The following is a 288358-nucleotide window of genomic DNA, read 5'->3' on the forward strand; positions in this document are numbered from 1 at the left end:
ATTGCCCCCGCGGGGCGATTTGGGGGCTCTGCAGCCCTCGTTTTGCGGCGGGGACACGTGAACTCCCTTATGCGGCCCAGCCTCATCCTGACTTTGCCTCCTGCGGCCCCCGGGTAAATTGAGTTTGAGACCCCTGTCCTAGACTTACTGTTAGAGTGAATTTTTTGTAGGTCGTTCTGCATTCATTAGAAAAAGATTTTTGTAATAGCATAAACAATAGTTTACTAACCTTTCAAGAGAAACTTTACCAGAAAATAGTGTTTGGGTGTGGGAAATATGAAGTTAAAAAATAGAAAATAGATCAAGAAATGATTAATTCTTGACTCTAATTTGATCCACTGTAAGCCTGCATGTGAGCATCTTTACTGCCTGGCAGACCTGAAAAAAATAACAGACAGCACCAACTGCCATAATCAATAGACAGCAAACCTTGCTATGTTCTGACATTACCCAGACAAGGGTTGCAAACCTATGCCACTCAATATAGAGAGTTTCTAATGAATCCATTCTAGGTCTGACTTATTTAGGTTAGCTTTGCCACTGTTATCCAGCCTTAATTAATTAGGGTCTATGTGCCTTTATAGGTGTGCTAATTCCTATTTGAAAAGCCTGTTTCTGCCATATTATTTTCCTTATCCCAAGCTGTATTTACACTGCTTATCATCTTTGTGCAGCTCTTCACCAAACACCAAATATAGCATATGTCCCTAAGGATGAGTTCTAACTGTAACCAATGGTAGTGTCATGGCAGACCTATAGTTAGTAAAAGAGTAACACAAACATATTGCATTATTAATCATAGCAGCACCGTAAAGCATCCTAGTCACAAAACTAACAATTAATAGGATACCTAAATTGAAGCATATGGAGAATGCCATATTTATTTCCTTTTAAACCATACCAGTTTCCTGGCAGTCCTTTTGATCTGTTCGCCTGCCATATTATTTGGATCACACACCTGAAACAAGCATGCAGCTTACAACTGAAGTCCGACTAGATGAAGTCAGATCTATATGCCTGTTCAGGGTCTATGCCTAAAAGTGCAATTCGTGGAATACACATTCTTCAATAGTGTGACAATGAAATCTACCCACTTTTTTTTACACAGTTTTTTACTGGCTGTGCGTGGGAAAGCACTTCAATTTTCAAGTAATATTAGGTGTCCATTGGTGATTTATTCAACCACATTCCATCATCATTTTGGATAGTGCTAAATGTGCTAAGTTTAGACTAGGCTGTACAGCAGAAGTCTGGGTGGTAAATGAGGAAACTCACATCACGATGGAGACTGTACTTAAGTAAAGGGAAAGCTCTGGATATCATAAAGCCTTCCTGGTCCTCTGTCCTATCCATCGTCCAGCGCCATCCTCGGTTGTAACTATTCCACCAAATAGCTCTTTGGAAGCACATTTGGACTCGTGCATACACATACGGGATCCCCATCCTCGGAATTCGGTCCATCCTCTGAGTTCCCCAGAGCTATTCAACTGAGCAGGTTAAATGGCTAAACCCCAGAATGGCACTGAAACAACGTACTACTACTGGTAGCATTGTTGATACAAGCCTGCTTTAAGAGCTCTTTTACACTGTTTGTTATTGCGTTTTTTTGCCTTTCCAGAAATCTGGTCCTGCTTCTGAGCAGTGATTTCCCAAAGTAGCTGGATTGCTTGTTTCAACAAGTTTGTTGAAATTGTTTTGATAATGTTGAAACTGCTACTTTGCAGTCTTTTTAGACATTTTAGAATTACACTAGCCTCATCCACAATTTTATTATTATAATGCCAACCACCTCCTCTAACTACAGTAGCAATATCAGTACATATAGTTCCTTTGAAGTGCCTTGGTTTTGGGAAGAAGTATAGAAGAAACAGCCCTATTTTACAAGCACCATCGCAATAAGCTGTTTGCGGAGGGGAAGGGTGTTGCTGCTACACAACGTCCAGGCTTTGTGTCCTTTATTCCCCCCCCCCCCCCCCCCACTCGTAAGCCTCCATTTCTCTGCAATTTGGCTGGTATTTGATCCCGACAGCCTGTGGTCCGGACCTTTGAACCGGATATACTAGCTTTCATGTACTTGCAGTTGGATACTGGGTAACGCTCTGGCCGCCCTACCTGCGGTTTCCTTATGTGCATGTGCACATGTGCAAAAGCTAGTATATTCGCTTTAAATGTCCTGACCACAGAAGGTCAGGCAGACAGGTGCTTTAAAGCTAAAATAATCTTGTAAGATGTTTAATTGTATCTTCACGATCAATCCTAAATAGAACTTTCTAGAGCCCCTAATGCTTATTTTTTGAGTTGGAATTCTTCTAGGTTTGAATTCTATCCAGCAGCCATGTCACTGTGACATCCAATCTGGCTTATTTGTGTTCCCTACAGAGGAATAACGATGACCTGTTTCATCACTATCGTGCGATTATTTTTCCGGAGAGCTGCCAGTGTAGTCCAACTGCAGTGATAAATCACTAGTTTATTAACCCTTACAATACAAATAAAATAATATGGGAACAGAGGCAAGCTATAAGTAGAACTGGTACTACATGTTCACATATTTATGCCATCATGTCTTCTGTCACTCCAGATAACCCTTGAAGTACATTTAGCAGGACCGAGCAAGGATGTATTTGGAGTATCTCAGAGGAAGGAAACATGGCGACCGGCTGAGATTTGGAGGGGGGGGGGGGGGGTCAGGGGGAATATTGAGGATTTTTGAGAATAGATGGGTTTACATTCTGTTCTGGGTTTGCTATGCATCCTGTGGATTGTAACTCTATGCAGCATGCTCAGTCTGCTATTGTTTCCCTGTATTGTAATCAGGGAGTATTTATCCTAAATGCATGACTAATACATCATTAACACATTCTAAATGCACTGCAACTATAGTATAATAGCAATCCATCTTGAATTCACGCTTTCCTCTTCCTGCATTCAAGCTCAGTCACAGGTTTCTTTAATGCATAGAACATTATTTAAATAAATATGCATAATAAAGGATTTGTAAATGATGGTTTAGTTCTAATGACAATACCTACTTCACTAATTGATATATCCTCATCTCCTCAGATGTGTACAGCTACCAGCTTGCTCCTGATCAATGTGTTACACTCCTCCTCCTGTACCACAAGTGTTTCAGGGGGAGAGTAATTGCTCTATCATCTGAGGCTATTCCTCCTCGCTGGCTAATACCTTACCTTTGCAGTCACTCTCTTGTAGGGAGGCACAGCCTCTGATTGACTAGGGAGTCGGGACAGAGTCAGTTCTAGAGTTTTTGCTGCCTGAGGCAAATTTGTAAGGATGCGCCCCAACCCCAGTTTGGAATGACCCACTTCTCAAATGACATGCTGCAGCTCAACACAATAACACACTGACTGGCTGTGAGTCTGTGACAAACAAACTGCTCACCCTCAGCCACTCCATTCCTCCTCAGGAAGGTACACACAGTACAAACATTCTGCCACTGTAATCTCTGTAAAAATGCTGCCCCTGTAATCCCCTGTAATCTCTCTCGGCTGATGCAAATATTTCACCTTGCTTCTTGAGAGAACAGGCCCTGAGTAGGGATGTTCATTCCAATTCCACATCAGAAATTGGCATTTCCAATTGAAACTCGTAGGAAGAAAAAATAAAGTTTTTTAAAGTAATACCTTTTAATTGGATTGGAAATCGGAAATCTGATCTGCATTACTGCAATTTTTTAATTTTAGCCCAATCACAGAACTCGCATTGGACCAATCAGAGAATGTAGAGTCAACCAGGAAGTATTTGGCCAATCAGAGAATCCAAAAAAATGACCCCCCAAAAAACCTACTTGGAGAGTGGAAATCGGATTTCTGCAGAAATACCGCATTACCACAACTCGGTAATTTTAGCTCGGTCACAGAACTCTGAAGCAATGGACCACTCAGAGAATGCAGATTCAACTCAGAAGTATCTGGCCAATCAGAGAATGCAAAAAAATGATTTAAAAAAAGGACTTCTCTGAAATCAGAATAGGAAAACAGAACTCGGAAATCCATGGAATCTGTAATATACATTGGCAAAAATCGGCATTCCCTACCCTCCCTACTAGGAAGGACTGCGAGGGGTGCATGTGTGTGTGTGTGTGCGTGCGTGTGTGTGTAGGGGAAGGGGATGATGAGCAGGCAGCTGGTAGTTGGCCAAGGATATGAGGATCTATAAAGTGGTGGAGCGGGTATTTCCATTATTTAAATTGTGCAAAAACTGCACTTATCTATTCTTTTTATGAATAATTAAAATCAATTAATGCTCTGATAAATGCATATAAAAAGAGACAATAACTGGGCTTTGGCTTTAAAGTATCTAAAGTGACATATGACATAATGATATAAGTTTCTTAATACAGTCTGAACGCTGCATAGAACTAGCCTGTGTTCCTTTCCCTTTTTCGCATTGTAAGGGCTAAAAATCCAGGGCTATAAGTGACACTTTCTCTACAGTCAGACTTGAGCTGGACTTCAGAGTAACTCACTGATGACTAATTACAGGCTACAAAACCCTTCCATGTTACAAAGGTCAATAGTTAAGATGAGTGCTCCAAAACATTAAAGAGAATCTGTACTCTGTAAATTCTTACAATAAAAAGCATACCATTCTATTCATTATGTTCTCCTGGGCCCCTCTGTGCTGTTTCTGCCACTCCCTGCTGCAATCCTGGCTTGTAATTGCCATTTTTATGCAGTGTTTACAAACAAAAAACATAGCAAGTGATACGCTGAGAGTAGCTCAGTGTGTGAGTCATACAGAGTGTGCAGGGGGCCTGGAGAGGGTGTGACATCCGGTGGGCGCCCGAGAGGGCTGCCTCGGCACAGAGCTCCAGTTCGTTTTGTCTTTTCTACTTATTTTTTATTGTTTTCTAGCTAGTTGTAGTACACTTTAGTTAGCATTTAGCGTATTTATTATTATCAGCTTACCCCCGACTCCACTCGGCTGCTGCCGAACTGCTCCTCTCACCACCTCGGAGGGAGACCTGACTGCGACCCACGTGGAGTCCGAATCGCAGCACACGGGACCCGCTCCCACCTCCAGTGCACACCGGACCCTCTTCCATGCTCCGGCACGCGGACCGATCACAACTTCCGCCTCCGCACGGGAGACTCTTCAGGGCACTACCCGACCACCTTCACTGCCACCTCGGCTGCCCATCCGGCCTGCAGCAGCAGCACAGGCCAGGCACAGACACGTGGCCCGCCTCCACCCATCGCTCCAGCCACGGCCTCTACGGCGTGCTCCCAGGCAGGAACGTGCAGCTGCCACCGACACGGAGAGGTCCTCCATCATCCAGCTGCGGCCCCCTCAGTGCGCTCCGTAGGGCTGCCTACACCGAGCTGCGGCCACCTCCATCCAGCTGCGGCCCTCACAAGTGCTCCCGCACCACCGAGCTGCGGCCCTCAAAAAGTGCTCCCGCACCAACACCGAGGAGAGCCCAAAGCGAGCAGCGCACACGGGGAAGAAACAGCTGACATCAGCCAATCCACCGCTCAGTGCACCGTCTGCCTCCCACTTACCATCCTGACCCGAAGGCATACTTCCAGGACAGCTGATCTCCGGGTCTGTGTCCCCAAGCTCCAGGAGCCCCCGCCACATCAGCCCATCTGCGAGGTAAGCCCGCAAATAGACAACCTCTGCCCCCTCCGTCCCTCTGCCACTTTGCACCCTCCTGGCTGCTCCAGTCCGGCTGTGCTGCGGATACAACTGTACCCACAACCTATCTGCACTGCCTGCACCACAGCCCTGAGACGAACGATCAGTACTGCCTGTCTATCAAGTTGATCTTTGCACCCAGGCACTGTACATACATCACATTATATATTAACTCTCCAACTACCACTGCACCCTGGCGCTGCACTGAACTGTATACAGCTGTTGTGTTCTGTCTGCTCCCTCTACCACTACCACTGCCCTTCAGCTTGCCCACTACTAAGCCCACATCTGGCAAAGTCACTCAGGCCTGGTGCACTGCTTTTGATCAGCCTGAGCCACACTCACTGGATGGACTATCTGCTGCGCCTGCTCCCCTATCACCCTACCTGCTGCTATGCTAGTGAGCTTGCATCCGGCGGTCTGCCACGGTAGGGACTATCTGCTATCACAGCATGCTGGCCTGGTCCTGGTCAATAAGCACCACTGCCCCACTCCCCCCACACATAGCTGCTCCCCCTATGCCACCCCAGCGCAACATCTACTCCAGGGTGCAGCTCCTCCAGTGGGAAACATGCGGCACCCACCCGGGGGTGAGGCTGCTATACAACGAGGTATGGAACCATGCCCAACGAATCGCAGGTCTTGTCCATGCGTCCCCTACTCATCGAAGGAAGAGAGGCTGCCGGGCAGGCGCTCAAGTGAGACTCAAAAGGAAAGGGCTGAGGTCGGCGATCCCCTCAGTCCTCCTGGCAAACGTCCGCTCCCTCCCAAACAAGCTAGATGAACTCCGTCTTCTCAGCGACAAGAGGGAGCTCAGCAGCAACACCCCAATCCTCTGCTTCACAGAGACGTGGCTACGGGATGACATCCCAGACAATGCCCTTCAGCTCCCAAACTTCAGCTTAATACGAGCAGACCGCAGCACTGTCCTCTCTGGTAAAAAGAAGGGCGGAGGTATCTGTTTTTACATCTGCCAATCATGGTGCCTAAACACTTCGATACTAGCCAAGAGCTGCTCCCCCGAGCTAGAACTTCTGATAGTCAACTGCAGGCCGATATACTCGCCCAGGGAGTTCTCCTCCTTTGTCCTCGTAGGAGTGTACATCCCTCCAGATGCCGATGCCAGACACGCTCTGCGTGACTTGAGCGACACCATCACACAATGGGAGTCATCCTTTCCGGACTCGCTGTTCATCGTAATGGGGGACTTCAACAGAGCCAATCTCCGCCATGAGCTACCACGTTTTCACCAGCACGTGGCCTGCCCCACCAGGGGCCGGAACACCCTCGACCATTGTTATACAGTGCTGAAAGATGCCTACAAAGCCATACCACGGGCAGCACTGGGCTTCTCCGACCACTCTCTCGTCCACCTGATCCCCACCTACAGGAGGCGCCTGGAGTCAATGAAACCCATTCTCAAGTCTACCAAAGTGTGGTCGAGTGAAGCCAAACTCCAACTCCAGGCGTGTTTCGACTGCACTGACTGGAAGGCATTGGAAGCCCCAAACCTGGACGAATGGGCAGACAACATCTCTTCATATATCAGCTTTTGCGAGGACACCTGCATACCTACCAAGTCCTTCAAAGTCTACCCTAACAATAAACCGTGGTTCTCCAACAAACTACGGCAACTGAGGAGAAGCAAGGAAGCAGCGCACAAGGCCGGAAATCAGGAAGACTATAGGACAGCAAGGAACAACCTGAAGCGAGAACTAAGAGCCGCCAAAAAGGAGTACGCGGAAAGGTTGAGACGCAACCTCCTTTCAAATGACCCACGAGCTGTCTGGAAAGGGCTCAAAGTTGTCACGAACTACAAGCCCTCCCCCCAGCAGGCAACGCCAAGTGCCAAGCTAGCAGAAGACCTAAGCAGATTCTACAGCAGGTTTGAAAACCAGGAGGCAGCAGCAGAGCCTGAGACAGCTACTGCCCACTCCACAGCCAAAGACTATGATGTCCCAAACCTGAACCCTCCACCACCAGCTGTGTGTGAAGCTGACGTCCTCCTCCACCTGTCAAAACTGAATGCGAGGAAAGCCTCTGGGCCTGATGGGGTGTCACCAGCCTGCCTGAAAACATGCTCACAGCAGCTAGCTCCCATCCTGACCCCCATCTTCAACAAATCCCTTCAGGAAGGCAAGGTCCCCGCGTGCTTCAAACAGTCCACTATCATTCCGGTCCCCAAGAAGCAGGGAAACTCCGAACTCAACAATTTCAGGCCGGTGGCCCTCACCTCCAACATCATGAAAACCTTTGAAAGAGCAGTTCTGTCCCACATTAAGCTCGACGCCACCCCCCTACTAGACCCATTCCAGTTTGCATATAGAGCAAACAGATCCACTGATGATGCTATCAACATCTGTTTAGAGCTTGTAAACGATCACTTGGACAAATCTAACACGTATGCCAGGATCCTTCTACTAGACTTTAGCTCGGCTTTTAACACCATCTGCCCCCGCATACTGCAGAGCAATCTGGAAGAGCTAAATGTCCATCCCACCCTTCGCCTGTGGATCACCGACTTCCTGACCAACAGGTCTCAAGTCGTGAAGCTAGGGGATGTCATCTCTCAACCAAGGGTAACAAACACGGGGGCCCCACAAGGCTGTGTCTTATCACCGATCCTATTCTCCCTCTACACAAACAACTGTAGATCCAGGGAAAACTCTGTCAAGGTCATCAAATTTGCGGATGACACCACCATCGTTGGCCTGGTGACCAACAACGACGAACAGGACTACCGCCGGGAGGTCGACAGAATATGCCAGTGGTGCAGGGATAACAGACTGGTCCTTAACACAGCCAAAACTGTTGAGGTGATAGTAGACTTCAGGAGGCATGCTCCTGCCCCCCCACCAATCCACATTGATGGCTTTGAAGCTGAGCGAGTGGCCAGCGTTCGCCTCCTGGGCACCACCATCTCAAATGACCTGACCTGGAAGGAAAACACCACCTTAACTCAGAGGAAAGCCCAGCAGAGGCTGTTCTTCCTCCGACAACTGAAGAAGTTCGGCATGGCCCAGGAATTGCTGATGAACTTCTACACTGCCACCATAGAGTCCGTCCTCTGCTCTTCGATCCTTGTATGGTACGCTGGATCGTCCAACAGGGATAGATACAAACTTCAGAGGATCATTAGATCGGCGGAAAGGATCATTGGGAGACCACTCCCCTCACTCGACTGCCTACATATCTCCAGGCTACGCTCCAGAGCACTGAAGATTGCCGGTGACCCCTCACACCCTGGTCACCGCTTTTTCATCCGTCTACCGTCAGGCCGCAGGTACCGAGCCATCTACGCAAAAACTTCGAGGCACAGTAACTCCTTTTTCCCCTCTGCTGTCAACCTCCTGAACTCACTTGACTGAACTAGCGAACATAACTCTATGCTGAATCTGGACACTGACACTGATCACTTTACTGTATTCTATTGCCCATTTTGCACCCCTGTTTTTGTATATAGTATGGACTGTTCTGCACTTTTTGTCTCTGCATGTTTGTCTTTTTGTACTTCCTGTGTTTACTTTGAGCAAGTGTAAGGTGCCAAACCCAATTCCGGGCATGACCCAGTCGTGCTTGGCGAATAAATTTGATTCTGATTCTGATTCTGATTCTGTATAGCTTCTATCCAATCACAAGCGGCACAGCACATTCCAGCCTGACTGCCTGAGCTCGACAGAGGAGAGAAGATTAGATCATATACCAGAGATAATACAGCCACTGTGCAACTAGAGTCTCTTCAAAGACTGGCATCATTTACCTTAGACAATAACAATCTTTAAATCTATGTTTTAGCTTTTAAACAGTAAATCAGACTGCGGGATTCTAATTTAGGACTACAGATACAATTGTGCATCACATCAGCTTCAGGGACCACTATGAAAAATTGTAACATTTAAAATTGTTATTGATTTATAAACTGCCAATGTATAAAATGTACATTTGGTCCAGAGTAAAATGTACTATAAATTCATTTTTTTCCTATGTTGCTGTCACAATAGATTATAGAAATCTGACAGGTTTTGTACTAGTCCAAAGGTTATTTGCAGGGCTTTCTTTATTTTCAAAAACACTTCCTGAATGGCAGTTGCTCAGTCCAATTGTGAGGGTAGGAACACACTAGGCAGTGCAGGAAAGGTAGCGTTTTGCTGCATATGTGTTTGTGCGTTTTTAGTGCGTTTTGCATGCTTTTTTTTTATCAATGTGTTTTATGCAAATCACTAGGAAGTCAGCAGGAAGCGGAAATACATTATCTAACTTAGTTTTTTTTTTTTTTCAATGCATCAGCGTACCAAACGCAATACCTCAATTTACTTTCATTTTGTGCGTTTCAGATAAGTTTTGGAAAAAAACGCACATTTCCGAATGCAAACATATGCAGTTTTTCATGTGTCCCATTGATTTGCATTATGTGCGTTTTCTGCAACGCTAGCATTTCTGCCTAGTGTGTTCCTACCCTGAAAATAGTGTGCAAGCAAGTAGGGAGGCTGACTGACTTTGTATAGATTCTTTCCTGCTTTTTTAAATAATAAAGGAAATATTGAGAATCCCCATGAGGAGATGGACTAGTTGTAAACCTCAATAAAATACGATGCGGTATCCACGAACCTCTGAACAATACCACCAGTGTATGTCGGGGAGTCACAGCATATAGCAAGAGATCCATCAAACCTTCAATGTCATGCGAACCGTATACAAGAAATCCAATCTGGACGCAATCTGTTCTCTGGAGTACTTCTCGAAACTGTATTTTCATTGTTTAAAAGCAGTGATACAGCACAAAAGTGAGCACGTTTTCGAGCTGCATGCCCTTTGTCAAGCACTGTTATCAGTAAAGTTAGGAAACTGTCTTTTACTTTAGGTGATCTACCCACTGTATTTTTAAAGTGAAACTAACTGATTTGATAAATAATTGTATATATCCTCCTACTCCTATTTGTTTTTTTTTTATTTGTAACAGTTTTAGATTATGCTTAGAAACTTGAAAAGTAGATTTCATGTTTTATTGTCTCTGCTGAAAGACACAGTCCTTCTGTGTCACAGAACTAAAATATGATTTTTTTTTTTTAAATCTATTCCGTGCACTCTAAAGCTGTTCTCTGCCAGAAAAGAGTTTTATGACCGTAATTTCTAATCAGTGAGGATAACACTATATTCGTAGGCTATAGTCTTAGGTCCCAACTGTATTTTTTTTGTGCTCTAGGAAACAAGTGTAATTAGCAGAACAGAACAAATAGCATTGCAATTTTGGAGGAGCATCACCTGCACGAATCTGAAAACTGATACACCCAAAATTAAGGGATCTGGACTGAGGGGGTTACATATTTCTAATCAGAAGTGGAATGTCACTTTGAATCTGGGGGCTATGGGTTAGCATTCTTTTCCCAGAACTTGTGCCTAGTTTTGTGCTTCTGCCTGGGGTGTGTGCCCCCATTTTTGGACATTTACAGCTGCAGTTCTTGTGCTTTATAAACTTTTCAAAATTGCTGAGAAAAAGAAACAAACTTAATTTTCGGTAGTAATGGAATTTGACTGTTTTTTTATTGTCTGTCTTAGCATTGTGTACCAAGGTCTTCTTTAATCAATAGCTGCAGCTTTTTCGCTAGCAAGAGCCAGATCCCTTGGGCCTTCCTGTCCATATTCAGAACCAGTGACTTAGGAGGACACGAGAGGAAGGCAGCTAAAATAGAGTAAACTTGTCACAAGGATACTGTTGTTCCTATTTAAAGCAACAGTTCAGTCATAATTTTTTATATGCGTTTAGGAAAACATTATTAAAAAACGAACCATTAGGCAGGTAGGTTGGGTCGCGGTCGTGGCTCCGCGAATGCCTGTGGTCCCTGAGGACTTGCTCCTGTTTGGTTTTTTTTCAGTGTGCTTTTAATATTTTTTTTAACTATTTGATTGTTTATACAACGCTGTAACATGTAATAACAAAAATATGTAACAACAAAAGCAGTACAGTACATTTGTTATATGTACTCAAGACATTTGTAAGCAAGGGACTGTGCACGTGGTCCTCTACTTACAAACCGGTTCCGACCCAGGAGAGGGTTTGGAAATTGACTTTGTTTGTTAGTTGAGTCATGTGTTGAAACGAGTCAATATGGTGAAACGTTGATAAATTATTTACTTTCTGACAATTCTGGATTTGGACATATAGTATAAACTGTTTTTTGGTTGTTTTCAATGTCCTTTTAAAGTGTTTAAAAATACTTGTAACAGTTTTTAAACACACACACACTTCTCTCCCAAGTTAAGGACAACAGGCTGGTTTCCAGAAAATTGATGTAATTTGATTTGTATGAAATATCACTTTTCAGAATGTTAGCTTTAGGACGGTGGTCCGGCTAAGCCAGGCTTCGGCAAACTTTACAGGCCGCATTGTGCAAACCACGGGCCACATTTTTTAAATTCCACTCCCCACTTTCCCATAAAACAGCGAGTGGGTAGCGGGGGATTTTGAAACTCACCACCGCTCACGGAACTCCCGTGTTGTCTTCATGGCAACAGGACATCACATCACGTGATGTCAGGACGTGCCAGCGTATTACACGCTGGCTGCCAGTCTGTAATATGCTGGCATTTCCTGACGTCACGTCACGTCCTGTTGCCATGGAGATGTTGCAGGACTTCCGTGAGCGGAGGTGAGTTTCAAAGTCCGCTCGCTATTTTGCGGGTGGGGGGGGAGGAGGGGTATCCCGCCGCCTGTCAGCAGGCCGATGTAACCGTGCACATGAGCCCAATCCGGCACCCAGGCCGTAGTTTGCCCGCCGCTGGGCTAAGTGATCGCCACTTTCATACAGAATGGCCAACCGCAAAGCAAATCAGTGAGCTGCGTACCGCAATATTTTCTGGCAATACGTGGAGGTTGCAGCTGAAGGTCCAGTACTATGTTCTTCAATCAACTGTGACTGCTGTTCTTGGGATGTTCCTTCTTAATCATGACAAGTACCAAGTGGGCAGGGCTGTTTCTGGCCATTTTGGTGCTCCAGACAGGTATAATTTTGTTTCACCCCCCCCTCCCAATCAAAATTAATTCGTTTTGCTGGTACCATTAACAAATTGATAAATTATACACAGAAAGGAAATTATGTAGATACACCTCACCATCCCAAACTTATTGAACTCACATACAAACCATTCCTATAAGTATTATGAGGGGGGTGTAGCCACTTTATAAAGGCATTATGCTGTTTACATACAGCCTGGGTCTGGATCAGAAATGCAAAAAATCAATACAGACTAAACTTCAAACAATTACTGCTTAACCACTTCACCCTAAAGCGGTTTTTACCCTAACGGACAAGAGCGATTTTCACCTTTCAGTGCTCATCCCTTTCATTTGCCAATAGCTTAATCACTACTAATCACAATGAAATGATCTATATCTTGTTTTGTTCACCACCAATTGGGCTTTTTGGGGTTGATATTTGTTTTCAGTAATTACTTTATTTTCTATGCATTTTAAAGGGAAAAACAAGTAAATGAAAAAATACACTATTTCTCCAATTTAATCCCCTATAGTTTTAACACTGCTACTGTGCATAAAGCCCACACATTTTATCTGCCTATTTGTCCTGGTTATCACAAGATTTTAATTATGTCCCTAGTACAAAGTATGGTGACAATATAGTATTTGGAAATAAAGGTGTAATTTTTTTCACTATTCTCATGTACACGTGCACTGGGATGCACGCGCGGGAACGCCCACATGCACTTGTGGGGGCACTCACGTGCATGTGCACAGCAGCAGCACTGTCTGACTTATAAAAATGTCCTGGAGCCATTAAGAGGCTCTAGCAGGAAGTTTTTATAAGTCAGCTTGTCATAAAGTGGTTAATTAGCACATTAATAGCACCTGCTATATCTGTGTTATAACAAGCAGTGACAATTTGTGTTACAATTACCATTCATATATTTTCTTAATTGAACTAGTAGTTGTGTATCAGAATTCCATCAAGCACAGTGTGCAAAGATTAGCTCTGTGGAGCACCCTCCTGCAGGTATCACTCCACGCATCTGCCTGGTTTGTCTGTGCCTAAAAATGGCCCAGCAGGAGGGTCATTGACAGGTACAGGACATATAGCTAGGTTAACAGTAGTGCTAAAAGCATTAGTTTCTATGAAGGCATTCACATTGGCATCCATGCTCGATGTTCAATCAGCCATGTAACAGGCAGATGCAGCACTCAATGTTATTTTGACAATTCTTGGGACGTTTTCATGGGCAACATTGACAACTTCCATTTCTGGCTTAAAACAAATATATATAAATGACAGCAGTGGAAAAGGAGGGGGGGGGAGGGGAATTAATAATATTCTATAACTGCATGAGTATTATACATTCATAAGTGTCTTTATTCTTTGAATTATTGTTAAAGCAAACCTGTAAGAAAAAAAGAAATACTTAACACAGTTGAGAGATACTCCATGTGCTTTTCAACCCCACCGCTGCTTCTTCTTCTTCATGGCTGGCCTCCCATCTCTGTATGACTGCGGGCATACAGTGCATGCACAAGTACGTCCTACGTCTGCACTGTAGCACAAAGCTGCTCGTGCACTGAGGAAAAAGCTGTGCCGGGGCAGCTCCATGATACTGCGCAAGTGCGGTCCATACTTGCACATGCGCAGTATGGCCACTTGTACACGGACAGGAGCATGGCCACGAGGACATAGAGCTCTTGTCAGATATGTTCATAGGTACCCTGTGTGGGACTGGTGGGTTTGATGATGATCCAGGGAGCCTCTAAGTTATCCGGAGGCTTCCCTCTACTGTGGTAAATATCTATTTTTTCATTACAGGTTCTCTTTAAAGCTGGTGGTGGGGTGACTGCTTAGCTCCATTTTCAGAGTCCCACCTGCGGTGCCATGGGAAAATAACAAAGCCCACCATCTCTATGAAGATGCAAAATTGCCCCCAAACTGCCTTGGAGGTCTGAAAACCGGTAGATTGGAACTAGGCTTTACATGACTTAAAGGGACCCTCAAAAACTGTAAGCTTAAAAACCTGCCTATCTAGGAGATCTAGAAGTTTACATACCCTGCAGGGCCCTGAAGTCCTGACTTCGAAGGAATTCAAAGAGTGACTTGACTGAATTGACTTTCAAACCCTGTCCCTTTTACAGCTGGCCATGCTCCTGAACACCTCAGTCTTTGTTCTTGGTCCTTCAGTATAATGAGGGCCTTTATTACATACTGTAAAGTTCAGGATTAACTGATAAGAGAAGTCACTATCTGATAGCCCTGGGAAGTGTGACATCAGAGCACTCTAAAGGTATATGGTAATTTATGCAAGCACATTAAGGGCGGCTTCACAAGTGTGGTGCGATTGGCGCGTGGCATAAGGACCCTACCACAGCACTATTGCTTGTATTTTGTTCCTTGTAGCAGACTGTGCTGACAGCAAAATTTGTGTACTACCAAGCCCCCCCCCCCGGCACTCAACAATGTGCTTACTTCTGGACAGTACATCAGTGCATGCGCACCGCACTACAATCATGACAATCTATAAAGACTGTTTGCGGTGCTGTTGACTCTCAGAGGCATGTGCCACTCGGCACCGCATGTACCATTTGCCAATCTGCTGCAGCTTCTACGTTGGCCAAACCACTTCCGTCACATTGCGGGTACTGTGGCATGTCTCAGACATGAATGGCCATTGCAAAAAGCTGCGGCAGGGGAGAGTACCGCAATGCTATGAGTGTGAATGGACCCAAAATAGGAACAGTATGTAAAAAAAGACATGTTGTAACCAAACACATATAAAGTTAAATGCAGATTTTGTTGTACCTTTGCTCCTTTGTTATTTGTTGTATTTTCTTTAAAAAATTGCCCAAAAATAACAACAAAAATTATATATAATAGTCTCACTTCCAATTTTAGAATAGCCATGGTTATTAGATAGTTACATTGAATTTACTCCGGTTGTCATTTATGGCTAGTGCTACCATAGCTAGTAACTTAGTCGTTGCTGGGATACATTGTTGTTGCTGGGTATTATCAGCTAAGGATTAAAGGAAGTGGGTTTCGTGTCCAACACACAGCTGTAATAGAAGGCCGTATTAGCCCCTCCCATTAGCCTTGCTTTTAGTAGACTGCAGTTAGGCTAAAATTGTGATGTCATCAGGTTACTATAAACTATCACCAGATTTTTTTTTTTTTTTTTTAATTTAAAAATCTGGGGTGAAAAAAATTAAATAAAAGTAAGATACTTACCAAAGTTGCAGGAAGCCTCTAAATGGTCCAGAGACTTATCCAGTACCCTTTTCTTCTTTGTGGCTGTGCGGTTGCACTGCCCCTGCATAAGTCCTGTCCGTGTGAAGGAAAAAGCCACGCATGAGTGGCTCCGTGCTACTGCGCAGGTGCAGAATAGACTCCCGCTGGGGCAGTGTACCCTCACTAGTGCAGGTAGGGGAGCGTGGCTGCAAGACCAAATCTGACAAGTTCTTGTCAGATTTGCTTAAAGGGTCCCATCGCTGGATCGGTGGGGTTGAGGACGATGATGGAAGGTTCAGGACTAACCAAAGGCTTCCCTCTTCTAAGATAAGTATCTAACGTTTACATTTCTGAATGAATTTTCACTTCCGTAAGCTCACTTAAAAGTGTTCCTAGTTAGAGTAGAGTTAGATGTGTATCTTGGAGTTCAGAGTTGTACCTGAAGATGCTTGTATGTCACCTCCTAGATAGGCAGGCTTAAAAGATATCTCCAGTATGTGCTATATATGTCCCTAGTCACTGATCATTGAATATCATTTTACTTTTCATAAACTGCTTTGAGATATTGCAGTAAACAACCTTTCTGCTAACACAGTGCATCTTTAGTGAGTTCAGATGGAATTTCAGAAGGTTTTTTTCTCCAGACATACCTAATCTTAGTTGGGCCCCTCCCCCCATATATCGCCAGTATGCGCCATAGAGGACGCTGAACCTTCAATTTACTCATGGAATTAAAAGTGAATGTTACTCACATATACTAAATAGATCCCAGCTATAAGATTACTAATGCAAGGTAAGAACAAATTTAAGTTCCTGCTTCATTCACTATAATACAAAATTGCCTGTATTTAAGAAGCGCCCAGACTGGAGAACATGGCTAAAATGGTAAAATAATCAAGGTAAAGAAACGTATCTCCACATAGAACTTTAAAGAGACAATGTAATTTAAGAAAAAAACAAAAAACCATTTAGGGGATACTAACCTCAGGAAGGGGAAGCCTATGGATCCCAATGAGGCTTTCCTCGTTGTCCTCTATCCCTCCGTTCCATGCTGACTCCCCCAAAACCACAGCCGACAGCACCTGCAACATTTACCTTCCCTGGCTCCAGTGCAGATGCAGTATCAGTTCTTCAATCAGACTCATGTCGAAATAGCCAAGCCCAATCAGGTCCGCTTTACCTGCGCAGGTGACTCGCACCTGCACAGAAGAGCAGACCCAATCAGACTCAGGTGGAAATAGCCAAACCCAATCAGGTCCGCTTTACCTGCGCAGGCAACTTGCGCCTGCATAGAAGAGCAGACCCAATCAGACTCAGCTATTTCCACCTGAGCCCAATTGGAGAGCCTCTCCTGTGCCTATGGTGGATCGTGGTAGGTAAACCTTTACCTCCCAGGTGTTTGGGGGCTTCAAAAGAGGGAACGGAGGGACTGAGGAGGACAGGGGAAGCCTTGTTGGGATCCAGAGGCTTCCCCCTCCCAAGGTAAGTAGTATCCCCGGAGGTTTTTTTTTTTTTAAAGGACAATCCACACAAAAGTGATATTACAGCTGTCATTGTAGCTATATGATATGGTGGCGCTGTACAGCCCAGAGTAGATGAAGTAGTAGACACAGAGAACCATGGGTAATATGGGGGTGGGGTGTTGCACTGGATTCCCTCTTCACTGGGCACCATAGAAGCTACATGGACTGCTGTTGCTATAGCTAGATCTACAGAGACACAGGTTCTCGCTCTCACTTTCAATGTTGAATCTCTAATCAAGATCAGGGCATGACAGACAGACATAGGAACCCAAAATGTGAGATCTAACAGTGGAGTCCTCTGTATGAATTCACTAGGGTTGATTAACTCCCTAGAATCTACCAAATACTGAAATACTGCTTTTTGGGTGGATTGATCCTTTAATGATTGAACTGATCAAGTCTCTTACATATTCTCACTCATATTATGAATTACGGAAGATTGAAAACAAAGAAATTATTTGTTCTGCTTCCAGCAAAAAATACCTCCACCTCCTTCACTTGCACATCTTTCTCTTAGGCTCAAACATTCAAACAGAATTGTGTAAACTGAACAATAAGTAAAGTCAAACAGAAGTCACAATCACATTGGTAACAACAGACAGGTGGATTCTTCTAAGACATGAGTCTGCACAAAACCCCTTAATGTGCAGTTGTGTCCAAAAAGTTAAAAGGCAGATTCTCAGATCCAAATTTCACAACCAACACTACTTCTGTGCTTAGTGTCCTTTTCATCATGAACTGGTATTACAGCTGTCTGTGTGCTCTATGATCACCAGGTGGCAGTGTTTAGTTTGTTTTGAATTTCCTGGGTTGTTTTTTCCATACTCCCCAACAAAAAGCCTTATGAAAAGACCACGCCTGTAATAAAACCATGGCACCGTGGTAACATTGGCAAAGGCCGCATCAGTCTTCTTCAAGGCCAAGATATTCCCCGATAACAATAAACAAAAATTGTGCTCCTCGTTTATCCCACCTAGGAAAAGTTTATCAAAGGTTCACAAAATCCACCGTTTACAAATCATCAGCTCTTGCCTGACAACTGCACAGGTCCAGTCAGAGAGCTTCTAAAATGTGGTCAAAGCTGTGAAATCTACAAGTGATGGCTGGTTTTGAAAGTTCACCCTGTGTTTTAAATACCTCTTCAATATCCTCAGAAACTGAGGAAAGGAACGAAAGAGATTACTAAACAATGTATGCATGGGAAGATGGGGAGGCCAACAAAAGGCTGGCATTAAAGGAGTCTTCCACCCAATGCTGATACTTCAGTAATATGTTGTCCACAGTGGACTGAATCACCCACTGAAAGATAAGCGGTCTTGGAATTTCAGGCAGTAAGATCTCCTAATCTACTCCCAACATGAAGTCTCACTCCCCATGTAGCAGCAGGAGTTTCACTTCATCCTCCAAAACACAACACAATCAAAATTTATACAAGGAGAATGAGACTCAGTCAATGATTGTGGCAGATAGTCTGACCTGCAAATTCAGCTGGACAGATCTTGCTACCAGAGTCCTTTAGAGATACAAGGAGATTGTTTGAAACTACTTAAGTAAAATATCACTATTGGGTGGACTGACACACTTTAACAACTGAATAATGGTCTCAGTGGCACAAAAACTGCAGTGGAAAAGGTTGATTTGGCAAATAGTTTGAGGCATATGATCTGCTGATCAGACTGTGGTAACAGATAGCAAGGGATTGTAAACCCGCTTTCCATCAGCTGAGCGTGTCCCATGGGCCAACATTTCTTGTATGGTGATCCAGTTGTCTAAGATCTTCTTATTGCGCTTTTTCATGGTCTTCCGGTGGCTAAGGGCAATAATGCTCATTTCACCTTTGCCTTCAGCACCCTGCTGTTGCTGTTGTTGCTCGCGCAGGCAGTCTAACCTGCTCTGCATCATAAATTCCCTCCTCTTCCGCTGCTCTCGAGCTCGCATTAGATGTCTTTTTCTGTCTTCTTTGCTCCAGTATCGTCCCATCTTCATCTCACTCACAGCATCATCATCTGTAGTCATTCCGCTTCGCTCTTCTTTGATTTTCATGGCTCTTGCTTTTAGGAGGCGATCTCTTACAGGTCGCTTAGCTACATAGCGTGTACCATCACTCCTTATTTTTACTTTCCATTCCATTCTTGGTTCAGTGTGAGAGTGAGCCCCATGTGAAGCACCCAAAGTCTTTCCACATGTGGGGTCCACATCTAGCTCATCCAGACTCCTTTGCTGGGCCAGCTGTAAGCAGCTTCGGTAGCGTTCCCCTCCCTGGGATCGCTGGCGTCTGCTTAGATATGGACTGTTCTCACGGCTTCCTCGGTCTAGTTCATTTCCTGGTTTTGATGCTCTTCTTAATCTTTCCTCTGCTGGGTGTCGTCCATCACGGCATAAAGATCGAAACTTGTGTGGCACGGGTTCTGGGCTGCCAGGGTATGTAGGAACATTTTTGCTATGTCCTCTGCTTGTATTACCATTGGAGGAGAGGCCTTCTGCTGCCTGACAAAATGCTCCAGGATGATCATTAATTCTCCTCAAGGGACTGTCCAAAGGTATTGGTGGCTCCATCATAAGAGGAGTGCTCCGACAACTTTCTCCAGTGTTGTAGGCACTGGTACTGTCTTTGTCTGATTTCTCTGGCACCTCAGTGATATCTGGAAGTTTAGTGGAGCTTTCAATATTTGCACCACCTCCCATAAAGTCATACAAACTGTCCTCCTCTTCAAGAAGCCAAGCTTTCATGCAACGTTCACGCAACTGCTGCATCTTTTGTGCACGTAGAACATTGCGAAACTTAAACTCCAGATGCCTCAGTTCCTCTTCCAGGACTGCCATTTCTCGTAGGACACTTTCATTGCGGTTAACATCAAGCCCACCTTGCCTTGAAGCATAGAGGAAGGCTGGCCCATTGCCATTCTCCATGTGGCATGTAATCTCTAGGAGTTCTCGATATCTTTCATACTCTTCATCTGTGAATCCTGCACCTGGAGGAAGAACCTCGCTGTAAGGTGCTGATCCATCAGCTGCAAGCAGGGAGTCCAGACTATGATGAAATTCACGACACTGGAGAGGATGCTGGGATTCACCTCGTAAAAATCGCAAACGACGCTGGCTTCCTGGTGTGTTTGCATTGCTTGTTTGCTCGTCTCCCAAAAGGTCATGTTCAGAGCTTTCATCATTGCGAGTACTCTCGTCTGTTCGTCCAACTCCACTGTCTAGCTCCTGACTGCGGCTTAAGCCTGCTGCCTGCAGGAAAGGTCGTGGAGATTTGGGGCTTGCCTCTGCATTCTCTTTGTCAACCTGTAAACAAAAAAATAATCTATTATAAGACTTGGATCAAAGAACATGAGTTATGATTTTATGAAGAAAATTGATTTAAAGGTTGACTTGAGTAGAATGGATGGTTTTTTTTATGATTTTTTTTTGTATTAAGCCCTATACAAAAAAAAATAATATAAGAGATAATCATATTTTAATATAGGAATTTGTTACTTATTAGGATAGGAAACTGTTACTTATTACATGGAATTGTTTCATATTTACCATATGTGGCCATGTGGAGTTCCCCAGGGAATAATTTAAAGTGAGCTTCTAGTTTAAGGAGAAGTCCTTGGGGGAATCTAATCTAAATCCTGATATAAAATATATTATAGTTTTGTGGAGATGGACTAGATCTGTGTCCTTACTGGGGGCATTTTTCTTCAATCCCTGTCCCTGACTGTGACTTTCATGGCTTTAATATAAACCTAAGGGTAATGACCAGTGATGAGCACAATTTGTACATAATCATAAATTGCAATTATGATGCAAAATCATTATGCGAAATTAAGGGAAACATCGTAATTTTGTTTGTAACAGTATTTAGTGCCTGTAATTTTGCGTAATGTTTGCATAATTTTGCGCTGACTTTATTGGTTAATAGCAAAGCCCACATATCTGCTCTATGCTACATATGTTAAGGGGAATAGTGGCAACAAGACCCAAACATTTTTTTTCAAAGACCTTGTAGTTTTTCAGAAAATCGATTTTAAAAATGCAAAGGAAAAATGTTTTTTTAAACTCAGAAAAATGTTTTTTAAACCCCGAAAAATGACAGTTTAAAAACATTTTTTTTCCTTTGCATTTTTAAAAATTCATATTTTAAACTGTTCCCACCAATCATTCATAGCAATTTTGGTGAAGATGGCATGTTTGAGGGCTTGGCTATTAACCGCTAAAGTCGGTACAAAATTACACAAAAATGACAGCAAAATTACGAATGGATTACACAAAATCAATTACATTTCCAATTTGTAATTAATTATGGCCATAATTGCGAAATGTAATTGGCTGATTAAGATCATCGTTAGTCGTAAGAACAGGAAATAAGATGCAGCAGTAACATGTCTCTACGTTGTAAGTCTTTCCCATTCTACTAAAAGCAATCCAGCCCTATGGTGAAGACGGAGTGAGGTAAGTTCTCCCAAATGGGCACAAAGACAGCAATAAAGAACAGTTTATAGTACTTTGCTTGATATCCAAAATGCAGATTTTTTTATGTCAAGCGACATTGTGAGCTTACGAGACCCTGCCATGTGGTGGTAGGCTGCAGTTCCATAGAGAGGAGGACTCATTGATGAACTAGGTAATTGTGCTCCGCTGTGGCTGCTCTGCATATTCAGGTATCTCCACCACCGCTCTTCAGATTTTGCCATCTGACTCAAATCATTCAGGTGGCGTCATGGTAGAGCCAGGGATGGGTATGCTTTCAACTAGTGGTATATGTTATCTCAGCCTCCCGAGAGATGCTGCGACAGGCTGCAGTGCAGAAGAGGAGAAAACCTGGTGATATACTACTACTAGGTAATTGTGCTCCGCTGTGGCTGCTCTGCATATTCCGGTATCTCCACCACCGCTCTTCAGGTGGCTTCATGGTAGAGCCAGGGATGGGTATGCTTTCAACTAGTGGTATATGTTATCTCAGCCTACCGAGAGATGCTGCGACAGGCTGCAGTGCAGAAAAGGAGAAAACCTGGTGATATATTACTACTAGGTAATTGTGCTCCGCTGTGGCTGCTCTGCATATTTAAGTATCGCTTGCGCCGCCCATCAGATTTTCCGCCTGACTCAAATGATTCAGGGGGTTCATGGTTAGGCTGGCGCTGGGTATGCTTTCAACTAGTGTTGTATGCCATCTCAAGTGACCTATAATGTCACATCACCTGATACAAATGTCATTATTTATTATAGCACAGGAATTCCATAGAGGGACACATGCAACATATATTATATAGGAGAGAACAGAGGCGCCAAAAGGATAAAAGGGGTTTTAAATGAGCTTAAAAGCCAAACATTTTGGTAATTAGAGGAGGCAGTGGTGGACTTACCTCCTCCAAGCAGACACAACACGACTGTACATTCAGTCTATTTATTAACGAACTCCAGATAGTGGAGTTTTATCTGGAGTTCGTTAATAAATAAACTGAATGTACAGTCATGTTGTGTCTGCTTGGAGGAGGTAAGTCCACCACTGCCTCCTCTAATTACCACATTTTTGGCTTTTAAGCTCATTTAAAACCCCTTTTATCCTTTTGGCGCCTCTGTTCTCTCCTATATAATATTGTATCCACCCTGGGTGGAGGGTTGCGACCCTTTTCTACTACCTACAGAGAGCGACTTCTTATTCCTGAGTGGGGTCAGGATAATCTCCCCACCTGCCTTTACAGTGGTTGCCTATTGGTGACCCATGCTTGTGAGTATAACAACTATTACTCTTTGTCATTATCCCCTTTGTCAATACATACTACACTATTGGGGCTCTTGGTGTTCCCCTGTTTATCTCGTTTACATGCAACATATAGGACAGTTCTCTTTCAGCAAACTTAGGCTGCTTTCACAGTGCGACATTAAAGTAATAACGCAGACTAACGCACAGCAGCACAAAGTATGTGTGACATTTACAGTGCTCACGTTGCGTTGTGTGTAACGTGTAGCAATATTTAGAAAGTGCTGCATGCTGTGCGTTGTCTGCGTTATTAGCTACGTTGGACTGTTTACACATGCTCAGTAAGGTTTTAGATTTTTTTTTAAAATGTGACGCATGCGCCGTTTTCGTTCTATCAGTATGCGACGAAAAGTACGCATCAAGAGATGCATAACGCAGTTCAATATAACGTCCAACTTCAAAATTAACATGCGTTGCGTTAGGGCCACGTTATGCGACCTTAACATCACATCAAACGCAACGTCTTAGTGTGAAAGAGCCCTTAAAGAAGGGGTCTCAAACTCAATTTACCTTGGGGGCCGCAGGAGGCAAAGTCAGGATGAGGCTGGGCCGCATAAGGAATTTCACAATCGCGGCGCATCGCCGCCTCTGCCCGCAACTCTCACTCTTCCTTCACAGAGAGGGGCGGGGAGAGGCGGCGATCCGTGCGGCGATTGACGTCAGGAGGGGCAGAGCTGAAGCTGAAAGCTCTGCCCCTTCCAGGAAATGCCGGTGGATTGCCCCCCGGGCGATTTAGGGGCTCTGCAGCCCTCGTTTAGCGGCAGGGATGCGGCGGATTACTTGGGAGCACTGAAGCGAACTATAAGGAAGCTTTTGCCGGTGAGGGCCACAAAATATTGTTTCGAGGGCCGCAAATGGCCCGCGGGCCGCGAGTTTGAGACCCCTGCCTTAAAGTATTATTTTAGGAAAAAATAGATTAGGTTAGGTTAGTTCATTATTACTGATTGAATGCATATTATTTTTCCAACTAACTCTAGAAACAAGAGTAAACCCTATGTTTATGGGAATATCCACTATAGATGGAAGTCAAGTGATCAAGATATCAACTTGAGCTATTAGGGGCCTGGTACAAATTATGGAAGAGATGTGGATGAACAGAGGCAATAAAATAGATCTGTAGGTGAAAAATAGTGAATGATGAATGGCATTGTAGGTACAGTAGGTTTTGCAGGGCCTGATGACGATGTGCTGTACCTGCTGCTGAGGTGGAGAGGTCAGGCTTTGTGCTTGCAGTTCCTCCTCATTTTCAGATACAAAATCATCCAAGAAGTCCTCTCTGTCACTATCTTTCCATCTCCTGCCCATCTAGAATGAACCGTATGATAGCATTGTTATGATTTTATTGCACTTCTATCATGACTTTAATTTAGAGACAGGGAATTCTTGCAGGAAAGTCTTGCAGGACAGGACATTGTGTTCTGTCACTGCAACAGAATGAAGGACTCTATACCTAACAGGATCTATTGAGAAGTCTCGTATGAAAGCAATCCCTGAGGAGTGATCAGTAAGGCAGGAGTATATGGTTAGATATTAGGAAGGGTTTAATGATGGGGCATATTAAGCACCAGGAAGGGTTTGACATTAAGGGGAATGGGGAATATGGTTTACCATAAATCAGGGGATAACATTGTGGAGGAGGGCAGGGATAGGTGTTGAGAAGGAGATTTACCAGTAAGCAGTTAGGGTTAGGTGATCATTGGGGATGAACCAACCAAACTATTGATAAAAATAGTTGTTGCAAAGCCAATATAGTAAAATATCATGAAATAAATTTGACTAAATTTTTATCAGCTTCACACAGATCTAAAACATTAAGGACCTGTTTCCACTACACGCAGATTGGATGCAGAATTGATGAAGAAAAACTCCAATGAATGCCTATGGGAAATTCTGCATCAGAAAAATTGCGTTTAGTGGAAACCGGTCCATAGGCATTCATTGGAGTCAGGTTTTGTGCATCCATTCTGCATCCAATCTGCGTGTTGTAGAAACAGGCCCTAAGGAAATACACACATCACCCCAAATAATTACAAATGGACATATTTTCTGTCAGTTGTACCCACCCCTTACATCTCCAGTGCCTTAATTGGTTCATCACTGTCATGTGTGGTCACCAATAGTGAGGTGTAAGAAAAAGTTAGCCTAAAAGCTACGTTTTGTTTGAAAAAGTTGAGATATATTTGATTATTTATACAGCACAGACCTCTTAAGCAGTGCTTTGCAGAGCTCATAGTCCTTTCATTAGCTATTCCTCAGAAGCGCTGACAATCTGATCCCTATCATTGACATTGGCTTATTTCCTTATTATAGTGTAAGACCAATCTTTGGGTGGAACCAGGGCTGTTACACTGCCCGAGGTCGACCCCCTAGCATCAGGTTCTAGCAATGAGAAAGTCTGTCTTATGCTAGGTTGTTCTATGTTCTTGTTGTTTTAGTACCAGTAATATAATTGGACGTTTACATCTGTTACAGTCTCACCTCCGTCTCTGGACGAGCGACAAGCAAAGAGACATTTGTGCTTTCTTCCTGTGTCAGTATGGCTACCGCCTCTTCTCTGTTTTGGACATCCATGCCGTTTATCTGAAAAGGGGAAACGAGCAGTTGTGATATTTTGCATACAGTTAGAAATGGGGCAGAGTGAAAAATGGCGCACCGTTCTGTCGATCATAAAACGCTACTTACCATTTTAATGTAAATACATTAAAACCGTAAATAGCGTTTTATAAAACATTTATTAGCAGAACGGTGCGACATTGAAAAAATGCAGGGTGGCTAGTGAGAAAGCGAGGGTCGGGGAGAGAGGCAGCGGGACACTAGGCATCGGGGTGGAGGGAGTAGGATTAGGTGGAGGGAGGATTAGGTAGCATTGGTATACATTACCTTGTCCCGGCCGGCGATCGCTCCTTCACTTCATAGTTAGCTTGCAGGAGTTCTGCATCCAGCCAACCACCATGCGGAAACTGAAGCCACATGGTGATTGGCTGGCTGCAGGACTACAGCAAACTAACAGAAGAGGTGAAGGAGCGATCGCCGGCTGGGACAAGGTAATGTATACCAATGCTACCTAATTCTCCCTCCACCTAATCCTACTCCCTCCACCCCGCTGCCTAGTGTCCCGCTGTCTCTCTCCCCGATCCCTGCTGCTTAACATTTTTCAACATCTAAAAGGATAAATATCGTTTTATGTTAATTACTGCGGCTCCATTCTTATACTATTAGCGCTGTGCGCCATTTTTGCCTGTTCCAGATATTTTACCCTGCCTTCAAAGATTAACTTCAGTTTCCTGCAGAAAAGAAAGACAATAGCTTCCAAAAAAACTGCAGTATATGGATTGCAGCCACTGCAGCAGCTATAACTATTAGCTTACCTACATTCCTTATCTCTGTTTGGCTTTGAGACACTTCACCCAAACACGTGTTACGTGCTTAACATCGGAAGCCCAGTGGCAATGCGGAACATGAATGGAGACCACAGCAGGAGACAACGGAGAGGTAAAGTATTACATGCATGGGCGGGGGGGGGGGGGGGGGGCACATTTATATTAGGGGTAGCCTCTGAGGCACTGGATGCTGCATCACAAGGCCAATTCCTGCTGGTTAATGGGCAGCATGAAAATCAGTCTGCTGGTCTATGGACAGATTGACTCCGATCAGATTCTGGTTCTGTCTCTTGGTCGATCTGCCAATAATTTGTTTGATGTATCTCAGCCTCCTCTGAGCCACTAAAGATGTTAATACAACACTGGTAATATTGTTCCTGACCATCAGAGCTCTAACTGTTCTGTGGTATTTCTTCATGGTTCCATAATCAATAATGCAGCACATTTGCATTATTGATCAAGAACCGATGTGGGACCTTTTAGCCCTTCATAATCACATCAGCAATTTACACCACAAGGCTTAATGTATCTAATTCACACATTAAAGCTAAACCAAAAACCTGAGCCATTTACCTCCAACTTCTGTAGAAACAAAACAGTACAGGGATTTCTAAAAGTACACCTCAACTGAGAGGGATATGGAGGATAATTATTTCCTTTTAAACAATGCATATTGCCTGGCTGTCATGCTGAGCCTCTGATACTTTTATCCATAGACCCTGCACAAGCATGCAGATCAGAGGTTTCTGACTGAAATCTGACTGGATTTGCTACATGTTTGTTTCGGGTTTGTGATTCAGATGCTAACGCAGCCAAAGAGATCAGTAGGACTGCCAGGCAACTGGTATTGTTTAAAAGAAAATACATATGGCAACCTCTATATCTCTCTCAGTTCAGGGGTAATTTAATAACAAAACTCCCTGTTTTCTAAATAAGTATCGGAAGCATAATTAGCCACATACCTTAACTATGTACCTGTGAAGTAACATTCCTCAGATATCCCCACATCCTCCTTGCACACATGCAGAATGGGAATACCTGATAAACAGGAATGTATTTGTCCCCCTCTTATAGTGTACCAGAGCCAATTAAACATAAGTTTTGCACATACCTGGGGCTTCCTCCAGCCACCGTCCTCAGTCTTCTCCAGCTCTGCTACCATAACTTCAGCCAGTCACAGACAGTCTGATGCAAGAGAAGTGCGCTCTTTACATATCTCTCCAGCAGCTGCCGGAGAGATACATAGAGGGCGCACTTCTCTTGCGCAGACTGGCCGCGTCTGGCTGAAGTTACCGGATCTGGTACCGGAGCTGGAGAAGGCTGAGGACGGCGGCGTGGGAGCGATTTTTAATTTTTAATCGTCTCTGGTTTCCTTTAAGCATAATTAGCTACATACCTTTTTTTTTTTTTTTGTGTCTTTAACTGCATAGTTTTTCTTGCTCCTAAGTGAAGCTTCATTCTTCTAATATTCCCTTCTCTACCCGTAGACTGGAAGGGAAACCTCGTACACATGTCTGCAATTTGCATCGATAAGGGCACAAGGAGCGTCACGGTGGGGTGGGTGAACAATGCCCTCTGTCACCAGGCCTATAATTTGCTGATCCACTGTGGGGGATTGAGGGCTGTTGTACACATACTAGACTCCAAGCAGAGGCAGTCATTATTGGCCACCCTGGATCACCCCGAGTTTAATCTAGCTCTGGGCTGGGTACACTATGGCCCCTGCGCCGTATCCATCTATTGGTGTTTTGAATCTAGCCTGACAATAGAGGGCTGGATTCTTCTCCTCTCCTACCTCCCTGCAAAGCTGCATGTAGTTTAACTCTCCCAATCACACTCTCCAGTGACAATATCCATGGCTACAGTGGCATCATGTAACCCACCGTCAGTACGTGCCAGCATGTCTCATAACACCGCTGAAGTTGGGATTGGGTGAGTAATACCTATCCTAACGCACCACTCGCAACTCTGCAGGGATGTAGGAGAGAACAGGCCTGTGGGCCACTAGAGAAATGCGGCCCACAGTGGAAAAACTTTGCCCACCCCTGATCTAGCTTGTGTACAAAGCTTAAGTCTACAAACAGGAAGTGGGGATATTTGTGGGGTGGAACTTCACAGAACAAAGAAAAGGTATCTAATCATGCTAATGAGAAGATCACACAAATACCTTTTACTTAAAACAGACATGCGGTTCACTTTAATATACGTAAATACAGTGCCCCTTTATGCGTAGCATGAGCTGTGTGCTAATCAGTCACATACCATAAGGCACTGTAGGCACGTGACTACAGGCGCCTGATGATGGAATAGCGGCTCACCCTCCTAGCAACCAAATACTAGGTTCTCCTAGCTACCGAATACTTGGGGGCAAGTATGGCTACCTAATATTAAAGGGAACCAGAGACGAAGCACCCTCATGTATTTTATCATATATATCAGTGGGGACATTAGAGAAAACACCTACTCTGCTCTCTGTTTCATTATTTACTGTTCAGCCTGCTTCTAATAAACCCTGATAAAAATCCCTGACTGAGCATTCAGTCTGGCTTTGTTCATGAATCTTTTTAGCTGAGTCTATCTTCTGTGCTGTCTTTTCAAGCCCAAGCCTGCCCCCTTGTTGCTCTGCTCAGGAATCATTATAGCTGAGTCATCATAGCAAAGCCAGACTGAATGCTCAGTCTGGGATTTTATCTGATCTGATAAGAAGCAATCTGAACTGTAAATAATGAAACAGAGAGTAGGGTAGGTGTTTACTGTCATGTTCCTCTGGTTCACTTTAAGGGGCGCCAGTAGCTACCTATGACGGGAAAGGTAAGTAAGGGAAGTGACAGCTGGGACAGCCAGCACACTTGTAAGGCAGTTTGGTGGAGGGTTTGTATGTTCATGGAGGGTGAAGTTTAAGATGCCAGGACATCTGTGCCTATAGGCTCCTGTGAGGTAAATCCAGGCCTGTACTCAGATCCATTTTCTGTGAGAGCCTTTTTTTTTGTCATGGAAGTAGGAACAGTACTGCATCAACGTGTAGAGGTTAGCCGTGGTGTCTTTATTCGACTCATTTTTGAGAGGGGTTGTGTCATGGACTACCATGGTGCTGCAACTTCCCAGGGAGTCTGGGACCTAGTACTGAATAGTCACATCATCAATCATTCTGTCCATTAAAACAGGTTTGTGCTATGAATAAACTAAACTCCTTATTACTTGGCTCCTTCACTGATTTTAATATTGATTCAGTAAAGTGAAGTCTCGCCAGTCAATGGAGTTCCAAGTCAACGGTATAGCAGGAAAGAACAGGTTTTGTATTGTGACATTTGCAGGAAATAACTTACTTTCCAACAATCAATTTGCAACCTAGCAGTCTGATACAAGCATGCTGCAAGCTGACTAAGATCAACTGCATAAGCGATGGGAGCTTCTAATCCCCCTAGGGTAAACATGAATGCTTGGCCAGCGTTAGTGTTTAAAGGACTTTTTTTTATTATTATTATTTTTAAAGGTTCCCATTGACTTTAGTTCTGATTTAGACAAATAAGTTTAAATCTCCGTACACATGCTAGATTAAAGTCGGCTGAGGCGGCTGTTAACGACCACCTACACCAAAGATTCCTGCGTACAGTGGCCTCCAACCCTCGCTCATCAAGTGACGGGTGATATCTGTTCTCTCAGTGCTAACCCTGCCTGTTGTTGTGTGACGTCACGTCTGTGCCATTCCGTTGGCCTTCCACCTCCCCACTTTGCAACAAAACACATCATCAGCTATACAGTGGACTTCGCACCTGTACAGTATCAGTCCACCGATGTCACCTGAGGGATCAGGTTCCGATCCCAATTGGGTGACATCTGTTACACATGTGTATGGGTCTCTCACGTAGAGATGGCCCAGCCTTGGAGAACTCATGGAGAAGCACATGATCAGTTTGATCAGCTGATAGATTTGTAAGCCTCTGATTTGCTGAGATGACTTCCTGGTTAAACATGTTTATGGCCAGCAAATCAGAGGCTTACAAATCTATCAGCTGATCAAACTGATCATGTGCTTCTCCATGAGTTCTCCAAGGCTGGGCCATCTCTACTCACGGTCAGATTGTACGTGCTCCTCTGAGGGAGGTGATAAACATTAGCCTAAGAAAGCAAAAATCATTATGCACTAGATTGCAAAATCTATCTATCTATCTATCTATCTATCTATCTATCTATCTATCTATCTATCTATCTATCTATCTGTGGCGTAGCTAAGAAGCTATGGGCTCAGTGCAAATTTTGCACTGGGGCCCCCCAAGCATGCTATACATAACTCCTTTTTTGTCACCAACCCCTCCCTCTAGATTGTAAGCCTTTGGCAGGGCCCTCTCCACTTGTGTATCCTACTTGGCTGTGTGCACTATACCCAGAATTTGGAACTTGTATTTTTACCACTACCACTCCAGTGTATGATCTGGCACTGTACTACTATCTGCATTGTGTTGTGTACCTTATTGCTTATTACCTGTATTGTTGTCTCTGTTGTCTATTACCTGTATTGTGCTGCCACCCCTGTTATCATTGTCTGTAATCCTATTTATTGTACAGCGCTGCGTAATATGTTGGCGCTATATAAATCCAATAAATAATAATAATAATAATTGATACGGCGCACCAAAACCAAACAAGGGCAACCACAGTGTCAGAGGTACCAGAAGGGGATAGGAAATAGTGTTTTATGAAAACTACTATTCAAAGCATATATAGAGGGGATTATTACAAGCAAAGGACCAACAAAGAGCTAATACTGTGGTTGAGGGTGGGCCCCATGGGGCACCTCTACCCCAAGTGCCCCGATGCAGTCGCTACCTCTGCCCCCCTTATTACTATGCCACTGCTATCTATCTATCTATGTATCTATGTATCTATCTATCTGTGGCATAACTACAATTCATGGGGGCCCCCAGCGACACTTTGATAGGGCCCCCCCAATGTTCAAACCCCTTCCCTTGCCTCCCCCTGGTGTCCTTCACGGCTTCAGGGTCTATCTCACAAGGGTCATATAACCAGTGTGGCCATCATGATCTTCATACCCATAACAAGTGTAGCCACAGAAACACCTAATCTGAAGTACAAATATAGAAAAAAAAAAGGCGCCAAAAGGGTAAAATCACAATGCTAAGAAGTTAAAACTTGCTTGGGAGGCAGTGGTGGGCTTACCTCCTATAAGCAGACACCGGAAAACTTTCTGTTTCAAGAAAAAACATTTTTATTGGTACACTCCATATAAAGGCCGCAACGCGTTTCGCAGGCCTAAGCCCGCTTCATCAGGCAATAGAAATAGGAGTACACAACAGTGTTTGGGTCAAGATACGCTAGGCACCTCTGTTCCCCCTTTTTCTGATCTACAGAGAGCTACTTCTTATTCCTGAGTGGGGACCGGATAATCTCCTCACCTGCCTATACAGTGGTTCCCTTGCGGTAACCCTGGTTTGTGAGTATACCTATTTGTACTCTCTTCATTCATCCCACCTTTACAATAACTATCAACACTATATTGGGCTCTCGGTCTCTCAATTTTGTAATCTGAAGTATAGTCCCCTGTATCAGATGAAGGGAATTTTAATAGCTGCCCCCCCCCCCCCCCCCAGCTCTGGGAACCCCCTGCGATCTCAGGGGCGGCTCCCTGCTAGTTACACCCCTGCTATCTATCTATCTTGCTAGGCATTTTCATTTTGACCACTGGCCTTTTAATATACAAGTGAGGGTGCCGTACCTGAAGTATTCTGTCTCCTTCTCTAATCCGGCCATCTCTGGCAGCGATGCTGTTTGGGTTCACCTGTAATAGAGGGCATTAGCAGAGAAATGTCATTTGATGTTCTGGAGTAGAGCAGCGATCTTCCACTGTTCCCAAATTACATACTTGCACTTAAAACTCCAGCAGGCTGCAGAGTTAAAAGTGTGATGGCTGCTAGAACTCTTACAAATGTTGAAAGAGCACATGAAAAGAATGAGAAGAAAGCAATTGGCCCAGAGATGTGAAAGTGAGAATAATGCAAGTGCTGAAAGCGTTCAGGAGGATTCAGATGTCTTTACCTCTCCCACATAGATTCCCAGATCCTCTTCATCATCTGTACGATAACAAACCGTCAGGCCAAGCTTGTCTTGATGGCAGGTTTTACATAATTCCACTTCCTATTGAATAAAAGAAATGAGTAATACAGGAAACTATGTAATCAAAGAAGAGGCATACACATTGGTCGGGAAAAGCTTGCTACGGTAAGTTAGGAGCATTATCTGTGTGGAAGAGTAATAACATTGGCAATACAGTGATTATAATCAACACTGTCTTGGAGCAATAAAGTTATTACTGCTTTGTAATGCTGCACAAAGAGCCGCCCATGGCATTCTCTGTCATGTGACATCTGATACCAGCGTATGTAAGAAGATGACGACACACTATAAAAGAAGAGTGAATATTCTACCAGTTTAGGAGAAGCGCAGGGGCGGATTTACCATAAGGCACTGTAGGCATGTGCCTACAGGCGCCTGATGATGGAAAGGCGGCTTACCCCCCTCCCTGAGTGCCTCTCTCCTTCCTTCCCTATGCAGAGTACCGATGAATACTAAGGGGCACCTGTAGTTTTCTATGACAGGCAAGGGAAGTAAGGGAAAAGTGACAGCTGGGACAGCCACCACACTTGCGGTGCATTTTGATGGGAGTTTGTAGGCTTATAAAGGGTGAAGTCTAAGCTGCCAGGACATCTGTGCCTATAGGCTCCCATGAGGTAAATCTGGCCCTGGTGTTCCCGCAATGGCCAGTCCACTTCAGCCTCTCAATCTACTCAGCACACAGACAATATGGGATTTGGCACACAGAAAGGCCAGGAGGGAATGTGTAAACACACAATGCAATTTAATACACACAATTCTCATTTTTTGGAATATAACGCTCCAGACTCTAATGGCTGCTTCACACTACAAGAGCTTTTTTAAGCGCTTGTGATTTTAAAAGCTCTTGATAATGTTATCCTACGTGAGTGTTCACACTGGAGCGATGTGATTTTGGAAAAATCCCCCATAGGATTGCATTAGCAAGAACTTTTGAAATCTTTTAAAAACCAAGGAAAACAAAATTATAATAAACCTGGTGCATCTTTGGTCCAGGAGCATCTTGTACATGTTCTCTTCCCAATTATTGTGTCCCCCATGTACCTCCTGTTACCCCATGTGTCTTCCTGTGTCCCCCTGTATCTCCCATGTGTCCTCCTGTGTGTCCTCTACTACCCGCCATGTGTCCTCCATGCCCCAGTTGGTCCCCCAGTGTCCTTGTCTACCCTCCTGTGTCTTCTCCTGCCCCCCTCTGTGCCCCGTTTGTCCCATTCTCTGCCCTCCTGTGTCTTCCTCTGTCTTGCTTTGTGCCCAGTTTGTCCCATTCTCTGCCCTCCTGTGTCTTCTCCTGCCCCCCTCTGTGCCCCGTTTGTCCCATTCTCTGCCCTCCTGTGTCTTCCTCTGTCTTGCTTTGTGCCCAGTTTGTCCCCCTCTCTGCCCTCCTGTGTCCCCCTCCTCTCCTTGTGCATAGTTATGTAAATCGGCACCGCATCACATCAGCTCCAGCGGTGATCAGAAACCTCTCTTCTCCCTCGAGCATCATCAGCAGATGCCGGCACTAGAGGAGCAGTGCGGGAGAGGAAAGGTCTCTGAACGCCACTGGAGCCGATGGATTAGGTGAGACGTGCTGCGGATTCACATACCGTATTTCTCGGCATATAAGACGCACTTTTTCTTCCCCAAAACAGGGGGCAAAAATTGGGTGCGTCTTATATGCCAAATGCACCCAAAAAATGTTGCAGAGTGCGCAGGGAAGCGCTTACCCATCTTGCCGCCATGCTCCTCTTCCCCTCGCTTCAGCCGCGATTCTCTTCACCTCTTCAGACGCAGTTCTCGGATGCCACCTCCGCCGCCAGGTCCTCCGCTCCTGTGAAGGGGAAAAGAAAACATTAGTGGCATTGTCCCCCTCTCCTGCCGCGATCCGCTCGGCGCTGACACTCACGGAAAGTCGCCGCCGCCCCCTCAGCCGCTACACGCCGAGCGTCCATCCTCTTGCCCTCCTACTTCCTGTTTACATCACGTGCAGCCGCGTCATGCGTAGCCCCAGACGCGTTGCGCTCGGGCTACGCATGACACGGCTGCACGTGATGTAAACAGGAAGTAGGAGGGCAAGAGGATGGACGCTCGGCGTGTAGCGGCGGAGGGGGCGGCGGCGACTTTCCGTGAGTGGCAGCGCTGAGCGGATCCCGGCAGGAGAGGGGGACAATGCCACTAATGTTTTCTTTTCCCCTTCACAGGAGCGGAGGACCTGGCGGCGGAGGTGGCATTCGAGAACTGCGCCTGAGGAGGTGAAGAGGATCGCGGCTGAAGCGAGGGGAAGAGGAGCATTGCGGCAGGAACAGGTGTAGTATTCATGTCATTGTAGTTCAGCTTAGTGTTTGTATAGTACAGTGTAGTGTAGTGAAGCTGTGTGTTGTGTCAGTGCATTGTAGTGTAGTATAGTGTAGTGAAGGGTATTGCAGTGGTGTGTTGTGGTAGTGTAGTGTAGCATAGTGTAGTGAAGTGTATTAATGTGTTGTGGTAGTGTAGTGTATTGTATTGCTGTGTAGTTTAGTTGTTAGGGCAGCAGGGATTAGTGTAGTGTAGATAGAGTAGCATAGAGGCAGTTTTAGGGGCTAAAAGGTCCATAAGACGCCCCGGCAGTGTAGACGCACCTAGGTTTAGTTTATTTTTTTTCCTTTATTTTTGCCCTCTAAACCAAGGTGCGTCTTATATGCCGGAGCGTCTTATATGCCGAAAAATATGGTAACTATACACAGGGAGCGGAGATGGACATGGGAGTTAGAGGAGGACATGGGGGACTATGCAGGGAGTCCCTGATATTGCGGCAGGTCAGCAGTTTGTATCATTTATAAGCTGGGGGACTACCTGTATGTGGAAAATAAGACGCAGGGACTTTTTCTCCCCTTTTGGGGGGAGAAAAAGTGTCTTATATTCAGAAAAATATGGTACATGGCATAAAAGCTGCCCCCACCGATTCTAATATAAACGAAGAAAGGGAAATAAATATATTCTGACTATTCTAAGCCTGGAGAATACTTAGATTTGAAGATTTCATGTCAGTCCTTTTTGTGGAAATAGAAAAAAAGTCCTGCTAGCTGCAAGTTCCTTAAAGGAAACCTGAGAAAGGCTATAGAGCAATAGTTATACTTACCTGGGACCTCACGTGGTCCGTGGTCTCCATCGCCAGCTACTCCATCGTCTCATGGTCAACTCAGGTATTTTGGACAGTCGAGCTCTTCTGTGCAGGTGCGGCCCCGCCATGCATGTGCCCCTATCATGCTCTTGTTGCAGGAGCGTTCTGCACCTGCACAGTAGTACTGTGCAGGTGCAGAACACTCCAGGTTGCAGGCGTGCAATGAGGGCGTGCGCGTGGCTGGGCTGCGCATGTGCAATAATATATGACTGGCCGTAACTGGACAAACTACCATAGGTGAACACAGGACAACGAAGCAGCCAGGGATGATGGTGATGGAGTTTGCGGACCACATGGGGCTGGAGGAAGCCCCAGGTAAGTATAAATACTGCACTTTATCCCATCTCAGGTACATTACAAGTGATGTTATAAAATGGAGACTTGAGGGATGGACTTTTAGTTCAGTGGGGATCTGAACTCGGGGTCCGCCCTTGCAGTAGGGCTTTCGGTGGCAAAACAAATGACCTGAAATACATGACTTTATCATATTAGGCCTTCTGCTTGTCCCATAACCCAAACGTGGCTATGGAATTATATTCCACTACAATGAAATGTGGAGTGTATAACTCAATTCAAGCAAGGACAAATAAGAAATGCATGTTTATATTTTATATGTACAGGCACAATTTGCTTGTGGCTCCATTCAGGCTGTGAAATTGTTTATTCCCCCCTTACCTCCCGCTGAGCTTTAGCGCTCTCTAGTATTCAGCTAGCGGGGTTGGGGTGCAGGGGTGTCAGTTTGAGTCTCCTTCACACCTATTTGTCAGTTCCTTGCCTTCTGGCTTGGATGAACTGTTTGGTTTCTCTCTGGCAGAGAAAAACCCTAAAGGTGGCCATACACTTATAGATTTGCAGCAGATTAGACCATCAGATAGATTTCTGTCAGATGCCTGTCAAGTTGAATCTGACAGGAATCTATCGGATGTGTGCCACACACTAGGAACAGATTACCAATACATTTCAGAATGAAATCTATTGGAAATCGATCTAAATGCACTATTGGACCATTAGATCCAATGCAACTCTATGGGCCATCGATCTACTGCCAGCAACAGATCGATTTGATCTATCTGACAGGATGGAAAATCTAGGTCGATCTAAATTGATCAAAATCGGCCACAAATCGATCGATCGGCTGATCGGATAGAATTGATTCCCAATGTTTATATTCCAGTGTTCCTACATGGACCAATCTCAGATTGGATTACAATCGACAATCGGTGTGCAGTCACAATTGCAATTGCAATTACTGGCAGTTCTGCTGTGACAAACAGGACAATGATAAAAAGGTCAAACAACAAGGACAGTAGAAAAACAAGAACAAATGAGGAGACTTTTTCTTTTACATGAAAGACTCTGCACACAAAGCATTTAGTGATTAGGATGAAACACAATGTTTTTCTGTTGCATTCAGCCATAATAACCATAAAATAAAGGGGGAAAATAATCAACAAATCAATACAGAGAATGGGAGAACAAATCAACTCACTTCATACTCCAGCTCATCTGCACGCTCTCCCTCTGGCTGCACCCCATCCATGTATTCTCCCGCCTCGTAGAACTCATTCCCAATGGGTGGGCTACAACACCAAGAAAAGTAATACGTGCAAATTGACATTATTGGCATTATCAAATTATAAAAGAAAAACATTACTTCAATTAAAACAGACAATATCGATGTAGGAGAACTTTCTGTAAAAACGAAGCAAAACATTTTTTAAAAGACCCCATGTTTTACCGGTAATTCATTAGAGGAACCAACTGGAATTTATTAAAGCTATCTTAAAGTGACAGGAATATAGAAGAAGCCATTACAGAGGACATTTTAACAAATGCTTACTGACTGTTGCGCTGTTCCTATACCTCTAAAGTAAGATAGGTTCAAATCTCAGCTCTACATAGTTATTTGGGTTGAAAAAAAGACATACATCCATCAAGTTCAACCAGAAAACAAAAGTACACCAGCCTGCTCCCTCACATATCCCTGTTGAACACGAGGAAGGCGAAAAAACCCTTACAAGGCATTGTCCAATTAGCCCCAAAAGGGGAAAAAAATCCTTCCTGACTCGAGATGGCAATCAGATAAAATCCCTGAATCAACACCACTGGGCATTACCTAGAAATTATAGCCATGGACATCTTTCAACGCAAGGAAAGCATCTAACCATCTTTAAATGCAGATATAGAATTTGCTATAAGTACTTCCTGTGGCAATGCATTCCACATCTTAATCACTCTTATTGTAAAGAACCCTTTCCTAAATAAATGTCTAAAACGTTTTTTCCTCCATGCGCAGATCATGTCCACTAGTCCTTTGTGCAAGCCTAGGGACAAAAAGCTCATCCGCCAAGCTTTTACATTGCCCTCTGATGTATTTATACATGTTAATTAGATCCTCTCTAAGGCGTCTTTTCTCCAGACTAAATAAACCCAGTTTATCTAACCTTTCTTGGTAAGTGAGACCTTCCATCCCACATATCAATTTTGTTGCTCGTCTCTGCACCTGCTCTAAAACTGCAATATCTTCCCTGTAATGTGGTGCCCAGAACTGAATTCCATATTCCAGATGTGGCCTTACTAGAGAGCTAAACGGGGCAATATTATGCTAGCATCTCGAGTTTTACCTTTTAATGCTAATTTTATTAGCTTTAGCTGCAGCAGCTTGTCATTAATATACGATTATTTAACTTGTTGTCGATGAGTACTTCCTGTTCAGTAAACTTGTACTTACAATACTCAGTAGACCTTAAAGGAATACTGTAGGGGGTTGGGGGAAAATGAGTTGAACTTACCCAGGGCTTCTAATGGTCCCCCACAGACAGCCTGTGCCCATGCAGCCACTCACCGATGCTCCGGCCCCGCCTTTGGTTCACTTCTGGAATTTCAGACTTTAAAGTCTGAAAACCACTGCGCCTGCGTTGCCGTGTCCTCGCTCTCGCTGACGTCACCAGGAGTGTATAGCACAAGCCCAGTATGGTCTGTGCCATGCGCAGTACGCTCCTGGCGACGTCAGTGGGAGCGAGGACACGGCAACGCAGGCGCAGTGGTTTTCAGACTTTAAAATTCCAGAAGTGAACCGGAGGCGGGGCCGGAGCATCGGTGAGTGGCTGCGTGGGCACAGGATGTCTGCGGGGGATCATTAGAAGCCCCGGGTAAGTTCAACTCATTTTCCCCCGACCCCCTACAGTATTCCTTTAAGCTAGACTTCCTAACACTGCTACTGCCTATAGAGCGCATCCTAGTGGCTGCAGCTCTGGAGCTTTGAGTTCGCCAGGAGAAAAGCATGATATAAATATTAATGTTCTTTGTCTTGTCTTGCATGCTAGGTGCTGGTGTGTATAGTAGAGCTACGTGTTTAACTAGGGAATATGGGATGATTCCTGGTGGTTTAGCTTGCAACCGCCAAGGTTCTGTAATAAGAGAGACCAGGAGCCCCATGGCGCAGCATCGTTAAGTAAAGTTGGTATGAGTAGGGTATTGAAATATATGCACAAGGATGGGTTGCACTCCTGCAACCACCGACAGAGCCTACGGGAAATTAACCGTTCCTGTTCAGAATCCCAGAACCGCTCAGCAGGTTCTGGTTGGTCTCTCTTGTTAGGTATTTGGACACATGGTGTACCATATACTACCCTGAAGGGTTGGACTACAACTGAAAAAACTTGTAGGAGGTGCCCAGAATATAACATATCTTAAATCATAAGGTATAGGAGTAATTAGATCTTACTGCCATGAATGGACAAACCACCTGGGTAGAAATAGTTTTTAATGAAGCTAGTGCATGGAGTTCAGCCAAAACCAACATCTGCTAACTGTAGTGTTAAGCATGGATAGGAGGTGGTGGTTGGGAGGGGGGAGGGGGTTACTGTCTGGCATAGGGTAGGTTAGTATTAGGAGTAGGTGGGGTGGTGTTAGTGAGAGAGGTTGGTTAGGCAAAGTGATAGAATATCGGTAATTTTACCACTATTCTACTATTGGCATTATACGGCGCACAATAGACTATCGGTCACATTACTAATATTCTACTAGTAGCTTTATCTGGGGCCAAAATTTGTGGGTACCATTTTATAATGTACACAGAAGATGAGTGGGAGGCTCCCAACTGTGGTGACAACACACGCAATGGGCAAGGAGACATCCGACCTCGGGCAACATCTATACAAATATGCAGCATTGGCCAAGCATTTGACTGATTGCAAGAGAGGAGGCCATTGACTACAGACAACACCTATACAGAGGGAAGATATTAACACGAAATCAGTGTTTCCCAACATGCACGTGGGAAGTCCCGTGCATGGGTTTGAGAAACCCTCCACTAAATTATCAATTCAGATGATATGATTCCAAAGTTAGCACAAGCTTTAGGAAAGATTAAAATTACCAGATCTATGGAACAGCCAAACATTTTTATATGTGCCAGCACATGGCAGATTCTGTATTCCTTTTATGTGCCCTTTAAAAGTGAATAACAGAGGCGTATCTACAGGAATGCAGGTATGGCATGTGCCATGGGCGCCTCTTACTGGGGGATCTGCTCCGTAGCATCCTTGGTGTTCTCCATACAGATACTAGATTTTATCTGGGGGACATTCAGCTGCCTGGTTACATCTTTTAGGGGATCAAGTTTCCTGTTATTTGGGGATATGCATGGGCTGACCTATTGTGATAGTCCATTCTTACAAGTCATGCTTCACTTCAACTTGTATTAATAATAATCATCATAATAATAATATCCAACTAAACCAAGATTACATGTTAAGATATTTGGAGGATGCGTCCCCCCCCCCCCCCCCAAGTTTTTGCCATGGGAGCAGTTTTCCCTAGATATGCTTCTGGAATAACATGGGCCTGAGGTACCCACTACAATGGAGTGATCATGATCAGGGCATTCAGGGGGTGGCAGTGCTCCAGTACTGGGTGCAAAGATGCGCATAATTTTACCAAAAATGGGGGTCCAGGGGGCATGGAAGTCTATGTTCTAAAGAGCCTACAAAACTTAGGGATTCTGATGGCAACCTTGTTCACCATTACTATAAATGGATGCCTGGGTCCATTTTCTGACATTGGTGGGAGCTGTGATTTAATGTAGCTGACAGCACCCATACCATAATTCATTCTTAGTGACTGGAAAAAATGTGTACAAACAGCTTTCTGTTTCGCACCATGAACAAATCATTGATGAGAAGTGTCAGCTCCAATCACTGATTGCTCTCAGTATCAGACAAGGAACTGTTTGTATGGCTCCTGTCTGACACTGTGAATTAATATGTCAGAGCTGGGAGCATTCAGCTAGATATAAATCACACTTCCTGGTGACATTTTTCCCTAAACAATAAGCAGCTGGAATAATACGCTGTCGTCTACAGAGTAAACTAGAACGCTACTTATGACTCCCGTATCTAGTTACGATTGGCCGTGACCGATTTACGTTTCACAGCCGTATCATAGACAAACACTACAGTTTTTATTGAAAAATAAAATGGCATACAAAAGAGAATTTACAAGCATCAAGAGAATCGGCAATTGATCTACTGTAATAATTGCTTGCGGGGCTGTCGGATCCGCAGAGAATCGCGCACTTCAGGAACACACAATCATGTTTCATCAACTGTTTATAAACAGATTAATAATTTGCAGTTCCCCAATAAACCCATTAACCTCAGATTTAATAGACCCACTCTGTGGCATGGCTACAGGCAAAGCCAGTTTAACTGACAGGGAGGTCCAGGACAAAGGTAATAAACTGGGACCCCCCAGCAAGGTCAGTCACCGGGCCTCCAAGCCAGGTGCTGCGCCCACTTCCCCTATGTGGTCTCTCCTTGACTGCTCCCAGGTCCCCGTGGCCCCTGCACGATGTGTTGCTTGCTGCATCGTAATAACTCACCTGTCCCAGCTGCTCTGTCCGTACTCTGTCTTCAGCCCACTGCCTGGCTCTTCTCCATATTATGCCTAAATAACATGCTTTGGGTCATGGAGAAGAGGCAGGCAGTGGGAAAGAATATGGAGCATGGATGGAGCAGTGCACTGAGACAGGCGAATTATTACAATGCAGCTAGCCACGCATCATGCGGGGACCACAGGGAATCGGGAGCAGTCAGGGGGGAGACCATCCCAACTGGTGGGGGTGAGGGGCTGGCAGTGGTTGAGGGCCCTGGGGCAATTGCCCCCTTTACCTTAATAGCAGCGCTAGCCCTGGCTCTAGAGCAGGGGTGTCAAATACAAAGTGGGCCAAAATTGAACACTGGGACCAAGTCGCAGGCCAACCTCAATGTCTACTGGCCACATTCCTCTCTTATAAAGTTGGCTGGTGTCTAATGGCCCCTTCTTCCTCTCCTATACAGTTCCCTGGTGTCTGGTGGTCCCCTTCCTCCCCTATACAGTTTCCTATTGTCTAGTGGGCCCCCTCACTCCCCTATACAGTTCCCTGGTGTCTAATGCTTCCTCCCTCCCCTAGAAACTTCCTTGGTTTCTAATCACCCCCTCCCTCCACTATATACGTCCCTGGTGTCTAATGCCTCCTACTCCCCTATATAGTTCCCTAGTGTCTAATGCCTCCTCCCTCCCCTATACACTTCCCTGGTGACTAGTGGCACTCCCTCTCTCACCCATAGGGCTTCATCTTCAATATAGGTTCCCTGGTGTTCAAGAGTGGGCAAAACAAGGCAATGTGGAGAAACCACTTGCAGGCCAAACTTGATGCTCTGCAGGCTGGAGTTTGACATGTATGTTCTAGAGCTATGAGCCCTACAGCAAGTTTTACATCTCGCCTTTCTCCAAACCTACAGCCAGGGCTGGTTCTAGACTTTTTGCTGCCTGAGGCAAACTTCTGAGGGTGCGCCCCCCAATTTGGAATGATCGCACAGCACCCAGGAATTTACTCTGCTTCATTTAATGTTCTCACATGACGTCGCAGCTCAACACAATAACACACTGGCTGGCTGTGAGTCTGTGACAAACAAATTGCTCACCCTCAGCCAGTCGGCCGTCCTCAATTCCTCCTTAGTCAGGGCAGCAGTGCCACCTCCTCCCTTCTGCTGTGCAAGTCAATTGAAACACTGCTGCTCTCCTGCCTCCTCCCTACTCACTGTCAGACTCCTCACACAGCACAACAAGCTGCTTTTCCCCAATGATGACCTCTTCACCTAGCTCTCCTCTCGCTTCTCCTCCTACTCTGACTGCATGCTGTTAGTGTAAACACAGTACAAAAATGCTGCCCCTGTAATCTCTGCGCCTGATGGAAATGTTTCACCTTGCTTCATGAGTGAACCGGCCCTGCCTATAGTGTCAGTGAAGAACTAATGCAGTGACTGGAGAAAGGCATCTCAGGTCCAGAGGGCCTGGTGCAGTCACATTGTCTACATCCCCTTTGGCTTTTCCACTGGATTTTACTCATTGGTACTGTTCAGGAAATGATATATCAAGGGAGAACTTCAGGAATTGTATACCCAGTGGCAAGTTTTACAATGCCCCAACCCCCCCACCCCAAGCACTCTATACATAACAATTGATACGGCACACCAAAACCTGCCAATGGCAACGACAGTGTCAGTGTACAGGTGCAAGAAGGTAGTGGGGAATAGTTTGTTAATAATTACCACTAGCACAGGAATAGAGCGCTAATACTGTAGTTGAGGGAGGGCCCTTCAAGGCCCCTCTGGCGCAAGGGCCCCAATGCGGTCGCAACCTCTGCAACCCCTATTGCTACGCCCCTGTGTATACGTCATCAGCTTAGGTCATTTATCAGTTTCACACTTCCATTGATTAAAGAGGCATTAGTGAGATAAATGGCTTAGTGGCCTGTGACGGCTGTAAGATACATAAGATGAATCCCTCCACTACCCACTCTGAAGCAGTCAGTGTGGCTTCAACCACTCTCAGATTTCTCTAGTGCGTGGCAAAGGAGGCAGGGCTGGGCAGCTCAGTCTATAGCCAGGATTGATTATCTGACAAAGGCCTAATTTTTTTAATTAAAGTAAATGGCCAAACTGATCAGCTACTTAATTAACTGATTGTTATATACAGGTCCTTCTCAAAAAATTGTGATAAAGTTCATTATTTTCTGTAATGTACTGATAAACATTAGACTTTCATATATTTTAGATTCATTACACACAACTGAAGTAGTTCAAGCCTTTTATTATTTTAATATTGATCATTTTGGCATACAGCTCATGAAAACCCAAAATTCCTATCTCAAAAAATTAGCATATCATGAAAATGTTCTCTAAACGAGCTATTTATCTAATCATCTGAATCAACTAATTAACCCCCTTGCCGTTCCAATTCTGACGGCAAGGCGGCAGCGCAGCACTTTTACATTTTTTTTTAAAATCATGTAGCAAACCCAGGGCTCGCTACATGATAGCCGCTGACAAGCGGCATCCCCCTACCCACTCCCGTTTAGAACGAGATTTCCTGCTGGGCTTCCCCACGGGGCGGGATGACGTCACTGACGTCATGGACGTCGGGACGTCACAGGGAATCCCGATCCACCCCTCTGCGCTGCCTGGCACTGATTGGCCAGGCTGCGCAAGGGGTCTGGAGGGGGGGGGGGGACGGCGCGGCGGGTAGCGGTGAGCGGCGGCGGCGATCGGAATATGCACGCAGCTCGGGATAACCGGCAAAAAGTTAACTCTAAACACCTGCAAAAGATTCCTGAGGCTTTTAATAACTCCCAGCCTGGTTCATTACTCAAAACCTCTATCATGGGTAAGACTGCCGACCTGACTGCTGTCCAGAAGGCCATCATTGACACCCTCAAGCAAGAGGGTAAGACGCAAAGAAATTTCTGAACGAATAGGCTGTTCCCAAAGAGCTGTATCATGGCACCTCAGTGGGAAGTCTGTGGGAAGGAAAAAGTGTGGCAGAAAACACTGCACAACGAGAAGAGGTGACCGGTCCATGAGGAAGATTGTGGAGCAGGACCGATTCCAGACCTTGGGGGACCTGCGGAAGTAGTGGACTGAGTCTGGAGTAGAAACATCCAGAGCCACCATGTACAGGCGTGTGCAGGAAAAAGGCTACAGGTGCCGCATTCCCCAGGTCAAGCCACTTTTGAACCAGAAACAGCGGCAGAAGCGCCTGACCTGGGCTACAGAGAAGCAGCATTGGACTGTTGCTCAGTGGTCCAAAATATTATTTTCGGATGAAAGCAACTTTTGCATGTCATTCGGAAATCAAGGTGCCAGAGTCTGGATTAAGACTGGGGAGAGGGAAATGCCAAAATGCCTGAAGTCCAGTGTCAAATACCCACAGTCAGTGATGGTCTGGGGTGCCATGTCAGCTGCTGGTGTTGGTCCACTGTGTTTTATCAAGGGCAGGGTCAATGCAGCTAGCTATCAGGAGATTTTGGAGCACTTCATGCTTCCATCGCCTGAAAAGCTTTATGGAGATGATTTCATTTTTCAGCACGACCTGGCACCTGCTCACAGTGCCAAAACTACTGGTAAATGGTTTACTGACCATGGTATTACTGTGCTTAATTGGCCTGCCAACTCCCCTGACCTGAACCCCATAAAGAATCTGTGGGATATTGTGAAGAGAAAGTTGAGAGACGCAAGACCCAACACTCTGGATGAGCCTAAAGGGACTCCGAGCAGTGCAGAAACTATGGAAAGATGCATATCATTTTAAAGCCTACGTCTTTTAGTTTTCGCTATTTTCGCAATTGAAATTGCCGCGGCCGCGACTTCAATCGCGAAAATAGAGAAAACTAAAAGGCGTAGGGCGACAATTTAGGTGTCGCCAGAAAGAGGAGAAAGAGAGATTTAAAATGATATCCATCTTTCCATAGTTTCCATAGTTACTTGTATTACACAGGACGACACTTTCCCCAGTGTTAGCAGCTCCATTCAGCAGAATGGAGCTGCTGACTTTAGGAAAAAGTCGCCCTGTGTAATACAAGTAACTATAGAAAGATGGATATCATTTTAAAGCTCTCTTTCTCCTCTTTCTGGCGACACCTAAATTGTCGCCCTAAGCCTTTTAGTTTTCTCTATTTTCGTGATTGAAATCGCGGCCGCGGCAATTTCAATTGCGAAAATAGCGAAAACTAAAAGGCGTAGGGCGGCGGTTTGTATATCATTGGAAAGAGGAGAAAGAGAGCTTTAAAATGATATGCATCTTTCCATAGTTTCTGCACTGCTCGGAGTCCCTTTACGGCCACTATCGAAGCATCCTGGGCCTCCATAACACCTGAGCAGTGCCACAGGCTATTTGCATCCATGCCACGCCGCATTGAAGCAGTCATTTCTGCAAAAGGATTCCTGAACCAAGTATTGAGTGCATAACTGAACATAATTATTTGACTTTTTTTGTTTTAAAAACACTTTTCTTTTATTGGTCGGATGAAATATGCTAATTTTTTGAGATAGGAAATTTGGGTTTTCATGAGCTGTATGCCAAAATCATCAATATTAAAACAATAAAAGGCTTGAATTACTTCAGTTGTGTGTAATGAATCTAAAATATATGAAAGTATGTTTATCAGTACATTACAGAAAATAATGAACTTTATCACAATATGCTATTTTTTTGAGAAGGACCTGTTATTCCTAGTGTTGTTTTCCAAAGTGTAACTGTAGAGAAGCTGTTACTAAAACATTGGTCAAAGATGATAGCAATACTTGTAATATCAATTATGGTCACATTCTAATGTCTTGTACACGCGTATGTGGCATGTCAACAGTCACCCAGCAAGGATCTCCCCTTGGGGGACATTACAGAGACAAAGCTTTACAGACCTGTCACTAGCCTGCAAAGGGCTGACGGAGCGGCTCGGGTTGGTAGGTGAGTGGGGAGAACAATACTCTGTCTTGGTCAGGGATCAGTCTGATCGCTGGCTGAGGTGTCTGAAGGTATTGGGTGTCATTGTAAGGTTCTCGGCAAAGGCGTTGGCTGAGTTTCATCTAGCATGTGAATGATGCATAGGGTGTCAGCACAGTAATAGAGTGTGGACCCCATGGCTAACTTACCTTACTGCTAGCGATATTCACTATGAATCAAGTCAAGTTTGATTGACAATATGATGGGTCTTCTAGTCCTGTTTATTTCATCCTTGTGGTTATTATTGGGACTGTAGATGGACTGTGCAGAGAATTGGTGATGGGGAAGAGTTGGGTTTCTTACGGGACTATATCAATTATTGAATTATCTATGCAAAATTAATAAAATGTATTAGTTAAAAAAAAGTATAAGCGGTGATGAGAGAGACACTTACTGTGGTGGATTTCCGTACAAGAAAAAAGAGCGACTCTGTGCGACCAGCACTTGAAGCCCCTTTCACAACACAATGCATTGCTTCAAATCGTGGTACGCTCCCCCGCCATTCCCCCAGTTGCAGTGGCCACTCGTTTCTATGAGACTGGCCACACTACCCGCGATGCAGCAGAAGTGGTTACGACAGAGCAGAGGCGACATAAACTCTGCACTGCATTGCCAAGCAGTACTGCGAGGTGGGCATTTGTATTGTAGTCTATGGCACTGCAACAATCTATTTAGATTGTTGTGGTGGTGGTGCAACACGCATGCGCCGATCGAGTGAAAAATAACTTACTTTCTGTCCAGTAGGGAGCAGGTCACTGGTTTTTTTTTATTGGGGGGGGGGGGGGGCACTATCAGAGCTATGCATATTACACCACCATACCATATGTGAAATTAGCCTTAAAGGGAATTTGAAGTGAAAATAAACTTCTGATATAATGAATTGTAAGTGTAGTACAGCTAAAAAAAATAAAACATTAGCAGCAGAGATATGAGACTAATATTGTTTCCAGTACAGGAAGAGTTAAGAAACTCCAGTTGTTATCTATGCAAAAGAGCTTCACTGATCTCTCAAGGTGCGTACACACATGCGACTATAGTCGTTTGTAACGATCGTTCCCCGATCTTTACCAACGACGATCGTTACAAAAAACGAACCAACGACTATTAAGGCAAACGACGAACGAGGCAAATCGCTACAAAACAAAGTTCTGTCTTGGCGGATTTTTACCACCGACGATCGTTAGCAAAAGTGGTACATCGTTGGAAACGATCGTTCGTACCAGGCTGGACATGCGTACTTCACTTTTTCTCCAAGGAACTTTACAATTTTATGCGCAGGCGCATTAAGTGCTTTTACGTGGTGTAACGTTCGTTCTAACGATGTGATCGTTACACACTTTTTACAACTCACTTTACTTCGGTCGTTCTTTCGTCAATTAAAAGTTCGTTCGTCGTCCTCAACGAACGATCGTTGTCGCATGTGTGTACGTAGCATCAGACTTTCAAAGTTTATAGAGAGAGCTTTGTCTTCTGAAGCTTATTATCTCAAGTGTCTGTCACTGTATTTTGTGCCGAGTGTAATGTGTAAGCTGCAAATATTAGAGAATGATGCAATGTTATAAAAAAACAAAAAACTATATAACTGAAAATAAAAATGAGACCCTTTTTTTTGCTACTAATGCTCTAACAATTATCCTTACTACACAACCAATTCATTATATTATATTTTGTTTTTTCCCGCTTCAGTGACACTTTGGGCTGGTGCACACCAGGGCAGTTCTGAAGCCTTTTTTAAAACTCTTGCAGGGGGAACACTGCTTGGCTAATGAAAGTGAATGGGCTGGTGCACACCAGAGCGGCTCGTTTTTTCCACAAACACAGACTCTGGGGCTGCAGCAGTTTTTAGATTTCTGATGCGTTTTTGCCTCAATGTTAAAGTATGGGAAAGTGGAAAACCGCTCTGGAAAACGCTACATCAGAGCGGTTTTCCAGGCGTTTTTGTTACAGTAGCTGTTCCGTAACAGCTTTACTGTAACAATATCTGATATCTGCTACACAAAAACGCTCCAAAAAACGCTAGGCATGTTTAGAAAACCTCTCTAAACATGCATAGAATCGCTCTGAAATCTGCTTCAAAAACCTCTAGCGTTTTGCAGATCTGCTAGAGGTTTTTGGTGTGCACTGGACCTTTAAAGGTAAACAAAAGCCTTTTTATTTCTCCACAGGGCTCAACTTTCATACCACCAACAGGAGGTTTTTTTTTAGGCTAATGCAATGCTTCCTTATTTGTGCAGAGACTCATCACAGTGATATTCAACAATGTTCACTTCAGAGTACCTAAGTTTGTACATGGGGAACTAGGTCACTACCCATGGGCATAGCAATCACCCCTGCGACCCCTGCCATTGGGGGCTTTGGGGAAAACTCCCATTTGCTCACAAAAACCGCCCCCGCCACTTTCTCACGCCATGCAGAGTAGCAAGTACTAGTAGTGGAAGCGTCTGTAATTTTTTCCTGCTTCTAGACGCTGTTTCACAGCAGAACACTCTCTCTGCTGCCATTCACCGACTCCCAGTCAAGTGACCCTCATGAGGTTCCAAGACCAAGGGGGCCCCACACTATCATTTTTGCAGGAGGGCCCTGTTAAGTCTAGTTAGTTACGCCCCTGTCACTACCAACTTAGTATTTTATCAGGGTGATCTGGACAATGCTCGGGTCTTCCTCCTGGTTACCTTGGGATGAACTTCTGTAGAGTCATAATTGTCTCCATGTCATTGATCTTTTCTGTTGGTGGTATGCCATACATCTAATAGTGGCTGGATAGTGTAATGGTTAAGGGCTCTGCATCTGACACAGGAGACCTGGGTTTGAATCTCTGCTCTTCCTGTTCAGTAAGCCAGCACCTATTCTGTAGGTGACCTTAGGCAAGTCTCCCTAACACTGCTACTGCCTATAGAGCGCGTCCTAGTGGCTGCTGCTCTGGCGCTTTGAGTCCGCCAGGAGAAAAGCACAATATAAATGTTAATTGTCTTGTCTTTGTGACAATTAATTATATAACTATTAGGGCTCTTTCACACTAAAGCCCGTTCCCTGCGTTTTGACGCAAAGTCGAAACTTCACACCTGACGCTGCGTTTCGTTACTTTGCGGTTCTACGCACCCGGGAGCTTTTAATCGTCGGGAGCCGGCGTTTTCCTGTCGGGTGAATTAATAGCTACCGCCGCTGATTGCGTCGCACCGCAATATCCCGACGACACATCAGAGGCTATTGCGTGCAGGAGAATGGCTCCTGCACACGCTGTAGATGTGAAAGAGCCCTTAGTCTTTACATTGTTGCTGAGCAGCTGTTTGTGTGCGTTCCAGATACTATTCCCAGATATGTATTTGCCTGATGAACTGGGCTAGTCCCATAAAACCCGATGCACTTTGAGCATCTTTTTTCAATAAAGTATATATGGAAACTTATATGGTTCACTTTCATCTGGTGAGGTAAAACCACCCTTACCTCCCTTTTAAACTGTAAACCTGAAGTGAAAATAAAGTGAGATGAATTGTATGTGCAGTACAGCTAAGAAATCGAACATTAGTAGCAAATAAAATGGTCTCGTATTGTTTTCCAATACAGGAAGAGTTAAAAAATTTCAGTTGTTACATATGCAAAAGAGCTTCTCTGAGCTCCTCTGCACACACTGGGTCAAATACAGCAAACAAACAGTGAGGCCTAGTGCACACCAGAGTGGTTCGGCTGCGGTTTGCGATCCGCTTGCGGGTGCGGATCCGCTAGGGTAATGTATTTCAATGGGCTGGTGCACACCAGAGCAGGAGGCGTTTTGCAGAAACGCATACTCCCGGGCTACTGCAGATTTTGGATTGCGGAGGCGTTTCTGCCTCAATGTTAAGTATAGGAAAACCGCAAACAGCTCTGAAAAACGGCACTTCAGAGCGGTTTGCCAGGCGTTTTTTGTTACAGTAGCTGTTCAGTAACAGCTTTACTGTAACAATACATGAAATCTACTACACCAAAACCACTACACAAAACCGCAAAACGCTAGCTGATACGCTGCAGAAAAAGGAGAAAAAGCGTTTCAAAATCTGCTAGCATTTTGCGGATCTGCTAGCGGTTTTTGGTGTGCACCAGGCCTGAGAGACAGTTTGAGATAAGATTTTGCTGCAGGAAAGTTCAGTCATTTCTGCTTTGTTTTACAGTTTAAAAGATAGTGTGCTTTTAAAACTGCAACAGAATGATGACATTGATGAAAGCTATATAACTGAAAATAAAAAATATGATCTTTTCTTTGCTACCAATGTTCTTTTCCTTATCCATACTACACATCAATTTGTGATATCATCATAAGGTTTTTTTTTTATTTTCCTTCACTATTGCTTTAAATCCTTTATATCCACGGGCGCCTCTGTTTCTCCTTCCTTCATTACACTTTCCCACTCTAAGTGGAATGGTGTTACACCTTTAAGCCTACAGGGAACAGCTTTTTAACCCAAGTGGAGTCGGGCTCATTCTCGCCACCTGCCAGTGTAGTGGTGGCTTTAGCGGTAACCCACCTATGTGCATATACTGCTTAAACATTCTTCTGGTTCAACCCTCATTTGGATATATTACCCTATATTGGCTCTTGGTTTTATTTATTTATTTATTTTCTGAGATTAATCCTAAGCTTCTAACCCTGTTATATCTGTCTCTGTACATAACCCTCCTGAGATGATGCCTAACCCTAACCTGTAACCATAATCAATACTCACCTTCCACGGTCTTCCTTCTTAGGTGCTTGGTTCAGGAGCTAGCATTCAGCTATTCTAAACATGTGCACCATTGGTTTACATAATTGAATGGGGCACCTACATGTAGCCGAATGCAGACACCTAATGTAATCTGTAAAACCAATAGCCAGCTCTCAACAATAATAATAATAATAATTAGTTATGGTCATGTAGATGCAAACAACTTTGAGTTGATGCAAATGTATGACATTTTTTATGCAAATGTATGTAGTTTGAAAAAGAACCAATCAAATACTGCCGAGGTAAAATTCAATTGGTTCATTTTCAAGCTGCATAAATTTGCATCACATTTTGCATAAATTTGCATCAAGTTATTTGCATCTACTTGACCATCGCTAATAAGCATACCGGTAATAGTAATAGCCAAGTGCCAGCGCCTAAACCAAACAACCTTCACCATGTAGCCACAACTTTGCATTGCAATCTATGGTGGCATCCAATTAAACTGCCAACCTCATACCCAAATTACTTTCTTCGAACACAGGCTGGCATTGTCAAGTCACAATACCTGAACATCATACTCATTCTAGGTAAGTTACTTAGCCAATATGAAAAGCAGAGGCAGGGACGGACTGGGACACTGGGGGCCCACCAAAGAGATTTCAACCTGGGGCCCACACATCCCATGATTGCAGTGAAAAAAGGGTGTGACCATGCACCGGAAGGTGGGCGTGGTCATAATGTATTATGGACAGGGCCAAATGTACATGAACTTAGCAACATTGTAATTAAGAGACACTGCTGCCCAGCAAAACTTTGCATAGAGTCCCCTCCCTCAATATAAAGTAATGTCCTACTTTGCAGAGGTTGCGACCGCAGAGGTTGCGACCGCAGAGGTTGCGACCGCATCGGGGCCCTTGGGCCAAAGGGGCCCCGAAGGGCCCTCCCTCAACTACAGTATTGCCTCTCTATTGGTCCTGTGCTCATAATAATCACTTCTATAGATACTTTGAACAGTGGTAATCATTAACAAGCTATTTCCCATCCCTTTCTTGCACCTCTAACACTGTAGTTGCCATTAGCAGGTTTTGGTGCATGGTATCAATTGTTATGTATAGAGTGCTTGGGGGGCCCGATTGTAAAATTTGCATCGAGGCCCCCAGCTCCTTAGCTACGCCACTGCTCTCAGCATGAGTGATTACAGCACTGAGAAGAGACTTTTTGTGCTGCAGGCAGCAATTGGAGCTCTGTCAGACAAGGAGGGGGGGCCCACCAGAGACCTGGAGGGGGGGGGGGCACCGAGGGAAAAAACTGTACTACTGTGGCCCAGTCCGACCCTGTGCAGAGGATCTGCTCACAACCATTAAAGCAGCACTCTTTAAATTAAGATGATCAGTGGCAGCATTCATAGGTCCGCATAGGCTGAACAACATTATAACGGAACATCACTTTCTGCAGACAGACAACGAACATATTAATAGCAGAGTCCACTCACAGCTCTGAGAGTACATATGGTTCTAGGACAACCACGGCAGGACTGGGAGGCCTTGTCTTGCCCATAGTCATGATGTGCTCGAAGGTGATATCAGTCTGCGTTCCGCTATCCACATACTGGAGGTCATGGGAAGAGGCTGTCAGGGATCCCTTCATACGTGGGCTGCGCCTTAGCACTTGGATCAGGAGAGGGTCTTTAGTGGTGCGGAGGGTGTCCAGCGTCTGATCATGGGACAGTCTTGACAGCTCTTTTCCATTCACCTGTGAAATGTAAGAAAATGTCCATATTAGGTCACCGCCATTTATATGGGTGTATAATACATGCTTTATGAATGTGTAAAGAAGAAAAGGTACCACCGTATTATCTACAAAATGGAATTGTGTTATTTACATTACACATGTTGTCCTGACATTTTGTTGCTTTATTCTATAAAGAAAAAAAAAGTGCACAAGTGTCAATTCTGTGCTTTCAGCAACCCCAGTGTTGTGATATTTTTCTGCCATCTCCAACCAACCCTAAGATTTAACGTGGACCTTAAATCTTGCACAAGACACAAGGTAAACAGAGAGAAATGCCCCCTGTGTGTTTTTAAAAAGAAGAGCCTGTCAAATCTCCCCTCATCTTCAAGTAAGGTTGCTATGCTGTTGCTTGAGCAGAGAGAAAGTTCTGAGTTTAGGTCCGTTTTAAGCGCCCTTTCCTTCTAAAAATTGTGATTGTATATGCACTGCTGCGATACGATACAATTTCTATTGATATACCATGTAACACGAAAGAAAGCTTTTCCTGCAGTTACTTTTGTTATAATTTTGCATGGCGCTGTTACATCTGCATTTTCCAATGATTTGTTAGCAGAAAAAAAATTAAACGGTGAAGTCTTAAAAATATTGCATTGCACCGTGTGTGGTGGTATGCAATGTCCCTGTGCTACTTCCCTGTTAAAACAAGCTCAAAATGCTTAAAAATGGTGCCGGCAAGACATTTGCCATTGATCACTGGAATGTAAATGTGTTTCCACAATTTAAATTATGTTGCCGGTGTCCTTACATTTTGAAACAACTTGCCAAATGCTTCAAAGCATGTACAATGGAAAACGGCACAGGAACTGTAGTGAAAATACATCATGAATTAAATTGCTTATTTTTTTACAACATTCATTTATAGATTATTTGAGGAGAAGAAAAGCAGATCCGGCACTGGTTACAATAATTCACAATTCTTTTAATCCAGCAGGTACAGGTTATACATAAGTGAAAGGGATCGGCCTAACAGCCGTTTCGCAGGTCTCCCTGCTTCTTCAGAGGCACCTCTGTGAATTATTGCAACAAGTGCCGGATCTGCTTTTCTTCTCCTCAAATAATCTATAAATGAATGTTGAAAGATTTCATTTTTCAGTACGACCTGGCACCTGCTCACAGTGCCAAAACCACTGGTAAATGGTTTACTGACCATGGTATTACTGTGCTCAATTGGCCTGCCAACTCTCCTGACCTGAACCCCATAGAGAATCTGTGGGATATTGTGAAGAGAAAGTTGAGAGACGCAAGACCCAACACTCTGGATGAGCTTAAGGCCACTATGGAAGCATACTGGGCCTCCATAACACCTGAGCAGTGCCACAGGCTGATTGCCTCCATGCCACGCCGCATTGAAGCAGTCATTTCTGCAAAAGGATTCCCAACCAAGTATTAAGTGCATAACTGAACATAATTATTTGAAGGTTGACTTTTTTTGTTTTAAAAACACTTTTCTTTTATTGGTCGGATGAAATATGCTAATTTTTTGAGATAGGAAATTTGGGTTTTCATGAGCTGTATGCCAAAATCATCAATATTAAAACAATAAAAGGTTTGAACTACTTCAGTTGTGTGTATTTGAATCTAAAATATATGAAAGTCTAATGTTTATCAGTACATTACAGAAAATAATGAGCTTTATCACAATATGCTGATTTTTTTTTTTAGAAGGACCTGTATAACCAGGATCCAAATATTTATTCTTTCTGAATTACATTCTAAAATGTATCATTGGGGTGACCTCTTTAGTTCTGGGTGATCTGAGTGGAATGTTCGTTACTGAGTTCTATGCACAGAAGGAGACCTTGCTTGCTTGGCAGTTGGAAAAGGCTGTTATTGCACAATGCAATGAGGTTCACAGATGGCAAACTGTGAGGACCATGTCAGGACCTAGGCCATGACCTCACACTGGGGTTTCACCACAATATCAGCCATACAGACGTCCCTAATGATCTATTCAAGAAAAGGTAAAGATTTCCTGTGGGAAAGGGGGTATCAGCTACTGATTGGGATTAAGTTCAATCTTCGGCTAAAGTTCCTCTTTAAAGAGTAACTGTCAGGCTGCAGAAGCTAATTTAAACCTCTAGTCTCCTGTGTTAAACAGTTTAGAAGGAAGCCAAAAAGACATTACTGAAGATAAAGATCTCTCTTACCTTTGATGTATGCTTATCAGCAATGCTTAGAGCTAAGCAGGACGCAAGCCGCATAACATACTGCAAAGCATTCTGGGGCCCTCCCCTCGGCTGCTAAGGAGAAGACGGGATCAAGTTTCAGCAGCTTCTAAAACTCAGTCCAGCCACAGCACAGATAAATCTCGGGGCAGCGTACACTGCAGGAGTCCGCTATTGTTCCTAGCCACATGGCTCATTAATATTCACTGCAAACTAGTGTAATTCAGTATGAGCTGTTCTGTGATCAGAAGCAGGCAGGACATGACGACACATTTGGCTTCACAAACATGGAACCTGCCATGAGCTGTCAGGAGCATCATTCTCTGCATATACTATATACAAATTCTGTGAAATCCAAACGTGGACAGTGAAATGCATATGTAATGTAAGTACAGCCAATCTTTAGCTACTGATATATGTGTTTATTTTCTCTGAGACCCTATACCTAACAGCTCCTCTTTAAAGCAATCCTGTGGATTGTGCACAGTTTACCTCAGTTGAAGGAATCCTCCAGGTGCTTCCCCCCCCCCCCCCAGTCTCCCTCCACCTCACTGTTCCAGTGCTGGTACCCCTGTAGTTCATGGCCACACTCCTGTACGTGAACGACACAGCCCACACCTGCACAGTAGCACTGAGGCACCACTTGGGCTTGGCGAAAAAGCCAGATCTGTGCTAGAGCGCAGGTGTGAGCCATCTGCGTCAAATGGTGTAACTACAATTCATGGGGCCCCCCAGCGTAACTTTGGGGCCCCCCAATGTTCACTCCCTTTCCCTTGCCTCCCCTTGGTGCCCTTTACAGCTTTGGGGCCCATCTCACAGGGGTCATAACACAAGTGTGGCCATCATTATTTACACACCCATAACAAGTGTAGCCACAAAAACACCTGATCTGAAATATAGTCCCCTGGATCGGAGGAAGGGAAGGTTAGAAATTGGGTCCATCACAGCTCTGCTCCTTCTAGCTTTGCCCTGTCTGTGCCTGTGGAGTTTGGCCGAGCTCAGTTGACAAGCCCTGGCTTTGGGGGGTTCCTAACACTGGAATGGCAAAATTGAGGGGGACTGGGGAAGTCTCTGGAGGATCCAGAGGCTTCCCTCTATCTAGGTAAGTACCCATTTGGGGCACTTTTTCCCCTTCAGGTACACTTTATTCAACCTCTCTTCTGTCTAAATATCAGCTTCAAACCCTTAAAGCGGTCTAATACCCAGCATTTCAACTTTGCTTTAATTTAGGAAAGGGTTCTTTACAGTAAGAGTGATTAAGATGTGGAATGCATTGCCACAGGAAGTCGTTATGGCAAACTCTATACCTGCATTTAAAGGGGGCTTAGATGCTTTCCTTGCGTTGAAAGACATCCATGGCTACAATTACTAGGTAATGCCTAATGATGTTGATCCAGGGATTTTATCTGATTGCCATCTGGAGTCGGGAAGGAATTTTTCCCTTTAGGGGCTAATTGGACCATGCCTTGTAAGGGTTTTTTCGCCTTCCTCTGGATCAATAGGGATATGTGAGGGAGCAGGCTGGTGTTGTACTTTATACTGGTTGAACTCGATGGACGTATGTCTTTTTTCAACCAAAATAACTATGTAACTATGTAACTAAGATTGCTTACAGCTTAGAAACTATTATGCCAGATTTTTTTTAAGTAGAAATTCACTGAATGGGTTAAACATGACATTTTTAGTTTTGCATTTATCTAGAAATCTGCGTCAGTGCTGAGGTTTAGATACAAATGTATCTTTGTTTGGAATGCAAATAGACCTCTGAAAAGCCTGTCTGGGAAGTTCTCTGTGCTCTCTGAGTGGTGTTTGTTTATTTACATTGTAAATAGATACATTTGTATCTAAACCTCAGCACAGACTCGGATTTCTAGCTAAATGCAACACTAAAATGTCATGTTTAACCCATTCAGTGAATTTCTGCTTAAAAGAAAATCTGGCATAATAGTTTCTAAGCTGTAAGCAATCTTTTAAAGCAAAGTTGAAATGCTGGGTGTTAGACCACTTTAACCATGATTCCCTTCCCCTCTTTATCTTATACATATGCTTCACTTTTTCCCCAAAGAATCCTAACACTAACCCTAACCCATGCCTTAGCCTAACCATAACAATCACCACCTTAGTCTCAGTAAACTAATGTATTCTATATTGCTATAAATGCAATAGCAAAAAAGAGGAGATCATACAAATGAGCAAAGCGCTAGAGAAAGTGGCTTTCCTATGGTATTATTCTACAACTTGTCTAACATCTGCAGATTTATGACATTATGATCACATCAAACTCCTTCATAAAACAGTGTACCTATCTAAAACATGTTCACTTATCCACCTTTGTAATAATCCATACATCTACCTCAAAAATGTAAACAACACCACATAAAAAGTGCAAAACAACCAAACCCACGTTTCATGGCCCTCATGTCTCAGGCCGGAGTTAAATGTTATCACTTATGAAATCAATTGGGCAGTAAGCAGATGCAGCCAGTTGTTTTCATTCACAGATTCATGTGCATCTTCCTGTTTGCACTGGAATAATTCATTCATAAGAAAGTTATCTTTCTTGCTCATCAAAACATGGACAATTAAAGCTAAAGTGGCCTCCAAAATATTTTTAATCTCCTACAGGCAGTTTAAAATATTTTGATCATCCCAGCCAGGGCCGTTTTTACCATAAGGCACTGTAGGCACATACCTACAGGCGCCTGATGATGGAAAGGTGGCTCACTCCCCTCACCTAGTGCGTCCCTCCCTTCCTGCTTCCCTATGCAGAGTCCTGATGAGTGTGTAAATGAGAGGTTACTCGCCCAGCTCTCGGCATTCCACTGACCCAATCTCCCTTCAGTCAGGGGCACCTCTAGCTACTTAGTACTGAGGTTCCTCTAGCTACCTAATGCTGAGGGTACCTCTGGCTATGTAATACTAAGGCAGTGATCTGCAAACTTGGCTCTCCAGATGTTAAAGTGATCCTTAAGTCTAACATAAAAAATAAGATTTACTCACCTGGGGCTTCCCTCAGCCCCCTGCAGGCGATCGGTGCCCTCGCAGCCCCGCTCCGATGCTCCGATTCTTTGCGTTCCCAGCCATATCATCGCCCCCTATGCTGCTATTGCGGCCTCCTGGCTCCTGGCCGCAATAGCAGCATAGGGGGCGATATTATGGCTGGGAACGCGAAGAATCACTTGCGTTCCCATGCCTGTCAGCCGGTGACGGCCAAACCGGAAGTGTTCTCCGGCGTGTCCTGGAGCATCGGAGCGGGGCTGCGAGGGCACCGATCGACTGCAGGGGGCTGAGGGAAGCCCCAGGTGAGTAAATCTCATTTTTTATGTTAGACTTAAGGATCACTTTAAAGAACTACAAGTTCCACAATGCATTTCGGGAGTCTGACAGCCACAGTCATGATTCATAAAGGCAAATGCATTGTGGGACTTGTAGTTCCTTAACAGCTGGAGAGCCAAGTTTGCAAATCACTGTACTAAGGGGTGCCTGTAGCTACCTATGACAGGTGAGGGAGAAGGGACAGCTGGGACAAGCCCACACTCTTGCGGTGGGTGCATTTCAATGTGGGTTTGTAGGTTCATGTCTAAGTGATGTCTAGGGTGCCAGGACATCTGTGCCTATAGGCTCCTGTGAGATAAATCTGGGCCTGATCCCAGCTCCTACGTGGAACACTTCACTCCATGAGTCTCTCACTGGACTCCTGAGCCCCGAAATGGAGATTTGGGAATAACCTGCTTCACACTAAACCACTCATTGTTGCCCACCTCTGCGCAAAATGTATAAAATAAATTACCTCTGGGGAGGAAACCTTATACTCACACCCCCTACCCAACCCAACCCATGAATCTCTTCTGGTCCTGGACCCTGTCCTCCAGTGATGAGCAAAAATGCTCAAAAAATGTTGTTTTCCGATTAATTTTCACGAAAATAATGTAAAAGTCGACTTTTGGGTTAAAATACATTTTGTAAAACGTTTGTGATTTTTCATGTTTTTAATGATTTTTCACGTTAAAAGGTGTGATTTTTAATTTTTTTGCCTTTCTCCATGTTAGAGTCAGTTTTGGGGAGTTTTTTTGCAAATTTTTTGCATTGGAAAAAAAAGTTTTTATTCCTTTGACCATAATGCAAAAATACAATATAGCATCCCACCAGAAGGGCTGGGATCACTGGTGTAAATATGGGGGAACAGCCCCCATGACCATGGGGGACTTGGTGAGTAGGAGGTGCCCAGAATTCTTCCTTCCTCCTCCGCCCCTCTATAGGAGCTAAATCTCATTGTCCCTCTTCCTCATTTGTCCCTCTTACAGGACTCCTGTACAGATCTATATACATATACATATTTTTCAACTGAAAATGTGTTTAATAGACTCTAAACATTATTTCTATCATTTAAAGCGGAACTGTAGATACAAATTAAATACATTGTTTCACTTACCTGGGGCTTCCTCAAGCCCCCAGCAGCCGTCCTGTCCCACGCCGCTCCTCAACGAGCCTCCGTTCTCCCCCTGCCAGCTACTTTCAGTTTCGCCGCCGGGTCACTGCACCTGAGCGGCTCTGGCCACACGTCCTTTCTTCGCGTTGGCAGGGCTGCGCTGGCCTCGACTTACAAGTCTAGGTACGGAACGAAGCGGCAGCAGGGGAATGGAGACTCGTGGAGACTCTGCGCGGGACAGGACAGCTGCTGGGGGCTTGTAGGAAGCCCCAGGTAAGTGAAACAATGTGTTTAATTTTACAGTTCCGCTTTAAATTTCAAATGTTAAAAGGAAGGTGAACTAATGATGGTAGTGTGGTTTGAATTATAAAACTGCATCTTTTGCTTCTGGTATCAGTGACTAGGGTGTGGAGGGTGTGTGTCTTAAGGTGTCCCTCTTTCTTCTTTCAAAAAGTTGGGAGGTATGTCATTGACATGAAAATTGCAGCGTGCCATCCAGAATCGCTCCGGTATGCGTTTTGGACAGCATGCTACTGACGGAATAGGCAGCGTTTCCCTATGCATCTCCAATGTAGGGATGCTCAGCGTATTCCACAGAGGTGGAAAGGGGCCTTAACGGTTCCTGATGGCTATGGTTAACTATAGACATAGCAATACAAAGCAAAGTGATAACTACTAATCCACCCAGACCAGTGCCATTTTGCCATATAAAATAAAGCCTGTGTTTTGTTTTATCTGTATACAAGTCCATCAGTACATGATTCTACCCTGCTATTACACAGCTATTACTGACTGCATAATGTATCAGTGTGACAGTCTGATATCTCTCTTGCCAAATAAACACTGACCAAAATGAATTCATTATTGGTATGCACTTACTGAGGAGGCGGGATAAATCAAAATACCATAGAACGCTAATTTTACAGAGATTTGCTGAAAGAGGCACTCTGATCACTGTCAAATTTACCAACGTCTTCTTTTAAGCAGTCAGTTAATTTACAAAGGCATAATTGTCTATACTTCTAGCAGTCAGCTAAATACGCAGTTCAAATATCTGAAGGAATTTTAATTCTAATCAGTATGTCTTGTGATTCATATACCTACCCTTTGCATCCTATGACTGCTGGAAGATATTGGTAACCATCTTTGAATGATGGCTGATATTTGGCGCCACCTTTGACTGCTGGTATCTATTGGGGGGCCACCGATGACTTCTGGTTGTTATTGGGGGCAGGGGCGTAACTACAAATGATAGGTCCCTCCAGCAAAATTTTGATGGGGCCCCTTAATGTTTATTGGTCCCTTGTTGATCGTCACATCTATAACGTGTAGCCATAAAAACACTTGGTTTGGAGTATCTTAGAAAGAGAAGGTTAGTAGTAGCCCCCCTTACACCTCTGCCCCCCCCTGCAGCTGCAGGGGCTGCTCCCCCTAGTTGTACCCCTGATTGTGGGGGGACCTATGACTTCTGGCAGACATTGGGGTCTATGACTGATGGCTGATATTGGAGTCATCTAGAACTGCTAAAAGATGGCCTTCTATGACTGCTGGACTGTATTGGGGTTCACCTATGACTGGCAGATATTGGAAGCCACCTGAGACTGTCGGCATATATTGTGGGTTACCTATGAATGTTGGGTGATGATGAGAGCCACCTATGCCTGCTGGCTGACACTGGAAGCCAACTATGACTGTATTAGAAACCATGTCCTCCTGCTTTCTGGCTGATGGTGATGCTCCATCGAAACAGCCTACATCGTTGAACTAACCTGCATCCAATTGACTTTACGATCCTCTCCCTGTCCCTAACCATAACCCTCCTGCCTATGCATTTGTCAATGCATGTAGGCAGATTCGATGGCTAGGCTATTTCATTGGCAGATTGGCAGCGTTAAAGAGACACTGAAGTAAAAAAAAAAATGATATAATGAATTGGTTGTGTTGTATGGAAAATTACTAGAACATTAGTAGCAAAAAAAAATATTCTCATATTTTTATTTGCAGTTATATAGTTTTTTTTTATAACATTGCATCATTTTCTAATATTTGCAGTTTACACACTACTCAGCATGATTTTACAGAGCAGGCTAGCGAACTTTTGAATTGTCCTTTACAGAGAAAAAAAAAATACAATGACTGACAGTTGAGATAACAAGCTTCAGAAGACAGAGTTCTCTGCAACTTTGAAAGTCATAGAGATCAGTGGCTCTTTTGCATAGATAACTGGAGTTTCTAACTCTTCCTGTACTGGAAATAATATTAGACTTATGTTTGTGCTCCTAATGTTTTATTTCTTAGCTGTACTACACATACAAATCATTGTATCATAAGTTTGTTTTCACTTCAGACTCCCTTCAAACTTTGCCTGCTGTGAACTTCTGCTGCCCACCAGCAGGTGGCCACATTTTGTCTACAGCCTTGGTGTTGCTCTGGCCTGCCTGCAGTTGGTGTATTGTACTGGTTGTCTCCATTTATTATGCAGCATGTATGGCCTCTCTATTTAAAGGAACCCTAAGCAGTACTTTAAATCAAAAATTTCACTTACCTGGGGCTTCCTCCAGCCCACCGTAGGCCGCGAGATCCCACGGTGTCCTCCTGGCTCTTCTGCAGGCTGGCGGCTCCGTTACCGGCGACACCCGGGCGGGTGTTGGGCCAACACTTCTGGATTTGACGCAAAGCAGCGTTTTAAGGGCAGAAATCACATTGCATGTTAAACTGGAGGCCTAAAGTGCTTTAAAACATCTTGCATGTGTATACATCAATCAGGGAGTGTAATTTAGAGTACTGCTTCACACTGACACACCAAACTCACTGTGTAACGCAACGCAAACAGCTGTTTGTGTATTGACGGCCGTGCTGGACTGGTGCACACCATGGTCAGAGTGCAGGCCGTGGCGTTCGCCAGGCTGTGGTAGCTCAATGATAGAACAACAGTGACTGTCAGGTAGGTATATGCAGTGATGGGTATCATAATGTGCACCTGTCACACACTGACAGGTACCGAACAGGCACAGTGACACTGCGTGCGCTCATGTAGGTAGGTGGGTGCACTGAAGTGAACAACAGGTAGTAGGTATATGCAGTGATGGGTATTACATGTGCACCTGTCACACACATAGGTAAGTCACTGAACGTGCTGGGCCTGGCAGTGGCACACACAGTAGGAATTACCAAGGCTGTCTATGCAACACAAGTGTCAGTGGGACACACAGACACACACACACACACACACAAAAAATAGATCACAAGAAAGATATTCGCTCTCAAAAGAGCTGTTGAGGGGTGCTTTTTTTAGCAATAACAATCAGCCAGGAGCAAGCTAACAAGCCTATAAAATCCTAACTAAGCTTTCCCTATGAGAGTCTGCAGCAGCTTTTCCTTCTCTAATTAATGCAGGCACACGAGTGAGTCCAATGCCTGACGCTGCCTGCCTTTTATAAGGGGGGGGGGGGGGGCTCCAGGAGGGAGTGTAGCCTAATTGGCTACAATGTGCCTGCTGACTGTGATGTAGAGGGTCAAAGTTGACCCTCATGATGCACTATGGGGGCGAACCGAACTTCCGCAAAAGTTTGCGGTTCTCCGCGATCGCGAACCACGAAGTTCACCGGGAACCGTTCGGGCCATCTCTACTGAGCAGGACTGAGGTATACAGAGATGATTATAAATAAAATGCGGTCCTAGGACATTTTTATACTGTACTGTAAGCCACTTCCATAGCACTGAAAAGAGTGATAACAGCCAAGAAGAAAAGATTTTCACTTGTATTCAGGATGGTGCATGAAAGACAGGCCCACCTGCCTGTCGTGAGCAATAGTATACAGGCAGACACTGGCCAGTCGGCCCCCGGGTGCCTTTTACTCTATTCCTGTGGGGTGTGTGTGTCCTAATTTGGTGCCGTATGGGTAACTCTCTCATACGGTCCCAAATGCAGGTGACACAGGGGTAAGTTAAGCCACAGAGGTACGAGAGGTGCATAGGGACCTTGCACTTTTCGTGTGCCACCCTGTATTTTGTAATGTAAATCACCTGTTCTCCTTTCCAGCACCAGTGCTCAATTTTCAGCATCGTATTAGTTGAAAGAAAGAGTGTTCCTTCATCTAGACCATCTATATGCAGCACACGTCATCTCAATTCCTTCTTTATGTCCCGTCCCCCCCTTGTCTTCTAAGGCCCTGCACACCCCTCTGACTGGCTGGAGTCCCCAGATCAAGTGCAGCAGCTCAGTGGGGTGACAGCCAGACCTTATTCAGCTATGTGTGACAGGAATTGCTGCACCACCTGTGCCCACATATTTACACTACTGAAGAGACCAGAGAGCTTCTGAACGCTTGTTTATATACCAGTCATAATTAAGGTTGCCAACTGTGCCTCATTAGCAGATGCTTCCCTTATTTCCAGTGAAATCATGTTTTCCCTTCCTGTAATTCTCTGTAGCTCGCAATCCTAAATAATAATAAACATCAGCTATGGGATCAGCAGGAATCCTATACAGGCAGCTGTGTTCCGATGAAATAACCTACCCATCGATTAAGCCTACATTCATTATCAAACGTATAGCAGGAGGGTTAGGGTTTGGGGAGGGGATAGTAAAATCTATGGGATGTAGGTTAGTTTGACGGTATAGGTTAAATTGTTGGAGCAAGCTGACATTTAAAGGAAGAGGTGATGGACCGTGATATCCAGGTGTGAGTGACCGGCAGTTAGGGGGTCCATGGTGGGCGTCATGGAGACATGTGACGCCCCCCCCCCGAATTGCAAGGTAGCATAAGTGGAGCACATAAGAGAAGTGACTCAGCTCTCCAGGCTCCACAGGCGATCTACCATCTCTAGGCAACCCCGTCTCCTCTCTTGTCATGTGACCTAATGGCGGGTTACACAATCAGGGAGGGTGCTCTAATCATAGAGAAGAGGACACCTGGAGACGGTAGATAGTCAGTGAGGCATGGAGTGGTGAGTCACTTCTTTCATATGCTCCACTCACGTCACGCTGCATAGGAGGGATAGGTCACATTTGGCTACTTATACTGGGGGCTCTTCTGGCTAGTGGCTACCTATACTGGGGTGGGCTACTTCTGGCTACCTGTCATGGGGGACCTTTTGCTACCTATACTGAGGGGCCAACTTTGACTTCCTATGCTGGGAAGCTACCAATACTTGGGGGGGGGGGGGATAGGTGGTGGCTATCTATACTGAGGGGCTACCTATATTAGCGGAGGGGGGGAGCTACTTCCGGCTACCTATACTGGGGGCCTCTCTGGCTAGGGGCACTACTTCTGTCTACCTGTAGTGAGGGGTGCTTCTACGATACAACCTAATACTGGATGTCCCTCTATGTACCCATAAGAAAGAGGATATTGGGGGGCTGCACTTCTGGCTACCTAATGCTGATCGCTTGACTTTGGTGCTACGTGGCTCACTGAACACATATGCAATCAATGAAGTCAAACTGAAAAAAAGAGAAGTCTATATGTATAGTTTTTTCACAAAATTGGTAAAATATAAATAAGCTAGGGACCTTAGCCCGTTTAATAACGGGCTCTAGGTCTGTCACCACTGCCACCTGTCAGCGCGCATGCGTGTGCCTGCCCGCCGCGTGCGCGTGCACGGCCGTCCCCTTAGCTGTCTTGTTCCTGTCCCAACAATGGCTGGCCCTGCGGCACATGCGCAGTAGCACAGACGCAGGGACACGCACATGGACATGGGACGCAGAGACACAGGGGTTTTATTAGGTAGGATGATCGATACTGTACAGTTGTGCATTCCAGCACCTCTCCAATGCTGTTGCTTCTCCAAGTCAATACTGTAGCAGCATGGCTAAAGTAACACATTTACAGAATAAATTATATTTTTATTTTTTTACTCTGGTTCATTTTCTGTTCCTTACCTCAGTATAATTCATGTTAACAGCTGTAGCATTCAATTATTTTGTTAATACAATCAGCCTTCTGCTGTCTAATTTTTCAGGTCCTGATTTAATTTTTTTTAGTTGCACTAGAAAACTAGCATGTAAAAAAAAATCAGCTTAGAATAAATATATATATATATTACTGTATATTTTATATGGCGTGTATATACAGCTCCTTCTAAAAAAAATTAGCATATTGAGATAAAGTTCATTTTCTGTAATGTACTGAAAAACATTAGACTTTCATATATTTTAGATTCATTACACACAACTGAAGTAGTTCAAGCCTTTTATTGTTTTAATATTGATGATTTTGGCATACAGCTCATGAAAACCCAAAATTCCTATCTCAAAAAATTAGCATATTTCATCCGACCAATAAAAGAAAAGTGTTTTTAAAACAAAAAAAGTCAAATAATTATGTTCAGTTATGCACTCAATACTTGGTCGGGAATCCTTTTGCAGAAATGACTGCTTCAATGCGGCGTGGCATGGAGGCAATCAGCCTGTGGCACTGCTCAGGTGTTATGGAGGCCCAGGATGCTTCGATAGCGGCCTTAAGCTCATCCAGAGTGTTGGGTCTTGTGTCTCTCAATGTTCTCTTCACAATATCCCACAGATTGTCTATGGGGTTCAGGTCATGAGAGTTGGCAGGCCAATTGAGCACAGTAATGCCATGGTCAGTAAACCATTTACCAGTGATTTTGGCACTGTGAATAGGTGCCAGGTCGTGCTGAATAATGAAATCTTCATCTACATAAAGCTTTTCAGCAGCTGGAAGCATGAAGTGCTCCAAAATCTCCTGATAGCTAGCTGCATTGACCCTGCGCTTGATAAAACACAGTGGACCAACACCAGCAGCTGACGTGGCACCCCAGACCATCACTGACTGTGGGTACTTGACACTGGACTTCAGGCACTTTGGCATTTCCCTCTCCCCAGTCTTCCTCCAGACTCTGGCCCCTTGATTTCCGAATGACATGCAAAAGTTGCTTTCATACGAAAAAAGTACTTTGGACCACTGAGCAACAGTCCAGTGCTGCTTCTCTGTAGCCCAGGTTAGGAATTCTGCCGCTGTTTCTGGTTCAAAAGTGGCTTGACCTGGGGAATTCGGCACCTGTAGCCCATTTCCTGCACACGCCTGTACACGGTGGCTCTGGATGTTTCTACTCCAGACTCAGTCCACTGCTTCCGCAGGCCCCCCCCAAGGTCTGGAATCGATCCTTCTCCACAATCTTCCTCAGGGTCCGGTCACCTCTTCTCGTTGTGCAGCGTTTTCTGCCAAACTTTTTACTTCCCACAGACTTCCCACTGAGGTGCCTTGAAAAAGCACTCTGGGAACAGCCTATTTGTTCAGAAATTTCTTTGTGTTTTACCCACTTGCTTGAGGGTGTCAATGATGGCCTTCTGGACAGCAGTCAGGTCGGCAGTCTTACCCATGATTGCGGTTTTGAGTAATGAACCAGGCTGGGAGTTTTTAAAAGCCTAAGGAATCTTTTGCAGGTGTTTAGAGTTAATTAGTTGATTCAGATGATTAGGATAATAGCTCGTTTAGAGAACCTTTTTATAATATGCTAATTTTTTGAGATAGGAATTTGGGGTTTTCATGAGCTGTATGCCAAAATCATCAATATTAAAACAATAAAAGGCTTGAACTACTTCAGTTGTGTGTAATAAATCTAAAATGTATGAAAGTCTAATGTTCATCAGTACATTACAGAAAATAATGAACTTTATCACACTATGCAAATTTTTTGAAGAGGACCTGTGTGTATGTATATATATATATATATATATATATATATATATATATATATATATATATATATATATTTTTTTTATTATTATTATTATGACCACGCACATTTCTCATCCACGCTGAAAGGAACCTCGTGATAATTTGATTAGTAGCTTAGGACAGAGAGTGGCATGCACTTTGGGTTGGAGCCTGAGGACGCTGCATTTTATGTAATATATGCTGCTTACGTTTCAATCCTCTGCAGGTGTTCAGAGCATTCTCTACCTCCACAAACTGTGCCAGATTTGTTACTGGGCACTCTAGGCACATACCTAAACCTGAGTTTGTTGCAGAAGTTGGTCACTGGAAAGTGATCACAGCAAATTTAAGTCATAAATGGTAACCATCCCTTCCTCTCTCACCAGTTAGACACAGGTTCACCTTGAGCTAAGCATACCCTTATCAATGTTTGGAAAATCAGGTAATCAGTATCTACCGAACCTTTTCTACCACCTTGTATTAGTAGACATTAAACTAAATCTCAAAATAAATCCTTTCTAATAGTATCCCATTTCTGCCCCAGCCCCACCTTTGTACTGTCTAATAAAAAAAAGCTATAAAACCACCCATCATCCATCTCTATCACTCTCCATTTCATCACTTCCTACTCCCACTGGCCTCCTTTATATGGGGGATATGTATTCCTGATCAGTGCTTGATCAACATTCTGATCAGATTTAAATCCAGAATGCCCTAACTGTTTAACAGATTTTTTTTGGTATATTTGTTGTTTTTATTAAATCTAACGTATGCCTAGCTGAAAGCAAGATAAGCATAGAGGTATGTTCATGCTGGATCCGTCAACATACCGCTGTTCATTATCTGTTCCTCTCCTTGTTCCCACCGAGCCTCCTAATCACTCCTTGAAAAATGTGACTTTTGGCTTAAGTCAAATTTTTAAACTGGAAGAGGCAGGTTTGACGTAATGTTCTCTCCTATCAGCTTCTCATTCCCTCTTCTTAAGGGGAGTGAATGTGGCGAGGAAGAGGAGGGAACATAGCAGCAAGCCTGCTTTTTCCTGTCTGAAAATTTGACTCTAGACAAAAGTTTTTGTAGAAGAACAGAGGCACCAACAGAATAAAATATGCTAAAATCTTTAAAATTTCACAGGAGGAAGTGGTGGACTCAGGGCCGGAGCTACCATAGGAAAAAATGGGCAATTGCCCCAGGGCCCCAGAGCCTGTAGGGGCCCCCGAGGTGTCCCTCCCCCATCTTAGCTGTTGCTCCCCAGGGACTCTGCAGAGTCTGTTAAGTTGGGAGGTGATTGGAGGAGGGTCAGCAGCCAGCTCAGGGGTCCAGGAGGGAAATTTGGCTGCAACAAAGGGCCTCTAATGATGCTTTTTGGTCGGGGGGGGGGGGGGTGTCTGGGGGGCCCCCAGACTAATTTTGCCCTAGGGCCCAATTTTTACTTGAACCGGCCCTGGGTGGACTTACCTCCCCGAAGTAGACGTGAAACTGTCGATTTTCAAAACAGATAAATTTATTCACATACTCCAAAGTACAAAGCAATGCATTTTGCAGGTATATTCCTGCTTCCTCAGGCAATAATAGGGAGGAGTATACAACAGTGTAGTCTCATGATCACACTAAGCGCCTCTGTACTGGAGCACCTGCTCCAGTACAGAGGCGCTTAGCGTGATCACGAGACTACACTGTTGTATACTGCTCCAGTACAGAGGCGTTTAGCGTGATCACGAGACTACTCTGTTGTATACTCCTCCCTATTATTGCCTGAGGAAGCAGGAATATACCTGCAAAATGCATTGCTTTGTATTTTGGAGTATGTGAATAAATGTATCTGTTTTGAAAATCTACAGTTTCATGTCTGCTTCGGGGAGGTAAGTCCACCACTTTCTACCGTGAAATTTTAAAGATTTTAGCATATTTTATTATGTTGGTGCCTCTGTTCTCCTTCTACAAATACTTGTGTCCACCCCTGGTGGAGGGGTTTATACCCTTTATTCTTCCGATCTACAGAGAGCGACATCTTAATCCTGAGTGAGGACAGGTCTAATCTTCTCACCTGCCTTTACAGTGGTTGTCTATACGGTGACCCTGGTTTGTGAGTATATTGTTTACTTACTTTCATATACCCGTTTATTATACATACTACACTATATTGGGCTCTCTGTGTCCTTTTTCTCTTTACATTTCTAGACAAAAGTTATGTTTCTCAAATAGTGATTATGGGGCCTGACAGGAATGAGGAGAACAAAGAGATTACCAGGAATGGGGGAGGTATGTGGATCCAGCATGTACATACTTCTTTTTTTTACCTTATTTAGCTTTGGCTCGAGTCGGGTAACAAATGCAGCAATCACCCCACATTTGAAATGCAGCAATTACCCCACGTTTAAAATGCAGCAGTCACCCCACATATGAAATTAAGCAATCACCCCACATATGAAATGCAGCAATTATCCTACTTATGTATAGCAGCAATTACCCTCACAAATGAAATGCAGCAATCACTTCCACAATTCGGGAGACTACCTCACAGTTTGACGCGATCTGGGATCCTTGGACTGCATGGGCGGCTTCAAATATCTCTTGATTGTATAAATATATATATATATGTATAAATACAGTGGCTTGCATAAGTATTCGGCCCCCTTGAAGTTTTTCACATTTTGTCACATTACTGCCACAAACATGAATCAATTTTACTGGAATTCCACATGAAAGACCAATACAAAGTGGTGTACACATGAGAAGTGGAACGAAAATTATACATGATTCCAACATTTTTTACAAATAAATAACTTAAAAGTGGGGTGTGCGTAATTATTCAGCCCCCTTACAGATACTACACCACCTTTTGTTGCAATTACAGCTACCAGTCTTTTAGGGTATGTCTCTACCAGCTTTGCACATCTAGAGACTGAAATTCTTGCCCATTCTTCTTTGTAAAACAGCTCCAGGTCAGTCAGATCAGATTGACAGCATTTGTGAACAGCAGTTTTCATATCTTGCCACAGATTCTCGATTGGATTTAGATCTGGACTTTCATTGGGCCATTCTAACACTTGGATAAGTTTTGTTTTAATCCATTCCTTTGGTGCCCTGGCTTTATTTTTAGGGTCATTGTCCTGCTGGAAGGTGAACCTCCGCCCCAGTCTCAAGTCTTTTGCAGACTCCAAGAGGTTTTCTTCCAAGATTGCCCTGTTTTTTGGCTCCATCCATCTTCCCATTAACTCTGACCAGCTTCCCTGTCCCTGCTGAAGAGAAGCACCCCCAGAGCATGATGTGCAGTGTTAGTTTTCCGCCACACATAGCGTCTTGCATTTTGGCCAAAAAGTTCCATTTTGGTTTCATCGGACCAGAGCACCTTCTTCTACATGTTTGCTGTGTCCCCCACATGGCTTGTGGCAAACTGGACTTCTTATGCTTTTCTGTTACAATGGCTTTCTTCTTGCCACTCTCCCATAAAGGCCAACTTTGTGCAGTGCACGACTAATAGTTGTCCTATGGACAGATTCCCCCACCTGAGCTGTAGATCTCTGCAGCTCGTCCAGAGTCACCATGGGCCTCTTGAGTGCATTTTTGATCAGCGCTCTCCTTGTTCGGCCTGTGAGTTTAGGTGGACGGCCTTGTCTTGGTAGGTTTACAGTTGTGCCATACTCCTTCTATTTCTGAATGATCGCTTGAACAGTGCTCCGTGGGATGTTCAAGGCTTTGGAAATCTTTTTGTAGCCTAAGCCTGCTTTAAACTTCTCAATAACTTTATCCCTGACCTGTCTGGTGTGTTCTTTAGACTTAATGGTGTTGCTGCTCCCAATATTCGCTTAGACAACCCCTGAGGCCGACGCGTACGTACAAAAAGGGCGCCCGGACAAAAAGGGCGTGGGGTGTAAACTCTAAATAATAATTAATCATTAATAGGGTTTATAAAAATAGTGTGCTATATTTCGTTTACAAATAAGGTTTAACAAAATTATAAATCATTAAATAATGTTTATGAAGTCGGAAATTGTGAAAACGTTAATCTTCCCTGTTTCTAAAGTTAAACTTATAATTACGTTTATGAAAAAAACAATAATATATGTTTAATTGTTATAATTCTATATTATTGTGAATAACCTTCATTTACGGTTTGTTCTTATAATAAAATCTGAAAATATTCTTTATAACGATGATATAAATATAACTAAGTTCGTAATAAGTGTTGTAAAACATTAGTAATTATTACAAAAATTTTACTAAAACTATACCTAAGCCTACTCTTACACAGAACCCTCCCTGTACCTATCCCTAACCCCTAGACCCCCCTGTTGGTGCCTAAACCTAAGACCCCCCTGTTGGTGCCTAAACCTAAGACCCCCCTGTTGGTGCCTAAACCTAAGACCCCCCTGTTGGTGCCTAAACCTAAGACCCCCCCTGTTGGTGCCTAAATAACCCTCCCTGTACCTACCCCTAACTCCTAGACCCCCCTGTTGGTGCCTAAACCTAAGACCCCCCTGTTGGTGCCTAAACCTAAGACCCCCCTGTTGATGCCTAAACCTAAGACCCCCCCTGTTGGTGCCTAAATAACCCTCCCTGTACCTACCCCTAACCCCTAGACCCCCCTGTTGGTGCCTAAACCTAAGACCCCCCTTTATTATGTGGATAATAATGTTTTACTAATTGTGGATGCAAAAAATATTTTGCAATTTACGTTACGTACTGATCGCTTTATTTTGTGAATAATAATGTTTTACAAACAGTAAGGGATAAAACTTTAAATAATGTTTTAATTAGTTAAATAAGATAAATATGTTTAGTATTTTTATAAACGTTATTCGGCACGGATGCATTTTATAAACGTAAATCACCACAAGCACACTTATAAATCATTAAAAATCTCCTGGCGCCGTTTGTAAACGTTATTTATGTCCTGCGCCCTTTTTTCCTGCTCGGCGCCCATTAAACGCTATTTATTATGAGAGTGAATGGCGGCGCCCTTTTTGTCCACTATCGGCATGCGCCCTTTTTTCCCGCTCCGGAGGCCGACACAGAGCAGCTGTATTTGTACTGACATTAGATTACACACAGGTGCACTCTATTTAGTCATTAGCACTCATCAGGCAATGTCTATGGGCAACTGACAGCACTCAGACCAAAGGGGGCTGAATAATTACGCACCCCCCACTTTGCAGTTATTTATTTGTAAAAAAATGTTTGGAATCATGTATGATTTTCATTCCACTTCTCACATGTGCACCACTTTGTATTGGTGTTTCACGTGGAGTTCCAATAAAATTGATTCATGTTTGTGGCAGCAATGTGACAAAATGTGGAAAACTTCAAGGGGGCCAAATACTTTTGCAAGCCACACTATATATGTATATATATGTATATGTATATATATATATATATATATATATATATATATATATATATATATATATATATATATATATATGTATATATATATATATATATGTATATATATATATATATATATATATATATATATATATATATATATATATATATATATATATATATATATATGTTAGATATATGTTTTTCAAACAAGATTGCTGTTGTTGTACACCTGATGTTGTCTTATGTTCAAAATGTTTTTCTTGTCTTTTTTTCTCTTCTTGAAAATAAGATAATTGATGCTTTTCATATATGGGGTAATTGCTGCAATTCAATAGTTAATTTTTTTAAATTATCTTGCATACAGTATGTAATGCAGCAATTACCCCACAATTGCATTGCATCGGACAATATAATTGCATGGCAAATGTAATGCCTTGATATTGTAATGGAATGTTTACAGTGGCGCGTTAACAGTGCAGTATGTTGGAATCTTTTGCAATGACGTGAGGCATGCTGTCACAATGTGCGCGTTTAAAGTTCCAGTGAAGCATACTTTTCATGGGCTGTATCGCTTGCGTAATGCATGATGTGATTTTTCCCCCCTCTGTTATGATCCTGTTTGTACAGGATGTGCAATGCAATGCCCCAGTGTGAAACTAGCCTTAGTCAAAATTGACCCATTTCAAAAAGCAGCAAATGTTTCTGTACCTCGTTTTGTACAGAGATTCAGTTTTTTTCACCTATTACTGTAATAATAACTGAAAGGTCTGTAATTAGGTTTGAAAACACAATCCTCTCCTATTCCATAAAAATGCCATGGTATCCTTCCCTCACCCCCTCATCTGTGTACTCCATGCTAGCTGCAGGTGTTGCTATGCATCCCCCTTCCTCCTCCTGCCTACCCCACACTGCATTCAGCCATCATCCTGTGACTCTATCGGGGACCGATCAATGCTGTTCTTGCTTACTGTGTCTTATTGATACACAGCAGCTGTTGCCATGGAAACTGGGCCTTTGCTGAAGGAACGAAACACAGTTGGGAGGCAACAGCGAGGATTTTATTTAGTGGGGGGATGGGGGAAGTAGAAGAGATGCGGGATGAAGTGTGTGGCGGCCACGGGACTGATGGGGGCATTCTGGCTGTGTAATTATTAAAAGAAACCGTGTAACTGTGACAGCTTCAGGACTCTGGGAAGAGAAACAGTGACAGGGAGAGTTAATGAGCACGCAGGAGTGCAGGGAAGAGAGACAAAAAGATTGAAGAGAAGACAGAAAGGATACTGGGGGGAGAGAGGTGATGCTGAATATCCAAGGAGATCTAAGACTATCCTGAGAGAGGAGAATCCTAGAAAGTGACAGCTGTTTCCTCTGTCTGCTCTGTGCCTCTACTTTATCCCTGTTGAGCTGGAAGCTTGTCATGGGCTGCAGAACTCTGAAACTGGAAGTCATGGACATGAAAAAATCCCCAGCCAATATCTGTACAGAAATTCATTGAGCCAGGTGGAGCAGTTATGTTAATCTAGTGATCTTACAGCCAACTCTGTGCCATTCCAGTGCCAAGCGTGGGCTGTGGGCTAGTTTAACCTGTTTAAGTCCAACTACAGGCATACGTTTCTCTAGCCTTGTGCAAGTCCTCAATGACAGAGCTCCTTTTTTTCCATCACTGCATATGCCATTTGACTAGCTAATGTCAGATAAATGAGTTTTATATAGGTTAGATTTAAAGTTTTTGGTCAGAAGCTACTTTCTGTGCCACAGACTTCCAGTCTTCCGTCTTGTCAAAGTGTTCTGTATGGTATAATCACGCTGTTCAGATTCCAAGGGTACAGGGCCCAAAGTCAAGCAGCAGCAGCCATACCCACAACCGTGGGGTAGCTAGAGACTATGGGGGCCCATAGCAAACTTTTTTATGGGGCCATCAGATCTAGACTCTCTTAAAGGGACACTTAAGTCAAACAAAAAAAAATGAGTTTTACTCACCTGGGGCTTCCAATAGCCCCCTGCAGCTGTCCGGTGCCCTCGCCATCTCCCTCCGATCCTCCTGGCCCCGCCGGCAGCCACTTCCTGTTTCGGTGACAGGAGCTGACAGGCTGGGGACGCGAGTGATTCTTCACGTTCCAGGCCACAATAGCGCCATCTATGCTGCTATAGCATATACCATATACCATATAGCAGCATAGAGGGTGCTAATGTGTCTGGGAACGCGAAGAATCACTCGCGTCCCCAGCCTGTCAGCTCCTGTCACCGAAACAGGAAGTGGCTGCCGGCGGGGCCAGGAGGATCGGAGAGAGACGGCGAGGGCACCGGACAGCTGCAGGGGGCTATTGGAAGCCCTAGGTGAGTCAAACTCATTTTTTTTGTTTGACTTAAGTGTCCCTTTAAGCAATACTACATGCCCCTACCCTATGGCTTTGAGTTGAGTGGGCAATTTATATTTCCATGCAATGTAAATCCGAGTCAGAGGGAGGAGAAACAAAGTGAACACATCAAGTACCACCTGGGCTCCCTCCTCACCAAGGCTCCATAGCAGTTGGCCACAACCCTTGCTGTTAAAGTGAAACTAACTTTTTTTCCCAATTTAGAGGGAAGCCTCTGAGAGGTCTAGAGGTTTATTTTCGACCCCACCGCTCTAGCCGGAACCCTCTTCTTGTTTGCCGCTTTGCTTCTCTCCGTGTTTGAGAGTGGCCATACTGTGCATGTGGCTGTGCCTGTGCAGTAGAACGAAGCCACTCATGAGCAAGTGGCTTTGGCTTACTGTGCAAGCATGGCCATACTCGGACATGTGCTGTACGGCCATGCTCTGAAACAGAGGGGCGCGTGGCCAACGGAACATACCCGACAAGTTCTTGTATGATATATTTGGAGAGACCCTACATAGCAAGCAGCGGGCTCCAACATGGATCAAAAAACCTCTCGAACATCCAGTGGTTTCCCTTTACATGGTTTAGATTCTAACTTTTTTTTTTTTAACCTACAGGTTTCCTTTAACTCATTCAGCTATGGAAGTTCGAGTCACATGACAAAACTAGTTTTGTTTGGCACAAAAAAAAAATTAACATTTGGGTACAGGGCATAACTAGAGGGGAGCAGCCCCTGCGATCACATGGGGACCCAGAGATGTGGGTGTGGGGCTCCAATTAATAACCTTCCCTTCCTCCAATACAGGGGACCATACTTTAGATCAGGTGTTTCTGTGGCTACACTTGTTATGGGAGTGAAGGACACACTTGTTTTATGACCCTAGGGAAATTGGTTCCAAGGGTATGAAGGGCATCAAGGGAAGATGAGGGAAGGGGCGTGAACATTGGGGGGCCCCATCAAAGTTCCGATGGGGGGCCCTATGAATTGTAGTTACGCCACTGTTTAAATATGTTGCTTACATAGCTGCTACAATATACAGGGGTTGGACAAAATAATGGAAACACGTAACATTTTGGCATCATAATCTTAGAACATGTTTTGTTCGTCAGGAGCTGCACAAATCTGGATTCCACGGAAGAACTGCTATAAGAAAACCTCTGCTCTCAAAGACAAATGTTTCAAAGCATTTAGAGTGGTGTAGAAACCACCAGAATTGGTCCCTCGAGAAGTGGAAAAATGTGATTTCCTCTGACGAATCATCATTTACCTTATTTCTGACCTCTGGCCCGAGTGTATGTTTGGAGACAGCCGAAAGAAGCATTTCATCCAGACTTCCTTCTCCCAACCGTAAAACATGGTGGGGGTTCTGTGATGATCTGGGGTGCTATTTCTTGGAAATCCGCCGGGCCAATGATTTCCCTTCATGGAAGAGTTAACAGCCGAGACTATTTAGGAATTTTGGGTGACCAAGTTCATCATATGGTTCAAGAACTGTTTCCGGGGGGGGGGGGGGGGGGGAGATGCCATCTTTCAAGATAATGCCCCAATCCATACAGCTAGAATTGTTAAAAAATGGCACGTGGAACATTCTAATGAAGTTGAGCACTTCATCTGGCCAACAGAATCCCCAGACCTCAACATTGAGCATTTATGGTCGTTATTAGAGATTCAAATGAGAAGTCGATTTCTGCCGCCATCGTCTCTAAAAGAACTGGAGGGTGTTTTAACTGAAGAATGGGCTAAAATTCCTTTGTAAACAATTCACAATTTGTATGACTCAATACCTCTGAGAATTGAGGCTATATTTGCCGCAAAAGGTGGACCTACACCATATTAAAATATATTTTGTTGATTTTCAAGGTGTTTCCATTATTTTGTCCAACCCCTGTATATTTACATTTGGAAAGAACCTGGTGAGAGGGATATAGAGGCTGCCATATTTATTTCATTTTAACCAGCTGAGCAGTCTGGACGAGCTCAGCTCGTCCAACACCGCCAGCGGCTGCCGCTCAGGCCCTGCTGGGCCGATTTTAATGAAATAAAAAGCAGCACACGCAGCCGGCACTTTGCCAGCCGCGTGTGCTGCCTGATCGCCGCCGCTCTGCGGCGAAAGAGGGTCCCCCCAGCCGCCTGAGCCCAGCGTAGCCGGAACAAAAAGTTCCGGCCAGCGCTAAGGGCTGGATCGGAGGCGGCTGACGTCAGGACGTCGGCTGACGTCGATGACGTCACTCCGCTCATCGCTATGGCGACGATATAAGCAAAACAAGGAAGGCCGCTCATTGCGGCCTTCCTTGTTTATTCTGGGAGCCGGAGGCGATCGGAAGATCGCCTCCGGAGCGCCCTCTAGTGGGCTTTCATGCAGCCAACTTTCAGTTGGCTGCATGAAATAGTTTTTTTTTTATTTAAAAAAAACCCTCCCGCAGCCACCCTGGCGATTTAATCAGAACGCCAGGGTGGTTAAACAATACTAGTTCCCTGGCAGTCCTGCTGATCTTTCTGGCATCATAAGTGTCTGAATCACACACCCGAATCAACCACGTGGCTAATTCTGGTCTGCATTTAAAGCCTGATATACACTTTCAATTATGATTAGCCAATCGCTGACCAATTTGACTACCTCCATGTAGTATGCTCATAGTATTCAATATCTGTTGACCCTCGTACTGCATGGAGGTGGTAAAATTTGGTCAGTGATTGGCCAATCAAAATTGAAAGTGTGTTCCAGGAGTGTATTGAAGCCTTGCATGTAATGTACTGGTATTTATAATTCATACAGATACATTTACATCAGGAGGACATTAACACTTCTTTGTTGGCATAGACTCTAAAGGATACATTCAGTCCCTTTCACAGCCTGCCTGGCAGGGAGAGACTGTTGTAGTGGCTTACTATGTCACTGTGTTGGGTCAACTGGTCAAGTCTTGTACTAATACTATTGGCAAATGGCAAGGGATCATGTGACATCTGAAACCCAAGGAGCAATTGCTTAGGGCCCACAGGTGTCAAACACAAGGTCCTGCGGTCTAAATGTGGCCCTCCTTGCCATTTTATGTGGCCCCCAGTGCTTCAAATCTGCATAATTGTAAGCAGTAAAGAGCAACAGTACAACTGCCTTCTCATGCAGATGATGTCAGTGTTTCTGGTCAAAACATTGTCACTTTGAGCCTGGGTACATCCAATGGGCCACCCCACCCCCTTGCGAAATTGGCATGTGCCCCCCTCCTTGGATATACACACACCTTTCCCCCACTTTCTTTGTTTTCGGAATACTCACTTCCAAATGTATCTCGTAAAACCAATATGTTTATGGCTATTATTCTTAATGCTGCTAAAAGATCTATTGCAGCTTTATGGCGTTCTCAGTCTCCACCAACAAGAGACATGCTGATTGAAAAAATATTAGATATGAAGCGTTTGGAGGAGATGACAGCTAGATTGCATAATACGGTGGAGGCTTTTAAAAATGTTTGGCGTCCTTGGGAAATGTGGAAAATTGTGCAGGACTATGGGCCTCTTATATAGTCTCGTAATCCTTTTTTGACCCTATCACAATCACTATTACTCCTATTTTGTTAAGATTTTTCGGTGAAAATACTTGGATTCTATTTTGACAGGTTGATGTATGTATATTTTTTATATAGATATATTGTCTATAGGTCTGTTCTTATTATTTATCCTTTGACTTTTCTCTTGTAAACTATGTATCGAGTTTACAGCTTCTACACCATATAAGCTATCGTTTGACTTGTTTATGTACATGATCTAGTTTTTTTCTTTAATATATTTCTCTGACTATTTTAAGTCTGTACTTATTTTGAAACTTAAAAAAATGTAAAAAATAAATATTCAACTGCTCCACTGTGCTACTCTGCAGAAAGGGATCCCCCCCCCCTTGCCCCCACTGTTGCTGTCCGATAAATGTTAAATCTTAAAACGGAATATAACCCTGCATTTCAACTTTGCTCTAAAACATTATTTACAGTATATTATATGCAACCAGCTTTTTTTTTTTTTTTTACTAGACCAGCATTGGAAGGGTTACACAGGGCTTTAAAGTTCCTGGAGATTTCTGCAGATGCATCCGAAGCTGAAATAGATACATTTTGTTTACATAAATGTATCTAAGTGTTGAATATGACTCATCTCTCTGACTGAGAAGGAGCTTGGAGGACAGCCAAAGAGTGTGTAACATTTATCAATAGATACATATAACTAGATAGAATGTAACAATCTGAACTTCTGCATATCTCTCCACGGAACTTTAAACCTCTGTGTTTAACCCTTCCAACGCTGGTCTAGTAAAAAAAAAAAAAATGCTTTTTGCATATAATATGCTGAAAATAATATTTGAGCAAAGTTGAAATGCAGGGTTATATTCCGCTTTAATAAACAATTTGGCCTGTGACTTGTTTTAGATTTTGGCCCTTTATGCGATTGATACACCCCTAGCTTAGGCCTTTCAAGAGCTCCAACTTCCTTCTTCATAGCATTTACAGTATATAATATATGACTATTTTCCCTGCAATATTTGAGAGTACACATCCACCACAATCTACGTCCTGCTTTATATATGCATGAAAATACTACAGGCAGATACTCTGTGTAATAAATATATGAACACAATATAACAAGTCTTGGAATGCCTTGCACATCGTTTTACCAAACAGCATTTTGAGATCCAGGATTCCAAAGGGCCAGTAAGACTATAAATATGCGCGCTGCATTCTGCTTTTCTTGCAGTACATCATGTACTACCGACTCTACAGATATCATAAATTATGTATAGTGCAATGTGGGGATTGGAGAATGTACATCTTTAAGCAACTCCAGAATACATACTAAAAGCGCACTTTAGGCAAATAAGTTTTCCTAGGTCTGTGCAGACACTCAGTTGCAGGGATTATTTTTGTCTGCGTAAAAGCCTTTTGATTAGCTGATGCCAAATATATTAGCAATAAAATACCTGGCTTGGAGGCTGAAAACTGGCCACTTCCCGTGCAACAGACTGTTATTGCCGTAAGCGACAATCTTAGGCAGCTCAGTCTGTTCCTGCTCTCTTAAAGGGGCACTATGGCAAAAAATTGTAAAATTTAAAATATGTGCAAACATAGACAAATAAGTAGTACATTTTTCCAGAGTAAAATGAGCCATAAATTACTTTTCTCTTATGTTTCTGTCACTTACAGTAGGTAGTATAAATCTGACATAAGTAACAGGTTTTGGACTAGTCCATCTCTTCATAGGGGATTCTCAGCAAGGCTTTTATTCTTTATAAAGATATTCCCTAAAAAGGATTTAAACAATGATGCTGGCCGGCTTCCCTGCTTCCTACACAGTATTTTTGGCAGTTGGACAAAGAAACTGCCATGCACTGAGTGCTTTTGAAAATAAATATATCCCTGAGAATCCCCTATAAAGAGATGGACTAGTCCAAAACCTGTCACTTCTGTCACATTTCTACTACCTACTGTAAGTGACAGCAACATAGGAGAAAAGTAATTTATGGGATTTTACTCTGCAAAAAATGTTCTTATTTGTATATGTTTGCACATATTTTAAATTTTACAATTTTTCGCCATAGTGCTCCTTTAACACTAGTAACTAGAAATGGTCAATGCAATGCTAATACATTTCATGTTGATACAAATTTTAAGTTAATTTGACTCAAATGTATTCAGCTTCGGGTTAGACCAATCAAAATCTTCACAGGACTGCAACTCAGCAAATGCTAACTTACCACCCTTTCAGCTCCCCTCACTATGATTTTATGTGAGTCGCATGAGGGTTATACCACTTAATAGCAGGTTATTTTAATGTTTTCCAGACTTCTACACCCAGGAAGAACCTCAGTAAATGAGGCCCACTGGGTAAACCTAGGAGATTGTAAAGGCAAGCATGTAAATACTTACTTTAGGAAAAAGAAGCTACTGACTGGATCTTACAGAGGTTCCCCCTTCCCTTTTTGTCCCTCCATTCCAGCCCTGGGATTCCTGAAGTTCCATGGAGCTCAGGCAAGACGGCTTGCACTTGCACTATAGCACAAAGGGCTTGGCAGAAAAAGCTGAACCTGCTCGATTTTCTGTTAGTGCGCAGGTGTGAGCTGTCTGCTTCTGTGCAATCCAAGCGAGCTCCTTTGACAAGCCCTTGTGGCGGTCTCAGAGCTGGAACAGTGAGGAGGAGGGTGATGGGGAAGCCACTTCCGAAGCAAGTACCCACATTGGGCTGTTTTTTCCTTTCAGGTATACTTTAAGGCATCTCCAGAGCTCTCCAAGCAACTTCATTGGGGGTACCATCAGTGATTCAGGACACCTGGACTGAATTAATTAAAAAGTTTCAGCTATAAAAGAGGTCCTGAAGTGTAAAAAAAAAAATCACAACTCCTCCTGAAAAACTGCCACAGGCAGATTTCTGCCCTTGCAAAGACTTCTAAGAGATTGTGTCATAGGAGGGCAGGACGTAGCTCTTAGATAAGCCCAGGTGTGTCATGTGCCAATGAGCCAGTCAAAGGAGAGGAGAGGCGAATAGAAAAGGAGTGTGCAGCCAACTGCAGTACTCACAGTGACAGACCCACTATACCAGAGCTGCTGCAGTGCTTTCCTCCTGCCTGCAGCTGCAATGGTAATTTTTCACTTTGGAATTTAAACTTTAGGTCCCCTTTAAGAGGTTAGAATGTGCCACCCTTTCCTGAATCATATTAGATCATAGTTGAAGGGAACCTAAACTGAGAAGGATATGGATTTTGCCTTTTAAAATAATACCAGTTGCCTGACTTTCCTGCTGATCCTGTGTCTCTAATACTTTTAGCCACAGCCCCTCAACTAGCATGCAGATCAGGTGCTCTGACTGAAGCCAGACTGGATTAGCTACATGCTTGTTTCAGGTGTGTGATTCAGCCACCAGAGGTCAGCAGGACTGCCAGGCAACTGGTATTGTTTAAAAGGAAACATCCATATCCCTCTCAGTTTAGGTTCCATTTAAGGTTGCTGATGGTCAGGGATGCTCATCCGGATTATTTTTTACGCTATCCGATTCGGATTCCGTTTTTAAAAAAAATCCAGATAGCTATCTGCGGATATTTGGACGCATAACACGGATATCCGCGGATATTTCTGATATCCGGATCCCAAACCAATTACAAAGATAAAATCTCTCCACCTTAGGGCCTTGCTGTAACATCATTAGGGCCTTGCTGTAGCATAGATTGTAGTGTAACTATTTCAACTAATGTACCCTTCTTAAACTTGAAGATTGTATACAAATGTAAGCAGACTGCAGAGTGGCACAGCAGAAGTGTGCTGGGCCCATAACCCAGAGGTTGATGGATCGAAACATCCTCTGCTAGGCATGATTTCATTTTTGCACTTCGCTTTATCGCATGGGCAAAACGGTTTCCATAGCCCTGTAAGAGAAAGTGTAATAAGGGCCCTGCTGTAACATAGATATTGCGGTAGCTAAGACTACTCCTGGGCCTTTCTTGTAGTTGAAGAGATGAGTGAACTGGTTGGCTTAAGCCTGTAACGTTGGTGGTATAGTGGTGAGCATAGCTGCCTTCCAAGCAGTTGACCTGGGTTTGATTCCTGGCCAATGTATGTGAGCTTGCTTTTGACATCCTACAAATCCCTGGAAGACAAGATCCATGAACAGTTAGGAGGAGGAGGTGGTATTTTTTACCTTCCAAAACGTTTTGGAATCATTTTAAAGGGCACTTCCGGTTTTTCTATCCAGATATCTGAATAGGTTGGATATCCGCGGATAATGCGTCCGGATATCCGCCTTCATGCGGATATCTAAAAGGTCGGATTCGGATATCCGAACCGGATCCGGATATCTGGGTATCCGGATCCAGATCATTCGGATTTTAAAAAGTACTATCTGAGCACCCCTGCTGATGGTTTTGTGAATTTTGTGAATTATGCTACCTTCCCATCACTCATATTTTTTGAATATCCATGCAATGTAGAAACACGCTGACAAGTACAACCCACGTTAATTAATGAGCTTATTCCCATCTTTGAGTGTTTCCGCATCATGTCTTTGGAAGGCACAGATTGATGCATTTTTCTGCATACTGTGGGCCTTTTCAATTTCAATGTATTTTGATCGGACACAGATGAAACCGTATATGAACGTGAGCATTAACCTTCTTGGCGGTAACCCCGTGTGTGACACGGGGTAAGCCGCCGGAGGGTGCCGCTCAGGCCCTGCTGGGCCGATTTACATAATTTTTTTTTTTGCTGGACGCAGCTAGCACTTTGCTAGCTGCGCCAGCACACTGATTGCCGCTGCCCCGCGCCCGATCGCCGCTATCCGTTGCGGCGCGCGCCCCCCCCCCCAGACCTTGTGCGCTGCCTGGCCAATCAGTGGCAGGCAGCGCCGAGGGGTGGATCGGGACTCCCAATGACGTCACGACGTCGCTGACATCGGTGACGTCATCCCGCCCCGTCGCCATGGCGACGGGGGAAGCCCTCCAGGAAATCCCGTTCTTTGAACGGGATTTCCTGATCGGAGATCGCCTTCGGCGATCGAAGTGGGCGGGGGGATGCCACTGAGCAGCGGCTATCATGTAGCGAGCCCTGGGCTCGCTACATGATTTAAAAAAAAAAAAAAAAAACTGCTGCACTCCCTCCTGGCGAAATTTTTCATACCGCCAGGAGGATTAACCCTTTAACAGCTGAGCCAAATAATGTAAAACTTAGGGTGGGGAGAGATTAGGTCACAATGAAATATCAGCAAATATTACCCATATTTCACTGTATCAATTAAGTTGTGGAATACTGGTAAATTCACAGATATTCTACTACTGCTATAAAATGCTCCCTTAACTGATTTTGTTTTTGTTTATGCCTGTGCCCAAATTATTACTTGGCGTTTTGAAATGTACGACTTTAGAGCATGTATAGGCTAGAGGCTGCCTGATACATGAATTCCTCTCTCTCTCCTATAAAGGTGGTGTGAGGAAATAATGCACATTAGTATATTGGCAGAGGAGGATAGTGGGGTGGGTGGAGCTGTGCTCATTAGTGCTTCCCAGCTATTGAAGTGCTTCATTGAGTAGAAGGCCTGAGGGACTTAAATGAAAGCACAACTGATGACTGCAAGTGATAAAAGTATCTTTAATCTTGCTTAATAACAGAAGGCCTTATTCATTCAAGATCAGCCGGGAGCTGCAAAATGCAGCAGGAAATGAGCTTGTGGAGATTTCTTTCCTAAAGTATAATTATAATCCACTAATATCAAGAAGAACACTTCTATGCACTTGTCCCTACACTCTCAAAAATATCAATATGAAGCCCCACCTGTGAAGAGAGCAGGATAAGGCGTGACGCCGTGACCTACCTGTCCCCAGAGCTAGTTTATAGATTTTTTTCATTCAGTTGAGATAAAGAAGTAAGACAGAGCACAGTCTGCATGCTGAGCAAAATGTAAATCCTGCCTTATGTCTTGTAATGGCGCCTTCTAGTGGTGACTTGGTTTATCTGCGACACAGAAAGATTTCACTTAAATGCTGCTAGTCTCTTACTCCAGTTTCAGCCTAAAGGGAACCAGAACTTTGACACTTAGTAAAAAAAAAACCCCCCAAAAAAACCCAACCCCAGAGATTACCATAGCACAATTAAGTAGTGGACAGTACTCTACTCCTGCCTTGCAATACTAAGTTTCCAGTCTCAACTCTTAGCCAAGACACTATGTTCAAGTAGTTTACATGTTCTCTTTGTGTTTTTTTGGGGTTTCTCTGGACACTATGGTTTCCTCATATATTTGAAAAAACATATTTTCATTGTTTTTTCCTCATATTGACCGCACCCCCCCCTTCCCCCCGCCCTCATCTGGATCAGGTAAATATCATGGGCTCCCTCTGTCGCTCTGCATTGGGGAGGCAAAAGAATTAGTGGCGCTGCAGCATACATAAAAAATAAATGTATAGAGGCAGTTAAAAGGTTAACCATTTCACCTCGAAGGGTTTTTAAAAATAATAAAAATGTATTTCATTTTTCTATGGGAAGGTGTAGAATAGGGTGTTTGGATGTGGTTTTACTTTTTGGCCACAAGATGGAGATACAGAGTTAGTGTGTTCTAAAAATAGAAACAGAACAAAGTGTTTGTATTTGTTTATATTTGTGCAAATACAGGGACGTAGATATGTGCTGGGGGAGGTGAAAAGGTTAAGTGTGTGTGTGTGTGTGTGTGTGTGTGTGTGTGTGTGTGTGTAGCTCAGCTAGTGTAAACCTTAGCTAAAACAAAGGTCAGATAAAAATGTTGTCTGTATAGCAATATCACAAAGCATACGGCTTCCCTCCCTGTACCAAGGAGGAACACAGTATTGTTCTTAACTGTCCTCCTCTTGCAGCCCCTCATTCTTTCCTATGGTGATGCCATGGTCCATAAACCCTTAACTGCTTCTCATCTGAGCTTCCCTGTCCGATGCAGAGCAAAGCCTATACAGACCAGCTGCTCCTCCAACATCACCTTTGAATATTTGACTATATCTTTTACAATTCGCTTTAGCATGGCAGAATAATAACAGCAGAACCAAGCACACAGATGAAGCCGCATTGCCTTTTAGCCATACTGTTAATTTCTGCAAAGTGCCACTCAAACAGTCCCAGCGAGTGACAGGCGAGGAAGATGAACACTGAGTGCTTGAGTGCTTCCTCCTCCAATTCATCTGCTTCATTTCTTTTTCAAGCTTGGCCTTATAATTGTCAATGGTTCTGCAGCATGGCCGTTTTTAGGTCCGTGCGGGGCGTGCAACCGCCCGGGGCGCTGTGTGGCAGTGAGGAGAAGGGGGCGCAGGCAGAAGTAGGAGTGAAAGATGGTGACGCGCGGTGCAGCCTAAGAAGACCAGCGCGATCACCTCTTAGCTGCACTCCTCCTGGGCGTCCTGTTGCCTTGGCTGCGACGTCAAGTGAACACCACATGACCAGCGTGTGGTGACACTGACGTACAGCAGCGGTACTGCAGCTGTCGGGGTGCCCTAGGAGGAAGATAGGACTTGCTGCGGAGTGTGTGTTTTCCTGCCCAGGTTCCTTCTGCTTCTTCTCTCCTCCTGGACTTCCAAGACTTGTGGCAACAGAGGCAGGTAGTTAGCCCAGCTCTTCCCCTGTCCCTCTTCTGATATGGCTGCTCTCAGTGGGAAGGGGGGAGGCGCAGGTTCCAGCTAGCTGCTGAAGTGAATGATAGTGAGTGTGGTCGGGCAGGGGGCTCATAAGTGCAGGGAAGCTGGGTGGCCAGTAATAACTGACGTGGTGGAAGAGCGGTGGGCATGGCCGTTTTTAGGTCCGTGCGGGGCGTGCAACCGCCCGGGGCGCTGTGTGGCAGTGAGGAGAAGGGGGCGCAGGCAGAAGTAGGAGTGAAAGATGGTGACGCGCGGTGCAGCCTAAGAAGACCAGCGCGATCACCTCTTAGCTGCACTCCTCCTGGGCGTCCTGTTGCCTTGGCTGCGACGTCAAGTGAACACCACATGACCAGCGTGTGGTGACACTGACGTACAGCAGCGGTACTGCAGCTGTCGGGGTGCCCTAGGAGGAAGATAGGACTTGCTGCGGAGTGTGTGTTTTCCTGCCCAGGTTCCTTCTGCTTCTTCTCTCCTCCTGGACTTCCAAGACTTGTGGCAACAGAGGCAGGTAGTTAGCCCAGCTCTTCCCCTGTCCCTCTTCTGATATGGCTGCTCTCAGTGGGAAGGGGGGAGGCGCAGGTTCCAGCTAGCTGCTGAAGTGAATGATAGTGAGTGTGGTCGGGCAGGGGGCTCATAAGTGCAGGGAAGCTGGGTGGCCAGTAATAACTGACGTGGTGGAAGAGCGGTGGGCAGAGCAAACACACAGGCAGCTGCAGGCATGACACTTGCCTGCAGCTCGATCTGACAGCCTGGCCTGGGAGAACTTCCTGCAGAGAGGGTCACAGGCTGCTTCTCCCTTCTCCCCTCCCCCCTGAGAGTCCGAGTCCAGACTGCAAAGCATGGTGTCGGGGGAAGGGGAGAGTGCTCAGCTGAACGGGCAGGATGTGTCTGTGTCTCTGCTGCCTGTGTCCCTGCCTGGCCTGCATGCTGTGAGTAGGTGCCCTGCTTCTGAGTCCTGACAACCCCTCCTCCACCCCACAGCATTAGGGGGCCTATTTGTCCCCTTCTCCTCCATTAAGGTACCACTGCTCCCAGCAAGCCACCCTCCCCTTTCTATAAAGATACCACTGCTCCCAGCAAGCCCCCCTCCCCTCTGTATAAAGGTACCACTGCTCCCAGCAAGCCCCCCTCCCCTTTCTATAAAGGTGCCAGTGCTCCCAGCAAGCCCCCTCCCCTTTCTATAAAGGTACCAGTGCTCCCAGCAAGCCCCCCTCCCCTTTCTATAATGGTACCACTGCGCCCAGCAAGCCCCCTCCCCTTTCTATAATGGTACCACTGCTCCCAGCAAGCCACCCTCCCCTTTCTATAATGGTACCACTGCTCCCAGAAAGCCCCCCTCCCCTTTCTATAATGGTACCACTGCTCCCAGCAAGCCCTCCTCCCCTTTCTATAAAGGTACCAGTGCTCCCAGCAAGCCCCCCTTCTACAGAAGTACAGCTCCCAGCCTATACAGGTACTACAGCTCCCAGCAAGACCTTTCCCCCTTTCCCCCTTCCCTTTATAGATGCATTATACTGTAGCTCCTAGCATGCTCCTTTAATCCATAGAGGCACTACAGATCCCAGCATGCTTCTCCGTATAGTATTGTGATTTCCTTCAGGGCCCCAGAGCCGGCTAGGGAAACACTCTGAAGGCGCGCTCCTCTGAGTTTTTCTCTTTAAATCTTCACATGTGCCTCATGAGGCACCCACAAGGATGAAGCACACAGAGGAGCAAGCCAGCCGGACAGGTGAGTGCGCTCCCCTGAAAATGTTCTGCACGGGTCCCAGGTGACCACATTTCACATTGGAGGAGGAACACTGCTGTGAACGCTGGTTTATTAATACAAAAGTATAAAATCACAGTGCAGTCTAGCAAACATGGGGAAAGAGATGAAACATATATCAGAGTGAGAGGAGGCACAAAGGTGGTGATGGGTACTGGATGCCTGACGTCCGTTGTACACTAAATTGCGCTTCTACAGAGGCTACACAACTTAGCGTAACATGGCCGTCAGACATCCTGAACCCATCACCCACCACCACCATTGTGCCTCCTCTCACTCTGGTATGTCTACCATCTCTTTCTCCATGTTTGCTAGACTGCACTGTGATTTTATACTTTTGTATTAATAAACCAGCGTTCACAGCAGTGCCAGCTTCCCATCTTTTCTATATGTTCTTGGATCTACCTCACTGCTTGAGCGCGCTTGTGAAGCTGCACATGGAGGAGTGCACACTATAGAACCTATCGTGCACAGCCCTACGCATCCGGTGTTGACTGTAGTGCCAACCCATTACTGCTTCCTTGTTTCTTCCATCACATTGGAGGCGGCCTGAGGAGCCCAGCAGGCATCTCTTGAGGCCCTGAGGGACAATCCAATACTATATGGGAACTGTGTTGCCTCTATGGGAGAGGATGAGCATGCTGGGAGCTGTGGTGTCTCTATGGAGGGAAGGAGTATGCTGAGAGCTGTGGTACTTATATAATGGGGGGTAGGGCTTGCTGGGAGCTGTGGTGCCTCTATGGAAGGAGAGGATAGTCCAGGGGTTTCCTGTATCTCCCTATACCCCACCTTTCCAGTGCTGGGTTCCTCCCTAGTTGAATAGGTTTTTCAGTATGCAAACAAGCGTGGGCAAATGTATCTGTACTGGGCATGCAAGTAAGGTCCATACATGACCAGTAAAATGAAGTGCTTGTGCACAGAGTAAAAAAAGGATTGCACAAGTGCCTTAGTTCTACCAGGTATGTGCAGACCTGACTTGTGCCTGCCCAGTACGGACACGCTTGCTTGCGCTATGAAGAAACCTACGTCAGCAAAGAGGGGCCTAGTACTGGAACAGTGGGATGTAAAAAGCTTTCTTTGGTAGTTTCATGTATTGTTCTTTTTCTGCTGGTGTGGGGTGGTTGGAATATGTGTTTTGGTGTGTGGGCGGCTGGTGACAGAGGGCCTCGGGTGTTAAAAAGTACAAATCTGGCCCTTGGTGTGTCTTAAAGGGAAAATAAACTGAGAAGGAAATGGATGTTTCCTTTTAAGCAATACCAGTTGCCTGGCAGTCATGCTGATCTCTTTGGCTGCAGTAGTGGCTGAATCACACACCTGAAACAAGCATGCAGTTAACCCAGTCTGACTTAAGTCAGAGCACCTGATCTGCATGCTTGTTGAGGGGCTGTGGCTAAAAGTATTAATCTAAAGACACAGTGTCAGCAGGAGAGTCAGACAACTGGTATTTTTTTTAAAGGAAAAATCCTAGTCCTTCTCAGTTTAGGTTCCCTTTACAGTGTCCCTCTTTCTCATCTCAAAAAGTTGGGAGGTATGGCTGCAGCTTCTAGCATCCCTGGCCCAACACCCATCCCCTTGCAGGCAGGAGCCAATCACCACAAGTGTCGATTTCTCCCCTCACGCAATGCTGTGCTTGCCCACAACACATCACTGAAGAGGTGGGAACAGTGTCAGCAGCCCAAACTCTTTAGGGCCTGTACATACTAGTGCACTTCTGTCTGTTTTTCAGCAACACGTAACAATCTGTAACATCGATGTGCTGATAAAAGGCGGACAGAAGCGCACCAAGTGCAGCTGGCAGTGGTTTTTTTTCTTTTTTTGGCCGGGGGGGGGGCGTATTTTTTGATACTCGCCCTGGGAGCAATTTTATCTAAAAACTGCACTGTTCTGCAGCATGGTAGTTAAAAGGGGTATGATTAAAGGCGCACTGGCAATCTTGTGCATCTTGCGCTAAGTTTCTATTAGAAGCTACATTCAGCTGTTCAGATGGTCCAATAAGCCGCAAAATGAAATGTTTAGGCCGGGCACTTATTCCTGTAGAATGGTCATTGTGTAAAATACACACACACCGTGCAGCACCTATGGAAAGAACCTTTGGACCTGATATTCCAAGGTACTTGTGTATTGGCGATCATTATGATCAGATGTCAGCAATCCTAAAATGCATGCATTTGCATAGCATTAGCATACATTTGCATCAGCTCTGAAATATTAGCTTGTCATTCAACATCGCTACTCCCTGCTCTCACAGCACAGCAGAAGATCAGGCTGTTTGAAAAGTAAAGGAAGCAGTAATTTCACCTTTTTTCTTCTCACTTAAAGGACAACTGAAGTGAGAGAAATGTGAAGGCTGCCATATTTACTTGCTTTTAAACAATTACATTTGCCTGGCTGTCCACCTGATCTTGCATGCGGCATGAAGTCAAGCATCTGAATTGCATGCTTGTTCAAGGTCTATGACTCAAAGCGTTAGAGGCAGAGGATCAGCAGGACAGCCAGGCAATGTGCATTGTTTAAAAGGAAATAAATATGACAACCTCCATCTCCCTCTCACTGCAGTTGTCCTGTAAGATCCACTCACAGGCTATATAAAAGCAGTGGCGTAGCTAAGGAGCTATGGGCCCTGCTGCAAGTTTTACATTGGGGCCCCCCAAGCACTCTATACATAACAATTGATACGGCGCACCAAAACCTGCCAAGGACAACCCTGTGGTGTCAGAGGTACGAGAAGGGGATGGGGAACAGCTTGTTAATGATTACTATTTATTATTCAGAACATCTTAAGAAGTGATCATTACCAGCACAAGACTAATAGAGAGCTAATACTGCAGTTGAAGAAGGGCCCCTCTTGTCCAAGGGCCCCAGTGCGGTCGAAACCTCTGCACCCCCTATTGCTGCACCACTGGAGTCTAGCATGTGTAGAGGAGTCCCTCGGGCTTGTTTAATGGACAACTGAAGTCCGAAGAATGTGGAAGCTGCCATATTTATTTCCTTTTAAACAATACTAGTTGCCTGGCAGCCCTGCTGATCTAGTTACATGCAGTAGTGTTTGAAAAATACCAGAAACAAGCATGCAGCTAATCTGGTCAGATCTGACAATTTATTTTTTTATTTATTTTAGTATTTATATAGTGCCAACATATTATGCAGTGCTGTGCAGAGTATATTGTCTTGTCACTAACTGTCAGAGGGGCTCACAATCTAGTCCCTAGAAACACCTGGTCTGCATATGCTTGTTCAGAGTCTAGGGCTAAAAGTATTTGAGGCAGAGGATCAGAAGGCTAGCCAGTAGGCCTGAAAGATAAATTGAATTTAAATCGAAATCGTGATCACCAAGATCACAATTTCAGAATCGTTAAAGCGGCGAATATCGCGATCACGTCATTTTGACATGTAGAACGTTGAAGAAGCGCCTTCAAACTTTCCCAAAGTCCCAGTACGTGCGGCCCGCAGCGTTGGACATACCTTCCATCCTCTATCGCGCTCTGCCGCCTCTTGTGCTTGGCAAAACTTCGGGTTCCTGTATGTCACATGATATACAGGAAGTATGCCGTGCATTAGAGCCTGCAGGAGGGGAAGTGAATAGACTGGCATCGCTGGACTCGTGCTTGAAGCTATGTCCAGAACTGATGCAACTTGGGGGACAGAGGAGGCACAGAGAGAGACAGTGTGAGCACAGAGAGAGAGACAGGAGACACAGAGGGGGCACAAAGAGAGACACAGAGGGGGCACAGAGAGACAGAGTGGGCACAGAGACACAAAGGAGGCAAGAGAGAGACCCAGAGGAGGCATGAAGAGGCAAAGGGGGCACAAGGAGAGACAGGGGGACAGAGGGGGAACAAACAGGCACATAGGTGGGGAACAAAGCTTGATTTGAAGGAAATCGTGAATCGAATCGAAATCGTAATTTTGGACAGAAATCGCTCAGTTCAATTTTTTCCTAAAATCGTTCAGGCCTACTAGCCGGGCAACTGGTATTGTTTAAAAGGAAATAAATATGGCAGCCTCCATATTCCTCCCGTTACAGTTGTCCTTTAAAGATCTGGAACATCAAATCTTTAAAGAGACTCTGAAGCCTCTTTAAAAATCAGTTTTTAGATCTTATTTATGTTTAAGGATCTGTGCCCGACCTAAAATGGTGCAGTAAAGTGAAAGTGTTCCTCTAGTGCATTGTTCCCTTCCTTGGCCCTCCCGACAGAAGCAAATCTGACATGCCTCTTCAATTCCATATAGATACAATACACTTTAGAAGTGCAAGGTATCTGTCCAGCACTCAACTGCTGAATTGATGTCAAAAGGATTCCTGATCATTGTTTGTGTACCTTTACAGTGCTCTTTGACTAAGCAGGACATGAGGTTACCATGCAGTGGGTTCAAGCACTGTAAAAATAGGGTTATTGTGATCTGTCCACAAATGATAAAACTTTGGGACAAATGCAGGTAGGATGTCTACATGGCGTACGTCAAAAAAGGGCATCGGGAAAAAAGGGCGGAGGGTTTAAACGATAAGCATGAATAATGTTTTTAAAAAAATGTGCTATATTTAGTTAAAAAATGATGTTTTATAAATTTTTAAACCATTAAATAATGTGTATGAAATCGGCAATTGTGAAAACGTTAATCTTCCCTGTTTCAAAAGTTAAACGTATAATAAAGTTTTGTGAAAAATTAGTAAGTATTACTAAAATTTTACTAAAACTATACCTAACCCTACTCTCACACAGAACCTTCCCTATCAAAACTTAGAACATTAAATATATTCTGCAAAAAAAAAGGGAGCTGTAAGCCAGGAGCAAACGTCAGCCCTTATTTTATGCGTTATTTTACGCACATAAATTGTCATGTGGTGCAGTAAAATAACACAGTGCTGTATCAATCTCACAATTGCAAAATCAGCAGCCCATCTCTGTAGTCTGTTAAGGCCCAGGTTATAATCTTCTGCAACCTAATGGCAGCTAGTTTATCCTGAATCTGTAGATGGTTTTCTGAAATTCTTTTCTTCTCCAATGTCCTCTATCTAATGAGAACCTAAGAAAATCGGCCCTTCTTTGTATCTTTAAAGATGAACTATAATGAATCTAACATAATGAATAAAATTGTCTACTTTTTACAATATTACTTTAGTATCGTTTCCTGCAGTATCGTTTCTAAGAGTTGTTATATAATATATAATATAATATGATTCTAATAACAGGTTAGTATATCTAGGAGTATATAGCTCTTACCTCCTTAAAGACAAACCACAAAGGTAAGTATACTTCTTATTAATGCACATAAGATAGACCACAGTGTGTTCCAAAGTCAGCAGAAAGAACACCTGCTTCTCCCCACACTGGGAGAAGAATTCTGTACAATAAACAGCCTAGGCTGTGTGATTACATACCAATATACAGCAATATAAAGATATAGGAAGTGTGTCTGATGCTTAGACTAGGATAATTATATACTCACATATAAACCTATATTTTCAGCTTATAAAATGTTCTGAAAAGTTACCCCCTTAGCTTATATGCGAGTCAATGGAGCAGAACGGAAGGTGGAGTAGGTTTTGTTACTGGCATAATTTATTATTAAAACGAGTGTAAGGATTGTGCACTAGTGATCCTGCTCTTGCCAGCTGGCTCCCTGCTGAGTCTGTGCCCCCCCCCCCTTCCTCTGCAACTTGGTGTGCAGAGTGCACTGCTCAAGACTACCTGTGTCCCCTGGCTTGTGGAGTGGAGCGTGCAACATGTCAGCGGTGCAATGATTCTTTCTGTGTGGCAATTGCTGTGTCTCATATCTATGATGCCATCTAGTGGCATCTTTAGACAGAGCTGTATCATCCTTGAGGCACATCTAGCTATGGGGGGGGGGGGCGACTTGTACTGAGGACTTATCTGGCTACTGTGGAGGTGGCTATAGTGGGGAAGGGGCTTATAAGCGAGTGGGTACATTGTCTTATATACAATACAATACAATAACATTTGTAAAGCGCTTTTCTCCCATAGGACTCAAAGTGCATAGTTGTGTTTCAGATTAATACAGGGTTGCAGGCTGGGTTGTGTTACAGAGGAGATAGTCAGATGTTCATGAATGCCAGACTAAAGAGGTAGGTTTTCAGTTTAGACTTAAATGCTTCCAGGGATGGGGCTGTCCTGATTGGGTGTGGCAGGTTGGCTTATATATGAGTATATACGGTATCGTAAAAATAGATATCCTGTATAATTTATTACATTTTACAGCTTGTCACCAGAGTTCCTCTTTAATATTTCTTTGCTCAAGCTGCAAAGTTGGCTGGGAGGGAAAATGTAACATCTGTCTATATTTGTTTCTCAGTTTCCGTTCAGTGAAAAGAATAATGTATATCTTGCAATAAATTGCGCAGACATCTGTCTTCAACTCAGCATTTGGTGACCTTTAAAATGCATTTGGATTGCTTGCTTGTGCAATTATATGATCACTGCATTGTCATAGTTCCTCATATCCATATAATTTTCAGTAAGGATGCATCATCTCGTGTAAACAATTAGGATTGGGTTGAAGAGGAACGTGAATATGTGTGATGAGTCTGCAGAGCCATATTATTATGGAGATTCAGAGTCAAATGCATTCTCTCCATTTAGGGGATTTTTCTGCTCTTGCCAATATCAGCCCTCACTAATCTATTTCCGTGGTGAAATTATAAATATACGACAGACATTTAATTGAGGCTGATCCCATATTATCCAAGAGATATGTAAAATTCCACTACATTTTTCTTTTCCGTAAAAATGCTTTTTCACAACGTAACACTCAGAACTGCCATTTCTTCTGAGATTTTTGTGAACCATCCATGTTATGGGGCTAAAACACCCATCAGGGTGCATTTCACATGTAAAAGCTTAGAAATACATTTATTGCATTAAAGTCAGACTCCCTTTTAATGCATATGATTGTAAACTTACATTAACTAGCAATGGAAATTGCACACATGCACTTTTCTATTAAAGAGAACCCGAGGTGGGGATCGTAGAAAGAAATCTATACACAGAGGCTGGGTCTGGCTATAGTGCCCAGCCTCTGTTGCTAGTTGAATCCCTCCTAAGTGCCCCCTGCGCTCCGCTCTCCCCCATAAATTTTGGCCGCGCTCTCGGGCATTGTTTACCTTACTAATGTCACTCACGCCGCTCCCCCCGCCTCCTGCATAGCGCCGGTCCCCGCCTGCGTCCCTTCCCTCCAATCAGCGGCGAGGGAAGGGACGTGGGCGGCCACCGGCACTCTGCATGAGGCGTGGGAGCGCCGTGAATGACACTAGTGAGTTAAATACAGCCCGCTGCGACACGCTGCGTGTCGCCAGCGCGGCTGTAATTTATGGGGGAGAGCGGATCGCAGGGGGGACTTAGCGTGGATTCAACTAGCAACACAGGCTGGGCACTATAGCCAGACCCAGCCTCTGTGTATAGATTTCTTTCTACGATCCCCATCTCGGGTTCTCTTTAAACATAATATAAGTTCCAGCCTGGCAGCATCCAGTAGCTCCTTATTGCCAGTAGAGTGGTAGGAGCTCCCTCCCCAGAACTCAGCAGAGCCTCCTGCATAGCGCCGGTCCCCGCCTGCGTCCCTTCCCTCCAATCAGCGGCGAGGGAAGGGACGTGGGCGGCGACCGGCGCTCTGCATGAGGCGTGGGAGCGCCGTGAATAACACTAGTGAGTTAAATACAGCCCGCTGCGACACGCTGCGTGTTGCCAGCGCGGCTGTAATTTATGGGGGAGAGCGGATCGCAGGGGGGACTTAGCGGGGATTCAACTAGCAACACAGGCTGGGCACTATAGCCAGACCCAGCCTCTGTGTATAGATTTCTTTCTACGATCCCCACCTCGGGTTCTCTTTAAACATAATATAAGTTCCAGCCTGGCAGCATCCAGTAGCTCCTTATTGCCAGTAGAGTGGTAGGAGCTCCCTCCCCAGAACTCAGCAGAGCACCTGACTCAGCCCACTTCCTTCTATTGCAGCACTTCATTTCTGCAGTTTTTCTTTGCTCTGTATGCTAAGAACCACTGAATTTTTTTCACATCCTTCCACTGTTGTTTGGAAAAGCCATGTGTACATCTAATTGCCTCGCCTTGCCTGTGATAAAACCATTTTTCACCACTCTTTTTTTATTTAAAAGTTACCTGACCTGATATGTGACATGATGAGATAAGCAAAGGTCCATAATACTAGTGTATAATATAATAATAATATTATAAATATAATATAGTATATAATACATAGTACTAATCCTACTAAGAAATTGTATGACGTCTGTTTCTTATTTCCCATAGAACAAGTGAAAAAAAATTGTTTTGTTATCTACAGTATGTACATGATGCAGTCAAAAAGAAAGCATAATTTAGCTTAATATCCTGAAAAGTAAATAGAAGCCATAACACTTTTATCTGGCTAAATAAACAATGCTAATAAGGTTTTATCGCTGAAAAGTTCAAAGAGTCATAACCTCTGTTTGTTTTGCAGCAGAATGAAGCTGATTTTATATCACTGTCATGCCTGACTTATAAATTCAAAATACAAATATGAGACGTGAGTGTGTGTTTACGTCACTAATTTTCCATTTACCATAAGTACTATATTAGAATTACGCATATATTTAATTATTTTATAAGTTTATTTCCAGAACAGTTTTGATTTAACTTTTTCTGCTAGAAAGGGCAAGGTGTAGAAAGATGAAAGATTGTTACTGCATATTGAGGAGGAAGAAACTAGAAAGGAACTATGAGACTCTGAAGAATGTTTGCTGCAGTGCTGGCCCCAATGAGTTAAACTTTTTAATCAGCACAGAGGAGGTTTGGCTGGTCTCTCACAGACAGCTGCTCAATCTAACCATGCTACATGTGACATTTATACAGGAAGTCAGCCTTGCAAACACAATCAGCCAATAATTAAATGCATACAATGGTTAAATGCAATGCCCAAAACTTTGTGTATTGCAAATAATTATATATTTTACACACTATGCATAAAAAATTCAAATAAAGCCTGAATTAAGTGTCCCAGACTTCTAGTCAGATCACATCTATGTTAAACACACACAGTTGCAACATGAGGACATATGCAAGGACAGGAAAATGTTTAAAGACACTACATTGTTTGACTTGGGGTGATAGGAGGTTGATAGTGTCATTACAGACTTTTTGTTTAAAGAGGAACTCCAGTGAAAATAATGTAATTTAAAAAAGTGCTTCATTTTTACAATAATTATGTATAAATGATTTAGTCAGTGTTTGCCCATTGTAAAATATTTTAAATCCCTGCTTTATATTCTGACATTTATCACATGGTGACATTTTTACTGCTGGCAGGTGATGTAGCTGCTGCTTGCTGTTCTGGCTGTTGGAAACAGCTGTAAACAGCTATTTCCCACAGTGCAACAGGGTTCACAGACAGGAAACTGCCAAGAGTACGTACTCAGAATTTCTTTGTGGGAGGGGTTTCACCACAATATCAGCCATACAGCGCCCCCTGATAGTCTGTTTGTGAAAAGGAATAGATTTCTCCTGTAAAAGGGGGTATCAGCTACTGATTGGGATAAAGTTCAATTCTTGGTTGGAGTTTCTCTTTAAGAAAACATTCTTACTTGTTTAACCACTTCTCTACCACAGTTTTTTCCCCCTTCAAAAGCTCTTCCCATTCATTCGGTAATAACTTTATCTCTAATTATCACACTGAAATGATCTATATATTATTTTTTGCGGTACAAACTAGGCTTTCTTTGGGCAGTACTTTATGCTAAGGATTATATTATTTTATATGCATTTGACAGGGAAGAAAAAGAAAAAAAATGAACACATTCACCATTTCTCAGCTTTCAGCCATTGTAGTTTAAAAATAAAATGTGTTATTATAGATAAAACAGACACATTTCATTTGCCCATCCGTCCCAGTTATTACAATGTTTAAATTGTGACCCTAGTACAATGTATGGCGATAATATTTTATTTTGGAATAGGGGTGAAAGCGTTAAAAAAAAATACTGAAAATGTATTTAATTTTTCTATGGTATGTGTATAATGGTGTATTTGGAAGTAGTTTTACTTTTTGGCCACAGGATGGTGCTATACTAAATCCGTTTTCTAAAAATAGAAACCAACCAAGTGTTTACATGTGTTTACAGAGGTTTATAAACGGACGTAGAAAAGCGTGGTAGAAGTATTTTTTTTAATAACTGATACGTATTTAAAGTGAATTTAGTTGAAGTTTTTTAGAATGTGGCTTCTGAAATGATCAATGATCAATCTGTTATTGCAATGGTGGATTTTTATCAATATACCACAATAAAAATCTTTTTTTAGACAAAAAAACAAAAACACAATGGGCATGATTCACAAAGCTTTTTTTACCTGTTTTCACCTTATCTATGTTACCCGTTTAAGCCCCCAAAGAGCAAAAACATAATATAATTAAGGTAAGAAAAGTATTAATGTAATATTGAAATGAAGTTAAAGGGACTCCGAGCACCTCAGCCGGGGCATGCGTTTAAAACTCAGACCAGTACTGCAAAGTACTTTTTAAATTAATTTATTTAAGTATTTATATAGCGCCGACATATTACGCAGCGCTGTACAGAGTATAATTTCTTGTCACTAACTGCCCCTCAGAGGGGCTCACATCTAGTCCCTACCATAGTCATATGTCTATGTATGTATCATATAGTGCATGTATTGTAATCTAGGGCCAATTTAGGGGGAAGCCAATTAACTTATGTGTATGTTTTTGGGATGTGGGAGGAAACTGGAGTGCCCGGAGGAAACTCACGCAGACACGGGGAGAACACACAAACTCCTTGCAGATGTTGACCTGGCTGGGATTTGAACCAGGGACCCAGCGCTGCAAGACGAGAGTGCTAACCACTACGCCACTGTGCTGCCCATAAGTACTTAAAGATGCATACCTTTCTGTAGCTTGTGCTCTCCTTTCATTTGATGCCTGAATCACCGTTCTACACCAAATAGTTTTCGTTCGATTTTAATTTAAAAATTGCGCCTGCCATCTTGGCTATGTTTTAACTTCTGGGTCACCCCTGTCTTCTCTGTTAGAGAAGTGCATCACTGAATGAATCAGGAAGAGGAAGTGACACGCATGGCCATTGCAAGAGGCTCCTCCAGAAGGGTCATAGCACGACTTTGTTGGAAGTCGTCTGGCTTAAAGGCATACCCATGAGAGGTGCTCGCAGTCCCTTTAATCAGATACAACTTATTTTGAGTGATTATTTTGCTTATAAATGTGCTGAAAGGTTATTTTTATCGATTAGGAGATAAATAAGTCCTTTATCAGAAATTTTATGAATAGAGCAAAAGGTGTAACAGTACACAGCATACACAGGGGGATTTCTATACCATTTCATAGAACAGTCAAGGCTCCCCCGCCCCGTCCCCCTATATACACATACACACAGTATGGAGATGGGTTGGGGAATGAATGAGTGGGATGCACCATGCAGCAGGAATTACAATAACGTCAGCCTAGGACTTCACTACAGGGGACACTGGAATTCTGTTACATACTACAGAGGACCCTGGAATATATTACCGTAGCACTGAAATAGACTATACCATGCATTACAGATTACCTGAAGCAGAATTTTATTAATACAGAGGGTGCAGTTTTCCACTCTACACTAGAGGGTGCTTCAGGTCACACCCTTAATATTTTCTTATAGTATTGAATATGCTTCAGGTCTTTGCCTGGACAACCTAACCCAAGAAACTGCCTAAGTATACTTACTGTTTTCATGATTGTCTTATGGAAAGTTACATACTATATTGTATATTCATTCACTTATTTTCCAAATGCTGCTATTATTTGCATGAATCAAGTGACAATTGAAAAAGTCTCTTTACCATTGGACTCCACACTAGATTTTTTGACTACTATGTTATATCCCTAGCATATTAACGCATGTAATAATCTTCCTACTTTAAACAGACCTACAGTATACTGTATGTGCACTAATTGCTCAACCACCCTCTTGCAGGAATCTATATAGGTGGGAGTGATATCTGGACATCCATGTTCCAGACAGGGGTCTGGAGAAGTCTATCAAAGTGGTCTGAAACTCTGACATAACATTCAATAAAAATGTGTTTTTCTACTTTTTATTACCCGTATAGTTATCATATTTGCTTTTGTGCACAAGTAATATTGTCCATTTACAAATTACAAGTTCCCAAAGTACAGTTTATCTGCTCTTAAAGCTGCCATTGCATTTTATTCCAGCTGCTTTTTATTATATATTAAAATCTTCTGGTGAGCTCTTCTGAACTGTGGGTATGCTTGAAGCACGGAGGGCTCGTTTTCAGTTGTTGCACAAAATGTAACAGCCACTGGAATGTAAACAAAAGATAATGTTATCTCCTCTCTGGTGAAGGCGCTTTCCGGTGCAGGACAACATTGTGTGTTTAACTGTTTGAATGCTGTTCTGCTACATTTTTTTTGTGATAGATGCTAGGTTTAACGCTGTAAGGAATCTTTTAGAGTGAAGAAGAAAGAATGACTGTAAGGACTCTTTTAGAGTAAAGAAGAAATGCTGAGTTTCAGTCCACTTTAATCTGTTAACTGCCTTGGCGGTAACCCCAAGTTAGGCTCAGGATGGAAAAAAGAAGCCAGGGGTGGTAATCCTGCATCGGGGGAAGCCACTAGAAGGTATAGGGAGATAGCACAGCACGGCGGCAGTTAGATCACACCTCCTTCGGGATCCAGACGCCGGCAGCCATTCTTCTTACGGTCCTCAGAGGCTCTAGATTCCTTCGGTGAGATCGCTCTTTGTTGTCATAACTACAGATCTCACTGTAGGGTTACAGTGCAACTCCGAGAATGGCGGGGGAATTGCAGTGCTGGATCCCAGAGAGGTGAGTAAGTGCAGGGGCTACTGCAGATCTCAATGCGTTATGTTTTTTTCCTGGTTTTAGACCCTAAAATCCAGTAATGATCATAGTGCCAGGGAGGTTAAGAGGGTGTGGAGATGAAGTAGAAGAAAAATCCTGGGCAGAATATTTTAAACCCTGCGTGGAATTGTGCTTTAAGCGAGCTGGATCTGATGGTACATATCCAAAATTGAATTATTTAAGGGACAAGCTGTGAGCTTTCAAAACACGCATTATATTCATGATTGAGGATCCAGTTGCCATGGGGATCTGAATGATGGAAAGGTGAAGGGTATAAAAAGTACCTCAATTAGCATATGATTGTAGAAGGCCGTAAAACACACACAGCAGATTCTGCGAGAGTGTGACTCTACTTCTAAATAGTAAGAAAGTCAGCGTGGCTTGGGAAGGACATACATGAAACATGGATAGATGTGAGGTCTCCTAATACCACCGGGGCTTATGACGAGAAATATGAAAGAGCTGTCATTCTTTAGTGCAAACCAGAAATTCTCATCAGAAAGAAGAATGTGGGGTGAATTTCATTACAGAGAAGTAACCTAAGGGAAACTTTTAATCTACAGGGTGATCTCGATTTACACCCAGACTGTGTTCTGGAAAATATTGCATAGTTCACATTTTGTATGATTTAACATTTTTTTGTCGCTATTGAAAATAATGAAAACTGCTCCAGTTACTTCCTGCATGCATAATGTTGACCCAGTATAAACCCCATAGAGGAGAATGATGGGAGCTGCCATGCACTAACTCAGCTGTGTCTGCAGACTCGGTGCTAAACTTTAGAGCAGGTCTCAGCGGATCTGGATAAAAAGCATTGTGGGAGGGAGAGCACACATTCACACCTTAAAGCTTTACTATAGAGCAGTGATGGCAAACCTATGGCACATGTGCATGAGGCGGCACGCAGCGCAGTCTCCGTGGGCACGCATGCTGTGTCCCCCATCACCGCTATTCCAGAATGCCACGTGGCTCTGTGTGTCTGGAGGGGGTGGAGCGGGAGGAGTATCCATGCATGGAGATGCTCTGCGAAGCTTCGCCCCCGCTCTGCTCATGTTAGACCTCTTCTCTGGGTCCCGACTAGCCTATTGCAGAATGAGGAGCTGCCAAGCACTGTTAAGTTCTGCCCACTTGCAGTTCTTCGTTGGCTTAGCCGCGACCTACAGAGGAACATTGACTATATCCCTGGCCAGCAGCAGCTGAATAACTCTGTCCACCACAGCCTGCATATATAGACATACGTCTGTAAATCCTTGTCATCCTCTGTCTCTGTGGGGTGAAGTAGTGAACTGTTGACTGTCGAGGAGGGGGGGGGGGGTTGGGGGGGGTAGGCAGGTGTGTAATCTCTCTCCCAATTGGTGTTTAACTGTGAGGGGGGGGGGGGAAGAGTAGGGCTAGGATCACATGGGGCTGGGCCTGGCTGGTGGTGATGATGCGATCCCTGGTCAGGCTGGAGAGCATCTGCGTGTCTTCGCCTCCTGCACGTCACACTTCTGTTCTTGTATGTGCACAAAGCCATGGAAACAGCAGAGACGTCTCCGCACGGCCAGCATCTCCACCAGCCAGGCCAGCATCGCCTCCAGCCAGGCCTTAGCATCTCTGCCAGCTAGGCCAGCCTCTCCGCCAGCCAGGCCATCATCATCACTGCCAGACAGACCTCAGAATCACTGCCAGCAAGGACATCATCACTGCCAGCCAGGCTATCATCAAGGCAAGCCAGGCCAGCTTGTCCACATGCCAGGCCTTGGCATCACCGCCAGCCAGGCCTCAGCATCACCACCAGCCAGGCCAGCACAGCATCATCACCAGTCAGTCCAGCACAGCATTACCGCCAGCCAGTCCAGCATCACCGCAGCCTTACCACTAGCTATGCCAGCTCAGCATCATCATTAGCCAGGTCTCAGCATCATCACCAACAGCCAGGCCTCAGCATCACCTCCAGCCAGGCCAGCAGAGCATCACCATCAGCCAGGCTGGAACAGCATCACCATCAGCCAGGGCGGTACAGTATCACCACCAGCTAGCCCAGCACAGCATCATCACCAGGCAGCTAAGCAGCATCATAACATGGCCACCAGCAAGCCCAAATTAACTACCCAAAAGCACCCAGTCCAGCCAGCCAAGGACAAGACAGAAGCCAGGCAAGGGGACTCTGCCTATTTATGTGAAATGCTGGCTATTTATGATATTTAAGTTTCACTGCTGCTAGGTTCATGACCACGGGCACTGGCCCCACCCATGACCATGCGCACTGTGAAACTGCATGGCCACACCCATTTTTGCAGTGGCACGCTACGCACTCCGCACATTGACTCTCTCTTACTGCCCTATGGGAGTTGATTGATGCATTTTAAATGCAGGCAATTGCTGCAATTCGTTTGAGGGGCAAATTCATGCATTTGAAACGTGGGGTAATTGCTGTATTTAATTTATGGCAGCGGTTGTTGCAGTTTAAGCATGGGGTAATTGCTTCATTTCATATGTGAGGTGGTTGATGCATTTTTAAATGTTCGGGTAATAGATGATTTTTATATGTGGGAGTAATGGCTGCATTTGATATATGAAGGTAATGCATTTCATACTTGGGGTTGATTACCATATTGGCACTCGTGATAAATAAGTGGATTTTGGGTTGCAGTTTGAGCATTGGGCCTCAGAAAGGTTCGCCATCACTGCTATAGAGTAAACATACTGTTGTTCCGGCATGTTGGGGGAGTGGTATTGTTCAATATAGGAGATGCTTAATTTCTGTTTCTCCATAACTGTGCCTCAGTTGAGCAGTGACCCAGCAGTGTGTTACCATAATAGTGCACCAGTGGCATTCTCATAACAATCTGTCTGATGTACACTGTCTCTGTTAGAACCAGGGGAGCAGCCCTATGATCCCAGCGGGGCCCAGAGCTGTGGGGTTCCCCAACTACTAACCTTTCCTTCTATAACTATACAGGGGACTAGACAATAGATCAGGTGTTTTTGTGGCTAGACGTGTTATGGGTGTGAAGATCAGGATTTTATCCACAATTACAATAAAAAATCGTAATGCAAAATTTTGGGAAAAATCTTAATTTTGTACATATACAGGAAACGTCATTTTGCAATTTTACCCAATTTAATGCCAATTTTATCAGTTAGTAGCAAAGCCTTCATACATGCGATCATCAACAAAATTGCTACGTATGTTAAGTGGAATAATTAGAATTAGACAAAAAATAATTTTTTATTCAAAAATACCTTGTAGTTTTTGAGATAATGGATTTTGAAAATGCAAAAGAAAACTGGCTTTTAAACTGTAATTTTTCTAAGTTTAAAAATAGTTTTCCCTTTGCAAATTTAAAGTGGTGGTTTTCAAAAAACTATTTTTTACTTGTTCTCTCCATTTCCTATAACAAATGTAGCAATTTTGGTAACAATAGCATGTATCGGGGCTTTGCCATTAGCCGCTAAAGTCAGCACAAAATTATGTGAAATTTTGTGCAATTATGCAAAATTACGCAAAAACTGTCCAAACTCCAAACCATAATTAAATATGTCTGTTATTGCGTAAAAAGATGTGAAATTTTGCATAACTGTAATGAGCAGATTGTGATCATCACTACAGTTATTCCTTCCCTGGTCAGTAATCTGTGGAATTTTTCTCAAACCTGCACAGTATTACTTGCATGTGCATCGGTTTAGTGCCTTTAAAGGAGATGCTTCTTGCTTTTTTGGCAGTTGGAAACAGCTGTTCTTTCCCACAATGCAACAAGGCTCCCACAGTGTGATGTCAGAACCATGGTCCTGACATCACACTGTGGGAGGGGTATCACCACAATATTAGCCATACAGAGCCCCCTGATGATCTGTTTGTGAAAAGGGAAAGATTTCTCCTGGGAAAGGGGGTATCAGCTACTGATTGGGATGAAGTTCATTTCTTGGTTACGGTTTCTCTTCTCTCTCTTAACGGCTCCAGGACGTTTTTATAAGTCAAACAGTGTTGCTGCCGCTGTGCGCGTGCATGTGCGCACGCTCCCGTGTGCTTGTGCGTTCCCACGAGCATGCACATGAAATTGGTGAAAAAAATTCCATTGAAAAAATACACCTTTATTTCCAAATATATTGTCACCATACTTTGTACTAGGGATATAATTAAAAAAATGTGCTAATCAGTACAAATAGGCAGATAAAATGTGTGGGTTTTATGTACAGTAGCATTGTTTATATTAAAACTATAGGAGATGAAATTGGAGAAATAGTGTATTTTTTAAATTTTTTCCTTGTTTTTACCTTTAAAATGCATAGAAAATTAAGTAATTACTGAAAACAGATATCAACCCCAAAAAACCTAATTGATGGTGAAAAACAAGATATAGATCATTTCATTGTGAAAAAGCTATTGGCAAATGAAAGTATGAGCACGGAAAGGTGAAAATCACTCTTGTCCGTTAGGGTAAAAACCGCTTTGGGGTGAAGTGGTTGATCCAGCTTTTGCCTAAATGCATTAGACACAGCGGCCACTGATGGCTCCTTTTCAGTGTGATGGTTTTCTGTTTCATATTTAGAAAGTTGGAGCCGGCCATAGGGCAGTGTGACTTTAGAAATATTATTGTATTATACATGCATAGCTTTATGTTTTATGAGATGCAAGTGCTGCTAAATCAAAGGCTGCTAAATCAAATTTGAAACCTGAAGAAATATATTGCCTTGCATAAAAAGCTATAACATTTACAGATATTTATGTATGATCTGCTGTTACTTGACTGCACTAGACATATTTCACATTGTACGGGTTGTTGTGTAAATGCTCGGAAGCTGTTTTTCAGTTGTTTTAAGGTAAAGACCAAGGCGTAATTATAGCCATAGCAACTGTTATGGTGCCCCAATATAGGGGAAGGGGGGGGGGGCAAGCTTGTTCTTAACCACTTCCCAACCATCTAATGCAGCGCTCGCTCCCGTCAGCCTGCAGAGCAGACATCAGCGATCATATTGTCTTGTCACTAACTGTCTAACTCTCTTAAGATATTGGCCTCAATTCACTAAGATCATGCTGGAGATAATAAGGCAAGAGAAAACTTACCTCCACACAGTAAGAGAGTTATCTTATCTCTTCATTCCTTACGTTACCTCTTCTGTAGTTAATTTACCTCCTCTGTAGTTAAGTTACCTCCTCTGTAGTTATTTTCACACGCAGTTAATGAACAGCCTGTCTTTAACTCTGGAGTTATTTTAAGGATTAAAGAGTTAACTTAAAGACAGAAGAGTTAACTTTAGGTGTGCCTGAGGTAAAATGGTTCCTGAATACTACATGCCTTATCACCATGGTAACAACTCTAGAAGAGTTATTAAAGACAGGAGATAAGCTTAGTGAATTGAAGCCATTGTCTTATCACTAACTGTCCCTCAGAGGGGCTCACAATCTAATCCCTGCCATAGTCACATGTCTTTGTATGTATTGTGTAGTCATACCTCCCAACATTTTAAGTGTCGAAAGCGGGACACTTAGGCCACGCCCCTGGCCACGCCCCCAACCCCCTAGCCACGCCCACTAATTTATTATTATTATTTTTTTAAATTTATTTTTTATTAAAAAATTTTAATTAATTAGTCCCGAAAGGGAGGGTGCCAGTGGGAGGGGGAGGAGGGTGGTGAGGGTGGCCGAGGGGGGGAAAAGAAAACCCGATCGAGGCACCAGCCCGGGGATGCGTATGCGGCATGGATGCCGCATGGACGCTATTAAGCTTCTCCCTCCCTCCCTCCTAATGTGCCCCCAGTGTCCCCTTATGTGATTAATTAGAGGGGTTGTCAGTGGAGGGGGGGAGAATGCCCGTCACCGTGGGTGGGGAGGAGGGTGCCACTTTTAGGTGGGGGGGGGGGGGCGCCTGGGCAGAGAATAGAGGCGGAAAAACTGATCGAGGCTCCAGCCGCGGTAATGAGGGATGCGGGAGCCGGCTTCATTACTTCCTCCCTCCCTCCGTGAATGCCCCCAAATGTATGTCCGTGTGCCCCCCTTTCCTCCCCTCCCTATAGGCAGAGTGAGCGCAGCGGAGCGGGCAGTCGGGTCCTCTTACCGCTGGCTGATGCACGCGTACTGTCTCTGGCATCCGACCTCCATGTGCTTCCTGTGACGTCATAGTAAACAGGAAGCACATGGAGGTCGGATGCCAGAGACAGTACGCGTGCATCAGCCAGCGGTAAGAGGACCCGACTGCCCGCTCCTGCGCTCACTCTGCCTATAGAGAGGGGGGCACACGGACATACATTAGGGGGCATTCAGAGAGGGAGGGAGGGAGGAAGTAATGAAGCCGGCTCCCGCATCCCTCATTACCGCGGCTGGAGCCTCGATCAGTTTTTCCGCCTCTATTCTCTGCCAGCCGTCGGGATTCGAGAGGGGGGGCCCGGGATAGCGGGAGGGCCCCCCCAAATCGGGAGAATCCCGACCAATCCGGGACGGTTGGGGGGTATGGTGTAGTGTATGTATCTTAGTCTAGGGCCTATTTAGGGGGGAAGCCAATTCACTTATCTGTAAGTGTATTTTTTTTTACTAAATTTAATTTTTGCTTAAAATTATAAAAAAACTACAACTAGCAGCAGCTATCAAATACCGCTAAAAAAAGCTCTACTTGTGAGGAGAAAAGGAGGTAAAATTCCTTTGGGTGCTAAGTTGTATGACCGAGCAATAAACCATAAACATTTGTGAAGTGCCGAATTGTAAAAAATGGCCTGATCACCTAAAGGGGGGTATAAACCTCTGGGGCTCAAGAGGTTAAAGAAAATTAATTTAATTGGCTCCTGTCCCCTTGATAACTGTGAGCCACTGTACACTGTTATTAAAAAAAATTGGGATGGGGAGGTGGAGATATTTTAAACTAATTTTATCATGTCGTTTTGTAGTGGGATTTATATCACACATTATGACAAACCACTGTTTTTATTTTTTTTATTTACAAATGAGCAATAAGATAACTGGCATTAGGTGGCAGTTCTGCCTGACAACTCTTCAAAGGCATAACTACAAATCACAACCCCTCCCCCCAACAAAGCTTTTATAAAGTCCTCACAATCTCACCTCTCCCCCATGGTGACTCACACACAGTGCCGGTTCTACTCACAGCGGGGCCCCGGGACAAAACCTGGGGGCACCCTGACACCCCCTCTCCCATAAGCAGCATTGGGGTCTTTGCAATTTGACCACCAAGGGCCCCTGTTCTGGCTGCTGTCTCCCCCCCCCCCCCCCCCACAGTTTCACTAGACTTTATTTTTGTCCCCGGGGCCTCTGAGGAGTTTGCGCCAGCAAAGCAGCTCACCTGTCCTGGCAGGTGCACTCCTCCATTAGGTCAGGCATTACCATCTTTGTTCTCACTGGGGCAACTCTCCTCCACAACCCAGCAAATGTTATTATGTAAGAACATGCCGCTGGCTCACTTGTTTTACCGCATTTGAAATTCTTTGTCAACTGACATGAGTGAGGGATTTACCCCACAAGTCAGTAATTTACCTCACTAGTGGATAATTTTATTTTTCCTTGCAGTAATAGCCTTATTGAAATGCTATGTCACAAAATGTTTAGTAAAATCAGCTGGTTTCTGCTTTATGGCACGCGGTAACGCTTAGTGTATTGAAGCCAATGCATGTGTTGCTTTGTACATGGCAATTTTACTGGTGAATCAACCCCAATATGCTCCGTTTACAGTATTTCTGTAGGGAAAGAAGAAAGCAGGCAGAAATGTCTAAGCAAACTGTCCGCAAACTTAAAATGTCTCTTGTAACAAATGAATTCTATCCTGCCTGCAAATTGAAAAGATAAGTGTACTTATAACATACTTGTGCTAAATCAACAACAAATTGCCCCCTGATCAAACGTGAAATTATAATTCATTACTGATTCAGCTTTCTAGAAGAGATCTGAGGGCTCTCTGGCTGTTTATTATTTATAATACCAGCAGTCGGTTCAACTTCTGAATACAGGAGAGCTACAGCTGCTGCCAACTTCCATTGTTTCTACCCTTACCCACTACGTGATTTTTCTCCAACAATTTTTTTCTCAGATAACTGGCAATTTTTTTGAGCAATTGTTTTTGCGATCTTGCAACGTGGTTACAGGTGTGCGATTACGCTAACAACATTTGGCAACGCATGGCAATAAAAACCATCATGGTGGATTGAATGTTTAAGATCCCCAACTACTCCGCCCAAAGTACTGCGATCACTTGACTTCCCGTTCACGTCCCATCATGTGCCGTGGCATGACGCCGTGTAACCTCCTGTAGGAAGATGGATCAGGGAGTGCTCGTCGTCCAGGCTTGTCGCGGGGATCCATCTGTTGGGTTGTCAAATGAGTATTTAGCCTACAGTAAGTAGCATATGCCTTTCTGTGATATGAATCTTACATTTTATGGCTATCTGTATGGCATATCTGATGTTGGCGTAGACAGTAAGGAAGTGGGTTAGAGTGAGGAGTGTTCATAAATAGATCAGAGATCTTCGATGTAGATCACAGATGGGTAACTAAAGCGAACACTGGGAAGTTTTTGAAGAAGTGCAGAGAGAGTTGTCAGTAGTTAAAGCCCTGTATATAGTATGCAGAACACTCGTTGAAGGAAATGCTTGTGAATAGGTCTGGAATTCACTGCTGCATGGATTTGCCAGCTGCTTACTTCCATCCCATAATGCCCAGCATGACCTCTGATGTGATGTCAGATGGCTAGTGGAATTAGTTATCCTGCCAGTCATGATGGGAAAGCGAGTTCCCCAAAGCAGTCACCATAGCAAACTCCATTCCTATTGGCCAGCCAACTTCAAGTCAGGTCACTGCTGGGTATTATTGGATGGAAGTTCACTGCTGGAGAACCCACGCTGCAGATAATTTCATAACGATTCAAAAACATTTCACCCGTATGAGCAGTCTGATACGATACACATACAGGGCTAATTAAACTGCTTGTGAGCAATGAGCATTCAGAGGCTGTCAGAGCTCTACAGGGGAGCCAAATCAGTAACATTTTATATGTTTAAAGGGTCGCATACAAATTTCAGGAGTTATTGCATGACAAAGGTGATGCAGAAAGGAATGCGAAGCTTGTGACAACAGTTTGAGGAGGAAACTAAAGTGTCAGACAGGATCATTTTGGAGGTTGTTGGGGTTTTGTATGAATTGCAACCAAAACATCATGATTTGAGAAGTGCAGCATATCAGACATTATTCATATGCTTTGGTTGGAGTGGTTCTTCCATGAAGCAACGTGAATCACGTGCTTCAGGGCGACAAAAATTAGAGTGTGGCAAGAGACTGCTCTCCCTCCCCGAATGTCCCACTCCCCGTCTCCCCCTCCCTAGATGCATGGCGCCGCTTCACTCACCTGCTCTCAGCATTCCAGCGATGGGATCTCCATCCACCTGTCCAGCATCCTCTATCCTTGGCTACAGCGGTGCCTCGTGTGAAAAAAAAAAGAGTTCAAGTACGCTCTACCCCCCTCCAATCATACCAGTCCGTGCAGGATCTGGTGAGCCAGGCCAATCCACATAAGCAAACAAGGATGGATCAGCAAGCCAGACAAGGTCGATGTTCTTTATTGGAAATTCCACATGACACAGTGCAATAAATCCACAGGATCAACTGACGCGTATCTGGCTACAATCTGCTCTTAGTCATAGTCATATACAGTAGGTGCCTAATGTGACCTGTTACATACTGCCGCGTCACATGAGGCACCGTTGCAGTCATAGAGGAAGAAGGACTTCATGTGTGAATGGTGATCCCATTGCTAATCTGCTGATAGCGGGTGAGTTATACGGCGCTGGTGCAGCACATACCCAGCATCCTGGGGATCAGAGCCAGGATGCTGTGGGCCAGCAGGGAGAAGATGCTGTCTTGGCGGAAGCAGTGGAAAGTAAGGGTAGTGCCAGTGCCTGCAATGCACAGCCTGGTGTCGCCTCTCTGGTCTGGCTTGGCACACACATATTGTGGTGTGTGTGTGTGTGTGTGCGTGTGTGTGTGTGTGTGTGTGTGCGTGCGTGCGTGCGTGTGTGTGTGTGTGTGTAAGTAAAATACACTGTGAACCGTAACATTATGGGTGAACCAAGCAAGGCAGTCTGCACCAAATACTAATCTAACGGGATATTGCTTCCTCTCTTTTCACACTGTAAAAACATACACAGAACAGTTCCTGCAGGTCACCCAGATAGATCTTCAGATATAGCAGATCACTGATGTGGAAAAACGAAATGGGCAGATGAACATTAATGTAATGGCTTTTCTATTGCCTTCTCATATATGAACGATGGTTTTACAAAACCAATATATGAGAATTTATGTTCTTACTGCTGCAGGTTAGGGTCAAGAAAGATGCAACAGGCAAGCCGTATAGATATATTTATCTGGGCATTGAAAGTATTTACTTCAGTGATCCGCTATATTTAAAGAAATATGTGTGTAATATCAAGCCTATACATTTATCTGCAAGAAACTCAGTCACATATTACAAATTATAGAAATTCTGGTGGTTTCTTTTGGACAGCAGCTAAAATATCAAACAAGACTCAGAGGCATAACAGTCCCCGTGCCCCCAGCATCGCAACCAGGGACGGATTTCTGGAAACGCTACAAAGGCCTGGGTCTTGGACGTCTGTAGCCAAAGGGGCACCTGAACATTAAAGAGGGGATGTTACATATGAATACAGAGGCTGAATGGGGAGCAACACATGAAAAAGGAAAGCCGATGCTCAACGGAGCTGTTAATGAAAGAGGGGTTGTAGTACATGGATGATACACATGGAAGAGGGAGCTGCACATGGAATGGGAGGGGCACTGCTGCACATAAAAGGCGAGCCCCAACATACTTGGCCTAGGTGCACAAAAAGTATAAATCCGGCCTTGATCATGACTGGGATATAAAGAGTCCTGCCAGAGCAGTGGCAGTGGAGCGACAGGTCCTTCTCTCCTCACTGTAGCATTGCACTGTCTGGTCTATCTTCTTGAGGCCCCTGATGCATGTCAAATGACACGCAGAGACGGGAGCTGCCCAGCTGAAGTCAAGAAAGGAGGACCTGTTGCTTCACTGGAAGCCCAGGAGTCCTGCCCCTTCCAGATAAATGGGTATAGAGGGTCAATTTCAATCCTATATAGTACCTATTTATTGTATAAAAGTAGAAAACTTATTGGGGTCAAATAAATCTTCTCTATTCTTTTTTTCATCTGTCACTTCTTTCTTCCATCTTTTCCTATAATACTTGATTGAAGAGGCCTTGTCTGTCAGTCCCCACGCTTCGTAGGTCATCACTACCCCCCCTCCCCCAATCGGTCCTCGGTCTGGACCAATGAGAATCTTCCCTGTAAAGGGTTTCATTGGCCCCGACCATGCTTAACCCTAACCGACTGACCCCACGCATGCCTAACTCTAACTGTACCTTCAACACAAACCTGCCAGTGTCTGCACTGCCTTAATCGCTACGTACAAAAAAATACCAATGCCTCTGAAGTTTGGACGCCCCAGAGGCCCCCATGTTAATACCGATTATACTTGAAAATTTGGGCACCAGATGCCTATGGGGTGGCCAAAGTTCAACGGCACCTATGGTGCCCAAATTTCCTGCTTTGCCCTTTCACATACAGATCTAAAAGCATCAGGCCCCTGTGGTGTTCCGCCTTACTTTTCCGTGCCACTTACCCAATGAAAGAGCCATGCAAGTCTATGGAGACTTGCACAGTTCATGAGATGCAATGCAGTGCACGGGAAGTATCCAAATCGCCGCAATGCTGAAGCAAAGGCTGCAGCGCATTTCCGCATGATCCATGCCTGCCGCACGCATACCAGCTGATTTTGGCGCAGTGCTGCACCACTCATTGCGAGCCTGATTTGGGTGCTGCTCAAATTGGAGGGGGGGGAAGAAAAAGAGTAATTTGGACACCCGCAGTACACAGTGCCCGAATTACATGTCCCCCCGGAGGTTGTGCTGGAGAACGGTGAGCCATATTTGGTCTACATCCTACACCAAGATGGCCCACACTGAGAATGAATAAAAACCACCGCTCAGACGATGCAACAATGCAAGTCAATGAGCGATGCATCAAGTGTGCACGACGGGAGGGCGGTGTGAGGCACATATGTGGGCCGTCGGTTATCCCAGGGTGTGAGGCACATATGTGGGCCGTCGGTTATCTGCAGGTTACTAGCCAGGGGGGTGGCGCAATGCAAATGACTCTGTCGTCGCACCGTGGCGCAGGGTCATATGTAGGCTGATTTCTGTGGTGCGATGCGCTGCTTGCGCCACATCACATGGCTACTATTAGGTGTGCAACCGGCCTTTTAAGAAAAAGACAAAGGCTTTCACCATAACAATATGTTTTCACAATCTGAATAAAGTGGAAAGCTTATCCTGTCAAGGCAGACAATGCTCAGATGGAGGAATCCTGCGCATCTATCTCGTGACAACAAAGATCGCAATCCACCCATTTCTGAGACCTGAGATGCTTCCATTCACACTTCCTCCCTCACTGACAGAGATTACAGCCTTGTCTGTACAGTCTGATATATCTAACAGCATTTTTTCTGTCCCAGGTTACTGTAAAGCCATCACTTTAACGTACTAATCTCGCTCGGAGATCTGCCCTCTCTCACCAACAATCAATTGCTCTATTCAGCACTAACCTTCAGTATAATGAGCAAGTGCTTGCAGCCTCCAGATACCAGAAGAGATTCGCCCTAATTACAAAAGGACCTTCCTTACCCTCAATAAATTAAAATCTACCAGCATCAGCATCATCTCTGTAGGGTGGATATTGAAGAATTCCGATTGCGGTGTAATAAATAACAGGAACGGGCCCAAGTGGATTATCCTTACAAGCAAATGAAATACAATCAACACCGTCCTCCCAAAAATCATTTTTCCGGAGAAGACCCGAGTCTGTGTTGTGATAGCTGAGATTCCAGCTCAGGCTACCCAATGTCACTGCTAACTATAACACAAGGATATATAGCCTTGCAAGTTCTAATTACTGCCACAGCCAATGCAATAACATGCAATTAGGGAATTACTCTGTGCCATTAGCAAAGTAAATCCTGTAATTTAGACGTGGCAGCCTCCCCTTTCTCTTAATAAATACTGTATATAAAGATTTACTGATGCCACTTTCACACGGAGCATGTTCCCTTTCCACTGTGCAAGCTATCCTGCGTTACGTAGATCATTTGCGTTACGCAAATCGCAAGGACACCATAATGTAAATCACAGGTACACGTTTCCACTAGTGCAATCTGATTTCGATCCAGTTTGGCCTGATTGCAAACGCTTGTCCTGCTGCATTCTTCCCCCGTTCGCATTTGGGTTTTGGGTTAAGTCAATGGGGGATGAAGAAGATTGCATAACAATCGTAGTGCTATGCGATTTTCTTGTGATCCAGCAATTTAAAATATTTTACCGCTCTTCTTTCCTGCACTGTTGGAAAATAGGAATTGCATAGTGTCAGCCATCCGAACATTTGAAAATCGCATCCAGAGGCATAACAGTAGCCTCTGAGATGCCCGCCACCATGGGAGGGCCTAGCGGTTAAGGGGGCCCTCTTCTGCGCTTACCACCTGTGCTTACATGAAGAGAAGTGAAGCGTGATACTTAACCTGCTCTCTTCAGTGTAAGCACATGCCACGCAGCCTATCACCTTGCAGCTCCTGATGCCTATCACATGACATGGAGAGATGGGAGCCGCAAGGTGATAGACTGCATGGCACAGAAAGGAGTGAGCTACACTGCTGCCAGAAGCAGGTAAAGTATTGCATGCTGCTGCTCTGCTATATATGGGGGGGGGGGGAAGCTACCCACACTGCAATTTTTCATGCCGGAGGTCAGAAAGTTATAGTTATACTCCTTATCTCATCACAAGGTGTGCAGTGAGAATAGGTAGAGTCCATATACCATTGCACTCACGATTGGTAGTGGAAAACGCCTCTAATACTAGGGTTAAAATGGTTAATGTGTCATGCACATCTTCAACTTAAAGTGGGAGACTGAATTTATACTATAGAGCAGGGGTCTCAAACTCGCGGCCCGCGGGCCATTTGCGGCCCTCGGTACAATATTTTGTGGCCCGCGCCAGCAAAAGCAAAAGAGACACGGAAGCAAACTATTTTACCTTATAGTTCGCCTCAGTGCTCCCAAGTAATCTGCCGCATCCCTGCCGCTAAACGAGTGCTGCAGAGCCCCCAAATCCCCTGGGCAAACATCCACGACTGCGCTGAGGGGCAGAGCTTCCAGCTGTAGCTCTGCCCCTCCTGATGTCAATCGCCGCAATGATCGCCACCTCTCCCTGCCCCTCTCTGTGAAGGAAGAGTGAGAGGGGCGGGCAGAGGCAGCTATCCACCGCGATTGACGTCAGGAGGGTCAGAGCTGAAGCTGAAAGCTCTGCCCCTTCCAGGGAATGCCGGCGGATTGCCCCCGGGCGATTTGGGGGCTCTGCAGGCCTTGTTTTGCCATAGAGCACATGCCGCCATGCTTCTGTCTCCTGCACCCACTCGCTCTACTTCCTGATTAGCAGAAGTAGAGTGAGCTGAGCAGTGCTGGAGACTGGGGAAGACTGACGATACGTGGAGCTCTATTGCATGGAGCACGTAAAACGTAAGTGTTCCATGTCACCCGCGCCTGCTGCCAAAACACTGGGAGGGGTGAGCTCAGAAGTGGCTCCAAAGAGATGGATGGAGGAGTCAGGCCCCTCTCCCTGCAGCTGTGTTAGTGTGCCCCCAGCCTGGGGGCACCTATACCTGGCTACCTATACTGGGGTCTCCTATACTGGGGACAACTATACCTGGCTACCTATGCTGGGGGGATCTATACTGGGGCACCTATACCTGGCTAACTATACTGGGGGCAATTATACCTGGATACCTATATTGGGGGCACCTATGCCTGGCTACTTTTTATAACCTCACCCTAACAGGCCCTAAGAGGAATATAGCCTAGAAACTGCCCTCCCTAGGATTGCTGTTCATCCTAGCTTTAGTAAATCTCATCAAAGGATTTTTAGCGCCTTTCAATATTTTGTATGGTTTTTATACAACATGAAATGTTATTATATTATTACAAATGTTATTTTATTATTACATGGTTTTGAGTATAATCGCTATACATTCCATTTGTCACTATTATTTTTCAGTGAACATCACGTGTTAATAATTTAGTATTACTTGAATAGCCAGGGAGCCCACATAGGACCCGCTTTAGAGCAGAAATGGAGATAGAAAATCTCTTAGAAAATCCCTTAAAAGAAAACCATAATGCGATTGACAGCTTGCCTTCTGATATGCATAGACATTCAATCACAGCTACATTATTTAGCTGGGGCAAAGTTATTGCAGGTCAGGGTTAAGTGACTATAGCAAAATGTTAGAAAGTTCTCTTCTTATTTGTTCTTTCCTCTCTGGGGGCCTCGGTGATGAGACAGTAAGAGTGGAAAATGTTTTAAACAAAGCAGGGATTTCCATTAATAAATTATACATTAAAAGAAAATAATTGGGCTAAGGACAGTGGCGAAGAGTATTCCCTGGGTATGAGGTCCTTCATTTCACACTGAGGCTGATGAATTACGGCAATACTTTCTTAAGCGATGTCCTTTCATCCGCTATGTGTGCCCAGTCCCAGAGCACTGAGTGCTGAGCACAGTAATTCTTTCATCCTATGATCAGGAAAATGAGACTTCTCTATGGGAGGGAACCCATCAGAGGATAAGAACTTCTCTTTGTATCTTGGACTTTCTTATTGAGGTTCTTGAGAGGACATACAGAATTCCACTTGTAGTTTTTTGTTTGTCAAAGCCATTGTACTTGGATCTGCAAGTACGGGGCAAACATGGTCATATTCCACTGATTATAATTCAATACAACTATACAGATTTTACATATAGACAACCCCAAATGGATATTTCTGCTATCATGTTGTGACTTTCTGTGCATGTGTTTCTGAAGTGTTTGCAGACCCTGTGCAATTACACACTGTATGAGGACACTAATGTTCTGAAATGCATCATACAATGCAATGGCGAGAAAGAAACAAATGGTGTGACCATAGCAGGAGCAGCCCCTGCAGTTGCTGATGGACCCAAAGCTGTGAGGAGGGGGGTTTAACTTCCTACCACCCTCCTCTCCAATACAGGGGTCCATCTTCATGGCTAGAGTTCTGGAAACGCCATAAAGGTCCGGGTCTTGAGTAGCTATGGCTGTTGCCCAAGGGCAAGGGGACGGCTGACATGAGCTGCTCAAGGGAGCTGTACATAAAAGAGAGGGACTGTATATGGATGTTACACACAGAAGAGGAGGCTGCACAAGGAATAGGAGGGGTAGTGTTTACGTGGATAGGGAATAACAAGAACATTGGCCTAGGGGCAGAAAAAGTATTGATCCGGCCTTGTCCATCCTCCAAATCAGGTACGGGTGGGGAAAGAATTGCGATGGCCAGTCTTGTTAAGTGTCCATTGCAAGATGGGCCTTTGGTCTGTGGGTGACACCAAGGAGAGAAAGGAAAAAGGGTGTAAGCAATTGGAGGGATCCACATCAAAACTTTGCTGGCGCTGGGTTGACATAAGTTTTAGTTATGCCGCTAAAAGAAACATTAGGCCTAAAGTAAGAAAAGAAGTGCAAACAATTGTTGCATTACCTGATATTACCTGATATATGAAAGCATCAAATTATATTTATAGTAATATAAAAAGAACCCACGGGGGGATGAACACAATATTAAAATGGGGAGAGGGAACTAAACATGACTCAATTTAATATGCAAGAAATATACATTTCTTTGTGTTATTGCAAACATGATTGAGTTACTTCTGATACTGCATGAACTTGTAAAATACTCTCAACATGTGAACTTGGTTGTAGACACATATATAGGATCAGTTGTGCAGGGTAGTTGAATCCCCCATTCATGAACTATGCAGGCACAATGCTTTACATAAACAAAGTACCCTTCCTCAGGAGTCCAGCCATGGTAAAACAATGGAGATGTAGTAGGTCTGGTTTCTCAAACAAATTACACATTTTTATCTTTGGAAGGAGTTGCAACAAAAGAATTTGGGCTGCAGCCGCTCAAGACCTGGGCCTTTGTAGCCTTTTAGAAATCCGTCCATGTGTCTTGGACATTGCAGTTCTGAACTCAATACGCTACATATATCTTCACATTTACCAAGGTCCCTGAGAACAGAACTGGAACAGACTTGGACTGGCAATGTGAAGGTAACATCACAAATTATCAAAATAGATATCCTCAGCAAGTGTAACATGTCACAAGTGTCACATATTCGAGAAATTATATATATATATATATATATATATATATATATATATATATATATATATATATATATATATATATATGTATATATATATATATATATATATATATATATATCCTTTAGACTAGCAATAAAGTCTGTAAATTAAACTGGGGTCTGAAATGAATCTTCCTACAACAGAGCCTTCACCACACTAACTGTAAGTTAACAGACCGGATAATCATTCCTATAAGACAGGTCACATAATGCCCAGATTCACAATACAGCATCTCCTCTATGATACAGGAAACCACGGTTCGAATCACTTCCTGTTCAAGTAAGCCAGCACGTATTCAGTAAGAAGTCCTTGGGCAAGACACACTAACACTCTTGCTGCCTATAGAGCCTAGCGGCTGCAACACTGGTACTTTGAGGCCACCAGGATAAAAGTGGTTTTCTTAAATGTTCTGTTTCTTGTCTGTGTGTAAAACATTTTATTCATGAAATACAAATGAGATCACAACTCTTACATTGTGGAGACCACATTTTACTATATTGGCCTTAACAGCTAGTAAAACAGATGAGACTAAGTTAGAGGAGACCTCAGCTACATGGCTTCCACCTGACCAGTTTCCTCTTTTCTTCAGGGACTATACTGACCTTTAGGAACATTGCTGACAACACACTTTATTCTATGGTCTTATTTTTACATGTGTGTTTGTTGTGGTTGGTCATTTTTCTTACATGTTCAAGAATCTGGAATGTTAGCACTTGATATAGAGGCTAGTGTGACACTTGTAACCTTCTTAACCACTTGAGGACCCACCCTTTACCCCCCCTTAAGGACCAGCGCTGTTTGTTGTGAACTGTGCTGGGTGGGCTCTGCAGCCCCCAGCACAGATCAGGGTGCACGCAGAGCGATCAGATCGCCCCCCTTTTTTCCCCCCTATGGGGATGATGTGCAGGGGGGATCTGATCGCTCCTGCGTGCAGGCTAGTTGCGGGGGGGGGGCACCTCAAAGCCCCCCTCCGCGGCGACATTCACCCCCCTCACTCTCCTACCTCTCCCCCCGGTGATCCGGGCTGCGCAGGACGCTATCCGTCCTGTGCAGCCAGTGACAGGCTGTCCCCTGTCACATGGCGGCGATCCCCGGCCGCTGATTGTCCGGGGATCGCCGATCTGCCTTACGGCGCTGCTGCGCAGCAGCGCCGTACAATGTAAACAAAGCGGATTATTTCCGCTTGTGTTTACATTTAGCCTGCGAGCCGCCATCGGCGGCCCGCAGGCTATTCACGGAGCCCCCCGCCGTGAATTGACAGGAAGCAGCTGCTCACGCGAGCGACTGCTTCCTGATTAATCAGCCTGCAGCTGGCGACGCAGTACTGCGTCGCTGGTCCTGCAGCTGCCACTTTGCCGACGCTGCGACGCACGGTATAAGCGTGCGGTCGGCAAGTGGTTAAAGTGTATTTTCAGGAACAAAAGTAAACCTTCACAAGAAAAGAAAGCCAATATGGGTCTAACAATAATAGTAACCACAATTCGCACGTCCGTAATGAAAAATCGTAATCGTAACTTTATTAATGGACACATTCTAGTATCATAAAAAATACATAAAAACAAATAAAATCTCCCTGATGTGACTGAACATAAGCAGTCCTCTCTGCTCAAAAAAAATGCATAAAGAACAGTCATATGAAGTACATCAATCACAGCCCATCACTGTGCAAGTCAGCAAAATAAAGTTCTACAACTATGTATCACACTATTGCACATAAACAACTCATCAATTGATCAATAATATAAAAGCCATAGTGTCTGTTCAAAAGGATGCGTGCATATCCATCCCCACTTAAAACCCTGTGGGCGTGTGCATGCACACATGCAACAAATACCCGTGAAAAAAGCTGTTGTAAGTGTTAAATACCGTGTAATATACACACACCGTACAAGATAAAAATCGCCCTGTGCAGTGCGGTGTGTGTATATGCACCCCCACAGAAAACAAAGTGGGTACACACACACACACACACACACACACAACTAAGTGCACACAACAACAGAGCAACACATTTCTAGTCCCACCTCTATCGCTTCTCTAAACAACTTACTCCTCTTAACTCATATATATGATAAATCTTCAGTGTTCAATCACATTCATTTACACAGTGAAGAAAGCTATGTAAACTGGCAAACAAATAATGGGGTGGGGGCAGAAATGGATTAAGATGAAATGGGGCCCTGGGCAAGATAGCAGTTTTTGACAACCGCTGATGGTCACCAGGTGTTCCGGGGCTGCCGGTGCTGGATCCCAGAGGGTGATGAGGACGGGGGAGGCCCTCTAAGGTAAGTACCCCACAGGGGCTTTTTTGTTGTTGTTGCAGATCTTTTTTTTTTTCATGAAACGTTTTACTGAGTTTTTAAACTTGCAGTACATGCAGATAAATGCAGAGAAATGCACAGAAAACCATGAGATATTACAACATTGAAAAACGTAGATATAGTTGACATTTATGAACCTTTGTTTGCATTGACTTATTTAAAAGTGTATTCATTCCTGTACGTTTTGCCATGTATTTTTTCAACACTCGTATATAGTCATACCCTATAGTTGTGCACATGGATACCGCTACGATATCCTGCCAACTCGGGGATGACAGACCTCTTATTGACCCTGTGGGCTAGCATGAGCCCTCAATAAGCTCGAATTATTTGAATTCAGAATCTGTGAGTGTTGTATTGTTATATTTTATTTTAACTTAATTTACTAGTTTAACCACCCTAAGGTTTCTTATACAGGATAATTATTACCGGGTCTGGATTTAGACCAATGTTCTACTCGCATTTACTGAGTAAGCAGATAAGTGCATTAGTAAAAGTAAGAAAACTAAAACGAGAGGACAGGATAACTTTTGGTCTGCAGGTAACCAGTTTTTCTCCTCACATACTTCTCATGAGAGTTGTTCAGGTTTTAAATTGAGGGGGGGGGGGGGGGTTATTTTGTAGATAGGTTGTATATTTGGTTGATTATTACCAACCTCTTGGTAGGTTGCATATGTCTGAATTTTTTGCTATTCTATATCTGATTTTTTGTTCCATCGCTAGGTTTCTTTTGACTGTAGTTTTTAGTTGGGACAGAGATTTTTGATCTACAGATTTCCAATTGAGCGCAATTAAAGACACTGCTGTTACCAAGATGTGGCATATTTGTAGTTGGTGTTGTTGTGGTATTTTTTCTAACCCTATTAATAATAAAGCCATCTGTGGTGTGATCCTGAAGTTGCGAACGTAGAATCTTCTGATCAGAGCTTCCACTTGATTCCAAAAAGAACTAATTTGTGGACACTCCCAGAGCATGTGAAGTAATGTGCCAGGTGCAGATAGACAATGCCAGCACATGGAGGACATGTCAGCCGAGAAGGAAGCCAGTCTTCTAGGAGTATAGTACCACCTATATATTACTTTCCGGGATTGTTCCCAGTGAGAATTACACTTAGAGAGCTTCAAAATATATTCAGTGGCATTGATTATTTGGTTTGTTGTTATTGTTGTCTTTAGATCATTAGACCAGCTTAAAGCATATTTTTGCAGAGGAGAAGGCGTATTTTTACTCAAGGCCTCATACCAGGCTGAAATGCTCCCCCCGTGTGAACCCTTAAAATTTAGTATGGCGAGTATTTTTGATGATAATTGTGGGAGTATTATTGGGTGGGTTTTTATCAGGTGGAAAATTCTATGATATGTGTATAATTGAGAGTTAGGGATCGGAAATTGTTTTTGAAGAACAGCAAAGGGCTTTATCTTTGAGTTCTCAAATAATGCATTTAGAGAAATTACTTGTGCCTTATGCCAGGGGCGTAGATTAAGTTGTGGGGTCAATTGTTGTAATACTTCTAGCGGGAGAATTGGGCATTGTTTATGAAAGTCATCAGGAGGAAATTTAAGAAAATATTCCCACGCTAGAAGGGACGATTGGATTGTTGGGTATTGGGAGGGTGAGGTGTTGGCCTTTAGCATTTTGCTCATTAGTATTATTCGTGGGCCAGTACCAATTAGTTCTGCTTCCAATTGTACCCAAGGTTTTTGGGAAAGGGGGTCCCACCAATGCTTAGTCATGTCTAAATTGGCCGCGTAATAATATGATTCCAAGCATGGCAGTCCCATGCCTCGTTTTTTTGGTAATGTCATTACCTTATGGGCTATTCTTACTTTCTTTCCCTGCCAAATAAAATTAGACACACACCTTTTTAGGTCCATCATAAAGGGTTTTCGTACAGGGATGTTTACTGTTCGGAAAATATATAGTATTTTTGGTAGAATGAACATTTTGAATGCTGATACCCGACCAGACCAAGAAATCCAGGCTTTGGTCATGTCAGTGCACTCCTTTTTAACTAAGTTAAGTAGGGGAATATAGTTAGCGCTGAACATGTTCCCAGAAGATTTCGTTAATTTAATTCCCAAGTATGGAACTTCATATTCAGCCCAGGGGAATGGAAATTGAGTTGAGATGGTTGTTTTCACCGAGGGCGACAGGTTTAGCGAGTGACTTATGCTGGTTAAGCTTGTAATAAGAAGCTTCCGAAAACATGGTGAGGTCTGTTAGTAAATGTTTTAGTGAATTTGAGGAATCAGTTAGGAATAGAGCCACATCGTCAGCGAATAAGTTGATGACATGGTGAGTATTTCCCATCTGGATTCCTTTAATATTAGTGTTAGAGCGAATTTTTTGCGCGATTGTCTCCATTATTAGTACGAAGATTATGGGAGAAAGGGGACACCCTTGGCGCGTTCCGTTTGAGATGCTGAAGGATTTGGATATAAATCCAGCTGCATTAACTTTTGCTGATGGGGATGAATACAGGGCCATAATAGCCGAGATAATGGGACCGCAAAACCCAAATTTTTTCAATGTGAGGTGTAAAAATTGCCAGTGAACTCTGTCGAATGCCTTTTCAGCGTCCAAAGTTAGGAGAACCGAAGGCACTCGACAGAGCTCCGCATGTCTGAGTAATCCCATCATTCGTCTAGTGCCATCATTTGCCTGACGTCCCTTTGTGAAACCAACCTGGTCATAATTTAAGAGAGAGGGGGTTATTTGCATCTTACGGTTCGCTAATAATTTCGCATATAATTTTGTATCTGCATTTAGCAGGGAAATAGGTCTGTAATTCGATGGAGAGGATTGGTCCTTGTCTGGCTTTGGAAGCACAGTAATGATTGCCTCCAGATATTCGGAAGGGATTGGTTTCCCCTCTAAAAAGGCGTTTAATAGCGATGTCAAGTTGCTCACTACTGTGTCTGCGAAAGTCAGCAAGTACTCGTTGCTGAACCCGTCCGGGCCAGGGGCCTTATTGCGTTTTAGTGATTTTATAGTTTTTAAAATCTCTGAGTTTGTAAAGGGCTTATTTAGAATTCCTAATTGAGAATTCGAAACTCTAGGCAAGTTTATGGAGTTCAGGAATTTGTTTATGGATTCTTCTGTAGGTTGAATTGTTGAGGGATCCTTTTTGATATTATACAGACAAGCGTAGTAATCAATAAACAGGTCTGCAATGTCTTTGGGGTTATTTATCTGCTTTTTAGAGATTGGGTGTACCATCTTGTGAATTTTAAATTTCATTCTCTTTTTTTGTAACATTTTGGCTAATAATTTACTAGCCTTGTTGCTTTGCGAGTAGAAATTTAAATTGGCTTTTTGTAGCATATAGTCATATTGGTGTACAGAAATTAGTCTTAATTCTTCCCTGAGTGAGAAAAGTTCTCTTTCCAGCTCCCCAGTTGCAGACCTCTTCAGCAATTTCTCTTTCTCTTGTATTAGATTGATCAATTCATCTTGTCTTTTATTTCTGTGTCTTTTAATCTGGGCTCCACGTTTAATGAGTAGAGTTGCAGATCTTTTTTTAACCTCCTTGGCGGTTAATTTTTTTTTTCATAATTTAAAAAAATCCTTTTTTTTTTAATTTTTTTTTTTTGTTTCATGTAAAGCTACCAGAGTGGTAGCTACATGAAACACCACTAGAGGGCGCATGTGGCCCTCTAGTCCGATCGTCGCCGGCATCTATAGCAAACAGGGGAACGCGTATATAACGCGTTCCCCTGTTTGGCTTCTCCTGTCGCCATGGCGACGATCAGGATGACGTCATGGACGTCAGCCGACGTCCTGACGTCAGGCACACCCGATCCAGCCCATAGCGCTGCCCGGAACTCATTGATCCGGGCAGCGCAGGGCTCTGGCGGGGGGGGGGCCCTCTTCAGCCGCTGCGTGCGGCCGATCGCCGCAGAGCGGCGGCGATCAAGCTGTGCGCGCGGCTAGCAAAGTGCTGGCTGCGCGCACAGCAATTTACAGCGCACAAATCGCCCCACCAGGGGCTGAGATCTCCCCCTGCGCGGCATAGCCCGAGCTCAGCTCGGGCTTACCGCCAGGGAGGTTAACCGAACGTCATAGTAAAAATGAACCTACTCACTACTTGTCGGAGCCCTTCCTCTAGCATTGTATAGTAGAGTTAGTGCTGGTTACGGTAGCTACATGCCACATACTTGATAGTCACATTAGTGGAGGCTCTATTTTATATGTGTGGTACACCTGTTTCCACCTACGCCATCACCATGGTGAAATCAGAGTTTGTGGACTCGTGCCAATTGTGAAGTTGCATTCCTTTGTTTTGGGATTTCTATGCCATGCATGCAATTAAGATGTTGTTTTCCATCACATCCTTTATCATACGGTGTGTTTTCCAATCACAGCGTAATCTCCCGTTCCTGCCTTGGCAGAGGTCTCGCGTTCCGTGCCAGATGTCAGAGTGTCTTTCACAGTTGACGTCTCCACGTTACAAATATAATGAGAACAATTCATTAGCATGCACTTCCCTCTGCGTTCACATGCAGGTTTTTTCTTCTACTGACAAATACCAGAATAGACACTGGGCTGGTCCCCATTATCACATCCTGCCTGAGGCTACAAAATTAGATTGTAAGTGTTTCAATGTACGAGAGAGGGAAAAAAATGTATTTACAATGCAGACAATGTCGGCACATAACCAATGGAAAAAGGATTCCACTGTGTCCATCACTCTGACAGATTTGCTTAGTTAAGGTGAGCAAACGTGTTTTATTATCTGTCAGTACACAAGTTAAGATCAATACAAAAATCCCACAACTCCATGGAGGTTATAATATGTGACCTTATCAAAGTTATTTTTGGATGCTGTGCGAAATGAGTTTTGCCTGCCTGTTTTGGGATTAATTACAGCTGTGTTACAATAGGTTTAAACCTAACGCTAGCTACCACCACACTGTCTTTTAACCTAAGGGGACTCCCTGTTGCAGCACTGATTGGTTTCAGATGTTTGATGTATTGTCCTGCAGTAATGTACCATGAAACAATGATATTCTACAAGAAATAATAGGAGCATTTCTCAAATAAGCTAAGTGTAACGCAGAAGGTTCGATTGTTTTCCAGGACAGTTGAGATCTGCCGACATGAGATATACAAGGCTGCTCAAGAGCTTTGAACCTGGGCCACTTAATATTCATTCTTGCTTCCTGGTATCTTATGAAGGACAAATGGGCGAAGGTTCTTCTGTGGTACCAAAGGAGCTCTAGAGGTGAGAGCTTGAAGGTAAAACCTAACCAGGTTGGCAGGTTCATCAAAGAGATAGGATAGGCAGGACATGGGCAGAAGACAGGATGACAATGACAGTCCACTGAATCAGTGCAAGCAACATACACAAATCGGTATTAATACAGGCTTGCCATCCAGATCACGACTGATGAGATCAGAGCCGGGACAAGGTCCTCCAGCACCCAAGGCTGAGACACCAAAGTGCGCCCCTCCATCCCTCCCACCCCAACCGTCACACACTGATTGCTATTAGACTAAGAGGCGCCACAGGGCTCCCAACCCCCCAACACCTTAATATCTAGTTATCTGGCTTGCAGTCACTGCCATGTATCCCCTTTTCTTATTTCTCTCTGCTTCGAACACAATATGGGGAATGATAGCTGAGTGAGTTGTGTGCCCCCTCCTACACTGCGCCCTGAGGCTGGAGCCTCTCTTGCCTCTGCCTCGGCCCGGCCCTGGATGAGATACACATCAGGATCGGGGATAGCTGCAGATATAGATGGAGGAAAACAGAACATCCACAAAGTTTACAAACCGTATAGCTATAGGGGCAAATATGGATCAAGATTTACTGAGGCCCCAGGGAAGGAAGTAGCTTTGGCTCATCTTTATGATCCTTTTTGTAATATGAGGTGGAAGTTGGGCCCCTTGACACCCAATAGGCCCCACACAATCAGGTGGATGATCCTGGAGAAGCCCCTGTGTCCAGAGGGGGACCCAGAGCTGTGGGGTCTTCCAGCTACTAACCTTCCATCCCTCCAATACAGGGGTCCATCCGCTAATTAAGGAGTTTTTGTGCCTACACTTGTTCTTGGTGCCGAGATCATGATGGCCACACTTGTTTTATGCAAAATGGGCCCCCAGGCTGTGAGGGAAACCAGAGGTGGGAAAAGAAAGGGGTGTGAACACTGGGAGGCCCCACAATTTGTTACGCTCAGTTTAACTGTCACTCATCCATGTCACACATTGTCTTCATTAGTTTCTTTCTTGCCATTGGTGTCTTTGTCCATCTTCCATGATGTCATCTTCATTAGAGATGGATTAGAGGTTATCATAATTTCAATCTATTTTTATCACAAATCGATTGGAATTGCCAATAATGTGGCATGTTGTGCTTCAGATTTCTAGCAGATTGCATCGCTCTGATTAGACTGATCAAATCTGCTATGGAAAATCGATGCTGTATGGCCTGCTGTAGGATGTGTACACATATCTAATTTTGATCAACACAAGAAGCAAAGTACCTCGCACACAATGCAGGGCCGGTTTAAGCAACAATGGGGCCCCAGGGCAAAATAAACCTGGGGGGCCCCCCAACATATACCCCGGAACAAAAATCGGCATTAGGGGACCTTTTTTGCAGCTGGTATAACAGGGTGTGAAGTCCCAATCGGTCGGAGCTCCACATTCTGGCTATCCCAGCCTGCATGGGGGACAAGGGGTTAAAAAGTTTCAGGAGGGGGGACCCCACATATTTTTTTTTGTAAAAAAATTCCCACACTCTAAACATAAAATTTTTTGGGGGAAAATAGAAAAAAATGCCAGGGATCTTCATACAACCATATTGCGGCTGTATAGCGATCCCTGACCAAAGCGCTGCGGCTGCGTATAGACCCCCTGGAAACCCCGTCAGGAAATGTATTGCGCTTTCGTTTGTTGTATGTAAAATTAAACTACCGTTAGGTTTGCTACTAAAAGTGACATTTACCGCATTTAAAAGTATACTTTTTTCCTTCGAAAGCGTGTCGCCAGCACAATGTTTACTCTAGCGCTGTCTGTCAGCGCCGCTCCGCCGCCTCCTCCGCATCGCCGCTACCCGCCCTCGTCCCTTCCCTCCCGCTGATTGGAGGGAAGGGACGAGGGCGGGTAGCGGCGATGCGGAGGAGGCGTGGGAGCGGCGCTGACAGACAGCGATAGAGTAAACATTGTGCTGGCGACGCGCTGCGTGTCGCCAGCACTGCGGGGAGTTTAGCAGCGAGCAGGGGGGTCTTTGACACACACGATGGGGCAACAGAGGCTGGTGTTAGTGTGCCCAACCAGCCTCTGTGCCCCACTTACGTAATACAAGGCCACCTCGGGTTCTCTTTAACATCAATTTTCTCAAAAACTATAAGGTCTTTTTGAAAAATTGTTTTTTCCTCTTATTCCTAATGATCTCCTTAACATATCCTGCAAATTTAGGGTTTCTAGCATTTAAGGTGGATTTGCTATTAACCATTAAAGTCGGCAGGTTTTTAAATGTGTATTTTTTTTTTTTACCTTTTGAAACTTTAAAATCGATTTTCTCAAAAACTATAAGGCCGATTTGAAAATTTTTTTTTCCTCTTGTAGCCACTGGGGGCCCCTACAAGCTCTGGGGCCCTGGGGCAGCTGCCTCCTTTGCCTTAATGGTAGCGCCGGCCCTGACACAATGAGATTCTGCCGGGAGATTACTCTATACTCTACTGGACTTGCTTCTAACACTGTGCTTCCACGCTGACAGAACATTAAAACTTGACATCAATAGAAACAATTTGACGTGGGCACCAGTTCAGAAGCTCCTCCCTGCCATGGAGTCTTGTCTGTGAAAAAGCGCTGGCAAGCGCGAAACAATTGTCGACAGTACCATCTACTCTGCAACCTGTCAGCTACTTGCGGTGATGTATTAATGAAATAACATCTGAAATATCTGTTACTCCTGGAATAAATGAAGCTTTATGAACTGATGCCCACGTCAAATTGTTTCTATTGATGTCAGCATATCTAATTTTGATTGGCCAATTTTATCACTTCCATGTGGTATGAGGGCCAACAGATTTTGAATACAATTAAGTGATTGTTTAGTAAGTTCTCATACTGCATGGAATTGGAAAAATTGGTCAATCAAAACGGGATGTATGAACGCACGCTACATCAGTGTATGTAAAGCACTTGCATTTGTGAAATATCTTTCACCAGTTTTTTTTTTTCTCAGTCCAATGTTGGTCAGACTGGAACGGTGATCCCTAAATTCTCATAAATTATCTCACCTTATCTGTCTTTCACCTTATCTATGTAACACATTGTAAGCACCTAAGAAGCACACATATACTAAAAAGAAGGCTAATAATAATAATAAAAATAATAATATTGAAGTAACGTTAATCAGTGACAATTCTAATTAATATTTTGTTTGTTTTTGGAAGGTGCTAAATAGTTATTTTATAAATTAACCACTTGCCGACCGCACGCTTATACCGTGCGTCGGCAAAGTGGCAGCTGCAGGACCAGCGACGCAGTTCTGCGTCGCCGGCTGCAGGCTCATTAATCAGGAAGCAGCCGATCGCGGCTCGCAGGCTAAATGTAAACACAAGCGGAAATAATCCGCTTTGTTTACATTGTACGGCGCTACTGCGCAGCAGCGCCGTAAGGCAGTTCGGCAATCCCCGGCCAATCAGCGGCCGGGGATCGCCGCCATGTGACAGGGGACAGCCTGTCATTGGCTGCACAGGACGGATAGCGTCCTGTGCAGCCCGGATCACCAGGGGGGCCAGGTAGGAGAGGGAGGGGGGGGGATTTCGCCGCGGAGGGGGGCTTTGAGGTGCCCCCCCCCGCAACACCCGGCAGGCAGGAGCGATCAGATCCCCCCAGCACATCATCCCCCTAGTGGGGAAAAAAGGGGGGCGATCTAGTCGCTCTGCCTGCACCCTGATCTGTGCTGGGGGCTGCAGAGCCCACCCAGCACAGATCAGCTAAAACAGCGCTGGTCCTTAAGGGGGGGGTAAAGGGTGGGTCCTCAAGTGGTTAAGGTGAGAAAAATTGAAATAGATATAATTCATGAGCGGTTTTGTAAAGTTGTTTTACTGACAGCTAAGCCTGTATGAGGGCTGGTGCACACCAAGAGCGGTTCTGAGCATTTTTTAAAACGCTTGTGGGGGCAAACCACTTGGCTAATGAAAGTGAATGGGATGGTGCACACCAGAGCGGTTCATTTTTTTCCCCAAATGCAAACTCGGGTCCTGCAGCATTTTTGCTGATTTCTGACGTGATTCTGTCTCAATGTTAAGTATAGGAAAGTAGAAAACCGCTCGGAAAAACGCTAGATCAGAGTGGTTTTCCAAGCGTTTTGTTACAGCTGTACTGTAACAAAATATAAAAAAGCTTCACAAAAATGCTCCAAAAAACGCTAGGCATGTTTAGAAAATCTCTCTAAACCTGCCTAGAATTGCTCTGAACAACCTCTTCAAAAACCGCTAGCATTTTCAGATCCGCTAGCAGTTTTTGGTGTGCACTGGCCCTGGGAAAGTGAAAGTAAAATGATTAACCCTTTTTAGACAGTGATTATTAAAAGAAGTTAAGCCTCTTAAACACCTACCTACCTACCTACATACTTGTACTGAAGGGACACCTCTGGCTACCTGTACTGAGGGAGCATTTCGGGCTACCTATACTGGGGGGCACCTCTGGCTACCTAATACTGAGGGGAAACGTCTAGCTACCTGTACTAAGGGTACTCCTCTGGCTGCCTATACTGAAGGGACGACTCTGGCTGCCTATACTGAGGGGACGACTCTGGCTACCTATACTGAGGGGACGCCTCTGGCGGCCTATACTGATGGTGCACTTCTGCCCACCTATTCTGAGGGGACACCTCTGGCTACCTGTACTGAGGGGACACCTCTGGCTTCCTATACTGAGGGGACACTTCCGGCTACCTACACTGAGGGGAAATCTCTGGCTACCTGTACTGAGGGGATGCCTCAGGCTGCCTACACTGAGGGGACACCTCTAGCTACCTAATACTTCATGGCACCTCTGGCTACCTATACAGAGAAGACATTTCTGGCTATCTGTGCTGAGGGGACACCCCTGGCTAGTGGTGTCAGAGCGATACATTACGCTATCCACTTGTTGGTCCTCATAATGCATAATTTGCACACCTTTAGAATAGTGTGGCTAATCTATTATAGCAGAACTGGGAATTTTTGACTGTATTTCCATTTAAATAGGCTAGACTCTTTGTTGCCTGGAGAAAGTGAATAAACGTATACATATAAACATTTGACTATTTCCCTTCACCTCATTTGAACTGAAAAAGTCCCTTTTTCTAGTGACAAACAAATTTCAGACCGCAGAAAGACGTCCGCTTGAAGCGACCTTATTTTTTCTTTGGATAAAGCCTAATTGGTTGTTTTCAGCTCCACAGATAATCTTCTATCCCGCAGTTCTTATAAAACTGTCTTTCTGCACCTAAACATTTAAAAGACTGGTAATCGGCATCAGTCGGTGTTCCTGGTCATGCGTAGTCATTGAGCCTTTTTAACAAACAAATGGACTTGTCTTTTATTAAAGCACAGGAGGTCATTGTATGCACTGTGTTCAGTATCACGTTCTTCCCATCATACTGTACCACCATGCTGCTATCTCCATACATGTGCTCAGCATTGACTATTAGCTGAGAGAAGCCTACTGAGACAGGCTGCATTATAGTTAGTTAAAGGAGATCTGTTGACAGAAGAAAGAGGAGCAGTGTAAAGAGGGAAATTCAGTGGGGAAGAGAGATGGGGAGGTAGAACTAAGCCAAGCAGCAAGACAGGTAGCCATTGGGGAGACGAGGAACGGAGCTGAAGAAAGTGACAAGGCTGGATTGCAGTATGGTAGCTGAGACAGGGGAAAGAAGAGAAGATGAAACATGGGGTGACAGCTCATGAAATATCTAATTGCTTAAATTATTCAACCGGTCCTCAAAGCATAACGTCCCTTTTGCACATTTATGTGCCACATTAATGAAATGCATAGTATATGTGTTCCTGTCTTTGTAGAAGTCCTCAGAATATAAAAAGTTTAGAACTTGTTTGTTTCCATCAAAGACCTGTAGGAATATAGGGGGATTTCTATTGTTGTTTCAGTCCAAATAACTTTTTAAAGTAAACCTGCTGGGACTGGATGGAACAAGATGATTTTTACTTAGCTGGGGCTTCTTTCATCCCCTAGCAGTCTGTCAGCTCCCTCCGATCCCTTGTGCTGCTGCAGCCAAATGAAAATCTGCACCCCAGGGGCTACTGGGCAGGTGCTGTTTTGGGCCACCCACCTCCTCAATCACGCTCCCATGTCCAGGAGCATTCGGCGCATGCACTGTAACAAGTCTGACCAAACTGCACATGTACAGTATGCTCCCAGCCTTAGGAGCATGCCCGAGAGCCGAGCAGCTGAGACAGCGCATGCACAGCACAGTAGTCCATGACTCAGCCAGGGGTAGATTTTAATGAGGCTGACAGCAGCACAACAGATCAGACTCGGTGGACACCAAGGGGGCTGACCGTTACAGGGGGCTGGATGAAGCCCCATAGGTAAGTAAAAATCCTCTTGTTCCCCTGCTTAAGACGAAGATGCACATAAGCATTTTATAATCTGGACACATCTATTACTGCTACTGCTCAACTCGGTCATTTCCTTCAGGGTCTCTTCAGGGTCTATATGGATGCCTTCATTTGCAATAGTGTGTGACCACCATATGACTATGTGGGTGTGGTCTTCTAGTATTTACCCTAAGTGACCTATTGGTGACCTTCAGCCACCCAGATATTCTATTCCCTCCCTCTCCCTGTACTTTAGGTAATATATTGGGTGGGACTCATTCTAGATCTCGTTTTCTTATTTTTCATTGGCTGGCAGATTGCCACGTAACCATGGCAGCGCCCATGGCAGTGAATGAAGAAACTTGGCACAGCACTGGCTGTGGGCTGAAATTGTGCCAAGTCCTCACTGCTCAGCTCTGTCTATGGGGGCATCTGCAGTAGAAGGCTGGCGGAAATAGCTTACCAGCCTTGCATCATCACCTAAGCATATAAGGTCTATAGACAGCTTAAACTTGTTGTGAAGAAACGCGGAAAAGCCGCCGCATGGACGCAGGATGAGGCAGCTGTTTCCGCGGCTGGCATAGCGGAACGCGGAAAAACCGCCGCGTCTGACGCGGCGATTTGCACGCACAGGCCTGCTACTGACGGTCTGACCAGGCGCGGGGAGGCCACCGCATGTGCAGATAGCGGTGCATCTCACCCCGCGTGCAGGCCAGCAGAGACATTGCAAAGCGTGACTGGTGTGGCTGGGACTGATAGTCCACACAGGTTCAGAATGACGCGCGCGCGCTGAGGCAGAGTTTATATGACAGCCAGAAGAAGGTCAGCTGACCAAGCTGGTCAGCTGACATCTCCACCACTTTTCATTGGTCCAGCACTTAGGGTGGCGCCGGAGAGCGCTATAGTATATATACTGGGTGCTGGTCATTCTCTGGTTGTCTGTCGTTGTGATCACTACGTGGTAGCACTTAGGCCTTGTCTGTTTCTGTGTTCTAGCATAGTTTCCAAAGGTGTTGACATCAAGGAGTTCACACCTTAGCATTAGGAATATTGAATTGTATTATTTGTTATGACCTTCTGCCTGCCTGACTATTCCTCTGAACTCTGATCTTGTACCTTGCTATTTCTGATATTCTGTTGCCAATCTCTGCTCGCTCCTGGACTCTGTACCTGCCTCCTGATTCTGTACCTCGTTATTCTGATTCTCCGTTGCCTGACCCTGCCTGTTATTGGATTCCGTATCTGCCTTCTGATTCTGTACTTTATCTGTCTGTGTGTTGACGACCTGGCTTGGCTGACCTCGAGAACTAGCCTTACTGTTAGAGGCAGTTCCCAGATCTGTTAGTGACACCCGCTCATTAGTGTCACTCACGCTCTGTCCTTCCCACATTCTGCTTAGCTCCTCCCCCGGGAAAGTCTAGGCTTACGGAAGGAGCATTCTTCTGTGCAGTATTCCTTACTGCCTCTGTACCTACTCCTTAGGTACAGTCCACTGTGTTACTATTACACCCAATCACTCACTTCTTATCTCAGGTGTCCAGAGGTTAGTAGATATATCTGATTATCGGTGATACTGCAGATCACCAATAATCGGGTATATTCTGTATTCTCGGTGATACTGCAGTTCACCGGTAATCAGACCCTCTCTGTGTTACACCGATCGTTACACTTGTGTTCAAATTTTAAAAGGCCCCTAATTCCCAGTACTGAACCACACAGCCTACGTATAAACCTGTAATGTGTTCCATATATCTCAATACAGTGATGGTTTCATACTGTATGTATTTTATCGAATGGGATAAAGTTTGTTTTATTAGTATAATTGTTTACAGGCCCGGATTTACATCATAGGCACAGATATCCTGGCACCTTAGACTTCGCCCTCCATGGGCCTACAAACCCCCACCGAACCACACCGCAAGTGTGCTGGCTGTCCCAGCTGTCACTTCTCCCTTACTTCCCTGGCCCATCATAAGTAGCTACAGATGCCCCTGAATATTGAGAGTACCTCTGGCTACCTAATACTAAGTAGATGTGCCTCCAAGTACTAGGTAGCTAGAGGTGCCCCCGACTGAAGGAAATTCTGGTTAGTGGAATACCAAGACTGTGGTGAGTAACATCTCATTTACACTCTGCTTGGGACTCTGCATAGGGAGGGAGGGAGGCACTCGAGGAGGGGAGTAAGCTGCCTTTCCATCATCAGGACATATGGAGTGTAGGTGTTTACAATATATTGGATTGTTGGTGTTTAAAAAAAAAAACTTTAACAACCCCCCTCCCCCCATCACTAGTTTAGCAGTAGAGAAAGCAATACAAACAATGCACATTGCCTGGCAGTCCTGCAGATTTTTCTGGCTGCAGTAGTGTCTGAAAAGCACACCTGAAACAAGCATGTGGCTAATCCAGTCAGACTTCAGCTAAAAACATCTGATCTGCATGCTTGTTCTGGGTCTGCGGATAAAGGTATTAAAAGCAGAGGATCAGCAGGACAGCCAAGCAATCAGCATTGTTTAAGAGGACGTACGGTAAATACATCAGCATCCAAATACCTCTCACTTAAAGCGGATCCGAGGTGAAAAAGTAACTATAACAAGTGACTTGTCTATCTATCTTATCTAAAGTTTAGATAGTTTACACAGCAAATCTAGCTGCAAACAGCTTCAAACGTTTATGATTATTTATTGCTGTGATACAATGAGAGCAGCCATGTTCTGTTTGTCACATTGTCACAGGCTGAGGGCTGGATATGCTATCAGCTTGCCTGTGTGTAAATTCAGTCCCCTCTCCTCCTCCCCTCTGCCTCTGAAATCTCTGGCTAGTAACTTTCTCCTCCTCCTGCCCAGACTGAACTCCCATAAGCCCTTGCTACAGTGCCAAGGCACAAAAGGAGCTGTGGGCGAGGCTTGTTTAGTTTATAGGGAATTAGAGTAGTAAAACAAAATGAAAAAAGTATTTGGCTTGAGGAATGCCCTATAAACTATAAGAAAGGAACACAATTATGCAATGAGTAAAAGTTTATCTCGGATCCACTCGGATCTCGGATCCAGTGCAAAACCAGGAAATCTTGGCATACCTGGTGCTTCCTCCAGCCCCCCGCAGCTCTGAAGACTGAACCGCACATGCACAGGAGGCTTATGGCGAGCAGTAAGATGACGCACTGGGGGTGCGCACGCGGGACTTCAGCCGAAGTCGCCTTATTACCGGAGCCGCCAGTGGGACCACAAAAGGGACCAAGCGGAAGCCGGGGGACCTTGCGGGCTACGTAGAGCTGAAGGAAGCCCCAGGTAAGTCCAGATTAGATTTCCTTTTTTTTTTTGCTAGCATCTGACAGTCCCCTAGACTCTCTCCAGTCCCTAGGCAACTGCCTAGGTTTGCCTTGTGGATGATCCAGTTCTGGATAGATGCAACCTGGGGCAAACATCTTGTTTGAGGAGAAAGGTAGTAGATTGCTTTGTGACTGAACTATCACTGGCTGCAATACTGCCAGCCACCACTAGATAACCACTTCACCCAAAATCAAGCTGGACAAACCTAGACGAAGAAATATCTTTAATCTTGAGAGTGTATACATAGCACAGGGTGATTTCCCAAGCTAAACTTTGAGATGGAATGCTCACTCTGTGCATTACCTTACAGGAGCCTATAGGCACAGATGTCCTGGGTCTTTAGACTTCGCCCTCCATGAACCTACAAATCCCAGCTGAACCGCACCACGAGTGTGCTGGCTGTCTCAGGTGTAGGTACAGGTGTCCCTTAGTATTAGGTAGCCAGAAGTATACTCAAAATTAAGTAACTAGAGGTGCCCCCAAGTATTAGGTAGCCAGAGGTACCCTCAGTATTATGTAAATAGAGGTGCCCCTGACTGAAGGGAGATCTCATCAGTGGAATGCAGAGAGCAGGGATAGTAACCTCTCATTTACACTCTCATCAGGACACTGCATAGGGAAGGAGGGAGGGAGGCCCTCGAAGAGGGGAGTGAATCACCTTTCCATCATCAGGCGCCTGTAGGCATGTGCCTACAGTGCCTTATGGTAAATCCAGCCCTGATTGCTGCATAATCCATGCGGTAGGAACGAATCATGCGGCAACACATTGCAGTGTGTGCAGAGGGCTTGCACCAATTTTGTTACTTCCATCGCATCTTATGGTGTCGCCATAGTGTGTTAGCATCCATAGACGTACACTGCCCTCTCGACGAACTGCGGCTGGGAGAGTACCGCAATGCTACGAAATGCGGTATCCTTTAACCCTTTTCAAACTTTTTTCCTGATCACCCATGTTCCCCCCAGCTGTGCGGGGGGCCTATGGGTGATCTCAAGGTGGGGAACATTAAAGAGAAACCATAACTAAACAATTGAACGTCATCCCAATCAGTAGCTGATATCCTTTTTGATTTTCCTTTTCTAAAACGGATCATCGGGAGGGGGTCTGTATGGCTAATATTGTGGTAAAACCCCTCCCACAGTGTGTTGTCAGGACCATGGTCCTGACAGTTTCCTGTCTGTGAACCTCATTGCATTGTGGGAAATAGCTGTTTACAGCTGTTTCCAACTGTCAAAAAAATAAGCAGCATCTCCTTCTTCTGACATCACCTGCCAGCAGTAAAAATGTCACCATGTGATGTCAGAATGTGAATCAGAGAGAGGAAAGATTTTACAATGGGCAAACACTGACTAAATCATTTATACATAATTATTGTAAAAATGAAGCACTTTTTTATTAAATTATTTTCACTGGAGTTCCTCTTTAAGGTCTCTAACTCCTCCCATTAGTGTAGCTAGAGGTGATCAAAGTGCCTGACTTAGTTCGACACTTTCCTCAGAAGGGCCTGGCACTGTGTTGAAATAGATGACGGCGCAGCCAGTAGCGGCCATAATATCCCTTGTTGGACTGTTTCCGACATCAGGAGCTGGGTAGAATAATCAGGAGCTGGGTACAAAAATCAAGTCCAAGTTCGACAGTGGATTAGAAAGGGTTAATCTTTGCAATGAAAAAAAAACCCAAATGGAAAGCACTGAGTTTCCGCCAACAAAAGTGGCTTTCCCTTTAAATGTCTTGGTGTAATGAGAGGCACGCATGTTTAGGCATCAGTGCCCCAGTTCTTCATCAGGCAAGCCCGAGTCTCTAGAGAAATTTAACAATGGAATGAACGTACAAACACAGACATAAAGCAGAGTACATATATTAATAAGAACAGCAGCTCAGACACGCCGCAGCACTGAGACCTCTCACACAGGCAGATTCCTCTCTCCCACTGCATCACTCCAGCACCAAGCATGTAATCCATTTAGGACACTTTAGGAAATGGAGATAATCTGTAATCAGATTTAATAGCGTTGTTTGATTGTTTGTTTTCTCTTACAATGAGGAGCTCCCTCTCTCTCTCTCTCTCCTATACACTGAGCCAGGCTTGCTCACATTGCATGGGTGTGTGCTGTACCAGCCCAGGGGAGAGGCTATAATAGCTGGTTGCAGTGTGATTGAGATCAAGCAGACAGTTATTTCAGGGCGGCTTCACCCCCGTCTGCACAGAAAATGCAAAAAAAAAAATTTGCATGCAAATTTCAGACATTATGTGCCAGGACCATTTTTGGCCATTTTGGTGCCCCAGGCCTTCCCTTCCCTATTCTTGAGAATGGAACATTTGTACTCTACATTAACCACTTCAGGTTCTGAGGATTTTACCCCTTAGGGCCCATTCACACTGGGATCTCAAAATGCTAGCGATTAGTGCTAGCTTTTTGCAGTGGCGATTTTTGTGCATTAAACACCTTTTTTTGACTGTACATTTTTGTGATTTTTGAGCAGTCTCAATTAGTGCTAGCGATCGCCGGCGATTAGCGGTAAACTGACAAATTAGCCCTAAACGTTCCTGACAATTTTGACATATCAGCTGTGTCACTTTTGATAACTTTTTATTCCCTATGCCATCAATGTAATACATATATTTTTTTTCACAACATTCTAGGCTTTCTTTGGGTAATACTTTTACATGACAGATGACAGTCTTAAAACACCTTAAAATACATTGTTTGGTTCATCTCAGCTACAACAATACCACATATGCCATATTTCAATACTAGCTGGGCATGTAGTGTACCATTATCGCCAGCCTATGCGTCTGTAGCAATTGCATGTGATCGCTAGGGCGCATAGGCTGGAGGAACTCAGTGCTGTATAGATGCATTGCTAGGCAATAACATTTCAATGCATCTATACAACGTTGGGTCCCCGAGCTGTCGCCATAGTCATCGCATCCAATCACTATGGGAGGTAGAGATGGGCCAAACTGTTCTGCCGCCGAATAGTTTGCGGCGAACAAGGAGTGTACGCGTTTGCCCCGTCATGTGAATACATGCGGTGTGCGATTTGCCCCTATACTTATAATGGAGCCAAACTTTGACCCCTCACCCCAGAGTCAGCAGACACATGGCAGCCAATCAGCTATCCCTTTCACCTGGACTGCCCCCCCCCCCCCACCTATCAGAAAGCCAGCACAGAAACCATTTTGCAGTCTGTGTTTGGCTTCTGTGCTAGGCAGATGAGGGACAGTGTGTTGTGATAGGGAGAGAGTTAGGTAGGCCTGTGTTCTGTGTCCTCAGTTCAGATTCTTGCTGCTACCACATTGTCCTGAACAGCTAAGCCCTTCTTAGGGCTGATAAATAGTTTTTCTTGCTATTATATTGCTCTTCTATGTCCAGTGCACAAGTTAGCTGTTGGAGGTCTGCTGATCCTAGTAGTGCACTGACCATAACCCAATAATCCTTCACACCACTACTGGCATCTAGTATCTACCACTGGCCCCTGTATAACGCGATAGCTTATGTCGATGGTTCCTGTGATTATAACAACTCCAGGTTCATCTAAAAGACAAAAGGAGACCAGGAGCCAAATGGTGCAGAATAGAGATGGGCCGAACGGTTCGCCCGCGAACGTTTCCAGGCGAACTTTGGGTGGTTCGCGTTCGCCAGCGAAGGCGAACTATTGCGGAGGTTCGATTCGCCCCCATAATGCTCCATTGATGTCAACTTTGATCCTCTACATCACAGTCAGCAGGCACATTGTAGCCAATCAGACTACACTCCCTCCTGGAGCCCCACCCCCCTTTATAAAAGGCAAGGTTCTCCGGCCGTTTTACTCACTCGTCTGCCTACAGTAATTAGTTAAGGGACAGCTGCTGACAGACTCTGCTAGGGAGAGCTTAGTTAGGCTTGTTAGCTTACTCCTGGCTGATTGTTATTCCTTATATAGCAACCTTCCCTCCTTCTCCTCCTCCGGAGGAGGGTCTTGTCTTCCAGGGAATTGTAGGATTTCAAAAGCCAGCTCACATACATTGGCTGGGAATTGAACCCAGGTCTAGTGCTTGGAAGGCAGCTCTCCTCACTGCTATACCACCACCAACACTACATGCTGAAGCCAGCCTAGCATGTACCATTGTGATATATCCAAGAGAAAAATGAGCTTGCTTAGGGATTTGTAGGATGTCAAAAGCCAACTCTCATACATTGGCCAGGAATCGAACCCAGGTCAACTGTTTGGAGGGCAGCTATGCTCACCACTGTTCCACCAACACTACAGGCTGAATCAGCCTAGCTGGCCTAGGAAGGATGAAAAGCTAGGTGGCCATGCAAATTCCTGCTAACCGAAAGCTTACTTGTGTCTTACAACACATTGGCTTAAGACTTTACCAAATCCAATGCTCCTATATGGGGAAGCTTCTCTGTTTGCTGTTTTTTGTATTTTTCATTTTTTTTTAAGTGTGGTGTCACAGTTCACTCATCTCTTTAACTACAAGAAAGGCCCAGGAGTAGTCTTAGCTACCGTAATATCTATGTTAAGGCAGGGCCCTTATTACACTTTCTCTTACAGGGCTATGGAAACCGTTTTGCCCAGTCGATAACGCGAGGTGCAAAAATGAAATCATGCCTAGCAGAGGTTGGTTTTGATCCATCAACCTTTGGGTTGATGACTTAAAGCCCTTATGACACTCTCTCTTAAGTGGCTATGGCGGCAGTTGACCTGGGTTTGATTCCTGGCCAATGTATGTGAGTTGGCTTTTGACATCCTACAAATCCCTAAGCAAGCTCATTTTTCTCTTGGATATATCACAGTGGTACATGCTAGGCTGGCTTCAGCATGTAGCATTGTAGTGTGTTGTGTTGGTGGTATATGGTTAGGATAGCAGCCTACCAAGTGGTTGGCCTGGGTTCGATTCCTGGCCAATGTATGTCAGTTGGCTTTTGACATCCTACAAATCCCTAAGCAAGCTCATTTTTCTCTTGGATATATCACAGTATGGTACATGCTAGGCTGGCTTCAGCATGTAGCATTGTAGTGTGTTGGTTTTATAATGGTTAAGATAGCAGCCTACCAATTGGTAGGCCTGGGTTTGATTCCTGGCCAATGTATGTGAGTTGGCTTTTGACATCCTACAAATCCCTAAGCAAGCTCATTTTTCTCTTGGATATATCATAATGGTACATGCTAGGCTGGCTTCAGCATGTAGTGTTGGTGGTGGTATAGTGGTGAGGAGAGCTGCCTACGAAGCACTAGACCTGGGTTCAATTCCCGGCCAATGTATGTGAGCTGGCTTTTGAAATCCTACAATTCCCTGGGAGACAAGACCCTCCTCCTCCCTCCAGGAGGAGGAAGGGAGGGAGGAAGGGAGGATTACACTTCCTGATGTTGTAAAGCAGTGTACGCCTGCAATTCAACATTGAATGAGATTTCTGACCTTAAAACAGTGGTTTGTAGCAAATCTAAGTTTTTTTATTGAGAGTTTTGACGTGTATCCCACTCAACCATGTCTCTGGCCAGGTTATAGACCGCTTGAAACATCTTTTCCATCATTTTTCTGGTCACCATAATTTTTTTTTAAATTTCCAAGTTCGCCTCTCCATTGAAGACTATTGCGGTTCGCAAAATCAATATAGGACATAGAGGCACATTCTGCATACTATCACCAGCCTCTGTGTCCTTATAGTGCGCCCCCAGCCGCCCCCGTGCTCTGCTGTCCGCGTTATAAAATAAAAACCACCACGCTAGCAACACACAGATTGTCGCTAGCTGGCTGTTTACATTGATGCTGCCACTCACCGCCGCTGTGTGTACTTTTTGCTATACGCTTCTGAGCAAGTGATCGCATCGGCCGTACTCTGGCCAGTCATGTGATTCAATGCACCTGCAGCCCGCCCGTCCGCGTACCCTTGCCGCGCTCCCATTGCATTCTGCACCAATATACCACATCTCAGGTTTCCTTACGATCTGTTGCGAAAATCTTAAAATTTAAAACACATGCAAACAATAAGTACATTTCTTCCTGAGTAAAAAGAGCCATGAATTACGTCTCTCCTATGTTGCTGTCACTTACAGTAGGCTGACATTACCGCCAGATTTTGGGTTAGTCCATCTCTTCATGGGGGATTCTCAGCATGGCCTTTATTCTTTATAAAGACATTCAATGAAAAAGATTTATATAAAGATGCTGGCCAGCCTCCCTGCTCGCTGCACACTTTTTTGGCAGTTTGATGGAGCAACATTCACTAAGTGTTTTTAAAAATAAAGAAAACACCGAGAACCCAACATGACAAGATGGGCTAGTCCAAAATCTGTTGGTAATGTCAGATTTCTACTACCTACTGTGAGTAACCGCAACATAGGAGAAAACTAATTTATGGCTCATTTTACTCTGGAAGAAATGTACTTCTTATTTGTATATGTTTACATGTATTTTAAATTTTAAGATTTTCGCGACTGAGGTCCTTTAAACTCCAGCACTGAGTCTGTATGGTTTTTTATTTATCATTTGTAGAGTGTTATTATTATTTATGGGTTAAAGATAATTGGTGTTTTTGTTTCATTTCAGCGCTGCCTACATCCCCGTTCTCCTCATGTTCAGGTTCTTGTGAGTTCAGACGCGATATTTTAACAGTAAGTATTGTGTTTCTCATGTAAGTTCTTCATGGCTAGCAGTCTATTGCCTATTATCGACTATAAGAATTCTAAAGGGGTAATTTTCCACATTTTTTCCACAGGTGCAAATTAGAAAGCAGCAGGGGGTTCTGCTCTGCTTCATCACACCAATTAGCCGAGGGAGGCAGGCTTCTGCACTGATGTTATGTTTAGAGAAAACTGATTTATCCAATTAGCACTGCTTACAAATGTGAAGCTGGTCAGAGATTATAGGATAGTTGGAAAATATCCTTTTAAAGCGGACCTGAACTCAGAACGTTCTCTCAGCTCTAAAAGATAAGCAACAGCATCATAACCTTTAAAGAAAAACATTTCTTTGTTACAGCTGATACAAATCTTGAAATAAATCTGCAGTGGGAGCTACTTGCCTGCTTTCATGGAGGCAGACATAGTGTTAACATCCTGTGTTTACCAATTAGTTGCTCTGCCGTTGCAGCCAGCTGACACAGCTGAGAGATCAAATTACACTGGTGATTGGTCACAGATGAGGAGGAATTATTAGACATGCTAAACTTTCTAAGTACATACAGGGTGCATTTCTCTATTTTCTTTCTGTCCTGTGCAAGAGTTCAGGTCCACTTTAAAGGCATTCATGAACCCCTGTTCATGCTAGATAGGCAACCAAGCTAGGACAGGCAAATGACAGTTGGCTATTTTATATTTACTTTGTGTACTATGACTTGAATAAACAGGAACTTTGTTTACAGATATATTTTCTATTTTTTCTATAGTTTCTACTGCTGATAGGTGTCATCATCCAGCAAAATACTTTTGTTTAGATGAGGAAACTCTCCAGCCTATGGGAGAAACATTGCTATTTGCCCCTGCATGATCTCAACACAGAACCTCCAAGTCTCAATTTAGTCATAGGACTACATTAGACACTAAATTAGACACTGAGGCCCATTTGAAACTGTCCTCTGGATGCATTTGCTTTGCATCTCTGCAGTGTTTCCGCTACGTTTGCGTTTTGAAAAAAGCATTCTCATACACTTGAATGAGAATCGTGGCAAAATCGCAACGACTTTGAAGAATTGTGGATTAAATTGACCATGGCGCCATGCTCGATTCAAACCACAGTTCTTAAAAATCGTCATTTTGCCGCAAATCTCATTCAAAACGCAAATGCACCTCAAATGCTGCGAAAACGCAGCTAGTGGCAATTGAGCCTTATCACTTATCACCCAGGAGAAAACTCAGGAGGAAATTTTCCCACCTTGTCAATAAAATACCTTTTACCACCAGCAAGCAAGAAAATACTCAGAATAATTTTAATAGTACTTTTTCCACCTACTTTTAAATAGTTTTTTTAAATTGCAAAATGCTGAAAAGTTATTCTAAATGGAAGATGAAAAATTAATCTACTAGGAGAATTTTCTCCTAGGTGATAATTTTCATATTCTCTTTAAAATAACTTTTCAGCATTTGAAAAAAGTACCCATAAGTTGGAGAAAAAGTACTATCAAAATATTTTAAGTATTTTTTTGCTTTCTGTAGGCGTAAAAGGCATTCTATTTCAAGGTGTGAAAGTATCACCTAACAGAAAACATAGGAGAAAAAGTGATTTGCATATGGGCCTATATATTCTACATTTTCTCCTAGGAGTCCATTTTTAGCACTCTACAATTGAAATAGTACCAAAAGTAGGTGCAAAACGACTGTCAAAATTATTTTGAGTATTTTCTTTGCTTGCTGGTTTCTTAAAACGCATTTTAGTAATACGGGACAGGTGTGAAAGTACCACCAAGGAGAAAACGTGGTGGCCATACACCAGGTGATTTTTGCGGGGAGGGGAGAGTCAGCGGGGAGGGGAGAGTCAGCTATTGTTAGCCACATGGCTAATTAATATTCACTGCACTGCCGTGTAGTGATGGGAAGTTTGGCTCGATTCATTGAAAAGAGCCGGACTTCCTATCTCTACTGTTCAGAATTGATTCATTGAAAAGAGCTGGACTTCCCATCACTAGGTTCAGTCCTGCTGCTCTGAATCGATTCTGAACAGTAGAGATAGGAAGTCCGTCTCTTTTCAATGAATCGATTCATTGAAAAGAGCCGGACTTCCCATCACTTCTGCTGTGTTTTCTTCCTGGGACGGCCGCTGATTGTCTGGCGGGACCACGTGATGCGGAGTGTTCCGATCACGTGGTCCCTGCAAGGTATGAGACAAAAAAGGCGCACCAACAGCCGCACAATGTGGCTCACTCTGGCGTCCACCTCCAACACCACCAGGCGTTGCATTAGGGGCACGTTATGCGACCATAACGTCCCCTAAAACACAACGTCCTGGAGGGAAAGAGGCCTAAGGGCAAGCAAGGTTATTAAAATACATTTCAGTTGCTGATACTTTTTAAAGGAATACTATTGATGAAAGCATTTTTTTTAATGCTGTATGTTAGGGCACACATTACCACAAGTACTAGGAGCAATTTCCTTCCTCACACATCTCTGCCTCCCTGCTGTAAAATCCTATGTCAGTTTTAGATACAAAAGTATCGGGCTCTTAAAGGGATAGACCATGTTCCTGCACTGGGGGGTTGCTATCAACTCCTCAGTGTATAGTTTAATAATCACCTTGCTGAAAAAATCTTATTTATATGGTGGTAAGGGGTTAAAGATTCCAGCAATGTGTGTTTATTGTCTTCACTTCTCTGACTGATAAAGATTCTGATAATGCCTTTGCAAACATTGTCTATGAAGCAGGGAGAGAGGGTGAGAGTACTGGGTAAATAAAGTAAGTGCCCTTATTACTAGTGGTAATGTGTACCCTAATATAGAGTATGAAAAAAAGTCGCTTTAATTGATCGTGTTCCTTTAAGTACAAGAGAATTATAGCATTGTTATGTTTGACCACTCTGGATGTGCTCTTTAATCGAATAGGAGTCCATATCTGTTTATCTTTTGAATAAGATCTCCTTGTAGATTGGAAGAAAAATAAGTAAGGCACGAATAGCATTTGTGAATCAACCCCATTGCGTTTTGGGACTTGGGAGTTTATTATACTATATACTGTATATTCCACAGCAATTGCTTTCCACATAGAAAATATTTAGGGGCTTAGAGAAAAATATTTAAAGCATTAAACAAATGTAAAATAGATTAAAATAGAAATGTAAAGGCATATTTCAGGCAAAAGTGTTTTCCTGCTGTACCAAATTCATAGACCATTTAATCTTCCTCAGTATCCTACACAGCTGTCTACTCACTCCCAGTCAGTCGGAAACACTCCTTCAGGCTTAGTCACATGTGCCTGCAGCAGGGGCGTTGCTAAGATCCTAAGAGATCTGAAGCACTTTTGAGCACTCCAGCTGAAAATGGGCATGGCTACGTACCATAATGTGGGTGTAGTCATGGGTGGAGCCAAATTTACTTGACCTTTAGGCTAGTTACACACCAGGACGTTGCGTTTAGGGGACGTTATAGGGCACATAACGTGCCCCTAACGCAACGCCTGGTGCTCTCTGGTGTGGACGTCGGAGTGAGCCGCGTTGTGCAGCTCACTCTGGCGACCGTGATACCGTCCGTGATGCGTACTCTTGGACGCATGCGGCATCACGTGGTCCTGCCCTGCTAATCGCCGCACAGAGCGGCCGCTCCAGGAAGTAAACACTGCACGTCACTGAGTGCAGTGAATATTAATTAGCCATGTGCCCGGCCGCTCTCCCCTCCTCCCCAACATGACTGAGCATGTGCAAACAGTCTAACACGGCTTATCTGCGGAGAACGCACAGCATGCAGCACTTTGCTGCGTTACAATGTAACGCAACGTAGGCAGTGTGAACAGCCCACTTGTGTTACATTGCTGTGCGTTGGAGGAGCGTTACAGGCTGCACTAACGTGCGCCTGTAACGTCCCTGTGTGCAAAAAGCCTAAAAGCGATTTAAGTAGGCTTTTCCAGCAATATTCCCTGACCTTCTAATGGATACCCTCCCATGCTCCCACGAGCCTTTCATTGTGGCACCACAACTTTCAGCATGCCCCCATAGAAGAACTCCCAGCATGCCCCCTATTGAGGCACCACAGCAACCGTAGGTGAGTAATGCTGGCTGCTGCCTGACTCTGCCTGGTGGATATCTGGGGCAACCCAGAATACATCCGTGGCACATGCCACGGATCTTTGGGGATAGCAATGCCCCTGGTCTGCTGGGAGGAGAGTGACTGCTCATCCAGGTCAAGCCATGACTCGCTGCTCACATAGCTGTCAGTGTGACTGGGGAAGGGGGTTAGTGTTCAGGCATCTGGAGGCTGCAGAGATCAAGATGAGGTCCTTGGACCTGTAATATCTGTCAGGTTTTAGATTAGTCCATCTCCTCATTGAGGGAGTCTCAGTATTAACTTTATTCTTTACAAAGGCAAACCCTACTGGATCTATGTGAAGATTCCACTCTACTTCCCTGTTCAGTTGCACACTATTTTGGCAGTTGGATTGAACAACTTTTGTAAATAAAAACAAAATAGCTAAAAATCCCCTATGAAGAGATGGAATTATCCAAAACCTTTCAGATGTGTCAGATTTTTATTACCTTCTATAAGTGAGTGTGACAATCACATAGGACAATATAAAATTTTTTAGTGATGTCCTTTTTTTTATGAAGTACATAAAAACAGCTCGCTAAATTTGAGATTTAAAATTAAATTGCAAAATTACAATAATTAGAAAATAATAATAATTAGCATTCATATACAGTACGCTACATCATTAGGCTAGTTTCACAAATGGTACGGTGCGATTTGCGCACAGCAGAAACTCCCCCCTCTCAGTAGAGTAATCCTGGCTTGTAATTGCCAGTTTTAGGCATTGTTTACAAACAAAAAACATGGCTGCTAACCAGCATGTGATAGGCTGAGAGAAGCTCAGTCTGTGACTCATACAGAGCCTGGAGGGGGCGTAGAGAGGGTGCGTATAACTTCTGCCTATCACAAGCAGAGCAGCACATTCCTGCTTGAGCCGACAAAGCTGACAAAGGAAAGAAGATTAGATTATATAACGGAGATAATACAGCCACTGTGCAACTAGGAAAGGCTGCAGTAAGACAGACCACATTAAAACAGGTATATGAACTTATAGGATAGAAGAAATAAGGCTGAAAATGTTGTTACAGAGTCTCTTTAAGGCGCTTTCCACTAAAGAACAAAGTGCTGTATTTAACTATTTGAATGCTGTTCTGCTACAGTTTTTTTTTTTGGGTGGTGGAATTGATGCTGTAAATAATCTTTTAGATCATAGAAGAAATGCTGAGTTTCATACCACTTTACTGGAAGCTTGGATTCACATATTTGCTCCTATATTTTGTGATTGTTTATCTTCGCCTTATAATCTACTTGCCTGATTGCCATACAGCACAGCGTAACTCTAGAAATAAAGGTCAGTAATAAGGATATTTCCATTTAGAATAGGCTACGCCTAAGTAAGTGGAAATGCCATATACCATGGAAAAAAAAATCACATAATTAGTGCATATATATTCTGTGATACTTGACACAAGTAATGAAGAGTTTTGGGGTTAATGTCCCTTTTTACAGAGCAATCATCTGTATTTGGCTTCCGTTCTCCCGTTTAATTGACACTCAGCTACAATAGAAGGTGAGAGGGGGAGGGCTATTAATATGCAAATAAGGCGTCAGGTTTTAAATTGTTTGTTTTTTTGCCACAGGGAAAAATTTAGGCAGGTTGAAAACCTGTACTGTATACAGAGGTCATCAGAGTCCTTTGAATTTTCTGCATCATTATTCCAGGCACTGCTCGGTTTCCTGCATTGTGACAAAGTCGGAGCTCAGATGAGAAATGAGCGTGTTGATTTAGCATTATTTTCGGTGCCATTAATCCTTCTTGTAGCTAGGAGCGGCTGAGGCAAGTCTTACCCGGTGATGTCATTGTCTTAGTGATAATGCACAGCTGGATAGCCCAGCAGTGCTGCCGCGGACTATATACAGGATTCCACGTGATGTCCTAGATGTGCACTGGGATTAAAGAGCACCTTGCAGCTGTTTCTCTGAAGTGCCTTGAAAGGCAGAGATCTCTGTTTCCTATTTCCCCAGAGACGGCTATATCCTGCAGTGAGATTTATAGAACATCCAGCAGACCAGCATAAACAATTCGCTTCACAATATGTTTCCAGCTAGACAGCGGAACTGTACAAGAATGGGATTATTATTATTAGTATTGTGCCTCCCAGTCCAGAGTCATATCACTAACCAGAGGGGCTTACAATCTAAACCCTGCCACTGTCATAGTCCAGTGTCCCTATCAAAGCCCATAGGTGGCCACACATGATGCAATAACCAGATCCAATTTTGCGCAATTCTAAAAAAAACTATCGGTAGTATAGAAAAATTATTTTTTTATGCAAGCAAGAAATCTGATAGAATCTCTCTTTTTTTTTTTTTACTTAAAACAAAACTAAAATAAAAACCTTTATAGGGAGTGGTGTACATTTCTGTACACTTTTTTTTAGAACATTGAATGGTATAGCATTTTCAAACATTTTTTTCCTCAAGATTCAAGAACTTTATTGTTATTGTGTAACACAACAAAATTACTTTTCATGACCTCCCCACGGTGCATACAGGGAACATAGTGAGAGCAACAAAGGTAGAAACAGAAGAAATTATGCAAGTATGCCAGGTAATACAAATATTTAAAGTGTACCTGAGGTGGTGGGGGGTGCAGATGGGACACAGAGGCACGTTCCCTGCTGCAGGACATGCCCCTGGTCCCCCTCACGCCGCTCTCCCCCCTGTCCCCCCTGTGCTGTGCTATCACTCCCCAAAATTGGCGACAATCAATTGTCGCTAATCTTGAGGGGTAAGGGAAGAGAGCTATTTCCTGTTCAAACGCCCACTGGGGGCGTTCTTACAGGCACCAGAGGTAACAAAACTGAAATTGAAAGACTGTGGGCCACAGGAACGGCAGCGATGGTGGCTACCTGATCCGCCCAGCCCCCTCAGATCAGGTAGCATTGGTTTTGATTAAATTTAAGTTCTCCACCTCAGGTTCCCTTTAAACAATTTGTACACAGTGTTGTAATCTCCATGGTACGGGCTAGAACAGGATATGCAGCAGAAAACAGTGCTTCAGACAGGTCATGATTATTAAATTTCTTGAAAATATAGCGATTTCCCCAAAACACAAGCACTGCACAAGTAATTTATTTAAATTACTTGGGCAGTGTGGCTTTCAGCTCAACCATCCATAACCGTTATCTAACTAGCATTTATTTTTTTTACTAACCCCTGTTTCTGCTTGGGTTGAGGAAAATTTGCCAGTATGTTGATAACCCTACTCATTTCTGCTTCTGATTATTCACCCATGATGGGGACTACTGTAAGTTGTATGACTTTACCAGCGATGGTCACCTAGCAGCTATGCACCCTCTCTGTAGGTGATGTGATGCTTGAGAGTTTAAGGCCACATTTGCCCCATTTGATGTAAACCATGTGATGTAATCCATGCAAGAAATGGCATGGAAGAGAACCCCTTGCCTTGACATTGTCATTATAGAAGGATCAGCAGTGATTGGATGTTGCCAAGTAACAGAAGATCATTTAGAAGGAAGTATGGAAAGAGGAAAAAAAGCAGCGGTGTTGCAGTAGTGAATTGGTAAGGGGTCTAATGGACTCGCTAGCTCACAGAATAAAAATAACAAAGCGAAAAGTTTCATTTTCTAGTGCTAATAAACAAAATATGCTTCATTGTCAGTTCTGAATTCTGTCGGGTGGACGGCAAGATATCCAGAGCACAGCAAATTTTTAATTGCTCGCTCATCAGTACTTTCTAACAAAGTGCTGCTGCCGAAACCAAACTTCCCTTTGCTTTGATCAGTGTAATACAAAGACATAAGGAAGCATCACCTGTGACTGGCTGCCCTGAGCATCAGTGCTTTGTCAGTACGGAGCTGCCAACATCTTGTTCTCTTGATTGACATAACAGAACCACATAACGGAATCTAATGAGCGTGAAGATGGTGTTAAAGACTGCAGTGTGTGGAGGATTTGTTTCCATTCAAGAGGAAAATGTTAAAAGTCTACGTACGGCTCGCGAGGCTCACCCCAGGGATATCTCTCTCCAGAATGAGACTTTGTAGCTTTGCTTTTCTGGATGATGAGCACCAGCTGTGCCAGTCTCAGTAGTCAAGAGAAAAAAAACACCCATACAGTGGTGAAGTGATTGAGGAAATTCAGGGACAAGCTACCCTTGTGAGATTCAGTCTTTCCACATCTTGTTATTGAAAGGGAAACTGAAGAGAGAGGTATATGGAGGCTGCCATATTTTTTCCTTTTAAGCAATATCAGTTGAAAGCTGTCCTCCTGATCCTTTGCCTCTAATACTTTTAGCCATAGACCGTGAACCAGCATGCAGCAGATCAGGTGTTTGTCTCTGGTGTGATTCAGACACTACTGCAGCCAAATAGATCAGCAGGGCTGCCAGGCAACTGGTATTGCTTGAAAGTAAATAAATATGGCAGCCTCCATATCCCTCTCACTTCAGTTGTCCTTGAACCCCCTTGCCGTTCCAATTCTGACGGCAAGGGGGCAGCGCAGCACTTTTAAAAACATTTTTTTTTTTAAATCATGTAGCGAGCTCAGGGCTCGCTACATGATAGCCGCTGACAAGCGACATCCCCCTATTCACTCCAATCGCCTTCGGCGATCAGAGTAAGCAGGGATTTCCTGCTGGGCTTCCCCGGTCGCCATGGCGACGGGGCGGGATGACGTCACCGACGTCCTGGACGTCGGGACGTCAGAGGGAAGCCCGATCCACCCCTCAGCGCTGCCTGGCACTGATTGGCCAGGCTGCGCAAGGGGTCTGGAGGGGGGGGGAGCGGCGCGGCGAATCGGCGGCGAGCGGAATATGCACGCAGCTAGCAAAGTGCTAGCTGCGTGCAGTAAAAAATTTTTTTTTTTTAAATCGGCCCAGCGGGGCCGGAGAATTGCTTCTGCGCAGGTTACCCCGAGCTGAGCTCGGGATAACCGGCAAGAAGGTTAAAACTCTAGTAACAGCACAGCTTTCGTCATATGCATATAATAGAACATTATTTTGGTCACACTTATCATTGGAATATGGCTTTTATTTCGTGTTTGCGGTTACATATTTGTTTACAATTTTTTCGTCTTTCTTTATATATTTTCCCTTTTTTTGGGCAAGATACAACAGAATTGCAAACATCCGTGGTGTGAGGACAAAAAAGCAGAAAGCTTTCTAATATTTTACCATGTAGAAAAACACAAAACGCAGATGAACCTAAAAAAATTAAAAATTTTCAAGCGGCCCACTGACTATCATTATATCTAAGGCTGCTGTGTATGTTTCCTGCATTTGTGATTTTCCAGGTTTTTTTTAAGAATATATCATGGTTAGTGATGATCATCAGAGAGGGCGATATTCTTTTCACATTACTAAAATAATGAAAAATGTGACTTGAGTGAAAATGCCCTTAAAAATCATTTTGTAATACAGTCACAGTTTTATGCTTAAAAAAAGTGTTTTGCTGTCAACTCAAGTGGCACTGTACAGAGTTTTCTCCCCCGAAAGTGGGGAGGCAAAGTCAGTGCATCTCATGGTCTGAATACAGGGAGTCCCTGACTTAAGAAAACCCACCGACACAAACACCCCTGTTCTGTGCTTCTCCAGCTACAGCACACAGGGAACAGCTACAGCACACAGGGAACAGCTACAGCACATGAGGAACGCGTCTATTTGAAAAGGGTCTTCTGGAAAAAAGGGCTCCGGGTGTAGCCCTTATATACCAAATTCGTCTACAAAAAGGGCGCCTGGTGTAGCCCATATTTCAACTTCGGCTACAAAGGGCACATGGTGTAGCCCATATATGCCAACTTCGGATACAAAGGGCGCCTGGTGTAGCCCATATGCCAACTTCGACTACAAAGGGCACATGGTGTAGTCCATACATGCCAACTTCGGTATATATGCCAACTTCGGCTACAAAGGGTGCCTGATGTAGCCGAAAAAGCTAGTTTTAGTTTATTTAACAGGATGCTGTTATAGGCAAAATTTTTGGGCTATAAAAGGGCTCTAGATATAGGTAAGAAAAGTGATTATTTTGACCTAACTGCTCCCTACTCTCACACAGAACCCTAACCTGATGGTGCCTAACCCTAATCCCCCATTTGGTGCCTAACCCTAAGACACCCCCATTTGGTGCCTAACCCTAAGACCCCCCAGGTGGTGCCTAACCCTAAGACCCCCCCCCCCTCGCTTGTGATGCCTAATCCTAACCTCCCCTGCACCCTCGAATCAAAGATCTCGGCTATAAAAGGGTGCCCTTTTGTAGCAGACTCAAAAACCTTGTAGCCTAAAACCTTGTAGCTAAATAAATAATATGGGTTACAAAGGGGTGCCCTACTGTAGCCGAAAACCTTGTAGCCCAATAAAAATATAGGCTACAAAGGGGTGCCCTTTTGTAGCCGAAAACCTTTTATCAAAAAAAAAAATATGGGCTACAAAGGGGTGCCCTTCTGTAGCTGAAAACCTTGTAGCCAAATAAAAAATATGGGCTACAAAGGGTTAAATGAAAACCAGTAACTGACAATAATGAGCTGAGAGCTGGGTAAAGCATGCGGCTTTGGTTGTATATTTTGTCATCTTCCTGGGTCATTTGTGATTGTTGCGGTTTATCACAAGCTTGGTTGTATCAAGAAAGGAGAAACTTGCCTGACACCGGATCTGTTAAAGCATCTTTACTGTGGTGTTGGCATGGAAGCTGGGTGTAGATGTGTGGAGAAAAGTGGGCAGGTGGGCTGCCAGTTATTTCTACTCCTGGCGCCTAGCAGCCAGCTCGTACAGCTACTCTGTGCTTTGATGCCAATTACACAATAAAGCTGTTTTAATGGATCTGGCCTCAGGCACTTTCTTCCCTTTTCCTTCATATGCGACTGCTCTATCTTCTGAAGCCACATGCGTGCTTCAAACTAATTTATAATGGGGAGTGCCATATAAGCCCACACAAGGCTGAATGTACCTGTCCTACACACACTCATACATGAGTGCCACCTATCTTCCTGTCGGTCTGTCTGTGTTTCTTTCATGTATTTAAATCCAACAGTCAAGGTCTCGGCTATAGACACTATGCAGTTGCTAGGAGACTCCTTAAAGGGGCACTACAGCGAAAAATTGAACATTGAAAATATGTGCAAACATACACAAATAAAAAGTATGTTTTTTCCAAAGTAAAATGAGCCATATATTACTTTTCTCCTATGTTGCTGTCACAGTAGGTAGTAGAAATCTGATAGAAGTGACAGGTTTTGGACTAGTCCATCTCTTCATAGGGGATTATCAGCAAGGCTTTTATTCTTTATAAAGAAATTTCCTAAAAAAGAGGTTTGGAGTTAGATTCTTACCTCAGTAGTTGGAAGCCTCTGGATGGCCCAGAAACTTCAATATTGGGCATGCGAGAGTTGTGCACATGCCCAGTAGAGTGAAGCTGTTTATGCACTACATTTTTTCAGATAGCTTTGTTCTACTGAGCATGTGCAGACCTTACTTGCACATGCCCAGTCTGGATGTGCTCATCTATGGCTGTGCTTGTAACCAGAAGAAGCCTATTTAAAGTGAACCAGAGACAAAGCACCCTCGTGTATTTCACCATATATATCAGTGGGAACATTAGAGAAAACACCTACCCTGCTCTCTGTTTCATCTTTCACTGTTCAGCTTGCTTGTTTTCAGCCCTGATAAAATCCCCATCTTCTCTGATTTCTTTTCAAGCCCAAGCCTGCCCCCTTCTGGCTCTGCTTTCCTGTTCTGTATATTCACAGCATCATAGAGAGCTGTGATGAGATGGGAGGAGTAAGGGTATATTGAAAAATATTTTTTTTTTATCTATATTTGTTAGTCATAAGAGGTTTTTAGAAATGGTGATTTCATTTTGCACAAAGCCCACTAAATAATATGCTTTTCTGATGAACTGTGTTCTGCATGGAGTTATAGTAAAAAAAAAAAAACACACCAGAGCAGCAAAAATCCCAGGTATAGTATTTATTTTGTAAAATCTATCGGGGGATGTTTATTTTTGCCAAAGCTTTCATCTCTGGTTTCCTTTAAAGGATACCCGAACTGAAATGTGACATATTGGAATGGTGGGCTGTAGGAGGAACTAGGAAGTTTCTCGACCATCCAGAGGCTCTCTACTACCAAGATAAGTATCTAAATGTTTTTTTTTTCTGTACAAGTAACTTCCATTGTCCTTAAAAAGGAACTGTAATGAAAATAACATAATGAAAAAAAATTGTATATTGTTTACAATATTGATTTATAAATTATTTAGTCAGTATTTGCCCTTTGTAAAATCTTTCCTCTCTCTAATTTACATTCTGAAATGTAATGTGACATCTTTTGTTCTGCCAGATGATCTGTACGGAATGTTCGTTACTGTGAGTTCTATGCACAGATCGAGGTACTGGTTGCTTTTGCAGTTAGAAAAAGCTGTTATTCCCCACAGTGCAATGAAGTTCACAGACAGCAAACTGTCATGTTGTGACATCACATTCTGGGAGGGGTTTCAACACAATATCAGCCATACAGAACCCACTGATGATCTATTCGAGAAAGGATAAAGATTTCTTGTGGGAAAGGTGGTATTAACTACTAAGGACCTGAGCCCACTAACGTAGTTGTCTGCTTCTGTCCGCTTTTCAGCATTTTTAACACTGATGTGTTGCTGAAAAGCGGACACAACTGCACACAACTGTGTTAGTGGGCTCAGGCCCTGACTGGAATGAAGTTCAAAACTGATGGAGTGATCCATTATCCAACAATATCATTATTACTATTTTTTTCCCTTGGCTGTTATACAGTAAGTTACATTGAGTAAATACAGCTGGAAACAATATTTCTGTGTCTTCATCTCAGGCTGCAAATCAACAAAATGTAAATATTGTGAAGGTGATGATTCTTTTCTTTCTCCGCTGTCAGCGTTATGTTAAACAATGTGTTCAACAAGTACCAAAATCATCTGGCCAACAATTAAAGAGAACAGAATGGGAAGAAATTCAGCTGCTGGAAGAGAATGGGAAGAAATTCAGCTGGAAGAAAATCAGCTACACAATAAGGCTAGGTCCACACTTGTCCGCTTGCAGATCGGATCCATTTCAAATGGATCCGTTTTCTTTATTTCGTTTTTTTCTCCCCCCGTTTTCCACAAAATGGCATTTTTGCAGCATACATTTCCAGTAGGAAACTGGAGGGGGAAGCAGCCAGGATGGGTGGGGGCAGCGGGGAAGGGGGTCGTCGCCCCCCCTCCCTAACCTCGGTCCCTCGTCCCCTCGTCCCCGCTCTCCCTCCAGCTATTTGCGCAAATGTTGTTATTGTAATATATGCAGTGAGCAAAGGGAGCTTACCTTCCTTCCTTCTTTACATTCCACCGCTTAGCGCTTGACTTCCTTGAATGCCGCCCTCTATACTTCGGAGAGCAGCATTGCAGGAAGTCACATGGCAAGCAGAGGAAGGAAGGTAAGCTTCCACCACTCTCTGCATACATTACAATAACAACACTTGCGCAAATAGCTGGAGGGGTAGCAGGGACGGGAGTTCCCCCCCCCCCTTGCTTCCTGCTGCCCCCCCCATCCTGGCTGCTACCCCCTCCAGCATGGCGGCCCCCTCCCCACCCACAAACAGGGCTGGGACACAGAAAACGGATCAGTTTCTGTGTCCAAAGATGCCTGTGTAGAGGGAGGTCCGTTTTGCTTATTTACATCATTATCTCAAGCTCAGGTTGCTTTAAAGAAGAAATGTAACCCTGGATGAGGCTTCATCCTAATCAATAGCTGATACACCCATTACCACAAGAAATATTTATTTTCTCAAATCGCTCATCAGGTGGTTCTGTGTGACTGATAATGTGATGAACCCCTTCCCATTGTGTGATGTTATGACCTTGGTTCTGACAGTTTGCTGTCTGTGAGCCTAATTGCATTGTGGAAAATAACGCCTTTTTCCTACAGCCAAGCAAGCAGCATCTCCCTCTGTGCGTATAACTTTCCGTAACGAACATTCCCTGCAGATCACCTGGCAGGACTAAAGATGTCGCCACCAATGATAAATCTCAGAATGTAAATTAGGGAAAGGCAAGATTTTACGATGGGCAAACACTCATTAAATAATATATAAATTCATATTTTATTTTCCATTCACAATACTGCTTTCTAGTTTCTATAGTTTTTGCCCTGTTCTGAATAAACTCCAGAGACTGTTGTGTGATTTCACCAATTACAGAAATATTTAAATTAGCCTGATTGGCAACTGCAAAAATTCCATAACCAAAATCGATGAGATCACATTTTTATGTTAGTCTGGCATTTGATGTAAACCTGAACTGAAACTCCTGTGCTGTATCTGCCTAATTGTATGCCCTGCACTGCTGCCACATGATTGGCTGAATAGATAATGAGCCATAGAGGCAGGTGTACCAGTGTTCCTAATATGATGCTCAGAGTGTATAAATCAATAAAAATAATAATACGGGCAAGAGTCTTGTATATGTGGAGTTAATAAAATTGGGCGCCCAATAATGATTTTGCCATGGGCCAAAATCATATGTGGATAACACACCCGCCCCCATTATACAATAATGCACTATGAGCGACCTTATGAAATCCATCCCTTTTATCCGACACATCAATACTCCTCATTTCCTATTTCCTCTAGTTTCTCCTCCGGTCTCTCCTTTATTAGCACTGGGCTGGTACGCAGCAGAGGTTTCTTAGGAGTGTTCCATGCCCCAAAGCTTGCTTTTGCAATAAACTATCCATCCGGGGCAGTACAAAGGGGATCAGACTAACATGAAACTGCAGAAGAAAAAGCTAATATACTGCTGGCTTTTGTTTGAGGAGTGCTCCGTGTTCCTCCCAGGAGCAGAAAGTACAGATCATGTCATTATTGTCTGCTCCGAAATTCACCTGGACCTTCATCACTGTTCAATGTTACCCCGAGCTGGTGGAGAAAACATCTATGAAAGGACGTGCTTCTATTTCCCTAATACATTCTCTCAGATTGGCTTTAAGATTATTAAATGAATGAACCATAAAGCAGACCAATCTGGATTATTGTAGAATATTATGTAAGAGCCAGTAGGTATTATAGAAAGTAATATCTTTGCATCCTGAGGAATTGCACTTAGCAGAAATTGGTTGTGGTCTAGGGGTTTTTTAAGCGGATATCGGTTAAAGATTTCTAACATACAATCCGCCATAGGTCATTTGTTAAAGTAAACTCGAGGTGAGAGTTGTATGGAGGCTGCCATATTTATTTCCTTTTAAGCAATACAAGTTGCCTGGCTGTCCTGCTGATCCTCTGCCTCTAATACTTTTTGCCATAGACCCTGAGCAAGCATGCAGAGCAGGAGGTCAGGTGTTTCTGACAATATTGTCAGAACTGACAAAGTTAGCTGCTGCATGCTTTTTTCTGGTGTACTTCGGACACTACTGCAGCTAACTAGATCAACAGGGCTGCCAGGTAAATGGTATTGTTCAAAAGGAAACAAATATGGCAGCCTCCATATCACTCTCACCTTGGGTTCACTGTAAGATAAAAACCCAAACGTTTTATTATAAGCAATTTAAAAATACATATCTCATAAAACTAGAAAACAATCAGTAACAAGCCACATGTATTGGAATGACATCAATTCGTAGTATACATAGTAAGGTTCCGTAGTTCTATGCTCATAATAAAACAATGAACATCCCTATTTCCCTCCGTTGGTATAGTGACTGTAGAGAAAAAGTCCCCCTTACAAGTTCAAACAAGAGGAAGGGAAATATCGTAGATACAATATGCACAGGGGGGCCGAGCGCAGGACTCCACGCCTTTCGTGAAAGAAGCTATCACTTCTTCAGGAAAATCAACCCTATGAATAGGCTCCAAAAATAGCAACCCTGCATAATAAATATAACGAAATAAAAATAAGATCAGTGATGACACTTACGCACGATTACCCATGTATTCGATGCATGTACCATGTATTTCAGATGAAGCAGCAGCTCATGTGATGAAGTAGCAGCTCCTGTGTACAGGGCTGGATGTCTGCCCATTTAGGTGGCAAATAGCTCCCATTTCCAATGTACATATACTAAAGGTGCCCCCCCCCCCACAATTCCTACCTGTCCATTTTGGATCCTTCCTCATCCCCCGGGGTAATGGTGGGATGATCCAGAGTGCACAGGGATGGAAAGCAATGGTAGGTAGCAATAGGGGATGCAGTGACCATACCAGGGCCCCTGTATTAGCTCTTAGTTGATATTATATTAGTAATGATCACAGTAATGTGTGCTTTGAATAGTTACAATCACTAAGGGCCCATTCACACTTGAGCATTTTGCCGGCGATTTCGGCAAAACGCTCATACGCTAGCGCTTTTGAAAGTGCTAGTGTAATTAAACCCTATGGGCCCCTTCTTACTTGGGCATTTTGCGCTAATCGCCGCAAATCGCCCAAAATCACGAAGCGCAAACGCGTCGCCTGCACATTTTGTAGTGATTTCCCAGCGATCGCGTTTCAGTACTATAGAAGCGCTAAACGCGATTGCGGAAAAATCGCTGCGGTGTTCAGTGATTTTCCCGCTGAAGACTAACTCACGCAAAACGGTGGCGGTGAGCGCCGGCGTTTTGCACTTTCAAGTGTGAATGGGCCCTAACAAACCATTCACCTCCCCCTGCAAACACCCTTCCGACATTGTATCTGTCTTTGGCAGGTTTTGGTGCTCTGAATCAACTATCGAGCTGAGTGTTTAAGGGGGCCACAATCTAAAACCTACAAAGGGGCTCATAGCTTTCTAGCCTCACCACTGATAAGAAAAAATTCAGTTTCCCTACATACCACAGAGTTTGTATAGTCTTCCTGTGTCTGCATGGGTTTACTCCAGGTTCTCCGGTTTCCTAACACATCCCAAAATCATTCAGATAAGTTCATTGGATTCCCCTAAAAATTGTCCCCAGACTACGATACATACGCTACACAATAAGTCCATACACAGAGATATGACAATGGTAGGGATTATATTGTAGGCCAATCTGAGGGACAGTTAAAGAGAAACCCTAACCAAGAATTGAACTTCATCCCAATCAGTAGCTGATACCCCATTTCCCATGAGAAATCTTTCCCTTTTCACAAACGGATCATCAGGGGGCGCTGTATGGCTGATATTGTGGTGAAACCCCTCCCACATTGTGATGTCAGGACCATACTATTATTAATAATAATAATAATAATAATATAATAATATTAATACCACTAAACTATTCTGCAGAAGCGACAGTAAAGTAATATGCTTTTATCTTATTTTCAATATCTGTTCAAAAAAAGTTGCTCTTCTCATATAAAATACTGTATGTCATAAGATGTACCAGTGCTACACAACATACAGTCTGTTGTATTTTGTATTTGATTGCTTAAGAAAACTATTCCATTTCAATCTGTACCTATGATTATTTATAAAATTCACATTTAGCTTTCTTGTTACCAAGGCAACAGCCTTCAGTTTTGTTAACAGGATATCCTAACATTCCTCCTACCCTGCTCTGGCATTTGAAGTTCTGCCTTAAACTTTGCACAGAGCTTGAACCTTGGAATGCCTGCAATAAGTGTGTGTGTGGGGGGTACACCTTAGTGGGTAGCTCCTCTCAGCGTATAGTGGTTATGGCAGTACACCATACTCCAGGGTAAGAAGATCTCTATCGGTTCTTATATTCTGTTCTAGTAGGTGGTTGCAATTAGTTTGTTTTTAAATCTTTTGATTGTGGCACAAAGAAATATATGCATACATCGTATACTTGACAAAAGTTAACTAACAAAAGGCCACAATTTGTTTTAAAGAAGAGAGTGAAGAGAAAGACAAAATAACATATTCAGACAAACTGCACGATTTCTTCTTAAAGTTCTGTTATAGGCCTTTTTTTGTAAAAATGTAAGCGCATGCGATCTTCAAAATCGCCCTGAAAACGCTTGTGCATTGATTCTCTATAAGAGAGTTCAGTTCAGAGCAGTTTGTTTTCAAATCGCTTTGAAAAGCGGTGCCTGAGCCACTTTTGAGGCGATTTGCCTCAATGGAAGGTATAGGAAAAATGTAAAACGCTCACAAAATCGCTTTGGCAAGAGATTGCGTGAACGTTTAAAAAAAAAATAAAAGTACATTGTATTGTTTCCGGATTTTTTTCCGGATCAAAAGACAAAAGCGCTCTGAAAAAGCGCTTACAAAAATGGCCACAAAAAAGAGCAAACACGCAGAAAATCGCCAGAAAACGCTTTAAAAAGAGCAGAAAAAATTGCCCACTGCCGACAGACACGTGAGCCGAACGCAATGTGAAAAAGGCCTTAGCGTTTGAACTAAGCGCATGACGCTTCTTATATTTGGGCGGTTGACATTGAGTGATTATTGCCGTTTGTGCAGATAGTAGTGTGTTTATTGATGATGTTATGGATGCCACTTACTTAAGTAACATTTATATCCGGAAGAGAATCCATCATGTGGGACAAACAGAATTGATGCTACTTCAGTATCCCCTTATTTTTGTTTATTTAATCACTATTTATTTAGCCACTAGTGTCCCATTACAATGCTGCATCACCATAATCTGTATAACATGATTGTTAATGCCAACTGAATTGGTTATAAATTTGCCTGTGCCTTGAGTTAATTAATAAATAGATATATACTACTGCAGAATAGGGACATAACTAGAATCTGCCAGTCCCCCCAGAAAGACCAAATCACCCAGGGCTGGATTTACCATAAGGTACTGTAGGCACGTGTGTGCCTACAGGCGCCTGATGGTGGAAATGCATGGTGCAAATGCAATGGTGGAAACCGTCCTCGGGCGCCTCCCTCCATTTTTGTGCAGAGTCCCAAGTGGAGCATAAATGAGAGGTTACTTCCCAGCTCTCTGCATTCCACTGACGAGTTCTCCCTTCAGTCGGGTGCACCTCTAGCTACCTAATACCTGGGGGCACCTCTAGCTACTTAGTATTAGGTAGCCAGATGTACACTCAGTGTTAAAGTGAACCTCCGGACTACAAATGTACTCAGCAGAACTGAAAAGGCTTGGTGTTTCTTTAACAGTTTCACAGCATCAGAACTTTGTTTTTCTTACCAAAGCATCATTTTTACCGTAGCTGCATTTTTAGCTAAGCTCCACCCATCAAAGAAAATTGCCCGGGCTTTTTTCCCCTGATGCTGTGCAAAGCATGATGGGATTTCCTATGTTGTTGTTCACGTTGCCTAGCAACTGGGAGGGGTGATCAGCACACAGGACAGTTGGAACTGTGTTTCATGCTCCCTGTCACCTCCTTTCAACCAAAAAGATGGCTGCCCTCATGAAATCAAACATTTGCCTGTTCTTTTAAAACAGGGTGGGTAAGAGATTATATTACCTATCTATTTTAATTAACATAACTAATGTAACTTAATGACAGTATGTTTGTTTAGGCTGAAGTTCCTCTTTAAGGGACATCTGTAGCTATCTATGACGGGCAAGGGAAGTAAGGTAAAAGTGACAGCTGGACCAGCCAGCACACTTCAATTCAATTCACTTTATTGTCATTGTGTAACACAACGAAATTACTTTTCATGACAACCCCACGGTGCATATAGGGAACATAGTGATAGTAACAAGGAAGAGAAGAAATTATACAAGTATGCCAGGTATTACAGATGTTTAAACAATTTGTACACAGTGTTAATTATTTCAGAGAGGATTCAGAGTTCATCAAGTTTATGGCAGATGGGAAAAAGCTGTCTTTCAGTCTGTGTGTGTGCGGATTGATCTAAAACGTTTACCTGATGGAAGGAGCTCAAACAAGGCATTTCCAGGGTGAGTGTTGTCCTTGATAATGTTTTTGGCCCTTCTCACGCTGCGGGTATTATACAAAAGTTCCAGTGATGGTAGTTCAGTGCCAATAATGGCTTCTGCTGTTTTAACAACTCGCTGCAGGGCTTCTCTAGTAGCCTTCGTGCAGCTGTTGTACCAGGCCGTCATGCAATTGGTCAGAACACTTTCTATAGTGCATCTGTAAAAATTAACCAGCAGCTTCTGTGGGAGGTTAGCTCTCCTTAGGTTTCTCAGAAAGTAGAGGCGTTGTTGTGCTTTGCCAGTTAGAGCCAAAGCATTGTCAGCCCAGGACAGGTTCTCTGCGATGGTGACTCCCAAAAATTTGAAGCTGGAAACTCTCTCCACATCCTCTGCATTGATCATTAGCGGTAGGTGAGTGGTCTTTTTGGTGGTCCTAAAGTCCAGAATAATTTCTTTGGTCTTCTTTGTATTTAATAACAGGTTGTTAATGTCGCACCATGCAGTCAGGTTCCTAACTTCTTCTCTGTATGCAGCTTCCTCATTGTCTGATATAATGAGACAGTCGTATCATCTGCAAACTTAACAATTATGTTTGAGGTATGGTTAGGCTGGCAGTCATGGGTGAAAAGTGCATAGAGGAGAGGGCTTAATACACAGCCCTGTGGCACGCCAGTGCTCAGGGTAAGGGTGGAGGATGTCTGTTTTCCTAGTCTGACAGTTTGAGGGTGATTAGTAAGGAAGTCCAATACCCAAGTACATATGGAGGGAGCAAGACCTAGTGCATGGAGTTTGTTGGTCAGCTGGCTATGGCTAGGTACAATGGTGTTAAATGCTGAGTTGTAGTCAACAAAGAGCATCCTAACATAGGAGTTGGGCTTTTCCAGGTGTGAGGGCAGCATGGAGAGCTACACAGATGGCATCCTCAGTTGATCTATTTGTTCGGTAAGCAAACTGGTGTTGATCTAGATTTGCTGGGATGGAGGCCTTGATGTGTGTGGCTACCAGTCGTTCAAAGCACTTGGCGATGACAGGGGCTAGAGCAACTGGTCGATAATCATTAAGACAGGTTATCCTAGGATTTTTTGGGACTGGCACAATGGTTGTAGATTTAAGGTATGATGGGACTACACTCAAGAACAGAGAGAGGTTGAATATTTGTGTAAAAACTTTCGCTAGTTGACCAGCACAGGCCTGGAGCACACGTCCTTGCACACCATCAGGACCTGCAGCTTTCCTGGTGTTGATATTTTTGAGTGCTTGCTGCACTTCATGTATGTGAAGGATTAAAGGCTGTGAGTCTGTAGTGGGCCCAAAGTTGACTGGAGGCTGATTGTTGTCTTTTTCAAATCTAGCAAAGAAGTTGTTAAGTTCCTCTGCTAGGCTGGGGATGTTATTGTCCAGTGTATAGTGAGTGCCATTCTTCTTTTTGTAATCTGTGAATAGTTGAATGCTTTGCCACATCCTCTTTGGGTTTGAGTCATTTTCAAAGTTTTCCTCAATCCTTTGTTTGTATTTAAGTGGTTCGGTTCGGTGGGGGTTTGTAGGTTCGTAGAGGACGAGGTGCCAGGACATTTGTGCCTATAAGCTCCTGTGGTGTAAATCCAGGCCTGCTGTCACCCCTTTGCATCCAATTTTTCCTCCACCTCAAAGTAGCCTGCATGCACATTTCCCATCCTCCGACCCCCAAGTTAAAGCAGAATATCGTTGCCGGAGCGTCATACTTTACTACATTCCAGCAGTAGGACTCTGTGTCATGCAACCTGCTACTTGTAGCTCCTGTCTATGCATGTCATGTAACGCGCAATAGGAGCCACAAGTTGATTGGTCTCTTCATAGCCCCCCCCCCCCCCCCACACACACACACACACGCTATTGTGATGCCCCTGCTGCAGAACTTGAGCAGGTCCCTACTCCTTTCTTTATGTTTAAGTAGTAATTATTAAGGGGGCAGCCCCAGCACAGTAGGTAAGAATAACTTTCACAGTGGTCAGTTGCATTGCAGAATAATTCTGCATGTCAACTCACTGCCCATACAATTCTATGGGCCTGTTCACAGTAATTGATCGCATTGTCCTAACTCGCTGCATGCAGGCTTTGTATTAAAGTCTGGGGCCAGTTTCTATTGCAGTTCACAGCTATTATAACACGAGTTATGCAACTGACCACTCTGTACCTAGCCTGAAGCCTTTGTTAAAGTGCTTTAAATGCAAACTTCTGTGAATTAAATAGGCAGACTGGTAAGGAAACACTGTTAAAAAACATGGGATTTTAGGCATTTTCTTTTAAATGATGCTGCTCCATGTACCATTTTTCTGCCTCCGTGTTAACTCACTCTGATTGCATTTCTTCCTTTCCTTTCAATTCACGTGTAAGTAATCTCCGCAGACCAAAAACCTTACACAGCAAAACTGCTCGCCAGATGAATGTGAGAGTTCAGGACTTGTGTCAGTCACAATTGTAGCCTCAAATTGTGTTCCGTTATGCTTCAGCAGCAGATGCGCGCTTCTATGCTATAAGTCACCCTTATTTTTCAGTGTAAAATGTATGGAAGAGTCTAGGGGCTAACTAAAAAATAAAAAACGGTAAGGTAACGGGCAGATTTGGAAACTGTGTCAATTCTGAGATAATGTCTAACATAATTTGCTAAGTTCTCAAGGCCAGGAGAAGACTGGAGAATCTAAGGCAGAGGTTCTTAGAATACCTGTAGTGAAAAAAAGTGCCCCCAGGGGGTACTTGCCTTATATACTCGCGTATAAGCCTAATTTTTCAGCACAAAGAATGTGCTGAAAAGTTACCCCCTTGTATGCAAGTCATTTGAGCAGAACGGATGGTGGAGCAGGTTTTGTTACTGGCAGAGGAGCGTAAGGATCTTGCAATAGTGCCAGCTTGCTCCCTGCTGTGTCTGTGCCCCGCATCCCCTCAACATGGTGTGCAGAGTGCGCTGCTCAAGACTACCCATATCTCCTGGCTTGGGGAGTGGACCGTGAAAGCAAAGTGTCAGCGGTGCAATGATCGGGTGTTCTTCCTGTGTGGCAATCGCACAGTAGCCAGATGTGCCCCCAGTAGAAGTCATTCATTCTCCCCATAGCCAGATGAGCCCGAAGGAAGATACAGCTGTGTCTCAAGACGCGACTTGATGGTATCATAAATATAAGACAGAACTGTATCTTCCTTGGGGCACATCTGGCTAAGGGGAGAAGCAATGACTTGTACTGGGGGCACATCTGGCTACTGTGCGATCCGAGGGAAAACTTGGTACCTCGGCTTATACGCGGGTCAGCTTATATGTGAGTATATAAGGTAATTTAGGACAGGGAAACCTCTGAATACTAATGAGGCTTTCTCCATCCTCCTTAGCACCCTTCGATCAAGCACTGGTTCCTGGTGGTAAAGTCCTTCGGCAAGGGCTTGTTGGCGGATCATGCAGGCGCTCTACAGCTTCCACCGATGGGTCCCCCGAACAGTGTGCACCTCGCACAGGCACAGTAAGCTGCTTTCCGCTCGCAGTAGAGCGCATCCGATCGGCCTCAGCAATTCCTGCCAGAGTCTGAGCGGTGAGCTGATACAGCACCTGCACGAGGCTCGCCGTGTAAATATTATGGTGGCCATTTCTAGGGATGGCCAAGGAGATGCAAATTTGTGACTTGATTCAGGATTATGCAAATGTTGTATGCAAATTTATGCAGCTTGACCATGAACCAATCAAATCTTGCTGAGGTAAAAATAATTTGGTCCATTTTAAAGCTGCATACATTTGCAAACAAAATTTGCATAATCCTGCATCAGTTTGAAATTATTTGCATCTCATTGACCATCCCTAGCCATTTCCTAGTGCTGGATTGGGGCTGCAGAGGAGGATAGGGAAGTATCATCAGGATCCAGAGGCTCCGCCTTCCCGAAGTAAGTATCAACCTGGGGCAATTTTTTCCTTCCCTATTGGTTTCCTTTAACCTTGTAGGGGGTAAGAAACCACACAAGTTTCACACATGAATTCACTGAACCCTTCGTGATCCTAACCCTTTGTAGCTGGATTTTTTTTTCAAATTCTATACACAGATATACTGTAGTTTGCATTTTATTAGTGCACAAAATACACCATGCATCAGGTGCACAAAAAACACTGTGTTCAAAGAACTAAACAAATAAAACATGAATGTTGTCACACAAAAACATAACTCAATGAATATATACTGAACACACCTTCACCCACCTCCGCCCAACTCCAGAGACTGACTCGCCAAACCCCTGGGGCTCTATTGAACACAGGTTGGGAACCTGATCTAAAGCCTCATCTGTACAGATAATAGCAGGAAGTAGTTTTTGAAAGATCTAAAAAATAGGATCGCTAGACAATGGTGTTGAAAAGTTGCATTGTGAGTGTGATTAAACGTATACATTGAAGCATACAGTACATAGAAGTATGCATCACTGCAACCATAAATGCTCATGTCGTCCTGCAATCGCACACAGCATTCTAATGTGCACATGTGATTGTGCCATAGTAATATATATGCTTCACACTGCAATATGATTATATTGGCCACTGCCTCATGGATGCAGCATGAAGTTACTCTCACTGTTGAAATGCTTTGGAAGCCGTGGGTGTTCCAACTGGAATCAGGAAATTTGGTTGCCTGGGGCTAATGTACTATTTGGGTGCCTCATAGGCACTAATGCAAAATATCGGCTATGGGGCGCCAACAAAGAAATTTGGGTGCCTAACCAAAATGTTTAGTTTTGATCATTTTGAAATTTGTTTTGACAATCATAATTTTTTTTTAAATTACCATTTTAACTTTTTTTTAATCATTTTGAAATTTGTTTAGAAAATTATAATTAGGTAAATTATTATCTTCAAATATATTATCTTCTAAAAGCATAGCTTTTTGTAGCAGAGAAAGTTGGTTTTAGGGTTAGGCACCACCAGGAGCGTCTAAGGGTTTTGGCATAGGCGCCATCGGGGGGGGGGGGGGGGGGGGGGTCGTCTTAGGGTTTGGCCCCACCAGGGGGGTCTTATGGTTAGGCACCTCCGGGGGGCGGGTCTTAGGGTTAGCCACTGGTAGAGGGAGGATTCTGTGTGAGAATAAGGTTTGGTTTAGTAGTAGTAAAATACTGGTAATATTTACCAATGTTTTACTATGCTTATTACTACTGTAAATATATTTTCGTTTTTATTGTTAGACAATATTTTGTGATTTTATTACTATTTTAACATATTTATTATTCTATCTTAGATGAGGAAATGATACAAATATTATTATACACATTAATTAACAATTTTGTCTATAAGCCTTGCACTTTTTTCCTGGCGCTCGCCGCTCTTATTTGCTGTATGCGTTCCAGCTACATGCTACCTCAGTTATATCTTTGTTACCTTCCTCTAGTGCACTGTGTCAGAGCTTCCCATAAACAGCTGTCTCGGCTAGCAGCAGACACCAGCTTCATGCTTGGCCCTCACTACTCTCCTCCGACGTTTCAAGGACATGGAGTTCCTGTCATGCTGCTATCTTTCATTCAGCCGCCTGATCTCTACGCAATCTCTTTGTATTTCCTTCACGTAATATCTGTATGCTTTTTCATCCAAATGTTTTGCTTATTACTGTGCCCAAGCCAGCCGTTTATCTGGTAGACTACACTGTAAGCAATTGAGTGCTTTACAGATGACTCACACTCCTAGCTGATGTTAGGCAGTCTGCTGTGTAAGGCACAATGAAAAATAAAGTCCTAAAATGACAACATACCGCTTTGGACATGCTGGTTTTCACAGTGGTTGTTTTCAAAGCACTTTTCCATGCCTTCTCGTTGATTGGAAGACTAAATCTATCGATTTTATGTTTGATTGACTATTAGATTTAAATTGAATCCAAGGTGGATGAAATACACTTTTGGCAGTTCAATCAATAAAAAGTGATCAATGTTGGTCTGAAAAGCAAAATTCTGTTGATGGAACAGAATGGAAAATTTTAGTCGATTTCACCGGAATCAGTTTTTACAGTTTCTAACCATGCCATTTGACATTGATCTCATTGCAACTTTGAGTGATCAAAACACATATTCAATCAATAATTTGGATGAAATCTACTCCCATATCACAACCAGTGTATGGAGATTTCTCCTTGATTGACATATGGTCTGATTTAAAAAAAATGTGATTATTCTATTGATCAGTTGGAACTAGATGAATTTATGGCTACCTTAAAGAGAACTCGAGGTGGATCTTCGGGGGGCTGATGGAACACAGAGCCATGTAGGCTTTCTTTGGGTGGCACTTTTTGCTAAGAATTATTTTATGGTAACTGCATTTTAATGGGAATAATAAGAAAAAAAATTAAAAAATTTTATATTTCTCAGTTTTCGGCCATTATAGTTTTAAAATAAAACGTTCTGCTGTGAATAAAACCCACACATTTTATTTGCCTATTTGTCCCAGTTATTGGAACATTTAAAATATTTCATTAGTACAGTGTATGGCACCTATATTTTACTTGGAAATAAAGGTGCATGTTTTGCGTCCATCACTAATTACAAGCCCCTAATTTAAAAAAAAACTTAATATACCCTCTTGACATACATATTAAAGGAAAAAGTTCAGTCCCTAAGGTAACTATTTATGTATTTTCTTTTTTAGTTGCTATTTTTTATGCAAAAGTTTTATTTAGTAACCATGAAAGAGAGAGGGAGGTAAGGGGTTCATTTTATGTGTACGTGTAGGATTTTTTTTTTATAAAAAAATGTATGTAGGTATAATTTTACTATTTGGCCACAAGATGTCCTCGCACATTATCTTCTGTTCGTGTACTATTATTAATGCGTGGACGTGTTACTTCCTTAATTACAATGACAGCAGCCATCTCATTGATGCTGGCGATCATTGACACGGAAACTTACATTAATGAATGGGAACTGTGTTCCCATTCATTCATCTCCCCTCTAACGATCCGCAGTGAGAACGCGCATGGGAGTGAGCGGAAGTGTGCAGTGGCTAGAGACTAGCATCTACATCCTTGCGAGGTGTAGTGGTGTTTTGCAGGGATGTAGATACGCGTCCTGGAGGAGGGTAAGTGGGTGAAGCAATAGAGGTGGTCATGGTCTTTAAATGCCAGCCTGGAGTGAGGTGTCTTAATTATCAATAGTTTGGTTAAAGACGATCTGTGAGAAAAAAAAGTGCCCCTATGGGGTACTTACCTCGGGAGAGGGAAGCCTCTGGATCCTAATGAGGCTTACCCTAGTCTCCTTTGTTCCAGCACTGTCAGCCACCAAAGATCCTCCAGGGCTTTAGGATCATAACCATGCTCAGGTGGCAATAGCAATAGAGCCAATCCAATTGGGCTTGGCTATTTCCACCTGAGCCCAAACGAAAACCGCTACTGCACCTGCGGGAGGCTCACACAGGATTGTTATGATCCTGGAGACCTGGCGGATGTTCGGCGTGTTGTCTGCTACTATGGTGCTAATAAAGCCAAAGTTATAATTGCAAAATCCAGGTTGAGACCCAGTTACTTCCTTTTTTCGTGTGTTTCCTTTTTTCGTGTGTCAGGTTCCCTGATGACGGCGCAAGGCCGAAACCGGTATGAATTGGAGACTGGGCAACTTATATGAGATCGTTTTTTTGGATTTTAAATGTGTACTGGGTTACACTATAAGCTTTTAACTACTAAGGGTCCCTGTCAAAAGGACCCTGGAAGTAAGTCATTGTATATGTGATGTAGATTCAGCTTCTAATAAATGTTTATGTGATTCTTGGATGGAGAAGTGACCTTTCTCAATTTATTTCTGGTGATGGTCACTGTGGAAATATGCTTTTGAGCACTGTGGGGTTACTGCAGATGCCGATTTGAGTACCAAGCGCTGTGGATTTGTATGCATTTTTCTTGGAACCCATAGGGGGCACTTTTATTTTTTTTTTTTATTTAAGATCCTCTTTAAGGATAAGGTTTAAGGGGTTTGAAGGGAAGCAGGAAATTTGGACACCGGCGGCCGGCGCTAATGAAAATATCGTTAATACGGTGTGTACAAATTTTACATTACCAAATATGTTCTCGTTTTTACATTTGTAAGGGTGTTTGTGTGTGTGGGGGGAATTGGTTAGGGTTAGGCACCACTGGGGGGGGGGGGTCTTAGGGTTAGGCACCATGGGAGGGGGGTCTTAGGGTTAGGCACCACCAGGGGGGGGTCTTAGGGTTAGGCACAACCAGGGTAATGTTCTGTGCAAGAGTAGGGTTAGGTGAAGCTGTATTTTTGAATTATATCATTTTTTTTAAAGTAAATATCTTTTTGTTTTTATTTCCTGTCGGTTTTAAAACGGTACCTATCAATGACATGTTTTCAGCTTCACTTCGTGCCCAGTTGAAAATTATCTTCATCATTTATTAAGATTTTGGCTTCATCCAGCGCCCATTTTTCTCACACCTCTATTTCTTGCACGTTTGAAGAATGCTGCCTACAGTCTAATCACATTGCATCCCATTGCAACGCAAGCAGTGGAAAGACAGTACTGTGATTTGCTTGAAAAATCAAATGTTCTAAGTTGTAACTGGCAAATCGCATATGCTCCGAAAATCAAATCCAAGCACATGCAGTTGGGAAGGGCCCTTAAAGAATTCATAAGTGTGAGATTGTAGAGTGGCTGTGAAAATGCATGAAGCGGAAAGCGGTGCATTTGCTGATGCTGAATAAACATCCGCATGGGGTGATGGAAGGCTATAGGCTTATATAGATTGCTGTTGTCACATTCAGTATTTAGAGAGAGATAGAAAAGAAACATGTTTGTACCGCCGTAGCCTCTCCGATTTTGCACCTTCCGCATAATGTTTAACACATTACAGCTTCCCCACCAACCTCTTTTCCTCTCCACAGGCAATATTTCTCTCCCTTATTTTCTAACCTGTTTGTTCCATTCACCAAGTCACAGTGACTAATGAGTTCAATATCCTTGGCTCAGCAGCTGTCACCCGCTACCCTATTACCATGCAAGAAATGTATCATGTGATGACTGGGGTCAGGTGTTAAGCTGTCTCCTGTGAGTCCCCGGATGCCTTCACATGCAATGCATCGGATCACAGTTCCACTTGTATCACACCAAACCAGAGACATCAGCAAAAAACCAATAGTCAGCACAACACAGCTATACGATATCTATACAGTGAGGTAATTCATCCCAGCCAGCTCCCCACCCAGATGGAGCTACAGCAGGGAAGCAGAGTAGCTGAAACCTCACAGGGAGACCGCAGTATGTTTCCAGGGAGTACATATTTGAATTATATATTTGAAGGCAGGAATCCAGGATAAATAAACTGAATATGGCTAAACCTTCTGTCGCCTACCTACTAGGCAAGATGTAAAATAAGAAGCTTTTGAGGACATCTATCGCAAGAAACTGTAAAATTTAAAATGCATACGGTACATATAAAATGTAGATTTTTCACACAGTAAAATGCACTAAATATTACTTTTCTCCTATGTTGCTGTCACTCACACTAGTTGGTAGTAAAAGATCTGAGACATTTGTGACTAGTCCATCTCCTCATGAGGATTTCTCAGGGTTTTCATTCTTAACAAAAGCTCTTACTGAACTGCATTTAATAAGAATTTGCAAAAATAGCGTACAAGCAAATAGATCTTTCTCACAATCTAAATTTCAAGTTATATGCATGTATTGTCTGCTTGCTTGCTGATTGGTATGCGTGGACCAAGCCTAAGGAGGGAACCGTGACTATTCTGGTGGGTTGCCCTAATTTGAGACTGCTGTAGCATTTTCGGAGAACTAACATCCTGTTTGACATTTTTTCTTTTTTACCTGTGTGTTATGGATTGCTGTGAGTGTAAGCTTTGAGCGCAAAAGTTAATACTGATTTGCATTTGATTTGACCAGATCCCTTTGCACCTCCCTTTCCCCTCTTTATGGTCTGTGTAGGATGAGCACAGCTGCCTTGTTTTTTTAAATCCTCCCTCCAAGTGACGCATCCCATGGCTAAGGCTGATGCATCACTCGTAAATGGACCCAAACTGCACAACTTTAATTGGCCCAAACATGCTGTCAGTCACTGTAATTAGGTATGTTCAAGCCAGTGGAAAGATGAGCAGTTCAGGTTCATTTATAAGTGACACATCAGCCGTTGCCATAGTGACACGTCACCATGAATGGAGGAGATGGGGGGGAGTGTAAGTATGCTTGCTGTGCACAGATTCCTTCTGACACCTAAAACATTGTTGCAATATAAAACGCTTGTAGGTACTAGAGTAAATAGTTTAAAGTGAATGGAGGTGAGAGTGAAATGGGGGCTGCCCTACTGATTTCCTTTTAAGCAATACCAGTTGCCTGGCAGCCCTGCTGATCCTTTGCCTCTAATACTTTCAGCTATAGACGCAGAACAAGCATGCAGCAGATCAGGTGTTTCTGACATTATTGTTAGATCTGACAAGATTAGCTGCATGTTTCTGGTGTGATTCAGACACTACTGCAGCCAAATAGATCAGCAGCAAAGCCAGGCAACTAGTATTGTTTAAAAGGAGATAAATATGGCAGTCTCCATATACCTCTCACCTCGGGTTCCCTTTAAGTTCTAACCCACTTACAGTCCTTGGACACGAGCCAAAAAGTTCAACATACCTTACTGACTTCACAAGCTGATACCCATTGTCGGGAGTGTCGACATTATATAACACAGAATGGTGTTGTATAGTGATTATGTCTAAGAGAACTCATAGAGAAACATGTGATCAGTTTGGTCAGGTTATAGCTGTACACAATCCCATTCAGTAAGAGCTGCTGGTTCACATTGGGGCGATTTTTCAGCGCTTTGCTGATTGTCGGCTCTGCATCACATGATTCAAAGAACTCGGGTGCTGGCAGGTTGCTGCAATCTGAACCTTGCAGGACATTATTCACTCTTTATTGAATGGACAAAAATAATAGCTGTTCTTGTGGCTTTTACTAAACCTGCCTTTTTGTCGCTGCGTCACGTACATTGTGCTACCTTTGAATGTCAGGATTAATATAAGCTGAATTCAGATTTGATATTGGTGGAAAAATATTAACTAGTGTGTGACAGCTCAAACCTTCTGGGTATTGTGAGCCGTAACAAACACACTTCATATTGTCGAACATGTAAATTAATCAAGTTAAGCTACATTAACAGCGATCACGCGTGACAAGTCTGCGCAGCTATAAGATGATGGGACTGTGGTTTGTCTGCCTGACTGTAAAACAGAGGGCAGGTCCCAGAGGGGGCCACCATTGACTGGTGTTGACAGCTGTCACAATAATCTGTTCTGTGTCAAAAGGCCTTTTCTGTAATCCATCTACAAAAGTCAAATTATTAATTAAAAGGTTCACAATAAATAGGATTCTCCACAGCCCTTTGTTAGCAGAAACCTCTCTTATTTTCATTTCAAGTAAACCTGTCACAGTCATTCCACAGAGAGCTGGCCATACACCCCCAGAGTTTTATTCTGCACTATTCTTTGTTGGAAATAAGTGCTGCTGGAAAAATGTGGGAGCCCTAGTGGCATATACGGTAATTGTTTGGTGGTTTAGGATGCTTCACATATAGGGACATGGGGGTGTATGCAATAAACAGTGTTAAAGTGGAGCTGAACTCTTGCACAGGACACAAGGAAAACATAAACTGCACCCTGTGTGTTTTTAGAGAGAAGAGCCTGTCTAATTCCCCCTCCTCTGTAAGTAATCGCAAGTGTAATTTGATCTCTCAGTTGTGTCTGCACAGAAATTCGACAGTGCTCGGCAGACCCAGCAAATATATTAACACAGGATGTTAACCCTTTGTCTGCTTCCATGAAAGCAGGAAATAGACATGTAAACGTGATTCTGGGAGCACCCACTACCAGGCTTGAGTTTTCAAGTGTGTGCCCAGATCCTCTCCCCTGTACCACGGGGTCACAGTCCAAGACTCCAATGAAGGATCGGTACCACACAAAGTATTGATAGCTCTGATACTTTATTTAAATCATAAAAGTGACAGGCAGCGACAGCCCGCTGATTCGGCCTATATGGCCTTTCCCAAGTTGCCACAATGTCAAATGCAATAAACATGTGCATAACCTAGGAAGGGAGGGGAGCCAGACCTCAAGGGGAACTACATATGAACAATTGTACCAATCAGTACACATGAATTTAAAAATAAGCTCACCAATCGGCTCATTGCTGTAAACTCGAAACCGCTGGCTTTATATCCCGATAGCTGCGAGGGAACCTCTGCATCACGCTCAGCATTGCCAGCTGCTCCATTTAGCACGCCTAAAAACTTTGGGTGTGCTAACTATGGTGCTAAGCAGTTAGCACGCCCAAAGCTTTTATTGATTGCGCGCAAAGTTAAGCGCCGCGCGGAGCGTGCAAAACGTTGCACCACGTGCGATCAAACCGTCGCAATGTATGCTGCTAAAACGTATTTTAGGTGCACCCAGTGCAACGTTTTGATCGCTCCCGGTGCAACATTTTGCGCGTCCTAAAGGGCTTTAGGCGTGCTAAGGGGCTTTTAGGTGTGCTAACTAAGTTAGCACCCTTTTGTGAATCAAGCCCATTGAATGGATCCTCTTCGCCTGTAAAGTTACAATTACCTGGTGGGTTTTCCTCTTGTGAATCAGTCCCGGGGCTCCGTGCCTGCTGACTAGGGATGGTCGCTGGATTCTGCGGAATTAAGAATTACGTGATTCCGGCCGGAATATAGTGATTCCGTTCCGTTGTGACGGAACGGAATTGCTATATCATTATGGCGGAATTTCCGCTGAAAAATGTGAAATTCCGAACTGATTTCTACCTAATAAGAAGCATTTCTACTCGACAGACTTCCTTCCTTCCTCCCTTCCTCCTCCCCCGGAGGAGGGTCTTGTCTTCCAGGGAATTGTAGGATTTCAAAAGCCAGCTTACATACATTGGCCGGGAATCAAACCCAGGTCTAGTGCTTGGTGGACAGCTCTCCTCACCGCTATACCACCACCAACACTACATGCTGAAGCCAGCCTAGCATGTACCATTATGATATATCCAAGAGAAAAATTAGCTTGCTTAGAGATTTGTAGGATGTCAAAAGCCAACTCACATACATTGGCCAGGAATCGAACCCAGGCCTACAGCTTGGTAGGCTGCTATCCTATGAATGTTTGCATGTCTGCACTATGCATGTTACAGGGCCAGAGTTAGGACACCTACGTTTACCTGGGTACTTCTGCGCAGTGTAGGTGACTAAGCATAAGAATGTATTATTCTGTGAACTAAGACCCCGGCTTTTAACTTAGCTGTAGGGATAACAGTGGTGCCTGGATGAGTGAATCTGTGAATGCATTTGTTTGAACATTTGTATGCGAGTGTGTGAAGGGTTACTGATTTTTGCTTATTTTCTGGCCACAACCTCTTCAGCACCTCCCTTTCCTTAATAACTTATTTAATGTCCTAACTAGAGGCGATGTGCCTGGATATATGTTTTGTTTTGTTTTTTGCTCTATGGAGTAGGACTTGAAACACACAATCATATGCTCACTCAATCCGGAATTATAGCAAATTCCTTCTGTTTTAAGAAGGCTAACTTTTTTGTTTTGCTTAAAATTTTTACTAAGAGGGCTTTTTTGGTCCTTTGTAGCCCCTTACACACGCCAATAAGTTCTGGTTCACACAATGTATATACAGTAGAATCAAATGTGTTGCTAGACTTCCGTTGCACACCCTGGATGATGGATGTGAGCAGAAAATAAATTGCCCATTGTAAGTTTCTGCTATAATCGTTACATTCAGGGCCGACCCTAGGTTTCACAGCGCCCTGAGCGAAACCGATTTTGGTGCCCCTTTCATCCGCTTTGCACGTATACACACACACAGACCCATATGCAATTCACCTTTTCTTCTGAGTTACCTTTTTGAAGTCGTGACACATTACACCAAACGCTCAGATCTCCGTGACACATCACATATGTATACCCTCCCCTCCCCCCCCTACCCACAATTTGGAATGATAGCACAGCACCAACAATTTTCACCACATCTTATAGCCGTAGTGTCCCCCCCCCCCCCCCTCATAAGAATAAAAAAAAATGCCCTCAGACTCAGTATAGGTAGGTAGCCAGGTGTACGTGCCCCCAGTATAGGATTTTATGTGTAGGTGCTCTCAATATAGGTAGCCAAGCATAGGTGCCCCCAGTATAGGAAGTCAGGTGTAGGTCTCCCCCATAGGTAGCCAGGCGTCAGTACCTCCAGCATAGGTAGCCAGGCGTTGGTGCCCTCAGTATAGGTAGCCAGGAGAGGTGTCCTCCCTCATTTAGATAGCCAGCTCTAGGCGCCCCCTTGGAAGCCGGCGCTCTGAGCGACCGCTCAGGTCAAAGGCTGGCTATGGTTACATTTCCCTGTTCCTTCATTAACAAGATGTAAAATATAAATAATAGTTCCTCTATTCATCATCCTGCAAATCGTGCTTTTTTTCTTTTTCTATTTAAGGAATTTTGGCTCTCCGTGGAAGGCAAGGACATTGCAATGACCTTTAGGAGAACTTTATAAGGTGCTTCACACTCGCAAGACATTTCACAAACCTTCCTCCTATTTAATCTCACTGAAATGGTACAGGAAGAAGCTCATTAGCACCTTTTGCAGGTTTCCTGATGATGAGGATTCATGCCAATTGGCCTTAGTTTTCTTCTTTAGTTTTTATTTTCCATGCAACAGAAGAACCAAATGAGATGCTCCTGCTGCCCTCTCAAATGGTCCCTCAGGGTTAATTTCTTTAGCGTCAATAACATATAGAGCTAGCTGTATTAAATCCATAAATCAACTCTTGAAATTGCATACATGAACAAAACCTGAGAACATATGATAATCACCAAGCATCCGTAATCAGGCACATTGCTGAAAACTGATGGAGCCATTAGCATGTGAAGTCGATGATTAGTTGACTCTACTGCACAGTGCAAGGTGTTTATTCTGGTATTGGTGGGTTACAGGGATGTGATAGGGTCAAAAAAGATCAATTTTGGTCAGTCAGTCAAGCTGGTTCAAAGGTTTCATGAATGCCTGCTTTTCACTTTATAATTCCCACTCTTAAATATTGATTCTAATTATTTTAAATACTGTCTACTGGTCTCATGATCAGCTCAATTTTAATTTACTGTTGATAGTACTGGACAAGGAGGCACGAGTAATAATAGAACAGCGAAAAGCTTAAAGGATACCAGAGCTGAAATGAAAGCAGAGCTGAAGATTGTAAAAAAAAAAGGTTAATTTACCTGGGGCTTCTGCCAGCCCTCTTCAGCTGCCATGTGCCAGCGAAGTTACCAAACGATCCTCCAGTAACCCACTGCGGCTCACTGTAATTTTCGCCGAATTGCAAGTCGACGTCCACTGTGCCTGTGCGGCCCTGGCCATGCGCGTCTTCCACACGCTCCCGTGGCCTGGAGCATCCTGCGCCGGCGCAGTATGCGAAAATCTCTACTGCGCTTGTGCAGTACACTCCGGTCGATGGGAGTGCAAATGAGGATGTGTGTGGCCAGGGCCAGCAGGCTCAGAGGGTTGTTTGGTAACGTCGCGAGCACAGGGCGGCTGCGGGTTTCTTTTTAAGTTACCTGGGGCTTCTTCCAGCCCCCTGTAGACTTGTATGTATCTTGCTGTCCTCCCAGTCCTCCTCCTTGTTTAACTATGTAGCCCACTACAGCAGGCGAGCTGCCCAAGTCACTGCGCATGTGCTGCTGGCCTGGTGGCGCACCTACTTGATCGTGCTCTCATGGATGGAAGTACGATGCGCATGCACACTTCAGCAAACCTCGTAGCCATGCATGCACAGAACGCCCCCTGCCACAGTTGCACAATCAACGGCATGCACTGCCAGGCCAACGCATGCACAATACTGTGCAACTTGGGTGACTGCACGCCAAACAGCTAAGCGAGGAGGACGACTGGGAGCACAGCAACACAGACTTTCATTTCAGCTCTGGCAAGCAGGCCTGTTGGTTGTGGTGATGAGTTCTCTGATAGCTCTGTCATTAGGAAGACAGTATAAAGGGGTGCACACTTAAAGAGGCACTGTAGTGACATAATAGAATGTAGTAAATTGTTCAGGATACCCACTTTTATGGTCATTTTCCTGGTTTCAGAATCAGAAACATTTTCTCTATCTATATATTTGGAGGTTCTAGTGGAGCATTTCATGCAAATTATGTTGTCACTGAAATTAGAACAGCATACCCATAGACCTACTGTGGCCTGCTATATCTACAGTAGTCAGAAAGGGCTTTCGTCAGTGCTTACATAGTGAGCAGCAGTGCATTGTGGGAAAGGGACTTAAAGTTACCATATGGTGTAATGCATGTTGTCAGTGTTGGTGGGAAATAGATTCTCTTTAAGGGTACCCTCATGGGAATTTCTGTGGTCTGGGTCATTAGCTGAGGTCAAGCACTGGGTAGATTGAGGTTGTGATAAATATTATGTATTTATGTAGTGATGACGTCTTCCACAGTGTTTTTACATAGTGTACTGTAAACATGCCACTAAAGATGGCCATACATCTATTCATTAGGCAGCCAATCAACCATCCGATTCGATAATTATTATTGAATCAGATGAAAATTGGTGCCGCCAAGATCATGCCTGTTCGACAATGCGGCCAATTTCAGGCCAAAATTGGTCACATATATTGATCGGACATGCTGCAAGATGTTGGGCCCTCATGGTCATCAGTCGATCGGGTGTGCGGTGGTAACCGGTGAGCAATGTTGGTATGAGTGACAAACGTGACAAAACCCCCGGTGCTATCCCCCCTAATGTCAAATGTCCCTCCCCCCCCCCCCGACCCCAGCAGCGGACTTGGATAGGTATTGTATACTGAACCGGGGAAGGGGCACATTTGACATTAGGGGGGGACAGCGCCAGCCTGGCAAGGGGGAGGGGGGGGACAGCACCAGGCTGGCAAGGGGGAGGACAGCTCCAGGTGGGCAAGGAGGAGGACAGCACCAGGGTGGCAAGGGGGAGGACAGCTCCAGGGTGGCAAGGGGGAGGACAGCTCCAGGCGAGCAAAAGGGAGGACAGCACCAGGCTGGCAAGGGGGAGGACAGCGCCAGGCTGGCAAGGGGGAGGACAGCACCAGGCTGGCAAGGGGGAGGACAGCGCCAGGCTGGCAAGGGGGAGGACAGCGCCAGGCTGGGAAGGGGGAGGACAGCGCCAGGCTGGCAAGGGGGGGGGACAGCGCCAGGCTGGCAAGGGGGAGGACAGCGCCAGGCTGGCAAGGGGGAGGACAGCGCCAGGCTGAAATTGATCAGGAATCAGCCTGCGGTTTATGAGTAGCCGGCAGATCTCTCTAATCATTCGATCAGAGAGAGATTTGTCTCTTGGCTGAATCTGCCCATCATCACTACATGTAGTGTATGGCTACCAATAGTGCCCCAAATCACAATCAAATCCCTACCATAGCCCCTTATTCTCCTATGGATGTTGTTGTGATGTGGGAGAACACCAATGTAAGCAAAGGGAGAAGTTAACATACAAACTCCATGCAAATAGCATCCTTTCTAACTCTGGGACTGTGGCTCTGCCAAAGGGGGAGGCGATATCTGTTTATTCTTCTGCTGACTGTCAGCGTAAACTATATTATACACCGGTATGCCACATATACTGCACATACACGTTGGGGAAAGGATGCTTTTTATTTATGTATTTAATTTTTTTAGGCTTAACTGACAGAAGAAACTTCCCAGCCTGTAGTAAAGGCCAGAAGGCTGACTCAATAATTCATGACACCTATTCCTCTCAGCAAGTGTCTCCCAGACACTACATCTTGGCTGGCAGCAGGTCTCTGGCAATATCATTCTAGCTACAATCTTCTACAGAAGCTTCATGAAAATTAAAAACGCTGGATGAAACACAATCAACAGTAAATGCTTATTAAGAAGAGTGAAAGAATGGTACCCCAGGCTTCCCATATGCGTGCCTAATTCAGCCCGGCATTTCACAATCAAAACAACAAAAAGCCAGGCTAATAGAGATTATGCCCTGCCGGTTATGACTAAAACTGTGGTGAATGGAAAAGTACTTGTTAAATGGAAGAACTGTGAATATTCGCTTTCTTCCTGGCAATCTCAATGCTGAAACATTGCTTAAAGCAAACCTGTATTAAAAATTTAAAAGTAATAATAGTTTTACACAAATCATATTTACCTCGTGTAGTCTACTCATCAATCTTTTTTTGCTCTCCTGCGTCCTGTTTGTCCACTGTGATCGATGGAATTCTCCGTCCTCCATTTTAAAAATGGTGATGACCCCATAATAGCTTCCTGGTCAGCACACTGCTAATCTGTGACATCGCTCACTTGAGCCATAGGGAAACAAGGACATTACCCTGCTCATCAGTTGTCATTTCAGTTATAACTGACCGCAACTGATATATAACTGACAGAAAATGATATATTTCAGCTTCTGTTAAAAGCAAATGGTGAGCTTCTGAGAAGAATTCATGGGAAGGTAAGTATGTAATATTGATTTGCAGGTACACCATGGGCCTGATTCACAAAGCGGGGCTAACCCAGTTAGCATGCCTAAAAGACTTTAGGCATGATAACCATTGCACCATGCTGGTGAAAAGCCAGTTTAGGCGTGATAAGTTTAGGTGTGATAAGTTTAGGCATGATAAGTTTAGGCATGCTAAGTTAGATAAGTTTAGATTGCACGCAAAGTCCCGCACGCAAAGCAGCGCCATTAAACTCTATGCAAAGTGCACCAGACTTTGCTAGCGCAAAACTTTTGATCAGCTGTGCACTGCGGTGCTAACCCAGTTGGTGCTTAAACTTATCATGCCTAAACTTATCACACCTAAACTTAACATGCCTAAACTTATCACACCTAAACTTATCACACCTAAACTTATCACACCTAAACTTATCATGCCTAAACTGAGTTTAGGCATGATAAAGGGCTTTTCACCAGCGTGCTAACTGTTAGCACCGCTTTGTGAATCAGGCCCCATGTGTTTATTTTAAATGGTTTCACTTGGTTCAGGTTCCCTTTAATGTCTGTGTGCTGTAGCTCTGATGGCCACCAAGTCCTATTACTGAGATCGCTACTTCCAGCCAGGGCCCCATTCACTTTATCATTCCTTCTGAATCAATTCATCTCCCCCTCAAAAAGCCACAGCTGCCTACTTCCTCCTGGCCAATATGGACCACCCTCAATTTAGTCATATGGGCATTTAAAGAAGAGATTGGCCAAAGCCACACCACTCTGCTGACTCACAGCCTGTCAGGAAACATGGTTTTAAGTGTACTGGAGGCAAACCTTAAAGTGAACCTCCAGACTAAAAATCTACTCAGCACTGAAAAGTCTTGGTGTTTCTCTAACAGTTTCACAGCATCAGAACTTTGGTTTTGTTACGTAAGCCTAATTTTTAGCTGCACAGAAGCTAAGCTCCGCCCCATCAAAGAAAACTGCCAGGGCATTTTCCCCTGATGCTGTGCAAAGCATGATGGGATTGCCTATGCTGTTGTTCTCATTGCCTAGCAACTGGGAGGGGTGATCAGGACACAGGACTGTTAGAACTGTGTGCCATGTTCCCTGTCACCTCCTTTCAACCAAAAATATGGCTGCCCTCATGAAATCAAACATTTGCATGTTCTTTTAAAACAGGGTGGGTAAGAGATTATATTACCTATTTACTTTAATTAACATAACTAATGTAACTTAATTCCTCTTTAAAGGGAACCTGAACTGAGTAAAATTATTTAAAATAAACACATGATGTAGCTGCAAATGTATATTGAATACTTACCCCGCCATCTGTTCCTCTCAGAAGCTCGCCATTTTCTTCTTACAGTGATCCCTTCCAGTTCTGACAAGGTTTTGTTAGAACTGAAATATACCAGTTGCTGTCAGTTATATATCAGCTGCTGTCAGTTACAACTGAATGTGCAAGGTAATGTCCATGTTGTTTCCCTATGGCTCAAGTGGGCGATATAACAGTTTAACAGTGTGCTGACCAGGAAGCCGTTATGGGGTAATGGCGTTTATCAAAATGGAGGACAGAGAATTCCATTGATCACAGTGGACAGACAGGAGGCAGGAGAGGAGGAAGAGATTGATGAGCAGACTACATGGGAGATAAGTATGACCTGTGTATGGTTTTGACATTTTATTTTCAGTTCATGTTCTCTTTAAATAATGCATACTTGCCTAAGAAGAGAGAAGCTCCTGTAGAAGCTTCCCATGCGGTCCTCTGGACTACTATTGCTCGCAAACCTCTTGAAGAAATCCCAACAAGGGTTTGTCAGTAATCTGATCCGGGTTGCGATCCAGCACGAGTGCAGCCATATTACGCCTGCGCGAGTATGGCCACACCTGCACAGTAAGCGGACCTTATGGAGGGTCCAGGCAAGCAGCAGCTGCCAGGAAGACATGGGAAACCTCTATGGCAGAGTTCTCCAACCCTGTTCTCAAGGCCCACCAACAGTGCATGTTTTGTAATGCTTTTTGGGCAAGCATGTGTTTTTTTCATTTTAGGTTTCCCTTGGGCTCACTTTAAGACTGACTGGGGAGGAACTAGGAGCAGAAAGTGACCAAGTGGCTGGAGGCAGAGCTGAGGCATCACTAGAGGGGAGCACTTGTTATGGGTGTGAAGATGATGATGGCCACACTTGTTTTAGGGAAGGGGTGTGAACACTGGACACTGGGGGCCCCATCAAAATTTTGCTGGGGGGGGGGGGGGGGGGCATGAATTGTAGTCACGCCACTGGCTGGAGGATGCCGAAAGATATATAAATTGGTACAGCAGGTTTTCTTCCTTTTTATCTTTTTTTTTTTTAAACTAAGGCTCTTTTTTTCATACATAATTAATTGAAACTAATGCTCTATTAAATACCTATAAAGGAAAAATAAAATAATGTGCCTGAGCGTGGACTGTAATAAAAATTCCTGGAGTTCTGCGGTAATGAAGCAGCTGCCAAGGATCACATGACCAGACATCACTCGCGACAGATAATGATACATTTTAATGCTTAAACTAATGATACGGGGGCCACTGAACTATCAGTATATGGATTTGGACTCCATCCCGGTGCTCTGCTGGAAAGCACGAGCCTATAATCTGCCAAAGATGCCTGCTGCGTGGGTGGACGGCACGCATCTCCCAAATCCGTTATGCCATCGAGGCAATCCTGAGTCATGTAATGAATTGGTTGCCAAGGTGCCGGGGGAGAGTCAACCTTCTTTAACCGGAACCTGTTTTCTGTGTCAGTGCCTTTCGTTAGAAAGGAAATTGCTTGGACTCTCCGCGCTTTGCAGCTGCTGATTTTTCCATAAGACGCCCGCTATTTCTGGCAATGTGAGTTAGAAGGCACAAGGGCTGGTATTAACCTGCAAAGGGCAGGCGAGTGCAGCAGAGATCTAGCTTAGAATGCAGAGCTCCATGTCACTGCAGAGAGGAGAAGAATGGGGGGGGGGGGGGGTGGATGGAGCGAGCAGGACAGCGGTGGAAACAATCGGACAAGCTGAATTATATCGGGATAATAGAGACATTGGAGGGCGCCGAGGACAAGGGGGATGGGGAAGCAGGCTAGTCTCAGAGATTTTTATTGCTAATGAAGACACCAAGACAACCAAACAAAAGAGAGGCGCATTCTGAGAATTAAAGCTGCTTTATAGGCTACACTTAATTACTAGAATAATTAACCTCTGCATAGCATCACACCAAAGTCAGCCCGAACAACGCGCCTATGCCAAGAACACAGACTTCACACAGAGGCAGAACTAAGCTCAGCTTCGTGGTCTATTCATGTTCAGTAATTAAATGTTGTGATCTTACAGTATAATTGCTGTTAGATAAGTTCTTTCAGAATAAAAGCAAAAGCAAAAAAAAAAAAAGAGAGCGAGAGAGAGAGAGACAAAATATTCTGAAAATAGACCGATAAACTCAACAGAGTGGCAAGGCTCTAGAGCTTTGCTGTGGTAGTAAAATGCGTCTTTTAATTAGCGCAAGGGAATTAACAATGCATCAGACATCATAGGCAAACGCAGGCAGCTGCCCAGAATCCCCCCTCAGACCAAGGCCGATGCAGTGTCTGGGGAGAGGCACAAGTTGAGACATCAGAACAGAGCCCGGACAAAGTCCTCCAGCACCCAAGGCTGAGACACTCCTCCATCCTTCCCACCCCAGCCGTCGCACACTGATTGCTATTAGACTAAGAGTCACCCCAGAGCCCCCAATACCTTAATCTCTAGTTATCTGGCTTGTAGTCACTGCCATGAATGCCCTTTTCTTACTTCTCTCAGCATTAAACACAATAGGGAAATTAAAGCTGAGTGAGTTGTGTGTCCCCTCCTACACTGAGCCCTGAGGCTGGAGCCTCTCTCGCCTCTGCCTCGGCCCGGCCCCAGCATATCTGCAGGCATCCTGCAGCTCACAGCACTGCCCCCTTTCTTTCCCTGCTACAGTTGACTGTAGATGTAGCAGCAGCAGCATGTGTACAGAGCATGGAGCAGCGTGTGTACAGAGCATGGAGCAGCAGTGTGTGTACAGAGCATGGAGCAGCGCTGGATAAGTTAAGAGTGAAGTATGAGCACAGCCCTGTGCCCTGATGTGTGAATGTCTCACTTTCCCCTTCATTAACAATGTCGGCTGTCCTCATTATCTGTATCCAAACTGCTCCTGATCGATCCAGTTGTCAGATGGTCGGACAGGAAAATGCATTGTGTACCCAGCATGATGTCCTCCAATATTATTATACTGTATTGTGCGTGGCTGAGGGAGACCGTCTAGGAATCCACCCCCCCACCCCCCGTTTAAAAATCCTGGATTTGCCCCAGAGACATCCCAAAGAACAAAGTGCAAAGTGTGACAGCTGAGAGCAGCCAATCAGAATGCCGTTTCTAATCAGTCCAGTGCTTTACATGAAAAAAAAAATGTAATTACCAACAGTACAGGGTATTCTATATACTGAGACCTAACATCAAAACCATGGATAGGTGAAATTATTAACACTGATTGATTATCTCATTACAATGATACCCCTACCAAGTGGTAGGATATTATATAAGGTTGTGTTGATAGCATGAAAAATGGGCAAACATGAGTGATTAGATTATGAAGAAAGAATAGATGTGATAGCTAGATGATTGAAGCCGGTCTTTTTGGCGTCTGCTTCGCTTTGCGTAGCGCCGAAGCTTGGCATGGCTATAGCAGTAAGTAATGCTATAGTTCGCGCCCCGCGCATGGGTAATTCACTGTATACATGTGAAGTAGTGGAAGTACAGCATGTCTTTGTACAATATAGCTGAACTTGTCAAGGGCAGCACGGTAGCGTAGTGGTTAGCGCTCTCGTCTTGCAGCACTGGGTCCCCGGTTCGAATCCCAGCCAGGGCACTATCTGCAAAGAGTTTGTATGTTCTCTCCGTGTCTGCGTGGGTTTCCTCCGGGCACTCCGGTTTCCTCCCACATTCCAAAAACATACGTATAAGTTAATTGGCTCCCCCTAAAAAAAAAATTGGCCCTAGACTACAGTACTTACACTACATAATATAGACATATGGCAATGGTAGGGACTAGATTGTGAGCTCCTTTGAGGGACAGTTAGTGACAAGACAATATATATATATATACACTGTACAGCGCTGCGTAATATGTCGGCGCTATATAAATACTAAATAATAATAATAACAACTTGTGAACTCAGAATTTACGATACCTCTGTGTCAGTCCAACTCCAAGGTCTCTGAGCATCCTTATCTCAGCTAACAACCTCTCACCCCATTTAGATGTTCTGTTTCAATTAAGGCATCTTAATTACATGTATTTATGCTTGAAAAAAAAATCTGTTTTCCCTTTTGATGTTGCATGTACTGTAAATAGCTGTCTGTACCACCAGGATGCAAACTAACAGGATGTAAGCCCAACGAAGGCTGCAAGGCCGAAAGCTTGCTTATTCTCTTAGGTGATATTTTTAAACTTGTCAATAAAATGCTTTTCAAGCCACCAGAAAGAAAGAAAATGCTCAAAATAATTTTAATAGTACTTTTTTTACCTACTTTTTTGGTATTTTTTTAGTTGAGAAGTGCTAAAAAGTTATTTAAAATTGAAGATGAAAAATTATCTCCTGGGAGAAAACTCAAGTGAAAAAGAGAATTGCATATGGGCCCAGGTGTGAAAATGTCAACTTGTTGCCACATGTGATAAATTTAAGAACGTAAATTAGGGGGAGGAAAGATTTAACGAGGGGAAAACATTGACTAAATAATTTATAAAGTACCGGTAATATTGTAAAAAATAAGCAATTTCATTCCTTAAGTTATATTCAGTAAAGTTCCTCTTTAAAGAGAACCCGAGGTGGCATTTCATTACGTTAGTGGGGCACAGAGGCTGGTTGTGCACACTAACACCAGCCTCTGTTGCCCCATGGTGTACCTCAAAGACCCCCCTGCTCGCCGCTATACCCCCGCAGTGCTGGCGACACGCAGCGTGTCACCAGCACAATGTTTACCTAAGCGCTGTCTGTCAGCGCCGCTCCCCCCGCCTCCTCCGTATCGCCGCTACCCGCCCGCGTCCCTTCCCTCCCGCTGATTGGAGGGAAGGGACGCGGGCGGGTAGCGGTGATGCGGAGGAGGCGGGGGAGCGGTGCTGACAGACAGCGCTAGGGTAAACATTGTGCTGGCGACGCGCTGCGTGTCGCCAGCACTGCGGGGGCTATATCGGCGAGCAGGGGGGTCTTTGAGGCACACGATGGGGCAACAGAGGCTGGTGTTAGTGTGCACAACCAGCCTCTGTGCCCCACTAACGTAATGAAATGCCACCTCGGGTTCTCTTTAAACTTCATACCCCTTTTTCCATGAGAAATCTTTACCTTTTCTTGAATAGCTCATCAGGGGGGTCTGTATGACTGATATTGTGTTGAAACCCCTCCCACAGTGTGATGTCAGGACCAAGGTCCTGTATTGTTAGGGGGTGTGGTTATAAATAATGGCAATTGATGCTGTCTCTTTTTTTTATCTGCCAGTAGTAAACATGATGACATGCAGGCTTAATGTGGATCAAGCAATATGAACAAATTTCATGGCGAATATCAATCATTTCATGATCTCTCTTTTATTTTTAAACTTCTCACTTTGCAATGTATTGGTTTATCTTTTCCCCTTTAAGCATAGCTGCTGAATATATGTGAGCTGAGATGTTTATGGTAAGATCTATCCTATTTGCTACTAACTTAGACGTTAGGAATGTTGCTTAGCATGAAATATTTTCTGCACTCATCCTTTTATATGTTTAACAAATGCATTCAGAAGTAAATGTAGGTTGAGGTGTCCTTTATACATGTAAATGAAGTACAGAGCCTCAGAGACTACATACATACAGTAGGTGTCTTCTGTATCTGTGGCTCTGTTTGTATCATCTTAAAGAGAATCTGTATTGTTAAAATCGCACAAAAGTAAGCATACCAGTGCGTTATGGGACATCTCCTATTACCCTCTGACACAATTTCGCCGCTCCTCGCCGCATTAAAAGTGGTTAAAAACAGTTTTAAAAAGTTTGTTTATAAACAAACAAAATGGCCACCAAAACAGGAAGTAGGTTGATGTACAGTATGTCCACACATAGAAAATACATCCATACACAAGCAGGCTGTATACAGCCTTCCTTTTGAATCTCAAGAGATCATTTGTGTGTTTCTTTCCCCCTGTTCTCATGCACTGAAGTTTCAGGCTGCTCGTTTCTTCCTGCAAACAGCTCTGCCCTTGTCTGTAATTCTTCAGTATGTGAAAGCCCAGCCAGCTCAGAGGACGATTTATCCAGCTTGTAAAAAATAAGAGAGAAGAGAGAAGCTGCCCTAATCTAAATAATACAAAGGCAGTGTGCATAGAGGGGCCTGGAAGGGGGAGTTCATAGCAGAACCACAACACTGAAGAACTTGGCAGCCTTCCAGACACAGGCCGACAAGTCTGACAGGGGAAAGATACATTGATTTATTACAGAGACTGTGATAGTATAAAGTGCTGCAGTAAGCCAGAACACATTAGAATAGCTTTTGGAACTTGTAGGATGATAAAAAACAGGATGGAATTTTTGTTACGGAGTCTCTTTAAGTGCTTTCCCAGCTCTTTTTAAGATGTAACGGCTTTAGGAACCTTCTTTAAGCTGCAAATGTGGATGAATCTATTTTTTCAGATACAGTAATAAGCATTCACAGAAGAACGCCAAATTAAACGGCTGTAAACAGGGCCAGTGCTGTATACATTGAGAAAGTGCATACACAGCAGCTGCATGTGTGTATCTCAGGTGATTTTAACCATTAAGCTAATCCTGAATTTCCATTTCTAACAATAAGTGGACACATTCAAGCATAAATCAACAAATAAAATGCTTTGAGCTCATGTCGGTGTTACCGACTGCTAAATTGTGACTAAAAGACACTTGTGGTTCAGTTTGAGTGGAAAACAAAAGGGCTGAGGTATTAAAGGGAACCTGAGCAGACGGCGTGGGACTGCGGGTATGAATTTAAGCACATCCACGAATACTTGGTAATACCCCCTCACTTACTAGCCCGTTTTGTAAAGCTTCCCCCCCCCCCCCCAGGTGTGGCCGGTGTCAATTACATTGGGGCCGGTGACTCTCAGGACAGGCACACTGTGAGTGATCCCGGAAGCTCCTCTCCTGCATTGAGCACAAATGACTTGCTACTCATGTACATATATGCTGAGAGGAGAATGACAGAAGCTGGAGCATACGCAGACCGCATGACCCGACATCTGCTTCCGGAGGCACAGTGCAATTTTGCTAAGAGTCGCCAGCCCCAATGTAATTTACACTGCCAGGACCTGGGGGCAGAGAGCTTTACTTCGCGGCTGGTAAGTGAGGGGGTATTACCATGTATTCGTGGGTAGGAGGAGAGTTGGAGAGATTGCAGAGAGCAGAGTTGGAGAGATAGCAGAGAGCAGAGTTGGAGAGAGAGCAGAGTTGGGGAGATTGCAGAGAGCAGAGTTGGAGAGATTGCAGAGAGCAGAGTTGGAGAGATAGCAGAGAGCAGAGTTGGGGAGATTGCAGAGAGCAGAGTTGGGGAGATTGCAGAGAGCAGAGTTGGGGAGATTGCAGAGATCAGAGTTGGAGAGATTGCAGAGAGCAGAGTTGGAGAGATTGCAGAGAGCAGAGTTGGGGAGATTGCAGAGAGCAGAGTTGGGGAGATTGCAGAGAGCAGAGTTGGGGAGATTGCAGAGATCAGAGTTGGGGAGATTGCAGAGATCAGAGTTGGAGAGATTGCAGAGAGCAGAGTTGGGGAGATTGCAGAGAGCAGAGTTGGAGAGATAGCAGAGAGCAGAGTTGGAGAGATAGCAGAGAGCAGAGTTGGGGAGATTGCAGAGAGCAGAGTTGGGGAGATTGCAGAGAGCAGAGTTGGAGAGATTGCAGAGAGCAGAGTTGGAGAGATTGCAGAGAGCAGAGTTGGAGAGATTGCAGAGAGCAGAGTTGGAGAGATTGCAGAGAGCAGAGTTGGGGAGATTGCAGAGAGCAGAGTTGGGGAGATTGCAGAGAGCAGACAGAGTTGGGGAGATTGCAGAGAGCAGAGTTGGGGAGATTGCAGAGGGCAGCGTTGGGGAGATTGCAGAGGGCAGAGTTGGGAAGATTGCAGAGGGCAGCGTTGGGGAGATTGCAGAGAGCAGAGTTGGGGATATTGCAGAGAGCAGAGTTGGGGAGATTGCAGAGAGCAGAGTTGGGGAGATTGCAGAGAGCAGAGTTGAGGAGATTGCAGAGAGCAGAGTTGGGGAGATTGCAGAGATCAGAGTTGGGGAGATTGCAGAGGGGAGTTGGAAAGATTAGCAGAGGAGAGAGGGTTAGAGCCCTTTTACACTATGGCGATGCAGGAAGCTTTTTTTTTTTTTTTTTTTTTTTAATGCAAGAAGCCGCTAAGTCAATGGAAGTCTTTGGAGACTTTCATACTTAATGTGACGCGATGCGGTGCGGTGGAAGTATTCAAATCGCCTCAATCCAGTCGCAAAGTCAACAGTAAGTTAGCACACGATCCGTGCCTACTGCACGGATTATGTTGTAATGTAAGTCTATGGTGATTCAGTACGTGTAAATGACGGGAGCACGGTGTGGCCTGGCGCACATACGCAGACCTACAGGAATCCCAGTGACGTACTCGCTGTCCAGCAGGGTGTACATCACTGAGTGGGGGCGGGTCTATCCATATTACCCTGTTGGCACACTCTGCCACAGGGTCATATGAAGTAAGGACTTGTGTGCTGCAGTGATCCCGTGGTAGGCTCCCCTGCAACAGCACAAGCGTACAAGCAGCCTAAGGGCCTGTACACACTGCTGCGCTTGCACTGCGTTTTTAAAATCGCATGCGATTTTTAAAACGCAAAGCCTTAATGAAAATAGAAGAATCACACCAGTGTGTATAGGTCTTCGTGATTTTCATGATTTTTCAAAAGACCTTGCGATTAAGAAACGCATGCGATTTTAAAAGCTCTTAAAGATTGCAGAAAAGAAAGTTGGAGAGATTGCAGATCGGATGCTCTGACTCCACTGGCTGGATGCTTGTTGCATGTGTGTGATTCAAAAACAACTAAAGCTCAGCATGACAGCCAATGAAGATGGCAGGCTCCATATTTCTCTCACTTCATATTCCTTTAAGTCCTATAAAAAGTCAGTGCTAAATGTTGCAGCACTAAGTAGGGTGTTGCTGAAGTTATATTATGCTGAAATACAGACTTCATTGTGTATTTAACAAACGATTGTTACATGGAGAGGCCTGTAGTGGGCCACTGATTGGCAATACATGCGCATCATTTGGATTTTCAGACTGTAGAGATTTAGCAACAAGAGTTTATTGAAAATATTATGTATGTAGAAATTCTGATTATTTCCCAATTAACGCTGGAAGTCCCCTGAAGGCATCACTTTGATGCAGTTGACTTATATTAACATACCGTATACTGTAGTGTGACCAATATGCAATTTGCTGAATGTTACTGATCATGTTCTGTTTACTATGTACAGAGGGGTGATTAGTTAATAGCATATTATTATAGGTGATCAAGCACCTGTATGGATTGAGATGGTGAGGCAAGCTTTTGGGGGGGGGGGGGGGGGGGGGGGGCTCTCATAGTGCTTTTTAATTCATCCTTACAACCTTTTCATGTACTTGCTTTGAGCTGGTAGAAGCAAATAACTGGCAGAAGCAAACTGTATCCTGCCTACAGATGTTTTAGTCCACGATTGTACAATGTGGGGAATACTTCTGTCTGGGATAGACTTGTTTAAGGTAAGCAGTTGTGTTTTGGTGTGTCACGCCTCAGCAAGTGGTTGCCCATGGCAACCCACCAGCTCAGGACTCTGACTGCAGAACTGTTTTCCCTTCTAGGACCTTTAGACGTTCCTGCGCCATCTAGTGGCTGGAATCTGCTATGCATCCCTATTTGCATGTGAGCTCACTTCCTGCATTATGTTTTATAAGGACTTGTTTGTTTAATGGTCGCCGCCTGAGCATCACATCAGGTTCCTCGTGTTCCTTGTGTTCCTGTGTCTCAAGAAACATTCCCTTATGAACTGATATCCTGGCTTTGATCCTTGGCTATCCTTTGACTATCCGTTTGACTGTTCCTGTACCTCACCTGATTTGGACCGATTTCCTGTTAACAAACTTTTGGCTTATCCCTGACTACGTCTACTGCCTGTTGTACCTGTACCTCACATCAGATTATTCAGTCACACTCAGCAGTCGCCTTTGGGTGCACCCACCTGGACTACAGGCTGTGTCTATCCGGCCACACAGAGGATTCACGCATCCCAGGTATGTGACATGGTGGTTCTTCAAGACACTTGTTCCTATCAACCCAACCCCAGAGCATTGTTAAACATAGCCTCTTATCAGGACGGGATTTCTGAAAAGGCCACATAGGCCTGGGCTGTGGGCGGTTGCAACACAAAGGAGCACCTAAACATGAAAGAGGGATTATTACATATGAAAAATGAGGCTGAAAATGGGAAGCAATGCATAAAAAGGGAAATTGATGCTCAAGGGAGCTTTAAATAAACACCGGGGCTTCTGTACATGGTTGATACACATGGAAGAGGGGGCTGCATGCGGAATGGGAGGGGAACTGCGGAACAAGAATGGCGAGCCACGACATACTTGATCCAAAACGGGTAAAATCCGGCTTTGTTTCCCATGTAACTAGACTAGTAGTTTTTTGTTGTGTCTCCATGGACATTGACCACATTACTAACTGTTCTTATACTTCTGACATTACTAATTGTTATTGTATCTGTAATTGTTATTGTATCTGCCAGAAAGCCTAGCTATGTAGTCTAACTGCAGGGCTAAAGAAGCAGGATTACCAACCGTCCATCTTTAGACGGACAGTCCGTACAAAACAAGGGACACATGGGTTGTCCGTACTTTAGCTGTGGGTGTCTGTTCTTTTAAAGAGACCTTGGCTCAGTCCAGAACCTCTAGTGCCCATGTGTGTTTAGTGTGGCTGCAGCAACTTTAAGCCACAGCTCTTCCCTCTGGCCGCAATGCCACAGCCCCTCAACAAGCATGAAGTCACACTGGATTAGCTGCATACTTGTTTCAGGTCTGTGATTTAGCCACTACTGAAGCCAAAGAGATCAGCAGGATAGTCAGGCAACTGGTATTGCTTAAAAGGAAACATCCATATCCCTCTCAGTTAAGGTTCCCTTTAAGTATTTAAATGCTGTGCTTAGGTCTGACCTCATGCAGGCCCCATACATGCCCTTATGTCATTTCAAAAAGAAGATACAATAAGCTTTTCATAGCGTTCAAATACAAGCAACATGCTGCATACACAGAGTGTTCCCGAGAGGTTGCTAATAGAAAATACCAGATAGGTATGAAATAGCCTGTTGCCACCATTAATTTTTTTTTTTTTTAAAAATGTGAAAAAGTGACTACACACACTGTTTAGCCTCACCCACATCACTCTTTAACCACTTGATGACCCACCCTTTACCCCCCCTTAAGGACCAGCGCTGTTTTGAGTGATCTGTGCTGGGTGGGCTGTGCAGCCCCCAGCACAGATCAGGGTGCAGGCAGGGAGATCAGATTGCCCCCCTTTTTTCCCCCCTATGGGGATGATGTGCTGGGGGGGTCTGATCTCTCCTGCCTGCTGTGGGTGGCGGGGGGGGGCACCTCAAAGCCCCCCTCCGCGGCGAAATTCCCCCTCCCTCTCCTACCTGCTGCCTCCCCCTGGTGTTCCGGGCTGCACAGGACGCTATCCGTCCTGTGCAGCCAGTGACAGGATGTGGTCTGTCACATGGCGGCGATCCCCGGCCGCTGATTGGCCGGGGATCGCCGATCTGCCTTACGGCGCTGCTGCGCAGCAGCGCCGTACAAATGTAAACAAAGCGGATTATTTCCGCTTGTGTTTACATCTAGCCTGCGAGCCGCCATCGGCGGCCCGCAGGCTATTCACGGAGCCCCCCGCCGTGATTTGACAGGAAGCAGCCGCTCGTACGAGCGGCTGCTTCCTGATTAATTAGGCTGCAGCTGGCGACGCAGTACTGCGTCGCTGGTCCTGCAGCTGCCACTTTGCCGACGCACGTTATGAGTGTGCGGTCGGCAAGTGGTTTAAAGAACGATGCTGACTCCAAGTTTGGGTGTCCAGAATTGATGGGCCTTTTGTCTGTGAGAAATTAGAAATTAGATTGGAAACCCTGTAAAGAAGGTTGCCATGGTATTAGTCCTGATCACTGTACAGCATGCCTCCTACTATGCAAACGGATAGGCTACCAGGAGAAAGCACCCACTAGTCCATAGATCCATACTAAAAGTGAACAATACAGATTTTTCCTTTCGGATATTGTTATATTCATTGGACAGTGCAATGCTTGGTGGTTCTTGTATCCTTTAAAAAACAAATGTAGCTAATGCTCAGCCCAAGCTAAGTAAGCATAGAATTATGTATATTAAATTTATGAATTTTCTTTTTTCTAATTAGTGTAGGAAGAGCTAGAGGCACTCATATTAATGCATCATGCCAACACATCAATTATAAGATTGAAAAATGTGTTTTCATTCAGTTATAAGTGCCTTGAGGTTTGAATATATATTCCCTTCTCAACCCCTATGGCTGTTATGTGACTTCTTTAAACCCAGGTCGTTCTCCAGGTCTGGGAGCAATCCGGGGACGGATCAGTGAATAATGGCGCACAGCACATATGCATAAAAATGGCGCCGCATTAAAAAGATACGCTTATCGCTATTTAGCGTTAGTACTGCATAATAATGGCGCACAAGGAAGAAAGAAGAAAAACGGCACACACTAACGTTATTTATCAATAGTGGTACGCACTAACGTTATTTATCAATAGTGCCGTTCATTTGACAAACAGCAGACGTTATTGCCCACAGTAACGTTATTTATCAATAGCGCCCTACATAAGTCAAATTGCAGATGTTATTTAACTGCAAAATGGTGAATGGATTTAATGTAACACTGTCAAGGTTAGGCACCACTGGGGGGGTGTTAGGGTCAGGCACCACCAGGGGGGTGGTTAGGGTTAGGCACCACCAGGGGGGTGGTTAGGGTTAGGCACAACCAGGGGGGTGGTTAGGATTAGGCACCACCAGGGGGGTCTTAGGGTTAGGCACCACCAGGGGGGTGGTTAGGGTTAGGCACCACCAGGGGAGTCTTAGGGTTAGGCACCACCAGGGGAGTCTTAGGGTTAGGCACCACCAGGGAGGTCTTCGGGTTAGGCACCACCAGGGAGGTCTTAGGGTTAGGCACCACCAAGGGGGAGGTTAGGCACCACCAGGGAGGGTTTAGGGGTTAGGGATAGGTACAGAGGTTCTGTGTGTTAACGCTAAATAACGATAAGGCTTTAATGCCAAATAACAATAAGGCTTTAACATTAAATAACAATAAGGCTTTAACGTTAAATAGCGATAAGCAGCAAACGAATTAGCGGCAACACCGTGCGCCATTATTCGCAGGCGCCATTTTCAGATGGATCCATCCAGGGAGTTTTAGGATTCTGCGCTATATCTTAATTGTTCCTAGACTTCACCGTTTTATACATGAAATTCTCGTGTTGTTCTTGGGATCTGAAGGAATCAGTTTTCCAGTCCGCATTGAGGTCAATGTTCCTACTACCACTAAGATCAGGGCCAGCTCTAGACTTTCTGCTGCCTGCAGCATACTTTAGACGATGACACGTTTGAGAGGGCGTCAGGGAAGGGGGTTTTAGAGTTAGGCACCACCGGGGCACGGGGGGGGGGGGGGAGGTTGTGGGAGAGTAGGGTTAGGTTAAACTATGTTATTAAATAATGAAACAGTGTTTAAAGTAAATATTCTTTCATTTACCGTCTGTTTTATAACAATACTTATCATTTCCGTGTTTTCGGCTTCATTTTGCGCCCAGTTGAAAATAATCTCTATCATTTATTACGATTTCATTATCCACCCCCACCCTTTTTTCCTCACGCCTTTATTTCATGTACGAGTTAGAAGCTTTATCTCTGCCTAACTACATTTTGCAACATTGCTGCACAGCATCAAGTTGTAACAAAAAGTATCTAAGCAAGTGAGTAGATGAATCGATCAAATGATATGACCCCCTGGTTGACCTGCAATTGACTGGTATGTGATCAATCCGAGATATCAATGAATTTTGCCTTTTTAAGCTGTTTGGGAACCGGTATGAAATCTTTCTCCTTTCAAAGAACCTTCTAATTGATTTTTCTACTTGCAGTTTCTGGCATCTCCGCATGGAATTCTGCTGCGTCTGAACATGGCTGATAATTATTCAGTTAATGGAGTGTTTATTTTCCTATAAATATGCTGATCAGATTTAATGAACTTGTCTGTTTTTTCTTCATGTAACACTCGCTAGGAAGAGAAGGCTTTGTGACTATTGACAGGTTCCTTGGTGGGCTTGGAGTGTCCAGAGGTATACACAAAATCTTGGACAGGTCATACATTTGATGTATGAATGGGATTTTACAGAGCAGCATTGACCTGCATTTAAAGGATACCACAACTGAAATGTGACATAATGAGATAGACATGTGTATGTACAGTGCCTAGCACACAGATAACTATGCTGTGTTCCTTTTTTTCTTTCTCTGCCTGAAAGAGTTAAATATCAGGTATGTAAGTGGCTGACTCAGTCCTGACTCAGACAGGAAGTGACTACAGTGTGACCCTCACTGATAAGAAATTCCCCTTTTTTACCTCTTTCTTGCTCTCAGAAGCCATTTTCTGCTAGGAAAGTGTTTTATAGTTGGAATTTCTTATCAGTGAGGGTCACACTGTAGTCACTTCCTGTCTGAGTCAGGACTGAGTCAGCCACTTACATACCTGATATTTAACTCTTTCAGGCAGAGAAAGAAAAAAATGAAGACAGCATAGTTATCTGTGTGCTAGGCACTGTACATACACATGTCTATCTCATTATGTCACATTTCAGTTGTGGTATCCTTTAAGGTTTGTTTGAATTGTGTTAGCCTTCCTTTGAAACATAGATACTTCTGTCTATAAAGCGGACCTGAACTCAGAACTTCATCTCTGCTCTAAATAATAAGCAACAGTATAAAAAAATTTCTTAGTTACAGCTTACAAAACTGCAACAAATATGAGATATTCCAGCATTCCCGATAGATCCTGTTGACCGATTTCAGCTAGAATGGTGGCCATGTTGGGGTATTGATACTCAATACTATTAGGTTCTAATAAAAATATCAGATTGGGGGTCAGCCATCCTTAAAGGCTGCCAGTGGAACCCTGGAGAACACAGAAGCTGTGGGACACAAAATGACTTCTAAGGGCTGGAAGAAGCCCCAGGTGTCAGCTTGGAAGTCCTCTTCTGTTGTAAAAATAAGCAGTCATGCCACCTTATTGCTTTTTCTACTGACCCCAAAGGTTCAGGACAAATACATTCCCTGCTTCCACTGCAGGCTGTGAGGGGGCTATCAGAGAATGTCCATATTTCATAACTGCTTAATTACGAAAATAATAGTCTTTATGTCATCAGGCTAATCAAAACAGCCATTTAGCTCGTGGAATTAAACCATCATACCCTAAGTAGCACAAGTGTCAACATGTATGTGATATTTTAGGCAAAAAAAAATCTGTGTTTGAGAATGGACTTGGTCATGTACAAAATGTTGCAGATTTGAGAGTGGTTATATTAAAATTATTATGTTTTCATTTATTTAGTAAAAACTGCAAGCCTCTTTTGATCAGCCCAAATGAAAAAAAGGCAATTTTATTTGTGTATTCAACTGGTGCTGGCATCTGGACAAAATTAGCCTCGAAATAGATCTCCCCGTTCCAGGACATCTAGCCAACCCGCTGTAACACTTAACTTCCAGTGTTTTGGGATATTTATTTCTAAAACAGGTTACTAGGATGCTACAGTACATCTGAGGAAGGGCTGTGCCACTTACGAATGTTGTGTATGATAGCCAACCCTGGATAAATTAACGTTTGCTGAGCCTCTGGAGGGATTCCATATTTATTTGCTATTGTTGAGTTTAAGTGGAGACCTACAAGAAGACTTATCACTCTCTGGCTCTCAGTGTCAGTGGTACCGGACTTGGGACTATAACAGTGATTGTCTTAATGGCGTTACCCTGAAGTTTGGTGTTCCTTCTCTAGAGCTGTAAGGGACATTCATTTGTCACCTGATTTATATGTTTCCATTTGTATATATGTATGTAATCAGTTAATTTGAGCTGTGCCAAAAATGTGTGAGGACCTCGGCTCTTGAGCACTGGAGTTCAACATCTCTGATATAGAGACTTCACGCTACTGAAGTTAGTATCCAGTTTAAAAGTCTTTCTGGTTACAGGTTTGCTTTAAAGTCACACTTCATAATATTCATAAATGCCATAGCCATCTGGATCCCCAAACCCATACAGCACAGAAAAAGGCTGCTGAGTGTTGGAGAAAGAAAACTTCTCATTTTCTTCCTGGCAGAAAGTCTGTATCGTGTATTTTGGCCTGGTGGGTGGCTTCTTCGGGAGGCAATTAGCAGACTACGTCTTTTTCTTCACAAATGATTGGAAGAGGGAGTGTGAGTGGCACCATAGAACTAGCTGGCTTCCAATTGGCTAGTTCCTCACATTCCCTCTTTCACTCATAGGTGAGAAAAACGACATAGGCTGCTAATTACCTTTCCTTCTGCCATGGCTTCTGGGGGAGCATGACTAAGCTGCGACTCACCCGTCTCCTCTATTAGAGTGAGTTTTTCTATCTCAGAATAGGAAAAAAGCTATTTTTTGAACATTCCACACATTATTTATATGCTTCATCATGGGTGAGCTTTGTGGATAACTATTAGTTATACTAGAAAGCAAAACTGACAATAGACTGTGCTATGAAAAATGCTTGCTGATCAACTAATCAGCCGTGGGAACACCGGTGCCCTCAGGAAACAACCCACACAATCACAGGGAGACCATACAACCTCCATGCAGATAGGTCCTGGCCCATATCTGAATCAGGGACTTGGGGCTGCAAGGCAAGATTCCTGTGCAGCTTAGAAAGCAAAAGCTTTAGTAATTCCCTGAAATGATGTGATGGATACACTGGGCCAGATTTCAGGAAAGGCCACAGAGGCCCAGGCCTTGGGTGGCTGTGGTCCAAGGCGGCATCTGGACATGAATGAGGAGTTGCAACATACGAAAGAAGAGGCTGAAAATAGGGAGCAACACATGAAAAAGGGAAACAGATGCTCAAGGCAGCTGTTCCTGAAGGAGAGGGGATGCAGTGCATGGATGATACACTTGAAAGAGGGGGCTGCATATGGATTAGTAGGTGCGCTGCTACACATGGAAGGGGAACCACTATACATTTGGTCTAGGGGCACACAAAGTATAAATCAGGCCTTGAATATACATATACTGTATATAGCAAGTGGTGGGTATACTCTATATCACATGTGTCAAACTCCAGGCCTAGAGGGCCGGATCCATGCCAGTGTTTAGGATGGACTGAGAAAGAGAGGAATGTGTTCTACCTGATAGACTACACCTTTCCTGATTCAGACCCATCAATTCATTTGAGCTGTATCAAAAATGTGTGAGGATCTCGGCCCTCGTAGGACCGGTTTGACATACCTGCTCTATATGGTGCACTCCTTGTTGATGCTTTAATATTGGAAATGGGAGGTATACTTAAAAATGAAATAAGCTGTTATTTTCAGCCCCTTCAGCTCTCCATGATATGGCGTTGCGTGTAGCTGACACCTCTCCGTTTGTAAGCATTGCATGGCATTGTGATTGTGCCATTATCAGTGCAGGCTCTCTCCTTGTCACTCACTAGTACTAATTCGCACTCACATGCCATCTCTGACAGTCAGTTATGTTAAAGTGTTCCATCAGCCCCTGCCTGTCACAACAGAGTGTTCAGGTGAGAAAACGATTATCTCTGTTTTCTGGATGTACCTAAACAGCTGCTGAATACATATGATCTCGCCAGACATACAAATAAGTCGCTGCGCAATAATAACCTATAAACACATATAAGGGGCAAAAAATGGTTTAATATAGATAGGATGACATTGTTCTTTGGAAGCTAAGCAATGTTATGCCTAGTAATTAAAGAGAAACATATAGTAGAATAGAATGTAGTAAATTACAAATATTCAGGATACACACTTTTATTTGAATTATTCTGATTGCAGCATCAAAAGCCCTTCCTATATATATATCACTGTAAATTGGTATGAAGCCCCGCCCTCCTAGTGACATCACAGCCTAGAGAGGCAGTGTGTACCTAACTCTGATACAACTCTGGCACTTTATTTCGCATAAGGAAGTAGATGCAGACCTACGAAACGCGTTGCCTGTGCTTATTAAAATTCATATTTATATGAACTTTATTGAGGGCAGCCACCTCTATTTTTCTATTTTTAACTGTTTTTAACTCCGTTTTATCCACTTCTGTGCGTCTCTTACCTCTTTTGTGTCACAGCCTAGGCTCTTTAGCTATGTGGAATGCTCCTCCCAGAGCATTCTGGGAGACCAGGTGTTATTTCTACTGACTTCAGAACACACAGTAAACAAACATTCTGCAGTGATGCACCTGCCAGCAGTAAAGATGTGATACATTTCAGAATGTAAATCAGGAAGAGGAAAGATTTGACAAGGGCCAACTCTGACTACATAATTTGTAAAGTAATATTGTAAAAAAATGAAAAATGTTATTCACTAGGTTATATTCAGGATAGGTTCTCTTTAAAAGCAAATATAGCAAACTAAGTGCAGGAAGCTGCACCAACTAATAAGAACTCCTCTCTCATTGGATGAGTCAGTAAACTGAAATCCATGTGCCGTATGAGTGTTGCTATGGCTATTTTCAGCATCTAATTATATAAATCTTCCTGTGTAATCTCACTGTCTAAAGACTGTACAAAGAGAACAGCTCTGATATCTCCATCCAGCCACCTTAACTAAGATCGGCCTTGAGGGAATAATAGGCATAATAAAATTAGCTCAGAGAACACACCTCTTAATTAAAGAACTGAATTATTGTGTTACACTTAAAATAGCAGCAGCAGTAGCTTCCCCAACAGGGCATTGAAAGACTTAACCTGTTGTGTTCAGAGGTGTTGCTTGCTAAGCAAATAGCCGTGTTGGATAAACCGGGTGACTATTCTGTGTGTTAAGTCATTTCAGCACTGTGGACAGCACCCGGCTGCTGTACAAGGATTTCATGGAAGCTCATTGAAATGCAGGACCGTTATGTGCTGGCATAAAGGCCATGAACAGCGCTGACTCAATATAGTCTGGAATTTCACGTTTGAATTGCTTTGATCTTTTTTTTTTTTATATATCTTTACACCTTGTTTTGCTTGGCCACAGCTTCCTATACATATTGTTGATCCAGACACATAGGGAATTAGATGCGGGCCCCAGGCTCTGCCTCCAGATTTGAATCTTTATTTTTGCAGCTCCTAGTGTGCAGGTAGTGATAGAGAGGAGGTGTGAGAGGGCTTCCTGCACGGGGTACCCCCCGCTCAGTCATGTAATCTACGAATATGTGTGACTGACCTCTCTCTCTCCTGTCTATAGCCATTTTGTTGCAACTCCTGCTAGATTTGGTTTTGCAGACACAGGTGCAAGTATTTGCACCTTTTATTGGCTGACAGGTTGTCTGCGGACAAATTTAAATGGCAGAGTGCTGTCTGGGAGTGAGCATTTGCTTCTCTTGTGCTTGACATATAGGATTAATGTGTTTCCTTGACTTTAAAACCTCCCCTGAAACTAAGCCCTAGCATATATTTCTAGTATGCTCAAAATATAAGCCCTCCCTATAAAATGAGCCCTAGCAGCAGTGGAAAAGGCGAGGAGCAGGTTCTCAGTGCCAGCTGTGTGCCCCCCCCCCTCTTTTCACCTCTGCTTCCAGCTCCTACGCTCTCATTAAAGAGGAGCTGTCAGCCATACTATCTCAGAAAAAATATATATAGAAGTAGTTAAAAACTTGCTGTACATATGTACCATATGCAGTGCACTGTCCATGTTTTGATTTTAGTGTTTTTTCTATAGTAAAAAAAGAGAAAATCCTTCTTAGGATTCTCCATTTTAACCCCCTTGGCGGTATGAAAAATACCGCCAGGGGGAAGCGCAACAGTTTTTTTTAATTTTTTTTTTTTTTTATCATGTAGCGAGCCGAGGGCTCGCTACATGATAGCCGCTGCTCAGCGGCATCCCCCCAGCCCCGCCGATCGCCTCCGGCGATAGGCGATCAGGAAATCCCGTTCAAAGAACGGGATTTCCTGGAGGGCTTCCCCCGTCGCCATGGCGACGGGGCGGGATGACGTCACCGACGTCGGGACGTCATTGGGAGACCCGATCCACCCCTCGGCGCTGCCTGGCACTGATTGGCCAGGCAGCGCTCGGGGTCTGGGGGGGGGGGGGGGGCCGCGCGCCGCACCGGATAGCGGCGATCGGGCGCGCGGCGGCGGCGATCGGGGTGCTGGCGCAGCTAGCAAAGTGCTAGCTGCGTCCAGCAAAAAAAAAATTAAGCAAATCGGCCCAGCAGGGCCTGAGCGGCACCCTCCGGCGGCTTACCCCGTGTCACACACGGGGTTACCGCTAAGGAGGTTAACTGTGTCTATCTTGAAGCCAATCCTGATGTAATTTCCTTCCTTACTCTCCTCTGCCTGATTGTGTATGCATTGCCCGTCCTCCTCACAGTCTTCAGGCACTCCCACCCAGCTCTGCAATAAAAGGTGCATTGTCTCAGCATGCAAAATATTGGCCAATCAGAGAGGTGTAGGAGAGGAGACAGGAGGGAACGAGCCTTCAGCCAATCAGGCTGCATTAGTTAAGCCTGAGGGGAAAGTAAAGAAGCAAAAAAAAAAAAAAAAGACAACCTAGCATGCCCTGTAATTTCCTTTGTGCGGCAATGTACCAAATAAGAGTCAGGTAAACTGGGGAATGATCATTTATGAACAAGAAAAGTAATAGTGATTTTAACTTTTGGATTGCTTGGTTGGCACCCTTACTTGTTTACCAGATAAAAATAAAGAATAGATTTTTGATTTTATGCCAGACAGTTACACTTTAAGAAAGTCCGGATCCCCTTTGTGCTTATGCCCTGCATAATTCAAACCACAGGTCAACGGTGAGTCGGTGACGGCATGTTGTCCAGTAACAGCGCCGCCTATACAGGAAGTAAACACAGATCACTATCTGTATATGGCAGCGCTTACTAGACTACATTAGCTGCCTTCAACGCTGATCTGGGGTGTAAATTATGCAGGGCATAAGTAGCAGGGGGATCCAAACTTTGTTAAGGAGGCGGCTGGTAGCAGAGGACGTAAAGCAGGCGGCAGGGGAATCTGGCTGTATACTAGGGGAATATGACTATATACACTGACTACATACAAAGGGGATCTGGTGGCTATATACCCTGGCTATATACAGGGGGATCTGGCTATATACACTGGCTATATGCAGGGGGGGATCTGTCTAACTCTATATACACTAAAGAGGCATCTGGCTATATACTAAAGGGGCATCTGACTATATACTAAAGGGGGAATCTGGCTACCCCAACAAAATTTAAGACCTCCCCAAAAATAATCCTTAGCACATCTTTTGAAGGAAAAATTTATATAAAACAGTGTGTAGCAGGCTAGGATTAGGCTTTAAAGGACACCTGACCTGGGGGAAAGCTACGGAAGGTAAGCACAGAGGTAAGTTCCTGCTGTATCCACATACCTCTGTGCATTGTCTGTTCCCCTCCCTGGTCCTTCTGGTTCCTGTAATCCTATCAGATTATTTGGCATGAGGGGGGCCCTGTAGGTTTGCCAAATATGGGGCCCAGGAAATTCTGATGGTGGCCCTGTTTGTTAGTAAAGGCAAGGATGGGGCTGGGTGTCAGGAAGAGAGGTAAAAAGAAAAAGGAGGGGGCGCTCTGAGTCCTTTGCGCAACTGTAATGTGTACCAATAGGACAGGTCTCACCTGTTTGTGATGCGGCTGGCACAGCGTACACAGCTCGGATACGCCTTGTCCCTCTTGGCCGAGCTGGGGACTGAGCTCTGACGCGGGGCGGAAGTGACGTCACTCGCTCCAGGAAATGGTAAATCTGTTGCTGGGTAACGCTAGAACGCTCTGTACGGAGCTACTAGCCCAGCGCAGCATGGAACAACTGTACTAAAAGCCTCTCAATAGGGATAGAGTCAGCATGTATGTTATGAGGGTATAAAAGGTTTATTAAAACAACGCGTTTCGCGGAAATACGGTCTCCGCTTTATCAAGTTAATGCATATGGAACAGAGAACTCATGGGTATAAATACCCTCCCCTGCCCCCTTACAAAGAATCCAGATTGACCAATCCGCATTGCATTGGGTGGAGTCCAAGGGATCGTAGTACTGCTAGTGGAGGGAAAGGTTACCATATAACATCTAATATAGGAGGAAAATGTATATATGCACACAAAAGTGTGTGAAAAATGGAATAAATAGGAAAGGACAAGATGGCCTGGATATAATAGAGAACTCCACATACATGCAGTGCCCACTGATCTCACAAAGAATGTGGTCAAATATATATAAATAATGACAAGTAAAAACATTATGTGCTCTGGCACGTAACGTGACTTTTTATGGAGTATATGGTAGGTGAAGTGGTTTGGAATGTATATACGCCTCCCTTTAGGGTCTTACAAGAAAGATGAGATGAGCCATCTCCAACCCATTGTCCAATGATATATATGCGAAAATGTTTTTACTTGTCATTATTTATATATTTGACCACATTTTTTGTGAGATCAGTGGGCACTGCATGTATGTGGAGTTCTCTATTACATCCAGGATGTAATAGAGAACTCCACATACATGCAGTGCCCACTGATCTCACAAAAAATGTGGTCAAATATATAAATAATGACAAGTAAAAACATTTTCGCATATATAGCATTGGACAATGGGTTGGAGATGGCTCATCTCCTCCAAACATTTATTCAACCCCCCCGGTTCAAGCGTACCCAGTTTCAAAATCCAAAAGGATTCTCGCTTACACAGAGTGTGATATCTCTCATATTTATTGGGATGGAATATCTGTTCAATTATAGTCGCCCTAAGTAGTTCAAAGTTCTTATTATGAGTGAGATAAAAATGTTTGGAGACCCCATGTCTTAGCTCCCCTTTGTTTATATTAGACCTTTGTTTGTTCAATCTGGTCTGGAATTTCTGTGTGGTACGTCCCACATAAAAAAGCTTACAGGGGCAACTGAGCAAATAGATCACGTGACGTATGTGCTCTGGCACGTAACGTGACTTTTTATGGAGTATATGGTAGGTGAAGTGGTTTGGAATGTATATACGCCTCCCTTTAGGGTCTTACAAGAAAGACATCTTTTAGACCCACATGGGAAACACCCCAGTTTCCCACTGGTGGCTCTCTGACTCAGAGATGCTATATTACATCCCGCTGTAGACAATCTGCTGGGTGCAATGTGCCCCCTAATCGTTTTACCCCTTCTGAAAACCATCCGGGGTCTCGGGGGTAGAGACTGCTTTAAAATGGGGTCACTAAGTAGGACATGCCAGTATTTAGAGAAAATATCATTGTCCAATGATATATATGCGAAAATGTTTTTACTTGTCATTATTTATATATATTTGACCACATTCTTTGTGAGATCAGTGGGCACTGCATGTATGTGGAGTTCTCTATTATATCCAGGCCATCTTGTCCTTTCCTATTTATTCCATTTTTCACACACTTTTGTGTGCATATATACATTTTCCTCCTATATTAGATGTTATATGGCAACCTTTCCCTCCACTAGCAGTACTACGATCCCTTGGACTCCACCCAATGCAATGCGGATTGGTCAATCTGGATTCTTTTTTAAGGGGGGGAGGGGGGGGGGAGGGTATTTATACCCATGAGTTCTCTGTTCCATATGCATTAACTTGATCAAGCGGAGACCGTATTTCCGCGAAACGCGTTGTTTTCATAAACCTTTTATACCCTCATAACATACATGCTGACTCTCTATCCCTATTGAGAGGCTTTTAGTACAGTTGTTCCATGCTGCGCTGGGCTAGTAGCTCCGTACAGAGCGTTCTAGCGTTACCCAGCAACAGATTTACCATTTCCTGGAGCGAGTGACGTCACTTCCGCCCCGCGTCAGAGCTCAGTCCCCGGCTCGGCCAAGAGGGACAAGGCGTATCCGGGCTGTGTACGCTGTGCCAGCCGCATCACAAACAGGTGAGACCTGTCCTATTGGTACACATTACAGTTGCGCAAAGGACTCAGAGCACCCCCTCCTTTTTCTTTTTTCATCCACAGTGGTTTTGATTGAGAGCAGCCGAGTTTCGGAGTGCGGGGGCCAGATCGCACTAAGGGGCACGCACTATCCCCACATTGCTTTTTTTAGGAAGAGAGGTAAGTCTTAGGTGCCAGCAAAGTGTTATTAGGAGGGAAACCTTAGGTGTTTAGAAGGAACTATCTGGGCATCAGGAAGATGCTATTGAGGAAGATGTTATTATAACAAATATATAATAACAACAAAACTGATGTTGTAAACAAACTGGAGCACAGGAAAAAATGTTACTAATCAAGTCTGTTAGTGTTTTGTTGATCTCGGACAGAGCAAACAATGAATTTGATTGGTTACATCTCCAATTTCAATTCTCGCCAATGTTACAAATCAGCCTTGTTTTATATTTACAGGATGCCACTAACAGACATGTTCAATACAATCAATTCACTTTCAGTCATCCAACGTCATTATTCTGAAAGCTTGGAGGGAAGGGACAGGAAACATAAAGCAGAAACTTTAGGTCAGCCATATGGTGCTGATGTGCAAAGTTTGCAGAACACAGGAGATCAATGGAGAATATAAGTTATCTAGAAAACAATAGCATTGATTATTAAGTGTTTGCTAGTAGGTGGCAAAATGCTTTTAACTGTTACCTCAGCTTCTCTTTTTGTGGATCCGGATTCATGGCACATGACAGGGAGATACAAGGAGAGAGGCTGTACACAGAGAGGCTGTACACAGGATCGGACCCCCTTAGCCTCCAGGCCCCCCTGCAATGATGGGGGTCACAGGGGCTATTGTTATAACCCTGCTCACTTGTCATAAAATATGTGTTTTTAGATTAAAAAATAGTCTAAATACCTTTATGTCTGGGTTATTAATGTTGGTCATGTGACCACTGTTGACCTTCTTTACAGCAAATGATGTTACATCTTCCCCTTGCAGCTCACTATCCCTCTCCATTCCACCCACCCAGCTTGCACAGGGTTAACTAAAAGCCACATGTGTAACACCACTTACTAAGGTCATCCAGAAAGTAACCTTTAATTTTAATTAATCACTTAAGGATACATATTTCACACTGTATCTTCTGATTATTCCTCCACATGATCATCTTTTACTTGCACATTTATCATATATTTTCACAAGGTTTTCAATACCCTTGTTGAAGTAGCATCACATTCCTCACCTATGGGTTGGAGGGATTGGGGATGGGAGCTTCATGTTAATGCCACTGAATAAACAGTTACTGGCATTCTGCAGTCATATGACGTGCAGCACAGGGAGGGAAGACATTAACCTGACAAATGTAAGTTAAATTACACTTAAAGGAGTTATCAAGGCAAAATGAACAAAATAAGAGCTACTTACCCGGGGCTTCCTCCAGCCCCAAGCTCCCAGCATGTCCCTCACCGCAGCTCTGCATGCAGCCGTTCGCCGCAGCTCCCTCCCGGTTCCCGGCGATGACGTCAGGCCGACCTCCAGGCACGGTCAGGCGAGCGGCGCGGTCAATCATCCCCACGTGGACCGGAGCGGACTGCGCAGGCGCAGTACAGGCCGACCTGCGGCGAGGGACATGCTGGGAGCTTGGGGCTGGAGGAAGCCCCGGGTAAGGAGCGCTTATTTTGTTCATTTTGCCTTGATAAGTCCTTTAAAGAATTTCTTGCATGGAAGATAAAACAAAACAGCTGTTAATTTCTGGATGATGCTCATAACCAGTGGCGTTGCAAGCCTCAAAGATCAGTGCCACGTGCCTCGGATCTATTCTGGGGTGCCCCGAATATCCCCCAGGCACAGCATCCAGCAGGACACCACACAGTACCCAGCATACCCCACAGAGGCACCACAGCACCTAGCATGGCACCACAGCACCTAGCATGGCACCACAGCACCCAGCATGGCATTACAGCACCCAGTGTGCCCCATAGAGGCACCATAGCACCCAGCATGACACCATAGCACCCAGCATGGCATTACAGCACCTAGTGTGCCCCATAATGGCACCATAGCACCCAGCATGACACCATAGCACATGGCAATGGGGGATATGCTGGATGCTATGGTGCATCTAGGTGGGCATATTGGGTGCTGTGATGCCTATGGGGGCGTGCAGGGAGCTGTGGTTCTTCTATGGGGAATGCTAAGAGCTGTAGTGCCTCAATGGGAGGCCTATGGGAGGGGGTCCACTAGAAGGCCAGGGAAAGCTATGGGGGGGACCAGCTAGCACAGAAGCCAGGTAACTCTGCCTAGTTATGTGATATGCTGCAATTTGGGGGGGGGTTTCATTGATGAAGAGGGTGCTTCATCCAACATTTTGCTCGGCAGGCCTACTTAGACTGCTATTAAGCTCATGTAAGTTTGGCTCCAGCCATTGCCACACCCATATTCTGCTGCATGGCCACACCCATTTTTCAGCTGGAGTGCCCAAAAGTGCCCAGGATCTCTTAGGATCCTAGCAACTCCCCTGCTCATAACTAAATCTAGATATTTCTGCTCATTTCTAATGAGTATTAATTATCTCCTACTTATGGTGGGAGGGGAAAGGGCGGCCATGAGCAGAACACACATTTACTTGGACAAGACATCCAGTCCAGATTTGCCAGGTCATGTATATCAGCGCTGCGTAATATGTTGGCGCTTTATAAGTACAATAAATAAATGTCTTCACAGGAGATATTCTATGCATCGCTAGCACTTCTCATAGCTTCCTTCGATTCTGACCATTTGTTATGATCTATTTGGGTAACTGACTATCCTCCATTCTCAGTTGACCTTTGCTGCCTTTTAAGATATATAAAGCAAGCCATCATGATGCTCCAATGGTTTAAACATGGATAATTATGGGCCATTTCTAAATCATCAGCTGTGATATAGAAAGAAAGCATGGTCACGTCTCCTAAATGACACAGTGCAAAGAGCTGTTATGTGTTATAATATGACAGAGTTCATTTCTAATGCACTTAAGACTGTGAAATGTGATTTCTGATTGGCTGCTAAGCATTACCACATTTTGCTCTTTGTCTTACAGAATATAAACTGATTGGTGCAAGACGCCTCTGCTCAACAACTTTAGCCATTTATGAGATTTTTTTTTTCTCAACTATATTGCTGTACAGCTCTTGGGAAGTGCCCCCCACTCCCATTTGAGTCTATGGTAGTAGGTACATATAGAGATGGAAGTAGAGGAATTAATATATGCTCAGGGACAATACAGAATGTCACTGAGTATTGTAAACACCATATTTTGTGTATATTTTAAAGTGGACCTGAAATCTTGCACAGGACAGAAGGACAACATAGAGGACCAAACATACATACCCTGTATATATTTAGAGAGTTTAGCCTGTCTGATTCCCCCTCATCTGCAACTAATCGCAAGTTGTAATTTGATCTCACAGCTGTGTCAGCTAGCTGCCATGGCAGAACTGCTAATTGGTAGATACAGGATTTTAACAATACGTCTGCTTTCATGAAAGCAGGAAGTAGACACACTGCAGATTTATTGCAGGTTTCTACCCGCTGTAACAAAGAAATGTTTTTCTTTAAAGGTTATTATGTTGTTGGGTATCTTTTAGAGCAGAGAGGAAGTTCTGAGTTTAATTCTGCTTCAACTGCATGTCATAATTATTATTATTAGTAGTAGAAAAAGCAATAATCATCATCATTTTTCACATACAATCTAGGATTACTTACAAAACACCACAAAGTATACAGTGTATACACATTACTATACTACATATACAATCACAATTTATCCACTGTTAGGTGACTATGGTAATAAATACAGTGCCATTTGCCAAAGATTCCTTAAAGAGACTCTGTAACAAAAATTGCATCCTGTTTTTTATCATCCTACAAGTTCCAAAAGCTATTCTAATGTGTTCTGGCATACTGCAGCACTTTGTACTATCACAGTCTCTGTAATAAATCAATGTATCTTTCCCCTGTCAGACTTGTCGGCCTGTGTCTGGAAGGCTGCCAAGTTCTTCAGTGTTGTGGTTCTGCTATGCACTCCCCCCTCAGGGAGGAAAGAAACACACAAATGATCTCTTGAGATTCAAAAGGAAGGCTGTATACAGCCTGCTTGTGTATGGATGTATTTTCTATGTGTGGACATACTGTACATCAATCTACTTCCTGTTTTGGTGGCCATTTTGTTTGTTTATAAACAGACTTTTTAAAACTGTTTTTAACCACTTTTAATGCGGCGGGGAGCGGCGAAATTGTGACAGAGGGGAATAGGAGATGTCCCCTAACGCACTGGTATGTTTACTTTTGTGCGATTTTAACAATACAGATTCTCTTTAAAGAGAACCCGAGGTGGGTTTGAAGAATGTTATCTGCATACAGAGGATGGATCTGCCTATACAGCCCAGCCTCTGTTGCTATCCCAAACCCCCCTAAGGTCCCCCTGCACTCTACAATCCCTCATAAATCACAGCCACACTGCTGACACACAGCTTGTCAGAGCGGGCTGTGTTTATCTCTATAGTGTCAGTCTGCTGCTCTCCCCGCCTCCTGCAGAACTCCGGTCCTCGCCTGCATCCCTTCCCTCCCCGCTGATTGGAGGGAAGGGACAGGGGCAGGGACCGGAGCTCTGCAGGAGGCGGGGGAGCAGCTGAGACTGACACTACAGATGTAAACACAGCCAGCACAGTGTGGCTGTGATTTATGTCTGATTGCAGAGTGCAGGGGGACCTTAGGGAGGTTTGGGACAGCAACAGAGGCTAGGCTGTATAGGCAAATCCAGCCTCTGTATGCAGATAACATTCTTCAAACACACCTCGGGTTCTCGAATACCAAATATCTTGCAAAAATTCATTTACAAATTTACCGTCCCTGTAATCTGCCATAAATAAATACTGTATGTTAATTGAAAGTGTAAGAAATAAGGATTAAGGAACCAGACTGAAAAAGAAATAGGTTGAAGTGAAAACAATATACTGGCTATAACACTTATGTGTAATAGAAAGAAGAGGCAACACAAGCCGTCGCAATAAAAAGATCAAGGTCACAAGCCAGTCAGTCAAGGAGAAGAATGAAGATTGCTAATGCTTACTGCTGTTATATCGCTTTGACAAACGCCTTACTGTCAACATCAACACCATAAACCACTTACAAACCTAGACCCAAGTAAACTGTTCAGATGTTGGTGAAAACCGACTCAGGATCTATTTTATGAAACAATACTGAAAACCAATGCATTCTATGAAGATCACAGGTGTGGAACTATTCTCACTGATGTATTTTGCTGCCTGTTTATGTGATTTAAACATTTGTCTCCAAAGGCTTCAGTGGTTATGGCAAAAGGCGATCTAGCATGTATAACTTACATTATATACTGAGTGGCCGAAAAATTAAACACCCGTTTTTTTTTTAAAGTGAACCAGTCCAGCAGTGAGGTAGAGTGACATAACAACACAGAATTGCTTATAGAAGGAAGATATACAGTATATCACAGAAGTTAATGTCACAATAGGTAAGACAAGATTTAAGTGACTTTGAATGAGGTATGATCGTCGGTTCAAGAAGAGCCGGTGCTGCTATCTCTGAAATAACGACTCTTTTAAGATTGTCTCACCCAACAGTAACTTGGGTGTTTGCAAAAGGGCAATTAAGAGAAAAAAATGTAAGCGATAAAATGTAAGCGATAAAGACTTATCCGGTTGAAAAAGGCTGGTGAACAAGAGAGGTGAAAGGCGAGTCCGCAGTAACAGGAGGGCAACAACATGACAAATTACAGCTGAATTTAATACAGGTGCATTTCAAAGCATATCCCACCACACAACAAGACAGACTTTGCAAAGGATGGGCTTTAGCAGCAGGAGACCATCAAGAGTGCCTTTGGTATCACAGAAAAATAGGAAAAGGCGCCTGTTGTGGGCCTTTGCCGCCATGCTTGATCAGTCTCAAATTGGTTTGAGGAACATCAGAGTTAAACCTGCTTCCATGGCTAGCTCAGTCTCCTGACCTCAATCCTACTGACTATTTGTGGGACAAAGTCGAAAGATCACTTCAAATCGCAGAACTAGGATATGTTTGCTTTCCTTATGGCCAGGAAAATATCTAATGTTGCTTTCAATGTATGCTGACATTTTTATCCCAAAACTGCACTATGAATGTCCTCTTTCCTCCTGCCTGACACACATTTCTGCTTTTGCTCCTTAGGAAAATGGCAGGGCCAGAAGGATGTAGGTGTAGCTTTATCTCATTTTCTTCCATTCTAAAAACAACTGTCTTTGCTGTTAATCGGCTATTCCTGTGGTAAATTCTTGAAATTATGTGAGTAAGTACCTACAAAGTATACCTGTCCAAAATACCCTTCATTCATCGTCTGCCCCCAGTGCCTTCTCCTACCTCAATCACAAGAGGAGTCGTGTGAAACTGAAATGCAGGGACTTTTTTGTTTTCACCTAGTGCCACTACTCCCTTCAGCAGCTACTAGGTCAGTGATGGCTAACCTTGGCACTCCAGCTGTGACAAAACTACAAATCCCATCATGCTTCTGCCGCCCGAGTTATGCTTAGAGCTGTCAGAGTATTGCAATGCCTCATGGAACTTGTAGTTCCACCACAGCTAGAGTGCCAAGGTTAGCCATCACTGTACTAGGAGGACCACTGAGTAGGGGACTGATGGACTTTCTGTTCACTGCAATGGAGAGGCTGTATACTTTCTGCAAAGTAAATGCAACAGCTGGGCAGAATGGTGCAGTGGGATGGAAGACCAGTGTGTTCTGATCACCCAGTATCAGGGGCGTAACTACAGGGGAGCAGCCCCTGCAACTGCAGAGAGGGCCCAGAGCCGTAAGGGGGCCCCAACTGCTACTTCACTCCCTCTGATAAATGGGCCCATCCTTCAGATCAGGTGATTTTGTGGCTACACTTGTTACGGGTGTGAAGATAATGATGCCCACACTTGTTTTATGACCCATGCAAGAAGATGGCCCCCCAGGCTGTGATGTTCACCAGGGGTATGACGCTAAGTTCTGCTGGTGGGCCCCATGATTTGTAGTTACGCCACCGCCCAGTACCTGCAGGCTTATTCTCCTTTACTGTCGCTTAATCAATAGGTTACCCTTAGAGATGGTTTATTTGATGCAAACAATTCCTACTTTGGTTCCTGCATTATGATTGGCTGGCTGCGTGGCACTTGCTTATTCACCGGGAAGTGGAGGAGACGCGATCGCTGGGAGCAAGTAATGTATAAAGTATAATACAAAGGCTTCCGCTTCATATCCTGCATAATGACATGAGGTACAAGAACATTGGTCCTGGCCCACCGACATGTCTCTTCGGGTGGCCTGGCCAACTATGGTTATGCTCCTACTTGGGTCAGTTTTCCTTTAAGGTTCCCATCAATGATAGTCTTAATTGTTCAATGTTACCATATCTATGTAGAAGACGGGAAAACTGAGTGATTATACTTTGAAAAGATACCTCACAGCGGAACTGAAATAAAACATACAAAGTGTTTGACTTACCTGAAGCTTCTGCCAGCCCCTTGCAGCCTTCCTGTCCCACGCTTGTCCTCCATGATCCTCCATTTTCCCGCCGCCAGCTACTTTCGGTTCCGTCGACTTGGCAACTGCGTCCCGGGCCACATGTATCTTTCTCCGCAATAGCGTCTTGTGCTATTAGCGCAGGACACTATTGCGGGCAGAAAAGATACACGTGGCTTGCCGTCAACTTGCAAGCCAACAGTACCAAAAGTAGCTGGTGGCGGGAGAACGAAGGATCAGGGCGGACCGGCGTGGGACAGGAAGGCTGCAAGGGGCTGGCAGAAGCCCCAGGTAAGTCAAACACTTTGGTTTTCTTTAAGTATTTCAGTTCTGCTTAAAGTAATCCTCCATAGTACATAAAAGTGGTAAGAGAGTGCAATCAATATTGATGGATACCTTAAGCCAGAGAGGGGGCATTTTTTGATAATGATTCCCATCAGAGATGGATTAAAGTAAAGTAGGCAAAGTTGTAGATTTTGCGCCCCTGTGGGTCCTTTTGGTAAGCCAAAGTGGAGAAAGGTCAGAGAAGGTGGCAAATGGGACATTTGCCACCCACTAGGCCCATATAGGGCCATATATAGGCACATATAGAGGTGATCATAACTACCACACCACCAATGAAGAACTAACACAGCAATTGATGTAAAAGGCCCTTGTGGGCACATCTGGTCAAGGGGCCCTGGTACGGTCGCAACCTCTGCAACCCCTATTGCTACAACACTGCTCTTACTATCGTACAGTGATAACTCATACAAATGAAGGAGTAGAAAATTGGCAGTGTTGTTAAGTCACCAGTTAGTCTTCTTTATTCATATTTCTAATGATGCTAGAAGAATCAAATGAGCAATCTGATTGGTTGATATGGGAAACACCGCCTCTGTTGTGAATTTACCTATGTAGAATCTATTTCATGTTTAGAAACAAAAAACGTAGATTTGCTGTCACGTTAAACCTGCACTTGCACAATAGCAGATAGAGTTCTTGTCTTGCCGTATGCAGAGCTTCAATTTCCAAGCAGCCCGCCATGGTAAATAAGGGATAAAACAGAGCAATTATTGCTTCATGACTATAGGGAAGAACAATAGGCAGCTGGGTACAGGGGAGCCTTAATGTATTTCTGGAATGGTAAAATGAGAGAGAGGGAAATGCAGTAAAGAATCTTGACAGGGCTGACTTGCGGAGGAGAAAGGTCAGATAAAGCAAATAGAAACCAAGGGACAATAGATAATGGAGGGATTCTGGGGATCTCTCCTGCATGCCTACAGAAGACACCTGCCTACTGATAGAGACTGCTGCTCCACAATGATGCTCCCAGCTACTCCTGTTTATTCAGAACAGAGAAAATACCTTTTATTACAAGCTATAGAGGATAAAGCACATGTGATATCTGCTGTTCTGCTTCCACTCGCTGCACAGTCAGTCTGTTACAGGATGTCACTTCTAGGTGCTGAGTTCAGGGCAGCTGTATTATCATGGGCAGATATAGCATCTCCCTGGTCCACTAAGACAGGGCATCCTCCCTCATTCAGCAGGAATGAAGCCTGCAAAAGATTTGCATTAAAATGCTTATATCTCACTTACATCTCAACTCCCGGGAGTCCGAGGATAATGCAAGAGGTGGCTGTCTGTACAAACTGCCGGATGACTGTGACCTCCAAATACGTTCTATAAATGAAATGAATCAGTTCATTTATAGATACAGTTTTTAAACATGGCAGCAATGTGGGTGTAGGTGTAGTAAAATAGTAGTACCTTCTATATGGAAGAAACTAAGTTGGAGCGTAAAATAGAGAGTGAGACAGTGAATGTTTTTATGTGCGTTCTGTGTGATCACACATTTCTTTAGGCATTGGCAAACCAGGCAGATATAGGAGGAGGCACCACAGAGCTAGTCTTAGCACACTGTATTTAATGGAACTAGCAGTTGAATATAAGAATTCCATAAAGAAAGGGATGGATGGTAATTTTAACGCCTAAATGGACACTGACGTGTTGATTTTGCAACTGGGATTGGAATTCCAGGACAATATTCTAACCTGTATAGACCAAGGCTACACATAAGCAGTGTAATGTTTATAAAGTGGATACACGCCCCCAAAAAACATTATTGGAATGGTTTGTTATATGGGTGGGGATATCTTTATTTCTGCCAGGCAATCTGTACAGAATGTTCATTACTAAGAGTTCTATGCACAGAGGGAAATATTACTTGCTTGGCAGGAAAAAGACGTCATTTCCCACAATGCAATGATGTTCACAGATAGGTGAGCTCTAGCATAACATCTGGAAGACCCATTTCACATGTTCAGTTTGGGATAATTCAAACATCTTTTAAAGTAAACGTTCTGCCTCACCCATAATAACATGTAAATGCAGATGTCGCGTCTCTAGATTACAATTATTTCTCTAATAAAATGTAGCAACTTTTTGAAATGATCAATAACATCGTACCCCAGTAACTGCTATAAAGGCCCGTCAATCCTGTCATGAAGACTGTGAGGCCTCTGAGGCAAATATTTCCGTGCATTGCTATTTCCTGTCGCTCGCTTATATGCTGGACTGACTCTTTTGTGTCTAGACAAGTTTATGGCTGTAGAGAGCTGTATCATTTAAGCCGTCAGTAGAAACATGAAAATATGGGGCTAAAGTGAACAGAAAATGTCCCAGTTATTTCTCCCAGTTGATCTTGTCTGGTTCTCAGAAAGCCTGCCTGAATCTAGAATTGCAGCTTCTGAGGCTCTCACATTGTAGCGGTTTCCTGTTTCCATGAAACATCTGATATGCTAAGCCGGATTTATACGTTTTCTGCTCCAAGGCCAAATATGTTGTGAATCCCATTTCCTGTGCAGCAGCACCCTTCCCATTCTATACTCTTTGCTGTACTGTAGCCACTCTCTTTCATATACATCTCCCTTGGGGATCAGTTTGCCTTTTTCAAGTGTTGCTCCCCATTTTCAGCCTCCTTTTTCATATGTAGCTACCCCTCTTCCATGTCCAGGCTCCCCCTTGGGCTGCAGCCGCCCAAGGCCAGGGCCTTTCCAGAAATCTGTCTCATGCTGATATGAAACAGTGCCAGCAAGGATGTGAACTCAACTTGTAACTGACATATTCACTCCTTTGCTCTGGAATGTATTTTTCGTTACTCTTTTTGAGGATAGTTCTTCAATTCTAATAAAGTGAAGGAAATACCCAGACACTTATATGTGTAGGTAATTCCTTTTACTCCAACAGTGCAGCTAACTGGCATGCGCTATGCTGAAGTGCTTCACTGAAGATCTAAGATTGGGGTATCACTCTTGCCTTGCAGTGCTGGGTTCCTGGTTCAAATCCCAGCCAGGGCTCTATCTGCACAGAGTTTGCATGTTCCCCTGGTGTCTGTGTGGGTTTCCTCTGGGCAATCCAGTTTCCTCCAACACCCCAAAACATACAGATAAATGAATTGCCTTCCCTCTAAAATTGGCTGAAGACTATGATGGACATATAGCTATAGTAGGGATTAGATTGTGAGCTCCTCTGAGGGACAGTTAGTGACATTACTATATACAGTATACTCTGTAAAGCACTGCGGAAGATGTAGGCGTTATATAAATGCTAAATAATTATAATAATTTTATGTTAATGTGATTAATGTCTTTTTGCATTGGACACCGTTATTTTTGTTTATCATGCCATGGATGTATGTACTTGCATGATGTTTACTTCAATAAAAAAAACTTTATTGGAAAAAAAAATAGGTATGGAAGTTTTTTTATATCGCTGATAAATGCCTCCTCCCATGTTTAGGGATGGGTTCTCCATTCTGACTGATGGCCTCTTGTACAACTCTTGCAAATCGTTTTCTTCTCTGTGCAAAAAACAGCACCTCCCCATCCCCCACAGGATGCCTGTGTCTTTGTGGTGTAGGTAGACCACCGGATCATGACCTGCACAGTAAGCCCTCTTATGTTGGGTCATGCACTTGATATGTCCAATGTACAAATCGCACTGTACTGCATTCACTGTGTTGCTTTACTTGTGTTTAGACACTGGATTATTGGGGTGTACACATTTCTGTCTGTTGCTGGCTTGGTTACATAGTTACATAGTTATTTGGGTTGAAAAGACATACGTCCATCGAGTTCAACCAGTACAAAGTAAAACACCAGCCTGCTCCCTCACATATCCCTGTTGATCCAGAGTTCAACCAGAGAACAAAGTACAACACCGGCATGCTCCCTCACATATCCCTGCTAATCCACAGGAAGGCGAAAAACACTTGGTTGGAAGAAAACACAACACATCTACTAACTAGAACAAAGAAACAAATCCAGTTGAAGCTACCTTATTTTTCTTTGGATTTGCCAAGATTTGTATAAAGGAGAACCTGCTTGGAAGCACGGAGTGATCATTTGGAGAAAGAATAGACCATTCACAATACAGGGAATAGCTACCGTGTTTCCACAAAAATAAGATTGGGTCCTATATGATTTTTTTCCTCCAAAAGATGCATAAGGGCTTATTTTTAGGGGATGTCTTATTTTTCCATGAATTTCCTTGCCCACCCTTATTGTTTTGAATCTCGTGGGGTCTTTTGAGAGTGATTCTCATTGGGGTGTCTGCTTTCCTTGGTGAAGGGTCTATCTGTCCTGCTGCATTCTAGTGACAATTGACTTTACATTTGTACATAGTTACATAGTTATTTTGGTTAAAAAAAGACATACGTCCATCGAGTTCAACCAGTACAAAGTACAACTCCAGCCTGCTCCCTCACATATCCCTGTTGATCCAGAGGAAGTCGAAAAAAAACCCACAAGGCATGGTCCAATTAGCCCCAAAAGGGAAAAATTCCTTCCCGACTCCAGATGGCAATCAGATAAAATCCCTGGATCAACATCATTAGGCATAACCTAGTAATTGTAGCCATGGATGTCTTTCAACGCAAGGAAAGCATCTAATACCCCTTTAAATGCAGGTATAGAGTTTGCAATAACGACTTCCTGTGGCAATGCATTCCACATCTTAATCACTCTTACTGTAAAGAACCCTTTCCTAAATAAATGGCTAAAACGTTTTTCCTCCATGCGTAGATCATGTCCTCTGGTCCTTTGAGAAGCCCTAGGGACAAAAAGCTCATCCGCCAAGCTATTATATTGCCCTCTGATGTATTTATACATGTTAATTAGATCTCCTCCAAGGCGTCTTTTCTCTAGACTAAATAAACCCAGTTTATCTAACCTTTCTTGGTAAGCGAGACCTTCCATCCCACGTATCAATTTTGTTGCTCGTCTCTGCACCTGCTCTAAAACTGCAATATCTTTTTTTGTAATGTGGTGCCCAGAACTGAATTCCATATTCCAGATGTGGCCTTACTAGAGAGTTAAACAGGGGCAATATTATGCTAGGATCTCGAGTTTTTATTTCCCTTTTAATGCGTCCCAAAATTTTGTTCGCTTTAGCTGCAGCAGCTTGCCATTGAGTACGATTATTTAACTTGTTGTCGATGAGTACTCCTAAGTCCTTCTCCAAGTTTGATGTCCCCAACTGTATCCCATTTAGAGATGAGCGTAATGACGTAATTACGATTTCGCGAAATTTCGCGTAATTAGTGTAATTACGATTATGGCCGTAAGTACATAATCGTAATGAAGAAGGATTTCGTGAAATTTCGCGTAAGCGTAATTTTCGCGTAATTTTCGCATTACAATGGGTATTTGTTCATGCCGTAATTTCGCATTAAACGCTACCGTAATTTCGCGTTAAACCGTAACGCTCCGTATAATATAAAAAAGCCGCCGACTTTAAGGGTTAATAGCAAAGCCCCCTTAAATGCTAAGAGCCTCAAATTTGGAGAATATATTAAGGAGATCAGAAGGAATAAGAGGAAAAAGACCTTATAGTTTTTGAGAAAATCGATGTTAAAGTTTCAAAGTAAAAATGTATACATTTAAAAACCCGCCGACTTTAACGGTTAATAGCAAAGCCTGCTTAAAATTTAGGAACACCAAATTCCTAGGGTATATTAAGGGGATCAGTGGGAATAAGAGGAACATTTTTTTTTTCAAAAAGACCTTATAGTTTTTGAGAAAATCGATTTTTAAATTTCAAGGGCAAAAATGTCTTTTAAATGCGGAAAATGTCAGTTTTTTTTGCACAGGTAACAATAGTGTATTATTTTCATAGATTCCCCCAAGTGGGAAGAGTTTTACTTACTTCGTTCTGAGTGTGGGAAATATAAAAAAAAACGACGTGGGGTCCCCCCTCCCAGACCTCTTTAACCCCTTGTCCCCCATGCAGGCTGGGATAGCCAGAATGCGGAGCACCGGCCGCGTGGGGCTCCGCACCCTGACTATACCAGCCCGCATGGTCCATGGATTGGGGGGTCTCGGAAGGGGAGGGGCAGCCAAGCTGTCCCCTCCCCCTCCGAGCCCTTGTCCAATCCAAGGACAAGGGGCTCTTCTCCACCTCCGATGGGCGGTGGAGGTGGAGGCCGCGATTTCCTGGGGGGGGGTTCATGGTGGAATCTGGGAGTCCCCTTTGAAAAGGGGTCCCCCAGATGCCCACCCCCCCTCCCAGGAGAAATGAGTATAGAGGTACTTGTACCCCTTACCCATTTCCTTTAAGAGTTAAAAGTAAATAAACACACAAACACTTAGAAAAAGTATTTTAATTGAACAAAAAACATAACCACGAAAAAAGTCCTTTAATATTCTTAATTAACCATTAATACTTACCTGTCCCTTTAAATAAATGATCCCTCGAAATAGCCTCGGAAATGTTCTATCAGTTACAATGTAACAAAGTTATTACAATGTAACAACTTTGTTACATTGTAACTACGCCGCACCCGACGTCACTCGCCGCCGCCGCATACACTTACGCGTTCGTGCAGGACGCTAAGTCCCCGCAGCTCCCGCTGTCCACCCCGCCCACATCTGTCACCCACATCATGTGGGTGACATGTGGGAGAGGCGGGGAAGGCAGCAGGAGCCGGCGGGGACTTAGCGTCCTGCACGGAGTCCGGACCTGACAGAGCTCTGAGCTATATAGCTCAGAGCTCTCTAAGCATCTTTGAATTTGGGCTCCAAGGAGCCCCATTGGTCCTTAGCAGACCAATGGGGTTCCTTCAAATCAGAAGGAACCCCATTGGTCTGCTAAGGACCAATGGGGCTTCTTGGAGCCAAATTCAAAGATGCTTAGAGAGCTCTGAGCTATATAGCTCAGAGCTCTGTCGGGTCTGTGCAGCGCAGACGCGTATGCGGCGGCTGAGCGGCGAGTGACGTCGGGTGCGGCGTAGTTACAATGTAACAAAGTTGTTACATTGTAATAACTTTGTTACATTGTAACTGATAGAACATTTCCGAGGCTATTTCGAGGGATCATTTATTTAAAGGGACAGGTAAGTATTAATGGTTAATTAAGAATATTAAAGGACTTTTTTCGTGGTTATGTTTTTTGTTCAATTAAAATACTTTTTCTAAGTGTTTGTGTGTTTATTTACTTTTAACTCTTAAAGGAAATGGGTAAGGGGTACAAGTACCTCTATACTCATTTCTCCTGGGAGGGGGGGTGGGCATCTGGGGGACCCCTTTTCAAAGGGGACTCCCAGATTCCACCATGACCCCCCCCCAGGAAATCGCGGCCTCCACCTCCACCGCCCATCGGAGGTGGAGAAGAGCCCCTTGTCCTTGGATTGGACAAGGGCTCGGAGGGGGAGGGGAAAGCTTGGCTGCCCCTCCCCTTCCGAGACCCCCCAATCCATGGACCATGCGGGCTGGTATAGTCAGGGTGCGGAGCCCCACGCGGCCGGTGCGGAGCATTCTGGCTATCCCAGCCTGCATGGGGGACAAGGGGTTAAAGAGGTCTGGGAGGGGGGACCCCACGTCGTTTTTTTTTTACATTTCCCACACTCAGAACGAAGTAAGTAAAACTCTTCCCACTTGGGGGAATCTATGAAAATAATACACTATTGTTACCTGTGCAAAAAAACTGACATTTTCCGCATTTAAAAGACATTTTTGCCCTTGAAACTTAAAAATCGATTTTCTCAAAAACTATAGGGTCTTTTTGAAAAAAAATTTTTTCCTCTTATTCCCACTGATCCCCTTAATATACCCTGGGAATTTGGTGTTCCTAAACTTTAAGCAGGCTTTGCTATTAACCGTTAAAGTCGGCGGGTTTTTAAATGTATACATTTTTACTTTGAAACTTTAACATCGATTTTCTCAAAAACTATAAGGTCTTTTTGAAAAAAATTTTTTTCCTCTTATTCCTCCTGATCTCCTTAATATACTCTCCAAATTTGAGGCTCTTAGCATTTAAGGGGGCTTTGCTATTAACCCTTAAATTCGGCGGCTTTTTTACATTATACGGAGCGTTACGGTTTAACGCAAAATTACGGTAGCGTTTAATGCGAAATTACGGCATGAACGAAACGCAAAATTACGCGTTGAAAATTACGCTTACGGTATTTTCAATTACGATTTTAATGGCAATTACGCTACCGTAATTTCGCATCGTAATCGCAAATTTCGCATGCGTAATTATAGTAATGCGAAATTACGAAAATTTCGGCTCAACTCTAATCCCATTTATTTTGTATGGTGCTAGACCATTGGTACGACCAAAATGCATTACTTTACATTTGTCAACATTGAATTTCATCTGCCATGTATGTGCCCATATAGCCATCCTATCCAGATCCTGTTGCAATATGACACTATCTTCCTGAGAGTTGATGATTCTGCACAATTTTGTATCATCTGCAAAAATAGCAACATTGCTCACTACTGCATCTACTAGGTCAATAATAAATGACATGTATACATGTATACCATAGCTGTCTGGACACTATTTACATGACTTTTTAATGAACTGTAACTGGGGCTTATTTTTGGAGTAGGGTTATATTTCGAGCATCCTCAAAAATCTTAAAAGATCATGCTGCTAGGGCCTATTTTCGGGGTAGGTCTTATTTTCTGGGCAATAGGGTAAGTATAGGGATGATGATGTTTTGTTAGGATGACTGCAGTCCTGTTCTAGGTGATATTATTAAACACAATAGAAATAGTCCTAAGTGCAAATAGCACAGCGCCCTGCCTACACATCCTCTGAAATACAATGGCACGATCCTTTGTTGTTGGCATTTCTTTAACAATATAGGGAATTGATAATCTAACAATATAGGGAATTGGTAATCTAGTAAGATAAAAAAAATAAATACAGTCTTTGCCACACTCCATACAACCTTCCCAGGTTCTCTCTGATCTCTTTCACTCGACGCCTTCATCTGGCTTTCTATTCCAGTCACACATTGCTCTGGGACTGGAATCGCAAGATTCATTATTATGGGCTCTTGCCAGCGGAATCTCACAGAAGATTTAAGGTGGCTTTAACTGGATAATAAAAACCTCTTCTTAGTGCCACAGAAAAAAAACTTCACCAGCAGGATCAAACAAGGGACAGAGAGACAAGGAGGGAAGGGGAAGGAAAAGAAAGCAGAGATGGATTGAAGGAGAGGACAAATATCACCAAGTTGGATTACAACAGATATATTGCAATAAGCAAATGCTAAGTATAATGTCAGCAGTCTTAAAGGGGAACTGTAGTGAAAATAACATAATTAATAAAATTGCTTATTGTTTACAGTATTCATGTATAGATGATTTAGTCAGTGTTTGCCCATTTTAAAATCTTTCCTCTCCCTGATGTACATTCTGAAATGTATCACTGGTGGTAACATCTTTAGTTCTGCCAGGTGATCTGTATGGAATGTTTGTTTCCTGGGAGTTCTGTGAACAGAAAGAGGTATTGCTTGCTTGGCAGTTGGAAAAAGCTGTCATCTCCCACCATCCAACAAGGTTCACAGACAGGAAACTGTCAGGACCATGGTCATGACATCACACTGTGCAAGGAGTTTTACCACAAGATCAGCCACACAGACACTTCTTGCTGATCTATTCAAGAAAAGGTAAAACTTTCTCATGGGAAAGGGGGTATCAGCTAAAACGGTAATTGGGATAAAGTTCAATCCTGGGTTAAAGTTTCTCTTTAACGATTTCTGCCGCCCGGACGTGAAGCTCACGTCCGGGCGGCTGCTCTGATGCGGTGTCGCGCTTCGGCGCGCTCCTGCCCGCGATCACGGGCGCGCCCCCGCCTCCCCGTGGTGTCCCCCCGGTAGCCCTGGGATCAGTGAAAGGGAACATGGTTCCCGATCACCGATCCCTTTCCACTGCAGAAAAAACGAAGCGCTCACCCGTGAGGCTTCAGTTCTTCTGCCTGGAAGAATTTCCGCATCCCCCTTGTACTTCCGCTTAGCAAGAAGTACAAGGAGGGAAACCAAAAACGAAAGTGGCCATCTTGTGGCCAAATAGTAAAACTACATCTACACATTTTTTATATTACAATTTACACACATACTAACATTAAAAATTAGCTATTTATGCCCCACACCAAAATATTCCCCAAATAAAATTTTTAATTGGAAAAAAAAAATTACAATAAAAAAAAAAAAAAAAGGCATACATAGTTACCTAAAGGTCTGAGCTTTTTAAATATGCTTTTGAAGGGGGTATACTACAAACATTTTTTAAATTATAAGCTTGTAAATAGCAATGGGCGCAAAACGGAAACAATGCACCTTTATTTCCAAATAAAATATTGGTGCCATACATTGCGATAGGGACAAAATTTAAATGGTATAATAACCGAGACATACGGGCAAATAAAATACATAGGTTTTAATTATGGTAGCAAGGATTATTTTAAAGCTATAATGGCCGAAAACTTTTTCCATTTTTTTCTTATTAATCCTGTTAAAATGCATTTACGGTAAAGTGGCTCTTAGCAAAATGTACCACCCACAGACAGCCTAATTAGTGGTGGAAAAAACAAGATATAGATCAATAAATTGTGATAAGTAGTGATAAAGTTATTAGTGAATGAATGGGAGGTGAAAATTGCTCCGATGCATAAGGTGAAAAATCCCCACGGGCTGAAATGGTTAAAGAGGAACTCCAGTGAAAATAATGTAGTAAAAAAGTACTTCATTTTTACAATAATTATGTATAAATGATTTAAAGACAAAGACAAAGACAAACACTTATATTGCGCTTTTCTCCTGGCGGACTCAAAGCGCCAGAGCTGCAGCCACTAGGACGCGCTCTATAGGCAGTAGCAGTGTTAGGGAGACTTGCCTAAGGTCTCCTACTGAATAGGTGCTGGCTTACTGAACAGTCAGTGCTAGTCAGTGCTTGCCCATTGTAAAATCTTTTAAAGAGAAACTCCAACCAAGAATTGAACTTTATCCCAATCAGTAGCTGATACTCCCTTTTACATGAGAAATATATTGCTTTTCACAAACAGACCATCAGGGGGCGCTGTATGACTGATTTTGTGCTGAAATCTCTGGGACCGCGGTACTTTTGGCAGTTTGTTACAAAAGGTTCACAGACTGGAATTAGCTGTTTACAGCTGTCTCTAACAGCCAAAACAGCTAGCAGCAGCTACATAACCTGCCCACAGTAAAAATGTCACCATATAATAAATGTGAGAATGTAAATCAGGGAGAGGAAAGATTTTACAATGAGTAAACACTGACTAAATCATTTATACATAATTATTGTAAAAATGAAGCACTTTTTTATTGCATTATTTTCATTGGCGTTCCTCTTTAAATCCCTGATTTACATTCTGACATTTATTACATGGTGCCATTTTTACTGTTGGCAGGTGATGTAGCTGCTGCATGCTTTTTTGGCAGTTGGAAACAGCTGTAAACCGCAATTTCCCACAATGCAGCAGGGTTCACAGATGGGAAACTGCCAGGACCATGGTCCTCAGAGTTTCTTGGGGGAGTTCCCCTGATGGTCTGTTTGTGAAAAGGAATAGATTTCTCATGTAAAAGGGGGTATCAGCTACTGATTGGGATAAAGTTCAATTCTTGGTCGGAGTTTCTCTTTAAGTGATGTAGCAGAGCTTTGTGTACCTTATGATTATTGTTCCAGTAATAATGTTTTAGCATTGGTAACTTTAGCAGACAAAATATTCCAGCACATCTCTAACATCCCTTAAAATGCAGCTTTAAAGCAAACTAAAGTTTAAAAGCAGCCAGCACAAGTAGTAAAGGCTGCCCTGCATCAGCTATGTAATAATGTAATAGGCTGTTGGCCAAAGCTGTTGACTCTGCAGATTGCTGCATCACTTTCTGGTTGTTTTTGTCATGCCCCTCCCCCTACTGCTCAGCCAATCACTGGGCATAGGAGCAGCTGCGTGGATGGGGAAAGGCAGGGGCGTCTCTAGCCATTTTGTCACTCCAGGCGAGAAATCCTGTGGCACACCCCCCCCCCCCCCCCCCCCGTGATTGCCCCCAGTCCCATACCCCGCACCCCTCATGGTGAACACCACTCCTGTGGTGAACCCCACCCCCAAGACCCCCGAAAATCATAATGCAGCAGCGTTTCACCAGAAAATGTACTTATTGCGGCATGGGTTCACCAGAAAATAGTTGTTATGCAGCAGAGCGTTTCACCATAAAATATACTTATTGCGGCATGCACTCACACACACCACACACAGTACACACACACACACTATACACACACACACAGTGTACACACACACACACACACACACACACAGTACACACACTGCACACAACATACACACTATACACAGTACACACACACACACACACACACACACACACACACACACACACACACACACACACACACACACACACACACACTAGACATGCACAGCACAGTACACACACTATACACACACACACACACACACACACACAGTACACACACTGCACACAACATACACACACACACACAGTACACACACTGCACACAACATACACACTATACACAGTACACACACACACACACACAGTACACACACTGCACACAACATACACACTATACACAGTACACACACACACACACACACACTAGACATGCACAGCACAGTACACACACTATACACACACACACAGTACACACACTGCACACAACATACACACACACAGTACACACACTGCACACAACATACACACTATACACAGTACACACACACACACACACACACACACACTTTAGACACGCACAGCACAGTACACACACACACACACACACACACACACACACACACACACACACACACACACACACACACACACACACACAGTACACACACTGCACACAACATACACACACACACACACAGTACACACACACACACAGTACACACACACACACACACACACACACACACACACACACACACACACACACACACACAGAGCACACTGTACACAGCACACAGTAGACATACACTATACACATACAGAGATAGGAGGAGTGGAGTGAGACTGAGAATAGCCTGAGATGGAGCAGTTTATCTGTATTGCAGTCCCACATTACACAGAGACTAGTTGCTGGTAATAGGACTGCTGTCCCTGCCAATCTCTTACACAAGTCAGCAAGCAGCCCTCCTGGAGTCTAGGGACTGTCAAAACTTTTCAACCTGTTTAAGACCTTATCTGCACATGCAGTCATTATAACAATGGAGAGAGACCAGACAGATTTTTTCCCACTGACCCTCCAGACGAGTTCTACATCATGCTGTGTATATTTACCAGCTAGCCTGCCCTCTAATTGCACTTTTATCAGCTAGCCTAGTATTTTACATTGCCTTACATCAACAAACCTGAATACAGCAGACACAGGACCAACCCTAAATCATTGAATGAAAGGCGGCCTGGGGGGAAGTCAATGCCTGGCTGCTACACAGTCTCTACATCCACGCAGTTAGCAGTAGCAGAGAGAGAGGGACTGAATTCTCAGGAGTTGGACTCAGGAGCTGATGATGCTGTACTCCTCGGATCCCTGACTAGGATGAGTGCCTTCTCTCACTGACTCATTCATTACTGTGGTTCTTTGAATCATTGAGCTGAAGTCCAGTCAGCCCCGCTGCTGCTGTGTAAACTGACACCTGAGTCAGCTGAGAGGCATTTCTTCTCTCACTACTCAGTGCAGAAGCGCCCTTGCCTCTTCCTGTCGCCTTAGGCGAAAATTTATAGCTGCCTAATGGCTCGGACGCCTGTGGGGAAAGGAGTCCTAAACAAGCATAAAGTCTAGGCAACATGGTGGCATAGTGGATAGCACTGTCCCCATGCAGCATTGGGTCCCCAGTTCGAGTCCCAGACAGGGCACTATATGCATAGAGTTTTGCAAGCTCCCGTGTCTATGTGAGTTTCCTCCGCACACTTTGATTTCCTCCCACATCCCAAAACATACAAATAAGTTAATTGGTTCCCCTAAAAAAAGCTGGCACTAGACTACAATGGACATGTGACTATGGTAGATAATAAGATTGTGAGCCACTCTGAGGAACAGTGAGTGACAAGACTATATACTCATACAGCACCGTGCAGTGTCGAGCTGGAAATGCTTAGGAAATCCACTTGCTGGCCAAGCAGCCGTAATCAGGTGTTGCTGCTCACAGCGAAGACTTGCTGCAGGTTTTTATTGGGAGTGATAATCCAGGGTTACTGCTGCTTGGCCAATGGCCAGCAGGTGGATTTCCAGTTTTCCCACCAGTGTCAGACACCAGTCTGACACTGGTGCTTTGGAAGATGTCCGTGCTATATAAATACTAAATAATAATAAACTAATTTCGGAAACTTACGCCGCTTTGTTTTTTTTGACTAAACATATGTAGATTTGGGACAGTAGCACTTAGTGACACTTACTGCCGTGGATTTATAAAAGATATAGGGCAACATGCAATTCACTTTTTCTCCTGAGTTCTCTCCTAGGAGATAATTTTTCATATTCAATTTAAATTTACTTTTTAGCACGTACTGATATGACCCAGGTGTGGGTTACACATATTTGTTACCTAATTAAAAAAAAAATCTCCCTGTTTGCTGCATTATTTATCATCTGCAGTGTTCCCCACTGTACTCCAACCTTAGTAAACCAATCCCACCATGTACTGTATGTATTTGAGAAGATACAATCATAACATTTGTAGGCACATTTATTGTTGAGGTAAATTAATGTGGGCACTTTGCTGTGTTACTTGGGGCTGCAATGAGCATGACTGGAGCAGGAGATGGGAGGAGAAATGTGTTGCTTGGGGCTGCAATGAGCATGGCTCAAGCAGGAGCTGGGAGGTAAAATTGTTACTTGGGGTGGCAATGAGCATGGCTCAAGCAGGAGTTGAGAGGAGAAATGTGTTGCTTGGGGCTGCAATGAGCATGGCTTGAGCAGGAGCTGAGGGGTGAAATTGTTGCTTGGGGCTGCAATGAGCATTACTGGAGCAGGAGCTGGAAGGATAAACGTGTTGCTTGGGGCTGCAATGAGCATTACTAGAGTAGGAGCTGGGAGGTGAAATGTGTTGCTTGGGGCTGCAATGAGCCTAACTGGAATTGGAGCTGAGGGGTGAAATTGTTGCTTTGGGCTGCACTGAGCATTACTGGAGCAGGAGCTGGGAGGAGAAATGTGTTCCTTGGGGCTGCAATAAGCATGGCTCGAGCAAGAGCTGGGGGGTGAAATTGTTGGTTGGGGCTGCACTAAGCATGGCTCAAGCCAGAGATGGGAGGAGAATTGTGATGCTTGGGGCTGGATTGAGAATGATTGGAGCATGAGTCGGGTGGGGAAATGTGGTGTTTGATGCTTCACTGAGCATGGCTCAAGCATGAGTTGGGAGGGAAAATATGTTGCTTGAGGCTGTGTTGAACATGTCTGGAGCAGGAGTTGGGAGAAGAAATGAGCTGCACTGAGTATGACTGGAGCAGGAATTGGAAGGTTAAGGGCTCTGCCTCTCTCACAGGAGACCAGGGTTTGAATCTTGGATCAACCTGGTCAGTAATCCAGCATCTATTCAGTGAGAAGACCTTGGGTAATACTCCCTAGCACTGCTAATGCCTATAGAGCACATCTTAGCGGCTGCAGCTGTAGCGTTTTGAGTCTGCCAAGAGGCAAGCGCAATATAAATGTTCTGTGTCTTTTCTAGTGAACTCTTCAAGAAAAATGTGAGTAGTTCTAAACCGTAAGCAATGGTTCGCTGTGTCTGGCTTGTACCTTTACTTTAAAGAAAATTTGTGCCAGAAATGATCTTAATGATGTGGATGCATGTACATGTCTAATGGATGATAGTAAGGACTTCCCTGCTGTTTTCTTATTTTTAGTCTCATTTTCTAATTGATGCTTTCAGACTCTCGTGGTAGGGAATATGAAAGCAGGAACTCTTTGTCATCCTCAGTGTTTGTTAGGATGACTATTGATTCCCCTGAAATGTTTGTCCTAATTCCAACTGCAATTCTGCATGCTTAGTTTTGTCCCTGCTGTGTTCCTGTATTCAGGAGTCATGGCACGCAGGGAAAGAAACTGGACGCATGGACACGTGATCCCTGCCACAGGATTTTGAGAGTGGACAGGCAGAGCGCAGGCACAGCATTTGGCTGTGTGGGAAGCCATCCCGGCTGCCCGTGGACCTGTATAGCTACAACCTTTTTCTTCACTGAGGGTTGGTGTCAAATCACCCTCCTAGTGTCACCCTTCGCTACAAACATTGGATACCAGCATGGGCCTAACAATAGGGGAGGCAGCCACTGTGCCCGCGGGGGGGGGGGGGGGGGGGGGGGAGGGGCTCTCCTGGGGCCCGCTCGTGGCAGTTTTGGGGGGCTGGAGGGGACACAGCATGAGGGAAAAGCTATGGCCACACTCGGCGGGGAGGGGGGAAGCGGCAGGCAAACATACCTTCCGTGCGTTCCGGGCGGACGCTTCTCGCTCTAGTGACTGACGCGACTTCCTGTACAGAATTTCTGCAGGGGGGCCCGGTGGCCCTTAGTTACGCCCCTGGACACCAGGCAGGGCCGAATTTACCATAAGGCACTTTAGGCACATGCCAACAAGCGCCTGATTGTGGAAATCCCCTCTTATCCCAAAGTGCCTCCCGGCCCCTCCCTATGCAGAGTCCGAGCAGAGTGTAAATCAGAGGTTACTCACCCGCCTCTCGGCATTCCACTGATGAGTTCTCCCTTCAGTTGTGAGCAACTTAATACCACTGGCACCACTGGCTAGCTAATACTAAAGGCCCATACACACGGGGAACAACTGTCGCCACAAACACGTGGCACGCACATGTCTGAGCGACAGTTGCCCCGTGTGTATGACACACGCGCCACGAACTGTCACCAGATAGTGAAGTGGCCGTGCGCAACTTCTGTCGCCGCAACTGTCGCTAGTCCGCCACGCGTACTGCGTGTGTATGTGGACTAGCGACAGGAGACAAACGCAAGTGAATGGAGCATCCGGCGGGGGGATGTTCCCTTCACAGACAGCTTCCGCCGCGTCTCTGCCTTTCTGGCGAGACGTATGGATAGCTGTAGCCGCCCTGGTCTCTCGGCTGCATGTAACAGGGGACAGTTGTGCCCCGTGTGTATGTAGCTTTAAGGGCACCTGTAGCTACCTATGACGGGCAAGAGAAGTAAGGGAGAAGTAACAGCTGGGCCAGCCAGCACACTTGCGTGCATTGCGGCGAGGCCTTGTAGGTTCATGGAGGGCAAAGTCGAAGTTGCCAGGACATCTGTGCCTATAGGCTCCTGGATGTAAACCCGGGCCTGATACCAGGTACTGTGAACTTTCTTTGGTTACTTCCATCTGAGGAACTATGATACTTTTTTATTTTTTTAACCTGGTAACACTGTGGAATTGACTGGCTAGAGACCTTCTACCAATATAGGTTTGCATAGCAATATTGCATCCTCTGCCATAGACATTCATGGTTGTATACTTCAGTTGGTGCCAGGAATAAATACTTTTCAAGCTTCTGGATGCTCCAGACGGTTCCCAGATCCTCACTGGTGGGAGATCAACTGGACTTTGGACCTTACAAACTTCTAGATGTTGCCCAATTCTGTAACTACTTAATAGGCTAAGTGAGAAAACATTTAAAATATTGCGTACAAATATTTCACCTTTACTACTCTCTGCCTTCAGATGATGAAATCCAACCCAATCAACCCTTTTCTGATAGGCTCACAAAAGGGTTTGACATCAAACTGCTCACGTGACTAACACAGGAAGAGAGCAGCCCTATTCTCCTTGTAGAGTAAACTAGTCAGACTTGTCACGCTAAGACACGCTGTACAAAGAAAGACCGTCTAGCGTGTGAGTATGATGAATGCTCCCTTTTTTAATGATTACATTTTGAGATCAATTTTATCCAAATGATTAAAATATAGAAATCAGTTTATATAGTGTATAAAGCTTAAAAACATTTCAAATCAATGCAATCCAGTATAGCATCCCTTTAACTACCTACCAAACCTACCTACCTAACTACCAATGGGCGTGGTCGCAGCAGCAGCCCCAGGACCGCCTAACGCCAATTGGCATCAAGTCCTGGGGCTCTAATTTGCATAAGACCGCCCCCTATTCAGTCTCCGAGTGGCAATTGCCTCCATACACTGGGGAGTGATCGGCTGTCATAGGCTGAAGCCTATGACAGCTGATCACGCTGATTGGCTGGCAGGGGAAGGTAGGGAGGGAGCAGGGAATAAATGTAAAAAAAGGCATTTATAATAGAAAAAAGAAACACAGGGGGGGCGATCAGACCCCACCAACAGAGAGCTCTGTTGGTGGGGGAAAAGGGAGGGGGGGGGGGGAATCGGTCCTGTGCTGTGCTGTGCTTGGCCTTAAAGCTGCAGTGGCCAATTTATCAATAGTGAGCCTGGTCTTTAAGCGAAAATAAACGTATGATATAATGAATTTCATGTGTAGTTCAACTAAGAAATACAACATTAATAGCAACGAAAATAGTCTCATGTTGTTTTCCAGTACAGGAAAACTCAATTGTTATCTATGCAAAAGAGCTTCTCTGAGCTCTTCGACCCACTGGGTCAATACAGTCCTGTTTTCTAAAGAACTTGAACAGCCAAGAAACAGTGAGAGACCGCTTAAGATAAGGTTTTACTGCAGGAAAGTTCAACGAGTAATTATTTCTGCTTTAGTTTATTGCTTAAAGTACAGTGTGTGGCTTGTAAACTGCAAATATGACAGAATGATGGAATATTATAAAAATGCTCTATCATTGAAAATAAAATTGAGACTCTGTTTTTCTGCTACTAATGTTTTATTTATTATCCAAACTTCAGTTTTGCTTTAAGAGCGTTTATAAAAATACATAAATGAGTAGAAACGACAAGACAGAATAAAAACCATAGATTTATATAGAGAAACAGAGGTCAGTAGGGAAAAGGCTGAAGCTTTAAAGCAATTGCAGAAGACTAGAATGAGAGGCACGTTTGGTAAAGAATCCTGACAAGGTTGGATTGTGGAGGAGGTCAGATAAAGCAAATAGAAGCCAAGGGACTATACATAATAGAGGGATACTTAGGATCTCCCCTCCATGCTCCGCAGAGAAATAGAGTCAACTGATAGGAGCGTAATTATGGGCTAACAGCCTCTATCTACTTCTACTTATATGGAGAAAATACGTGCTAGTGCGAAATGTAGAGGATAAAAACAGGCGCACAAAATGGGATCAGAGTTATAGCCGCTTCAGGCCTTTGTGATACGTGCTGCCTTGTAAATACGAGGTTAAGATCCTAGGTGAGTCAACAGCTTTCAACGTCATTGTCGAAGGAAGAGCAGTGATTTAGGGGAAACAGCCAGCAAGACCCAGGTGGGCTTCAAATGAATGAAAACCGCTGAGCATAAGTACATAGCACTCCATCACCTGGACTCCTTGTTCTTCTCTTGCATAGATAACAGAGACAGATAGCTCAGATAGATGGATGGACAGATAAATAGATGTTAGGCAGTTACGGCCGTGTTTGAATGACACGGGCAATAGCTTTATGCTGAAATACTGTTAGGTATCACCCATGCAGGTACTGGGAAGATCATATAGATTCACAAAGAGCCAGTATTATATTTCCATTCCGATCTCGTATCACCTTCTAAATTAATTAACTGGTGATCTTCCCCTCCCCCAACCCCCACCTCTCAGTCCTATCACGACATTCATGCCCACATGTTATGACACCCCAACCACAATACACAATCTCCTTTCTGTGGACGCATTGTCTCTGAACATGTAAACACGTGTGAACACGTGCCAAAGCCGGAATCACGCTGTACAATTCCAATTGGAAATATTAGTAGATTAATGCACCACTCTACTGGTTTTCCCCAAAGTAGTTGGGGGGGGAATTTCAATAGACAACATATTTTTTTCTTTTTAGTCACGGAATTTACATTCTGTTTACAAAACAATTATTTAGCATGCTCATCAAGATTATGAACTTACATTGTAAGCATATACATCTACAGAAATAAATATTCATGTAAGAAATGTTAAGTATAAATGTACATGGCGTCGCAGCCCATAGCAACCAACATACCACCTTTTTTTGTTGTGATTCCCTTAATATGCTGAAATCTGATTGGCTCCAGTAACTCACAATTCATAATTACTCTGCATTATTGCATTCAATTAGATGAAGTTGTGTAAATTAGACCAAATGAATAGAGAAAAGCCATATGGCAAAGCAGTGGGGTTGGAAGGTGAGTGGGTAGTCACGACACGTGCGTGTATTTTGTGTCGCACGTGTATCTATTTGTGCAAGTGTGAGGATGTGTGTGTGTACAAAGCTATGTGTGTTTATGTCAACAACAGAAGGGTAACAACAGGCACTTCTGGAGTATTGGTAGAGCATAATACCTTAATTAATAGGAATATCACCAACATGAACAGTGCATTGCAGCAACCATCTTTTCATTGTTCCCTTGGACTGGAAACCACTAAAAAAGGGGCATCTGATTGGTTGCTATGGGTTACTGCCCTGCATCACTCATTGCCTCATCTTCTAAAATATAATCCAGCGTAGGCAAGTGAGAAGCATGTTTATGTATTAGCTAGAAATAGTGTTGTGTGCAGCTGCTTGTTATGTTTTCAGATGCGCCTGACACTTGTCTTACAACCTGTTTATTGACTCTGTCACAATGACAGGTGATTGCTAGTCTCCCATCTTCTCTAATTTTAGTCTTCATGCTCATCATATTGCTTAGTTACCACACCCCTCCTGTATATTTTTTTACTTTCTCATTTATCTTTTATTACGCCCACATTTGTATGTTTTTTCTAACTATGCTCAGATTTGTTTTTTTTTTCCTCTCCCATTTACAAAGCATCTCCTGTTACCTCTGTACTTCAACCTCTCCTATTTCCTCTCCTGCTCATATACCACCCATGTTGATTCTCTTCCCAGCCTAATAAACCTACATCTCCCCCCATTTACCATTTCATGCTGTCGTATCCAGGCATCTCTTACCTGCAGCATCACTTTGTAATGCTCCTCTGGTTTCCGAACCACACACATGTTACATCCCATGTTAGCTTGGAGAGGGTGCAGGTCTGTGATGGACAAGGGGGTTGGTTACCCCCCAATCTTGCCTGGTTTCCAGTTACAGATGTCTGCTCTCTTCCCCTTCTTTTGGATCCAAACCTAATATCCTATAGAAGGGGACCCAGATCAAAACTAAATAACCTTTCGATTATCCATCCAGAGGGCTCAGGTAATCCATTGGAAGCTGAGAATGATAGGCAGGGGGGAGGCTTGACATTGAGAGGATGAGACCAGCAGCTGGCCCCCTCATTTTGCAAAAATGGGGTGCCACTACTCCTCCCCTCCCCCCTATGAAGTAGTCTCTTCTCCAGGGCTGCCTTGCACTGCTACCCAGGTCAATGGGGTACCAGTACATATATACTTATGTCCAATCAGACTCCTTCTCAAGATGTTGCTGTGCTGGTCCTCAGGATGGATGGCCAGTGGTGGTTCCTCATGCTATCCCCTAAGCTGACACATACAGAACTGAAGGCACCTGTGCTTAATCAGACTGCTGCAGAATGCACACACTCATGCGTCCTTGCCTGTGAGTATCTCTGAGCATCAGCATTGCTGGGAAGGTGGGAGGGAGAGCGGAGCTGGGAGGGGGATGTGAGACTGAGAGAGAGAGAGAGAGAGAGATGGAGAGAGGAAGAGAAGGAGAGAGAGAGAGAGGGAGGCAGAGCGGGAAAGGTAGCTAATAAATATGGATGGTCTTTGGTGTAACACTCAGAGCCAATCTGTTAGACAGGCACGAAAACTGCTGAGAGAATTTCATCAGCTGCACAGTGCTTTGCCTATGTAAGACAAGCAGGGAGGGGGGACAGAGGAAACAGCAGGAGGATGGAGGAATGTAAGGATGAGAGGTACCAAGTTATCCCTAATTATAGCCAAGAACTAAAGTTACAATTTTCCTATTAAAAAAAATAGATACTTAAGGAAAATGAAGAAGAGAGAACCTGGACACGAGGTCATCACTGCAATGGAAATAATGGACTCGGATGGATGGACATCTTCAACGCAGCATCTTTTTGGTCACAGAAGAATCCAGAAAAAAATACACAGCGTGATTTTGTATTGCTGCTCACGCTAAATAAAAATTAGCTTCGCTGCCGTTGTTTTTAATTCAGTATCCTTGACCTTACCTCCATGGTGACAACTGCCACTAAATCATTCTTGATGGTTAATGCATTCTATCAAATGCAAATTACAGAAAAAGCCTTTAATTTGTTGGGGTTTTTTTTTTTTTTTTGCATGTGTGTCTCATTTTGATTTAGGAATTATTGGTCAGTTAGTTGGTTAGTTTAAACTATCTATAGGCTTATTATTAGCCAAATTAGGGCAGGTCTAATTTAGGCCTGTTTAGTGCTAATCCCGATAATCATCTGGGCATAGGGTGAAGCCAGAAGCTTAGAGATCAATGATAAGATGAGGAGTAGATCTGCGAGTCTGTGTTCTGCAGATGTGTAGCCATTTCCACTGGATTTATGTCATATCCTCACGATGAACTAATCAAAATAGCAGGCCTAAAGGTGGCCATACACTGGTCGATTTGCCATCAGATTCGACCAACAGATAGATCCCTCTCTGATCGAATCTGATCAGAGAGGAATCGTATGGCTGCCTTACTGCAAACAGATTGTGAACAGATTTCAGCCTGAAACCGTTCACAATCTGTGGTGGTGGTGGTGCTGCCGCCGCTCCCCCCGCCCGCATAAACGCATACCATACCTTCTTCGCCGGCGCGACTCCCCAGGTCTCTGCTGTCTTCTTCCCCGCTCTGGTCTGGTCTCCAGCATGCTTCACTTCTTCCTGCCCGGCAGGAAGTTTAAACAGTGGAGCGCCCTCTACTGTTTAAACTTCCTGCCGGGCAGGAAGAAGTGAAGCATGCCGGAGACCAGACCAGAGCAGAGAAGACAGCAGAGACCAGGGGACTCGCGCCGGCCGGAACAGCCAGTAATGTATACCCGCTGTATTGCGTCGGTCATTTGAACGCCGCCATCGACGCACTCCCGACCCGCCGGCGATCGAGAAAAATCTTCCGCCCAGACGGATCGACGGGAACGATAGATTTCGGACGGAAATCAGTCAGCGGTGTGCGCAGCGATTGCACAGCCGATTCGATCACTGTGATCGAATCGGCCGTATATCGGCGGGAAAATCGTTAGGTGTATGGGCCCCTTAAGTAAAAAATAATGCATTAAAGGACAACTGAAGCAAGAGGGATATGGAGGCTGCCATATTTATTTCCTTCTAAGCAACACCAGTTGCCTGAAAGTCCTACTGATCCTCTGCCTCAAATATTTTTAGTAGAAAACAATGAGATAAGAAGACAGTGGGTATGACCCGATTGGACACAAATCACAAAAGATAATTGCAGTATCAAAATGAGAAATATTTTATTAATCCACGAAATAGCATAAAAATACACAATTAAAAATGTGCCCACCCCGCACCCTTCATAATCCCCCCCGGGGACCCCCGGACCCCCACCCCTACAGCAGGTCCCACACCTACACCTTCCCTAATAATAACACAAGAGGAGCCAGTCTGGCCCCTATGGACAGTTAACCCAGCCGTATAATCAAAAACATTGTCTGGAAGCTAAAGTTCAGCATATGCAAATATATGGGCAACAGGATTATAGTGACTCCATAGGGATGTCCAGATAAAGACACTTCATACAGGTGAAGGTCCAGCAATCCTCCAGCCCGTCACAAGGAAATGAAAGCATCCAAGCATGTAAGCAACATCAACATAGCGAATCTGAAGATCATGCTTTGAAAGTTTTGAGATCTGTGCAAGATGGCCTGATTGAGCAGCAGCAAAAGACACACAAAGCACATGAGTACAGTTGCCATGCAGTAGCAAAGTTAGTAAGCAGAGACTCCATGTAAACAGATATCCATAAGCAACATATTGGCTCTTGGGATGACAGGCATTCGCTTACTGTACACAGGATAGCAGCCTGCCGACAAACACATAGCAGTGTAATTGCTGTTTCAGCAGTAAGCTTACATGCTCCAGAAAGTGTCCATGTCCAGTCGGCACTAGATGCTTTCAGGGCTCAAATGTGGTGCTGATGATCATAGGAATCCAGGGCCCGCATACGGGGGAGGCCAGGTCCACGTGTGGGAGGATGATGGAGGTCGGGACGCAGCACATGCGTCCTCGACCGGTTTCGCCGGACTTCCGGCTTCCACTGGAGGTGTACGTCACTCCGCATCGTCCCCCATGAGGGGATCTTAACTCCCCGCCGGGTTGACGTCACCAATGGGCCGGCCACGCCCGCCCCCACAGGCGGCCAATGCCGGGCAGGAGGGCGGGGCGGGCAGACGCGACGGCAGGCCGCCATAGCAACCCGCCGGCGCGTCCGCCAAAGCCCCGCCCACCCGCCCGAACGCCGCACACGGGGCGGGTAGGGCGGATGGACTCCGGGCGAGAGAACAGCCGGGCCAATATGACACCTCTCGTCCCCCCACCACGGAGTCCACCAAGCCCCAGCCGCACCACCGGAGGGGCCGGGCGAAGCCGGACCACGCGACAGACCAGACCGGAAAAGGGAGACAAGAGCCCCGCAAGTATACAGTAGTTATATAGTTAGAAGAATCATGACAAGGCCGTTAAATCTAAAGGATAATTAATAGTGACAAGAATAGTTGGTGGCCAATAGCAGGTAAGTCGTAAGCACATCACGCTCAGGGGACAAACAAAAAAGAAGAAGTCCCCCCCAAAAAACGGATGCAAAAAGCACCCTCAACAAAAGAAACTGGCCTATAGTGTTCGGCGATGTATACAGTAAGGGACAGCCCATAGCATCACAGAAGGCAGAGCGGGTGCACCAGAGAGCTAACCTACGAAAAGGATTCAATGAGAGGGACATCCGACAGGCAAAAAAGAAACATAACTGGTGTTCTCATTCAATCCCGGAGGCAATGTTGCCTCCAGGTCAAAGATCCACCTAGATTCCCGCTGTAATAATAGTCTGTCCATGTCCCCACCACGCTGAGAAGCATGAATGCGATCCAAACCGATGAATCGCATTTTAGCAGGGTTCCCTGCATGCAAGGTTTTGAAATGCCTGGCCACCGGGGTGAGATTGGACGTATTCTTACTCCTTATACTGGTTACATGATCAGAAATCCTGGCACGCAACTCCCGTTTGGTTTTACCTATGTAAAATGCACCACAGGGGCACAACAATAGGTAAACTACCAGTGTGGTATTGCAATTAACAAAATGAGCAAGCGTCCAATCTCTACCATCCGGTAGCCTGACATCGCGACCCACATGCACGTATCTACACATGGTGCAGCCACCACATGTGTACGTCCCTAGTACCTTGCAATGTCTAGATGTAGTTGAAGGGATGACAAAATGGCTGCTAACTAAACTATCTCTAAGAGAGGGTGCCCGTCGGAATGAAAAAAGTGGTCTTTCAGGCACATGCCTGCTGAGCTTAACATCATTGGTAAGAATATGCCAATGTTTGTTAATTATGTGGCTAATTTGTTGGTGTTGGGCTGAGAATCTTGTACAGAAGCGCACAGCGTTCCTACCGTCCTGTGTCTCCCGATATTTATTTGAGAGGATGGATGTGCGACTGCTTGCATCCGCTCTCTTAAATGCCTTCCTCAAAGCTCCCTCGGGGTAACCCCTTTCCTTGAATTTACCCTTAAGTTTGTTGGCCTCTACTCTAAAGGTCTCGTCATCCGAGCAATTCCGTCTCAAACGTAGGTATTGCCCCACCGGTATGCCTCTCACTGTGTGGGAGGGATGGAAGCTGTCCGCCCTTAGTCAGATCAAGCAAATGGAGATCAGGTGTTTCTGACATTATTGCCAGATTTCACAAGATTAGCTGCAGGGTTGTTTCTAGTGTGATTCAGACACTGCTGCCAAGCAACTGGTATTGTTTTAAAGGAAATAAATACGCCAGCCTCCATATCCCTCTCACTTCAGTTGTCCTTTAAAACTGTACTACCAGATAGAAATAGCATTGTTCTTTTAAAACTGCATGGCTTCAAGCTGTCATACATTATTATTTAATTTATAAAAAATAGATATACAGTGGGGTGCGAAAGTTTGGGCAACCATGTTAATCGTCATTAAGGGAAGGGAGACACCGAGAGCCTGATATGGTGTAGTATGTACTGGTAATGAAATGTGGGTGATTTAATTAATAGGAGTGATACTCACAAGTCTGGGTTACCTTCCAGGCAACCACTGTATAGGCAGGCGGGGAGATTAAACCTGTCCCCGCTCAGGATTAAGAAGTCGCTCTCTGTAGATCAGGAACAAAGAGGGCCAAAAACCCCTCCACCCAGGGGTGGATACAATATAGTCAGCAGTGTAACAGAGGCGCCAAAAGTATAAAAACAGATAAAATGTTTAAAAACAGGGAGGTAATAGGTGGACTTACCTCCCCAGTGCAGACACAGGAAAAAGTCGAGTTTTCGACAAAATAACGTTTAATTTACAAACTCCAATATTTTGCAACGCGTTTCGTGGGTTCAACCCACTTCATCAGGCTATAAAAGGAGCAATCAAAATGAACTGTGAGCAGTCTCAGCAAGCTTAGCGCTAAGCTTGCTGAGACTGCTCACAGTTCATTTTGATTGCTCCTTTTATAGCCTGATGAAGTGGGTTGAACCCACGAAACGCGTTGCAAAATATTGGAGTTTGTAAATTAAACGTTATTTTGTCGAAAACTCGACTTTTTCCTGTGTCTGCACTGGGGAGGTAAGTCCACCTATTACCTCCCTGTTTTTAAACATTTTATCTGTTTTTATACTTTTGGCGCCTCTGTTACACTACTGACTATGTTAATCGTCATGATTTTCCTGTATAATTCGTTACATAGTTACATAGTTATTTTGGTTGAAAAAAGACATACGTCCAGCGAGTTCAACCAGTACAAAGTACAACTCCAGCCTGCTCCCTCACATATCCCTGTTGATCCAGAGGAAGGCGAAAAAACCCTTACAAGGCATAGTCCAATTAGCCCCAAAAGGGAAAAATTCCTTCCCGACTCCAGATGGCAATCAGATAAAATCCCTGGATCAACATCATTAGGCATTACCTAGCAATTGCAGCCATGGATGTCTTTCAACGCAAGGAAAGCATCTAAGCCCCCTTTAAATGCAGGTATAGAGTTTGCCATAACGACTTCCTGTGGCAATGCATTCCACATCTTAATCACTCTTACTGTAAAGAACCCTTTCCTAAATAAATGACTAAAACGTTTTTCCTCCATGCGCAAATCATGTCCTCTAGTCCTTTGAGAAGGCCTAGGGACAAAAAGCTCATCCGCCAAGCTATTATATTGCCCTCTGATGTATTTATACATGTTATTTAGATCCCCTCTAGGGCGTCTTTTCTCTAGACTAAATAAAGTCAGTTTATGTAAAAAGAAGACGTTGGTTGTTACGATGAAAAATGTCAGTTAAATATATCCTATAGGAGACACACACAGTGATATTTGAGAAGTGAAATGAAGTTTAACAGTTTTACAGAAAGTGTGCAATTATTGTTTAAATAAAATTAGGCAGGTGCATAAATTTGGGCACTGCTGTCATTTTATTGATTCCAAAACCTTTAGAACAAATTATTGGAACTCAAATTGGCTTGGTAAGCTCAGTGACCCCTGACCTACATACACAGGTGAATCCAATTATGAGAAAGAGTAAGTTTCCCTCCTCTTTTAATTTTCTCTGAAGAGAAGCAACAAGGGGGTCTTAAAACAACTCCCAAATGACCTGAAGACAAAGATTGTTCGCCATCATGGTGTAGGGGAAGGATACAGAAAGCTGTCTCAAAGATTCCAGCTGTCTGTTTCCACAGTTAGGAACATATTGAGGAAATGGAAGACAACAGGCTCAGTTCAAGTTAAGGCTCGAAGTGGCAGACCAAGAAAAATCTCGGATAGACAGAAGTGATGAATGGTGAAAACAGTCAGTCAACCCACAGACCAGCACCAAAGACCTACAACACAGGGGCGGCGCCAGGGGGGTGCTTGGGGGTGCTCGAGCACCCCCTAGAATTGTCCAAGCACCCCCAAAGCACCCCCTGGAGTGAACTGACTTCAGGCGTCTAAAAGACGCCAAGTCAGTTCACACAGCGGCAGCCCGGAGCAGCAGGCAGAGCTACGGTAAGATGGCCGCCCGAAGCCCTGTTCTGCAGACTCAAAAAGTCTGCAGTGCATGGCTTCGGGCGGCCATTTTCCCGTAGCCCTGCTCTCAGCATGCAGGCAGGAAGTCTCGTGACGTCAGGAAGGAAGAGGATCGTGGGCGCGCGGGCACTGCGTGCCACAAGGAGGTCGGGACAGGAAGTCGGGAAAGAAGGTCTTCTGGCTGTAGGTGAGTAAATGGGTTTTTCTTTTTCAGGTGGTGCTGATTGTGCATATTGGGGTCATTTCTGCTACGGATTGTGCATATTGGGGTCATTTCTGCTACGGATTGTGCATATTGGGGTCATTTCTGCTACGGATTGTGCATATTGGGGTCATTTCTGCTACGGATTGTGCATATTGGGGTCATTTCTGCTACGGATTGTGCATATTGGGGTCATTTCTGCTACGGATTGTGCATATTGGGGTCATATCTGCTACGGATTGTGCATATTGGGGTCATTTCTGCTACGGATTGTGCATATTGGGGTCATATCTGCTACCGATTGTGCATATTGGGGTCATATCTGCTACCGATTGTGCATATTGGGGCCATATCTTCTACGGATTGTGCATATTGGGGCCATATCTGCTACCGATTGTGCATATTGAGGTCATATCTGCTACCGATTGTGCATATTGGGGTCATATCTGCTACCGATTGTGCATATTGGGGTCATATCTGCTACTGATTTTGCATATTGGGGCCATATCTGCTACCGATTGTGCATATTGGGGTTATTGAACATGTTTTTTGTTCAAATCTGCTCACATTAGGTGTATTTTCTTGAGAAAACCTGCACAATTATGTGAATTTTCTGGGGAAAGGGTCACCAAAACGTGGGCCCTCTGTCTTTGCGTTGCACTTTTAAAGGGAACCCGAGGTGAGAATAATATTGAGGCTGCCATATTTATCTCCTTTTAAGTAATACTAGCTGCCTGGCTGCCGTGTTGGTCCTCTGCCTCTAATTCTTTCAACCATAGACCCTGAACAAGCATGCAGCAGGTCAGGGGTTTCTGACAATATTGTCAGAACTGACAAGATTAGCTGCATGCTTGTTTCTGGTGTAATTCAGTTCACTACTACAGCCAAATAGATCAGCAGGGCTGCCAGGCAACTAGAATTGTTTAAAAGGAAATAAATATGGCAGCCACCATATCACTCTCACCCTGGGTTCACGTTAAATTACAGTTAGCCCCGCCCTCATCCGGCCATGACCACGCCCATTTGTAGCCACACCCATTTTTGCCGCGGCGCGGTCAGCTCCCCCGGAAATTAGTCCAGCACCTGCATAGCACCCCCTAAAAAAATTCCTGGAGCCGCCACTGCTACAACATCATATTGCTGCAGATGGAGTCACTGTGCATCGTTCAACCATTCGGCGCACTTTACACAAGGAGATGCTGTATGCGAGAGTGATGCAGAGGAAGCCTCCGCCCACAGCACAAACAGAGCTGTTTTAGTTATGCTAAAGCACATTTGGACAAGCCAGCTTCATTTTGGAATAAGGTACTGTGAACTGATGAAACTAAAATTGAGTTATTTGGGCATAACAAGGGGCATTATGCATGGAGGAAAAAGAACACAGGATTCCAAGAAAAACACCTGCTACCTACAGTAAAATATGGTGGTGGTTCCATCATGCTGTGGGGCTGTGGGGCCAGTGCAGGGACTGGATTCCACTCAGTATCAGCAGATTCTAGAGACCAATGTCCTGGAATCAGTGACAAAGCTGAAGCTGCGCCGGGACTAAATCTTTCAACAGGACAAGGACCCTAAATACTGTTTAAAATCCACTAAGGCATTCAAGCAGAGGAACAAGTACAACATTCTGGAATGGCCATCTCAGTCCACAGACTTAAATACAAAATACAATATAAAATCTGTGGTGTGAGTTAAAGAGAACTGTCCATGCTCGGAAGCTATCAAACCTGAATAAACTAGAGATGTTTTGTAAAGAGGAATGGTCCAAAATACCTTCAACCAGAATCCAGACTCTCATTGAAACCTACAGGAAGCATTTAGAGGCTGTAATTTCTGCAAAAGGCAGATCTACTAAATATTGATTTCATTTCTTGCTTGTGGTGCCCTGTGCCCAAATTCATGCACCTGCCTAATTTTGTTTAAACAATTATTGCACAATTACTGTAAATACAAAAAACATCATTTTACTTCTCAAATATCACTGTGTGTGTCTCCTATATGATATAACTGACATTTTTTAACGTAACAACCAACGATTTATACAGGAAAATCATGACGATTAACAAGGTTGCCTAAACCTTCGCATCCCACTGTATTATATAATTTATATATAATAAACTATACATTATAATTTATAAAAAATATAAAAAATATATAATAAATAATGAACGAATAGGAACAAGTGCGTAAGGGTAATTTCAAACTACAGGTAGTCCCTGACTTACGAACGCCTGACTTACGAATGACCCACCGATACGAACAGCATGGATTCTGTGTTTCCATGGGAACAAGTAAAAGTTTCAATTGGACTTTGGTAGTTTTTGAGAAAATCGATTTTAAAAAATTCAAAGAAAAAATGGCTTTTAAACTTGTATAAGCAGGTACAAAGGGCAGATGTGACACAGAGGGGGATACTGGAGGCACAGGGGGTACAGAAATGGTACAGGGGACAGAGATGGCACAGTGTTCTGGCATAAGAACAGATTCAGGTTAAGAACGAACCTAGAGTCCCTATCTTGTTCGTTAACCGGGGCCTACCTGTATACTCATTACAATGGTGCCGAACAGTCCATCATATTTTAGGAGTGTGATGTGACACACAGTGGGGCAGCACAGTGGCGTAGTGGTTTGCGCTATCACCTTGCAGCAATGGATCCGTGGTTCGAATCCCACTATTTGCACAGAGTTTGCAGAGTTTGTGCCGTGTCTGTGCTGGTTTCCTCCTACATCCCAAAAACATTGACTTCTCCCTAAATTTGTCCAAGACTGTGATGCATACACTGCACGATACATACATAGACATATGACCATGGTAGGGATTAGATTGTGAGCCCCTCTGAGGGACAGCTAAGTGACGAGACAAAATATTCTGTACAGCGCTATATAAATACTAAAAAATAATAAAAAGTATACAGCACAATGAAAGTATGTAAATTCCAATGTAAGTATGTAAATCCCAATGTAAACAGGTACATTGTCCGGTAAATGCACAGCATGTTGTGCATTACTCTGACGTAACCTACAATAGAAATATAATTGGGATGTGGTTATTCTGTTCGTTGGGCTGCAACATAATGGATACAGTATGAAAGGACCCTCAATACATATTTCATATTCTTAAATCATGTGATTTCCCCCAAAAATATGTAGAATAGAAGATAAAGGGGTGCAATGCTGCTACTTACATGCTACTCAGTCCTACACGTAAGTGTCCCTAAAGAAACGAAAAGACCACTTCCATGTAGTAGGAAAGCTAACCTACACAATCTGTTCATAGTATTGAAATCTGTTGGCTCTCATACTACATGGAAGTAGTAAAATGCATACATGAAAAAAAGGTGCGAGGAAAAAAGGTTGCGGCTAAATAACAAATTGGCGTGGCTTGATAACGAAATCTCAATAACGAAAAAGTTTGTTTTCAAGTGGGCCCAAAGTGAAACTGAAAACATACTAACGATAAGTTCCATTTAAAAACAGGCGGTAAATCAAAATGAAAAGATACTTACTTAAAAATCATTGCATAATTTAAGAATACAGCGTAGCCTAACCCTTCTTTCACACAGAACCCTCCCCTGGTGGTGTCTAACCCTAACCACCCTCTGGTGGTGCCTCACCCTAACCGAACCCCTCCCCCCAGTGGTGCCTAACCCTAACCACTCCCCGATGGTGCCGAACCTTAGCCACCCCCCTGGTGGTGTCTAAACCTAACCCCCCCCTGGTGGTGTCTAACCCTAACCACCCCCCTGGTGGTGTCTAACCCTAACCACCCCCCTGGTGGTGTCTAACCCTAACCAACCCCCTGCACAAACACCCTTAGGGCCTGTTTCCACTACACGCAGATTTGATGCAGATTGGATGCAGAATGGATGCAAAAAAACTGACTCCAATGAATGCCTATGGGCCTGTTTCCACTAAACGCAATATTTCTAATGCAGATTTTCCCATAGGCATTCATTGGAGTCAGTTTTTCTGCATCCATTCTGCATCAAATCTGCATCAAATCTGCGTGTAGTGGAAACAGGCCCTAACACACATAGAAACGATAACATATTTGATAAGGTAAAATCTGTACATACAAACAAAATAATATGATAAAAACTATAACGTTGCAAGTTTCTAAAACAATAACCTATTTCAAAAACTTTAATGTTCTCATGCTGAAAACGATATTTATCCTGTGCCCTTTTCTCTGCTTTGGGTGCCGTATTAGCAATAAATGCGTTATAGTGTATGGCGGCGCCCAAATCGTCCACTCTCACCCGGCACCCTATTTTTCCTGCTTCCATAAAAACAGATCCCCCCCCCCCCCCTTTTAGATGTCCTTAAAGCAAGTTACTGCAGTTCTTTGTTAATGAATATTTCTAGTTTTAAACAATAGTATCAGTGCTTTCATGCAGCTTGTGTTGAAGCCATTATGTGCGTTTCAGCATCCACATGGAGAATAAGAGTATACTCGTTGATTAAGACATTGCATTGCATTGCAGCACCAGAGCCCTGGGACCAAGCCCTCCAGGGACACTGCATGGAACGTGTATGCTCTCCCTTTGCCCTTGTTGCTCTCTTTTCACATTCCAAAAGCATTCTTTTTTTCTCTTTTTTTTTAGTAACGTAGATTGAAAAAAAAAATGACGGATGTCCTTCAAATTCAACCTTACTACTCAGCTTCAGTTGTTTTGATCCAGGAGTAGGCAAATCAAAGCCACTTGGGAAATTGTAGCCACTCGTACGTCAAAAGAGGAAAAAGATGCTTTCCGACCCCACATGTAAGATGTTTAAATTCTTTGGAATAAATCCCCATGCTTATCTATTAGTAATAATAACTGTAGATATCACTTGGCTGTAAAAAACTCAACCAGTCCCTCGATGAGTTTTGCTAGTGATTTCACCATTATCTCATCCTGTCGAAGGGTATTTTACAACGCCATCTCTCAAACCCTAGACTAGAGAACCCTTTCCTTTTATTATAATATTCATCTTCCTTCCTCCATACTTAGCTCATGACCTCTTATTCTGTGTTTTTTTTTCCCTTGGAAAGTGAAAGGTCCTTATATTTACCTTGTAGGTATGTACAAATATAAAATAAATTGCCTCAAGGTTATTAGGTTTTCCAAAGACAATAAACCAAGACATTTTATAGTACAACACTAAGAATGGTACTGTGTATTTTAGATGTGGCTGACAAGACATTTATAAGGACACGTCTGTTTGACTCGCTATCTTCAATTGCCTCTAAACAAAATTCCATTGGCCAAAGTTTCCTGACCAATCACCACATTTGTTGTCAGCAGGGCGCCTCATAAGAGGTGTGTTACCCTCAGAGCATGGGCGTAACTACAAATCACTGGGCCCCCAAGCAAAACTTTGGACGTCCCCCTCTCTTCTCTCCTCCCCCCTCTAAACAGAAACTGGGAAATTGAAAAGGCAGGCCAGGCTAATAAGGAAGTAGAGTGAGTGGTGTTGGTGCCAGAAAAGACCGCCGGCACGTGGAGCTCCAGCGCATGGAACTTGGAAGAGGTGAGTCTCCCTGCCCGCTGCTGTAATTAATGGAGGGGGGAGTGCTGAAGGAAAGCCCAAAGTGAGGGAGGTGGAGTCCGGCAGCCCTCCCCACAGCTGTGTGCCGGCTGCTCTCCCCTCCTGCATTGTGCCCCACCCACCGCTAAAAATGTTCCCCAGAGCTGCCGGCCCTACCAGGCTTCCCTCCCCCCATGCAGCAGCAGTGTATACATACACTTGTTGTTACGCCCCTTCCTCAGAGGTTTCCTCTTATATGTAGCAAGATGCTGATTGGTGTCGTGAAAGGTTGAGGACTTCTCTAGTAAGCCTTGCCCGTAGTGGTGCCACTGAGTACTTAGCACAAGACAGGGCTCTCCTACACTCTGCCCATCCATCCAGCTCTCTCTGCTTGCACTGCACTGGTGTGTCCCAGTCGGTGACATCAATCCATCTCCCATGGAATGCGAGTGAGAGGGCAGAGGCAGTGCGGTTCAGTAGCTGAACGGCTAACCCTCATTTGAGATGAGATTTACAGGTTTATGAACCCATGCATTCGTAAACACTCACCTGCAACCCAAGAAGTTCTTCCCTAAATATGAACTAAGGCATTAATACACTCAGACAGTCCTGGATTTAATAGTAACTGTATATACAGTACGGGTACTTTGACAAATTCATTAAAGGATACCACAACTGAAATGTGACATGATGATAGACATGTGTATGTACAGTGCCTAGCAGACAGATAACTATGCTGTGTTCCTTTTTTTCTTTCTCTGCCTGAAAGAGTTAAATATCAGATATGTAAGTGGCTGACTCAGTCCTGACTCAGACAGGAAGTGACTACAGTGTGACCCTCACTGATAACAAATTCCCCTTTTTTACCTCTTTCTTGCTCTCAGAAGCCATTTTCTGCTAGGAAAGTGTTTTATAGTTGGAATTTCTTATCAGTGAGGGTCACACTTTAGTCACTTCCTGTCTGAGTCAGGACTGAGTCAGCCACTTACATACCTGATATTTAACTCTTTCAGGCAGAGAAAGAAAAAAAGGAACACAACATAGTTATCGGTGTGCTAGGCACTGTACATACACATGTCTATCTCATTATGTCACATTTCAGTTGGGGTATCCTTTAAGTAGAATCTCCTGCTACAGACATGCGGTAACACTGGACAATCAAGACTGTATGGTGTATGGGCAATGTTATTCACATACTCCCTAACAAACCCTCACAGGTTTCCCTAATTGGGAGTCTCAGGGATGGCTGAAGACGCCTTCGTAGATCAGGTTCCTTCAGTCTCCGTGACCAGCCTTTGAATGCAGTTATCTGGCCTAATTTGAAAAGCTATACATCAGCACACACATCCCAAACTATAGTCACGCTGCCTTCCTGAAAGTGGTCGCGTCAGAAATTGTAACTGATCTGTGTGCAGAGGGAAGAGGACTTGCTTAAAAATCCAGCAGCTTCTCATTCAGAGCCTCCTTTCAGATAGGAGAAAATCATTAGCTGTTTGGTCAGCTTAACCCCTCTCTTGTAAATAAATTAACCTTTCCAATGAGTCAATCTTATAAATAATAATAGCCTACTGGCTTGTCTATTGCAGGGTCAGTTAGGCCTTTTCTCTGGAACCCTTTTGCATTATTTAGTAAGACACTGCAGGATGCTCCTAGCTAAGCGATGTCCTGCGGGTCCCCGCTCTGGTTGGCTGGAGATGTCTGTGTTTTCCTGCTTTGCCGTATGGGGGCTGTGCAGTAAGGTTTAGCTAATGTACCATGCGAAGATCTTTATTCTGTTAGCCAAATGAAGTGGTGATGCTGACAAGAACAATTCTCTTCATGGCTAAGACACTCCCTTCTGGAATGTCATCATTAGCATAACCTGCTGTCCCCTCTAGAATTATTTTCTGCTACCTGTTTAATAATTCAGGCTTTTTGTTAAAGCCCATCTCTTAAAGGATCTGTCCTTTTATAAGGAACATCCTGAATCAGTCACGCCTGGCCTTGATCAATAATGTAATTATAATTCAATATTAATTTTGATTAATAGGGAGATCTGAGACCCCCTGGCTGGCATACGTTAAATAAGGGCGCAAGGAAAAGAGGGTAGAGGCAAAGCCAAAATCTAAAATATTGTATATAGCAATGTTTTTATGTTTTTTTTTCATGAATATCTCCATTTGACTAATAAATATGGTAAAATATCGGTATTAAAAGGGCATGGGGTGAAAAACAGTGGTAAATATTACAGATATTTTACTACAACTAAACCTAACACTTATCTCACACAAAACCATCCACCCTCCGATGCCTAACCCTAAGACCCCCCTTCCCAATACCTAACCCCCTTTCCAATGCCTAACCCTAAAACCTCCTTCCTAAAGCTTAATTCTAAACCCCCCCTTCCTGACGCCTAACCCTAAAACTTACTTCCTGACGCTTAACTCTAAAACCTCCCTTCCTGAAACCTAACACTAAAACCCCCGTTTCTGATGCCTCTAACTCTAAAACCCCCTTTCTGAAGCCTTACCTGAAGACGCCTAACCTTTAAAAAAAAAAAAAAAACCTTCCTCCCTGCAAATAAATAAAAAATCGGTACATTTTTAAAACAATACATACAGTATTTAAAATGGATAATTTACAAAATAATGATTCTCAAAACTAATTTCAAAACGATAATTTTCAAACCAATAGTTCTCAAAATGAAAATTTTTTAATTGGACGGGCCCGGCACCTATTTATTGGGCGCCCAAATGTGTGCTTTTGGCGCCCGATAGCCAATATTTTGCATTAGCACCCATGGGTAGAGATGGGCCTAATATTAAATTTTGGGTTTGCGAATTTCAAATCCGAATCTCCGCAACAATTAGTGAATAGTCAAATCCAGTGAATCTCCATAGACTTCAATGGGCAGGCAAATTTTAAAACCTTCAAAGACCACAAAAGTGGCCACAAAAGTGATGGAAAAGTTGTTTTAACCACCTTATGACCACCTAATACAGATGGGTGGTTGCAGGGTGGCTCCCCCCTGACCGCCCAACACCGACTGGCGTCAAGTCCATTAGCAGGGCACGCTCCCGCACATGCGCAGTCTTTCCCTGCCAAGAAACGGAGCGGAGCTTCGTGTTCAATCTGCCATCCGCGATTGGGGCTGACAGGCTGTGTAACAGAAGAAAAGAGATTTATTTGTTCTTTATAAGAAAAGAGTTGTTTGTATGTACAGCGCTGCGATCTCCTGCAGCGCTGTACAGGGGAGGGGACCAGCCGGTACTAACCAGTCTTCTCTTGCGCAGACTGGCCGGAGGAAGTAACGGGACGGAGAAGACTGAGGATGGCGGTGTAGCATGTATAAAACGTATACTTTATTCCAGCTCTGGTACTCTTTAAGTAAAGGGAACATTTAAAAAATACAGGGAAATCATTTTTTTCTATTCAAACCCATGTTCCAGCTGTGCTGTATTGCTTTATAGGCACTTCCATCCGTCTTGAATGCTGTTAGGCTTCCCTGGTGGAGGGGGTAATCCAGCCTGTACTAACCTGCACCCAGTGGCATAGCAATAGGGGATACAGAGGTTTGACTGCACATTGGGATCCTTGGCCAGAGGAGCCCCGAGGGACCCTACCTCAACCACAGTGCTAGCTCTTTATTGGTCCTGTGCTGCTGGTAATAACTTCTCTAGATGATATATCATTAACAAACTGTTCCCCATCCCCTTCTTGCACCTCTGACACTGTGGTTGTCCTTGGCAGGTTTTGATGCGCCATATCAATTGTTATGTACAGTGCTTTGGGGGGGGGGGCCCAGTGTAGACTTGCACCGGGGAACATAGATCCTTAGCTACGCCACTGCCTGCATCAGGTGCACTATAGTCAATTTCCAAGTTAATACACAATTGCCATTTTTGTAAATCGCCCATTCCATTTCAATTATTTTTACTGCCTGGCTGAAAGATGAGACTCACAAACATATGTACCTGTTACTACCGTCAGGGTAAAACATACAGCAAATTCCAGTTTATACTGACCTGTTTATATGACTGAACTTTTGGTATGCCTCATTCTTACTGGCCATGCCCCGCTTCAGCCAGGACGTGCTCACATCAAGTTGTCCACAGAGCACAGTAGGGATACGTACCTTCAGAAAATCAGTGCTACAGAAGACACTTTTTTTGTAATACAATGATTTTAGAAATGACCTTTACATTTTACTCTGCATCTAGCAATGCTCTTCTAGAGAAGACAGATGATTCCAGACAACCGTGATGACAATAGACTGGTGAGCAGCACACCAAAATGCCATTTGCACGCACTCTAGTGGTTCATCTGCATATGTTCATTTACCACTTTCCGCTCAGGTGCTTAGTCATCTCAGCTGCATAGAGACAGCAGATTGTTGAGGGAAAAGACACTCCTAGGAATCTAAGTCAGCCAATATTGGGGTCCCTGTGCAAAAGAAATAAAGGGAGGGCCCATGTGAGTGGTCATGGTCATAATAGATCATGGGTGGATTGAAATAATGTTGATAACATAAAACTACATGACCCTTGGTTACATTCTGTAGGCACTGTATTAATGAAGCACACATTTTTTACTTGTACATGACTGGGCCACAAGCAATTATCACAGCTCCTCGTGCATCAGAGTCACACATGCTCCTTTGACCTCCCTGGCGGTCAATTAAATCTGCCAGGGAGGCAGCGCAGCACTATTTTTAATTTTTTTTTTTTAATTCATGTAGCTAGCCTAGGGAGGGCATCCTCTAACGCGGCGAATCGGCGCGGAGCGGCGGCGATCAAAGGTAACACACAGCTAGCAAAGTGCTAGCTGCGTGTATAAAAAAGAAATTATGCAAATCGGCCCAGTGGGGCCTGAGCAATCCACCGCAGCGACTTACCCCGTGTCCAGAACGGGGTTACCGCTAAGGAGGTTAAAAAAGGTAAAAATGTAAAATATTTAATGAACAAAATCCTTACTACAATCATTTATTATTAATTTTTTTATTATAATTACATAGTTACATGGTTATTTGGGTTGAAAAAAGACACACGCCCATCGAGTTCAACCATAAAACAAAGTACACCAGCCTGCTCCCTCACATATCCCTGTTGAACCAGAGGAAGGTGAAAAACCCGTACAAGGCATGGTCCAATTATTCCCAAAAGGGAAAAAATTCCTTCCCGATTCCAGATGTCAATCAGATCAAATCCCTGGATCAACATCACTGGGCATTACCTAGTAATTATAGACATGGATGTCTTTCAATGCAAGGAAAGCATCTAACCCCCCTTTAAATGCAGATCTAGAATTTGCCATAACTACATCCTGTGGCAATCCATTCCACATCTTAAAGGGAAGGTTCAGGGAGGGGAGTGAAAAAATAAAAATCAATTTCCACTTACCTGGGGCTTCCTCCAGCCCGTGGCAGGCAGGAGGTGCCCTCGCCGCCGCTCCGCAGGCTCCCGGTGGTCTCCGGTGGCTCACTCGACCTGGCCAGGCCGGCTGCCAGGTCGGGCTCTTCTGCGCTCCAAGGCCCGGCACTTCTGCGTCACACGCGGGCGCGCTGACGTCATCGGACGTCCTCCGTGCTGTACTGCGCAGGCGCAGAACTACATCGCCTACGCAGTAAAGCCCGGAGGACGTCCGATGACAGCGCGCCCGCGTGGGACGCAGAAGTGCAGGTAAGTGGAAATTGATTTTTATTTTTTCACTCCCCTCCCTGAACCTTCCCTTTAATCACTCTTACTGTAAAGAACTCTTTCCTAAATAAATGGCTGAAACGTTTTTCCTTTAAGCGCAGATCTTGTCCTCTAGTCCTTTGTGAAGGCCAAGGGACAAAAAGCTCATCCGCCAAGCTTTTATATTGCCCTCTGATGTATTTATACATGTTAATTAGATCCCCTCTAAGTCGTTTTTTCTCTAACCTAAATAAACCCAGTTTATCTAACCTTTCTTGGTAAGTGAGACCTTCCATCCCTCGTATCAATTTTGTTGCCAGTCTCTGCACCTGCTCTAAAACTGCAATATCCTTCCTGTAATGTAGTGCCCAGAACTGAATTCCATATTCCAGATGTGGCCTTACTAGAGAGTTAAACAGGGGCAATAGTATGGTAGCATCTCAAGTTTTTATTTCCCTTTTAATGCATCCCAAAATTTTATGAGCTTTAGCTGCAGTGGCATTAAATACGACTATTTAACTTGTTGTCGATGAGTACTCCTAAGTCCTTCTCCAAGTTTGATGTCCCCCATCTGTATCCCGTTTATTTTGTATGGTGTTAGACCATTGAAACGACCAAAATGCATGACTTTACATTTTTCAACATTGAATTTCATCTGCCATTTATGTGCCCATATAGCCATCCTATCCAGATCCTGTTGCAATATGTCACTATCTTCCTGAGAGTTGATAATTATGCACAATTTTGTATCATCTGCAAAAATAGCAACCTTGCGTTTTACTGCATCTACTAGATCATTAATAAATACATTGAAGATCACTGGACCCAGTACTGACCCCTGTGGGATCCCACTGCTAACAGTCTCCATTTTGAATAAGATCCATTGACCACAACTCTTTATTTTCTGTTTATTAGCCAGTTCCCTATCCATGCACACAAACTCTTTCCCAGTCCTTGCATCCTCAACTTTGCACCAGACTTCTGTGGGGAACAGTGTTGAAGGCCTTTGCAAAGTCCAAGTATATCACATCTACAGCATTCCCTATATCCACATTAGTGTTCACTACCTCATAAAAGCTGCGCATGTTAGTCAAACAGGACCTGTCTTTAGTAAACTCATGCTGATGCTGAGAAATAAGACTATTTTCTACTATGAAGTATTGTATAGTATCTCTTAGTAACCCCTCAAATAGTTTGCGCATAACTGATGTTAAAGGGACACTACAGCGAAAAACTGTAACATTTAAAATATGTACAAACATATAGAAATAAGAAGTACATTTTAAAAATGAGCCATAAATGACGTTTCTCCTATAATGCTATCACTTAGGCCCGGTTCACATTAGTGGTCGCCGTCCGGAATCGCCGTGCCGGAGCCGGACCGCATGCGGAACGGACGGAACGGACGCACGGCATAGCAATGAAAGTCTATGCGTCCGTTCACATGCGTCCGTTTCGTCCGGACCGGAGCCGGACCGGATCCGGACTCCGGCATAAGATCCAACATGCGCTATTTTTTGGTCCGGCTCCTCCGGCAGACGTATCCGGAGCGGAGCCAGACTTTTGCATCCGGCCAATACAAACCAATGAGAACCGGAGAGCGCACAACACACTGGCTATAAAAACCGGACGTTCTACCCCACTTCCTATGCTTTTTCTAGTGGCCATTTTGGATGGGGACCACATGGGCCCAGCGTTCACAGAGTGGAGCAGCAGGGATTTCATGCTGGAGCTCTTTGGTAGCAACATGTCTGATGATATGTCTGATAACGAGGAGGTGAGGCCTTCTCCCCACATAGTAGTAGGTGAACAACAGGAAGGAGAGAATTCCCAGCTACGAGTAAAAAATGACTGGATCCATGGTCCCAACTGCAGTCTCTGTATCCACGGATGGTCTCCACACGTCCACCTGTCTCCAACAATGACCCCAGAGCTTCTGCTGACCTCCCAGACCCCAGGTATTTACAGGTTGTTATCTCTTTAAGAAACCGGATCCGGACCGCAACCGTGTTCATACCGCACGGAAAACTGATGCAAACGGACCGGATCCGGACCTGATCCGGATAGGAACCGTACGGATTAGGTGCGGTCCGGACATCCGTTCCGGTTTTTACAAAACCGCAAGTGTGAACGGGGCCTTACAGTAGGCAGTAGAAATCTAAGAAATCAGAAGTGACAGGTTTTGGACTAGTCCGTCTCTTCATAGGGGATTCTCAGCAAGGCTTTTATTCTTTATAAAGATATTCCCTAAAAAGGATTTAAACAATGATGTTGGCCAGCTTCCCTGCTCACTACACAGGTTTTTAGGAGTTGGACAGAGCAACTGCCATTCACTAAGTGCTTTTGATAATAAATATATCCCTGAGAATCCCCTATAGAGGGATGGACTAGTCCAAAACCTGTCACTTCTGTCAGATTTCTACTACTTACTGTAAGTGACAGCAACATAGGAGAAAATTAATTAAAATTTTACAGTTTTTCGCTGTGGTGCCCCTTTAAGCCTACAGGTCTATAATTTCATGGATCTGATTTTTGCCGTTCTTAAATAATGGGAAAACGTGGGCTATACACTAATCTATCGGTACTCTGCCAGTTGAAAGAGAGTCACAAAAGATAAGATAAAGGTGTTTATCGATAATGGAACTTAATTTCCTTAGGACCCAAGGATGTATGCCATCGGGGCCAAGTGCCTTGTCTATTTTTAATTTATTTAGTCTTGCCTTCACTTCTTCCTGCGTTAAGTATTATTACAATTGGAAGATTAAAACTCTTCTGTATCTGTAATTTGCAACAGTGATGTTTCCCTTGTGAAGACAGAAGCAAAGAATGCATTTAATAACTCTACCTTACCTTGGTCATCCACCATTGAGTTCCCACCCTCATCCTTTAGGAGTCCAATACAGTCAAACTTACTTTTTTTAGAGTTGATGTACTTGTAAAACTTCTTTGGGTTAGATTTGATATTCCTAGCGATTTGATTTTCAGCTTCAATCTTTGCCAGCCTTCTTTTTTACAACTTTTATTGCGCTCTTTATAATTGTTTAATGCAGCCTCGGTCACCTCCTGTTTTAGGACCTTATAGGCATTCTTTTTCCATTTAATTTTATCTCTAACCTTTCTATTCATCCATGGAGGCCTTTTTTTATTCCTAGCCGTTTTGTTTCCATATGGGATATATTTATTACAATATTGATTGAGAATAATTTTAAAAGCTTGCTATTTCCCTTCAGTGTCCCTCCCTTATAGTACATTATCCCAGTTCACCAAACTTAGTGCCTGCCTGAGTTTATTGAACTTTGCTTTTCTAAAATTCATAGTTTTAGTTGTCCCGCTGCCCGTAGCCTCTCAGTCACTAGATCAAATGTTATCATGTTGTGATCACTATTTCACAAATGTTCTTGAACCTGTAAATTTTATACATTATGTGGTCTATTTGAAATGATCAAATCTAGTAACGCATTCCCCCTAGTTGGTTCAATTACCATTTGAGTCAGGTAACTGTCCTGTAGTGTTGCCAGAAATCTGCTGCTTTTACCAGAATGGGTAGCCTCAATACTCCAGTCAATGTCTGGAAAGTTGAAGTCACCCATAACTATGACCTCATTTTTGCTTGCAGCTTTTTCAACCTGCTGTAGTAACTACAGTTCTGCAGCTTCATGAATATGTGGGGGCCTGTAGCATACCCCAATAACCAATTGGCAACCTTATTTCCACCATGAATATTTACAGAATGCCATATATTCCCGACTTGTTTTTTCTTCATCGTACAGCCTTTGATGAATTGACGCCATACAGGGGCAAACCTAGGATTTTAAAGGGGGGATTCCTGAGAGGTCTCCCTCAGCCACGCACAATACAGTATAATAATATGGTAGGACATCATGCTGGGTACACATAAAGCAATGTCCCATCCGACCGACAACAGGATCGATCAGTAGTTTGGATACAGATAATATTAAGGAAAGCAGACATTGGTAATGAAGCGGAAAGTGAAACATTCACAAAGCAGGGCACAGGACTGTGCTCATACCTGACTCGGTTAAAGAGGAACTGTTGCGAAAATCTTAAAATTTAAAACGCATACAAATAGGAAGTACATTTCTTCCAGAGTAAAATGAGCCATAAATGACTTTTCTCCTATGTTGCTGTCACTTACAGTAGGTAGTAGAAATCTGACATTACCAACAGGTTTGGTTTAGTCCATCTATTTATGGGGGATTCTCAGCATGGCCTTTATTCTTTCTAAAGACATTCCCTGAAAAAGATTTATACAGTGATTCTGGTCAGCCTGTCTGCTCACCGTACACTTTTTGGGCAGTTTGACGGAGCAACTGCCATTCACTAAGTGGTTTTAAAAATAAAGAAAACCCTAAGAACCCCCTATAAGAAGATGGGCTAGTCCAAAATCTGTCGGTGTTGTTAGATTTCTACTACTTATTGTAAGTGACAGCAACGTAGGAGAAAATAAATGCTCATTTAACCTCGGAAGAAACATACTTTTTATTCGTATATGTTAACATGTATTTTAAATTTTAAGACTTTTGCGACAGAAGTCCTTCAAGTTCCCCAGATCTGCTCCATGCTCTGTACACACACTGCTGCTACATCCAAAGTCAACTGTAGCCGAGAAAGAAAGGGGGCAGTGCTGTGAGCTGCAGGATACCTGCAGATATTCTGGTGTCACAACTTGTGCCTGTCCCCACACACTGCACCAGCCCAGGTCTGATGGGGGATTATGGGCACCTGTAATCCCCCCTGTGTTTGCCTATGCCATAGTCTAATATTCTACCCTCTTATTATTATGTATTTAATTAACACTGAACTCTTCTGCAGCACTTTACATAGTATACAGTACTATCCTGCAAATTATTTGAGATTTTAACCAAATGTATCAATATTAGCACCAATTGGAGAGTACAAGGCCTAGGATCAATCAAAATCTGACAAATGTATTCATATCAATGTTGGCATATAAACAATAATAATTCCAGTATTTGTATAGCATCTTTCTCCGGTTGGACTCAAATCGCTTGCAAGGCAGCCACTAGAGCGCAGCGCACTCAGTAGGCAGTAGCAGTGTTAGGGAGATGCCCAAGAACTCCTTACCGAAGAGCTGAGATTTGAACTCAGGTCTCCTGTGTCAGGCGCAGAGCCCTTAAAGTGTACCAGAGATGAAAAGAAAATAAAAAATTATACTCCGTATGTATACTTCGTAAGGGCTCATGGTATCTTCGGGCCAGTCGGCGAGTGCGGCTGCGCATGCTCCCCCATCTCGCTCCCATGGCCAGGAGACTTCTGCGCCTATGCAGTAGTACTGCACAGGTGCAGAAAGCTCCCGGCGACAGGAGTGTAGCGGGCTGGGCGACACATGCACAGTAAGCCGTAACTGGCCAAGATACAGGGAGCCCTTATGGAGGATACAGAAGGTGGAGGACAGCGACGAGGGAAAAATCAGGTCGGAGGGGGTTGGAGGAAGCCACAGTATGCATAACTTTCTGTTTTCTTTTCATTTCAGGTTCCCTTTATCCATTACACTATCCAGCCACTAAATGTCTGTCTAACTTCATTAAATTACACCTCCCCCCAATATATTAAAATCAATTGTGACTGCATTACAGCTAGCTGACATTGTCTAGTTAGTCCTGGAAGTGCACTTCTAGTGATCGCCACCAAGATTTCTTCAGGCCCAGTATGTATAGCCAGCAGCACCAATATGCAGCCAAGTCAAAGCAAACCCATGATGCATCTACCGTCCATCATTGCAATGTAAGCCTCTGACAACAACGTCTTGGTACGGCCCTCATTACAGACACATCAATCCATGCCTAACCCCATGCACTATTGCCAGGTTGTGATGTACGCTGGAGTTGACTGGCAAACTCACGTGACCACCAGGCTCTAGTAAAAAAATTCCCTGCTTCAACAGCACAGTGATGGTCACAGATGTCCATTTCACAGCGTGGCATGTGGGATGGGCAGAGGTCGGAGGCAGTGATGGCGAAGCAAACTGACATAATTACGTTACTCGTTTCGGCCTGCCGGGACTTCTTCAGACTGTGGGACTAAACACGGAACATGATGCTGAGAAATGGATCATGCCATGTGCCACATGGAGGGGGTGAGACAACCACATAGAGGGGGTGAGACAGCCACATGGAGGGGATGACACAGGGAGGGTGAGACAGCCACATGGAGGGGGTGACACAGGGAGGGTGAGACAGCCACATGGAGGGGAGTGACACAGGGAAGGTGAGAAAGCCACATGGAGAGGAGTGACACCAGGAGGTAAAGACAGAAGGGTTGAGCTCTCGGGTAGTTCTGAGTACAAACACAAGAATCAGAAATTGCTCTGTTCCGAGTACCGTGTTCTATTTTTCCATTGAAGTCAATAACGCCATCTTCCGTGTTTAATAGCAGAGCCCTGTACTTTCTATTGTCACCAAATTTGCAACTTATGTTAGGGAGATCAGTAGGAACAAGATAAAAAAAAAAGTGAAAAGTCCGTGTAGCTTTAGAGAAAATCGATTTTAAAGTTTTTAAACTGGATAAAATGACACTTTGCTGCGGTACACTGTACTGCATTCCAAGTTCTGAGTTCTGTATACACATTGTATACATTTCATAATTATGGAAAGTGTGAAGTCCCCCCTCTCAAGCCTCTTTAACCCCTTGTTCTCATGTAGGCTGGGATAGCCAGAATGGGGAGGCCAGACAGCGTGGGGCTCCGCACCCTGAGCTATACCAGCTTGCATGGTCTATGGTATAGGAGGGCTCTTGAAGAGAGGATCGGCCAAGCCGACCCCTTTTCCCCAGAGCCCTTGTCTAATCCATGGTGCCCAGTGTTATAATTTAAGTAGGCCTCAGTTATTTGGACTGAGTTAGTCAAAAAGGCTTGGGGATCAGACCTGCCCTTTAAGGGGATTTTCTCTTAGAGAGAAAATCTGCAGTTCTGTCAGCAGAACCAGAACATACCAAGAAGCTGTTCTATGGACAAGGCCACAGGTCTCCCTGACCTGTGCATGTACACCACTAGAACAGTAAACATCAGCCATATTTACTAAACACCAAATTCCTTGTAAGTGGGGCAGAAGCCTCATTGAATATTAATCGAGTAGGTGTGTATTATGACACCACAAGGGGGCTCAGCCAATAGTCATGGCGAAGATGAGATCACATTTAACTCTTTCCTAGTCGGTATTAATAGCCGGACGACCTGAAAAAGGGGGCTCTCTGATTCCTGCTATGCTTCAATACTGACTTGGACCTCTAAGTATGTTCATTCCTTTCTGTAATCTGATATGATGTATGCTGTACATAGGTAGTCTAGTGTAACATAGAGTAGATATAAGAATACCTGACTAACTTCCGCAGGGAGTTAGGCAAGAGCTGTAACGCCAAGAAACATGAAGATCTGCTTTGCTTGCTAGGATATGATGAACTGTATCTATCTGTATATCTGTTTTCTGAATAAACTCCGTAAACATTGAAGAAGCCTGAGAAAAGTCTATCTCCTGCTTGCTGTGTGAGGAGTCGTGTTTGCAAACTCTTGCTGATGAGTTTGCTGGTGCCGGAGCAAAAGGTGGTTATTACACCCAGGAGGAGGTGGTGACCATCAACCCCCTGTGGAGGGTTCATGGTGGCATCTGGGGGTCCCCTTAAACAGACCCCCAGATGCCCGCCCCTCTCCCCAGAGTTGAAATGAGTATAGGGGTTCTAACATATCCCTTACCCATTTCCAAAAATAGTTAAAAAATAAATAAAAACACAACCACAAATAAAGTTGTTTATTGTTCTAAATTAACCTTACATGCTTACTTTTAATTACTCCCACAACCGTAACCTCAGAAGTGATCCAATGCCAGTATCTAAGGAGGTCCTGAGCACCTGCCGATTCTGCTGAACTCCCGCTGCTGAATAGCCATAGACAGGCCTCTGCATCTGTATTGCAGAGGCTGGAAATGCAAAAAACAGTGACGCCAACAAATGGCAACGGGGAATCCGAGTCCCCAGAGACCATGTTAGACTTGCACACATGGTAATGTCTGCCCTGGTCCCCTGGACCCCCGATCCATGTGCCTGTCTTGAACGGACTAAATAGACTTCATATATCCTATGGGCATCTTGTATTGCAAGAATTTTGTTGCAGTGTGCACACACTTTAACGCTGAAGCATGGACTAGTAACTTGGACCTTTTACAACCAGAAAAATGAATAATGCTGTCTGTTTTGGCTTTGTGGACCTGTACCTGCAATTTTACTTCCAAAAGAGAACTTTTGCATAATGTTGGACTTTGAGAGTGCAGCCCTTATAAATATCAACACTAGTGCTTAACGTTTAATCGCCTAGGAGGAGCAATGTAAAATGCTTATATATGCTATTTATTATTATTTTGACTTATAACATCGGTGTATTTAAGTAAAGAATAACATGCATATTAATGGAGAGCTGTGGGGCATCAAGTGCATTACTATTTACATGCATGCTATTGCATGCTTGAACCTTCCTAATCCTTGCATCACCTTTTTGATTGCTCCCTTTTCCATCCCTCCCCTGATTTATTCTGCCGTACCATTGTATTCAGCACTAGGGATGGTCCATGAGATGCAAATAATTTTGGGTTGATGCAGGATTATGCAAACTTTGATTGCAATTTATGCAGCTTGAAAATAGACCAATCGAATTTGTCCTCAGCAGGATTCGATTGGTTCATGTTTCAAAACTACATAAACTTGCATACAAAATTTGCATAATGCAGCATCTCAATTATTTGCATCGCATTAATCATCTCTATTCAGCACTAGGGATAGTCGGAAGCTTTTTCTTCTGTGCCTGAGTGTCTCCTAGTACTGAGCATGAGTTAAAGGGAACATCAGTGAGAAGGATATGGAGTCTGCCATATTTATTTCCTTTTAAACATTACCAGTTGCCGGGCAGTCCTCCTGATCCTGTGTCTCTAATACTTTTACCCAAAGACCCTGAACAAGCATGCAGATCATGTACTCTGACCTTAGCTGACTCAGGTTTTACTGCATTAGTCATATGCTTGTTCCAGGATTTTGTCTCCGACACCACTTATGCCAGAAGATCAATAGGACTGCCAGGCAACTGGCATTGTTTACAAGGAAATAAGTATGGCAGCCCCTATATCCCTCTCACCTCGGGTTCATGTTAGTGCATGTCACCCCCTTAATCATGTTAGTGCATGTCATGCTCACACAAGGGTGGAAGTGCAGTCATGAAGAAGACGTGTCCTGGTCAGTGGGGGTCGAGGAGGGCACTAGATGCATCTTGATCATCCAGGGGCTTCCCTCTACTTACATAAGTATTTGTTTGGAATCGGAACTCCCGACATACACACACTGGTATTGTACATTCTGTTATGTTCTACGCCGACCTGTCAGACTGAGAGCTAGGAGGAGTGTTGCTGCTGTCACCCGGTGACAGCTTTAGACATTACAGCAAGCTTACCTGGTTGTGCAGTGTCCTGTTCAGTGAAGGGTTTGCGTTTATATTGCTCTGTGTGCTAACTGACCTCCTGTGTATGAACTTTCCCGCTGCGGCTTGGTTTCGTTTTACACTGTCTAGGAGTCGGTGGGCCACTATGCGGCCCTCGCTATGCGTAGCTTTGCTCGCATTCCCACCCGCAATAGATGACAGGTTTTAGACTGGCCCATCTCCTCATAGGGGATTGTTAGGATTTCTTTTATTTCAAACGCATTCTTTAAATGGCAGTGGCACAGTTCAGCTACCAGTAACAAGTAAGGAGGTTGGCTAAAATTTTGGTATAAGTCCTTTCCAGGGAGTGCTTCTGAAATAAATAAAATAAACTTTGAGTATTCCCTTTGAGGATATGGATGATCCCAAAACCTGTCAGAAGGTGGTTTAGATTTGTCAGATTAACTACAGTAAGCAACAGATAAACAGGAAGTTAAAAAAATGTACAGTGAATTTACTGTGTGTTTAAAGAACAAGCGACACCCATGCTAACCTAGGAATAAAAAACACATATATAAGTAGATAAATACTACCTCTACTTACATAACAGATGTATTGTGCTATCCACGTAATGATTCCTGTGAATTTTACAAAGGAAAAGCAGAAAATCCTGTTCTAGGCAGTGGCCATCTTGCCAAGCTAATGCTGACCTCATATCCTCCCTGACTCTTGTTTCCCCCCCCCCCCCCCCCTTTTCTCTTGCTCGTTGTGTATTTATTAGCTGCCCTCCTCCCAGAGTCTTTTTTTTTTTATTTACACCTCCAATCACTGAGTCACCTCAGCCTTGCTTGTAAAACACAAGTGAGCAGCTAGGCAGGGAAATAAATGGAAGAGGAGGAATATATTATAGATAAAAATAACTCCCAGCATTCAAAAGAACTCCCAACATTCAACTTTTTGGCACTGTTTGGCACTAGGGCCAGTGCTCCTATAGTATGTAATAACTCCAAACCATAACAGCAGAAAAGGTTTTGAATGCAGGATTAGCATCTTTATCACTTAATACACTAAGACCAGTTGCTGTTTGATATTTGATTTTTATGGTGACGATACTGCTTTAAGTAGATATCCATTTTAAATTGTACTTTCTAAGAATGTTCCCCATTGATCTAGAGAGTGTGTCCTGTTTAGGCCCCCCTCTCATAATTCCATATAAGATAATTTAGTGTCTGAAGGGGGTTGATTAAAATATACAGGAGAGGAAACCTATCCACAAAGGATTGTGTGCCTCAAACTCAGAACTGATATTTTTTTTTTTGTGATACAGATATGGAGTCTAGGAAATAAAATATTTGGGGGGCACAAAAATGTTCAGAAGTGGGTACAGTACTAACTTCAGTTGGAGGAATTGAGATCGAGAAGTACATTTAGGCTCCCTGCACACTGCAAATCCGTTTTGCGATTTCGTTTCCGATTTTCCCTGAATGCAATCAACAGAAAAACGGTTGAAAAAACGCAGCATGCAGTAATGTTTAAAAATCGGAATCGGATGTAAAAACTGATTAAGAATCGGAATCGCATGCAGTGTGCAAGAGGCCTTATCATTGGTCAAACAACTTGTAGTATTGTACAATTATAAATAGACCACCAACTGAAGGCTAGAGATGTTAAGCATCAAAATCCGTATGCCACATTAAAAAAAAGTTTAAGAAGAAGAGGGTGTCGTTGGGATTTGAAGTTTGAAGTTGTAGTTAAATCTTTACTTTTTCTAAATGGCTAATGTATGAGCTGTAAAAAGTGAGAGTAAGGGCTGGTTCACACTTGCGGTTCTCTGCCAAACGGACCGGATGACCTGACCGGATCCGGACCGGATCCGGATCGGAACCGTACGGTTCTGATCCGGATCCGGTCAGGTTGTATCAGGTGTTCATCAGGATGCGATCCGGATCCGTTTGGCAAAAGATAGTAGAAATAGAATAAAAATGTTGGGGTCTGGGAGGTCAGCAGAAGGTGGACCTGTGGAATCAGGCCCTCCGCTGTTTAGCACTCACCTCCACCTCCGACATACTGCCAACATCTCCAGCACGTTTAAAGTCACTGCTGCTCCACTCCAAAATGCTTGCCCATGTGTCCCCATCCAAAATCGCCGCTACAATACGCATAGGAAGTGGGGTAGAACATCCGGATTTTTAGCCAGTGTGTTGTGCGCTCTCCGGTTCTCATTGGTTTGTATTGGCCGGATGGTGCAGTCCGGCTCCGCTCCGGATACGGCTGCCGGAGGAGCCGGACCAAAAAATAGCGCATGTTGGGTCTTATGCCGGAGTCCGGATCCGGTCCGGATCCGGTCCGGACGAAACGGACACATGTGAACGGACGCATAGGCTTTCATTGCTATGCCGTGCGTCCGTTCCGTCCGTTCTGCATGCGGTCCGGCTCCGGCACGGCGATTCCGGACGGCGACCGCTAATGTGAATTGGGCCTTACTTAACTTTATTTAATTAGGACAATAAGGACCATTCGAGACACATCCAGTAAAAAGCAAGAAGTGTTTGATTTTCCAAATAGTCCCAGAGTGGCATGTGTTTCCCAGCAAATGTGGGGGGTGGTTTATCTATATAAGTTTGGATGCAAAATAGTGTTTACATAAATGAGAAACATAACCTACCCATTTTCTCATTTTTAATGCCTGTGCATTTGATGAGCAATATTAATGTTTTCATTTAGAATAAAAAATACCTTTTTGTAGAGACTGGGTATTTTGTTTAACTATTTTAAGGAGGAGGACCTTAACCTGCTGGGCGGTCTGGACGAGCTCAGCTCGTCCAGTACCGCCGGAGCCTGCCGCTCAGGCCCTGCTGGGCCGATTTGGCTCAAATAAAAAGCAGCACACGCAGCCGGCACTTTGCCAGCTGCGTGTGCTGCCTGATCGCCGCCGCTCTGCGGCGATCCGCCGCGAGCAGCGGCGAAAGAGGGTCCCCCCAGCCGCCTGAGCCCAGCGTAGCCGGAACAAAAAGTTCCGGCCAGCGCTAAGGGCTGGATCGGAGGCGGCTGACGTCAGGACGTCGGCTGACGTCGATGACGTCACTCCGCTCGCCGCTATGGCGACGATGTAAGCAAAACAAGGAAGGCTGCTCATTGCGGCCTTCCTTGTTTATTCTGGGTGCCGGAGGCGATCGGAAGAACGCCTCCGGAGCGCCCTCTAGTGGGCTTTCATGCAGCCAACTTTCAGTTGGCTGCATGAAATAGTTTTTTTTTTTATTAAAAAAAAACCCTCCCGCAGCCTCCCTGGCGATCTTAATAGAACGCCAGGCAGGTTAAAGAAATGGGTAGTCTTTGGGAGCAACCTCATCTTCACAGGTGCAAGCTCATCCTCTCATAACACAAGAATTGAAGGAAGATCTCATTTAGCAAATTTCACCTTTCAGCGCTCCTCCCATTCATTCGCCAATAACTTTCTCACTACTTATCACAACAAAATGATCTAGATCTTGTTTTTTTTTTTACCACCAATTAGGCTTTCTTTTCGTGGTACATTAGGCTAAGAATTATTTTATTCTAAATGCATTTTAATGTGAATAATAAGAAAAAAATGGAAATCATTATTAATCATTACTTCTCAGTTTTCAGCTATTATAGTTTTAAAATAATACATGCTACTGTAATTAAAACTCACATATTTTATTTGCCAATTTATCCTGGTTATTACACCATTTAAAATATGCCCCTATCACAATGTATGGTGACAATATTTTTATTTGCAAATAAACGTGTATATCAGCAGTGGCTGGATAGTGTAATGGTTAAGGGCTCTGCCTCTGACACAGGAGACCTGGGTTCAAATCTCGGCTCTGCCTGTTCAGTAAGCCAGCACCTATTTCAGTAAGGAGTTTCTTAGGCAAGTCTCCTTAACACTGCTACTGCCTACTGAGTGCGCTCTAGTGGCTGCCTCGCAAGCGCTTTGAGTCCGACAGGAGAAAGGCGCTATACAAATACTGCTATTATTATTATTATATTTTCAGTTTTGCGTCCATCACTAATTACAAGCCGTTATTTGCAAAGATAACAGTAATATACCCTCATGACAGATATTTTTTGAAAAAGTCCCTAAGGTAACTTTATGTATTCTTTTTCATGTCTTTTTTTTTATTTATTTTTTTATTTTTATATGCAAACAGTTTGTTGTTCACTATAGGAGAGTGGGGGAGTTAAGGGGTTAATTTTCATGGGAGATGCAGGTAATTTTTATTTAAAAAATGTATGTAGGTGTAATTTTACTATTTGGCCACAAGATTTCCCCATGCTTTTTCTTCCTGTGCATACTGTTAGTACACAAACAGGAAGTAGTGCGTGTATGTGTTATTGTGTTTGTTACAATCCCCGCTGGCATCTTATTGATGCCGGTGATCATTGACATGGGGACTTAGATCTATGAATGGGGAATGCGTTCCCATTCCTTGATCTCCCCACTAACAGGCAGCGATGAGAGCATGTGCGGGAGCGCGCAGTGGCGGTAGACAAATATTTACATCCCTGGGACTAAAGATGAAGTCCTACGGGATGTAGATATACTGCACTCGGTACAGTAACTAGTTAAAACAAACTCAAGCTAGCTAAAAATAAATAAATAAATAAATAAATAAAAATGTTAATACTTCCCTGGGAAAAGTAAAACTGAATGGGCCCCAGGGTGTGAGGCTCTAGTGCCCACCATAGAGGAAGTCAAGGAGGGAAGAGGATGACACAGTCCTGTGTCCACCATACAAGAAGAATCAATCCCGCTTAAAATGTTGTTCTTGATTTCTGGTCCCCTGGAACACCTCCCTGGTGCTCTGTAGATGTTTATAAACATAGTCACTCAATTTATCTGCTGGAATTTATTGGCTTACTCCCTATTATTCACATGCGTCAGCAATATTGCAGTTCACAAACTCTGTTGCACATTCATAGGGTAAAGTGTGCGTATCGGCAGAAAAACAGACCAACATTTTCATATGGTCTCCCTGAGTCTATGGCTGATTACAAAGTTGGACCAATGACAAACTCCAATGTCTTTTCCTGCTACACTCTTTCCTGGTGGCTTTGAAGTACACATGTGCAGGATGGCATTTCTGGCACAATGACAGTGAATCATTTTCCTGAATAAGATTTGCTATCAGCATGGTGCATGCAGCAGCTGGCACTAAGATGTTTATGCTGTATTCTCCTCCTCTGTCTGAGAACTACAGGTTTCATCATTTTATATGCTACAAGTTGAAAGGCATCACCTGAACCCTTTGGCTGTGCTCTAATGAAATACTGAACGACTGGGTAGCAGGATGACATCATTGCATGTCCAATGCTGCCATTATCTCAGTAAACCCCATGGTACAACTATAGGACATATTCATTGCATACAAATATTAAATATTTGTTGGCTGAAACATTCTTTTAGGTTTGTAAAACACCCCAATAACCTCAACTCCGTAAATTTGCTGTCTGGAAGTAACTCTTAACTTGGATTTAAATCCCATATTAACAACCTACTTCCATCTCAAAAATATCTCCAGAATTCGTCCCTTCCTTTCACAAGAGGCTACTAAAATTCTTATATATGCTCAAATCATTTCCCGTTTTGACTACTGTAACACCGTACTCTGCAGTCTATGAAAAAAAAACAGACTGGCACCTCTCCAGTCCCTGTTGAGCTTTGCTGCCTGTCTCATCCACCTCTCCTCCCACTCCTCTTATGCTGCCCTTCTCTGCAAAACATTCCAATGACTGTCAATTACCCATAGGATCCAGTTCAAACTCCTAACCCTATCAATCAAAGCTCTACACAAGTTGTCTTCTCCATACATTTCCCCATTAATTTCTAGATGTCATCGCACCCAGAACCTTCATTCCTCCCAGGAGGCGTACAAGAGGAATCGGCGCAAGAGACTTGGGTGCAGGATACAGCCGGTATGGCTTATCCTGCTCCTGCACAAATTCCCATCAACGTTAAATACTATTCCCTCTCCAGGCAGCTCTGGATGGTAGGGAATGAAAGAATTCGGCTTCCAGCAATTGCTGGAGGTCGAATTATAGTGTTTTATAAGTAACCTCAGCTCCGTCTGCTGACGGCCCTGAAGTTACTCACTGCTGCGCCCAAGTCTCCTGCACTGGAATGAAAGTGTTCGCTCAGGAGACCCTCTTGTCATCAAGGTAAAGCTTGTCGGGGACGAGTCCAAAAACAGTATTATGAGGATAAATGCATTGTAATAAAATATTCACACGGAATTTCCTGCACAAACACAACTCTTGTCATCAAGTTTGGCCACCTTCTCTCACTCCCTCATTCAGGATGTCTCATGAGTGTCACCCCTCCTTTGGAACTCTCTCTCACAGCTTGTCCGTCATGTTCAAAGCCTTGAAACCTTCAAACGTACTCTTAAAACACACCTCTTCACACAAGCTTATAATTTGTTATAGCTAGCATCAAAAGATCACTGCCTCATGCGCTAACTTCTTTGTCTCCTCCCCTAATGTCTCCACTCTGATACCCTCTAGGTTGTAAACTTTCAAGGGCATGGTCCTCTCCCTAGTGTTTCTTGTTTCTGTTGTACTTAAAGGATACCCGAAGTGACATGTGACATGATGAGATAGACAAGTGTATGTACAGTGTCTAGCACACAAACAACTATGCTGTGTTCCTTTTTTTCTTTCTCTGCCTGAAAGAGTTAAATTTCAGGTATGTAAGTGGCTGACTCAGTCCTGACTCAGACAGGAAGTGACTACAGTGTGACCCTCACTGATAAGAAATTCCCCTTTTTATCTCTTTCTTGCTCTCAGAAGCCATTTTCTGCTAGGAAAGTGTTTTATAGTTGGAATTTCTTATCAGTGAGGGTCACACTGTAGTCACTTCCTGTCTGAGTAAGGACTGAGTCAGCCACTTAAATATCTGATATTTACCTCTTTCAGGCAGAGGGGAAAAAAAGGAACACAGCATAGTTATTTGTGTGCTAGGCACTGTACATACCCATGTCTATCTCATGGTGTCACATGTCGCTTCGGGTATCCTTTAAGCAAGTGAACATGTACCAGTATTGGTGATGTCTCAAACCACACATCATATGTACAGGTGAAACTCGAAAAATTAGAATATCGTGAAAAAGTTAATTTTTCAGTAATTCAACTTAAAAGTTCAAACTAATACATGAAGAAGACTCATTAATTTCAAAGCTAGATATTTCAAGCCTTTGTTTGACATAATTTTGATGATTATGGCTTACAGTTTATGAGAACCCAAAAATCAAAATCTCAGACCATTAGAATATTGTGAAAATGTTCAATATTCTAGGCTCAAAGTGTCAGACTCTAATCAGCCAATGAATCCAAAACACCTGCAAAGGGTTCCTATTATATATATTAGTTTCACCTTTTAAGTTGAATTACTGAAATAAATGGACGTTTGCACGATATTCAGATTTTTCAAGTTTAACCTCTATGTATGTACTTGTGTTGCTGGATGCCCTGCTTGCATGGTATGTTGCACTGAGTGTCATGTACTATGTACGGTGCTACAGAAGATGTTGGTTCTATACTGTATTATTATTATTAATAATGTTTGTTTCATCCATTGGCTTGATGTCTGTACAGGCTACTCCTGTCGATTGCACTCATCAATAGACAGGAGTAGGTCAATACAATCAGAGGTCAGTCCAGGCAGCAATCCACATAGAGGTCAATAACAGGCAAAGGTCAACCACAGGAAATCCAATGATACAATAAGTGCACCCAGCAGTAACCCTAAGGCAACTTAACGCTATCCCGGGCAGTTACAATGAGGCAGAGCAGGACTTAAATACAGGCATTCACGCCTGGTCATGTGCATTCATCCCGTCAGCCCCAGAGTATGCGGGCGCGGCCCCGCTGGGAAGAACGGTGTGCTTGCCATGTGCATGCAAGGACTACGCAGACCCAGAAGTGCAATGACCCGGTGGACTCTCGGCGGAGGTGGCCGCATCAATTAATCCCATAGGTGGGTCTTTGACAGCGGGTCATTTAAAAGAATGCTAAAGCTTTTATAGAAGCTTATTAACTTACTTATTAACTAATCAGTCCTTTCAGCTCAAACTTTGTGGCCTGAATTTCCTGCTGAACATGGCATTGGATAGGTAACAGTACACACATTTGTTGCTTTTTTTATGGCCTCCAAGATGTACACCTACTCCAGAGGTCTCCCAGCACCCCTTCTGATACTCTTTATATCCCAATACTTATTCTGTTCAGGCACAGCCCCCCGTCGAGCCTTCTTCTGTAGCTCTTCAAGCCAAAGGCGTTTTCAAAGCTTGGGAAAAACTCCAGGAGTCTGTATTGCCGTTGGCATGATCAATAACTTGAAGGCAGTGAGTGCACAAGACACGAGGGGTGATGCGATTACTAACGAGATGGATTCGATACACTCAGTGTCTGAGTCAAGTCTTCCGCACTTGAGGACTTAAGTTGGATTTGTGGGGTTTAAGCCAAGTATGGTCAGTTCTGAGCTCTGGGGAACAGCCAAGGAAGAGGAGTAGAATTTGGAGAAACAAATAAATATGTACTTGAATTTTTCTCAATCTAATTAAAGGAGGAGATCTATAGAAATATAATCTTGCCACCTTCTGGTGTGTTGAATTCCAGTAAATGCAATTGCTAAGGAAACAGTAAAGGTCATTTATTATGTTGTAAAAGCCGCTGACCTAAAGCACAGGTGCCAATTTATCTTATGCGCAGATGCGATATAATTGCTTCCATTTAATCCTATTACTGTATGACTTCATGTATCAAGAACTTCGACCAGAGCTCTTCATTGTCTATTTGGTGGAGATGAGGGGATTGGGGCATCTTCTGCTAAGTATGCATTAACCATGTACTATATAATAAAGGAAACATGTGTATCTACTGGCAGAGCCGGGCTCAGGCAAGCAAAACAGATCTCCTTGCCAAATATTATTTCCAGCATTGAATAAATTTAGAAAGAATTTTTCATGCTTTTTTTTTTTTAAAGAGGAGCTGTTAGGTATAGGGTCTCAGAGAAAATAAACACATATATCAGTAGCTAAAGATTGGCTGTACTTACATTACATATGCATTTCACTGTCTACGTTTGGATTTCACAGAATCTTTATATAGTATTTGCAGAGAATGATGCTCCTGACAGCTCATGGCAGGTTCCATGTTTGTCCTTCTCCTATGAAGCCAAATGTGTCGTCATGTCCTGCCTGCTTCCTGATGATTAGACTCACACAAAAGATCAGTAATGTAAAACACTACTGTGCAGTGAATATTAATTAGCCATGTGGCTAGGAACAATAGCGGACTCCTGCAGTGTACTCTGCCAGGAGTTTTTTCAGTGCTGTGAGCTGCTGCTGTTGTACCACGAGCCCTGTAACTTATCACTAGCAGCCGAGGGGAGGGCCCCAGAATGCTTTGCTGTATGGTATGCGGCTCTCAGCTTCTTAAGAGCTTGGGTCTAACATCCTTGCAGTTCAGCACACATCAAAACTAAGAGAGATTTTTAACTTCAGTATTGCCTTTTTGGCTTCCTTCTAAACTGTTTAACACAGGAGAATAGAGGTTTAAATTAGCTTTTGCAGCCTGACAGTTACTCTTTAATAATTATTCGTTTTAATTTCCAATTATTGTTATTATTGTAAAATCACAGTTTTTGCATAATATAAAAGAAATACTGCTGCAATGATTCATAGATCCTCATATATCAGGGAGGCATGTCTACAGATGCCAGAGCACTTACTTCTCCCCCTGCATACCCATATGCCTAAGGGGGGTGGCAGTTTTAGCATGATTGGGCAGACAGCTGTAGGATGTATCCAAGTGGTACTTAGCCAGACACTGCAGCAACATGGAGGTGCGGAGGTGAGCTCACCTCCGCACCTCCATGTTGCTGCAGTGTCTGGCTAAGTACCACTTGGATACATCATTATTGTCATTTTATGCCATTGTTATGCTACTGTCGTTTTAAGATGAAGAGGATTATTAAAAGTTATTTTTTATTGGTTGAGCTGCTCCTGGAAAGCCTTTTCTCTACCATATAGTGCATGTAATCATAAACCTGTTCCAGATGTTGCACCACCTATGGTATGTGGCTATTGGCATTAATACATAGTGCACTCGCCGCAGTTTGCTCTTATTGCCTTTTGAAACAGCTGTAGGAAGCTGAGGACAAAAAAAATGTATATATTGGTGAAGAAAGTATTTTGCAAATCATATGCAAATCTGCTACTACTTATCATGCAAACAGGAAACTCAGGAGGAGGGGCTGGGAGCAGCTAACCTGACAGTTACATAGTTACAACGTTAAGGAAAGGTGGGGGGGGGGAAAGGCTGCGCATCCCTAAACACATGTTCTAATTGAATGGTTAATCGCACAGGCATACACCGCCTCTGCCAGACTGAAAAATGCATGCCCTGCATCCAAGACAAGTGCTAACATTTATTAAACTAGGAGCTGGTAGTCACTTTTAGTGCATATGATTTGCATCTGAATTGAATGCGAAGTGTGCAGAAAGTCTATATAGGTGCTACACACTGAGCTGGTGGTCATTTCAGATGCAGCCTTAGTGGTATGCGCTGGCGTTCTCCTTGCTGCTCTTCCAAATGTAAGTTACACATTTTTTTTGCATAGCTGCTCCCGAGGTTTTAAATTTAGGTTAGGTCACTTGCCCGGAGGTCTGCCTCACCGTGGCGCAAGTGTCTAGTATAATATACTTTGCATGCAAACCATATTGGAAGCTAAAGTACCTCCTAGTTTAATAAATGTTAGCACTTGTCTTGGATGCAGGGCATGCATTTTTCAGTCTGGCAGAGGCGGTGTATGCCTGTGCGATTAACCATTCAATTGCAACATGTGTTTAGGGATGCGCAGCCTTTCCCCCCCACCTTTCCTTAACGTTGTAACTATGTAACTGTCAGCAAAAGTAGTACAGAGGCGCCAACAGGGTAAAAACAATATTTCTTTAAAATGGATAAAATGAAGTAGGTAGCGGTGGACTTACCCCTCCAAATCAGACACAAAAATTGCTGTTTTAAGCAAAAATCAGTTTATTTACATACTCCGAAAAAGGTGCAACGCGTTTCGCGGGTATATCCAACTTCCTCAGGCAATAAATAGGAGCATATCACCAATGCAGTCCGGTACATAGCCTGGCGCCTCTGTCTGTCTGTCACAGAGGCGCCAGGCTATGTACCGGACCGCATTGGTGATATGCTCCTATTTATTGCCTGAGGAAGTGGGATATACTCGCGAAACGCGTTGCACCTTTTTCAGTGCAACGGTGCACCTTTTTCGGTGCAACACACTGAGCTGGTGGTCATTTCAGATGCAGCTTTAGTGGTATGCGCTGGCGTTCTTCTTGCTACTTTTTTTCTTACACTGCAGTCACCTACTGCAAGCAGCTACTGCATAATAATCTGCCTGTCCTGTGTACTCCTGTGTATGTGCGTCGTGTCTAGTGCGCATGCGGATGGACTTCAGACAGCGGAGAAACGGACTGACATTTGAGCTTGTGTGGGCATGCGCGCGTGGGTCGCAAATGTGCACGTGTGGATCACGGTCATGCGATCGTTGTAGGAGCAGGGTGGTCACAGCCGAGGCCTACCACCTGTTTTTCAATGGGCGGGCCTTTTATCTAGTATTCCATAAGATAATAAGCCTTCACATAAATGATTGATATTTGACTGATATTGATTGCTTAGCTGGGTAGCGCGAGGGCCAATCATTCTTATATGAGAATTCAGCAGTATGATGCTCATCCTGTTATAGTGCCCACATTTAGTGGCTCTCCTTATAATAGTGCTAACAATGGGGCTCTGCAGCATTACTGTGCTCCACTCAGGTTCCTCAGTAAGGCTCTCGCTGTCACAGTGCCCATTGGCGTAGCAATCACCCCTGCGACCCCTGCCACCGCAGGGGGGCCCAGAGGCTTTGGGGACCCTTCCTCCTCCCTCTCCCCAACCGCAAGTGCAGCCAATTAGCAAAAACCCCTCCCTGTTCACTCACAAAAACCATGTGCAGGTGCGTGTGTAATTTTTTCCTGCTTCCAGATGCTGCTTTACAGCAAAACACTCTCTGCTGCCATCCTCCGGCTTCCGATCATGTGACCTGCATTAATCCAACATTTTGCTGGGCAGGCACTATTAAGTTCATGTAAATTTGGCACCACCCATGACCACACACACATTGCGGTGCATGGCCACACCCATTTTCCAGCTGGAGAGCCCAAAACTGCCCCGGATGTCTTAGGATCCTAGCGACACCCCTGCGTCTACCCCTTAAAGACTACCCTTGGAAATAAACCTTTTATGGTGCACCCTTAATAATGCTGCCCCTTCTAATGTGCCCCTGATATTATAGTGCTGCTTTCATTATACTTCCCTCTTTTATTCTGGTACCTCCATTATGATACCCCCTATACTGTGCTCCCACCTATCATGGTTACCTCTTTATGGTGCATCCCAAAGCAGTTGGCATCATAGAATTTGTTTATGGAAGCTAAACTCCTTGCTTAGGTTGATCACATGTAGATTGCAGGAAGTGCAAGTGGAAGTTTTCTGAAGAGGGCGTTAATGGTTATAAAGAGGTTGAGGTTTGGGGAGGTTTCCATTAGGTACTAGAAAGGGGATATTCATCAAGGGAGGGCCAATCCTTAGGAAGAGGTGGGTGTTTCGTTGTTTGCAGAAGGGAGGTCAGGCTCAGGTGGTCAAGAGCCAAACATGACATCAGTAGTAAGGTCACCATTAGTGAAGGGATAAAATAAAGGGTGGTTAGGGAAAGAAGATTAAGTGTCAAGTAGGGATATTCCATTAGGAGGAAACGGTGTATGTAAGTGTCAGACACTTTTCAGTGGGACAGTGGAATTTTGATTATAGAGGGAGGTTAAATGGATCCAAGCAGTAATCCTGGTTTCTAACAGCTGTAGGAGCTGCAATTTCCCCTCTTTCCTCCTCCCTGCCCTTATGTATCCAGGGGAAGGTATGAAGGTAATCAAGTGTGTATGGGTTGAAGATCAGTGTCCAACTCCCGCCCCCTCCCCCCCGGCTGATGAAAGCTTTTGTTTGCTCATTGCTACTGCTAGTTACAGCAGTCCTTATCTGCCTGCTCTTACTGCAGACAGCAGGCGATGGAAGTAGGTCAATAAAGCAAGCATTTAAATATAACAATAAGAGGCAGTCACCTGTCACCGACTCCCCACTTTCGGACTATACACGCCACTGCGCTGCATCAGGATAGTTCGGGGGCCCCAGAGAGGAGCGCAGCAAGCTTGAATTACATTCTCTACAGCAACCCTGTCCTCAAGACCCTCCAACCCTGTCCTCAAGGCCCACCAACAGTACATGTTTTGCAGAAAACCACAAACATGCACAGGTGGGGTAATCAGTGTCTCAGCAGAGCTGATTAATTACCTCTCTGGATTTCTACCAAACATGCACTGTTGGTGGGCCTTGAGGACAGGGTTGGGGAACACTGCTCTACAGGATCACTTAGGAAAAGCAGTCAAAATAGTGAGAGCTCCTGGCAGGGCCGGTTCAAGTAACAATTGGGCCCTAGGGCAAAATTAGCCTGGGGGCCCCCCAACAGACAACCCTGAACCAAAAAGCGTCATTAGAGGCCCTTTGTTGAATCCAAATTTCCCTCCTGGGCTCCTGAGATGGCTGCTGACCCTCCCCCAATAACCTCCCAACTTAACAGACTCTGCAGAGTCCCTGGGGATCAACAGTTAAGATGGGGAGGGACAACTTGGGGGCCCCTACAGGTTCTGGGGCCCTGGGGCAATTGGCCATTTTTTCCTATGGTAGCTCCGGCCCTGGCTCCTGGTTTGCATAATCATTGTGGGGCAACATTTAAAAAAGTATTAAAGACAAAGGATTAATAGGTGTTTTCATAGAAAGTCAGGACTGCAGTGGCCTCCTCTAAATACATCTTACATGGAAAAATTCTTGTAATAGGCAATAATCTGGTTTATCCCGCCTGGAATCTCCTCGAATTGTCATGTGTGAAAATAAAAATACATGATTCCAATGGGTTGTCCATAGCCTTTGGCAAGTTTACATAAATCATCTTTCATCCAGTCATCACTCCATTATATTAGGGATATTACCGTACTATACACTATATGTTATTCCATTGTCCTATAACTAAACCGGGATAGATCAGGGGGCATCTTTCTCTGTATTAGTTAATCATTTGCCATAGAGACAAAGAAGATCTGATGACAGACAGGGCTGGGCCAAAGCAGGGGACTGACAAACAATAATTTGCCTCAACCACACTGATTCATCTTTCATTGCCATGGCTGCAAAAAAAAAATAAAAAAATACTGAAATCCAATTGGTTGCAAGTAGCCCTTGGCAAGCTATCATAAATCATCTCCCATTAAGTCATCACTACATTATATTATCATGGAAACCTGATAGGGCACTATGGGTTACGGTAAACCATTTGTATTTGCCTGGCGTCCTCCCTTGCACTAGTTTAAATAAGTTCTAATGATATATCCATTAAAAGGCTGCTTCTGAAATGACACTTATCACTGTGGCATTGAGAAATAAAAATGTATACCACTGACATTGGATTCATGATTTATAAGTAATAATAGCAAGAATTTGCTTTCAGAGATTTAAACGTTTTTGAGACGAGCAGTTATAGTTCTCCATAATATTTATACTGCTGTTAAAGCGGACCGGAACTCAGAGCTTCCTCTCTGCCCTAAAAGATAAGCAATATCATAAAAACTTTTAAAGAAAAGCATTTTTGTTACAGCTGATGCAAATCCCTCAATAAATCTGCAGTGTGTCTATTTCCTGCTTTCATGGAAGCTGACATAGAGTTAACATCCTGTGTTTACAAATGAGCAACTCATCCAGCTGCCACAGCTGAGAGTTCAGATTACACTGATGATTAGCCACAGAGAGAGGATTAGACAGGCTAAACTCTCGAAATAAATACAGGGTGTATTTCTCTCTGTTTTCCTTTTGTCCTGTGCAAGAGTTCAGGTCAAAATACTTAAAATTCAGTAGAAGAAAAGGTAATAACAATCACTGTATAAATGTAATGATGGCATCTTCACCTGTTTAGTGATGTGTTAAAGGGCTAATATGGCAAAAAAAAAAATGTGCAAACAATAGACAAATAAGTACGTTTTTTTCCATTGTAAAATGAGCCATAAATTACTTTTCTCCTATAAAAACAAGGAACACCAAGAGCCCCAATAGTGTAATATGTACTGGTAAATGGTTACTAGATAGAGTAAATATTAATACTCACAAACCAGGGTTACCATTAGGCAACCACTGTAAAGGCAGGTGGGGAGATTTTCCTGACCCCACTCAGGAATAAGAAGTCGCTCTCTGTAGATGAGAAAAAGGGGTTCAACCCTCCACCCAGGGTGGACTCAATATTATGCAGGAGAACAGAGGCGCCAAAAGGATAAAAGGAAGCTAAATGAGCTTAAAAACCAAATTCTTGGTAAATAGAGGAGGTAGTGGTGGACTTACCTCCTCCAAGTAGACACACAACGACTGTAGTAAACACAGTCAATATATTTTATTTATGAACTCCAGAGGTGCCTGGCTCTTCTACTGACCACATATGCTATTGCTCCGTTGTTATTGCCTGATGAAGCGGGATCAAACCTGCGAAACGCGTTGCATATTTGGAGTTCATAAATAAAATATATTGACTGTGTTTACTACAGTCGTTGTGTGTCTACTTGGAGGAGGTAAGTCCACCACTACCTCCTCTATTTACCAAGAATTTGGTTTTTAAGCTCATTTAGCTTCCTTTTATCCTTTTAGCGCCTCTGTTCTCCTGCATACTTTTCTCCTATGTTGCTGTCACTTACAGTAGGTAGTACATAGGGGATTCTCAACAAAGCTTTCCTTCTTTATAAAGATAGTCCCTAAAAAGGATTTCAACGAAGTGGTGTTGGCCAGCTTCCCTGCTCGCTACACAGTTTTTTGGCAGTTGGACAGAGCAACTGCCATTTAATAAAGTGCTTTTGAAAATAAATAAATCCCTGAGAATTCCCTATGAAGAGATGGACTAGGCGAAAACCTGTCGCTTCTGTCAGATTTCTACTACCTATTGTAAGTGACAGCAATATAGGAGAAAAGTAATGTATGGCTCATTTTACTCTGGAAAATACATACTTCTTATTTGTATATATTTGCACATATTTAAAATTTTAAATTTTTTTTGCCATAGTGCCCCTTTAACTCTTTCACTATTACCACCTAGTGATTGGAGACTATGCAATAGGGGAATGGAGTCTTCTCTGAATCTCCATGCGCGGTGGCTTACGTACAAAATGGGCGTCGGGAAAAAAGTGCGCGGGGTGTAAACCGTAATATAGTTTTGTATTTCGTTTACAAATAATGTTTTACAAATCTGTAAATCATTAATGTGTATGAAATCGGCAATTGTGAAAACGTTAATCTTCCCTGTTTCAAAAGTGAAACTTATGTTTGTTAAAAAAACAATAATATATGTTTAATCATTAGAATTGTACATTATTGTGAATAACCTTCATTTATTGTTTCTTTTTATAATAAAATGTGAAAATATTGTTTATAACGATGATATAAATATAACTACGTTCGTAATAAGTGTTGTAAAACATTAGTAAGTATTACAAAAATTTTACTAAAACTATACCTAACCCTACTCTAACACAGAACCCTCCCTGTACCTATCCCTAACCTCTAGACCCCCTGGTGGTGCCTAACCCTAACCACCCCCCTGGTGGTGCCTAACCCTAACCACCCCCCTGGTGGTGCCTAACCCTAACCACCCCCCTGGTGGTGCCTAACCCTAACCACCCCCCTGGTGGTGCCTAACCCTAACCACCCCCCTGGTGGTGCCTAACCCTAACCACCCCCCTGGTGGTGCCTAACCCTAACCCCCCCCCCTGGTGGTGCCTAACCCTAACCACCCCCCCACCCTGGTGGTGCCTAACCCTAACCACCCCCCTGGTGATGCCTAACCCTAACCACCCCCCTGGTGGTGCCTAACCCTAACCACCTCCCTGGTGGTGCCTAACCCTAACCACCCCCCTGGTGGTGCCTAACCCTAACCACCCCCCTGGTGGTGCCTAACCCTAACCACCCCCCTGGTGGTGCCTAAACCTAAGACCCCCCTGGTGGTGCCTACACCTAAGACCCCCTGGTGGTGCCTAAACCTAAGACCCCCCTGGTGGTGCCTAAACCTAAGACCCCCCTGGTGGTGCCTAAACCTAAGACCCCCTTGGTGGTGCCTAACCCCCTCCCCCCTTAGTGTTCGCTTTATTATGTGGATAATACTGTTTTAAAAATAGTGACTGTAAAAAATATATTGCAATTTACGTTACGTACTGATCGCTTTATTTTGTGAATAATAATGTTTTACAAACAGTAAGGGATAAAATGTTAAATGTTTTAGCTAAATAGGATAAATATGTTTAGTATTTTCATAAACGTTATTTGTTACTGGTGCATTTTGTAAACGTAAATCATCACAAGCAGTTATAAAACATTAGAAATCTCCGGGCGCCGCTTGTAAATCGTTATTATTCTCCGGCACCCTTTTTTCCTGTTCGGCGCCCAGTAAACGATATTTATTATGGGAGTGAATGGCGCCGCCCTTTTTGTCCACTAGCTGCCTGCGCCCTTTTTTCCTGTTCCCTGTGCGGTGAGCTTTGGAGGGTGTGGCTTGTGATGTCGACACTTTGCATACTGCAAAGAAGTTTCTCATCAAGTCCACAAGTGTGTGTTGCATTGTGATGGTCTGTTTGAAATTGTAGGTAATGATTGGAGGACTGGGGACTGTAGTCATGAGTGAGTGAAAATGTTTTTTATTCCACACATGCTTTTTGGATTCCAGCTGGGGGCTCTTCAGCTGCAATGGGTATATCTGTCCTTTATAAGTCTTATTCCCCCTGCTGCATTCACCATGTGGAGTAATGAAAGTGACAGTACAAGGAGCCTAGTAGTGTGCTATAATAGCAGCGGGTGGGAAGAAATTATTTGTGTTTAAATCAAACTTGTTACAAACCTAGGCAACAAACCTTGCTGCTGACATACTATGTAAAGTCTGACTTGTTGTCCTGTGAAGACATGCTTAGTCCTGCCTCTGAACCTCAGAAAAATGCAGCATGAAACACGCTTTCATTCACCGTATGCAACGCAGCCATAATATGTGGTATGAATTTTTCGTTCCATTGCATTCCTGTTACACAGGGTACACAATGCAACATCCCAATGTGAATGTGGCTTTAAATTCCAAGTTTACATATCTGGATTTTTCATTATTAGTAAAGTGGATAGGCGACTGTGAGGTTGTGCACCTACAGTGGTTTGCAAAAGTATTCGGCCCCCTTTGAAGTTTTCCTCGTTTTGTCACATTACTGCCACAAACTGAATCAATTTTATTGGAATTCCACATGAAAGACCAATACAAAGTGGTGTACACGTGAGAAGTGGAACGAAAATCATACATGATTCCAAACAATTTTTTACAAATAAATAACTGCAAAGTGGGGTGTGCGTAATTATTCAGACCCTTTGGTCTGAGTGCAGTCAGTTGCCCATAGACATTGCCTCATGAGTGCTAATGACTAAATAGAGTGCACCTGTGTGTAATCTAATGTCAGTACAAATACAGATGCTCTGTGACGGCCTCAGAGGTTGTCTAAGAGAATATTGGGAGCAACAACACCATGAAGTCCAAAGAACACACCAAACAGGTCAGGAATAAAGTTATTGAGAAATGTAAAGCAGGCTTAGGCTACAAAAAGATTTCCAAAGCCTTGAACATCCGCCCCACGGAGCACTGTTCAAGTGATCATTCAGAAATGGAAGGAGTATGGCACAACTGTAAACCTACCAAGACAAGGCCGTCCACCTAAACTCACAGGCCGAACAAGGAGAGCACTGATCAGAAATGCAAGCAAGAGGCCCATGGTGACTCTGGACGAGCTGCAGAGATCTACAGCTCAGGTGGGGGAATCTGTCCATAGGACAACTATTAGTCGTGTACTGCACAAAGTTGGCCTTTATGGAAGAGTGGCAAGAAGAAAGCCATTGTTAACAGAAAAACATAAGAAGTCCTGTTTGCAGTTTGCCACAAGCCATGTCGGGGACACAGCAAACATGTGGAAGAAGGTGCTCTAGTCAGATGAGACCAAAATGGAACTTTTTGGCCAAAATGCAAAACGCTATGTGTGGCAGAAAACTAACACTGCACATCACTCTGAATACACCATCCCCACTGTCAAATATGGTGATGACAGCATCATGCTCTGGGGGTGCTTCTCTTCAGCAGGGGCAGGGAAGCTGGTCAGAGTTGATGGGAAGATGGATAAAGACAAATACAGGGCAATTTTGGAAGAAAACCTCTTAGAGTCTGCAAAAGACTTGAGACTGGGGCGGAGGTTCACCTTCCAGCAGGACAACGACCCTAAACATAAAGCCAGGGCAACAATGGAATGGTTTAAAACAAAACATATCCATGTGTTAGAATGGCCCAGTCAAAGTTCAGATATACCGTATATACTCGCAAGCAAGCTGACCCGCATGTAAGCCGACCCCCCAACTTTCACCTGAAAAAACAGGGAAAAATGATTGACCCCCATATAAGCCGGGGGTAGGAAATGCTGGCCGCCTTATTCCCCTAGTGTGTCCCAGTATAGTGCCCAGTATAGCTAGTATAGTGCTCAGTATAGCTAGTATAGTGCCCCAGTTTAGCTAGTATAGTGCTCAGTATAGCTAGTATAGTGCCCAGTATAGCTAGTATAGTGCCCAGTATAGCTAGTATAGTGCCCAGTATTGCTAGTATAGTGCCCAGTATCGTTAGTATAGTGCTCAGTATAGCTAGTATAGTGCCCCAGTTTAGCTAGTGTAGTGCTCAGTATAGCTAGTATAGTGCCCCAGTTTAGCTAGTATAGTGCTCAGTATAGTGCTCAGTATAGCTAGTAAAGTGCCCCAGCTTAGCTAGTATAGTGCTCAGTATAGCTAGTATAGTGCCCCAGTTTAGCTAGTATAGTGCTCAGTATAGTGCTCAGTATAGCTAGTATAGTGCTCAGTATAGCTAGTATAGTGCTCAGTATAGCTAGTATAGTGCTCAGTATAGCTAGTATAGTGCTCAGTATAGCCAGTATAGTGCCCCATTATAGATAGCATAGTGCCCCAGTATAGCTAGTATAGTGCTCAGTATAGCCAGTATAGTGCCCCATTATAGCTACTATAGTGCCCAGTATAGCTAGTATAGTGCTCAGTATAGCTAGTATAGTGCTCAGTATAGCTAGTATAGTGCTCAGTATAGCCAGTATAGTGCCCCATTATAGCTAGCATAGTGCCCCAGTATGGGTAGGTGGGTGGGTAGGTGCTGCCCCTCCCCGCTCCCCCCGCGGCCGCCGCTACTATTACCTTAGGCGGCGCCGCTTCCTCTATCCCCGTCCTGCTCCGATAACTAACTCATTCACAGCAGCGTGCCCCTCGCTGCTGTGATGATGGAGGAAACCATAGAGAGCGGCTTCCTGTAGCGGCGATGCCGTTACTATGGGAACCGCTCTCTATGGTTTCCTCCATCACAGCAGCGAGGGGCGCGCTGCTGTGAATGAGTTAGTTATCGGAGCAGGACGGGGATAGAGGAAGCGGCGCCGCCTAATGTAATAGTAGCGGCGGCCACGGGGGGAGCGGGGAGGGGCAGCACCTACCCACCCACCTACCCATGACTCGCAAGCAAGCCGACCCCCCAACTTTTGGGCCCAGTTTTGGGGGATGAAAAATTCGGCTTGCTTGCGAGTATATACGGTAAATCAAATTGAGAATCTGTGGCAAGATCTGAAAACTGCTGTTCACAAACGCTGTCCATCTAATCTGACTGAGCTGGAGCTGTTTTGCAAAGAAGAATGGGCAAGGATTTCAGTCTCTAGATGTGCAAAGCTGGTAGAGACATACCCTAAAAGACTAGCAGCTGTAATTGCAGCAATAAGTGGTTCTACAAAGTATTGATCTCTGCAGCTCGTCCAGAGTCACCATGGGCCTCTTGACTGCATTTCTGATCAGCACTCTCCTTGTTCGGCCTGGGAGTATAGGTGGACGGCCTTGTCGGTAGGTTTACAGTTGTGCCATACCCAGTGGCGTAGCAATAGGGGGTGCAGCGGTAGCGACCGCATCGGGGCCCTTGGGCCAGAGAGGCCCCGAGGGGCCCTTCCTCAACTACAGTATTAGCTCTCTATTGGTCCTGTGCTCATAATAATCACTTCTATAGATACTTTGAATAGTGGTAATCATTAACAAACTGTTCCCCATGCCCTTCTTGCACCTCTGACACTGTGGTTGCATTGGCAGGTTTTGGTGTGCCGTATCAATTGTTCTATATAGAGTGCTTGGGGGGCCCCAATGTAAAACTTGCATCGGGGACCACAGCTCCTTAGCTACGCCACTGGCCATACCCCTTCCATTTCTGAATGATCACTTGAACAGTGCTCCGTGGGACAGATGTTCAAGGCTTTGGAAATGTTTTTGCAGCCTAAGCCTGCTTTACATTTCTCAATAACTTTATTCCTGACCTGTTTGGTGTGTTATTTGGACTTCATGGTGTTGTTGCTCCCAATATTCTCTTAGACAACCTCTGAGGCCATCACAGAGCAGCTGTATTTGTACTGACATTAGATTACACACAAGTGCACTCTATTTAGTCATTAGCACTCATCAGGCAATGCCTATAGGCAACTGACTGCACTCAGACCAAAGGGTCTGAATAATTACGCACACCCCACTTTGCAGTTATTTATTTGTAAAAAATGTTTGGAATAATGTATAATTTTTGTTCCACTTCTCACGCGTACACCACTTTGTATTGGTCTTTCATGTGGAATTCCAATAAAATTGATTCATGTTTGGGGCAGTAATATGACAAAATGTGGAAAACTTAGAGGGATCAGAATACTTTTGCAAACCACTGTATTTGAGAGAATTTTCCTCTTGAAAACTCAATTCACATGACTCAGAGATCTGTGCACCAAATACAGAGAGATGTTTCTTCCCTAGCTAGATGCGTCACCCGACCCCACCCACCTCCTCTCTTATCCTGCTGACCCCACTGACCCACCTCATCCTGCTGTTCAGACTGATAGGGGGCTGGCACAGACTGAATCACTGAGAAGAATGTCAGCTACGGCAATGACAGTCTAAGGTGCAGGAAGTAGTCAGTGCCTAGGCTCCTGACCAGATCCTTTAAACGTGATTTCTTTTTGTTTACGTTTAATCAAGGAACCTGTTAACATACAATAATTAGGAAGCACAGTAAAGACAAGAAATTAACAGTGAGATATGAAAAATGAAAATGTGATTTGCTTGCGAAATCTTTACGGGAATTTTTGACTAGTGGTATGTCAGTCATGCTTTTGCCCCACATTTTTCATGCGAAAAGAAGTTTCACATTTCAGAAGGCAGGGAGGTATTCAACTTGTTTACAAAATAAGTTAAAAAAAATAAAGGAAGAAAAAAGAAAAACGGACTTGGATTAAAAACATATTCACATTTCTAGTGATAAGGCTTGAAAGAATACATTCTTAGCACGGATTAAGAACATGTTGAATGTATTTTAGCTATTAGCGTTACCATTGGCTGGCTAGCTAACTCTTTCCATAGCAACTCCGGAGTGACGTTGTGCAGCGTTCTGAGCACTTGGAGATAGGTGGGAGGAAGGAACAGTGCCACTGCCAAGCAAAAAACGACTGTCAGAAAGCTGGGAATAGCCAATAACACAAGTGTCACAGTCTTACAGGTGCTGAAGAGTTACCCGGGTTACAGGATCCTGGTCAGGGATAAAATATATTTTCTGTGAGTGGAATCTGGAGGCAAGAAACGTGTGATGTGCAAATGAAATGTGTTCCATTAGAAAGAATCCCCCGCTTTCATTATTGCAGAAGTCAGGTCTGCGTATCAAAGAATGAATAGGAGCTGGTCAAACGATTACAGATTTGTGGTGGTTCAGGTGACCAATTGATACCAACCTAAAGTTGATTATTTACCTGGTCTACAGCCTTGCAGTCTTGTCTAATAGTAATTGCACTACCAGGGGTGTAACTGCAAATCATGTAGCCCCCCCCAATGTTCACGCCATTCCCCTTGCCTACCTCTGATGACCCTTCCAGCCTGGGAGCCCATCTTGTAAGAGTCATAAAACAAGTGTCGACATCGTACTCTTCACATCCATAACAAGTGTAGCCACAAACCAACTGATTTTAAGTATGGACCCCTATATTGGAGGGAGTGAAGTGGTAGTTAAGGCCCCCTTATATCTGGGTCCCCCTGCGGTCGCAGGGGCTGCTCACCTCTAGATACACCCCTGTGCACTACCACTACATAGCTCCCAACTGTCCCTTTTTGGAGGGATAGTCCCTCTTTGGGAGTCTCATTTGTCCCTCTCTCCTCCTCATTTGTCCCTCTCTCTTCCTCATTTGTCCCTCTCTCTTCCTCACATGTTCCTCTTTCCTCCTCATTTGTCCCTCTCTCCTCCTCATTTGTCCCTCTCTCCTCCTCATTTGTTCCTCTCTCCTCCTCATTTGTCCGCTATCCTACTAATTTCTCCCTCTCTCCTCCTCATGTGTCCCTCTCTCTTCCTCACTTGTCCCTCTCTCTTCCTCACTTGTCCCTCTCTCTTCCTCACTTGTCCCTCTCTCCTCCTCACTTGTCCCTCTTTCCTCCTCACTTCTCCCTCTCTCCCCCTCATTTGTTCTTATCTCCTTCTCACTTGATCCTCTCTCCTCCTCACTTGTCCCTCGCTCTTCCTCACTTTTCCCTCTCTCTTCCTCACTTGACCCTCTCTCCTCCTCATTTGTCCCTCTCTCTTCCTTACTTGTCCCTCTCTTTTCCTCACTTGTCCCTTTATCCTCTTCATTTGTCCCTCTCTCTTCCTCACTTGTCCCTCTCTCCTCCTCATTTGTCCTTCTCTCTTCCTCACTTTTCCATCTCTCTTCCTCACTTGTCCCTCTCTCCTCATCATTTGACCTCCTCTCCTCCTCATTTGTCCCTCTCTCTTCCTCACTTGTCCCTCTCTCCTCCTCATTTGTCCTTCTCTCCTCCTCATTTGTCCCTCTCTCCTCCTCATTTGTCCCGCTATCCTACTAATTTCTCCCTCTCTCCTCCTCATGTGTCCCTCTTTCCTCCTCACTTGTCCCTCTCACCTCCTCACTTGTCCCTCTCTCCTCCTCACTTGTCCCTCTCTCCTCCTCACTTGTCCCTCTCTCCTCCTCACTTGTACCTCTCTTTTCCTCACTTCTCCCTCTCTCCCCCTCATTTGTTCTTCTCTCCTCCTCATTTGTCCCTCTCTCTTCCTCACTTGATCCTCTCTCCTCCTCACTTGTCCCTCTATCTTCCTCATTTGTCGCTCTCTCTTCCTCTTGACCCTCTCTCCTCCTCATTTGTTCCTCTCTCCTCATGTGTCCCTCTCTTTTCCTCACTTGTCACTCTCTCCTCCTCATTTGTCCTTCTCTCTTCCTCACTTTTCCCTCTCTCTTCCTCACTTGTCCCTCTCTCCTCATCATTTGACCTTCTCTCCTCCTCATTTGTCCCTCTCTCTTCCTCATTTGTCCCTCTCTCCTCCTTATTTGTCCCTCTCTCCTCCTCATTTGTCCCTCTCTCCTCCTCATTTGTCCCTCTCTCTTCCTCACTTGACCCTCTCTCCTCCTCATTTGTTCCTCTTTTCCTCACTTGTCCCTCTATCCTCCTCACTTGTCTCTCTCCTCATTCGTCCCTTTCTCTTCCTCTCTTGTCCCTTTCTCTTCCTCAATTGTCCCTCTCTCCTCCTCATTTGTTCCTCTCTTCTCCTATTTGTCCCCCTCTCTTCATTTGTCCCTCTCTCCTCCTCATTTGTTACTCTCTCCTCCTCATTTGTTCCTCTCTCCTCCTCATTTGTTCCTCTCTCCTCCTCATTTGTTCCTCTCTCCTCCTCATTTGTTCCTCTCTCCTCCTCATGTTTCCCGCTATCCTACTAATTTCTCCCTCTCTCCTCCTCATGTGTCCCTCTCTCTTCCTCACTTGTCCCTCTCTCTTCCTCACTTGTCCCTCTCTCTTCCTCACTTGTCCCTCTCTCCTCCTCACTTGTCCCTCTTTCCTCCTCACTTGTCCCTCTCTCCTCCTCACTTGTCCCTCTCTCCTCCTCACTTGTCCCTCTCTCCTCCTCACTTCTCCCTCTCTCCCCCTCACTTGTCCCTCTCTCCTCCTCACTTGTCCCTCTCTCCTCCTCACTTGTACCTCTCTTTTCCTCACTTGTCCCTCTCTCCTCCTCACTTGTCCCTCTCTCCTCCTCACTTGTACCTCTCTTTTCCTCACTTCTCCCTCTCTCCCCCTCATTTGTTCTTCTCTCCTCCTCATTTGTCCCTCTCTCTTCCTCACTTGATCCTCTCTCCTCCTCACTTGTCCCTCTATCTTCCTCACTTTTCCCTCTCTCTTCCTCACTTGTCCCTCTCTCCTCATCATTTGACCTTCTCTCCTCCTCATGTGTCCCTCTCTCTTCCTCACTTGTCCCTCTCTCCTCCTTATTTGTCCCTCTCTCCTCCTTATTTGTCCCTCTCTCCTCCTTATTTGTCCCTCTCTCCTCCTCATTTGTCCCTCTCTCCTCCTCATTTGTCTTTCTCTCCTCCTCACTTGACCCTCTCTCTTCCTCACTTGACCCTCTCTCCTCCTCATTTGTTCCTCTTTTCCTCACTTGTCCTTCTATCCTCCTCACTTGTCTCTCTCCTCATTCGTCCCTTTCTCTTCCTCACTTGTCCCTTTCTCTTCCTCACTTGTCCCTCTCTCCTCCTCATTTGTTCCTCTCTTCTCCTATTTGTCCCTCTCTCTTCATTTGTCCCTCTCTCCTCCTCATTTGTCCCTCTCTCCTCCTCATTTGTTCCTCTCTCCTCCTCATTTGTTCCTCTCTCCTCCTCATTTGTCCCGCTATCCTACTAATTTCTCCCTCTCTCCTCCTCATGTGTCCCTCTCTCTTCCTCACTTGTCCCTCTCTCTTCCTCACTTGTCCCT

The 288358-nt window shown here is 44.0% G+C and overlaps 1 protein-coding gene across 3 annotated transcripts; it reads right to left on the reverse strand.

Moving 5' to 3' along the window:
- Positions 1-17759: 17759 nt before the first annotated feature.
- PDZD4 (PDZ domain containing 4) lies at positions 17760-234912 on the reverse strand. 3 transcript variants are annotated; one of them, XM_068248205.1, is made up of 8 exons: positions 234309-234912; positions 52794-53053; positions 37288-37378; positions 32588-32686; positions 32268-32330; positions 25632-25733; positions 24348-24458; positions 17760-20689 (listed from the first exon to the last, which is right to left on the reverse strand). In XM_068248205.1, the coding sequence occupies exons 1-8, from the start codon at positions 234366-234368 to the stop codon at positions 19073-19075; spliced, it is 2403 nt and encodes an 800-aa protein (XP_068104306.1). In that variant the 5' UTR covers positions 234369-234912; the 3' UTR covers positions 17760-19072. The 3 variants fall into 3 exon arrangements, with proteins under 3 accessions (XP_068104306.1, XP_068104307.1, XP_068104308.1); XM_068248206.1 differs by lacking the exon at positions 234309-234912 and adding an exon at positions 73599-73676; XM_068248207.1 differs by lacking the exon at positions 24348-24458.
- Positions 234913-288358: the final 53446 nt, after the last annotated feature.

The sequence above is a fragment of the Hyperolius riggenbachi genome, chromosome 8 (assembly GCF_040937935.1).
Source record: "Hyperolius riggenbachi isolate aHypRig1 chromosome 8, aHypRig1.pri, whole genome shotgun sequence".
In the NCBI taxonomy this organism is placed as follows: domain Eukaryota; kingdom Metazoa; phylum Chordata; class Amphibia; order Anura; family Hyperoliidae; genus Hyperolius; species Hyperolius riggenbachi.

What these genes read in the sequence shown, in the direction of transcription:
- PDZD4 (XM_068248205.1), bottom strand. Translation starts at nt 234,368, where the DNA reads ATGGGATGTAACATGTGTGTGGTTCGGAAACCAGAGGAGCATTACAAA. An exon ending in TCGCTCGTCCAGAGACGGAG is followed by an intron (nt 24,459 to 25,631) that starts GTGAGACTGTAA and finishes GGTTCATTCTAG; the next exon opens with ATGGGCAGGAGATGGAAAGA. An exon ending in CCTCTCCACCTCAGCAGCAG is followed by an intron (nt 20,690 to 24,347) that starts GTACAGCACATC and finishes TTTTGTTTACAG; the next exon opens with GTTGACAAAGAGAATGCAGA.